We start from the raw sequence: 276,578 nt of genomic DNA, 5'->3' as shown, positions 1-276,578 counted from the left end.
ACCCGACAAAACCACGAGAGCCATGGTCCTGCTTCCGAGCGACAGTGCTGAAACGGATTCGTCCTCGGATAACCTAGTGGAAATGCTTCGGGACCTACGGGGATACCAGCCTCCCACTGACACCGCCGGAAATGGTGCCGGAAATGGTGCCGGAAACGGTGCCGGAAACGGTGCCGCAAACGGTGCCGCAAACGTTGTCGGCCGCGAGTTTCGGCTCCTGCTGATCCTTCGCTTCCTCCAAGAAATCCAGATAGCCCTGGACATCATGCAGGCCAATCAAGACCTAGCCTTGGACCAGCTCAATCAGAAGATTATGTACCTGGAGCGTGTCATGGAAGATGTGGTCCATAGAGATTTCATCGACCGTTAGTTTACCTTGTACCGGGTCAGCCCATCATCGCTGTCCAAGCAGCACCATTGAGCACGCATATTCATCGTCGCATCATGAATGAGCATCTAGGACAACGGACAGCCCGCGCCCGCTGACATCACTTGCACTGCTTGGACGGCGTGCAAGGAAAACGCTGTACTCGGTGGCGACGCCTATTATACGTCTAGCAAGCTTGTCTACTGGAAAATGCCATGCAAGATACGGTCTGCATAGTTTACAGTAGCTACAGTTATTCCCATAGGCCGTTTGCTCATCCGAACGTTTCACGCCTTTTTTACCTGCCTGTTTATCATCGCAGCGCAAACGAACGACTAGTGGAAGATAGCCCGCTCCTTCCGACGCCGATTCCACGGCTTGCACCGTTCCGCCCTACGAGGATTTCCCTACAAGGGTTGCGTGCGATATTCATCCGTGGTACTTCGCGGGTAAGCCTTTGGCGTTCTTCTCACCTCTGACTGACAAAGGCCAGCACTGTGGGAACAGTATGATGCTGGCGTCTTCCTAGCGAAAGTGTTTCTAATGGCTACTTTATCGTTTAGACGTCCCGATACACGCACTCGGAACCCGTTTGCTGACGTAAGGCCTCCCGGTGTTTAAGCAATGGCTGTAAGAACACTTGAGCACGTTCCTACAGAAAAAAATGGCCTGCTTACGTTAGTGTAATTATTACTGTTACTTTCATTGTTTTCCCAGTTCTTGCCATAGTCACCAGCTGACAGTTACTGCCATATAACGTTCTGGTTTCCCGGTGCTGCACAAAGGCGATAGAACACGGTGGTAAATGAATATGGCCTCCAATGGGCAGCTGTACCAGTGAAGTTACGCCCTTTATGTTTACTGGCCCTTGTTCCCGAATGCTGCTACAAGCTTCATTGCTCGTGAAGGTCAAGAAGCTCTCGGCCTGCTTCGGCTGCATATTAGAAAAGTAATCTCCGTGATATTTCTTCTTCGACTGCCCTGAACTTGCGCTGTTCGTGTACAACGTTTGTGACATTCAAGAATGACTTGACGCCGTTATTTAACATGCAATGCTGACGTTGGCTTGTCCGCCTCTTCTCAATCCTCGGGGCGCTGGCGCTATATCTACCCATTTCTGTACCCTCTTGGCACATGTCTGTGCAGCACTTGCATCTTGTTTGTCATTTTGTTCTGGCGCCTTTCACAGCACAACGTCCTTCTTAACCTTGCAAAGCCCAACGTATCATTTCTGATAGGCTGAATTTGATTCCTGAAAAATCATTTAGTGCTGTAAGCCCCATGTACAGCCCATACCAGCCTTTTTTGATATGCTGGAGGGAGTGTTCAGTGGTAAATAATTCAGCGAATGAATTGCTAATTAAGTAATTACTATACTCATTTATTTCTTACTCAATCATCCTTTCGCTGTTTTGCTCTCCGTGGCCAGAAATACCTGTGAGCAAGTTTTCATTTTCTTTGATGGACGGAATGGTGTTCAGGCTTTCTGGCGTTAATAAAAAGTAATAAAGAGGCTTCACAAGCGACACTTCGTTTGAAGCTGGTTTTTCAAAAAACAATTTCACGTACACATTTTGTCAAGTTCTCAGCATGCGCTGTAGTGACTCTGCGGCCTACCGTGCATGCGTGCCCTGTACATATACGTGATTCGAAAGAAACGCTTAACCTACGGCATGAAAATTCTTTACTGTAATTATCATTTGCCAACTAGTAAGCAGGCTCGATAACTCCCGCCACTGCGCCGAAGCTCGTGACACCAGAGGCGCGCCGGTAGGAGCCATGGAAGCCAATCGCAATATTTAGTGCAGCGCTGCCGACTTGCTGATACTGGCTGCCACGACTGCACATGACTGCGCTGAATTTACCGGTGTACATTATAGTTTACCGCAGCGGCTCCCGTCTGTTATAACGAATATACGGTAAACGGTACATATAGCAGCCGTAGGAGGGAAAGCGGTATGTCACACGGTGGCTGCAACATAAGGCCAACCCGGTAGCCATTGCATGTTCTTCAAGAAGTAGGAGCGGTAGTTAAAGGCTAAAAAACGGGAAACACTGCTGAACTATGGTTCTTCGTCCGGATTTCAAGTGGAATGCCATTTGCGCGAATTTGTTTGCTAATTGACGCTGCTGATTCCCTACTTCTTCCTGTTGCCACTGTTTCGGTTCACTTGCTCGTTGCGCGGTTCTTGAAGGTTGGTAGTTTGTAATTTCTCATATTCATAATACAGTGTTCTTTTATGTTTCATATTATTGAGATAGTAATTATATGGACACTCCAATCGTATTTCCGGCGTCAGCGTAGGCATCGCCGTCGCCGTGAGGTTCCGTATAATGTACAACGGCGATAACATGGCCGCTGCAAGCCCTGCGATGCATGTGCGACGGGAGTAGACAATGCCGGTTCAATCTCTGCTGCGAGAAAAAGACGAAAGCGGCGAGAAAGCGCGCCGTCGTGCGCGAGGCGCCCAACGTTGCGGTGCACTGGAGGGAGTGGAGAGGGGCCGGAGCTGCGTTCTACTCCGGCTGCAACTGCGCATGTCTCCGGGCTGCCGAGCGCGCCTGGCCGGTCCGCTCTAGCTTGAAAGCCATCTGCGACGCATACAGTCTGCGCTGCTTTCGCAGCTTCATTTGCGTTGATGCAAGCGGCAGCACGAAGGTCAAATCGCTCGCTGCTGCTGCCGCGTTTCCCAGCTGCAGCGTTTTGAGAGTGCAGCTCCCGCGGTCATCAACTTAAATGTGTTACTGCTCCCGTGTGTGCGTGTGACATGCTTGTTGATTTAGTTAGTATGCCTAAATTTATAAGTTTATACGGCCGATAGAACTACTACCCTTACTTCCTATAGCTGTCAAGTCATTTGCTATCGCAATCGATGCTTCGCCTTTCGGGCGAAACTGCGTCTTTTTTGATTTGGTGGTGCTTGCTGCGTTCCGAAAAATGGGTTGTTTTCGAATATGCTCTGCTCAAAGTTTGGACTCCTGTGCGGACATGCTTCTACAATCTGGCAGCAGCTCCCATAATCTTAGTGCAGGCCTGTCGTGAGCATTTTCGACAAATATGCAAGTAGCGAAAGGGCCGGTATTTTCTTTCCCTTATCGCAGTAATCACTGTCATGATAGTACTAAATAGTAAGAACGAAACTGTGGGGGTAGATTCTGTTTTTTTTTCTTTGTTAGAGAACGCGTTTCAAGAAAATCACGTGCGATCAAAAGCAATTTAATGGATAACATGATTTTACTAACCTGTCCTTACACCCATTCAGGCATCGAACTTCTGCCTTACATTCTTACGCCGGCTATATGAATTGTTGTAACCACAACGATATATATTTAAATCTGCGCACAATTATTCACTAAGGCTGCGCCATGTCGTCTGCTACCGAGAGCTTGTACGATGCCTGCACTTCCCATAGTAGCGAGTGCAAAAGATCCGTGAACTCGTGCAGAACTTGCATTGCACGAAGTAACATCGAAGAGCGCGGTGCAATCGAGGACAAAAGCACCGCACTTCCGGAACTAGTGCGGAAATGGCAGCCAAATAGAAGACATCATATGCATCTTTTGTTTCGTCGCACCTGCATGTTATCTATGAAGGTATTTTATTGCAGTCTATGCATTCACGAAAGTTTATCGCCGAGAACGTTTGAAATTAACGTAAGTAGTGTTCCTTAGCAATAATACTAACGTAAACTCGCAACATTGTGCAGAGGTAGCAACCGAGACTAGGTAATCTGCAGGGTGTCGACATGTGCGGTGAGCCGCGAAGGCTAAGCAAACTGAACCAAAAGTCAAGTGAAGCCCCTCGCTGTGGAGAAGATTGCGCATACATCTTGTTTCCTGTGTAGAGAGCGGTTTGTAAGTTGTTGAAGAAAGGTTTACCGCGAGACAATTCCTTCCACGGACAAGACGCTCAGGCGAAGCAAATGTCGGCACCTTGCAACGCCACATTTGCCTTAGATCGGGGAGCGATATTATGCATGCAGGAACACCTGTGCATGAATACATGCGCATGTGAAAATTGATACGCTTGCGAGCACAAGCGGCTAACCACGCAAAGTACACCTTGTCACACCATATTTTTGCATGTACCATGTACCATGAATAGTTTCGATCTTTGTTTTATTTGACTGATTGTCAGTAGCACTGGGTTTGCCCAGTGGTCGCCTTGTGACAGATCTCCGTGTTGATCACAGCTCAATCATGTAGAAGTTGTCGCCGTTGTAGTTGGGTTTCGAGTTTCCGTAGCGGATCTTGCGGCGGTCAACGGGAGAGGTGTTCCACTGGTCGTACACCTGAAAAAGTAGGGGCGACTCAGCAGAGTTTGTAACTTTAGAGATCGTGAAAGATCGAGAGAGAGAAAGTGAGCGCGAAAACGTTTTGCTGGCAATCTCCTGTGCAGGCTCAAGCACACGCACGCGGTAGTGTAAGTGATCTCTTAAAAGCTCATCAAGGATCGTGGTTAAAAACCCTGCAGCACATTTCAAATGATCGCCGCAAGTGGATGCGAGGATCCAAATCAAAACGAAACTTTGCAACAGCCGAGTCTGCTTTGTGTGTACGCTGAGGATGCATAAAGTACGTTCTGTAAGATCGTGAAGCCCCTATTTATTCGGGGAATTCGCAATTATCTTTGATACAACGGGTTGGCCAAGCTGTGAAGTGGGCTCTCAAAGTTTCAGTAAGCCTTCACGCAAACTTCATCAGCCTCGAACAATCTCGGTGAAGGATTCATCATCGTCTGATGATTGCATTTCCAAATTCCTGCCGGCCTGCAGGATTTCGCTCTAGCCTTGTGCTGTCATTAACGTACACCTACTCAGATTGTAAATAGATGTGCTAATGTGTTCATTAGCTTACCCAAATGCCATCCGAAGCGCAGGACTCGAAGATCGCTGCGTGTCCCCTGTACTTGTTGCCGTCCAGAAAAGTGGCGATGGCAGACCAGCGCGGCACGCTGGCGCAGTTGCTGCGGACGTGCTTGCCGCGGCGCCAGCTGTGAGTGGTAAACTGGCGAAGGCCCGTGCATTTCTCTTTGACCAGTGCCACGCACTCCTTGCCGTCTACGCCGATCACCCAGTTGCCCTTGAAAGGCGCAGGATTGGCGCAACCGATCGCCTGGCTGGCTGCACGTGAGGTGGCAATAAAGGCTCGTCATGGCATTCTATACGACTTATCACGGCACGTGATAGTGTTCCGGCCTCTGTGTTTCGCACTGTGTGGTCATGACAACCAAGGATTGCCACAAGCCAGTGAATGGGAGCCGAAACAACGTTAAATCTGCTGTGCCTTGGGCATCGAGAACGCCCAGTCATCGGCACTGAATTTGTCGATTGCGCTGAAGATGTGTGAACTTTAAAACCTAAAATGGGAACGCGGTGGTCAAGCTTTGACTTTGTTTCGAGAAACTGTGAGCAATTTAATCCAGAAGTCATTGTAATATAAGCACTACATATTATACTCGCGGATAACCTTCTGTGGCAATGAAGGAGATGTTACGGAGGCGAAGAGCGCAATGGTAAGTGTGTTCCCGACAAAAGACCCACATTCTCGCTTGCGTTAGTTTAAGCCAGGGCGGAGAAAATAACATTGTTTATAACAGTAAAATAAGAGAAAACAAACCACTGAGTGTTAAATTTGAAGTATTTTGCTGCTTTTCTATTCCGCGTTTGGGCAAATCCGGAAATGGCGCACGTGGAAGCTGCGCTAATTCACTATCGTTTCCACGAAACCAAAACAGCAGTTAACCGGTGTCGGAATACGCGGCGCAGTGAGAAATGTGCAGAAGCTCCGACCTGTAGCTTTCCCTTCATTGCAGCAGAAAGTTGTTCGCGAATATAGTTGCAAAGTAGTTACATAATTGCATGCCGCGGGATACGGTTAACTCAACTCTTTGTTTCACGAACGTAGTAAATGACTGTCAAGCCGAACGCAACGCGTCAAACGAGCTGGCGCCAAACCAGAGGACGTAAAGTGTTCGCCGGACTGGAGAGTGAGCGGGCTGGCGACGGCGGGCCGGGGATGCTGCAACGAGAGTCGGTGGCTAAATTTGAGAAACAGCCAGAGACTGCTTGAAACGCGCCGTACTTGCGCATTCCTTCGGTTTGATGTACAGCCTTCAAAAGGGACAGAGCGGGCCTGGCTATCGGAATGGCGTTCGCAGTCCGGTGGCTTGTAAGGCATACTTATGTGGGGGTGATAACCTCCGAGCGACGGCGTTCACTTAACTCGATGCGGAAGAAGCGAATTCTCAGAAATGCGCCCTACGGTGCTTTCAACTGTTCACAGCGACAAGGCATCCCAAGTGTGAACTCGACGAGCCTGTGTAAGGCCACTTGTTCTGAGAACGAACAACTTCAACGTAGCAAGTGTGGATTTCACACCGATCTATGTCTGTGGGCCCGAACGAAGGCGGGAGAGAACGGTGCCCTACAACAACCAAAGATTACTGCGGTCGTGGCGGGGGAGAGATTGGTGCCAGCATCAAGCCCAATGAACAAATCCTAGGAAAGGCTGCGGCCAAACTCAAGAGAAATGAACAGCTGCTGGGAAAGAGTACCGAGAAATTCCAGAGCAATGGTCAGTTTCTGGGAAGGGAGAACTGTCAGTAGATTCGACATCACTGCTCACTGTAACAAAAAATAGTATTTAAAGATAGTATCCAACTTTTGTGTGAAGCGAGAGAATACAGATCTAACAAATTGCCATTGCTTGTCTGGAGAAGTCTTCTGGTTAAAGCCGAGAGTCGGAGAAGAACAGAATCAGTGTTGCGAATATGAAAATGGAAACGTAAGTTGAATTACATATAAGACCACCTGATAACAGCGATATCAAGCCTCCTTACACAAAGGCAAAAAGCATCCGCTTTTTGCCTTTTTGTTTATCGAGATACTTTGCTGAACAACCAATACAGATGTATACTGACGCGTTAAAAGCTGCTGCATTTACACTGAGTTGGTAGCCGACCAACAGAAGAAAATATCGTCTTTGCTCCCCTGTGGCCTCGGTAGCTCTCGTTTCATTAAATCAAGTTCGAAAATTAAAGTGAGAGAATAAACATATTACGTGAATATAACGGGGTCGGAAGAGTTTCTGCATAGTAGGGTAGCGAAGGAAGATTTTAAGCACAACATAAGATGTGAAGTTCGAAAATAGAAGAAAAAGTACGTTGAACTCGATAACCATGAGAGGGCATGCTACAAACCGTTTTTACAGCGAAGCTGCTTATGACTAGCCGATTCGTCCATCCGTCTGTCGCCTGCACGCCGAAAGCGCTTCCGGCGCAACCCCATGCGCATGCCCGAAAAAAAAAAAAAAAAGAGAGGCGCGCGATTATGTGGCGGCAGTAGTGACGTCGTTGCTCTCCGTCGCAGCCGAGCGCGCACGCAGCAGTTTCCGAAATGGGTAGGCCACGCGTCATACGTACTCTTAATGAGCAGGCAGCTTTCTATCAGCAACGCCGCGAGCAGGACCGGAAACGAGCTCGTCTACGCCGTGCCGATGCTGCAGCCCGGGCACAAGAACAGGCTCGTTCAGCCGAGCGCAAGTAGCAACTCCGTACCGAGGATCCCGCAGCCTACCAAGTCGTCGTTTAATGAACCGTCAGGATTAACCCAGTGATAAACACCGGGGCCACACGTTCAAGCTTTGCTGGTTGACCATCTGTACGGAGTTCTTCGGCGGTGATATTTGTGTACTATAACGACAGTTGCCAGAAAGAGATGAATGCCGATACGCAAGGAAGGAGAATGAAATCAATAATATAAATAGTGACGAATGGTGAAGTCACAACAACAATAGCGAGCCCGGGAGCAGAGGACGTGAGCACAGACGCTAGGGAGTGTTCCTGGCTCTGAACTATTGACTTTGTTTATTGAGACTGTTCGGAAATCTAATTGCAACCAATATTTTTGAGCCGACGTCGCTAAACAAAAGCGTTTGGCTTTTCTTTGTATTGGCGACCCTGCGAACAGACTAAGTGCCATTAGCATAACTTACAGAAAAAAAAGCACATCAGCGAACTCATCAAATGTCTGGAGTTACGTGCTGAACGTAAGGGAGCGAACTGTGAGGGGAGTAATAGACCGTGACAGATGCTAGTGATATTCACTGAGCAGATGAGCGCTGAAGAACTGTTGAACTCACCAACCGCCATGCCGAGTACCAGAAGAGCCGCGGTTATAACGGAGCCTTGCATCGCAGAGGTTTCGCACGTGCCGCAGTAGAGCTCGCCTGGAGGAACGAGCTCATTGAATGCCTGAGCGGGTGTTTAATACGCCAGGCTTATCTTCGCGGGTTTTTTTGAGTTACGAGCGCGCCGGGGGGCGTATTTTCCAAAGCGAGGCGTGTATTATTCGCAGCGCAGGCATCTTCCCTCTCTCACGTTTAGGTACCGCCGACCGATATAGATTGGAAAGCATAGCAGAGGGTTGGGCACTGATATAGTGCAGGGAAAACAATGACGACAGATATGACTTTGTTGTTGTGCGGGAAACAAGAAATGAACAAAAGGAGGAGTGCTGTGCACGTGTGCTTGCTTGCCCATGACAAATGCTGCAGGAACGCGCTGCCTGTATCGCCGGGGGTTTGCCGCATGAACGAAAGAAATGCTTGACTACTCTCCGCATCCATATTCGCCTACTGCATATGATCATTTCTCAGCAAGTTACGGTGGACAGCGTGGTTGATAGCGCTTTCCTTTCTTTTTATTTTGCTTATTTCCTTTCTTAACCTCTGCGAAACTTGTTGATATTATAGCTGCTTGTAAATCGTCACTTACTCGACAGTTATCACCTGATTTTCACGGTCGTAGGGCTTGCTGACACGATGGTGTCATGGGACAAACGTGGCTGCAGCTGGCATTGTAGGACAGACAGAATGCTGCGTTTGTACGAAGCAAAGAAGTTGAATTGCTATGACGCACCCAGTCACTTCGCGACAGGAGAATGTGCCGTGACGTGTTAGCGTTAGCAACTTCTCGCAGTGTGCGCTGCATTATCCTTGCTTGTATTTTTTTTTGCGCGACATCTAGAATGTTATGCGCGTGCACAGGTTGCCACGCGACGGCACAATGTTTGATAATTTTGCATATTGTGAGTTTAACCACGGTCGCAGTAATAAATAGCTGGCAGGCCCTTTGCATACAGAAAAAAAAAACTGCTGGCATAGAATAGTGACGAGAAGGTTAAAAGGGGAGCTTTGTGTACCCTTAAGTGTAGCTATTCTCCCCTTTCACAGACATACGTTATTTACTGTGGGAGATCTGTTTTTGCGCTTACTATTGCGATATAAGCTGTAGACCTTTACGGCGCTTAGCCTGCGCAGGACAACCGAGATGGAGCTACCGGACCCCGACGCCACACGACGCCTTCAGCGTGCAGCCGAATGCCTGAATCGCTGCAAAAGGGGACTGGGTAGCGTTTGGCGTGCTACACGTGAAAATAGTATCCTCCGATAATATCTGATATAAAAGTACCCTGCAGTGCCAAGAGGAAAATAAGGGGTGTTCGTGTGCTGTGCGGACAGCGCCTTTTTGCAAATGAATGGCTTTATTATCAGGTCAGTAAGCACGCTTACATATTAGGCTACTCAGCTTTGAAAAACGGACGTTTAGCTCTGATATGAATGCGGTATGAACAGTTACGAGTGCGAGTGAGCTAGGAAAGATGAAGTGTCTTTTCTCGTACTTTTGATTTCTTCGCACGTGCTTCTTCGCGAATATTTTGCCTCGGTTAATGCGCATTTTTTAACAAAAGGCGACGACTAAATATGGCTAGTATGATACGCACGATCACAATGTATTTCGCATGTAGGCATGGTGATAAAACGCGATTTTCTCACGCGTAAACATGTCTATGCACGTGAAATTTGCATCATGTAAACCTTTGAAAGCGTTATCTTCAAACATTTTATAGCGAAGCTGGTAGCCTCTCGGTGTTTCGCATATTTCATGTCCGTCAGTGAACAAAAATTATCATCATCAGCAATGGCTCATCCCACCCCTAAGCAAACATTAATGCAATGGTTTATCCCCCTTGTAATGCAGAGGCTGAAGCACTCGACAAATTGAAGCGAACAGTGCATACTAATCACTCACATGCAACGTACAGAATAGCGTACGTTTCAATAAACAAGCTCAAAACAAGAATCTATCAGCACCAGCAATGGCTCATACCCCCGTAAGCAAGCAAAAACTTGGAGGACGCTTAAGCTTCACCTAAGAGTGGAACGCGATAGCATTCAAAGATCCCTGGCTGCTTCTCACGCTTCCCGGCAAGTGCAGCTTCTGTAATCGCAATGTTCAGTCTAGTTGGAATGCTGCACTTGCCAAGCGCAAGGTTGTTTGTGAGCTTCCTGTCCGCATGCGTCATGCAGGTTGATTCTTTACCTTTACTTCGACCACTTCGGGTAGGAAACCACTTACAAAACAGAACATTTCTGAGCTGCCATTGTATCTCACAATATATAAACAAAAAGAACGTTTAGAACAGACCCTGTCACAGGGCAATGGTATACCATTGGCCTGTGACAGGGTCTGTGTGACAGGGTTTGACAGCATGCTCTGTTCTAAACGTCTCTTTTATTTTGAGCCAGAAACAATGAGAGCGCAGAGCAATGATGTACTTGTACGTGGCTTCCTTCCCGTCGTGGTCTAAAAAAATTAAAAAAAAAAAACGAACCTGCATGCCGCACACATGACAGGTATTTTGCAAATAACGTCACGCTCTCCAAGCGTGGTATCATAACTTACGTCATATCGTTGATCTGTAATTTGAATTTGTACATGTGTGGGTTATTGACCAATCTTGTCAATTACACGTATAAGCTAACAGCGTGTAAAATAATTTTTATAAGGGCTTAATTACAATTTCTGCAGAAACATCTGACATCTAAGCGGCCTAACTTCATGGTAAGCGGAGCAAAAAGGGCTAAATTGCGCTCATAAATGGTCTAACTTCGTCAGCGAAGGGGTACGATAACCAAATACAGCAAAAAGCATTATCACAGAAAATAGGCCTCCTTATTGAGAGTGTCGTACAGAAAAGCTACAAAACTGTACGACTGCAAAACATTATAGCTGAAAGCATGCCCAACGATATGAAAGCGATTTCCTGTGCAAATCATGAAATCCTTGATTAATTTATGATTTAGTGATATGAAATTTGGCAAACAAATTCCTGGGGAGTTTCTGAGCCCACCTTATTACCGAACAGCTTTTTGCTTGAAATATCGCTTGCAGAAATCCAAGCAGCTACCCAAACGCTGCCGGATCAGTGAAGCCTTTAACAGAAGAGATCGTAAAGCACATAACTAAGAGGCCTTCCCTAAGGACGTCTCGTCAGAAAGGTAGACTTTCTGGCTTGCTATGGCACAGAAACGATGCTCTTCTCCTCTTTCCAATATATGTATCGTCCCGGAATAGGATTCTAGGGTTGCTTCTGCAACAAATCGAAAAAAAGCCTTTCGCACCCTCGAAAATGTTGCCCAGGAATTAGGCTATTCCAATGAAGTAACGTGCCAATTAGAGATGGCTTTTTTTCCGCTTGCATATAAGTTTGTGAATCTCATCTAATCAATATGACCTCGTTTTGCTGCACTGTGCGCATTAAAATCAATTTTACGGTGTATAATATTATTCTACACCCCCATTACAGAAAAACAGCAAGAAAACAACCATTCCAAAATGCACTCGATGTCACTTATACATGTTACAATAATCATATATCTCTCAAACTGCAAGAGGTAGTCAAATATTTTAAGTAAGCTTGAAAAATCTTTCATAATTGCTACAGCGCAAAAGACGGAGGCGAAGAGGAGGGACGAAATGACTAATGATGACTCCTTATTTAACGGCATGATACCACACAATCGGTTTGTGCCCTTAAATAAGGAATCATCATCATCATCAGTTTGCACTGTATCAATTAAAAATCCATACCAACCAGCTCAATTCACCGTACTCGTAAAATGGAAATACCGTTGCTTTACAGTGAACTGTTAGAGAACGAGCGCAGGCGTCTCGAACTAGGAAGACCTTTTGATGTTGACGAAAACTCGTGGTGTCTTTTCTTTTTCGCATGTTTCTGCTATGGATTTTCCGGCGTGTACATAAGCTGCGATTACGAAAATCTAATAAAATAACGGATAACGTACAACCCGCACTGCGGTATACAGACATTTGGAGACTCGCGTTTATCACGCCATACAACGCTGGAATGCCAGTGATAACTGTAATTTGTTTTCGTTTTTCTAGCCTGTATTCTCGCTATGAAAATTTTAAGTACTGCGTGTTGCTGTTGGTATATCCAGAAACATAGGCGGAGAGTTTTCATTTTTCAGGGGTGGGGGGGGGGGGGGGTTGGGGGCTATTATATCTGTACATACATATCTGTACCCACATATCTGTATACATATGTATATTTCTTGCACTTGAAGAAACTTTGTGTGACCTCGGAGAATTGAGCGCTGAAGTGATGGCGTTATACGGTATATACAAGACATAATAGTAGGAGACAGTTCAATTTCACAGCCTGAGTTCTCTCGGTGGTGTAATCTCCCTTCGTGTAATTGTCCCATATTTAGCTATTACTTATACTGCTTCGCGTTTCCGACGAAACTGCAGTCTCTCTCTTCCTCTTTTTCTTTCTGTGAGTCCGAGTGTAAGCGCTCCTGCGCATGACTGCTGTTGATTCTGATTTCCAGTGAATCCGGCTTGGCCTCATTTCTGTTACTGTGTGAATTATACAGTGTTCCCCAATTATCATGCACCAAGAGTTTAAAAAAGAGCGGTTGCGTTACTCGAAGAAAACCTAGTGCATATTGTCTCAAGTGCAGTGGAGAAGCCGCTAGTAATTCTTTCGTTATTGAGATTTAATTCAGTAATCCTAATTAATTATTTAACTCGAAAAGTACTGTCCTAATTTTCAAAGTGTCACTGAAGCGTTTGTAGGCACCCCGAAATGACATCTAAATGCGGTGTTTGTTTTCAGCGACGTACTAATCGCGTACACTTTTTTTTTTTCGACTGGCAAAGAGATCTCACGAAGTATGAAAAATACCACCGGAGTGCGCTCCCACGCGCATGATAAAGTAGTGCCCTCAAATAAGCTGATTGAAGAGAGAGAGAGAGACAAAAGGGAAGGAAAGACAGGGAGGTTAGCCAGTGTAAGTACTGGCTGGCTACCCTGTGCTTAGGAAAGGGGTAAAGGGAATAAAAGGAAAGCAAAAGGAAAGCTGATTGAAAGCAGCTGCATTGCCTGTCGCAAACCCGAAGAGGCAGCGCATCACCTTGATAATGGTACTAATGGTACGGAAGGAGCACCAACAGCACGTTTCGCGGCTTCGCAGCTATTCATTTCCTCTCATTTCTACGTCACATTTATTATCCGCCTCTCAAGGCCGATTGATCGCATTGATAACAAAAGTCCCTTGACAACATGGCCGAAGGGCCGCTCTGACCACGCACGAAATGCGAAAAGCAATGGAACAGCCATAGAATGTTTCAAAATCCCGACATTACTCGCACCACATCGAAAGAGTGCGCGCGAAGCTATATTTCGCGCCAGAAACTTGGTTCGGACCGAAGCCCAATTAAAGTGACTATTTTATTTTTCATGAACGTGGCATACTTGCTACAAGAACAGGTTCTTGTCAAAAAATAAAAGCGAAATGAACAGACCGGGAACCGACCAACATGTAGAGAAAAGGCAACTCGGATGCGCTCAAGAAAGTAAATATACCACTTCTAAATGATCTGATTTGGCAATCAGAGTGTCTGCACACAAAAACTCTGATTTTAGTGTGCCCCTATTATCCATCAATTCGTTAGCTCCGTAGAACACCAGCCTAGAGGATGTGTTCAAATATATTTGCAGCTACGTAGTATACTGATAGCACATTATTACATCTTGAGTGGCCTTCTTAACGACCCAGGCCATAATTCTACGGCAGACATCCCTTATCCTTGCCTTGAACTAATCTGACGTCCGTGTTGATCATGTAAGCACGTTCTTTCGCATAACCCAAAAGAAAGAAATCGAGCGGAGAGAGGTCAGGTGAGCTAGCCGACCAATTTACACGCCCGTGCCTTCCAATCTATGGCGCATGAAAACGCGCATACAGCCAGTTTCGTGCTCGTCTGCTGCTGTGTGCTGGCGCCCCATCTTGCTGATGCCACAGAAGTGGAAGACGTGACAGCGGGACTTCGCTGGGAAATTCATCAACCACTTCTTCAATGATTTCGTCCATTAACTCTGTCCAGTTTGTGTGTGATCGAAGAAGATGGGACCGATGGGACCACACAGTGAGCGACCACTGGTACTGGTGCCGATTGCGCTTTACCCAGGGTAGATTGGAGTCCCTCCAATAACGTGCATTATATAAGTTTGCCTAGGAATTTCTGTGAAAATTGGCGTCATCTGTGCACATAATGTTGCTCAAAAAGTCCGGTGACCTATCATCTTTTGTGAGGACCCAATTTGAGAAATCTAGATGATTCTACAGGTCCCGATCTTGTATGCATTGGTGCTGGTTAAGGAGGTACGGGTGAATGGCCGAGTGATTTAGAATCCTCCAAACTGATGACTTGGAAATTGTTACCTGGGCGGCCATGTCCAGCACGCTAGCATGAGGGTTTGAGGCCATAAATGCTTGAACATCCGTGTGCAGGCTAGGACTCAAACAGGGAGTCCTCCGCCGCTGTTTCTTGAAGCTGCTGGTTTGTCTCAGATTTTCATAATTTCTGATGATAGTCGATGCGTTTGATCTACTGCGCCACACTTCCATGACTGATACCAATATTCCTCTTCCTTCCATCCTTCCTTCCTTCCTCTTGTTGCCGTTTGCAGCTCCCAAGGCAAGGATCATATTTACCTTGTGCTCATAGAGAAACACATGGCGACTGGGGCGAAACAAAACGCACCTTTAAACCTTTGCCCTAACGTTGTCAATTCGCTTTTGTGATGATAGGTATTGTGACAAAAAAAAAAAAAAAAAAAACATCCGTGCACTTTTTCTACTCTAAGAACACATCAATCACAGCTTGTTTCCAACACTAAACGCGACGCTTTACTTCGGCCGGGGCGCGGCAGATAAGGCACCAGATCGATCACGATATTTTTCTTGATGTCCTTTATAACTCAGAGGGAGCCTGTTCGAGGGCGCTGCTTTATGATCCGAGTGGGAGTGCAGCCTCGTGGTATTCTTCATATTCCGCGAGGTTTATTTATTCGTCGGAAAAAAAAAATAAGTACGCATTTAGTACGTTGCTGAAAATGCCGCATTTAGATGTCCCTTGGCTGTGCCTTCAAATGCCTCATTGACGCTTTGATAATTAGGATACTACCTCTCGAGTTAGATCATTGATTACAATTACTTAATTAAATCTCAGTAACGAAAAAATTACTGGCAGCTACTCCACTGTACTGCGAACAATATGCACTAGGTTTTCTTCGTGTAACGCATTGCTGTTTCTTTCAATCTTCATGAATGATAGGTCATTGAGACACCCTGTATATATTTGGGACCTTTGCATGCAAATGACGATGTTTCCATCCCTAATAAATGTTGTAAATTATTAAATGTTTTTTGCCTCATGAGTCGTTAGCATTGCTTACTGCAAAGAGAAGCAATACTGATATACAACATTCAAGTGCATTTCACACGACGTCAATAAAAGACTCTGCCGAACGTGTCACTGAAGTCATGGTCAAAAACGCACGCGAAGCATGTATAAGCGTCGTGAACATACAGCAGCACATTCATTCTGGAGGCATAGGCTATCCATACCTTTAGCAATAATTTTTAATTGGCTACCTCCATCTCTTTCAAAAATATAATAAACATTTTCCTGTGTGTATATTTAAATATATTCTGTATGTGCATGGTGTTTACAGTGGAAATTTGAAACAATGTTGAAGTGAGAAAATACGGATGAGGCAGCCGCCACTGGTTCTTCTAATGCGCTGGTCCTCCTATCGCCAGGATTTACAGAAATAAAGCGAAAGTGTGAATTAAAAGCCGTGCACATCTGCGCCAACAATGAGGCAGTAAGCTATTAGCCCAATTAAAATTTCATGTGAGAAGGTCGAGGCAAGTGAAAAGAACCTCAAGTGATGTGGGTGACAAAGCTCTGGCAATGGCACTTTAGGTGTGTGTGTATGGGTGGGGAAGCGGGCATCGGCATCGCCTGAGTAGGGGGGGGGGGGGTGGCTCAGCCCTCTCCCCCAGAAATCTCCGGAGGGGGCTCGGGCCCCGGAGCCCCCCCGTAGTCGGCGCCTATGTCCATAAATGCTTACCGTGCAACACCTTTCTCTTCGTAGCTATTTTTCCTGGATGGACTCCAACACAGAGACAATTACTATATTCTCCTTAGCTGGGGTGTAAGGTTTCAACAGTGGCGTAATTGTGAACAGAATTACGCCGCTGCCAAAAATTTGCACCAGCAGCGAAGCAGAATAAAGTAGGTTACTGCAATTTTAGCTCTGTGTTTGTCTGATTGAGCTCTACAACACCAGGCGGCTGCACCGCTTTGGCCGCTCGCGTTTACGCCCCTGACCATCCGGTAATCTGGCCAAACCGCCCCGGTTTGCCGGAATAGCGGACACGCTAAAAGTCTCTAATGTCACGCACGCAACAGACGAAAGCGGGGAGTCAGCGCTCCGCCGTCTGTCAAGCACAGTGTTTCGGGGGGGGGAGGGCAGGGAGCAGTGGGGGGCACGTGCTACTCCGGCCGGCCCGGGCGGCCACGCGCGCCCGGCCGGGCCGGTGTACCCTGAAAGCCGTCTGCAACGGGTACGGAGTCCGCGCTGCGCTGAGTTTTCGTGACTTCGTTCGCGTTGATGCGAGCGGCTACAAGAAGATCAATTCGCCCGTTGCTGCTGCCGCGTTTCCTCACTGCAGCGTTCTGGCAGCGAGTTTCTGCGGTCATCGAGTGAGATGTGTTCATTTTTATTTGTACGTGCGTGACACCATGCTTGTTAATTTAGTCAGCACGCCTATGTTTACAAGTTTATAGGGCCGATAAAGCTACTACCCTTACTTCGTAAAGCTGTCCGCTAACTTGCTATCGCAATCGATGACTCGCCTTTCGGGCGAAACTGCGACTTTCTTTATTTCGTCCACCAAACACAGCGGTCTCATTGAATGCCATTCATGCAGTGATTGCTCACTGTGCTTCTGCTTGTGCTTTACGATTCGTGAAGCAAGCACCTTGAAACTTGGCTGCCTGTGGGCGGGTCTATTATAGAACGTAAACGAAGCTGGTCTTTAGAGGCAGAACTATGCGAGGAGGGGTTGGGGGGCGTACAAATGTCAGAAAATCGCATACCGTACTTGGACCCGCGAGGGCAAGCATGCGGCGAGCCGCAGTTTGCCACCACAGGCCTATACACAAGCGCTGTGAGACACCTAGCAGTGGCGAGGGCGCTGTTTCTTCTGCCCAGTAGCAGTTGCCTTGCGTACCGCTTCACGCCAGCATGTCGCACCCGGGTATTGTTGGAACACCATTCGAGGATTTCAGGCAAAGCGCTATAAACTGTGCTATAGCTGTCCATGCTTCAGTCTTCGGGCGAAACTGCCAAATCTTGTTTTATTGTGATAGCAACTATATGGACAATCCAGGCGCATTTTTTGCCGTCGCCGTGAGGTTCCACGTTATGTCCAAAGGCGATAACACCGTTGGCGCGCATCATATGCTGCATGCTCGAATGAAAACACGCGAGGGAAGCCGACGATCGCTGCTTAATCTGGCGTGCGCGAAGAGAAAAGCTGAAAGCAAACGCGCTGTCCTCCTACTCGTGCAAGGCCGGGGAGGGATGGCAGGGAGGGAGGTTGGGGGCGGCGTTGTGCTCCGGCAGCGACTGCGTATTTCGCGCCCGGGCGCAAGGGCAGCTGATGATTGCGGCTCAATCTCGCGCGCTATGGGGAAGAAAGCGGGGAGGCAGCGTGGGAAGGAGCGGGGCGGGGGGCGGCTATTACTCTGCGAAGAAGTGCGTACTTTGCACGGCCGCGCGTGTTCGCACGTGCCGTATCTTGAAAGGGGGATGGAGACGGCTCAAACCTTTGTGCGTGCTGTGTTCTCGCTGCTCTTGCGTTGAAGCGATAGACAGCACAAAGGTCTCTTCACTCGCTGCTGCTGCCACGCTTGCTCACGCTAGCGTTTTGACAGCGAGTTTCCACGCTCATCGAGTGTTATGTGTTCATGTTTGCTTGTGCGCGCTGAAACCATGCTTGTTAATTCAGTTAGTAAGCGAACTATCCTTACGTCATATAGCTGCCTACTTGTTTGCTATTGCAATTGATGCTTCGCTTTACGGGTGAAAGTGCGACTTCTTTTCGGAACGAATGAGACAATAATTCGTCTTAACATTTCCTTGAATATATAGACCACGAAATTTTTTCGGTGTGGGAAATCTGAGCTTCGGCGTATCGGTGGATTCGTTTGCAGAGCCCTTTGTGCATGTCTGTATAACTCGTGCAACATTCGATATCTCATAGCATGTGAATGTGGGATTCTCTATGTGGAAGCATGCTTCTAGAAGATATTATAAGAGAGTGAGGTCGTGAGGTCACCTATAACCGTGTCGGACATGACATGTTCTTGTTGTGACTTATAAAAAAAAAAAAACAGGAATGTGTACACGTTGAGCTCCCGTACACAGTACACGCTGCCTCTTCCGCTTTTTTGCCCATTAGTGTCTTCTAATATGCTTTCTCTCGCTCTCTACATCTTTTTTTTTTTTTTGTCTCAATCTCGATCTTACGCGGTGGTTTAGTGGCTATGATCAACATCTGCTAAGTTACGGGTCGGGGTAGTATCTCTGCCATATTAACTCTACGCCAAAGAATCACCCTCTTTGTCAGAATATCATCATGAATTCACGTTAAATTTGTTTCCCTGTTAACGCAAAATCAACAGATTAACTGAATAAATGATTTCGTGTGAGACTAATGTTCATGCTCGAGTCATTCATGTAGAGGTATGTGCTAGTGTTGGCAGCCAGTTGTCTCAATAGGCTTTGCGGAAGAGCGCCGGGTGATCGCATTTGATTCAGTTTCTCGCTGCAATGAACTCCAAAAATCATGTAGTAAGAGAGGCAGCAGAACACATGCTGGTTCCATATTTTAAAAGTGACCCTCTCCACTATTGAGATAATTAATTCTCAAGAAGTTCTGGTTGATATGAAAATTTCTTTCATAGGGTATCTCAGATACAAACTAGTTATAGTGCATACATTGGCTTTATGTGTTCAATGTTAAAAATTCACAATACACGCTAATGAACGACCCGCTCATGAACAGTGGGCTAGCACGAGAAATAAATAAATAAATATACAAACCATGTACTACAGCCTTTATGCATGGCTTCTTTCGCGTCTGTTTTTAATAAATTAGATTATGGGGTTTTACGTGCCAAAACCACGACTTGATTATGAGGCGCGATGTAGGGGGTGCTCCGGAATGATTTGGACCACCTGGCGTTCTGGAACGCTCACTTTAATCTAAGTATACGGGTGTTTTTGCATTTCGCCTCCATCGAAGTGCGGCCGCCGCGGTCGGGATTCGATCTCGCGACCTCGTTCTTAGCAACCCAACACCATAGCCACTAAGCAACCACCGCGGGTACGCGTGTGCCCTTTAAATCAACAATTCATAAAAGGGTAAAACTGCGCAATCTAGACATTGCTTGGCTGAGAAAAGCACATCTTACGTACTTATGACGTAATGTATTCGTTCTGTGCATGCGTTGAGGACATTGTTTCTCGTACACTGCCCGAAGATGTGTATTCGAGAAAGGCAGTTTATCACAACTCGATCATGTAGTAGTTGTCGCCGTTGTAGTAAGGCCGAGAGTCTCCGTAGGGAACTTTGCGTCGGTCCACCGGAGCTGCATCCCACTGGTCGTACACCTGGAAGTACCCAGACCCTACACTGTTAGATGGAAGAGACATCAAATAAATGAGAAGGAAACGTGCCAGAAATGACAGACTAACGCCTCTACAGCCGCATGACCTGTATAATGAAGGATTGAATTTTTTCCCGGCCAAATTCAAATTTCACATACGCATGTGAACGCCCCTACAATGAAGACTACTACAATGAATTTGCCTTGTAGAACGAAGTAATTTAGGTGTCCTCGACGGCTGATTTGCTTTGCAGCGAACGCCGCCGTATAGCGGTGCCTCCACTGCTTTTGACGCTGACGTCGGTGAGGTTCGCTCTCCTCTAAGCACTTGACGAGCATGCCGATGTCAGTATAGTAGTCTTGCTACACTGATCCAGGAATCGCTCAACTCGTACGCTGCTTATTATCATGCATCACAGTAGGTACGATGCCTGACGACTACGTCGCAGTTCATGACGACGTAATGTTGTAAGCGTAACTGACGACTGACGACATCTTTAAAGTCATCAAGGGCGGAGCGTATGGGAATATCAACAAAGGCAACAGTGATGAAAGTGCTGTAAACGAATCAAGAATATTTACGGCAAAGGATTCGACCGCGGCATCGGACGATCTCAGCTTTACTTTGTGTATATATTATATAGCTGCTGCATTTCTCTGCGGAGCATGCTGGGAACCTCGATGCAGTAAGCTTTGCTGCAGTCGCACATTCTCTCAGACGAAGTGATGCTAATAAATTGTACACTCGAATCCGGCATTCTTCCAACATTTTTTTTTGTAAATCATTACGGGGCATAAATAGAGGAATGCTGCCAACGGTTACTATATGGAATTTACATGTTTTCATGCAGCTCAAGAGGCGCGCTATTACTCTCTACTCGTCTCCTTGCTGGCTGGTCCTAGTAATGCGAGTTTTGTAGCGTCGTTAGATTATCGCAGGTTGAAAAATCGGGATGACGATTTCAACTTGTTCCAAGTCTACATGGGCTCTAAATTAATGCTCGCAGCGCTATAGTAGAGTGTTGTTATGGTATTCTATTGCATGCTTAGCCTAACAGATCCGCGGAATGCATGCCCGTATGGCAGCAGCATTTCGATGAGGGCTGTAAATGCGCCAGTGGACTAACAATGTGCTGGAGGATGAAGATAAAACAACTATTGTCTAAATTATATCAGGCCATTAAACACATATGGTGCCTTTCATAGCGCATAGCTTTTAGGTTTAGAGTAATAGGTGTGAAGCAATTATGTTGTGATCCCTGTCATGCTGCTCACCCAGATGCCGTCCGTGTCACAGGATTCGAAGATGGCGGCATGCCCATTGAACTTGTCGCCATTCATGAAGGAGCCGATGGCTGTCCATCGCGGGATGCTGTCGCAGTTGGTCCGCACCTGCTTGCCGCGACGCCACTTGTCCGTGGGGACGTCGCGCATGCCTGTGCACTTCTCCTTGACCAGGATCACGCACTGCTTCTTGTTCTCGGCGTTGGTCACCCAGTCACCCTTGAAGGGTTGCGGGTCGACGCATTCGATGGCCTCGCTGGCTGCACGAACAGTTTACGCGCGGCACGAATCACCAGAGAAGTGTGATACTTAAGGGATAAATACTGATTATCATCATTGAGTACAGAGCGCTCTGATAGGAAGGGGAGCGTAGGGGGCAGAAAAGTCATAATGTAGCCTTTGCTATCGGTCCGAAATGAAATTCAAATGGACGACTCACAATGCACAGTTGTACGTTCTCGCTATCGTCTTCTGGTGCCGGCGCTGTGTGATCGTCGATGAATTCGTATATCCGAGCGGTTGCGTGTCTCAACGTTGGCTGTGCGTCTCTTACTTTCCCACAAGAAGCTAACTTGGGACCCCTGTTTGTGGCGCGTATTTTAGTCTGCTGGCTGCTGGCTGCTGGTCTGCTGGCTGCTGCTGGGTATTTTTCGATATATTTACCGTTTTTGGGCCTTACAGGAGTCAAGCTTATGGTTATATTCACTGATGCCTTGAACTGCGCTCATACTGGTCTGCAATATAATCCAAACTCTGGTCGCCGACGAACTTTTCTAATTTTCGGACGCGTACTAGTGCCATTTTGTGGTGGCTTGCGGGAATTAACCAGCACTCGAGTATGCTCGTGATGCTTAGTGAAACCCTTCTTGTTTTGAAATTCTCCCACTTCAATGTTGGGGCGCGGGGCTCTCACGAGGGCGGGCCTTGCACGAATAAGTACGGCCTGTGTACCACATGAAACTACCAGCGCGTAGTCTGCCCTTGCGTGGGCTGAAAAAGTCAAGGATGCATTTTGTAAACTTACTCTTTTGTGAGGTCTTTTTCTACGCGCAGCCACTCTAAGGCGTGACGTTTTAAAGTTACAACCCGCAAACATGCATTGGTCAAACGCGCCGACTTTTATAAAACATTCACGAATGACAAATCCATCTATCTTAGCCATTGTATTCATTGCGCTGTCAAATGATGTATGCGTTTATTTTAGCCGTTGCATTCAGTGGACTTATGGCTCCACACAGAAAAAAACAACAATATAACTATCTACATTTACTACTGCACAATACCCTATTCGTTAAAAAACATAGATTAACAAAGTACACAAAAATGATGTCAAGGTAAAATGCAACCAGGCTCTGTCAGCAACCAAAACAGGATAATGCGTTTGTATGGGTGTCAGTTGCGGATTTTACTCTAAAATGTACTGTGGACATTTGCAAGTTGTTTCGGAGGGCATACATTTAGACGAAAGCAAAAAAAAAAAAAAATACTAGAGCATTCTTGCACACGCTGAGATGGATTATGTTGCAAACCCTGTTTTCTGCGCAGGTTTCGTCGTCATTTGCAGCCTGCGCCGCAGATTATCGATGTCACGCGAAAAAAAAAAAAAAAAAACATCTGATTGCTGCTATCTTCCGTGATTGCTCTAAACTATCAGCATTATACGCGTCAAGAATCTTCGGCATAGGAAGCGAAAATGTTTTTGGCAATGTGCGTTCGCTTGTGAGCAGGGTAACAAAAGACATTTCAGAAAGAACAAGCTTGGTACTGAATTGCGTGTCCCCTTTTGCATAATATCTTCATGTTTATAGCTTTGCGCGGCATAATGCTCCAAACAGCCCGACAAAATTGTAATTTTTACAACTTGGAGGCGAGTTCTTTCCGGCCTTTGCGCTCTTCTTTTACAACACCAACATGCCAACATATGCAGAACCACGTGTTCGGCTTGTTCCCCATTGCCAGTTTGATTGCCATCTGCAGGTGACGTCACCAATGAAGGGGCGCGTGAATACGCAGCGAAGCTTGCGTGCTCGTTATAGCCTGCACTCTAAAAATAAACGTGAAATAACAAAGAAACGAAAAATTTCTATATTCTTACTACAGAAAATTTCACTCATTGGAAGGACCAAAATATTTTGTCTTTCTTTTTCTGTTCGTGGTCAAACCCAGAAGTTTCCTAGATTTTAACAGAATTGTCCTCCATACTTACCGTTTGGAAAACTAGGGAAAAAGTTTTCATCCATCTGTGAGCGAAATAAGTTTTCTTCGTCTCTGCATTATCCTCAATAAACATTTGTGTGCAGCTTCGTCGGCCACGCAAGTGTAGGCAGACAGATCTCGTATGAGTGAGCCGATTGGTATTAGTTTCTAAATTAGGTGCAGCAGCAATCAGAACGAGTCACGTGGCTCACGGTATGGCTATATAAAATCGTAGAGTGCATTCTTGCATGTGTCGTGTGGTGCCGGGCGTCTTGGCGTATACAGCTCCAGGTGTCCTGGCACAAGATGTCTTGCCTGTGGTTACATGTCATATAGTCTACGTAGCGTGCTTATCTGTGCATGTATGATCTGTTACAATTTAGTACTCTTTCTTACTAAATGGAAGCTACAGTCATGAGGGGAGTAAATGTTACTTCCTTCATGAAGCAAGCCATCATAATTCTTTTTCTGTAAAATTACAGAAAAACACATAAACAGATTATTTTGGTAAAATCACAGAAAAAGAAACTAACAGAAAACAGAAGAAAAGAGAAAACATATGTAAAAAATTACAATACCTTATCGGTGTTATTTCTTTTTCACACAAAAAAATATTAACAGTGTACGCTTAGCTGGCTCAATGCGTGAGCGACACAGCACATGTATGACTGTCATTACATTGTAAGCAGAAGGACTAGGCTGTAGGTACATTTGCGTGCCGCTAACTCTACACTGTGCTAACACTGTTTACAAAAGTATTACTGTAGATTTCAAGCATAAAACATTGCCTGGTACAGCCGTGAGGGTGGTCGTTAATCACATTATTGCTTTTGACCCACCAGAAATGCTAGACCAGCTTAAATTCCGACGCTCTACCGTACTCACCCGCAACGATGCCCAGAAGAAGAAAAGCGGCGAGGAGCATCGATTCCTTCATCGCCGCCTCCTTACGGTTTCGCAGATACTCTGGCCTGCATAAATCAATTTTAGAGTCGACAAAGAAATCTAAACAACCTGTTCGGATACCTCACGAACATGATAAGTAGGTTGCGTCATCTTTTATATTAATGCGGCTATGTTTGACAACCTAGACGTGTTATTCGTGTAATTATTACTAACCTGCCTGCGGCCAGCTTCGTAATGCAAGCATGTGACGTGCGCCACAAGGCGATATCAACTTTAAGAGATTGTTCGCCATGCAACGATGTATGTTACTACAATGTTCCAGAAAAGAACCAGAGTGTAGGCACAAGACATTCGGAATTGAAATTGGAGTTTATCTTTTCGTTATGCGTAGTATTTTTCTTATACCATCGAAATAACCGACCTTAAACAAAGATCAAGGTATTAGTGTAAATGTATGTTTTGCTGAGGCAGCAAATTATGATACTTATAATTTATTATGTTTGCTCATAGTCACCATGCGACAGGCTTCTCTCACCTTTTGCTTCGTCGATGCAGCACTGTTGCAAAACACTCCTCTCGGTGCAGTCAAATAATCCCAGCCGACTCTCGGTCGTCGAAGAAACGCCGTAGTTTTATGCCAGAGACGGTAAAAGAAAGGAACAGTGAGCACACCAAGTGACCGCACAAAGAAACGCTTTGCGTCGCAGAATAGCGCCTATCTTCGCCCACCGGTCACAACAGCAGCAGTGTGGACTCATCGACCATTTTTCTTTTTTCGTGCGCACACATCTCCTTTTCTTGTCAGTTTTTTTTATTCGCAACCCTCAGGCGTTAAACATACGCGCAGAACTGCACCTGCCTGCATCAGGACGAGATGTCTTGCATTCGCAAGTTCCTTAATCAGCGGCGCTGGTCGTCAGCGCAGCGTTAGCTAGGAATAATCTTAAAATCAGACGGAGCGTCGAAAAATACGGTACTTGTTCAATAAAAACAGACACCATTCAAGGAAGCTGGCCTGCGAAGGTCGCGGAATGATGTATACATGGTTCGGCGTGTTTTCTTGTCTTATTTGACCAGCGGACGCGACTGCAACTCGAAGCAGGAGCGAGCTCTACTCTAGTGCCACAGAGCAGTTGTGCAAACACGTCGCGTGCAGCTTTTTCTGGGCCTGCGTGTCGCGTTGCTCATGTCGGTCACGCCATAAGACTGCCGACCTTGTCCTCACCGTCCACCTAGCCACTTCGCTTGCAAAGTGCAAGGCTCGAGCGAGACCGTCTTGCGCAACACGTGACGAAAACCCGGATGGGCATGTAGAGGCAACTTGCCGGCACCCAAACACGTTTTCGGCTACTGCCGGCAAATGAATATTTTTTAACATTCATTCCGTCTCATTCGCTTCCTCGCTCATGGAGTCGGGAACATTTCTTACACATTTTTTTTCTCACATTTCCATGGGTGCTTAGCAAATGCTGCTGCGCAAGTAGGCGCTGATAACAAAGTATTTCCTCGTTTGACAGCGCTTAACTCTGAATGTATATGTACAGCTGTGTCGCTAGATTTTGAATAGTTGTTTTACAATTGTAGCCAGTCTGTGGAATAGGAGCACGGCTGCCGTCAAAAGAAGCACTGTGTTGGGCTTTATTGATAACGCAGATTGTACATTTCAGAATGAAAATTATATGAATATTTGCACACACTCACAAAACACTTCGCACGCCGAAGCGATTGTCCGATCGTTCTTGCGCTTAGCGCAGGCGTGAGGTCAATGTCTAAGGCGAAAGAACGCCTTCCGGCATTTGGACTCAATATGGGCTCGCAAAGCAGCTCGCGTGCTGCAGCGGCTAGTAAGAATAGCCGGCAGCCAACAACCTGTCAACATATCCCTATTGGCTCACCACCTATAGGGGTGGTGAGCCAATGACGCAAACAGTTCTCACAAACTGTGTAAATCTGTGTAAATCTGTGTAAATTGCGCCCCTCATTATTTTTAAAATCAGGGGTTTTAGGTGCCAGAACCACGATATGATTATGAGGTACGTACCCCTAATTCCGAAAACTTTGAAGATTGCCCTACAAACGCATGTTCGCCCCTCGTGCAGCGAATGGGAAAGAAATATGATTTGAAATTTGTAGAATGGTAAATAGTAATTCCTGCATGGGATATTTAGGTCACCTTTCTTGCAACGCATATTTAAATGAGAGCAAGGTCGCATGGCGTTGAGTTTTCAAGCAAGATAATCCAGGTGGCAATACTTTATCAGCTCACTTTATTCGTTACATCTCGTCGACAAGAAAGCTCCAAAAGATTCTCGGCAAGCACGTGAAAAGAATGAGTTGCCACATTTAATCAGGACGCGCTGCCAGAAATTCAACGAGAAACACTAAACCACGTGGTAGAACTCTCTGAAGCGCGAAGAGGTACTGATAAATGTGTTTCCGAAAGGAACAGCAGTGAGCACGTATTGACAGCAACTATACTTGGCGCGTAAGCTTTAACGAACAAAATGCTAATGCATATATAGCAAGCTGCATCCAGTTTTCCAGCACATAAAATACCGTTATTTATTTATAAAATCTGAAAACACTTCGACTGCATCGGATGTGTCGCAAATGTTGCTCGAGGACCACACTAATGCTATTGCAACACGGCAAATTATGCTTAGTAGTTCAGTTTCTGGGAATGTGCCGTCACCGAGGTTTTAACACCGTAGGGAAAACACATACATAATGTCCTTGAAAACTGTTTTTACTGGCCGAAGGTCACGTCAATACGCACGTGTTGACCATGGAAAGAAAAGGCACCTTGTCATTATTCCCCATTCAGCAAATGAATGAGCATGACATTCGAACAGTCAAATCATTCCACGGTTCCTACCGCGTGAAAGTCCTCGACTACCACTCCTGGTTTCAGGGCTTGCATTCGTTGTTGGGACGTCTTGTTCCGTGTAAGTGCTTCCCGTGTTGTCGAGCCTTGTGGCGCCGTTGTGACTGCTTCCGAGGTTGACATGCTGAATGACAATCTTCGGTGCGCCGGCACGAGGCGCAGCAGCGACGAACAGCCTTGTCTGCATGTCTCCATCTCCTGATGTGACTTCTGTTGAGTATGGCTTCGTAGTTTGTGGATTGGCGAGCTTTTCATTCTGAAGGGCAGATGCCGGAGTAGCGGAAGCCTCGATCGCGTCCGTAAAAAGCATAGTAGGGAGGTGTAAGCCATCCGGGTTCTCTGTTGGAGGTTCAACGATAGAGGTGTTGGAGGTTGAATAAGGATTGTAATCGAGCATGTAAAATACGGTGACGCAGAGGGCGGCAACCACGAGCACCATAAAAACGAGGCCGAACGCCTGTGCCCTCGAGGCGCACGTAGTCAGCACACTCGAGGCGCGGCTAGCAACCGGCCTCGAAACTATACCCAGGTAGTGGTCGAGCTTCCTGCTGCGGACGTTGGTGGCATGGGCGGCTGGTTCGAGGCCGGCCGTCAACTGCAGCGCTGGCAAATCAGTATTGGCCCACGCGTCCATACTTCCGAATGAACTCCGACTGTGCTCCAGGTGCGACTGAGGCGCCTGATGAACCTCGACGGACTCAGCGCGAGAGTTGTAAACGGAGCTGCGGCGTCCCAACGACGACGATGCTGGCAGCCACGTTCTATGGGCCCCTTGGTCTGACTTCCGATCAGCCTCTAAAGCTCCTCCAGGAACCGCCGACGCTTGCTGGACGGGAGCGCTCCAGCCGTTTGGCAGTCCGTGTACAGGCTTGTGCGCCATCGAGAGGACCTGTGTTGCAGCACTTGCTGGCGGCTCCTTTGTTTTATGAGTGCTTCCGTGCTCCGCATGCTTTCCCGTTAGGGCCAGCGCTTGCAGTCGTGCCTGTGTCACGTCAGGTAGAGCATGGTGAACCTCGTCGTGGTGGTGAGACGCCGCGTATTTAGTCGGTGGCTTCACTGGCGCCACATGTGGTGCGCCAGATTGCTGCTGGGCAGGAAGCACATGCTTTATTGCGGGTTCCTGGGCGACGCCGTGCAAGGGCTCATGGATCAGGGACCCGCGTACCTTTGGAGGTGGCTGCACCGCGTGCAACTCCTTCGGGTCCCTCTGCTCGTCGCCATGAGGAGCTTTGCGATGATCCGGTGGTGCGATTCTTTCGGGCGGATAAATTTCTTCCGGAGAATCTGACAAATCACTGCCGTCGGCCATGATCCTTGTTCTTCTTTGTCTTCACCTTCCGCGCGTTAGTGCAAAGTTATACCGAATCATGGCAGTACTCCACTGTGGCTATGAACCACACACATTCAGGACGACAACGATGAGAGCAGGTGGCAGCGGCGGCTTTTTACACGCAGGCGCATTTAGTTTTTCTATAGTGGTTGGTGATGATGATGATTATGATTATGATAATGATTGTGATGATGATGATCATTATGATGATGATGATTGCTGCAACAATGGCACAAACCTGCTGTTGGGGATAAACTGAAAGTGGTGTGGTAATAACAAAAATAGAAATCGAAATAGGACAGAAACGAATAATAAATTAAATGAAATAATTTGTTATAGAATAGTCAGCTTTGCATGAACGAGAAGAAATAAGAAAACAAATTAATGTTACAACAACACGTAAGGTATAGAAAAGGATTGAGATTAGCGGTAACTGAAATTTTAAACGCAGTTATTATTGATATTATATAAAATTTTAGTACGTCCGGTATTCCGGCAGGGCGGGCGGTTCGCCGTATGAGCGGGGGCGTAGACGTGAGCGGCCAGATTGGTGGCGCCAGCTGGTGGTGCAAAGCTCAACCACCTAAACACAGAGACTATTACTATATTCTTCTTAGCTAGGGCGTAGATTTTCGGCAGCGGCGTAAATGTGAACCCAATTACGCTGCCGCCGAAAATTTGCACCAGCAGCGAAGCAGGGTAAAGTAGGTTGCAATTTTAGCTCTGTGTTTGTCTGGTTGAACACCAGGTGGCTGCAATGCTCCGGCCGCTTACGTTTACGCCCCGGACCATCCGGCAATCCGCCCAAACCGCCCCCGCTTGCCGGAATAGCGGATACGCTTAAAGTCTCTGTTATTATGAACACGTCCTTTTTTATTTTTTATTTAACGAAGTAAAAATAAATAGTGAAATTACAATGCACCATAATCTGGTTGTCTCTTAGAGCCCCTGCTTACCTCTTATACAGCAGGACAATATTATACACTACTTTGTTTTGTAGTACTGTATTGTGCCACGTGGAGGCACAATACTACATGTGTCATCTCCAGAGTAGGTGAAGAGGGGAATTGAAAAAATCGGGATACACTAAAAGGGTAATCATTTTGTATTATAGAGGTAATGATATACGGCCCGGCAAACGTTCATTTGGCTCTATCCTGGTATGGATAATCAAACGGAGATGGAAGTAAAGGAACTGCCTCGGAAAAAACGAAATGTAGGATGACAGCTATCAGTGCGATTGGTGTTATAATTTCAAGAGATCCACACTATCCTATCATAGCGAAAAGCACACAGGGTGTTCCAGATAGCTTGAGCCAAGAATGTAAACATAAAAGGCGCGTCGGAAGCGAATTGAGCCGAGCGCATACTATTCCCCATAGCCTATAGTAACTCAATTATTTTGTTTTCCCCATAACTCGCTAATTAATTAAGTTTAATTACCCAACTTCGTGATTATTGGCTGAGGACCCCAAGTATGATACGCAGATCTGTAGAGCACCTTCAGAAACCACTGATCGAGTTGTTTCCTTTACGATACGTGTCACGTAGTCCTTTTTTCCGGGTTGCAAAGTAAGCCGGCGAGATATGAAAAAAGTCACGTGACGGAGCGCTTGCACAGTGGTATCGTGCTGCACCCAAGCGTGCGTTCGGTGAACAAGGTCGGCTGCATCGGGAATGGCGACGAGGAAGCGGCAGGGCGTTCTTTATCTTATCGTGAGCGCTCGGCCAGGATCATGATTTTCAGCGTCATCCGACGGGAGCCGACCTTGTTCACCAAACGCACGCTTGAGAGCAACACGATACCCCTGCGCAAGCGCTCCGTCACGTGGCTTTTTGCATATTTCGCGGGTTTTCTTTGCAACCCGGAAAAATGGACTACGTGAGACGTATCGTAAAGGAAACAACTCGATCGGTGGTTTCTGAAGGTGCTCTACAAATCTGCGTATCATACTTGGGGTCCTCTGCGCATAACTAAAAAGTACGGTAAATAAACCTAATTAATTATTGAGTTATGGGGAAAACAAAAAAGTGTCTGAGTTACTAAAGGCTATTGCGAATAGCATGCGTTCGGTTCAATTCGCTTCCGACGTGCCTTTCATTTTTAAATTCTTGGCTCAAGTTATGTGGGACACCCTGTATAATGGGTGATAAAAATGTATTTAATGTGTTCTTGTTGGAACATTTATTAAAACAACAATAAAATCTTACCAACCTCCAGAAGCGGATCTATAAGGGCGCGGAAATAGCAAACGTGGAGGCCAGGGACCCCGTAACGCAAAACCATTCCATTCTGTTTCTATTCCAGCATGCTGACGTCAGAGTTACGTAACTGTCGACGCGAGTATTGGGCGGTGACCCACAGCTCGCAGTTTGAACTGCCCAATCAAACGCCTTCCTTCTTTAAGGAGCTCCCTTTTTGTTTGCTTTCAAAGCGAATAGCATTGCCTGCCTTGACTGCTTTTGCTTATCTAATTGGCTGACAAGAGGCGAGCAACATGCAGAAGCGGAGAGGGTTTCAGTGGGGATGAGCTATTGCAGTGAAAGCTGATAACTGGGGCCGGAAAGTGGTGCGGCGTCTGGCATTGGCCCGCTTCCGCTTGCTTAGCTCGCTGTGGCTGGTCGAACATGACGGCGACGTGCAACTGGAAGGTTAAAAATGCCGCTCAAACGGATCCTCAGCGAAGAATTGTTGGCTGTGCAATGTCGTATACGTACCGAAAGGGCTTGACAATGTTATGCTACCAACTAAAAATTTCATTACGCGCAAATAAATCTATTCTCGCCGGAAGCTTCAAGTGTCTAGTGCCAAAGCGATCGATGGGCAGGCATCGTCTGTTCCTTTTGGAACGGGGCAGTCTCCAGCTATTCTTAAAGAAGCGAAGTTTTGTTTGGTATAGTAATGCATCCTTAATCCGTACACGACACTTTGACGTGGTAGCTCACGTGGTTTTTTGAAATTGCGCGACAGAATGATGAAGTGGGCGCAGTCCGAAAGCTTTTGACCAATAGCGGAGAGCTCATGGCGAAAGAGATATTGAATCGGAAATAAACATTTTTTTTTTTTATAATAGCGTATAATCATTGTGTGCACATCATATCAGATGGGGAGTTCTCGCGGTTTCCGGAACGTCGCGTGACCGACGGGCGAAGTGGGGGTAACCGAAAAAAAAAAAATTCGACCAATCGAGGAGGGAAGGTAGCAGAAAAAGAATAGAAACAATATGGAGAAGTTAAATGTTATCGCGCCAAAATTCTAATATTGTTTACTATTTCAGAGTCGCCTATAGAATGAAGTACCGACTGCAGAAAACTTGAGTGGACCGTTCCTGCTATAATTTACTTTCGAAATGCACGCTTGGCATAATCGAGTATGAGTCACAGCGCGCGAACTGTTCTTGACCGTCTAAGGCACTGTACCACATCTGCCGTCATAGAAATTTTATTGATGATACGAACGAGGCACAGTCGAACGCCGTTACAACAACGCGCTTAGGGCCTCCGAAATCGTTCGTTATACGAGTCACTTCGTTGTATAGGTCTCGCACCAAACAGCTCACAATAAAACCGGGACACAACCATTCCTTCGTTATGCAGGCTATTTCGTTATAAAGAAGTTCATTGTAGAGGCATCGGACTGTATGTTTTATTCGTTAATTTATTTATTAATCATTCCTGCAGTGCCATAAAGGCATGGTCAGCAAGGGGAGAACACAGTGCGTATTACGTTTGCACGCTACAGCATCAATGACAAGCAACACAAAATATATAAAAAAATCAGCAGCGCAAAGAAAAAAAAATGCAGATCAAGAGGCAGCGCACTATTTACGCGACATGTCATATACACGGCACTGTCTTTAGCATGCCAAGGCACATGGCGCCCATATGATGGCCACTGTTACGCTCTCTTGACATGTAAAACAGAGCAGACAAGTCCTGACGTCGACGCTCTGGCTCCAAGCTGCATCTCTCCTTGTTCGCCCACTGCTGATCACTTCGTTTCCACCTTCTTCGTCTCGTTTAGGGCTTCATAAAAGGCTATAGTGACAGTACAGGGCTTCCACCAGAAAACACAGGAAGTATATATGGTTATTATATCGCAAGGTATACTGTTGAAAAGAAATCCACCAACTGTCTCTAGTCTGCTGTAGTTGCGCATTTTTGTTGCAGAACATCATAAGCACGGCGACTCCCGTCCAGAATGGAAGATTCCGACGGGCGTGGGACGGCACTTGAAGCGCATTGCGCTGAGTGCGGTTTTGAACAGAGGGCAACTTCTCATAGAAGCTCTATAGTAGCGTTTCACAGGCGCCTGTGCGTTGTGACGAGCTGTGCGCAGTATATGTATGTACACAGCACATCTACATAGCCAACCGCGCACTAACATCGTTAACTTCATTATTTATGCCCTTCCTTTTACCCTCCTTTTCTTCCCATCACTAGACAGAGTAACATACCAGCGACAAAGCTGTCCGAGCCGAAGTCCCAGCTTTTCTCAGATTAATCGCGCGTGCGTAATATACATCTGATAATAAACCATTTTTTTCTCTCTCTTTCTCTCTCCATCGTGTCATTGCGTGTCTTGGAAATCGCCCGCGCACATGTTAATCAACGCAAGCAAGTTATTTAGGCGGCACACGAGTGTTAAGGTGGACACCCAGGATGAATTTGTTTTCTTAGGTGTTGGAAAAAAACCACTGTGCCTATAGAGCGAATTTAGCAGCCGCACTGCGAACAAAGGAGACAAGGGAGGACAAGGGTGCCTTGCCTGGTACTATCCAAAGCCATGCTTTAAGAACTGGAAGGGAAATGACGTCTAAGTTATGAAAATCAAAATGCGCAAGACTAAATCGGTGTTCTGCTTTCGTGGCACGGGCTTGTACAATATATACTGCGTCTGCTCTTCGGAATATTTGAAGAAGCGAACTTTCAAAATGGGCACTGAGTAATCGCGCCGTAGTGTATTGCGCCAAGTAGACTCTTATGTGTAATATATTTAGTTTTTCTACCGCAGGGCTGTCAACACAAGAAAATGACGCGCGTATAATTGATCTATTTCTGATACATTTGTGTCTAGAAAGAGCACAAACTAGCTATGGCATTTCGGAATGCGCTTTTGAGGTAGTGACAGTGGCTGATCCCTTTAAGTGAACGACCCTTAAATTTCTGCTGAGATGTGTGTCCTCGCTGGTATTCACTCCCGCGCTCCACCCTGTGGCCCGTTACGTAGTTCGGTTTCCGCTACACCTCCGGCTGTCACAGCCCAATCCGCCATACTTCTGTACACTTACACTATTGTTGCTCTTGGTCTCAGAGTCAACATATTACTGATCACTTACGAACGCGAGGCACACACACACACACACACACACACACACACACACACACACACACACACACACACACACACACACACACACACACACACACACGCACACGCACACGCACGCACACACACACACACACACACACACACACACACACGCACGCACGCACGCACGCACGCACGCGCGCACACGCGCGCAGACAGACAGACAGACAGACGCGCACGCACACACACACAGACAGACAGACAGGCGCGCACGCACGCACGCACGCTCACACACACAGACAGACAGACAGGCGCGCACGCACGCACGCACACACGCACACACACACACACACAAAAAAAAACTGTTTCCTGCAAAATTATAGACGACGACTGGATGAAAAGCCACCAGGCGCAGCCAAAAGGACGATAGTTGGCTTGGCAAAGACGATGTCGGCATACCGCTACAATGACGGAAACATCACTACGGCGTTGATGGCGGCGCCGACACGAGGATAATACGGCGATGGTCTATATAACTTTTCATTGGGCGAGGAGGAAAGGGCGCGCGGCGACCCTTTCCTCCTCTCTGGCTAGTGCTATCCGGCGCGGCACTGCTTGAAAATATTGCTGTCGCGTGCTGCAGAACGATTTCAAGATGTTTTAGATCGTACCTTGTGAAATTTACGCAATGTACGTTCAGACAAGGTCGTCAGGGAGGCCTTTCGGTGCATCGGTAGCTACAGTACGCGGAAATATCTCTTGGGGGCGCAAACATGTGACGGACACTATCAACTGCGGTGTGTGTATGTGTTGTGAACTATTTTGAGTATGATGGTTTTAATTGAATAAAGAGAACCGGTGTCGCTGTATCATCAGCATGAAATGGTAAATCTGCTCATTATCTCATCGCTTGGCGTAGGGACTAAAACATAAAACACAAGAGCGCATGCTCGTGTACGGCCAACCTAAGGCAACCGCAAAACATCTAAGCGGTAGGCGCTACCAAATATTTGTGATACACCGGCATCGTTCACACACATTTCAAGTCGAGTAGGCTTGAAACCACTATATGTCTATGCTAGTCTTCTGCTTAACACAGCGATCACTGCGGTTGGTGAACCAGCATGACACATACATCAGCTATAAGCTTCGGCATTCCCTTTTGCCCTGTAAAGCCATAATATATGAGAAGGATCGCATAAAAAGAATGCGATGGCTATTATTGAGGACAAAATTTCCTTAATACGTGTTAGTGCGTCGTAGAGAACGGAATGAACACAACCGAAAAAAAAAATTCGGTTACCATCCTCTTTCTCGAAAAAGAAAAAGAAAATGGGCTAACGCCGCAATACGACCTGGCATGGTCACGCTGCACAACGTTTATAGATCTATAAACGTTGATGTCGTATGCTTGCACCATGCGCTATATAGAACAAAGACATCTGTAATCCAGCACCTACCACTGCTTAGGACGCTTGCGCAGTTCATGAATGGTCGGTTTGCTGGACAAGCTTAATTCACACTGTAAGGTACGCTGTTATTGCTAACGAAAACTATTTTATTCATGGGTGGAAACCTCATCCACCGAACCAAGTAGTCACGCTAAGTAATCTGCAGCTAACAGTTTGAACGCTTGTCAAAGTGTAACAGCACAGCTCCTATCGTATAGCAGAACGTTACCCACGCTGCTACGATCGTCTCGTATGTTTCATTGCCCCTGAACCGCAGCTTAGAACTAGAGGATAATACTGCAATAAGGTCACATTAGTAAATGGAACATTCAGAAATTCTGAGGCTGATCGTAGGCTCAAACATGTGCGCACACATCGCGTTGCGTGCTCTGTCCACCTCAACGCCAGCAGGAAATGCGGCCATACCGACTTAACCAACTTCAGTACGTCTCACAGAACCGTTTACCACTTAGAAGACGCCACGTCATACAAAATAAACTGTACGAGCGCGAAAACGAACGCCAGAAACTACCGCCGAGAGTATACCTGCCATGCAAGACGGAGCGGTCGCCCAAGCCAGCATGACGACTGCCCATAGATGGCGCCACTGCGTAGCAATATGATAAGTAAGAGGCGATTGGAAGATTTGTGGAAGAAAAGTAGGGAAACGACAAAAAACGAAGTACAAAAGCAAAGTTCGCACTAGGGGGTCAGGGAATGTGGTTGTGGGAGTTCATAGTGTTTATTTTTCTTTTTTGACTTGGATAGGACTTTAAGCAGTATAATAGCAAGAGCTTGGTCGCACAACCCACCGCCTTGTTCCAAAGGGGACGCTCATAAATCCATCTATCCATCCATCCATCCATGGAGGCGCCCATGAAAAAACGGAGCAAACGTCGCCCGTGTAGAGTTCCTTTGGCGGCCGCGGGCTCGGGATGGTGCGCGGGCGGTTCGTGCAGCAGTAATTTGAAAGTGGTGGTTATTGACACGCGATGTCTGTTTCATCTCCGGGCCAGAGGGGTACCATCTGGTCTGCTTCCATTCCTTCGCAGGATCTACCAGCGGAGTTGTTCCTTCGCAGTGTAACTAGTAGCGTTCCTGTGGATTTGGTACCTACAAATGGAGGAGCTATTCGTATGGAGAACCCCAAAGTCATTCAATTAGAGCTTCGCGCAATCTCGTCGCACTTCCAGCACATAACCGAGTTCCGACAATTTGGACGTGGGGGGATCCTCTGTTGTTCACCAGACCAGGCCTCTGTACAGGATCGGCTCAAATGCACTAACTAAACGCAGTAAACGCAGCCAGCGATTGCCTTCATCCCTCCTGGCATAGCTTGTTGCGAAGGCTTAGTCCGCGTCATGGACATAAACTTAAGTTCATCAGAAATCCTAGATATATTTTCTGCAGCAAGTGTAGTTTCCGTGTACCGCTGTACCAGCTAAGCTTGTAGATAAGAGGGTCCCTAGAGAAGCAATAATAGCAACATTTGCATGGACGGTTCACCCAACAGACGTAAAGGTGTGGCCATTAATCTACAGAGTAGAACCCTTAGCTCCACAACAATTACGATGCATCAAGTGATGGCGGTACGGACACAGCGGTAATGGCTGTCGATCAAGTACTCGTTGCCGTTTATGCAGCGAAAGTCATCTCGCCAACGATTGTACGTCTCAGGTTCGGTCATGCTGTTTGTGTAATCCAAATCATGCTGCAGACCACTCCAACTGCCCGGCATGTTCGAAAGAGATCCAAGTAATAAAAATAATTGAGAGGAGGTGGCGCTTTCGTCGGGAAGCCCTTGCAGAGATTCAGAGCAGGACCCAGGGTTATGCTGGTGCAACATCCCTTCAGTTACTTGGCATGGACTCGTCAATTTCCCAGGCAATGCAACAGTGATAGAAGAAGCGATGGAAAGCGTATTAGAAAAGATTCTACTAAACCTATCTGATTCTTTGGCTACAGTAATATCCACACAATTATCTGGTACGTCTCAGAAAATAACAAACAGCGTACAAAATTCGGCCGCCCTATTTACAAAGTCACCTGAGTGTGAGACAGATCTTCCCTCTAACAGTGTGGATTTAGCAACACCTTCGACTTTACATCAGGTAGATCGTGAGTGCCATTCTGATTCAGACTCATAGGCAATCGATATGTTGATATGAGCACTCGAGTTCTCAAACGCATAAGATCGCCTAGCAACAAACTGCCTAATTCTCCTAACTCTAAAAAAAAAAAAAAAAAAACGAGGCCTGACTTTCTAAAAAACAGTATTATGGACCAAGCAGTTGCGGCTGCTTGTCTAACGACAACATAGGGTGCCTAAGAATACTCCAGTGGAACCGCCGATGAATACTTTCCTGCAGCTACAGATTTATTATATTGACACGTGTACTTATCTTTATCGCGCGACCACGTTTCGCTGCCTAACAAATGTTATCGCACAGCGTGGGACGCGCCTGCATATATCCTAATTTCTGGAAAGTTATCGATGCTTCTATCCGCTGTCTGTTGTCGCCGAACTTTGTGTTATGTGATTTCATCGTGTGACGCGAATGGTGTAGAACTTTGTGGAAGGCACGCGGGTCCCACCGATTAGTCTGGAACATTCGACGACTGCTGCATAAAAGCCGACGCGCCTGACCCGCTGATCAGATTTTCCACACTCGCGGACCGTGTTCGCCGCTATCGTTGTGCTATAAGTGTAGCCTGTTTTTCTTGGCACAGGTTCGCCCAATAAAAGCTAGTTTTTTCTTTCACAGTATTGCTACTGTGTTCGTCAACGTCACCACCATGTGACAATACTTCATCTCCCAACAATGTCCAGACGTTACACTAATACAAGAAACTCGTTTGTCCGCTGACCAAGACTTTCATTTAAGCAGCTCAAGTGTTTTCGATTGGATAGACCTTGCCGAGGTTATGGATTAGCTTTTTTCATTTCGTATTGGTTCTGTCGTAAAGAAAAAATTTCACACCATACTGTATCGTCCGATCGTGAAATGAAAGCGCTTGCATAATATAAAGATTGAATTTGATGATATATTTCCACCGAATGCCAAACTCATACCCACTACATATTTAAATGACAAGCTACAAGATCATATTAACGCAGCTGGGAATAGATCATGTGATCGCAACTGATGCGTCAATGAGTGAGGCGAAAGCGGGTGTGGGTATTTCTTCCGAATAAATATCCTGGTCACATGCATTATGCCTTCCGGCTGTCACACCCATATTTCTGGCTGAACTATATCAGCCGTTATCTTAGCTCTTCGAGAACTTCCGTCAAATTATTCAACAGCGGTTACAGTGACTACTTCACTGTCAGTATGCACATCACTCACTTCATCTTCGGACGCTACTGTAGCTATAATATATTTACATCATTAACCCCCTCAAGCTGAAGCCTGGTGCGATTGGTATGGGTTTCAGGCCATCGTGGTATATTATTAAATGAAATGGCCGACACACTTGCACGGATGTCTCTTGATGGACCAGCTAGGTCCGTTATGCCCATTGCGCCTTATGCAGATGTGCAGGGTTTTAAAAATTTTCTCATATCCAAGATACTACAAAATTGAAAATTCGAATGTCAGAATTTAACCATTTGTCCTTTTTATGGGACCATAAATGCTGTCGCACGCGTAAATTAGAAATCTTCATTACAAAGTTACAATGCCGCATCCCGCCATTAAATTTTTGCCTATACCGGTCTGGGCTGGCACCGTACCCTGTGTGTTCACCTGCCAGGAACCCAAAAACACTGATCACTTTCTAATAGTATGCCGTCCATTTAGAAATCACAGGAATGAATTGGAATTTCCCTTCGGAAAATTGGGTATTTTTTGACTACTCAATATATCCTCTCCTTCGGGGCTTCTTCATTGTTCTTTAGCCACAGGAACAGCTGCGTGGCCATTTGCGACTATATATGTGACACAAGAAGGCTACCATGTTAATTCTCGAAAGCAATGCTTGGGTAGATCATTCAATCCCTGATTGTGTCTTCGAAATTATTCTTATGCCACCCAAAAACATAATACAAAATTTGCTCTTTATACATACTACAAGAACTTTTTATTTCTATACCTGCCACGTAAATCAATCTTTCGATTAACATGAACGTTATACTTCATCCCGATTTAATTTTCCCTTGAAGTTTTTCTCTCTCCCCTTCCCTTTAACTTTTAAATTTTAACCGTTGGCTTCTTGACCAATCTGCCGTAGTGGGTAAGCGCCACAAGAGAGGAAGAAACAAGCAAGCAAGGATTCGCTACCGCCTCACAAAAATCTGCATTATGCCAGCGTCACCGGTCAGTTGCCCTACAACATTGAAGCCACCTGCTGAGCAGCCAGGCGAACGGGTTTGGCAAGCCGCGGTGCCTCGAAAGCCTCCCGAAGCTGGAGCAGAAGCTCGACCACCTCGACCAACGGCCGACGGCCAACCACGAACGCCGGAATTAAGCGCCATTTCAGGTGGCAGCGGAGGCGGAACCGCTGGCAGCGCGAAGAGCAGCAGCAACGGTGACAAGTATCGGCTGTCGTCTTTGACTGGATACGCAAATCACCATAGACAGCGCGAATGCCGAGCGAAAGAAGCACGAATCAATTAGCGCCTATGTAAGTCTAAAGATATCAGCTGTTTAATATGAAGGACGGCGTCTTTTTCTCTTAATTGTATCGTTCATGCCTCATGTTTTACATAATAAGCTCCAAAGAACTATGGCTGCATCTGTTCGCGGAAGTAGTTATTCGGCTTTACATTTGATACACACACAATATTAACAAAAGTGATCCCAAGCTAACCAAAGTGCAATCTCAGGCAGACACGGTTAGGAGCCAATGATCAGGTGAGGAAATTTGCAGCCGCAGGATGGAATCGGCTGACACACTATAGATGTGAGACTGTACATCGCTGGAAGAAACCTTCATCCTGGAGTGCGCTTAATAGGATTACGACAAGGGTAATTGATAGGTAGAAATAAATGTACTTGCCCTTGTCTCAGTAGGTCTCTATGCCAGAACCTCTAGCGTACATCATGTCCGTGTCTCTTATTCGTATCGCTTATCCATATCTCTACAGGCGTTACAGGTGAACCATTCGCGCAGTTCTGTTCTAAATATGTATCCACTCAAGAAGGTCTTACCACGTTGTTGACAGGTTTTGGCGGCGTCCTCAACAATGCGATTCCTGCCTCCTGTGCGTTCTCTACCTCGTGGCACTAAGTGGACTGCTGCTTGTCGGGGGCAGGTACTACACACTTCAGATGTGCTTGCAGAGTGCCATACTCACGTATGCGTGATTTTATGAAAAGCATGCACACAATCTTTTTTTCTCTATCTCATTGTCAAACTAACAGGAAGTTTTCTGGTATGAGTGTGCGTATATGCATATTATATGTACTCTGAATGTATGTATGAATCTGTGCCTGTTGCCAAGAAAAGGGGCAAGGACCTAGTCAAGCTGCTGTTTTGCAGCTTTTTGTTCTTGCCCTAGCGTTCTTTTTCTGCCGTAAAAAAAACAATGCTGAAATAAAATGAAATGAAATGTCGAGCCAGGGACCCAAGGTGCTCTAAATTGTATATACGAAATATTTCTTCAAATTTGTGGGTTCTTATACAAAGCTACGCTTACGTACGCGCTAGCTATTCACTATTGGCTCGTTGCAGCGAGCGTCTTATCACACCGACTGTTTTCGTGAATGGCGAGCGCTTGAACGCTGGCCAATGTAGTATTGGTCTTACATAATATAAGAAAAATAAGTGCAGGCCTAATGCACTATATACGGGCGTGCATCGGCGAAGGCCGTAATGTGAAATTAACCGCAAAGAAACGTCGATAACAGCAGTGTGCTGGGGGAAGGAACAGGGCAAGAATTTGGATGCACACCCTCAAGTACACGACTGCGATTACTCGGTGCATCCACAGTCATGCGCTTATGATGCTTATCCGTGTGCTAGAAGTGATGTATTATTGCGTGTTTTTTGTGCACCATTGGCCTCAAAAAACACCAATGGAGATAAGTGCTGCTCTTTGGAGGACTTTCTACAGGTAGGGACCCGGGATAACGGCTCGATGCGTTTTACAAAGCGTACGCCATATCATTTGCTCTAAAGCATATTGCACAATCACAACCCAACAAAGCAATCGTTTTCACAGACTCTCTCAGTAGTGTCAAGACCCTTAAGTCGCACATAAGAACGAAGAGCGTTATACTAAATGAGTTATTTTCTGTCTTGTACGGTGCATGCGCAGCCAAGTAAAACATCATAATTTGATGGGTACCTGGCCATCGAGGCATACAAGGTAATATGGAGGCCGTAGCAATGCTGAAGCGGCAGCTGTTGAACCTTCTAGTAGGATTTCCCGCATCCCATATGTTGACGTCAAATCCTACCTGCGTAAGAAAGTGAGGGAACTGTGGCGGCGAGACCGAGACAAGGAAACCTACAACTACACCCTGTATACAGCCGTAAGCCGCAACAGAAAACTTAAGGCCAGAACACTTTTCTCCACCATATTAAAGAAACCTTCTCCTGCATTTCTCAATCTTCATTAGTAGTAATCGACTGTTAAGCACTACGGCACGTTATTTTTTTCGTTTTTATATGATGTAGGCGTATACCAATTATCCATCTAAGAAACTAAATCGCAGCGCTGCGTCCTAGAAGCTGTAGCTGCGATAGTTACTTGTAACAAACAGTACCGCCATCCAATCACTTGCCTGTAAAGGATGTATGGAGACTGCGGTGCTCTATGAAAGTCCTTTGAACATGTCACCAAAGCTAAACGCGACCTAAACCTCTTATCGCTTTTTTATTACTATCAACGACACATCACAGTACAAAACATGTCACAAACATCTCTACAGTTATTACTTGAATATACCTTTTAGCAATTTTGATGCAACTAATGAATTTTGGACCCTTTACAGACATGTTACATACTTTCACTTGAAAAATTCGTCTATCGTCCCATCACTAACCTTTTTTTCATTTTACTTTCTACAAAATATCGTCTTGACGCTCTTTGGCCGTACCTGGCCCTTGCGCCATAAAAATCTACCCATCATCATCGCAGTTATGATGATGATGATGTTTTACGCGCTGTCCGCAATCGGGAAATAAATTTGTCTTAAAACTGCGCTGCTGCTGTTTTTTTTTTTTTTTACATTAAAGTGACACTAAAGGCAAATACTAAGTCAAGCTAAAGTGATAGATTAGTGCTCGGGAATCTCTGAGGTGTCAATATTATTGCGAACAAGGGGTTAATAATCGAAGAATTGAGGTAAACGCAGGACATGATTGGAGACTCCCCCGGGACATTCAAGCACTAGCCCGATGACGAAAGCACTCCTTAGTTAAATTGTGCAACTAGTGCTCAACTAATCATTGGAGAAAACATCCTTATGTTGTATTATACGATAAAATAAAATGCTACTTGTCCAGTTCTATTTCATGTTTAGAAAAAGAAACTAATTGAAAGCGCCGTTAACAACGACGTGGGTGGTCGAACGGTTTCGTTTGCGCTCGACTCTGCGTCGCCTACGCTTTCGCGTTAGACTACTTTCCTGGTCGCATAGTGCTGTGCCGGTTTTGCTTGCTCGCGAAACTCGCACAAACTGGAAGAAGCAGAGAATTCAACTTCCATCTGATTTCGCGGGATGCCCGAACGGTCCAGGCCACTTGACCAAAAAGCAGCTGCAGCTGTGGATCCGCCGCTCTGTCTTGGCTCGTTGCCGCCATCTGTCGGGTGCCGTTTTACTCACCGACGGCAGGCGACAAAGGGTGGTGATGGCGTATGCAACGTCACCACTCCCCCGTGTGGGTGGCGGGAAATTTGAATTTAGAAAAAGGCATTCGGACGCTTCAGATGCAATATTCTCGTAAACTAAGTTTTTTTCTTTGCACGATACAAGCGCTGCGATGTTTCTGGGATGGTATTTAAACAGTTTGCGTCGACTTAGTATTTGCCTTTAGTGTCCCTTTAAGTATTAATTGTCGTCAGAAAATGTCTATTTACACATGTTTGCAGGTTACAAGCGGAAATACAGGAAAACATAAACCAAGATAGCCTCACTGTCCGCGCGACCTCTTTTCCGCTTCTTTGTTCATTGAGAAAGCCATCAAAACATCTTTTTTTTTTCTGCCTTATGACAGTATGACTGCATTGGGGGAGAAATGCGTTTACGAGCAAGACCGACGCTGATTCTCTTTCCTGCGATAAGGTGTTCGACGTATTTGACGAAAGGTAGTCCAAGTTAAGGAGCTACAATAAGTGTTGTCATTCCAGGCAGTAAATAAAGCTGCACTACGATCTGAAAAATGTTCAGATGTTTATAGTGCTTAATATAGGCCAGCGTTTTCACGGCGTCGAAGACCACGGGCAGTAGTTCTGCCAGCAGCCGCCGAGAGATGCCCTATAGTGCGTACAAGACCACGAATACATGTCAATAAGCTTCACGGCTTATCGCCCGGTTAAAAAAAGATTGCTCGCTCTCCCGTAATCCAGAGTAGATGTAAGCATGAAATGGCAACCGGCAGAGCAAATTTGTTGGAGATGATACTAGCCACAATCTTAAAGTGGGTGTAGTGCATGTTTGCAACGGCACACCCCACCACATCACAACGCACCACGCCACACTGTGCACTGGTCCACGTGGACGATGCCCATCTAGAAGAAAACTGGCTGAAGGCGGCACGACAGGCAGCGAAAGACGCTAGGAAGGCCGAACGCACTGCCCAGAAGAAAAAAAAACGCATTCAGGAGGCGTGAGCAAACGTCTCAGGGCTGGCTTCACGAAGCGTTCGCTTGCCAAAGGAGGCTGCGTGGCGTAATGCTCTCTCCTAAGTTGTCTCCTTTTTCCTTTCTCCATGAAGGCAAAGCATCCACCATGAAAGCAGCGCACCAGACGCTTCCAGCGCTGCACCACAGCATAGAGTTTAATACAATATGAAACTCTATGCACCACCCATCAGCTCGGCAAGCGCAGTAGATGTGCAGCAAATTCCATTTTCCATAATTGCCTTGTGAATGTCGCCTATTAGAAATGACAAATAAAACTTCAGCGTACCAGAGGTTACAGCTTGAGTGATATGGTGAACAAACATTAGGAAGAATTCGGAAGGAATATTTTTTGTAATTTGTTCGGGGGTAACTAGCGTATGAAATGCAGTCCTGTACAATGGGTGGGAGGATATCGTTTTGTTCTCGCAACTTTCCCGGATATTCTCCTTTGAGTGCCCGGATAACGGCTCTGGCTTTTAGCTCAAGGTTACTTGAAGGTCACCGTCAACGGGAGGGAAAAGTGTTTCATGCCTAAAAAAATACTGGTAGCTAACGACAGCGGGTAAAGGTTAATCATTGCACAGGAAAAAGCATCCGTATTGATTGCACAATTATGACACAGCCTTTAATTCTTCTGGTGAGCCCATTGAGAATTTCAAGCTATAGCCTACCGAGGGCTGTATTGGCCGATTAATGCAAAAAAATATGGTATTCGTAGCGCCCGTAAAAATGGATAGCATTTGAAGGCAACGAGCCCATTAGTTTATCCTTCTAATGTGCTATGCTTAGCTGCGGTCAAGCGATGAAGTATGTATACCGCGGTATCCTACTTTTGACAAATAGCGGCGATTCCTCCTCGCGCTGGCGCGTCGATATTTTAATTCTCTAGGTCAGTCGACTACATTGTTTTTCTGTTGCCATTGACGTGTGTTACCGCAACTTCGAGCTGTTTTCCTCACTCAAGGTACTACCTGCGAGGCCACCCCGAGGGTCCTCGTCTTCTTTACACGACCCTCAAGAGATCGTCCACGTCTGGTTCTTCTGCCGCCAACGATACCACGTGGTGGACGGCTTTCACGAGAAGTAGGAAAGCGGCGTCAACGACGGACGCAGAGGTGACGGAGGAGTTAAAAGTATAGTCGCTGTCGCAACTCCCTGCTACCAGCGCCTCAGCCAAGAGAGATAAAAGTAGCAGGAGTACGGCTCACATGGTAACAATTACGAAGAGTGTGGTATTGCCCTCAATGTCTCACCCACTGGAACCAACTATAGGGTCTCCGGTACAGCCACGGGGTACCGGGGTGGTGAAAAACCGGACCCGCATGCCCTCCTCATGGTCATTCGTCACATTCTGAGGCGAAATAATCGGCGCAATCTCAAGACGGAATATACCGGCCTTGAGAGTGAACAAACACCGACTGCACGTGAGCGACTGCACGTGAGCGACTCTCGAGACGTCCACGAGTGGACTCCATAACGTGGGAGAGGAACGAAATGTAGTCTGCGCTGTCATCGTTGAGAGTACTGTAGATATTGGTAGTAGTTGCTTAATTCAATAAAATACGTTGCTGGGCTAGTTGGTGCTACATTAATTACCAGAATCGTGGCACAGAAAAAAAAAAAAAACATGTAGGTGAACCTTCTCTTGTAATCCACAGGGAGGACTTTAACTTTTAGCGAGCTTGTTTTTTTATTGTGCTTGTTGCGCACCTGCTGTACACCTGTATATATAATCTATGTTGTTCTAGAAGTAAATAATTTGGGGAGTGTGCGCCTGCCTACGTTGCTTCTCTCGACCATCGTCTTTTGCTGGGCCAGAATTCTGGTATTTAGTTAGTGAATGTTTCAGCTCATGATTGCGCAGTGAATAAAACTAGCGTGTCACTATGCATTGTTCTGTGTTTTGACTCGAAAACGTTAGTGGCCAGTCGTGCTCAACAGGTAGGGGAGGTTACTGGAACAAACAGACATCTAAGCTGAGTGGCACAGAATGTAAGTCGTTCAAATGTGTCGAGAACGCATGACGCCAACGCATTTATAATTGTCTCATTTACATAAGACAAAAGAAAAAAGGCATTGCATTCCAAATTTGGAGATCGGCGACATTAATGTGATTAGCCATCATCTACCTAATGATGGGTGTGCACAAGATTGGTAATATGTATTATATGTTATATATGTTATGATGATTATGGTGAGGAGTGGCAGATGCCCAGTGGCGCATAGCTAGACCCAAGTTGGCGTGAAAGAGGTTCATTGAAGAGCGGCGCATAGCCTGTGGCACATTCTCAGTGAGTCAAGTTAGTCGAATAGCTTGTTTCGAACGCGGTTCCCTCAGCACAACAGCTTGATTCTCTACCCATTAGACCACATAATAAAATTTTTTCTTCTTTATTACACGAAAACAAATTGCTTAGAAAAATATTGCAGTCACTAATTCTGAGGTTACTCGGAACATACGCTCAAAAGTAAGGCAAGCAAGTGCAAGTGTTCAAGAAAGACATCCACACCGACGGCACCGGCTAGCCAATAAGCTAAGTTGGAGTAAAACGGGTACAGACATGCACATAGAAACAACGGCAAGTGCTCGAGGTATCATAATAAGTTAATCGCATTAAAATGCGTTTAAGATATATTGTGTTCCATACCTTTCATACAGTGCGCAGCAATATGCGACTTAACGGGAAGGAGGAACAAGGACATGTTTGTTATGTTTTTTTCTTGGCATGCCTTTGGCTGTCCGAATAAGTGTCGAGCTGCTAAATAAACAGCGCCCCGAAGTCATGATTGTTATATTACGTCGTAAGACTGGCAGCCATAAGCATCAGCCTCGGTGTTTTGGTATTCGAATCGTCATCGTAGTCAGTGTCTACATGCGAACGTTCTCCAAGCGTTCTGGGACACGAAGAAGAAGGCGAGAGTCGTAGCAACATGGCGGATCGCAAAGTCACCGTGGGATGGCAGCTGCCGAGCAGCCCTAAGGAACCGCGCATCAGTAGCCCGCTTTCTCCAGCGCAGGCGCAGCAATGCGCGACCGTCCGAAGGAACGCCCTCGCGGATGTACGACTGGGCTCACCAACTGCCGCGCCGGTCACCAACAAGAAGCAAAGGCACGAACAACGGCAGCCCCAGGACCCGCCACATGCAGCAGCCCCACTGGAACATCGTGAAATGGCAGACACAAGGCGTAACATAGCCGTGCAGGTTGACCCACTTTCTCCTACACTTCAGAGAATGGGTGAGTTTATCTGTAATGTTGTAGTCATTCACTGTGACATTACGAGTACCAAAAACGTGCCCATTAATGTCCGAAGATTAAAATTATGTGAAGCGGAAAGTTGCTTGACCATCGGGCTGAAAACGTTGGTATTTGCCAGATCATAAGTCACGCAACAGTAGGCTCGGCAAGCCAAATGAAGGAAGAGCAACTCAAAAGCCGACTTTCTCAACCAAGCTGCAATAGCGATAGCCATTGGGCGGTGTTCCTAATTCAAACTTGTGTTCACGTAATGCCTTCTTTCGGTCGGTGGGGCACACAGTCACCAGAGGATGTCACTACAGAAATGTTCCGGACCATGACTACTATGTTCCCATTCAGGCTTTCTATATTCCTTCCATCGTGGCAGTTCTGTTGAAGCAACGGAATAGTAGGATGATGTAATGGAGTAGGACCTACGTGCCGCGAGGCCAATAGTTGTGCCAATTTGCTATGAGCTCGCTTCGTGGAGTATGTTGCAAGCAATGCAGGGCATTGCAAGCATTAGACGACTTTCTGCGAAAGTGAAAGGTCAGTTGCGATGCGACATGTCATTTGCCCCGCCAGATTTCGTCTAGCTGAATCTCAAGCATTTGCAGAGGGAATGCCAGTGCAAGTGAATGAGGGGTCTCTACGCACCGCAATACGGTGACAACACATTGTATATAACACACTCATGTTGAGAAGCACATGTGTTGGGCCATTCGGGGGCCTAATTTCAGTACATCTCGTTTGCGGTCGTACGCAAAAGAATCTCGTAGCGTTTTATATTTTATTAACCATCTGCATATTTTCTCTCCTCAAGGAGCGCCTGCTGGTGGCCTGCGGCCAGTAGTAGCGGCAGCGCAAGGCGTCGCCATTTCTCCACCTCTAGCGGCAGCTGCGCCTGCTGCTGGTGGAGACATTGAGGACAGGCTTCCGTCCTTGCGGCTTGTGACCGGTGGCATCCGCGCGCTGGGCGGCCACGCCGAAGACGGTACCGACAGCATGGACAGCGCCATGGCCTGCGTACTCATCTACATGATCGTCGTGGTCGTCACTATCGTCGCGGTGCTAGTCTATTTCTTCCGCAGTCTGTACACCGAGCCTTCGGAGATGACACCAATCGACTACGACGAGGAAGGGGAGCTGCCGCGAACGCGCAGACCCCTGGAGACGCTGACGACCACCGCAGAGTACGAGCAAGAAGGCGTCGCCACCGGACCACTGCACTTTGCGAGAAGGGGCAAGATAACTAGCGCAATTCCGCATGGTCTCGACGCCCATAGTGTGGATGGTGGCGGGACTGGCGTAGTCACCATTAGTACTGTCGACGTGGAGGAAGGGGGTGGTCTAGAAGACGGAGCCATGGCGTCACATCCCGTCGTCACGTCGCCCGACGAAGAGCAACGCTTCGTTCGGTACCTCGCCTCCCTACCGGCGAGCGGCGAGGGTGATTCGAATAGCACCCACAACGATAATTGGAACTGGACACGTAGCGTCAAGTCGTTTGAAAGAAAAAGTGGCTTTAAGCAGTATGGGGTCCGGCGCATTGGTTGAATGGTCTGTAGGCATGTTTTGCATAGCGTATAAAGATATCGAAAAGCTCAAGCGCAGCGTGTTAAGCGCATAAAACATCGGCTTGCCTGGAACTCGATATGCGCCACTCTATGCGCCACTCAGTCCTACAAGAGTGTCAGGTGAGTGGAGTGCCGCTCCACGCCGACTCTTCGCTCTGATTTGCATTCTAAGTTATAGTCGATGTTCTGTTGAGGACATCAAATTTCATTAGAAGATGTCTCTGTGTTGTTGGTCTAGCATGGTCGAACCGTGCTGCGAAATACACAAGGCTCAAAGAAACGAGATTAAGACGCACCTTGCTCTTGTGTGGTAGCATTTTGTGTGTTACTTGAGAACTCACCACTAGAATGTAGGAGCGGCGAATACGAAACAGGTAGCTTTAAGGAGAAAGGTAGTCTTAAGACGAACAACCAACTTTAAGTTTGCAGTTTTCTAATCGATGCATTTTCTGTAAAATATGTATTGAGGGTCTTTACATTCACTGACCACTTGAAGCACCTTCTTTCCTTCTTCCGCGGGGGGCACAACTGCTATGCTACAGTACAGTAAAAATAAAATTTTGAATTGTTACGGGCCAAAACCATGATCTGATGATGAGGCACGCAGTAGTGGCGGACAAAGGATTAGTTTTGTGCACGTGGGATACATTAACGAGAACCTAATTCACGGCACACGAGCGTTTTTGTATTCCGCCGCCATCGAAATGCGGCCGCTGCGGCCAAGATGGAACCCGCGACCTCGTTCTCAGCAGCGTACCGCCAAAGCTACTCAGCTACCGCAGCGGGTTTTTACAATATAGTTTTAGAGCGTGTTTGCGCGTTGCCTGGTCGCTTGTTGTTTCGGGTCAACGTGTGCCACGCGAAGCATAATGCTCTCCCTTGTTTCGCCATCGGGGTAGAGATCCCGCAGCAAATTCAAGCGTGCCTTCCTTACGCGTTATCAACTACGAGTCAGGACGCCGTGGTCTAGTTTCAGCGCTACGTTAACCTCGGCGCGTAAAGCTGTGTTGCTTTGCATCGTGGCTGATGTTCTTGTTAATGTGAAGGTTTACCAGTGCACGGCTGGAGTATAGTCGCACAGATATTAGGTTGATAATTTCATAATGGCAAAATCACAAAACGGGAACCTGGATGCCATTTGCGGAACCGGCAGTTGCCGCAAACTTTCGGAAGAATTGCCTTTTAACTTTCGGATTTGCCAAATCACTGTGATGGTAAGACAATTAGTGCGGCTGTTGAAAACCGATCACCGAAATCACCAATACCCACAGGAAACCAGCGCCGGCTTCACTTAGAAGAGCATATAATACAAGTGCATCAGAAAAAAAAATCGCAGCACCGGTTGTTCAGCGGATTTTTATAGCCTCGTATTGAGAATGTCAGCCGGGCAGCTGCCCTCGACACCAGGTATGCCTTTTGCCTGGTAATGCGGAAGACGACGAAAATTATTGTACTTGCAATGCAATTTGGCTTGTTGCAGTGTTTTTATTGCGATAGCATTTATAGGACACTCCAGTCTCATTTCTGCCGTCGCCGTCGTCGTGCCGTTCCGTATAAATTTCAAGATCGATAGCACCCTGGTAGCGCGCGGTCTGCTGTGGGTGCAACTGAAAGCATGCGAGGGTGTTTCGAGAATGGCAGCTCAATCTGACGGGCGCAAAGGCGGAAGGCAAGGAGGAAGCGTGCCGTCCTCCATCCCTCACAAGCCACTAAGGGGGGGAGGGGCTGAGCGCGGCCACGCGGGCCCTACCTTGAAAGCGATCTGCGATGGGTAGAGCGTCTAGGCGAGCAGAGGGTTGATTGCCTCGTGTGTGATGTGTTTTTGCCACTTAGTTCTCGTTAATGTAAGAGACAGCACGAAGGTTAATTCTCTCGCTGCTACTGCCGCTCTTCCTCACGCCAGCGTATTAAAGCGAGTGGCCACGGTCAGTGAGTGAGATGTGGTCATGTATGCCTACATGCGCGTGACGCCATGCTTGTTAATTTAGGTTGGAGGCCAATTTTTGCAACAGTATACGGGCGATAAAATTACTATCCTTACTTCGTACAGCGGTGGAAAAATTTGATATCGCATTCGATCGATGCTACGTCTTTAGGGCGATACTGCGACCTCTTTGGATCTGTTCTTACTGCCCTTGATAAATTGTTTGTTTTCCGCAAATTCTAAGAAGCGGGATGTACAAAACTCATTCGTCTAGCGGCACTGTGCCACTACACCAGCAACCAGCGAAAGAAGAAATTGCTCATGCGACAGCCATGCGAGGTATACTTACGGAGAAACGAGAAGCTTGTGTTTGTGTGATGAGTATTCGCTGCACAAAAATCACCATTGTATAGTGGCTATAAACAGAAGAGAAAGAAGAACTTCTTGCCCAGCAAATTTGCTTCGGTGCTTATTGGTGCTGTTCGCGTTAACTACGCGATAACTTGCATCCTGCCTTTCCATATACACTGCGGGACTACAATAACACTGCCGTTTATGGCCTTTCGACGTCCTTATTATAAAGCTACTTGATTGGTTTTCGAACGAGAAGCCGACAGTTAAAAAAATAATGGGTTTTTATGTGTCAAAACCCTGAATAATGTGCCATTCCTGATTAATTTTGGCCATCTGGGTTTCCTTAACGTGCACCTAAATCTAAGTACACGTTTATTTTTTCCCCTTTTGCCCCTATCGAAACGCGGCCGCCGTGGCAGGCATTTGATCCCGCAACCTCGTTCTTAGCAGCGCAATGCCATAGCCACTAAGCAATCCCGACGGATAAAAAGCCCACGGTGTTCAACCCTGTTACGATTGGACGCGAGGGTCATGGAACTGCTGGCATTCTGTGAAAGGAGTAACGACCATCAGGGCCTGGTAACGACCGTCAGAGCTCCACTAATTGCTAGAAAGAGTCAGCGTCCGAGCACCTCAATGGGAACGGCACCGACTTCTCCCTCCTGAGTGCCCCGTCATTGCGTCGTGTATGCGGGAGCGAAGGCACAGCATCGGAGTCAATGTCCGGCTAGTTGGTATCATCGTGGGTGGAGTGCTGCGAACCTTTCCGAATGGCTGAGCCTTCACAGTGCGGCGCCCCGGTATAGCGCCAGCTACCACATTTTAGGCGCTCCGACGGTGTAGGCAACGGACCCTTCGAGGGTCGCCCGACTTCGGACCACGAATCCAGAACCAGAGTCACAGCAACCCGTTCCCAAAACGGGGTTTATGTACGAAAGAGGGTTAACCAGAAAGCGATCTTGGCGCGTGTCGACTTTGTAAGTTGCGCACTGATTGTTGCGTTACTGCAAGTGTAACAAGACTGCACGGAACTTGACGGTTTTCGCATGCTGTGTTTATCACGCATATGAATGAGCCGCATTCGGGTACGCGTGCACAGAAATGGCTAGGCACGCGTCAATACCTAGCTTGACCATGTTATTTTCTTTCGCGCGATATCGGGGTGCTTGACCTGCTGTAATTCTGCGACGCTCACACTCAGCTAAAAAAAAAAAATTAGATCATGGGGTTTTACGTGCCAAAACCACGTTTTGATTACGAGGCACGCCGTAGTGGAGGACTCCGGAAATTTCGACCACCTGGGGTTCTTTAACGTGCACCTAAATCTAAGTACACGGGTGTTTTCGCCCCCATCGAAATGCGGCCGCCGTGGCCGGGATTTGATCCCGCGACCTCGTGCTCAGCAGCCCAACACCATAGCCACTGAGCAACCACGGCGGGTTCACACTTAGTTACATGACAAACGTGTTCGGTTGTTCCTCACGTAGCTGGTGCCCCCTTCAGCGATGCCATATATGGATAGGCAAATCACTGTATGTTCTCTATTGAATGCGATGGGGAAACAAATAAAGCTACTGTAACTAAGAGCACTGGGGATTTAAAATGTAGTGCACACTGCCCTGACTCGTGCACAAATGTCGTGCACACTGCACTGACCCAGTAATTGGTTAGGGCACTGAGTGTGTTAGTTGTCTGTGAGAATGCAGTCTATACAGACCATGTCATTGATATTCGCTTCATAGAAACCTATAGGACACATATCAAAATTGGTTTATTGTAATCATCTCCATCGTGGTATGGCGAACTACATGCACGACGCTGTTACTGCTGGGAAGCAGACGATGCTGCAGGGTGCCCTCGCTAAAATATCTCCGCGATATAATTCTGTCATGTGAAATGTGATCACATTAGAGAAGACACACTAACCGGCCTCCATAGAAGACGAGAAGTTTGCAGCGCTTTCTGAACCCGCCACCGCAGGAGACCGACCACAGCAAACCTGCTGCAACCCGTTGTCGCCCTTGTCGTTACCGCAGTCTCCAGGCAGCGGCCGCGTTATTATCCTCATCATAATAAATATTATGACGGCCGCCTACAGGCGCTGGAAATTGTGCTCTATAACAACCCTGAACGACGTGTTACAGCGGAACACTGGAAATACCACAAGCACAGAGTTATGCGTTCTGACAAGAGTAGCACGACGTGTGGCGGCTCGAACCTCGTATAACCTGAACTGACGATTCAGAAGGCAGCTCGCAGGGACCCTACAGTCAGCCCCCATTCTCGGTTTCAAAAGAGTGCAAAATGGAAACGGACAAATAAGTGATGACGCAGGTAGTTTCTTAGACGGCTTTTTTTTACGAATTTATCTCAGTACCCGCTATTTATCATTTGCGTCACCTTATACATGTGACACCCAGTGAACGGAGAAGCGCATACCCTGAAGTTACTTCTATGAAAACTTTATTCCCACAATAACTTTCACCCAAAATACCACATAGTTCAGGTGTGGTGGTTGGAGGTCCGAAAGAGGGACTTGAGTTCGTAATTTCTCTCGAAGGGCGTTCCAGCGACCGTAGATATGATGCCATAGAGCCGGCGTTGTCGGTCGACCGGGTGGTCCCGCGCGATGGCTGTTGTCTGGTCTTCCTCTCCAGGCGCGCTATCATTCTGCGCGGCAGTTGTCCACGGTGTGGCAGTGGTCGCGTGCTTCCGGCGTCCGGCGTAGTCGTCAAGCTTCATGGAGTGATTTACCCGATGAACGTGCCTCCCACGAGGCGACGACTTTGTCTCGATCACCGTGAACGTCGTGGGCAGCTCGATGTCGGCACGGCCGCGCGCGGACGACGACGACGTGGTCGAATCTGATAGCTCAGCCTGGTTTAGGCTGTTGTTCAACAGGTGGTAAACGAGGGCAAACACGGCGAGCAGCATCAAAAAGAGATAGACGAGCGTGCAGAAGAAAGGAGTGAGGTCTGAGCCGCGCGCCGATTCTGAGCTATGTGGTGAAGTGTCCGCCACAGCGGCGCCGCCGGCTGGCCTCACGACCATGAACGGCTGTGGCTGCGGATTTGGCTCCGGAGAAGGCTGTGAAAGAAAGGAAATGAAACGAAACATTTCAAAAGAGAGCATAGTGTTCAGCACTTTAAATTCTTACTAATTAGAAACGTTGACTCACACCGCTTAAAATCGGCTGTTATAAGCCTTCCTATCCGCGACCATTTGCCAGTTTTCTTATCCATACAGCAGAACTTCACTGCTAAAAAAAGTCATAACTACGTACCTATAGAGCAGTCAACCATATCAGTCAACCATGCTACCTTTTCTAATTTCCTATAAAGACTAGCTGATAGGGACTGGAGTGGCGTACTCAGCGAAATAAATCCTGAAGTCACGTATGATAAGTTTACGAACAAATTTCTCGCTGTTTGCAATGCTTCTTTTCCGTGTAAAACACACGCGATCAAGAAAAGCTTGCTAACCATGGATGACTCCTGATCTATTTAGCGGCACTAAAAAAAGGGAATATACATTTTTAAAAAAGTTTCTGTTCTGCAGACCAGACGTCCCACTAGGCTAACATGTTCAAAACATATAGAAATCAACTTACGAAAGTTGTGGGCGTAGCGAAGAAACCACTATTATTGCGCGCAATTCACTTCATCTAAGCAGAATTCGGGGGCTACACTGAATACGTTGAATTCAATTTTCGAGACTACATCGGTTAGAGATCCCTAACATGGTGATAAATGGCGTGTAAATTGAACCATCAGACGTCTTTAACAATATTTTTTTTTCTGTTGCGCATTCTTCATCAGACAGCCATACTTATCGACCTCAAGCTTTGTAACGACGAAAATATTTTTCTGCATCTCGTACCTGAAAGTGAGGTTCTTGCCACTTTCAGCATTCTAAAATACAGCAAAGCTCTGTATGAGTCCGGAATACAGACTAAGCCAGTAAATTTCGCCATACATGAATTTGCTCATTGTTTAATGCATATATTCAATATATGTTTATGGACAGGGGTGTTTCCACAAAGTAAGCAGCACGTCAAGGTAAGTGCAATATTAAAAAGAAAGGCGATAGCAATGGACTATCAAATTACTGCACTGTACCTATTTTGCCTACTGTTTCGAAAGGATTTGAAAAGATAATTCTTTAGCGCCTTTCATATTTTATTGAGCGCCATATTATTAATTCGATTCAATATGGATTCACAAAAGGTAAGTCTACCGAGCTCGCGCTCTTAGTTTAAAAAGAGTATACTTTAGACAACATAGAAAATAATTAAGGACCTTGTTCTAGGTATTTTTTGGCCAAGCTGTTCATTCCTGCCAGAAGAAAGGAGCGACCGCCTACGCCAAGCTGCTAACTGCAGTAGCGTTCATGTAACTGCTCCCTCCTTGTAATCAGGCAAAAGTAAAGTTGAATTGAATTTATCACGAAGACTTTTCTGTGCGACATTTACAATTGGACATGCGAGTGTCAACTACTTTTAATTTGTGAGGTATATCTTTCCGGACTTTATGTGAGCAGAGGGCATGAGGAGAACGAAACAGATAGATTAACATGGAATGAATGCTGACTGACAAAACCTTTATAGTGTGCTGTAACCATTTATTTTCCGTCTTGTGCCTTTTTATCTCGAGCAGTTGCTGGCGCTCCTGCTTTTCCAAGCCTCAGAGTATTTATTTTGCCTTTTGTCAACATACTAGTGCTCGCGAAGCCCGTCATAACAGAGCTTATTAATGCGAAAGCATACATATGTCCCTATTAGCGTAAACCCGTCCTAATCGGCGTGGCCGAAAGATGGTACTAAAGATGGCCGACGGCGCAAGGCGTAAACACACGTCAAAAATTCTCGAATTGACCTCGCATTTCGGAGGGAGGTTCCTGCAAAAAAGGTAAATTATTGGCTTTGAAAAGAATACGTGGGAAATTTCAGTCTGGGCAGGTATCGAATTCGGGCCTCCAGGGTGCGAGAGGAGCAGGCTTCCCTAACGCCACGGCGGCTCCACGTAGCATCATCATCATCATCATCATCATCATCATCATCATCATCATCGTCGTCGTCGTCGTCGTCGTCGTCGTCGTCATCATCATCATCATCATCATCAGCCTGGTTACGCCCACTGCAGGGAAAAGGCCTCTCCCATACTTCTCCAACTACCCCGGTCATGTACTAATTGTGGCCATGTTGCCCCTGCAAACTTCTTAATCTCATTCGCCCACCTAACTTTCTGCCGCCCCTTCCTACGCTTCCCTTCCCTTGGAATCCAGTCCGTAACCCTTAATCACTATCGGTTATCTTCCCTTCTCATTACATGTCCTGGCCATGCGCATTTCTTTTTCTTGATTTCAACTAAGATATCATTAACTCGCGTTTGTTCCCTCACCCAATCTGCTCTTTTCTTATCCCTTAACGTTACACCCATAATTATTTTTTCCACAGCTCGTTGCGTCGTCCTCAATTTAAGTAGAACCCTTTTCGTAAGGCTCCAGGTTTGTGCCCCGTACGTGAGTACTGGTAAGACACAGCTGTTATACACTTTTCTCTTGAGGGATAATGGCAACCTGCTGCTCATGATCTGAAAATGCCTGCCAAACGCACCCCAGCCCATTCTTAATTTCAGTCTCATGACCCGGATCCGCGGTCACTACCTGCCCTAAGTAGATGTAGATGATGGCTCCACGTTTAGGGCTGACTAAAGCGGTGCCTAGCGCATGCGTCACTGGGCACGTGATGGCGAAGTCAATGGGGAAGACGTGGCGGCACGTCATGAGTGCAAACATGAGCGCGTCCATGGTGTGCCAAGGTCTAATAATGGTATAATGCTTTCGCATCCCCACACGTAAGCAGTCTTACGTGTATCTGCCGAATTTTGGCTCAGAATCTCCGTGCAGAACATTGGGCCACCACTGAGGAGATGCCCATGTCTTCTACATACACTAAAATTCGGTGCAGTAACATGGCTTACTTGTGACGCAATGTGGCGCAGCTGGCGTACAGGCAAATCACCTTGACTAGCAGCAAGCATTTTCTGGAGTGCTCGAAGAAAAGCAAATGCCTTCACGATGTACAATGATCTTTCTGAAATTTCGGCAGACATTTAAGACGTGGCTTTTGTCGTCGTGCCAGACGAATTAAGTTACCATGAAATTAGTTGCTGAAATGTGAATGAGGCTAAAGTATGAAGAACACATACAAAAAAAGAACTCACTCCTGCAGCCTGTGCGGGCACCAGAGGATCCTGGCTCTGGATCCTGGATACGGGACGAGGCACGGCTTCAATACCACCGCTGCTCTTCTGGCTTGTCGGTGCTGCACTCTGCGCTTCACGCTGTGAGGATAACGGTTGCTTCTGCGTCTCAGCCACAACATTTGTTGGCGAGGTGACGTAGATGCTTAGGCTTGAGTCCTTGATTCTTGCTTTTTGTGTCTTGTCCATATCTTCTTCGTCTTCTTAACTTGTGGAAGTTATGGTACACATCCACCAAGGTCGATACAAATAGGTCGCGAAGATTCGGGCGAAAGGTGGTTCAGAACAATTGTAACGGACATCAGCAGGAGGAGTTATGGAAGCAGCGATTGAAGTGCGACTATGTTTGGAGGGAACAAACATCGCGAAAGAAAAAAAAAGCGTTTTTAATTAAAGCGAGACAGTTTGATTCATTCACCGAAAATACAATTACTAATAAATTTTATATATACGCGACAAGTAATGTAAACTCTATTTTATTTTATCATTAACAATAAATACCTTTTTCCAGCGCCCATCGCCGCTATCACCTGCAATGCAATGTATCTCTTGAAGTGTGCAGAAAGGCGCGCTCGTAAAGTTCACCTCTTACAATACGCCCCCCTCACACGTTGTGTTGTTTTGCGTGTGGACGTTTGTCTCAATTTGATGGCATAGGCGGTTTCATCGTTTCTTCACCTTTCAGTGAAAAATTGTGAGTTACGACCTCCAGATAATTGTTTATTTCAGCTGTTTTCGTGCGGCTGGGCTGGCCGACGGTCTTGGCGTCCGACGATGGGGCCAGCACTCGGCAGCCAACGCTTTCGTCCGCCAAAGAAAGTATGTTCTGTGTAGGAGTACGATTTCGACACCCGTACGACAGGCCATTTACTGCATCGCTTTCCGCGCTGAAAGCTCGGGACACCCATCAAGTCGAATGGCGGGTAATACAGATGTAGTGGCAGGCCGCCAAAACAAATTTCGCACCTTTGACACCAAAATGACGTCACTTTTGTTGTTTATGGATATGGCGTTCATTATTTTTTTTCCGCCGGAAGTCTTTCCTCCTCGCGCAGATGGCGCTAAACTCCATGAACCGCAGATGAACCGACATGTTTTGAAAGCATAGGCTCCTATGGAAGCTTCGCTACTAGGTTTATGTACCTTACATCCATAGCGGGGGATCGGCGAGATATATAACTAAAAATATTTATATGAATTTCAAGCAGAAAATGAATGAAGCAAAAGAAAGCAACCTCCTCGTCTTTTTTACGTACAAGAGCTTTGGCACACAACCACAGTGGGAGATTGGCAAGAAATCCGTCGAATTTTGGAGTACCCTGTCGATTTCGCGACAGGATGAGAAATTCCACTTCCTCATAGATTGTCGAGGCATGTAGAGCCTAAGTTAGCAGCCGTCTGCGTAGAGAAGCACGCGATATTCTCAAGCACCTCGACGTAATACCTCGCACCCCGATAATCTGGACACCAGCACACGAAGCCTTCAGTAAAAACCATCGAGCACACGCGATAGCCCGAGGTCACTGCAGCTGGTCCCTGCACGGCACGGCAGAGGTTCCCAATCCACAAGCACTATATACTTCAACACTAGAACGTTTAGCCACAGGGACGAGCATTAGAAAACTATTCAAGGCCATTCCGCCCAGGGGGGGGGGGGGGGCGAAGGTGGATGACCAGCGGAGCTGTGAACATTCTGGTAAGAAAACATGTGCAAAAGACTTCACTGGCACCACTCATTGTCACTTAGTAACGATGGCCACAATGGCTTTGTGGTCGCTATGATATACGCTGATCGGCGTGCTCGCAACTGCAAACACAATCTTTGATAATGTCAAATCGATGCACGTACGCCGCTGGTGGTCGGTTGGGCCAGATCGGTGTGGAATCGCAAGCAATATGTCTCCAACACGAAGTGAGCAAACCAGTCCCTTTTCGGTACCGACCCATCCGCATTCAAATCAGCGACAACAACCACAGAGGTAGCGTCACCACAACTAAGCCACACAAAGTGAGTGGTGATGAACCTTACGGGGCTAAGAGGCATTACAATTTTTCCTTGGTTATGGGGGTATGAGCCATTGATGATGACAGTTTTCGACATGCTGTTCCGTATGTTGTATGCGTGATTAGAAGGAATGTAAGCACTGTTCGCTTCACTTTGCTGAGTGCTTGTAGCTTCTGCCTTAAGGGGCTATGAGCCATTGCATTCTTTTTTGCTTGCTTACGGGGTATTAGCCATTGATGATGACTGCGTTTGTGTGCGGGCACGAACATCCTATGGTACCCTAGCCATATAAAGCTCCGCTCTAAAATCTGTGCACCCATCGTTTCCAAGGTTAACGAACAATCGCCGCGCCTGCAGTTCCCTCTACTAATCTTGCTACAGAAACATTATGGCGTTGAAAAGCAAAGAACGAGCGCACGGCGAAAACTGGGCTGTATTTCAATCCGGCCGCTTTTGTGACTCCTGGGCCAGCGCATCGTCCTTACACCGGGACGAAGATTTAGCTCGGGCCCAAATCCGATGTCACCTATTGAAATACGCGTAAAACGCAGAAATACTTTTCTGAGAGAACCACTGGGCCGAGTTTGATCAATTTTAGTTAAATTCTAGCGACTAATTTCAATTTAACACGTGAAGTTTTTTTACGGAAAGTGCGTAATATTAGTAAGGGCGAAATATACAGACGCACGGAGTTGACACGTCCGTTACTCTTCACCGAGAACAGATATCGCAGTTCCGTAATCTACATCCGTTAGCACATGCAAAGGTGACAAATTTTTATATAACTACTTAGATCTTACGGGAATTCGTTACGATGCGTAAAAGGGGTTTGAAAAACTGCAACACACATAATAGTGGTGTATTTAAGGGCCACGTATGTTAGGACAATATTGTGCGTTTTACATCTACTATTATATGCAGTTTTCAAAATTGGGGTACCGTTTTTCATTGCTGAGACACAGAGTTGTCAGCTTGATAGTTTCGTTTTCTGGAAATTTGCAACTTTCAACAGTCCTTATAAAAAATTAACAGCCTAAACAACCAACCTGCTTTCAACGGACACAACATTTTGACTTTTTCTTTTAAATGTAACGAAACTCCATCAAATCTGGTGTGGTTGAGGAGATAAGCGATTTCCCCTTTCCCATGTATTTACATCGAAGACAACAAAAGTAGGAAGCTTCCTATAAAGAACGGGGTCAGACAAGGGGACACAATCTCTCCAATGCTCTTCACTGCGTGCTTGGAAGAAGTATTCAAGCTATTAAACCGGGAAGGCTTAGAAGTAAGGATCAACGGTGAATACCTGAGCAACCTTCGGTCTGCAGATAACATTGTAATGTTCAGCAACACTGGAGACGAGTTACAACAAATGACCGAGCACCTTACCAAAGAGAGTGTAAGAGTGTGGTTGATGATTAATATGCTGAAGACGAAAAAGATCATGATCAATAGCCGGGCAAGAGACAAGAGTACAGTATCGCCAGTCAGCCTCTAGAGTTTGTGAAGGAATGTGTTTACCTGGATCAATTATTCACAGGGGACCATGATCATGAAAAGGAAATTCACGGAAGAATAAAAATAGGTTGCAGCGCATACGGCAGACATTGTCAGCCCCTGACTGGAAGCTTAACCACTATCATTAAAAAGAAAGGTATACAAACAGTGCATTTTACCGGCGCTAACATATGGGGCACAAATTTGGAGGCTGACAAAGTACCTTCAGAACAAGTTAAGGACAGCGCGAAGAGCGATGTAACGAAGAATGCTAGGCATACTGTTAAGAGACCGAAAGAGAGCGGTGTGGATCAGAGAGCAAACGTGGATAGCCGATATTCTATTTGATATTGAGATAGAAAATTGAGCTGGACAGGCATATAATGCGTAGGTCAAATAACCGGTGGACCATTAGGGTTACAGAATGGATGTCAAGAGAAGGGAAGCGCAGTCGAGGACAGCAGAATACTAGGTGGGGTGGGATAGGTAGGTGATGAAATTAAGAAATACACAGGCGCTAGTTGTAATCGGTTGGCGCAGGACAGGGGTAATTGGAGATAGCAGGGAGAGGATTTCATCTTGTAGTGGACATTATACAGGCTGATTATGACGTATTTAGATGGGAGCCCCCGAGCTAAACCTTTCTTTTAAGTGCAGTGCTCACATTACTCCGCGAAGGCAAGAAGAATTACCATGCCAACACACATTGCCACCAATTTCTTGCGGCACAGCTATTCTGTAAAAAAAGGTTAAGTATGTGTATGAAACAAGGGCTAAAAGAACCAACCACAACGACAGCTCATTTTGACAACCGTGTTTATCTAGCTGTGGTAACTTCAATAACGCACTTACACAAAATGGGCTGCATTATTTTCGAAAATCATGGGGCCTGTTACGTCTGAATACCCCCAATCGAACGTTTGCCACGTGTCAAACCACCGCAGTTCCTAACCAGACGTCAGCGCGGCGTGGACGACGACGAAAAGCGCTCACAAAATCATTACCTGAAAACCGGAGAAAAGGATGAAGGGGAGAGAACCCCGACAACGAATGGATAGGCGCAGTTAATTAGACGAGTCAAATTACCACGCATCCCTCGGCACTTACCCAGTCGTCAAGACAGCGTGTAAACTGGCTGTTGCAGAGTTCCACGAGAGGCGGCAGCCCACCGTTCACCTGGAAGACTGAGCGAAGAACGGGGTGGGAAACGACCAACGAACCAGGTGTCGCCAGACGACTTCTTTCTACAGATTCCAAGCCAGTTTCTTCGAGGCGGAGTTGCTGGGCGTTATGGGGAGCATGGGCGTGGTATCGCAACGAAGTCGATGATGGTGATTTGCTGCTGGACAGTCTTCAGATTCCCTAGTCGACTCGCCTAGGGAAGACGACGCGATTAAAAGCAGACTTTTCCAGAGTGAGGACAGGAGGGCCTGAGTTGAACTGAGACGATGAACTTGCTCCTGCGTGACTGGAGTCGTGTAAATAAGCTAAATAAACCCTTTTTCCTTCATTTCCTACACGCCTGACGTTGTAGTCAATGGGCTTGGTGGATTCCATGCCCCGAACGCCACCCTAGCCGCAACAGTGCAGGTTTCGGAACAACTGTGCCAAAAAGTGCTTCGATATGAAGCTTTCCGTTCAAGTCTATCGCAATATCACGTGCAAGTGTACTGAATAACGCCACAGTGTAACTGTATTATATAATGTTACGGGGCATGCGTGGTTCTGTGGTTGAAGTTTCTGAGAGCAATTGAAGCTAAAACCACTTCGATATGCGAAGACACATTTTGCGTGGAGCCAGTTCCCGGTACCTATAGAGCACTAGAATATAAAGAAGAAAATACGAAATCGCTAGTTCGCTATTTCGTAACATATTACTACATCTGAGTAGGCATTAATACATGATTGATATGTACAAATGTGCCAACTATTGTCTTGGGGCAAGGAAAGCACATTATGAAAGCTGTGATGGACCTCAAAACAGAAGGAAATCGGTCGCATTCACTCTGCTCCGCGCACTCTCATTGGCAGAAGTTCCTTCAAGCATCGTTGGAGAACCGGCGGCCGTCGTCTTCTCGCTGCCTCGGCCGCGTCGTACCGAGACGCGAAACGGCGCGGTCGTGGTCTCCTGGTCGATCCATTGCGCAGCGGTCGTCGAACGATCGGCATTGTCGAGAAGCAGGGTACCCTTGACCAGCGATTGCTTCTCGCGGATGCGTGCGTCCTTGAACACTTGGAATACGATCACAAATAGGGTCACGATCAGAACGATGACATAGGCAAGCACGCAAAGCAGACAAGCAAGGTCTTTCTTGGGCGCAGTGGTTACCGCGTTTGACGACGGATACACCACACAATCGCCGATTGGCACTTTGACATTGACCTCGGACCGGTCGACGCCGCATTTCTTGTGCGAACCAGGAGTAGCTTTCGGATTGTCCATCGGTTGCGATGCAGGATGGTATCCCACGTATGATATCGCTGGCATGTCGTGACCTGGAGGTACGGCTCCAGGTTCGACGGAGGGTGGAGAATTTACATCCATACTGTCCTTCTTCATCGTCATCGTCGTCGGTAAAGATCCAATACACTTCCACGCCGGTGGTTGTTATGAGTAAGGTTACCTTTTCCAGCGCCTGTCACAAGTAGTATCATTGTTGCGCTTCCTCAAATAGGCCAAGAAAAGAAACAAACATGTTTCGGAAACGATCAAGTCCCGCTTGTCTGAGGTTCGGGAAACGTACTCCATCTTTAAGCCGCTAGAACCCCGCGCCACGTGTATCTACAGCTGCAGGTTAGGCCGTCTACAATGTCGAGTGCGTGTGGTGTGCGTGCGATGCATTACATGACGCAAAGATTGAGCAATTGAAGTGAAGCGCATGGAACTTAAGAAATTAACGCATTGTCCCATGGAGCACTACACAAAAGAGAAACACTACATCAATGTGACGCCACGGATGTCAACGTATTGTTTGGCATTTGCATCCCGTTGGCTCCACAGATATCACCAAAACTTGCAATGTTCAATGTTTGACTCTTTTGCATCACTGTGCAGTCCACTTCTCGCTGACAAACGATAACCTAGGCCCTAGCAGACGCTGTCAATATCACTGACGTCGCTGTGAGCTAGTGCGCGAACTTCAAGGCAGTGTCGGCAGCCGTCTTTCCCTACTGCGTCCTTCTTGGCTTGCCATGCCTCTAATCTCGCTGAGAGTGGCGTTTTATTGCGAAAGCATTATATGCCCCATGAAGTGGAAAATCTGGCCTCCGGCGTTATCATCCGATTATACCGAAACGCGCGTGACCAATTGATGAGTCACGTTCCTGGGGCTGGACCACCTGCGTCTCGCACTGCGAAATGCCACGGTGAACAGCCACGGAGTCGGACGGATGCCGTGGCCCACACCCAGAAACCCGAGCTGACCCACTCCCAAATTGAATTATAGGTGGATTAAAGGTGGGCTAAGGTAGATTGGGGAAGATTAAGATATCGTTTTAATTTACGGCGATAGCTTAGACAGGTCCTCATCCTTTTGCATTCGCATCACGCAAGCGTACTTAAGTGACTGTCAACTTTTGTGATTATACAATATTTTAGTTTACTACTACGGGTTAAATCACTTTTCTGTTGCTGTCCCTTGAAACAGCAACGACAACCTCACCACTAACAACAATAACAAAAAGATCAACGAAATTAAGGAGGATTATCAGAAGTGCGAGGATGCGGTACTCTTGTTTGTTTTACTCAAATGAGCTTGCCACTGTGCCCGATTCCGGACAGATCATTCAGAGTGAGTAATGACGTTTTCTTAACGCGTCATCATTATGACTGCGGCAAGCTCTGTCCTCATTATGAGCATGGACCGTTTTTATCTACGGCTGTAGCGCTGGAGGTCGAAGAGGAAGAGCGGATAGAGAGTTTTTTGTCGTAAAACAGGTTGAGTTGCCTGCGCATAATCGGTTGCATACCACTTTTAGGTATAATCACGCTGGGTATGCGCCATATGTTGAGGGAAACCAATCATCGAAATGTGGAAGCAGCATTAAAAGCAGTCTACGTTGACAGAGTTAAGAGATCTTTGGGCTTAAGTAATGCAACGCATCTGGATGACATCTCTGCTCCAAGCTATTTCTCTTTGCCCATTTCGTCAGAACTGGAACGACACTTAGCCATCTACGACAAGTGTTGTTGTTGTTGTTGTCGTTGTTGTTGTTGTTGTTGTTGCTGTTGTTGCTGTTGTTTGTTGTTGTTGTTGTTCCTTAGTGACCTGGCATAACCCGCTATGTGGGATCGGCCAGAAATAGGGCGGTGCGTTGGTTACGCAAAAAATGAAAGTAATAATTCCGGGGACTATAATTTCAACTGGAATGCAGCGTTGTCTGAGTTGCCTTTGTTTGCAGAAGTTGCGCTCCCCCGTGGTAAAGAAATCGAGAAATGATTATTTTTCTTCCTTCCTCTTAGCCAGCCTGATTTTCCTTTCCTGCTTCGCACTTCGTTCAAATTATTTTAACTCCGTTGTTTGCGGATTAGCTTTCAAAGCGTCGCGTCAGTGAAACAAAGCACGCCAGGCAATCGCCGCAGCTGGCGGCGAGACCACGCTCACCATGCTCAGTGGTCAGTATTCTTCGTCCGTATGCTTTGGAAATACCTATGAGCCGACGTATATGCACAGACTTTATGTCGTGATTTATTAATGCGAGAGCATCATTTGGGCTCATTGTGCGACCCCGTCGTCATCTGAAGTACGAGGCTAAGGAATGGCACAAAAATTACATAATCTTCACCTAACTTGAATAAGTGGCCGTGGTGAGCATTCGATCCTCTGCACCACCACCACTGCTACTGCTAAGTAGCCGAGCGCGCTAACTACTGCGCTAGCGTTTTTCTTTTTATTTATTACATGGGAGCAGAATTTTCAGCAAAACAAGATAAACAAAGCGCTAGAGAAATTTAAGACGGCTGAAAACACATCCAAAAGTCAGGCAAGCACGTGCAAGCGTTCAATAAGGGCATCCAGTCCGGCGCTGTTTCTTGTGCAGCGTATCCACTGCGAACATAAGCAACAGATTCCCGAAAAAACTACCGAGTGCTTCGCGGTGGTTCAACGTGCCTGTCGCACATATTACTGCGCCAAAGGCTATGTAAGACAAATAGCATAAACATGTCATCTGGTGCGTCGCAGGGATCTTCAAAAGGCAGGAAACTAATTGTGCATGGTGTGATACGTAAATCGTTTTTTAAGTGTTTTTTTGGAGAGTGTACCAGAAGAACATGGCATCCCAGCTATCAGCAAAACACTGATCAATCGCTTCAGCATGTGTACAGAAATTGGAGTTTGGCGACCACATCACGAAACAGTCCCTCCCTTTCTTTCAACCATGTTTTGACAAGATGAGTTGCCGAATGTAACTTAAATTAGTTTTGCTCCCTGGAGGAATGATCATTCGATGAACACGCTTAAGTACATCTGGGTAATAACATTAATGGCGAACAGGAAACAATGTGCCTATGAATGCAGCACAAATTTCTTTGTGGGAGGTAATGAAAAATATAGTCCCTACTAAAGCGAGCCTTTGGAAAGTGAACGCCTGCAACAACTTTGTTCAAGAAGCCTCAAAGGAGCCGTTGGTACATCTCTGACAGATGACGAGACAACTATTTCTGGAAAGTAATCGATTAATTGAAGTTGTAACATCTCTCTTATAAATGGACTGCTTACAGCACGTGCACAGCCTCGAAGATATTCATTACTTTCGGCTGTTGCGATGGCGACGCAATGCAACGCTGACGCAGTCTCCAAAGAAGAATCCCGGTTATTCTTCTTTCGTGACTGCGTCGTCACTGTTGCATTGCGCCACCATTGCAGCAAGCAAAGGTATGGAATGGAATGGAATGGAAAACTTTATTGAGTCTTTTAAGGTTTTAGCGGGTCGAGGCCGAAGTCTTCATTCTTGAAGCTTGGGTCCTCTTCAGCCATGGATGGGCCCCTAGTCCAGGGCTCCACTGAGCCGGGCCGCCTCGCACGCGTGCGCTATTAGAGCTCTTTGAGCCTCTAGCTCGCGGCTGGTGAGCCAGCTCTCCCATTGCTCCGCACTTGGTGTTTTGTGTTTGTGGAATGCCTGGTTTCTTGTACACTCCCATGTGATGTGGTATAAAGCAAAGGTAATGAATATCTTCGAGGATGTGACTGCTGGTCGATTCACTAGATGGCGCACGGCACAGTGCAAGCTCATGGCGGATCGGACAGAATGCCTCGTCGCATGCCTCAGCGTGCGTTCTGTACTAAAACGCGTCAGCTTGACGTGGCGCGCGATGTCAACGTGAACATAGGCGACATACTTTGCCTCAGGGACACATAGATGAGGCCGGATGACAAGAGACAGATCACGGGCTACTCGCTTGTGTGCGCCGCTCAGTGAGCCGACAACGTTGCCGCTGGCGTCGCCATGTATACGCCAAGCCAGGACTTCAACTACGACCTGTACAGCTCGGAGACCGCTTCAGTGCTGACGGAAACATGTGCGCTGTGCAGTTCGTCGACATGGAAATTGTAGTATATAGCGTGCGTATACGTGGCGCCAAATCTGCCTCAAACGGACGCGGCAGATTTCGTGTGCAGGAGTCTGCCTTCGTTTCTACGCTGCGGCACGTCCATGCTCGTCGTGGGAGCTTCAAACAGGATGCACGTTCAACGCAGCCGCGCTATAGTTGGCAGAATTTTGACGTAACGCTTAAATCAGCGACTTAACTCAGATACACGTAATCCTCGCTACATTTGCACATCGTAAGAATTGCTTAGGTGCCTCCATAGTTCTTTTGTTTGACTACGCAGGAAGGTGGCGTGCACTTCCGCTCCTTTGACGATCGAAAATCGCTGCTATATAAACTGGAGCGTCCGGAGGCACCACCCTTTGTGAAGTGAAGAAGACGAAGAAAACCAATCTGGCCGTTTCGTGGTTACCCTACTGACTATGAGTCTTCTGACGAGTGCTGGCTCCCCAGGGGCCAATAAAAACATTGACAGTAGAGAAGCCTGGGAGGCCTTGCTCCAGAGCGAGGCTGAAGACGACCAGCGTCGAGCAATCCGCCTGGCTGTTGAGGCCGTGAAGACTCACCGTCCTCAACGCGCGGGGACTGCTTCGTCCTCCCCCCCCTACCTACGTGCAGGTTAAGAGGCGGGCACCCCAGCTCGGTGGAACAATAAAGTTTTCAATCAATCAATCAATCTGACGAGTTCTAGCGTGTCGTCTTCTTTCATCCCATGCCTTCGGTGGGAGACTGGTGATCATGCTGCCTACCTGTTCAGCCGACTTGCTGAGCAGGCTGAGTGTGTGGCAGGGTAATCTACTCGCTGCCATACCACCCCATGATCAAGAGCGAAACGGAACAAGCAGAGACAATCCTGCGGAAGGCCTACAAGACGGCACTTCACCTACCAAAAGCACGCCGAACGACAAGCTGCTACAGCAAGGGATTAGCAACACCTTCGCCGAACTGGCAGACGCACAGCTTGGAACACAGTTTCACCGACTCAGAGACACGGCTACGGAAAGAGCGCTTCTGACAAGGTTAGGTCGCGACCCAAGGAGGCATCACGATCGATCCGCCGATATACCCGACGAGATCCGTAAAACCCTGCAGGTCAATCCCATTCCGAAAAACATGGATCCAAATCTGCGCGCCGCCAGAAGGCAGACGCGGGCAGATTATGTGAAAAGGCAGTTAGCCAAGCTAGAAAACACGGTTTTTACGGATGCAACACTGTATGCATGGAATAGACATACAAATTACATTAAGACAGCTTCGGTAGTGGTTGACAACGCAGGTAAGCTAATCACCTGCGCAACTACACGTAGCACCAAGATAGTGGAAGCGGAGGAAGTCGCTGTTGCGCTGGCAGCGGCTGAGGGCTATCGAAAAGACAAATCAATGGTCATTTTAACGGATTCAAAAACGTCATGCAGGAAGTACACAAAGAGTAGAATCTGCAGGGCTGCCTTAGCTATCCTCCGCAAAGCAGAACACCTCAGACATACCGCAACCCACAAACTAATCTGGATTCCGGCACCCACGGGGATAGAAGGAAATGAAAGGGCAGACAGCTTGGCTCGCGAGATCACGTACCGAGTCGAGCGGCCACACGCCCTGGGACAGCACTTCACCGTGGAGATAAGCTATTCAGAGTTACTCAACTACCACAGAGGAAAGAGAATTAGATACTCCCCGCCACACAAAGCCTTAACACAGCAAGAAGCAGCTAGTTGGCGGAGGCTGCAAACGGGAGCCTTCTCTAACTTACATATACTAAGCAAGAGGTATCCTACACAATTTAGGAACACTTGCCCGTGGTGCGGGGCAACCCCCACACTTTACCATATAACCTGGGAGTGTAAACGTAACTACACATTCCACCAACACAAAACCCCGAGTGCGGAGCAGTGGGAGAGCCGGCTCACCAGCTGCAAGCTCGCCGCCCAAAGGGCAATGGTGCAGCACGCAAGCGAAGCAGCGCGGCTCAGTGGAGCCCTGGACTAGGGGCCCAACCCTGCTAAGAAGGTCAAGCGTCTGCAGCGATGAAGACGAAGACCGGACGCTAAACCCTTAATGGATCAAATAATTTTCTCTCTCTCTCTCTTCGTGAGTACGAAGCGGTGACATCTTTGAGCAATATATTGACCAGTGTTGCCTGCAGGCACCAGACCAGAAAAATCGGAAAGATAGGCAGCAAGCATCATTTGTTGGTTTGGAGCAGAAACACGGGATGAAGAAATTTGGCATGTGGCTCGCTTTCTTTTAAAAGTACTGTCAGAGGAGAAAGAGGGCGTCGCTTGCGATATCCACCACCCCATAGAAATCTAAAGACAGAGCATGCCTCTGCCTGGCGTAGGCTCCAGACAGGCACTTACACGAACCTATACATATTACGTCGCATACACCCCACAGCCTACAGGGATGAATGCCCGTGGCGTGGGGCCATACCAACCCTTTACCACGTTACGAGGGAGTGCACACTACACAACATGAAACACCCCGACACGAACACCAAGAGGGAGCAATGGGAGGCACAGCTCTCCAGCTCGGCCCTCGACGACCAGCTCAAGCTGTTACAGAGAGCTGAGAAGATGGCAAGAGCCAGCGGAGCCCTGGACTAGGGGCCCCGACCATTAGCGGTTTTTCTGATTATTCTTTTAATAAAGTTCATCGTTCTATCTATCTCCAGCTGCAGTGGTGTCACACACGGGACGTAAAACAAATGGAATGTACACCTATAGTTTAGATATGATGAGGTATTCCTGTACAAATTCCAAATGAAGCCTTACGCGGCTTGGGGTGAAGCCGTCTTCCAGTTCCCTGCCTGGGGTTTTCTCCCTATTGCTGAAAAAAATTCCACAAATATATGTCTTTGTGTTGATTATGTTTATTCTTGATCTGTTTTGCATATTTAAATAGAAAATAATTTTTTGTCTGGGTATTTATACGTCTCATTCTTACAGGCTTCAAGGCTCGGTGCTGAGGCTCTTACGACCTTCGGCGTACATCACTGCTGCAAGATTTAAAAAAAATTATCTCCTAAAGGAATATCCAAGCCGTGTGTATTGAAGAACTTCGATTTTCAGCATCTTAGACTCCCTTGGCACAACAGATGGTATTTAACAAGAAAATTGGATGTTTCGTTTACGAGAATGCGTTGGCCCGACATTAAGGTAAAGGTTTTATTACCACAGGTCTTTTCTGGCATCTTCTAACAAATGTTGTTATTTCGGTGAGCTGAGAACTGCGGACTATTTCTTGCGGAAGTGCGGATCATCGAATGTCATGGATTAGACGTGCAATGAAAACGACTTCTCTAAGGTCCCTTTCGCCAAGTTGGATTGGTCATAACGTTCACTGTGATATACTTCCATTTAGGTTTTGGCATTTTTACCTACTTCTGCCGGATTCATTGCCAACCCGCGTAGTGGGTTGAGCCATACTCATTAGCATCATACTAAACCAAGTTATGTTTTGAGGCAACAACAACAACAACAACATAGAGTGCATTATTTCAGTGAGATTTCTGTGAGTTTAGAGGGTAACTATGACCTGCCCTTATACGTGTAGGTTTTAAATGGTGATTTATTCCTTGACTAGGAGGAACAGAGAAGCGCTCAGTGGTAATGCTTTGTCGCTGGTGGTAGAAACGTCTTTATTTTAAACATCAAGTACTTCAGCCGGTTTATTGCAGAAGTAGACAAATGGGCTCCGGGCCCAGGTCGGTCTCGCATCTCCTATATCAGGGAATCCAGGCCGGAATCTATGATATGGGAAAGAAGAGAATTAAAAAGGGGACCGCAAATCCATGGCCGGAAGCTGACCGTGTCAGTAAGTGATGTTGCTCCTCGAGGAAGGTGCCTTCTCGAACATGTCTTCTGTGGCAGTGCACTTCCAAAGAAAAAGAGGCGCATCAACCGCTTCAAGCGTTGTCTGTAAAAATTTCGTGGTTTAAAAACTGGAGCGTCCCCGCTGGATACTTACCTCGCCTACGTGAAAGGCCGGGATTAGGCAAGAAAAGCGTCGCTTTAAGATGTATTATTCTCTCACTAACCTCTCTTCCTCTTTCTTTTCCTCCATACGGAGTAGCGTGTGGCTCAGACCAGCCTATATGCGTCTCCTCGAATAAAATCTGTCTCTCCAAATCATGATATCACTCCTACTCTTTAGATGGTTCTTGTATGCCCACTCAAGGTCGTCAGCCGTGATTGAGAAAGCTAAGGTACGGTGCTAGAAATATGGGCGTAAAACTCCTTGACGTAGATACTGGTATATATTTACATAAAGCAGCAGATGGAAATAATTTTTTTTCTCTCTGACTCTACTTGTTTCACTCTTCATACCAGCACACCCATTGCTGTAAACACTTCTTTTCACCTAACAGAACAGATCTCACGCGTATTTTTGCGTAATTTACAGTGCCACAAGCAGTGAAGGAATGGGAAGGGAACAGGTTCCGGTAGTTTAGCAGACCTTGGGCACAATGCAACTGAAATAAGCAGCCTTGTCGCACTCAAGTCAGCGTGATGATTGACGGTGCGCGTATGATTCCACCACAGCTACAAGTTTGCAATGGGCTTTGTGTAAATGCGCCTAGACCGTAATAGCACACAGTACAGTGTTAAGAATGATAGCGCCCTCTTGTGCTTTTATGTTGCAAAAAATGCCTGTTTTGAAAACGCTCTTTTTTAACCAATGTATTTTCTTGTTGTATTCCAATTAGTTGTAAGAAGTGATAAAATGGTTGGCAAGGTTGGCAAGGAATTAGTTCTCGACATTCGCGGTAATGCGTTTACACATGTCCCTATAGTATTCTGTATGGACCCTCATCCCCTGGAACAGGCGAAAGAAGAAGAGGAGAAGGACGAAGAAAAGCAAGTTGGCCCGTTTCCGGCATCCGTTCTGCTGTTCCTGTAGGTGCACTAGCTGCTTGCGGTGCCAGCAAGACAGTAGGCTATTCCAACCAAAGCTCACCGAGAATGGCCACACAAAAAGCGAAGGAGATCGTCCAGGGCGGTCAGCCTCGTCGACCTTCAGAAGCTGGCCCGAAGGAACCGGATCCCACAGGAGCAAAACCGACGCTAGAAGCGAAGAAGTTCAAAGCTGCAGCCGCTGTCCCTGAAGCGGCCGCCTCGACACCTCGGCCCAAGCAACTACCACTGACGGCACAACAGCTGGCAAAGCCGGCCGTTAACGTTCCCGCCGCTGATACAAGGTCACCAAAGCTCAAGGGACCGCAGCGCGTGCCGCCCGTAGAACAGCCAAAGTCGATGGCTCAAGAAGGCAAGGAAAGAAGCTTGGCGACCGAGAACGCCGACCTGGAACCAGCAGATGAGATGAAGCCCCTAGACAAGAAGCCCTTCATGCGAGAGACGTTCCAGTCGCACGTGGTCGGCGACAACGCCAAGACCCTCAACTACCAGCGACTGAGCTACTTCCGTCACCGCCGCTTCCCGACGCGGCGCAGGACGCTCGGCGCGTCGCTGTGGGACCCGACGACTCAGCAGCCGGAGGCCCCGCAGCAGGCTTCATCCGGGCAGGGCGCCAGCTCTCAGACAGCGTACGTGGTCGAGAACTACATAAGCCCTCCCGAAGGCCCGCCTGATTCGGACCTGACGTCACTGCAGATGGCTTTCCTCGGTGTGCTGATCGTTTTCGTCATTGTGGCGATTGCAGCGTGGACTCTTCTCACCTTGCGACGATCTAGCGTGCTCAATAAACCACCCGAGCATCACAGGACAAGGAATGGAACTGCGCCTCGGTCGGATATCTCCGATGTTCAAGGCAAATTTTATGTTGCCGACGCTGGTACAACGATGTTCTCAGCTGATGGTACACTTTCGGGTGAAAGCACTGCAGTTTCAGAAGACAGTGACGTTGAAATATCATTTCTCAACAAGACCGATACCGACTAGTCAATGCCATGTGTTGACACAGTGGTACACGTCTTATTTTGCTGCCGACTAATAAAATTAATAAGCTAGAGCCAGCTGCGTGTCCTTGTGGTCCGTGCGAGATGCTCGGTTGACTAAATATGTTGAATGTGAGTTAATGTTCTATTGAGTTAGAATGATCTCCCTCGGGTTCTAAAAAAATATTTTGACGTTAGGCAGCCATATTGTGTCAACGTTGCAGGTGGTGCAAGCATCAGGCACCTAATCAGCTAAAGTCTTTGACACGTTCCCGTTGTTTTTCGTTGATTAATCGTTTGTCTGTGAAGCTCGACGAAACACTTTTTTCCGTCACCAGGACAGAAGCGAAGTAATAGATATCATAACTCTTTTATAGATCCACCGCGAAACACATTTGCTGTTGTTTTTTATTGTAGGTCTTTTTTTTCGATTCTTTGGGAATATCCTATTCTTTTATCGCAGGTTCTCATATTCTCCTCACCTTTTCATAGGTAGAACACATGAGAACACACGAGAAATGCGGTCTATGTGAGCAGTCATGTGCGGGCAACGTTTTAAAATGTTTGGTTTATAATTTCAGTCAAGTGAAATTCCTATGCAAATGCTCGAAAAGTATAGCTTCGTTGGAAATAAGGCTGTGATTCCTGCAAGGTCGCGCGAGTCTTCCGTGTTTGTTTAGGAGCAAATAGGGTGCACTTATGACGTCAGCGCTTCGTTTCATGAGACGATGTAATCAGGTTCTTCAATTCTTTTCGCACGACGTGATTTCCGACATGCCCACGAGGCTCGAATATTTCTTTCTTTTGTCATTTGACTTTGCCTCCCCTGTTTCTTGATAACCATGCCCAGTTGGATATTTTCGTTGCTTTGAGTCATTGTGGACGTTGACTTTATCTTGAGTTAGGTAAAGGAAAGGGTGGCGTCTGCAAACTTTTGCTGGGCGTGCAGAACGTCTGCGTTTGTTCGTGCTCGTCTATCTCGTTCTGCGTTCGAAATAAATTAGGAAATTGTAAGCACGTTAATCAATATATAGCGTAACGCTCCAGTATTTTGGCGCACTATACAACCAATGCATCTCCGTGTTTCTTTTTTTTTCTGCAGGAAGGCCTGATGGACCTGTATGAATGAGCCGTATGCGTGGTCTCGTAGGGGCGTACAAAAAAGATGGCCGCGCAGCGTGGTCTTGTAGGGGGTATATTTGGGCTGGCTCCGAGCCCGGCGGGGGAGGATCAGCCGGGCACTCCATAAGGACGTGCGTTAGGCTAGCGGTGGGGTGGAGGCACAAGCAGCAAGTTGGGGTGAAGGTGCCCGGGTGGATGCGGAATAGTAGATAGGGGGTTGGGAGTGTTTTCCACAGGGCAGGAATGGGTGGCCACACTGCGCGCGACGGACCCGCACCGGCAGAAGACCATCACCACGCGTGCTGCAGATGCGCTGCAGCGACATGGACTAGCGGACCTCTAAGCGCAGTGGGCCCCTGCCTGGCCCAGGCTTGCCGCCCACACCAGTAGACATTAAAGTTTCGCCTCTATCTCTCTCTCTCTGGGCTGGCCAACGTCCGTAAAGCGAACTAAAGAAAACGAACGATAGTACGGCTCAGAACGAAGAAAGGAAACGAGATTTCACCGCACTCCGCACCTGCGCAGTGGGGGAGTGCACCCGCGCTGGCCACCGTTGCTGCGGGCTGCGTCTGCTGTCATCTGCCCTCCATAGAGCGGCGCGGCAGTTTGGGCGGGAAAGTACGGGGACGTGCGCCGCAGTAGTCATCGCGGTGTGCAAGAACCAGATTATGCATTACAGAGGTAGACAATTGCAACAGTTGGAACTCCAACAAAAAATGGGAAAAAGTGGGAAGACCACGCATTGTGCGTAGGGCCGAATAACAAACCGTGATCACCATCGTTTCGAAATAAGATAAATAAATATTATGTATAGATGCATACGTGTGTGTGAATGTATGATTTATAATGGGCAACCTAATCACTTAAACAGCTTCTCTGACTAATCCGCCACCATATGAATGGTTCGGCTCGAAATTTTTGTTCTTGTAATCCAATAAATGCCTACTATACTTCTTTCATAACTGCCGCTTATACTCCTTAAAGCGATACAGAATAAAAATCGAAGAATATAGAGAAAGCCCCACAATTGCATTCCTAAGACACGATTGCTATAGTATATAGTCATTATTCGGGTTACTTTTGAGCGGATGGCTTTATTTTTGACTCTCCATGAGCGGCCACCGCGTCACTCGCAAAGCGCTCCCGACAAGCCGGCGGATCTGACGTCACACCTACCCTCAGCAGCCGCGGAGCGAGCTGGCCGGCTGCGCAGTTTTGTTTTCCTCGCGCTGCGCAGTGCAAAATGCAAAGTTCTAGTGAGAGCGATAGCATGAGCGGAACTTATGGCTCCGACTTGGATGAGCGGCCTACTGAAAGACCACGAACGATAAAGGCGTATGCCTACGATCCGTCCACGTCGTCAAGCGAAATTGACGACGACCCACCGCAGCAGCCCCCTCCGCGGTGCCGAGAGAGTCTGGACCAGCAAAGTAGTGTTTACACTGTGCATTCCATGTACACGCGTTCGCCTCGAGAGATCAGGGGCGGCATCATAGGTGGAAACCAGATATAAACGCGGTTCCTGCGGCTCGGATCGCAAGCTCGCACCTGTCACGAATGAATTAGCGAGACGAGAGGCACACGCCTCATTGACAGTGTTGCATCCGTGGCGGTGCGCCCAGCGTGATTCACTCACGCAAACTCTTTGCCATGTTTGGCTTCAACAGAGCGAGGATGCTTATGCCTCAGGCTATGCAATGTCAGGCGACGTAAGGAACTTACTCTGCGTTCTGCGCAAAGCGGCTTGCTCCGCCCGCTTGGATGGGTAGCTGCTAGCGCGTAAAACATGAAAGCCACCAATGCACAATACAGGTGCCGTGAGTACACATTGTACAAAAAAAAAATAATAACGTAGAAATCGTTGAAGATATTGACGCGTGTAGACCTCCCTGTACCTACGCATTCGGAGCAGGTGTGGCCGGCGGCGTGAGCATACAGTCGGCTGCCGACTCTCGCGCGGCAGATGCTTGATGCGCGCAAGTAGCTGTTTTGAGAATAGATGCGATGAAGCAACGGGTGAGGATTGAAGCCAGGCATGTGCAGTGACTGAAATGCGCCTCTAAGCAGGGAACGTCTTGTTATTCACGGAGTGAACGAGTACATGCGCAGCGGTTCCATCGTCCCGTTGTTTCATCCCAGCCGAGCACTCCTTCCCTTGGTGCACACGAGATGGCGCCACCATGTCGGCGAATTTTTTTTCGTCAGCCGTCGCTTCAGACGATGCGGATTTCGATTCATGCTGGCAGAATTGGCCAAACATCTGGCTCCGAACGTCGTACAAACGACAAATTACGGTCAAACGGCACCTGTGCGAAAAACTACAGCGTGAGCAAGTACGCGAGAAAAAGACTACCGCTGCCTGCCGTGTTCACATGCGCACAGCAGACCCTCGGCATTTTGCGGCGTTGACACGACTGCTCCACACATCAAACCACAAATCCACGAGATGAAAGACGAGGTTTAGAAACAGCTCACACGAGGAAGCGGTACGAATAGGACGGTCGAACAAAGAAAGCGCGTTGCTGCAAACGTCAACTCGCCCCTTCGCGCGCTCAGTGTGGACGATCGCTCGCAATGGGCTTCGAGGTGGGTAAGCGTGACGTGATATCCGGTTTTGCCAGAGCTTTCGGAGGAGGCCGGTAGGTGCTGTGATTTGAGAAATATTCACTAAAATAATTACTTTTCGCTCACTTCTCCTCAGAAAGAGTGTTGTTTTGGTGGCTCTCGGTGCGACAGCTATCACTCGAGACAGAAATCTCGGCGACAATTTTTTTATTCACTATCCCTTTAAGAGCGGACCACGAAAGCGGATGCGATCGATCCTTAACCTTATAGCCCGCACGAACTTTTAATCATCTCAGGGAAACAAAATAAGTAGCAAGGAAGAGCATCACTTCTCATCGTCGAGAAATCCATTGCCACTGAGGGAAGCAGCAGGACAGAAAGAAGGGTCTCCTGACTTCGTGCATCTGGATACAAGGCGAAGCGGTGCGGTATTTCCATTCAAAACAGATCCAACGTTTTGGAATCCACATAGAGCGAAGCTTTGTGTAAGTGCATGGGGAGTTGACAGACGAGTTTGTGTTTTTTCTTTCCCCGCATGGCCACCGCTGCCGCTGCCGCGGATGCGCGAAGGCGAGTGCCATCTGGTGGTGGTGCAATGAGTGAAGATAAAGATAGTGGGGCGTCCTGGTGTTCTAGTTTTTTCCTTTCTGCCGCACAGCCGCCGCCGCCGCTGCAGAAATGATGATGATGATGATGATGATGATGATGATGATGATGATTTATTGGCATCCCCTTTGAAACGGGCCGGGAACAAATCGTCACCTAGGCTGCTTGAGTTACTCAGGTATGATAATAATGCTAATACTCTAAATGTATCTTGCTTATCTCGACTGCTGAACGGTTTATACTTCCACCTACTTTAAATCTAAGTGCTCCTGGAAGTTGTACGTTGACGTACTGATCTCGCTGGATGAATCCCAACTCATCCGTGTTTGCTTAGTCACAATGGTGCTGGACTGCTAAGTACGAGGTCAAGGAATCGAACCTCGGCTACGGCGGCCGCGTTTCGATGGGACGAAATGCGAAAACGCCCGCTTAGTTAGATTTAAGTGCATGTTAGAGAAGCCAAGATGGTCAAAATTATTCCATAGTCCACCACTATGGCGTGCCTCATAATCAGATCGGGGTTTCGGCGCGTAAAATCCGATAAGTTAATGTTTTTCTCATTCCATTGGGATGTGCTGTGTGGTCTCCGGATTTTCGCTGCATCATACATGTGACCTATCTAATTTCGAATATTTGTGCGTATTTCTCCTTAGGCAACCAACTAGAGCTTTAAACGGCAAGGCATTTCCCTTCGTCTTATCCTACACATTTTCCCTCCTATTTTTTTCATTCTTGTGAATCTCCGTGGTCTTTCTTATTTTCATTCTATGCATCCAATTCGCTGTCTCTGTTTCTTTAACTTTCTTTCTGATTACTCCTGGTTGTCTATCTACACCTTCAATTACCTTGCACTTGGGGCGCTATAACGTAAAGCTATTCCAAACTTTTCTATTCCAATTCTGCAATCAGCCCTTCGCGATTGGTCAAAAACATTTTTGGACCCCCCCCCACTTAACCTGTCTGTCACGCGACGTCACGAAAACCGCGATAGCTCCCCATCTGATATGACGTGTACACACTGCTTATGCATGTTTTGACTGAACAAAGGAAACATAGTTATTTCTGATTCGACGCCCTTTCGCCATTAGCCCTCGGCTATTGGTCACGAGTTTCTGGGCTAAACCTACTTCACCTGCCTGTCACGCGAGGTCACAAAACCGCAGAAATTCACCGCGTCAAAGTGATGTGTACGCGTTAAAGATGCATTAATATTCCGAACAAAACTGAATTTTCTTCTGAATAGCCGCCGACTTCCCCATTCCGAATTGAATAAGAGAAGGCTGCTGCCGATCGCTCATGCACTGGCTACTCACACCTGCCGGCAAGCATGGGTTTATTTGCGTCTAATACAACATTTTGCGTGTCCGTGTAACGTTTTCGATCACTTTCGGCACGTTTACGGCATCGTTCTGCCAACTCTTCTTTTCTGATGATCCCTTATATCGTCATTCTTAAGCTTCCGTTGCATGCCGCTGTGATTTTCGACCAGCCACCGCCAGCTATGTAAAGAAAAGCGGACCAATCGCAGATGCTGGCACCGCCCTCTTCATCCGGTGATCGATTTTGAGTGCAGTAGCTCGGCCCCATCGAACTCCTCTCCACTTGAGCGTGCTCCTCTCCTCTTGTCGGCCAATTAGATAAAACAAACCGGTCACTGTAGGCAATGTTACTCGTTTTTGAAGCAAACAAAAGTGACCTCCTATGAACGAGGAGAGCATTTGATTGGTCTGTTTAGACAACCGTGCGGGTGACCGCCCGATTCTTGTGTCGGCGGGTACGCACATTTGACGTCATGAGAATGGAATAAAAACAGATTGGGATAGTTTTACGTTATAGGACCCTTGGTTGCGAACGTTAAAAAAGTATAAATTAGGGGGTTTTACGTGTCAAAAACGCGATCTGATTATGAGGCACGCCGAAGTGGCGGACTCCGGAAATTTGGGCCACCTGGGTTTCTTTAGAGTGTACCTAAATCATAGCACTCGGGTGTTTTTGATATTTCGCCCCCATCGAAATGCGGCTGGCGTGGCTTCCCAACTTTCTCGAACTCTTCTTCCATTCTGTGTCCGCGTTTTTAGGTGCAGATACTTGGGCACTTTAGCCGCCCATTTCACTTGATCCATGTTACTGAGTATTCCTTCAAAACTAATTTTGCTCTGCGCTTCTCTGACTTCAAACGAGGCCCAACCCATGTCGCCTTACACTGCTTCATTTGCGGTTTTGCCGTGGGCTCCCAAAGCCAACCGGCTCACCGACCTTCGGTTAAGTTCTAATACCGACAATATATCCGATTTTAGGCACAGATTGGCATTTGCGAAAGTCAGCGCCGTGGACACGCGGCGCGAGCGCTACCTGGTGATGGTGCAAGGAACCCACGCAGCGGCGTGATGTTGCGTGCCACCACCGTGACTGATTGGCCTATTCGGCCAGAGAACAGCCACACAGCACCCGCGGTCACGAAAGCACGACGAGTTTCGCGAAGAAATGCTTCGCTTTTAAGAAGATGGACGCCTTCGTACATTCTTCACGACGCCTCATTGGAGGTCACGAACTCCCTCGGTCACCCTGTACATTGCCATGCGCCCAATACCTGCTATCTATACCGTGCCTGCAGCGAAAAAAGGAAAGGAAAGAATGAGTCACAGCATCGTCCCCTCATACAAAACTGACAATGCGGAATGGCAAATGGTGCTGTCAGATATTTGCAAATGAGAATTTCAATACATTGTGGAAAATCTTATTTTTAACGTGTTTCATTTCTTCGTCAATTCGACGTGGTAACCGTCAGTGGTTGTAAGTAGGCGCAGTTCAGTAAGTATATTGTCGGCGATTAGACTTGTTGTGCACGAGTACTAATTCATGTTTGAGTTTTTAGTCTAGCAACACACTTTTACCATGACAAAGGCAACTCTTTCGCTATCCGTCGTCTTTATAAGTTTTCGTAAGGCTCGTCTTGGAAATATGCGAGTTATGATCGAAAGCTTTTATTTAAAAAATCACAGAGCCAACAATCTGAACAAAGCATGAACTATGTTTATTCCTCTACTTCCACAAATATTTTCGTGTGTGTTTGCAGTAGTTACGGAAGTCAGTACGTGAAATCTACAGGAAAAGAGGCAGGACAGACAGGCAACATGGTTTTTCCTTAATTGTATAGCTGAACCTTGCACTTATCACACAAGCATGGTCTACCAAGGTGAAGGCTGGAGCCAGATTTTCTTGTTAATTACCAAAGCAGAAGAGGTGCAAGTGGGTGACATATCGAATCAATGTTCTAGCAAGATATAGTTGCGGCCGTATAGTAGCGGTCGTCATAGAACTTATAAGACCCTTTTACTTTTTTTTTACAGACTACGCAATCATGTCGAAGCACATTAGCAGGAATAAGATAATTCCATCCGGGGCGCCCATTCGGAATTCACTGTCATGTAACTACAGCGATGGGGCAGGAAATAATAGCATCTGTTCTGTCACGTGTACTACGGGTTCAGCAGCGTCTTGATAGTACGCGGGATCCACGTCATCTAAATCGAGTCTTGCATCATAGCTGATGTAATCGGCTTTGCCGTCTATGCCGTCGTAAACGTCCTCGGTAGGCACGTTGGCAGACAGCCCGTCCACCGCCATCTCAGGTCCAGAAGTCACGTCATTCTGCTCATTCTCAAAGATGGGAACTTCGACGCTGTTCTGCGTCTCAATCATGTCGTCATTCTCGGCAACTACGGCCACGGCTTCAGCGGCACCTTCGACAACAGGCGCCGCGACTTCTTCGACAAATGTCGGCGGAACGACGTCTTCGTCAATAGCGTCGTCATCATGCTCGATGGAATTAGTGAGGAACACGACGGGCTCAAGAAAATCAGTGTGCGCCTCGCTGTAATCGACGGGCGTGTCTGGATACAAAGCCAATGGTTCCGTGAACACCTTCTGAGTGAACGCCTCGGCCGACTCAGAGGCTATGGGCAACACGGGTGTGATAGTAGCGTCTGTACTCTTTTCGGGTACCCGGACGGCTACTGTCATTGTCTTAACAGGCACAGTGGGGAAGCCCCAGTAGAGGTTGTTTGGGTTCGTCTTTGCGTAGTCCTCGAGCGTACTGCAAATCTGCATAGAAAACATGGGAACACTAAGCAAGTCTTCGGCATTGCCTTTCTTCATGAATTGTCTAGTGTTCTGGCAGCTAGGAAGTGAAACAACGTCGAGCTCAATGAGTCTAAAGAAAAACTGCCGGAGTGAAAACGATGTCCCGAAGGTGCAGCCGCACAGGAGGGGCACGATAAAACTGTACATAAGCGATAAAAAATGGCGAAGAAGCGCATTTAGCACGCTTCCCACGAGTTAATCAACCTACTTGGTTAATCATCGCTTATTTTACCAGACAGATACTTATCTACGTCTATCTCTGTATTACTGGTTTTAGTGTGAAATCTGAATATCCTGGCATATTGTATTCAGAAGATCATCATCAACACTCAGAAGAAGTTATTATTTTCATTAGAAACAAACAGCTTTCATTTTCTAATTGGCCTAGTATTACAATAACAGAGGCAAACCGCTTAATCTGAAAACGGAGATCACCCGACAAGGCTCTATTTCAGGTGAAAGGAGGGGCAAGCAATGGCTTCACCTTTCCTGTTGAGCCTGAAGAGGGAGGACGTAAGAGCGGGAGCCATGCTCAAACATGTGTCATAAATGGCTCACGCGCATTCAGCTTTTAGCTGGTATGCACAAGATACAAGGCCACATGAATGAGATTACTAAAAATTACGACAGTGCCATCTTACAGAACCATCTTACGGTGACTGTCGATGGTAAATCGTTAACATTGAATTAGTATAGCGACGCGGACACAATATATCGCGAACATCGAAACTAGTTTGAGGCGTGTACTGCAGTGGGAATCCTCTTTGTGCTTCCCTAAGAACACAGTGCCATCTAGAGGCGCCGCCGCGACGCCCGCGTATGGCCTCCGAAATGCATGGCAGGCCGGTGCGTACGAGCGCTCATGAACGCGTCATACGGCAATCGGAGTCCTCTCGCGCTTCTTTCTGGACACACTGCACCATCTAGTGGAACTGCCGAGAAGGCCGCGCGTGGCCTTCGAGACTAGAAGCGTGGTGTGACGGTGCCTGCAATCCCTTAGAATAGTTCCCCAGCTTGGCCACACACTCGTATCACATACTCAGTGACCAAAGCTGGCGAGAGGATCGTTCAAGAGTTGGCACATACCAGTGAATTGATGGCGCATCTCGCGAAAGCGTTGATGTGAGAGGCGTTCAATAAAAAGCGGCACAGGCCCAGTGCATTTGTGGCGCAGCCTGCTAATGCGTTGGGTTGCTGTCCTTGAGGAACCCTTGTGATGTGGGTTTGTTTCTTTGCACTCAGCATCGGATAAATTTAAGAGATATTTTTCGTCACTGAAGAGTGTTAAATTCCCAGTGGCACATACTTAGTTACCCAAGTTGGCCTCAAAGACGTTCATTGAAGAGTGACAAACACCTACTGGGACATACGCAGGGACCCAAGTCGGCATCAAAGATGTTCATTGGGGACTAGCACAGACCGAGTGGCCCATACCCAGTACTCCAAGTCGGCGTCAAAGAGTTTGGTCGAATAGCGGTGTCTGCCCAGTCCCGCGACTAGTGACTCATGTTGGCGTGGAAGAGGGTCGTTGAAGAACGGCACGTATATTTACGTTACCACATATTCAGTGACCCAAGTACGTCAACCCTGTCACCTCAGCACAGCAGCTCGATGCGCTACCCATTTGATTACTGGCTACCCAGTGCTGAGCCACGCTGCGTGCCTATCATGTGCGTGAAGTCAGCAAATAATGCTAACGCATTAAGAACTATTTTCACTATATTAGCTTGACAAGGAAAAATCCTAATCAGTTGGTTAAAACACGTTGGTTTGAAAGCGAGCTGGTTTGAATCCATGAATCCATAGCGCTGTCTCTGTGTATCTGTTACTTTCTACGTCTTCGTTCAGTCACGCTTACACAGTCAATCATGGAATCGTAATCAGGCCTTGTAATATTACCGCACATCGAAATACTTTTCGGCGACCAGAGTGAAATAAAGAGCTTTTTAGTAGATTTTTGCATGAGTGAACCTTGTCATGAGATATCAAGGTTGTCATGAATGTTGTTCCCTCTCCCCCCTTTCCACGCTCACTTCAGCTGTTCGGGTCTCGAATGTGGCCTAGGGGGAACAACAAAAGGTGATTTGACCGTGTTTTTAAATACTACCAACATTATATAAGCGTGCATACGCATGTATATGTATTTGGTACATTTCATATAACCTTGGTAAACTGTTTAAGTTCAAATATATGTTTTGCTGCTTCCTACTACAATGTGCACAAAAATAGTCGAAATTTAGCCCAAAAGGCACTGCATGGATTGCGATAGCACATTCGTAGACAGCTATAAGAAGTAAGGATAGTAGTCTTTTCGGCTGTATGAACACGTAAGCATTCGAAGCATGCTGTCACGCGCGCAGAGGCAAACATAAACACAACTCACTCGATTAGCGCGTACACTCGCTGTCGAAACACTGGAATGAGGAAGAGTGGCAGCAGCAGCGAGCAAACTGACTTTCGTGCTGCATCTAGCTTCAACGCGAACGAATCAGCGAGAACACAGCGCACAGAAAGCTATAAGTCCTCCGCGCACCTAGACTCAGTACTCATCCCAGATCACTTTAATAATAGGGCCTGCGCGGCTGACTAGTCATCGTAGATCGCTTTCAAGATAAGGCCCGCGTGGGTGTGCTCAGCCGCGTTATACAGAGCCGCCGCTGGAATTGAATCCCCCCCTCCCCCCTTCGGTGCCTTGTGCACGCTGGAAGATGGCGTGCCTCTTCCCCGACTGCGCCGTTGCGCGCGCGGGATCAGGCCACCATCCTCGGCTCACCCCCGTAGGCTTTCACTCGTACCTACAGCATACGGCGCGCGGCCACGGTGTTATCGAACTTGGACTTTATATAGAACATCACGGTGACGCCTACGGCGACGGCGAAAATTTGCCTGAATTGTCCGTATAGTTGCCATCGCAATGATATTGTTTACTTGCAGGAAATCCTAAAGAATGATCACTCTAACTAGAAACGGGCTTGGGTTTCCGCGATCGTCAGATGAGATAATGTCTAAATGAGGCCTTGTAAAAATGCAGCTTACCTGACCAAAACGCTGCATGCCTCGAGAGCCATCTCGCAAGCCCGTCCCAGTGAACAGCAGGCCCAACGTCGTCGGCTTCAGGTTGCATAGGCTGAGAGTCCTGCGGTGAAATGGCACTCCAACAAGGATGAACCACCCCGTGTGAGGAAGCACTTCAAATGTGTAGCCTCCCTGCACACCAGGAATGTTGAAAGAATTTGCGTTTTCGATGTTCTGCTGAAATTACTTGTACTCCAGCTACTCGTGTAACGTTTCCGGTAGGGATGCAGCCACTGAGTCAGCGGCATTGTGCCTGAATAAGTGGTGGTACATTTCAGAGAGCTTTCTTTTGAAGACAATTGATTAGCGGTTCATTGGATTTGGGTATCCGGCTGCCACTTTCCAACTGCCATCACGCATTTTATACGAAAGACCGAAAAGAAACGTCTATGTGCTTGTCGAAACTGCGCGTACCTAAATACGGAACTGGAAGTATGACTTTTTTCAACACGCACAAAAATAAGTGCCGATCCTGCAGGTATTGCAATCTAAAAATGTGAATCGATCCAGAATATTAAGGCACCCAAGAAGTCATTGTCATCGATGTCAAACGCTGTTGACTTCCCTTTTTGATATGTATAAACGGCTCATTAGAAATAATTGTGCGTTGAAAGTCGTAATAGCAATGTTTCGGCTCCGGGCAAACATTTAAAGCACCTCAACAGGTCTGGCCATGTTGAGCTGACAAGCGCAGAGCATACATTGCCTGATAACGATCGTGTCTGCAAAGTATTCCATCGCTACGCGCCCCGGAAGGATCTGAAATTTCAAACCGAATGCCGTTTTTCTTTCTCGCTGCCGCCGCGCTCCAAGCCGGAGGATGACATACTCGCGTCCCTGCGCCTACGTACTCGGGTCCGCAGTGTGACGTAGCTCGTGGTGCCACGTGACTTCGAGAATAATTCAAGGCACCATCTGTTATTTGTGTGATCTGTTGCTTGAATTGATGAATTGAAGCTTAGAGAAATAATAAAACACACAAGCGGAATGTCTGCATGTTTTTTGCTTTACTTCGCACCGAAGCAAGAGCGATGTACTTTCGCTACGTCTGCTTGATCCCACGGTCGTGAGGTCACGTGCGCAGCTACCGAAATTGCCGAAACTATGCCATTTTCTACCGTGTTCCAGCGCGTGATAACGCTCAGCGATCCGCTTGTTCTGCCTCAGTATTCATGTAGCACTGAATTACACCGCTAGTGATGAGTCCTTGTGCACAGCGCGCAAAATCGTGCGCTGCGCGAAACGATAACAGCTCGACCGCAACGCCACCAGAGGAAATGCGCATCGCCGAAAAAAAAGCAAGGAGAAAAAAAATTGGGGGACGCTTAAGCTTCGCCTTCATGAGTGGAACGCGACAGCGTTCCCGTCGAACCGCCAAAGGGTGTAAGACAATGCGCTACGGCGCAGCGATCACTTACGAGGCGCCCCGCATCGGACTTTGCACCCACCAATCACGCGGTGAGCGACGAGCAACGCAGCTTTCGGCGCGGCAACGAAACGTGCGCCAGAGCAAGCGGAACGAACCAAAGAACTCGGTGTCTCGGAGGGGGAAACGATGTACGCCAGCCAAACGTCGTGATCGGCACGGGCAGAGATATAGACAGATAGTGATCTAAAGAAAGGAAGGACGCTTGATTCTGCAACCCGTGAGGGAGCACGGCGAAGCGTCGTCAGGGGAGGATGAAGATAACTACAATAGGACAAAGCTGGTCGCCATACTATCTGCGCGGCTTAGCGCACGTTCCTCTCGAATCATTGACGTGACGTCCGTCCATTACCTGACGGCTTCAGGTCGGATATTAGGTTATTTGGTTGGTTCGTTCGTTGGATGAATCTAAATACCGTACGCGCTAACGAATGCGCTAACATTTAGAAGTCATTTGGCAGTTTGTTCGTGGTGTGGAGCGTCAAAGTGTGGGTATGAGAAGAGGCATCTTGTCGGATGCAATAGCAAATGTTCCTTTCAGGTATCCGCACATTCTGCTGTTCGAAACTTCTTATGTAGGCGTGGCTGGTGTCCACGCGATACAGGCGACAGCAGTGAAAGATGCATAGCTCACAGTTCAACGGAAAATCTTGCGCATCCCTTCAACTTCAGGACACCAGCGAAAGCAGCGCCTTTTTATCGCACAATTATACGAACCAGACGCACGCCATCATATGTAAAACGCGTCATGGTTGTTTCACGCGTCACGTCGATTCTTCACAATAGATGATGTATGGAAGCTACGGTGTTGGAAGAGACACGGGATAAAACATATACGGTGTTGGTGTTCACACAAAAAACAATTTCATGCACACATTTTGTTTCGTATGCGGTATATAGGGAATAAATATCTCAACTTGGTTTTTCAGTCGACAGAGGGGTATGCCTCCTCTCGTCGCGTGGACCCTCCCGCGTATGACATAAGGCCCATCGTGTCCCAGCCACGTTCATGGACGGTTCAAGATTGACGTTGTGCCTAATGTTGGCTTGGTATAGCGGGATACGCAGACCTCAAGGAAGCAGGCGCAGCGGGACTTGACTGTTGCTTTCCGCATTTCTACTAAGTGGGTCTGGTTTCCGCAGAGAACCTTATGCCAGCAGAGCTATCAGCTTCGGGCACTGTCTTCCGCCCATCTCTGTCTTCTTTCCGTCCCTTCTCCTCCTTCTTTACTGCTGACCGATGTTACGGTGTGAGCCGCGCGCTAGACAGCTACAGTGTGGTCAGCAGGCTTGCCTTTCCTCTATCAACTAATCTCTCTCTCTCATTGTCTTTGTTTCAGCTAATTCTTGCGTCATCTTTCCCAATTGTAATAATTTGAAATTGAAACAACCCAATCCAGGTCTTCGTCTGCAATAATTTCGATGCCTATTCTGGGCGTATCGATGAAGAGTAGGTAACAGGATATTCCAATCCCAAACGAAGTGAGACTCACCGGATTAATGAAGCCAAACCTGTGCAGCGAAAGACCTGAGACGATGCTGCCATCATACAATAAGCTGCAGGGAATGAAACATAATCGAAGAATTAAAGGAAGATTCAGCTGTTGGTTATAAGAATATGTATGCACTTTGGCACGCATGACATTGATAGTACCTATTCGCAAATTGTTATCCTGAATCCTGAAGATTCTGAATATCCTAAATTCTGAAGAAAGCACTTTTTCCTGTTGAAAGCGTGCACGAAAAATCCCTTCGGAACTTATTGACAAATAGTGCACTTATTAGAGACATAAAAGCTCTTTCCTTTCTGTAACTGGGCAAGCATAAATAAGAACGTGTTTTCATAGAGACATTCGCTTTCATAAATGTGATTTTTCTGTATACAGTTACCACCAACTAGGTATTTTCGGTGCAGATGTTATTTGTTCGCTTGCTTTATGTTTAAGCTAAAGAAACAACAGAAGAGTTAAGGAATAACTGTACACGGCCTTTTTAGGAAGTTGCAGGCACTGAACACTGTCATATCAACCTTTAGGATAACACAAGCAATTATAACAGCTTACTCGGTAACATGATGAGGCGTGACATGACTCCATGGAACGTAGGAACCACAAAATCCTGGCGTGTAGCTCTCGTTTATAGAAGGAAGGGCTGGTGCAAGAATCTGGAATTGTTTTACCCTTTGGCAGTATTGTGGCATCAAAGCTTAACATATCAAGACAAAAGAATAAAGAGCTTCGTACATGGCAAATATACAATGGCGTCACTTTAAAAGAGGGTGACCTCAAGGTTTGCGTGTAGTACGTTAGTGTATACGCTTCTGTTTCACTGCATGTTCACGAAATACATGCGTGCATTACTGTTGCGATGGCCAAAACATTTAATTTGAAAAACATGGTCATTTCTACACAGACAAGATCCATCTGCGCCTCCTCTAATCGGGTTTTCTCGGTATTTACATAAGTGCTTCGGATGAAAGACGCTTTCTTCCAGTAATAATTTGCGATAGAACCGATATATTGGTAAAAAATTGGCGGTTCTATAAAGTGAGCCTGCCAAAGCGACACCTCGGAGCCTGGACGTGTCCTCGACACTGTAGGTGCAAGTAAGCGAGTGGCTTCTCACCTTGTACCGATGCACGAATGCGATCTGCTGGTGCAGGCAGGCGGTGCTGTGCACCGAGTTCCAATCCAGGCCAGAAGCCACGCATGATGCAGCCGGGAACCACATGAGGCCGCCACCCACAAAGTTCCCTGTTTCGCCCGTTAGCGCTGCGGGGCTGCTGCGACAACGGAGGTGGCGATGTGCGCGAAGCCGTTTCCTGTGTCGACGGACTAAGCCGGTTTCCTCCTCATCGCGTGATTGTTTCGCGATGTTCATGTCAGGTAGTATCGCAGAGGCACTCCCATCGGGTGAAATTTGGAGGTGAAGTCTCTTGTGCTGTGCGGAGGTTACGTTGTTTGCATGTACTTTCTGGGTTTGCAGGTTCTTCCTTCGCAACACGTAAGTGTTTTCGTTTTGTGGACTGTGGATTCCTGACTCTTTAAGCCGCTTCCTCGGAGTAGTGATTCTTTCGGCCGCGCTAGCCTCGGCCTTACGTGTGTTTGGCGGCTCTAGCGGCAGTACGGCAAGTGCTGTGATTTTGGGTGGTTTGTGAGCTTGGATCCTGGATCGGTTTACATAGGATGTGACCGCAGACAACTCTGCACCATACGAACGGTCATTGTGCAGCGGCGCCTGGAGCGCTTGTTTCACGGTGCTGCTCTGGAATTACAGGACAAAGCAAACATAATTGAAAGAGTTTGTAGGTGCGTCTTTTAGTTTCTTGAAGGCGATGTAACTGTGAAGCATAGCTAAATAATGCACAGCATATAGCGTGGAAGCAGAAGTGGCGCTAGAAGAAACATGCTCGTAAAGAATAAACAAGCGTGCATTGCGCCATTTTTCTGCTTATTTCTTTCATTTCCGTACTATTTTCTGTTCCGGTCCACGGTGCGTGTTTACGATTTGTGTGGGCGATGCCTTGAGTGGTTAGAAGGGCACACGTTGGCATGTGAAAGTTTGTGACACAATATATCTTTCTGGTTATTATCCCATACGCTCACGCGTGGCAACATCGACCTAGTCTATGCGGTGAAGTCGACAAATGGCATTGCGTAGGGCTTCTCTAGGAGATCTTCTCTAGGATAGACTTCTCTAGAAACAAAGTGGTAAAGTAAAATATCACGCAGCAATCTATGTTTTCGGTAAGTCTACCTGTAATTTCCTATAATTTGTGAGCTTATATATTAAAATAATTTCAAAGGAGTGCATTCAGACACATTCGACCAAATAAGTTCGTTTCATACCTAGACCGTATTGGTACTGCGTGCAGTCATACAGAATCAAACGTTCTACAAGAAACTAAAATTAGGGCTAATAAAGATAGAGCTAAACCAAGACCACTTACCGATCCAGGAGTTACTGTCTTGATTGGCCTAATCTGCGCGCCAGCAACAAGCTTGTCGCGACTTGAAGCTTGTTCTTTATCACGGGCTTTGGTGATCTCAACTTGAGGTTGTGCGAGAGTTTTACGCCTTCCTCTACGTTTCCTTCTCCTGCGGAGGATTCTCCGCGCTCGAAAGATGGAGCGCCCTTTCTTCCGGCGTTTTCTGGAACCAGCTAGATACCGGTCCCACGAGCGCTTGGATCCAAGCGCGCCGCCCAAGCCGGACCCCAAGCGCCGCCCAAGCCGGACCCCGGACCCCAAGCCGGACCCCAAGTTGTCCCCAAGCGCGCCGCCCAAGCCGGACCATGAGCTTCCGTTGTAAGGGAGATAGGTGCGGTGTCTCGTTCCGCGGATGTCTGTTATAGCTCCGGCACTTGTGTTGTGGCCCACTCGCCTTCCGTTGCTGCCGTTGCTGTCAACTACGCGAGACAACTTCCCTCCACTCGATGTGCCAAATACATGACTCCGAACGTGACTGTCACCTTCCCATGAAGAAACAGAGGTGTGTCGGGTGCTACGTTGAGGTGACGGCTTGGTCTGCGGCTGTTTCAGCCCAAATAAGGCATTTGCTGCTGCTGTAATCTTGCTGAGTGTCTTCTTGGCTACTGTTCTAAGCTTGCTTTTTGCGTCGTTGCCTTTGTAGTTGGAGGATACAAGTCTTTGATTGGCGTTCGGTCGATCCACCAATACGTTCCCGCTCCTACGTGTTTTCCTTCGTGACCCAAGTTGCGTATTAGCACTGCCTGCGTTGCTCTTAGAGCTCAAGTTTCCTCGTGCTTGCTGGGATGCTTGAGTGACCAACTTTTTCATTGATTTATTGTCATCGCTTTTCAAAGTTTCGGATGTGACTAGTTTCGAACTCGCGACATGATTTCGCTTATAAACGTTATTTCGAGTAGTTTTCAAACTTTGGAAGTCAGACAATGTGGACGTGCTTCCTACCGTGAACCTCGAGTCTAACTGATTTCTGCCAGCGTGCGTTGCCCCTCTTGCAGACATGTTTTCAATTTTACCACGATATCTCTTCGTTGCGATGGCTTCTGTTGACGTCTTCGCTGCTGCGCGTTTCACCTTAGAACTTCCAGTTCTGTTTCTGCCAGTGCTGTTTGAGCTAGAGGACTCAAATGCTCTTCCATTATTGCTACTTCCAGTGAAGTTAATCAAACGTGAACTCTTGCTGCTGCCGTGGTGTGCTTCCTTTGGATAAGTCCTCACATTTTTGCTTCGTTTGCTTGTGAATGCTCCCGCTACCTTTAATTTCCAGTTGGCTGTGACACTCTGTTTGCTGCCTTCAGTATTATTTCTTGCGTATTTCTTGGAGGAGGAATTATTGCCGGTTGTCGTCGAACTTGATTTTTTCCTGGCCCCTTTGGATACTTTGCCTTGGATCTCCTTTCCGCGTTTGTGCTTTCTGCTGTTCAAAACACTGGCTGTAGTCAGCTTCCTGCCTGACTGGTCGCTCCATTTAAAATAACGTGCTTCGTTACGTTTATAGCGCAAGGGAACAGTCGTCTTTGGGCTCTTCCTTGGAGACTTAGCTGGTCTATCTAAGCGTTGGTTGCCGACGTGGGCAAAATTTGCTCTGGGGCTCTTCGTCGTCAATTTTTGTGCTGTGGACGCAAACGCCTTCGTCGATGTCTTGTTCGCGTATGAAGTTCTCTTCTGCTGTTTGGAATGTTTGATGCTCGTCTGCTGATTAGACGCTAAAACTTTTCTCTTTTCTTTGTTCATGTTTGCTCTGGTGCCACCGCTTGATGACGTGTTCGCACCTACCGCAGACCCTACAGAATAGGAAGATAAAAAATTAGTTTTACTTGAATACGAAGAGAATTATAACTGAATGTTAATACTGAGCACGAGCTATTGCAGTCGTTAGTGGTGGGTATAGTTGGACATCTTGGAGTAATCACAGTTTCAATTATAAATTGGCCGTATTATGTGGAGAGTTTCCTGAGCGCACTATATAAGCAACGCTACTGTATGAGAATACTCTCTTTTGTGAGTAATAATAAATGAAATAACTAAACCTCGAACTACCACACAGGTAGGAACGTCTGACTTCACTCAAAGGAAGTCACTATTTTGTTTGTTCAGGATTCAGGATAAGCCAGTTACTCAAAACACTGCTTTGACTTGTCAACCCAGTTGGATTCTGAATAGGTGTTACTGAAACGTGTCACATTATGTCAGGTAAGTCTAGTTTGAGGAGATATTCTTATTGGAAAACGCTTAAACGATCATCATGAACCTGTCCTAAAGGTACACTTGTGCCGCATATGATCATGTGCGCTTTACATTCACGCACGCGGCCTCTGTGTCTGCGTATTTTCGATTGTGATAAACTGTCAGAGTTGAAGAAATCGCCTTAGGTGGTGTTATGTATAATTATTTGTCGGGGTAGAAAACTCACCGTATGAAATTTGTCGTGAACTCTGTGGTTAAATATGGAATTCTTAGGGTTCTCTGACTGAATGCAGAATAAGCCAAGAGATTTTCTCTTACCGATGTAATCAGAAGTCTGCTTTCCGTTATAATTCCGTGAGCGAGACAAGGCGGCGCTCTTGTAACTACCTAGAAAAATTGAGGTGAAAAGTGCTTGCTGCTTCCATTCTATGCCGTGAAGATTGCACGGGTAATAATTTTTATAGTGCAGTGGTTACTAGAGTCAGTTACATGCAAAATTTACGGCTGCAGTGGTGATTATTTGATAAATTGTAGAGCAGGCGGGCGGGCGTCAATCACACGTCATTGGGCTGGTCTTGTTCTTGTAACGTATTAATAACTTAATCGAGTGGTGGCAACTCATAATCCCACACATCGCCACCTGTTTGAGCGTTGCTAGTGATTACCATTAGGTTCTTTCAGGTTCTGTATCTGAATGCAATGGATTTGTTCGTTGCAAAAAGGCTTTCAAAAGACACGTAAAAATCTCTCAGACAGCACTTCAGCGTCTGTGTAAGACGCTGTTCTTTAGGTGGGCATGGAATCGGTAGTCTTATTTATTGAAGCTATCAGTTGCACTACCATTGTTATGAAGTTAAGGAAGAAATGCGTTCACGTTGTCTACATCGCAAAAAGGAGGGGAGGGGGATGAAGGGAGTTGGTTAAAACACATTGGCGGGCTAGTCTACCATGGATGAAGGGAGACAAGGAGGCCTGTACGTAATCCTATGTTCAAGTCTAGGTCGCCTCCTCTGTAATTTCTTACGGGCTGTATAATTGCTCTCCTGCTTTTACTGAACTTCTCGGTGATAAGATTCGCCGGGTTGGTTGTAATAGGCCGACAACGCACAACTTCTTCCGCGAAAGTTGCTTCGTGTGCCAGAAAATGAGACAAGGACCTACTGTTAAATGTACTGTCAAATGTTAAATGGCACGCTTATTTAAGCCAGAACACTTGCTTGGCTTATATGGTATGCACTCTAGGATTTGTGAAAGTTAGCCATAAGACCTCCAGTATAGCGACCATATCCTGAATTTCCAAGCTTACCTTCTCCACTCTCCTCCTCGTCATCAAGCTCCGTGTAGGTCCATTCGTGATGCTCTTCCCAGTCGTCATCCTCGCCTTCGGAACTCCCGCCTGCACCGATTACTCTTGTCAGCGATCAACATTTACTAAGCATGGCGGAAAATAGGCTCCACTAACGCGTCAAAGCATTATCATTTGACTACATTAATTAAGCGTAGGGAAATACATCGCCAAAAATTTCCGCGCCAAATCCTTGCTGACCTCGGTTTGCGCTTTGGGTTCATTGCTATACAGCCTCTTAAATTTAGAAGGTTTGACGGAATAAAAAAAAATCTCAGTGCCCTTCCACTCTGTGAAGAAGGATGACCAGCGAACCTGTGTATGTGGGCCCCTTAATGGCGAACTGCCCCCCCGCCGCGGGTCGGCCCGGCATTGCCTAACCTTTGGCATCGGCCCACGTATGGGGAGTGCTTAACGCCTGCTTCACCTCCGCCGCGGGTCGGGCGGGTATTGCACTATCTTCGGGATTGGCGCACGTACGAGGTGTGCTTAACGCCTGCTTCATTACCGCCGCGAGTCGGGTCGGTATTTCACAATCTTCGGGATCGGCCCCCGTATGGCGAATTGCTTAACGCCTGCTTCACCTACTCCACGGGTCGGCCCGGCATTGCACTAACTTTGCGATCGGCCCACGTATGGGGAGTGCTTAACGCCTGCTTCACCTCCGCCGCTGGTCGGCCCGGCATTGCACTATCTACGGGATCAGCCTACTTATGGGGAGCTTTTTGCTTACAACAGCAAGAAAATTTCGTTGGACTGTAGAAGTATGCAGCTTCGCTGTAAAAGGCAATACACTATGTATTTCAGCCAATCACAAAGCATATGCAGATGGCGGGCTGGAGGTGAGTAGGTTTTAAGATGAATTTTCATTTTTTGAACTGCAATTCTCGTAGTTCAAAGCAGGTAAGTGTCGAAAGCTGAAGGTACAAAAGCATGTTTTTCTGCCTTTCTATGGTGGCCACACGCATTGCTACATTGCTGCTAAGCGTGGTTCGAAAGAAGTTGGACGAAGGGATGCCGACTTACTGCGAATTCTTTGCCATGGTACGAAGCAAACAAAACGGACACCCAAGCAGTACCATTAACTGTCGCCGTGCGTAAGAGTTAAAAGTGGTGTTTTTGTGTGGCATTTACAATTATAGACATATTCTTATTTTTTTTTCCACGCCATTGGAAAGAATGTGTCAAATATGCGTCAATTCTACAAAATTTCTTCTTTTCTTTTGTTTTTGGTGGACATGAATTATGTCATGTTTCACGTGTCCATATTCAAGTGGACGTGATAGCTCTAAAAGTTATGCCCGCGGTTGCGTTTCCAAGGTGTAAACAACAAAGATAACTGTTAATCCGCTAACAGCAAGTGTGCGCTTGATAGCCTGCGTGTATGGCATCCGAGGTCTCCACCCTCCGACGCGTGCTCCTTGCGTCACACGTGCCAAATGCGCGCTCGCCTTGCTCATCTACAGCGGGTTCTTTGGCGACATGCACAAATAACTCTATGACATGCTTCCTACTTCCTAAACGGAGGATGGAAGGCACACGTTATTGTGTGCCTTCCGAAAATTAATTTACTTAAATAATTGCATGAAGTAAGAATTCACGCTACACATCTGTGGATAGACGCCCAAACCACATCAACGGAAGGAATAGTGGTGTGGAAGCGGTAATGGAATATGCACGGGGTCTATTTGCTCCGAGGGAGAGTTGGCTTGCGTCATTACTTCGTGCACCCACTAAGAGTGGATCAGAGAGAAAACAAATTCGCCACGCCTCGTATGCACGATATATTCAGGAGTCTTCACTATACGGAGCGAATTTCTCTTCTCTCTGATCCACTATTTGTTGGCGCAAGTTCAGCCTGGTCACGACCGGGTTATTGCGTACGATAGCCGCCTTTTGTGGCCTTCGGAGTGAAACTACTCCACTACCGAGAGCGAGTGTCTGGCTATAGTCTGGGCTGTTGCGAAATTCCGTCCCTACCTATATGGCCAGTCCTCTTGTATTGTCACCGACAATCACGCTATTGTCTATTGCCTTTCGCCAACGACTCTCCCTCGGAAGAGTTGACGGTGGTTTGATCGCGAGGAACCGATTGTTCAACCACATGAAGAAGGGGGCTTACGGGAGTTGCGATTGAAGCGTGGCTAGGTGAGTAGAGAACAAACGTTATTAAAAAAAAAGTACATCGCTTAAAAAAAGCGCGACAAACTTTATTTTATTCAAACAAAATTTATCTTAATTAGTTTTAAATATATGTTATGCACAAAGAAAAAACGATTGTCTTTGATTTTAGGATTACTATAATATATCATTTCGCATATGCCCCTGGTAGAGAAAGGAGGCGTTCACGTTGATGCGGGAAATCACGCTCGTAAAATTCCTCGTCTACAAGACGCCCTCGTAGTATGCTTGGGTCGTTTGCTCGTTCGTGAGTTTTCTGAATTCTGGCGGGGCGAATTAAACGCTTGCTGAGTGCGGTGTTTCCGAGATGTGTTACATCGTGACTAAACTTGTCCACTGAAAAGTTTTCACGTGAAGTGAGCATGGAACAACGGACAAGTGCCGGCTTCAGCGGCCTTCGTGTTACTGCTGTGACCCACGGGCTTGCACATGAAGAGCACCTGAGGCACGTTACCCAGGGTGCACAGGGGGTACGTCTAGTCGACAAGTTTCCCCTGCAAAAGGGAGAGATCAGTCTACTTGTAAAAAGTTGGTTCTTTTCTCGTACGCTTCGTATTTTACATTTTCATCATGACACGTTTCATATGATTTATTAATTTATGTATTTCTTGCAGGCGCCTTGTCGCTTTCCACTACAACGTTTTAGAGCGCACAGCAGGTTGTGCGGTGCGCATAACGCCAAATTAGTTGCCAAGGTGGGCTTGCGCCAATATTTGAGCGCATTCTTCTTTCCTGTGATAACGAAAAAAGACGGAATAGAGTAGAACCCGTCTACAACGAACGTCACTATTAGAAAATGACGTCTAAATGAAAGATACATTAGATCCCGACAGAATTTCTATCTTTCCTATGTGTAGTGATTGTCACTGCAATGAGGCTCACTACGACGAATTTGCCTGTGCAACAAAGTAGTTTAGGCGTCCCCGATGGCTGAACTGGGGCTTTACAACGAACGCAGCCGTAGCGGTTCCCCCCCCATCCCTCCACCGATGCCACTGAGCAGCACTCTGCGCTAGCACAAACGGCAGCGTCGCAATTCTAGAGCGTGCCGATGTCCCCCTGCACTGCTCCAAGAAGAGCTCAACTCGCACTCTACTTGTTGTAACATATCAGCGGCTGTAACTGCTGACGAATGCGCCGCAGTTGATGACGGCGTGACGATGTTGTCGTAACTGATGACCGAATACGTCTACAAAGTCATCTATAGGACAGGAAGGACGGGGATGTGTAAACAAATGAGCAACTTTGAAGGCAAGGGAGGCGCGAGCGTCATTCGACGATCTGCAGCAGCTGTACCTTGCGCTGCTCCCACGATTCGCGCTGAGCGTACCCTGAACTTCTGCGCCATAAGGTCAGCTGCAGTTGCAATTCCATAAGACAAAGTGTGCACGAAAAAGGAGTTAGTGACTTATTTCACTAAGTTTCTTGAATACATGTTAAATGAAGATTATCTCTTGTTGAGAAAGAGAGAGAGAAAAGAGAGACAAAAGAGAGAGAGAGAGGGGGAAGGCAGGGAGGTTAACCAGACTGAGTCCAGTTTGCTACCCTACACGTGGGGAAGGGGATGGGGAGTGAAAGAGAGAGAGAAAAACACGAGAAAGGCAGGGACGTTAACCAGAGGTAGTTCCGGTTGGCTACCCTGTACGGGGGGAAGGGGCAAGGGGGATAAAAAGAATAAAGATAGTGGAAGGGGGAATAGGGAGAAAGAGAGACGAGCACCAACAAACCGCGTACACTGTATAGCTTCTTTAGGCTTGTAGCGCAGCTCAGAAAGAATGTTGAAAAACATTGCCAGCAGCAAACGAGATCTCCTAGAGATGTTTTTTAGGGCGAAAACGTTGAGGGGTACTCTTTCAGAAAACGACACGTGGCAGAAGTCTGTCGCACTGTTTCTTCAAGCCAAGCTAGCCATTTTACCCGCGAATGGCTCCTTTTTAATACGCAACTCCGATGAAATGATTTACTTTTTGAAGGACAACTCCGACCGAGGCTTTCAAGTCTTCTCCGTCGATGTGGAAGACCTGTACTATTCTATTCCTCACAATGACCTGCTGTCAGCTATTTCGCAGATAATTGATGAATTTGGTGTCACCCGTTTTCAGAACAATGCTGGGCTGTCTAGCAATCCCTTTTTAGAACTTTTGAGCTTTTATTTGTCATCAACGTTCATCACATGGAATGGCACCATCTATTTGCAGAAAAACGGAGTATGCATCGGTTCGTGCATTGCCCCACTCCTCAGTGATTTATTTTCAGCTCGCCTAGATGTCGCCATGTCAGTAAACCTTAATAAGACTAATGCTATTGAAATATTTCGTTATGTGGGCGATTTTTTGTTTTGTATTCAGTGTTCTCCGGCTTACCTTGGGGCTGAGGTTGCCATGGTAGTGCCAATAGTCAAAGAATGCCTTGCGCCCCTTGACGTTACTTAGGAGCTACCAGAGGATCACACGATCCGGTTTTTGGATCTGCGCTTAGCTCGTTCGGATATTCACACGTGTTGGTACTATGAACCTCGTGCTAACAAACCACTTCTTCCATTTCATTCTGCTCATTCTAAGTTGGTCAAGAGAGGCATTGCCAACCTTTGCCTAAATAATGCTTTGTAAAAGTCGTGCCACCATAATGTTTCGTCTAACTTTGCCTGTCAGTACGAACGGCTTTCGCAGGCTGGTTATCCCGTGTCCCTGCAAGTGTCAGTAGCAGAACGGATTCTAAGAGAGTTTAGAAAAGACAACCAGCATGAAGATAATCCTGCAACTACTCGGGTTAGGACAAGCATCAGTCCTTATATTCACACCGTCTCACATAATCTTAAGAAAATCGCCAAGCGAGCGAATATTCATGTAGTGTTTTCTGCCCCTAACAAGCTTATGAGGATTTGCAAGCTAATTCGAATAAGTAGGCTTCTCCTAGCTGTGATAAGAATCACAAGAAGTTCGTTAATTGCACACATTGTGTTGTTTATTGTTTTCCACTCAAGTGTGGGAAACGTTACGTTTGTCAAACTGGCCGATGTCTGAATGAGAGGCTGCGCGAACATGGTTACAATGCCAAGAATTGTATTACAGCTGGGGGGTTTCTTGCGCAGCACTGCAAAACGTGTGGTTGCGAACCTGTCTTAGAGGAATGCGTCATTCTAGGTCGCAGTCTTAATCAGCTCACAAGAGAAATCATCGAAGCAAAGGCTATCATAGGTCTGGGCCATGCATGTGTAAGCTCACCTTCATTATCATTATCAAGCAATGAATTGGCGTATCTCCGATTGCAGCCACAGGCTGTCTGAATATGTTTTCACACGATTACTATCGGCTTTGTTGCTTGGTTTTGTATATTCTCTTGATGTCACATGGTTCGCCGAGTGTATAAGTATCGTATATTATATTGACCGCAAATAAAGACGCGGTCAGCGGGAGAGAACACATAAACAACACGGGCGGTAACTTTCAACTGTTTTGACAGTTGAAAACAGTTGAAGGTTACCGCCCGTGTTGTTTATGTGTTCTCTACCGCAGTCCCCTCCCCGTCTTTATTTGCGGTCAATATGATATACCGTAAACACCAACTAGGTCAAACTGAAGTTCTTCTGTATAAGTATATCCTCTGTGTCACGAAATAAACCATCAGTTGGAAGTTAGCGCTCAATCTGTTCTCCGTTCTGTTTCATTACCCCTTCCCCCTTCCTTTTTGCTCTTTTTGAGCTGCGTTACGAGCCTAAAAAAGTCATGACATACCAACTCGTCCAAACTGCCACGCTTTTGACACTGCATAGCGTTAGGGGGCGGTGTTTTTAAAGTCTATCGTGAAGGCCGGTAGACCGCAGGAATCTTAGTAACGTGAGTAACGCCTTCAGAACGGATGTTCTTTAGGAGCACTGACCTAAAGCTTTTAGTTATGACATTGGGTGATTATCCAGCTGGTACAGTACTCTGCAGATCACTTGTCTCTGGGCACTATATCATGGGCAGATACAGATAATGTGTGCGAGCGTCTCATCGCTGTTGCATGTGTCGCACGTGGGGCTGTTGGCCATACCAATAAGGAAGGCATACGACTTCGTAAATGCAGAGCCTAGCCACAGACGGTACAGCGTGGTCTGTTCACGTTGTGGTAGTCCAGATGGTAGGTGCATCCGTATGTCCGGAGACAACGAACGCAAATGACACATGGTGATAACTTTCGAGTCCCACAGGGGCAAAGTACTACATTCACGGAACATCAGTCGCAGCCCAGCCGCAGCGTCTGTTCGCGAAAGCGGAATCAAGACACGTTGACCACTTTCATGTGCAGATCGGGCGGCTTCGTCGGCGTGGTGATGCTGCAATGTCTTGGAAGCCACTGAAAGATTTTGTTGTGTCCTTTGTCATGGCTGCGATTATATATCTGTCGAATTTCTGAGGCCAGTTGTTCATTGGGTCCGTGGCGCATTGTGCTTTGTATGTACTGAAGGGCTGCCTTGGAGTCATAAAATACAGTTTATTGTTGCGGTGGTTCCTGATTAACGAAATCAAGTGCAGCATGGAGTGCCGCAAGTTCTGAACCCGTCGATGTGGTCACACATAAAGCTTTAATTTGATTTCTTCAGATTTTGCCGGGTTGATGAATGCAGCAACAGAGCTGGTGAGTTTTACCCAACCACCTGTGTAGACATGTTGCCGAAATATGTGTACGTTGTGAACCCCGTGTTGAATGTGCTTAGCGTGCTCTATTGGGAGCACTGTGGGGCGCGATCTTCACACCGCAGTTACTTCTATAACAAAGAATTTCGGTGGTCCCAAGCAGTTCATTATAAAGGCATTTCACTGTGTAAAGTGTCCCCCGCACCCCAATGAGTTGAACACACATTTATTTTCCTGAAATACTGTAAAACTGAATCTGGTTCCCACCTGCCTGCGGATAAAAAAATTAAATAAGGCCCTATATTTATGACAAACACGCAAGGCATGAATCAACTTTTCAAAATTGAGCAAAAGCTGTGTCTATATTCTGGTTATTGCAGCATGTTACGGCACTTTTGTATGTTTTCTAGTCGCTATAGTATTGAATCATTCTGTATCAATATGTTGCTCGCGCATTGTGATTGTCATGCGCAAGGTTTCGGGGATAGCATAGTGCTGGTGAACATGTTTTCTTTTTCATTGCCACAGGTGGTGCGCACTATATGCTACACTATATAATTCTTGTTTTGTGGTTTATCAGCCAATCACACTCAACTATTGTCTGAAATTCTGGCATAAATAGCAATTACTTTTCTTCCAACGCAAACTCACTTGCAATGTGCAGCCACATTCTGCTCTTATAAGTTCCCTACATACCTGAGAATCCATAAAATAATGCAAAAATATGTTGCTCGTGGCTGGATGCGCTTAGCTGACGGTGGAATAAATGCTAATCAAAGGTCAAGTTAATGTCCAGGTCACGAACGCGCAGATTACTATTTCTCGTAGCGAAAGTAATGCGGTACACTAAAATTTTAAGGTACCACTGAAGATGAATCCGCATTTAATATGGATTTGCATGTGAAACGCCGGCATCGACTTAAAGCATCCATTGAGTAGATCTTCAAATTTCTTATGCCTAGTCCACAGGAGACTCATGTCGTGGTGGAGGATGCTGAAATAAACCACCATGCATAACCGCACCCCTTAAGAACAGAAACGACCGTGGGGCCATAAAGAAATGACGCCACTTCTTTTTTTACCTAATACGGCCTTACATGTGTTGTTTCTCACCAGGATAGTACCGTCCTCTCACAGATGACCCTAAGCCCCTTAAACCGTTGATGAACCGCCATTTTCTGAACGCATGGGCTTCTATGGAAGCTTAGCTACCTCGTATACATGTACATTCGTGGATAGCTCACGTGGCGTTACGTACGTGCCAAAAGAAACCGGGGTGGTGAACGCTTCATAAGGAAGCAACGGAACTGTTTATCGGAGATACTAATGCGGGCTGCCGTGGGAAGTGTGCCCCGTCGGGGCCAGGGAGAATAATTGTTTATTTGCACATTTGACACATTCACAGTTTGACATGTTCTCCAGTTCACATGCTTCTGAAAAGCCGCAGGCTGCCCTGTTCCGAAAGGAATAAAAGATGGCTACCGCCGGTTGCTCAGGTACTGGCTACTCGCACCTGTCGGAAAGCGTGGGTCATAAACCTTTTTGCGTGGCTGTGTAACGTTTTCAAGCACTTTCGGCACGTTTGGGACCTCGCTCTGCCAAATCTTCTTTGCTGAGGATGCGTTTTAGCGGCATTCTTAACCTTCAGTTGCATGCCGCCGCGATTTTCGACCAACCACCGTAAGCTAAGTAAGGGAAAGCGGACCAATCGCAGACACCGGCACCACCCCTTTTCATCCGGTTATTGATTTTCACTAGAGTGGCTTGGCCCCATCAAATCCCTCTCCACTTCAGCGTGCTCCTCGCCTCTTGTCAACCAATTAGATAAGGCAAGTCGCTCACTGTAGGCAGTTATTCATTTTTCAAGCAAGCAAAAGTGACCTCCTATGACCGAGGAGAGTGGTTGATTGATCTGTTCAGAGAACCCTGGGGGTCACCGCGCGATGCTTGCGTCGGTGGTTACGCAAATTTGACGCCAGGGGATTGGAATAAAAACATATTGGAATAGTTTTACGTTATAGAGCCTTACGTCATTGCACTGTAAGTTTTGCACGATATATAGTTAAGCACTACGTCACCAGATGTCGCTACCAGTGCTGTTGCTGCCGTACATCTCTCCGGAAACCCGGTATTCTGCAAACGACCTTACATTTACGGACATGCTAAAACTCTCTAATGGAGCAGTACATTGGGCAAGCAGGAGCATTCAAAGGCGCCCCCAAAGTAGCTGCGTTCCGATGGCAGAACAAAAGCAGTTTGGCGATTACGAGAGCAGTCGAGAGCAGTTGGGACTACTGCCGCGCGGAAAGAGGAGTGCGAAGAAAGAACGTGACCTTAGGCACGTGTCATATAATTTTGCTTGTGTTTCCGTAGACTTTGGCTCCGTGTGTGGGAGCAATGGCGGCTTAGTTGCAAAGATCGCGTCTGTAATCTGGCTCCGTGATACATGTGATCACTCGCACCTGCTCTCGGAGGGGAGCAAGCGGTCGCCCTCTCACTGCGCTACTGCTCTGGTCCTCCCTGCTTTTCGCGTCCGCTCTTGTTCTGACAATGGAATGCGCCATGACATTGCCCAGAATTTCAGATGCCTTAGCCGTAAACACACTGCCAAGTTCTTTCCACCTGTTTTGTTCATCGAGGGCATGTTGCGCGTGTGACAGTTGTGACAACGTAGCCGTGGAATGTTCCTGACCCGGAAAAATAATATTTTACACGTGTCACAAGACCCCAGCTGTTTACGTTTGCTAAAAATTTTTTGGTCATATTGTCTGTAATATTATTCTAAAATTGACAGAAGCGTAAGGCAGTTCGTTATGATGTTACCTGTGCACAGAAGTGCCTTTTGTTTGGAAAGCTTTTACACAGTTCACTATTCTGCTATTGTTGAAAGAGCTTACGGACACATTAAGAGACTGGGCGGAAGCTAAAACGTCTGTTCTCAACGTAAAGAAAGAAAAAAAGTTCACTCATTCTGAACAATGGGCCGTAATTTCACGATAGGTGCAACGTTGATGGCCTGAACGTCGGTTCTTTCGCCTTGCCTTGAGTCTCTATTACGCCTTTCTATGATAAGGGTCTGGACATTGACAGTAGCCAGAAACACGTGACTGGTGCAAGATAAACGCGATGAACGCTTGTACTATCAGCACGTTACACGATAGGCGAGGTTACTGTTTCCTGTGTATTAGTGGCGCCGACATACCTTGAAGGATCGGCAAGGGGGATCACGGGATAGAAAAGGGACTGTGTCGTAAACGCCTACTTTTACTCAGTTTACGCGTTTCGTAACTGGTGCTATAGGGGGCGAGCACGATACCGACCACATCATCATCATCGTCAGCAGCAGCAGCATCACCAGCCTGGCTACGCCCACTGAAGGGCAAAGGCCTCTCTATTACTTCTCCAACTACCCCGGTCACGTGTTAATTGTGGCCATGTTGTCCCTGCAAACTTCTTAATCTCATCCGCCCACCTAACTTTCTGCCGTCCGCTGCTACGCTTCCCTTCTCTTGGAATCCAGTCCGTAACCCTTAATGGCCAACGGTTATCTTCCCTCCTCATTACATGTCCTGCCCATGCCCATTTCTTTTTCTTGATTTCAACTAAGATGTCATTAAGTCGCGTTTGTTCCCTCACCCAATCTGCTCTTTTCTTATCCCTTAACGTTACACCCATCATTCTTCTTTCCAAAGCTGGTTGCATCGTCCTCGAAGTAGAACCCTTTTCGTAAGGCTCCAGGTTTCTGCCCCGTAGGTGAGTAGTGGTAAGACACAGCTGTTACACACTTTTCTCTTGATGGATAATGGCAACCTACTACTGTTCATGATCTGAGAATGCCGGCCACACGCACCCCAGCCCATTCTTAATCTTCTGATTATTTCAGTCTCATGATCCGGATCCGCGTCACTACCTGCCCTAAGTAGATATGTTCCCTTACCACTTCCAGTGCCTGGCTACCTATCGTAAACTACTGTTTTCTTCCGAAACTGGTAAACATTACTTTAGTTTTCTGCAGATTAATTTTTAGACCCACCCTTCTTCTTTGCCTCTCCAGGTCAGTGAGCATGCATTGCAATTGGTCCCCTGAGCTACTAAGCAAGGCAATATCAGCGAAACCAAGTTGCTAAGGTATTCTCCATTAACTCTTATACCCAATTCTTCCCAATCAAGGTCTCTGAATGCCTCCTGTAAACACGCTGGGAATAGCATTGGAGAGATCCTATTTCTCTGCCTGACGCACTTCTTTATTAAGATTTTGTTACTTTCTTTATGGAGGACTACGGTTGCTGTGGAGCCGCTATAGATATCTTTCAGTATTTTTACATACGGCTCGCCTACACACTGATTACGTAATACCTCCATGACTGCGGAGGTTTCGACTGAATCAAGCGCTTTCTCGTAATCAATGAAAGCTATATATAAGGGTTGGTTATATTCCGCACATTTCTCTATTACCTGTTTGATAGTGTGAATATGGTCTATTGTTGAGTAGCCTTTACGGAATCCTGCCTGGTCCTTTGGTTGACAGAAGTGTAAGGTGTTGCTGATTCTATTTGCGATTACCTTAGTAAATACTTTGTTGGCAACGGACAGTAAGCTGATCGGTCTAGAATTTTTCAAATCTTTGGTGTCCCCTTTCTTATGGATTAGGATTGTGTTAGCGTTCTTCCAAGATTCCGGTACGGTCGAAGTCATGAGGCATTGCGTATGCAGAGTGGCCAGTTTTTCTGGAACAATCTGCCCGCCATCCTTCAACAAATCTGCTGTTACCAGGTCCTCCCCAGCTGCCTTTCCCCTTTGCATAGCTCCCAAGGCTTTCTTTACTTCTTTTGGCGTTACTAGTGGGATGGCAAATTCCTCTAGACTATTCTCTCTTCCAGTATCGTCGTTGGTGCCACCGGTACTGTAGAAATCTCTATAGAACTCCTCAGCCCCTTGAACTAGCTCATTCATATTAGTAATGATATTGCCGGCTTTGTCTCTTAACATATACATCTGATTCTAGCCTATTCCTAGTTTCTTCTTTACTGCTTTTAGGCTTCCTGCGTTCCTAAGAGCATGTTCAATTCTATCCATATTATACTTCCTTATGTCAGCTGTCTTACGCTTGTTGATTAAAGGGACCCTGAAACGATTTTGACAATTTTCTACAAACGTACTGAGTCGTTTGAGTAAGTCCTTCTGATCATTAATTGACACATCTAAGTGCTCCGCGTAAAGCGTGTAATTTATTATAAGGCTTTAAAAATGCACATCGCTGCCGATCGCAGCACAGTGCTCGGCGGAATTTTAAGCCGCCCCTACCCATATGACGGAAATCGCCCATATGACGTCAGTTGGGCGAGCTGTCCAATTGGCAGAGCAGGGCGCGTGATCGATAATTTTTCCAACTTTATGGTAAACAAATGATGTTCGTAATAGTTGGAATCTTAGGTAATTTGCTTTTATAAAGAGAAAGTAACATAATGAGAAAGCACAAGAACAATTTTTCAGTACACTTAAGCACTTTCGGCACACAGCAAGTGTCGTCCGCTTGTGTTACAACGTTCTCCGTCTTTGACGAGAGCTCCGTCGTCAGTGTTGGTCTGTCTTTCCGCGAGCGCTATGATTCGACTTTGTTGCGTTGTGGACTGCAAACGTAGCGACTGGCAATATGCCAAGCTGCGACATCGTGTCCCTCTGCAAACCAGTAGATGAGCGGACTGGCTGCAGCGCATCGGGATGCCGCTATCCGATCGGCGCCAGGATTTGCGCGATTGCGGCCGTAACTTTACACCGGTAGATTACTAACTCAATAGGCTCCCTGCAATGGTCAGGCGGCGCGGCGATCGGCTCAGCCGTCAGCGCCACCGTGTCAGTTGCGCGAAACACCGAGGCGGCCGCTGTTGCGGAGGCATGCTTTTGCGGCGCTCGTTTGACACCTTTCGGACGTTCTAAATTGCGGTTTTAATGCAATCGAAAACGTCGAGGCCCATTTTGGACCACCGACGCTTGAGAAAGGACGTAAAATCTTTTACTACAACCACGTATACCGTGTCAAAGAATTAAACAGCACGGACATCACAGTGAGGTGCTTAAATTAAATTGTGGTGTTTTAGGTGCCAAAACCACGATCTGATTAGGAGGCACGCCGTGGTGGGAGACTCCGGAATAATTTGGACCGCTTGGGGTTCTTTAAAGTGGACCTAAATCTAATTACACGGGTGTTTTGGTATTTCGACCCCATCGAAATTCCGCCGCCGTGGCCGGGATTTATTCCCGCGACCTCGCGCTCAGCAGCCCAACACCGCAGCCACTAAGCAACCACCGCAGGTCGCGAAGTATTTGTCACAACAAAGTAAGTATGCTTACGACGTCGATCTCGAAGTGCGTTAACAAATCATTATTTTATGCCACTAAAGTGAGCGAATACGGCCGTGGACGTCTTTGAACTGTCATTTGACGCTTCCTTACTTGGAGCGTGCCTTGCCCCTCACATTGCATAGGTTTTGGCGAATTGGCAGGTAAGTGCTTTGTTCTCCGTTGACGAAGTGCCTCGAGCATATTCTGGTATTGTCGTTCGGGCTCGACTGTGAGAGGGCATTACCGCTGAAGCATCATAGAGAGCAATCAGCTGAGACTAAACAACGTGAAGACTGAACAAACATGCGCTTGTGTGCGCGAGGGAAATGCTAATTTTCGAATACTCGACGTGTTCTGCAGTGTACTCCAACCTTAGTTCTGTTGTTCTAAGCGCGAGAAAACATCGGCACGAATGAGCTCGGTTCCAGCATTCGCGTCTTGATCTTGGCGCAGGAAGAAGCACAGCGCATACAAGCGCTACGAAGCTAGATTTGACACCTAACAACTACTGCAAGTTTGTTTTGAAGCAAGACGAGCTAAACAACTATCAAAACTGATTTACAACAGCCGGAATCAGTTTACGCATTTTTTATGCAGTTGACGCTTTATTGTGTATTTTTACAGATGCCGCTGCTGGCTCATTTTCATTTCTTTTTCTTGTTTTTGCACTTCCGTCTTAGTTCGTTTAACAGAAATTCGCAAGACCGACACGAACCGCGACGATCCACTTCAGCCGCCGGGTTGCTTCCCCCGGTTTTAAAGGGAAGCGGTACAATTTGATGCCGACATCCCCTTCGCGGTTGTGACATTTCTTAACGCGGAAGTATCTGCGCTTGTTCTTTTTGTTCACACTTCTCACGAAGAAGCTGCCAAGAGGCCGCGGGGAATCCATTGGAAAATTGGAAAAGCAGGCTTGCAGGCGGGCCTGAGCGCACCACGGACAATGGTGAAATGACGGTGAGGGCCTACCCACGGGTGCTCACCGCCGCTGCCAGGTGGCGCGACATGTGCAGGCAAACTGCATTGCAGGGTGCCCATAGCGTATCGCTAGGTCGGTATTAGGGTAAACGCAAGCGCAAGGAGGCAGGGCCTGGCCGTTTCCCCTTGCTTGTCGTTTCAGGGGGATGAACAGAAGCGCAAATGTGAATGGTCTGCACGGTGCAGCCACCTGGTGGCATAGAGCTCAACCACACACAGTAGCAGTAATAAAATGTATTCTTATTTGCTGCTGGTGTAAATTTTTCGCAGGAGTGTAATCGTTAACACGTCGTTTTTGTAAATGCTTAAAATGTTTTACACTCGTTTAGAGCAATATTAGCTCTTTCTTTGGCTGGTTAAGCTCTGGGCCAACGGGTGGCTGGACCGTGGAGAATGATCAGGCAGCTCACGTACGTCTACTTTCATGTTCCGTCATCAGCTTGAGTTTATGCCTCTACCGTCCCGTCGAAAAGTTCAGCTATGTGTGATTACCGGAATACCAGACACGTTCGGCGCTACGACAGAATGCTCGCAACGCAAGCTGCTTCGATAGCTCTCGCTTGGGGTCTATGGCCAAGCGGCTAGCGCAGAGGTTTCGCGCGGGCAGGGGCAGGCTCAAAACAACCGGAAGTGGATGATGTGACGTCGCGTCGTGACGCAAAACCAGTGAAAGCGGAGGTTAGCCCCGATCGCTCGGCGAACGAGTTGAGGAGGAAAAGCATGGCTAGGGAGGAGGGTAACTTGTAATCACTTGTAGCTCCGTTAGTACGTAACGCTTCACTTAAATTGTGGTGCGAATGTTCTACTTAAACTGTACCCTACACGTCTACAAAATTTGTCCGAACCGTTTCAGGGGCCCTTCAACTTGGAAAGTTCTGCCAGTTCTATTCTAGCGGTAGGGTTGGAGGCTTCATACATTGGCGTTTCTTAATCAGATATTTCGTCTCCTGCGATAGCTTACTGGTTTCCTGTCTAACGACCTAAAGAACGCCATGCGCTTCATCGTCCTGTCTAACGAAGTTACCACCGACTTCTATTGCACACTCCTAAATGATGCCCAGAAGATTGTCGTTCATTGCTTCAACACTAAGGTCCTCTTCCCGAGTTTTCAAGGTAGCGCCACTCCTCCTTTCCTGCTGATTTCCTCCTCCCCGAACTGCACTGGAGCGCCCCCAAAATGGGTCAGAACTAATGAGGGCGTGCATAAAAAAAAAGGAATTGTTTGGCGTGAGTTATCACACCGAATAGAAACATGCATGTTTTGATAGAACTAAATCGCATATAGTATAAGCAGTTGCTTAGTTCAACGTATGAGGCACAGTATAAGAAGTATAACGCGTGTTGTCCAACTAACAACGATGTACATGTTTTATATATTACACCACTAACCACGGTGCCTCGCATGCTCCCTCGCATGCGCCCGTTTCGATCTAAATTCACGCTTGTTATTTGTCTTTTGCTCCTGCGGCAAGAAGTAAAATATGAAGTCGGCCATCACTTAGCCTCACTTCATGCTGAGGGCAGGACATCAGGTATGATTTGTCGTTGCTATTGAGATCAGCTCTTTCTTTTGACGCTGTTAGGGCTACACAGACAATGCTGAGGTATAAGAGAGGTCACCGGCGTCACCGACGCCGGTCACCTCTCTTATTGTCACCGACGCCGGCGTCCGGATGCGTGTCGCCCCGACCATATGAAACTCTACGGCCCCGACAGCCTAATCATACAGCTGTTTCGGGGCTCCGACGCGGACGATCGACGTCTCACTCAAAAAAAAAAAAAAAAAAAAAAGAACGCACACACAACAAAACTTGCCTTCAGTGAAGTATATTCTGTCTCATAGCGGAGTGTAGCAGAGCCACGGCTGCAAGGTACGGAAACGCAGGTGCTTGCCCCCCACAAGGTGAATATAATTTTGACATCAGTTACCATGCCCTATTTGCGTATTATTGCGCAAAGATGGAGGCTGCAAACATTTACGACGCCACAGGCGTCGGTAGCAGGCGACAAAACGCGGACGAAAACATTTTGATCTGTTTGCCTTCCTCATTGTCTGAGGCGCCAGTAGCTTCCACGGAGCTGCAAGGAGCTTCTAATTCAGATTAGAGATTACAGCGCTGTGTGCTTTTTTTATGCCAGCTGCGGTAGCACACTCTAAAACGAATGGAGAAAGACAGAGACAACTTTATTCGTCAGAGTAGGGAGCTAGTTCATGGCCTCGTCAGGAAGGCCAGATGGCCGCCAAGCGATGCGTGACGGCATCCTTTCAGGCTCGCTCGACAGCTCGGAGTTGCACGTCCGGGATGGAGCTAAGCAGCACTTCCTCCCACGATGGAGGTGAGGCAGAGGCCCGGTGATCGGGGGAGGGGGGTCCTCCATACAGTCCCAGAGGATGTGACTGAGCCTAGCTAGCTCACCGCACAGGTGACAATACAGACTAACTCTCTGTGTCTGTAACCTGCGCCAGTGGATCTCGTGACGCTTGTTTAGCTTACTGTATGGTGCGAGCCTAGTGTGTCGTGTAAGGCGGTAATATTGGGTTATGTCGTGATATGAGTATCCGGCTCCGTCAGGCCCACCACTCGGCCGACGAATCCTCGAGCATGTTGGTGGGCTGCTTCGTTCCCTGGATTCCATTCGAGCGAAGATCCAGCGGCCTGTCTTGCTACCTTGCAGACGGTGAACCTGTGATATGCGGTGTGCTTCAATGAGTTCTTCGATGGTGTTGTGAACTCCCAGTTGAAGAAGTTTCTCGATGGATGTGCGTCTTGGAAAGCCGAGGGCTACCTTGTATGCGTGTCGTATAATGCAGTCCAGACGAGCTCCTTCTGTATTCTGTAACTGTATGTATGATGGTGCATAGGTCAGACAGCTGGCGACAAAGGCCTGAATGAGTTGGAGCAGGTCCTTCTCCTTATGCCTAGCTTACGCTCGCTCAATATGTGTAGCAATATCGTGGTCTGGTTCACCGTCATCTGGAGCTAGTCTATAGTGATGCCGTTCCGCCGGTTCTGCTGTAGTACCATGCCCAGTACTTGCACGTGGTCGACGTGGGTGACTGGCGTGCCGGTTTACGCGTATCGTGATGAGGTGACTAGGAGGTGACTTGTGCTTGCTCTTGTCGGTTGGCCGGATCAGTTGGAGCTCCGACTTTTGCTGAGAGCACTCTAGCCCCGCTGCGTTCACGTGTTGCACGACGATGTCGGTAGCCCGTTGGAGAGTTTCTTCAACTGCGCCGTCCGACCATTCACATGTCCAGAGCGTGTTGTCCTCGGCTTATAGCGTGTGTCTGAATGAATGAACTGAGACTGGATGAGTCCCGGGACTTCATTCAGTTTCGGAGGTAGGGTGCGCATTGCTAGGTTCAATGCATGGAGGAAGGAAATAGATAGGAGGGAGCTTACCGCAATGTGTTTGAAGGCAAGCTGGCGGCGCAACACGGAATCGCACGTCAAAGTGCGCGGTTGGGTTTAATGCTCCCGCTCTGCAGGCACAGCCACGGCAGGGCAGCCGATCAAACGCGCACCGAATAAAAACTACTGGCATAGCTACTGGCAACCGAACGTCTAAGCAAATCTCGATTCTTGCTCCGTGATGTCGATGCAAGAGGTCACCTGTTGGGCCACTACTGTGCCTTCGCGGAACGTTCACTTGCCAAGGCTGGCTGCGTGATGTAATGCTCCCTCCTGCACTTTTCCTTCCTCCGTGATGAAACGCCGTCCTATAGGCTATCTTCAATGGTTAGGTGGCGTAGTGATCGGCTAGACCGTCAGCGCCACCATGTCAGTTCCTAGAAACACCTAGGCGGCCGCTGCCACGGCGGAACTACATTTGGAGGACATACGGCACCCCGTATGTCCTCCAAATGTAGTTCGCAGTGTGTGCTCTTCGATTTGCCGTCCCGGACTGTCCAACTAGCTGCGTGTACCAACGCTAATTGGCTGTTTGTACTGTTTTCTTGACCGTCACTACCACGTGAAAATAGTGCACTACCGGTCCGACCCCCGGTGGAGGTGAAGCAGGCTTTAAGAACTCCCCATACGTAGGCCGACCCCAAATATAGTGCAATACCGGGCCGAGCCGCGGCGGAGGTGAAGAAGGCTTTAAGCACTCCCCATACGTGGGCCGACCCCGCATATTGCATTACCAGGGCAACCCGCGGTGGAGGTGAAGCAGGCTTTAAGCACTGCCCATACGTGGGCCGATCCCGAAGAATGTGCAATGCCGGGTCGACCCGCGGGGGAGGTGCGGTTCGCCATTAAGGAGCCTCCATACACAGCTTCGCAGGCCATCCTTCACAGAGTGGAAGCGCACTGAATTTTTTGTTGATACTTTTCGCGGAGAAGCTGCCAAGAGGCCGCGGTGAATCCATTTCAAAAGTAGAAAATGAGGCTTTCAGGCGGGCCTGAGCGAAGTACGAACAATGGTGAAATGGCGGTGAGGGCATACTCTCGGGTGCTCACAGCCGCTGCAAGGTGGCTGCGACATGTACAGCCAAACTTCATTGCAGGGAGCTTATGTCTTGGCCGCGTTGTGGTCTTGGCTAGGACTACGCCTTTTCTTCCGTCAGAAATCAGGCCAGATGATTAGTGCCTGTGCACTAGTTTTGAACCTCTTTCAATATATTAAACATCTCTTCTAGCCATCTAGCGCATTACGTGAAAGCTAATAACCAATCACAGACTCGAATGAAGTAGAAAAGAGAGAGTAAGCGCGAGAGTGAGGAGGACGGCGCAAAGAACAGTGAGTGTTGCTACCTTGCAAACTTCTTTTATATAGGGACCTTACGGCTGCAGTTACCCTACATCATGACGTAATTAGTGGAGAAGGAAAAGCAGGGAGGTTAACCAGTTTGGCTCGACCGGTTTGCTACCCTACACATGGGAGCGGGATAGGGGGGTGAAAGATGGGGAGGAGACAGAGAGAGCACATAACACAGCACACACATCGTCAATTACAGTCCGTCACTCTTGCGTGGTACGTGACATCACTGTCACAGCCGCTTGTCCAAGCCCATCTCTTTCAAAAACCGAAGTAGTCCCTTCGTCGCCTTCAGCTGCGATGTCTTCTGTCGGCGATGTGTGAAAATCGTTTCAACTGACAATGGTCCTTTGTCAAGGTGCGCTAGAACGGACGCCAGGGACTGTCTCTGAATATTATATTCAGGACAGTCGCACAGAATCTAGCGTCACCTCGCAAAGACAGGCATTGCACAGAGCGTTGTCGGCCATTCCAATGCGAAATCAGTAAGATTTCGTGAATGCCACCCTTAGCCATAAGCGATAAAGCAGAGTGGCCTCTCTTCGGCGGTGTCCACTTGGCATACAGAGATGCATCAAAGAGTGCAGGTCGTATTGACGATTGCGCCGGTTGGTCAGGCTGCTTGGCGCGCACCATAGAGAGTGCGTGATCTCCTGTGCAAGCACTCGAAGTCTGCTGGCTGCGTCGGACTGTGAAAGTGGTATGGCCTCTTCCTGCGTGTTTTCAAGAGTGCCCGAGCGACATTATCCGCGTCTTCGTTTCCTATGACGCCGCAGGGACTTGGCAGACACTGAAACGTCACGTGGTGTCCTTTCTAGGTGATGCATGGAGTAGGCATCTAATATCGAATATCAGCTGTTCAAATGGTGCGCGAAGCAGAGCCGATAGCACAGATTGTAGTGCTGCCTTTGAGTCACTGAAGATTGACCATTGTCGAGGCGGTTCCCGATTAACGAAACAGAGTGCAGCGTGAAGAGCAGCTAGTTCCGCAGATGTCGATGTCATTGGGTGGTCAGTCCTAAAGCTGATGGTAATAGCTCTTGCTGGGACAACCACAGCGCCGGACGAACACTGGATGTTTGTGGAACCATCAGTATAAATATGTACACTGTCCGCGTACCTCTCGCGCAGAAGGAGCAGAGGCAGTTGTTTCAGCAACAGCGACGACAGCTCAGACTTTTTCCCGATTCCTGGTACACTGAGATGGACTGTGGGGCTGATAAGACACCAAGGGCGTATCGATGGTTTAGATGCAGCGGTGAAGCCCGAGGAAAGTTTGTCGTTGTACTTGACGATAGTTTTAGAGAATGATGCTTGGTGCTTGTCTGAAGGTAGTGTTGCAAGGTGGTGATAGGGGGCACGTGCAAGATATCTGATGTGCGTTCTGAGGGCTTCCACCGTAATGTGAGTTTGCATTGGATGGTCCCGAGCAATCACAATAGTTGCCTCTGTTGATGTGCATCTGGGCAAACCAAGGCAAACTCTGAGTGCTTGAGCTTGGGTTGCCTGCAGAACACGAATATTTGTCTTGCAGGTGTTGTTCAGTACAGGTAGACTATACCTTAAGAAACTAAGAGAGCTCTGTAGAGTTCCAGCATTGCATCTACTGACATCCCCCACGTATTTCCTGTCAAGTATTCAAACAACTGGGAAGTTGCTGTCAGGCGCCGTTTCACGTAGGCCACATGCGGGCTCCAACAGAGGTCTTGGTCTATAATTACGCCAAGAAATCTGTGGGTTCTGACATAGGAAATGGTCCGCCCATTGATTGAGATGACATAAGGCGTCACTGGTTTGCGTGTAGATGCGACTAGTGCGCATTTTTCTGGTGATATGCTGAGACCTTTTTTACCCAAGTAATCGCTGTCGAAGTTGCCGCTCTTTGAAGCCGCGCACGCATCTGAGGACGTGTGACTGCCGAAGTCCAGACACAGATGTGATCTGCGTATATTGAAATTTTGATGGTAGTTGGCAACTATTGTTAGGATTGGGGGCTCAATCCCATGGCTCGTAATCAGTTGTCAAGATTGGAGTCGGGCATGAATTAGAAGTTAGCTGGCCCATGCCGTCGTCCAACTTATCCACGCTGAGGACGTTGTTCAAGGGAAGGACTGCTTCTCATCGAGAACGAGGAATATGGGTTTATTTACAGTATCTACATCAGGACGTTGAAGTTCATCAGTCTAGCATGACTGCGAGAGAAAAGTGCATCAGTCTAACGTGACTGCTTGAGAAAGGTGCGCTGAGCCGCCGCACAACAGCGGTTTACAAACACTCGGTCCTCCCTGGATCCCAAGGTGAGGGAAACGTTCGTCCAGTCATCGTAAACAAGCCGCCTCTCTGCGGGACAGCTTACACACGCACACTTCCGCACAGGTTCACGGTCCGGAGCCGATGTCAGGCGGACTTCGTAGAACTCGGGGCTTAGTCCAGGAAAGGCGCCTTTTATTCCCTGAGCTGACCCCTGCAGCGCGCCACCAGGTGGCCACTGTCTTGCCTCTTGAACGGCGCGTGGGAAGGAGCCTCGAACTACGTTCCCTCGGGGACTCCCTCGTTCACAGCAGACGAGGTTGGCGGTGCGGGTTCAGGCACATAGCCTGCTTCATTGCACTCATCTTGGCTCTAGCGACGGAGAGTTGAGGACGCGCGTATTGTTCTTCACACACAGTCGACTTAGTGATGCCGTAGCTAGAGTTTTGCGGTGGCGTTCCAGGAAAGTTGCCGCCGCCGTCGCAACTGGCTGGCAATACTTGCACTTCAGCTGGCCGTTCTTAACAGTATTCAGCAAGCCCAACAAGCGCGAGGTTGAATAGCGTCGGGCTGAGAGCACCGCCTTGAGGAACGCCCCTGCTGGTATAGCGTCGCGTAGTTGGACCATCGTCAGTTAACACATAGAATGATCTTGCATATAGATAACTTGCAATCCGCAAAAAGAGTCGACCACCTAGGCCAACCGTCGCAAGAGCGTCGAGAGTGGCCTCATGTAATACGTTATCGTATGCCCCTTTCACACATAAGAATAAAGCTGCAGATAAACGCTTACGGGGCCTTTTGTGCTGGACATATGAAACGATATCAACTACATTGTCGATGGAAGAGCGGTCAAGTCGGAAATCAGTCATGGAATTCGGATAAATCTTGCAGTGTTCAAGGTACCATTCCAGGTGACCAAGGATCATCCGTTCCATTATCTTTCCTACACAGCTGGCCAGCCTCTTGGGCGGTAAGAGGTGCGCTCTAGTGGGGATTTGCCCTGCTTCAAGTGTGGCACCAGGCGGCATACATTCCATTCGTCAGGAACATTTCCCTTCTGCCTTGAGGAGTTGTAAAGACTCAACAATTCTATCCGTGTGGATTCTCCGAGATAGCACAAGGCTCGTTATGATATACCATCTGGACCCGGAGATGAAGAGCGCCTGCGGAGAGCTGGTGCCGCTTCGAACTCCTCCATTGTAAAAGGAAGATCCATGTGGCAATCACGGTTATGGGGGACGTCACCTCGGGCTGGAGGATCTGGACGAGTCGCTTGGTCTGCGATGCACGCACAAAAGTCTTCTGCGACATCGATGTCTTGCCGCCCTTGGAAAAGCGCGAGCGCCTCGAATGGAAAACGCTGTTCCGGAAGGCAACGCAGACCCTTGAACCGTTTTCCAAATGTGAGACATTGGCTTACGGGGGTCGAGTGTCTGGCAAAACGTTACCCAACGTTCCGACGCTAATCTATCCATACGATGCTAAATCTTTTGCATCCCCCTGGCTGCCCTATGGTCATGGATTCATTTTGTACGCAGATATCGACGTTCCGCTCGGCGACGAAGTTCTCGAAGTCACTCTAATTCCATGTCGAAGTCGTTTCGCGTGGAAGAGATCGTCATCTTGCGAGTGGCGTTTTGCATCGTATATTGAATTGTTTGTTCTAACCCAGAGGGTAGGCCCTCGCGGCACGCATCTTCCATATCAGATTTGAAGTTGGCCCATTGAATCGTCCGAATGGTATTCCGTGGCCCAGATCTAGACGACAAGCCTTTGATGTTCAGATAGGTGGGAATGTGATCCCTCCCATGTGTCTCAATATCTGGAAACCACTTCACGCATCTGGCGAGAGAGTTGGAAACGAAAGCAAGGTCGAGGAGGCTGCCGTATGTCACGCCTCGAAGAAAGGTGGGGCTACCATCGTTCAAGAAAGCAAGGCCATAGTTGTAGGCGATGCTTGCTAAGCTTCGTCCTCTTGCATTTGTGCTTGTACTTCCCCATGCTGGATGGTGTGCATTGAAATCTCCTATGATGACACATGGGGCAGGACAAACACTCAAGATATCCGCTAATCTTAAATAGTGGATAGAAACTTGCAACAGGTATGCTCTGAAGTGAGGGCTATAGCAGCTTTTGCATTTTCATGACTACATTTATTTATTTATTTATTTATTTATTTATTTATTTATTTATTTATTTATTTATTTATAAGTGTACCATTTCACCCATGCGGGCATTATCTTAATATTCTGACCTTAAATTCTCGCCCTAATATTTTTCTACTCGAAGCTTAATTTGATTTGTGCTATGCTTCTTTATGTATTGAGTTGCTTGTTTATTTTCCATTAATATATGCGCTCTAAATTTGGTGTACCTTGATCCTAATTTATTGAATTGAATTTTATTCTCCTTGAACAAATACACAAGGAAGAAGTAACCACAAAAAACTACTAAGGTTAGTAGCTTGACGAGGTGGCTGCCCCTCTACACAGCACCAGCAGTAGCAGTTATTAAACAATTTTCATAAAATGTCTACTTTTACACATATGTATGGACAATGATTGCACAAGGCAACATAAATATTTTGCAAAATACAAAGGAAAGCTTCACATTAATGAGCAAATACAAGAAAATTTATAAATAAAGGCATCATAGTTCACAGAAACTGATCTCGCATTGTTTTTTTGGACAACTCTGACACATCTACAGATTTGTCAGCAAAATTATTGAGCAGAGTTGGAAGAGTAAAAGCGATTGATTTTTCGCATAGTTGTTTTGAGGAGTAGGTATGTGCCAAATAATGTGGTGACGCGTAGTGTTTACGGTAATATTTTGCATTAATTCTGAAATCTCGTTGTAAAAAGAGTTGTTCTTTTTTGCGGCCGAACAGTACTGTATTTTCGCGATTCTAAGCACTTCCCATTTATAAGCACCCCCCCTCTATTTTCGCGAAAAAGTTAGGAAAAAAGTTTGCATGCGAATCTAAGCACCCCCCTATTTGTTAGGAAGAGCGCGTAACCAAGGCCGCCAAACGCGCTTGCTCACTCTGGAATCATTGCTTGGCGGACCTGCAGGCACGCGGTCGATGCTTCTGTTGGACGCGTTTCGCGGCCATCTGACCCCGTAGGTAAAGACAAAGCTTCGGAACATCAAAAACGACGTGGTTGTGATTCCGGGTGGCATGACGCCAGTGCTGCAACCCCTCGACGTTTCAGTCAACAAGCCCTTCAAAGCCAATCTCTGACAGGAGTACGAAGAGTGGCTGCGAAACCCTGAGTGGAAGAAGACGCCGACGGGAAAGCTGCAGAAAGCGTCCCCATCAACCATCGCAAAGTGGATTTCGGACGCGTGGAAGAGGGTCCAAGTGGACGTTGTGGTCAAATCATTTAAGAAGTGCTCGATCACAAACAACTTCGACGGAACGGCAGACGACCTGCTGTGGGATACCGAGTAAAGAAAAAAGAAAAAGTAAAGTAAAGAAAAAAGACAACTCGTGGCGCTTCTGCGTTGACTACCGTCACCTCAACAGAATAACAAGGAAGGATGTTTATCCCCTGCCTCGCATTGATGACGCTCTTGACTGCCTTTACGGATCCCAATACTTTTCATCAATTGACCTCCGCTCCGGCTATAGGCAGATTAGCGTCGATGAGATGGACCGCGAGAAAACCGCCTTCCTCACACCGGAAGGTCTGTACCAATTTAAAGTCATGCCCTTTGGTTTATGCAATGCGCCAGCTACATTCGAGCGAATGATGGACTCTCTCTTGGGCGGCTTGAAGTGGTCTACATGCCTCTGTTACCTCGACGATGTGATTGTGTTTTCGCCGAACTTTGAGAGCCACCTGCGGCACCTCACAACCATACTCTCAGTGTTTCGCAGGGCTGGCCTTCAGCTAACCTCTTCCAAGTGCCATTTCGGTCGCCGTGAAATTAACATGCTCGGTCATCTCGTAAACGCCGCCGCAATCCAACCTGATCCACAGGAAGTTCACGCCATGCGAAATTTTCCTGTACCTTGTTCAACAAACGATGTCCGTAGTTTTCTGGGCTTATGCTCTTATTTCCGGCGATTTGTGAAAAATTTTGCCGACATCGCTCAGCCTCTCACTGACCTTCTTAAGAAAGCGTCTCTTTCTCTTGGGGACCACTGCAGGAGAAAGCATTCTCTACCCTGATTGAGCGGCTTACAACTTCCCCAATTCTGTCACACTTTGACCCTTCTGCGCCCACTGAAGTACGAACTGACGTGAGTGGTCATGGCATCGGCGCTGTCCTCGCTCAGCGTCAACAGGGCCAAGACCATGTCATCGCTTGCGCTAGCCACCTTCTTTCCACGGCCGAGCGAAATTATTTCATTACTGAGAGAGAATGTCTCGCGCTCGTATGGGCAATCGCGAAATTTCGGCCGTACCTGTTCGGTCGGAGCTTCTGCGTCGTAACCGATCATCACGCCCTCTGCTGGCTCTCCTGTTTGAAGGACCCAGCTGGACGACTTGCACGTTGGGCATTGCGTCTACAAGAATATACTTTTCTATTATGTATAGGTCAGGGCGCCTGCATAAAGACGCTGACTGCCTGTCCCGCAATCCCGTGAATCAACCGGACGATACCGATGCAGACTCGGACATCAGTGTTCTATCCCTCTCCGGCTTTCTCCATATTGGCGACGAGCAGCGCAAAGATCCTTTTCTTCGAGCACTTATGGAACGCCCAAGCTCCTCGACCCGTCCCTCCGGATGTTCACCTTGCGCAATGGAACTTTATACCGTCGTAGCGTTCGTTCTGACGGCCCGGAGCTCCTCCTAGTCGTTCCCAAGCACCTTCAACGCGCCGTGCTCCAGCAATTTCACGATGCTCCTACTGCTGGACATCTGGGCATCACTCGTACATACGACTGCCTGCGGCGCCGCTTCTTCGGGCCTGGCATTTATCGCTCTGTGCGCCGTTATGTCACTTCTTGCGACGTGTGTCAGCGCCGGAACGTGCCTGCTATGCCTCCCGCTGGTTTGCTGCAACCAATACATATCCCTACAGAGCCCTTCTTCCGTGTGGGCCTAGATCTCCTGGGCCCCTTTCCAATTTCCATCAAAGGAAACAAATGGATTGCTGCAGCAACAGATTATGCCACGAGGTATGCCATCGCACGAGCGCTACCAACCAGCTGCGCTACAGATGTCGCCGACTTCTTACTATACGACGTCATCCTGCACCACGGCGCCCCTCGCCAGTTGCTGACAGATCGCGGCCGCTACTTTCTATCGAAGGTCGTTGATGATCTGCTCCGCTCCTGTTCTACAGAACACCAGATTGCTACCGTGTACCACCCTCAAACGAACGGCCTCACCGAGCGACTCAACCGCACGCTAACTGAAATGCTGGCCATGTACGTTTCCGACGATCACCGCGACTGGGACGTCGCTTTACCGTACATCACTTTCGCATACAACTCGTCCCGTCATGACACTGCCGGATTTTCAGCATTTTACCTGTTGTATGGCCGCGACCCCACCTTGCCCTTTGACACGTTGCTACCTTCCGCAGTACAATCACCCAGCACTGGTTACGCGCGCGATGCTATTGACTTAGTCGCCCAGGCCCGAGAAGTCGCCCGTCATCGCCTCACAGTCTCGCAAGCTTCTCAAAAGCGACGCTACGACCTTCGGCACCGAGACTGCCATTTTTCACCTGGTTCCCTTGTCCTTCTCTGGACGCCTTCACGTCGCGTCGGCTTGTCGGAAAAACTACTTTCGCGTTATTCTGGTCCGTACCAGATCTTACGCCAACTGTCCAACGTGACATACGAGATCGTCCCAGTCGGTCAGCCTTCAGTGCCTCCCAACGTCACTAACGATGTTGTTTCCGTCGTCAGGCTCAAGCCCTATGTCCCCCCATTAAGTGAGGCTCTATAACTTGCACCGGGACGGAGCTACTCCGCCGGGAGGGTGATGTTACGGTGAAGAGAAGGAAGAAGTTGAATTGAACTAGAGGAAGACGAAGTGTGGCAGTTGCCTGAACGCCATATACCTCTGTTGAAAATATACATTATTGTATACTCGTGGGCCTGCTTTCTTCCTGCAACAATATAAAGCAGTAGAAGTGTTTTCATGGGATCCTACGTCATCTTTAAAATCCTCCCGTTGCTCCCTCCCCCACCCCACTCCATCTGGAAAGCGTTGGGAGAATTTCAGTTCCATGTAAGAACTCCAGCGAACTCACGGACAACGTTAAGAGTATTCGCAGCAGTTTGAAGATGAAGAGACATTGAACGTGCATACAGTAACAGGCTTATGCTGTCCGCAGTGCCATCAGTATTCAATCATTACATGTGAGAGACGCTTTGAAAAACGATCACTCCACGAGTTAGTAATTTGTAACACAGAGTTGAGAACTTATAATACGTTGGTCACTCCAGTGCACTAAACCCTTGACTTTTTGTCTTTCTCCTAATCTTTTCTTCCCCTTTCTATTGCGTGATGTTAACAGCACACACATGCCAACACATACTTTCACACATACTTTCACGCTGCCTGTCCTTTGGCAGTACAGGGTAGCCAGCTGGGCTCAGTGCTAGGTAAGCTCTCTTCCTTTAATTCATTCTCTCCTCTCTATGCCTCGCGACATATTTACTCATTACCATCCGTTTGTTAGCAAATTACCACGCAAGTTCTGAGGAATTTAGTGCGCGCTTTAAGAGCGCGTAATTCTACGCAATCAAATTTCTCTCAAATGGACATATGGCTAGTCCTTCATATGTATAGCACACAGTGAAACGAAAAAAGAAAAGTGGCAGTAGGCACGGCGATAAAATTACGCTGCACTTTGGCAGAAACTGGAGGCAGCTAGTGTACAATGCAGCCGGGTTGCATTGTTTACGGGCTACATGATATGTATTTACCTGTCCCATCGAAAATGTCCTTAAACAAACGAGGGGCATGTATCGTCTGTCAGAATTTGTAAGCTTATCAAGTCGAAATATCGATATCCATATAAGGCATATGTTTCTCCACATAATAAAAAAACAATTAAGCTTCCTTAATTTTAATTTGTTCCTGACAAAGTAACACTGTTATACTTCTTCACGGAGCGAAGACCATAATGACGGACCTAAACTAAGCAGCGAATTGGGCACCCGGCATTTTTGTGAGCCTTTTCTTTTTCTTTGTTTTGCAAAAAGAAGACTTTTTTGACGCCCTCTATACTCCACTTCCTGTTTTTGTCAAGAACGTACGTTCAGTGCAGCTAAAAACTTCAGCAGTGAATACTCAATGTCAGGATTTGAGAAAGACTGCTATACACAAGACTATACCTGAAGTGTTCTGTGGCTCGAGCGTCACATTGGAGTATAACCCATGGTCCTTAATGTAAGGAGCTGTAATAAAAAAAAAAAAACAAGTTATCGCATCTAAGGGTTGTATCGATCCTAAATCAAACTTAGCTTAGAACTTAAAGAAGTAGCTTGTTTGGTGGTTTGGTACTCACTCGCCAGCGAAATTTCGTTGCCCCAATTGAGAGCCGCTACCAGAAGCAGCAGGCCGGTGGTGAACTCATGCATTCCTGCCTGGAGCTACACTGTTGTGCAGCAGAAGCTGCTGCAGCACATTTGGTTGTTACCAGTATGGCAGTGGCTGCCTGCGAGCGATTCTGTATACAGTTTATTTCAAAGTAGAAGATACATTTCAATACAGCTCAATGGAAATGATAATTTTTTTCGTTACTGTATTGTCAGTCCTCCTATTGGTCAGCTGTTCACGTTCAGCAGTGTGCTGCTGTAGCAGATTTGATGAAAGCGGTTTATGGCGGTTGCAAACAGGTTACACACATGAGCAGTTTATTATATGAAATGCGTAGCTTTGAACGGTAAAATGTAGTGTATGCGCTCAAGAAACAAGTTTCGTCAAAGCAAAATACTGTTGTTGGAAGTTTCGATAGAATTTTCTTACGTGAAGGAGAAGGAAGTTCATTCTCCCTTGAGAAGAACCGACGCAGTCTATAATAAAATCTTGTAAGCACGCGAACGTTTGTGCAACAGCAGCAATTTCTACGCGCTTAAATAAGCCCGAAGCAAATAAGTTGTACAAATATTACACTCATGGTTCGTTCAAACGTGTAAACAAGAAGGGTTGCGTAGTGTTCATTTTGTCGGCAAAGTTCAAAACGTGAGCAAAATTTCGTTCAGTTATCGCTAATAGCCTCGTAAATATAAATCGAGCTCTTTCGATACGACAGTTAAAGCGATACAAATAACAACAGCCATCTTACCGTTGGGTGTCCAGGAAACGTTGTGGTACATTGCTAAGAGAAGAGAAAGAAAGGGGGGTGGCAACCAATGACGCCTCAGACGCTTGGCTCGCCTAGACAAGCTCCTTTACTTTTCTGGGTAAACCTTAGTAAGCAGGCTTTGGTTTTACATGGCGTGTAGGTGTGACTTGAATGCATGCAGAGTTGCTGCAGGGCTAATCGACAATGCATTAGAAAACGAAAAGGTGCCCCTTGTATAGAAGAGCAGAGCCAACTGGGCAGGGTGAAGCAAAAAAAAAAAAAAAAGCTACATACATTTTGTTGCTGTTCGTAATCAGACCCCCATTCAAGATCGCACCTGTCGAGCGCTCTGAGGAGACAACAGGACAACCTTCATACACTGTGCTTCTCAAGCCTGGCCACTCACGCCTTTGGGTTCCTTTTCCGTCGCTGCAAAAATATTGTTTGTTCTGTAGCGTTTTCCTCTAGCATTCTTCACAAACGCCATTCTTTTTTTTTCTTGTGAAGCAGAATAACAGTAGAAATGTCTTACCTTTTCCCACCAAGCAGTCATTTCCTAAACATCGAAATTCATGGAGAATGTTTGCACCATTACGCTCGGTGACGGGAGAGCTATGACAAGATTCTCACCCTGCTATTAACAGCGCAAAATGTAGACAAGAGACGAGACAAGAAGACACCACAGCGCTTGTGGTGTCTTCTTTTCTCGTCTCTTGTCTACATTTCGCGCTGGTAATAGTAGGATGGAAAACCAACAAGCCCAAGCTGCTATTCTAGCGAAATATAAGATTCTCACATGGTGGTCTCTTATAACGGCATTTACCGTGCGATTAGCAGCCGTTTCCAGGATTGCAGTAAACGGAGCTACAACTATAGCTGTGCCAAGCAGTCTGAAAAAGAATGTCTGAGTACTGTGTCGCGATTGCTTACCTGCCACACCACATGAATACATAAATATCAACTTGGGCTGCTAAGACAGAGTCGCGACACATCTCTCTATTCATAATTGGCTGCTTATCATTCGGTAGTTTTGTCACTTCCGGTTGTTCTATGACAAAAAATAATGGGAAAATAGCTAGCTCACGATATAAACCACGCTACATAAATGCGTGTACCCTCTTGCTCCTAAGAGTCGTTCCTAAGAGTCTAATTCGGTTTCTCTATCCCTCTCCCGTCATGAGAGAGCGCACAACGTATATGACCTGTCGTATCGTTTTTGGCGTTTTGGCGTCAAATACGAGGCGAATATGAACACGGACAGACAATGAACGAGTTACGTATTGTTGTCGCATGTGCGAATCCAGGCAAAATCAGTGAAGTCGCGCAATATTGTGCTGACGTATTTCGTATTTCTTTGAGTTTTCTTTTCGAGTACGAGTTAAAGCACTGCCGTAGCCAGGGTTCATTACGCTAAGACACATATTTATTCACCTGCAAAGATGACCAACCCAGTGGTAAAAGGTTGCTCGGCCCAACGTCGGGCAAGTATATGGTAGCCAACCGTGCCACGTGTGGCCCGCTGGGCCATTTCGCTTGGGCAATTCTTGGGGTTGACACCGCCCTTAGATCGGCCAACTATTAAGGTGACGACCTAAGATCGATCATTGCTGCCCACCTGGCCGACTTCAAACTTAGCCAGGCCCATGACAGTTTGTAGGTGGGCCCATGCCTGGGCCTGCCTCAAACCCAGCATGACCTGTGACAAATTGAGCTTGGCCCATGTCTGCGCCTACATCGAACCTAGCCAGAACCACCTAGAGAAGGAGAAGGCCTCCGCACTCACCCGCACGTATCCTCTGACGTCACCCCACTCTGCCCTAGCCGTTTCACTGCGCGTGGTGTCGCCCTTGAGCACCAGGTGGCGCTAGGTGCTAGGTGGCACTATAAAGTCCCTTGATAATTTGAAAGTACCGCCACTCTTTGAAATCTGCTGCCGCCGCGCGACCTCCTCGTCTCCTTCTCACCCCTTGCGCATCCCCCACCGCGGCAACCAGTTTTTCCCCCGTTTTTCTGCATGACGTTTGGTATCTCTGCCATTGCCCCGGCAAACGCGCTGTTCTTGCGTTTTGCTTGTGTTTTTCTTCTTCATTCGCACCATTTTTCTCCTCGCTCGGTTGGCTCGGCACTTTAGCTCAGCGTAGCCAAAGTTGTACGCTGTGTTTCCTGCTCTATGTGCTAGCGCTATGCCGTGCTGCATCGCATATAACTGCAGCAAGAAGCATGAAGATGGTTATGCTGTTTTTGTGATGCCACAAGCAAAGCGTGACGGCTTGCGCCGGAAGCAGTGGCTGCATAACACTGGCCAAAAGAACTTTGTTCCAACAAAGAACAGTGTTGATTGCGAGGTGAGGCATCTTTATTTTTGCTCGTAGCAAAGCATCGCCTAATGCTGCATTTTCTTTTCATTCTTCCGGCCTGCTCAACAGCGTTTTGTTGCGGAAATTTGTGCGTTGCATAAGAATGCGCTTGTCCTCAGTATGCTTAATATTCCGCGGCGGCTCCGTCACCTAGCACGTCGCCAACTGCTGTTATTCAGTCGGAAACACAGCACTATAAATTCTGCTTTCCGCGGAGAACAATTATGTGCGAAGATACAGCCTCTCAATTGCACTTTCCGCGATTGGTAGGATCTGCTGCCTGTTTTACAGAAAATTGAAATAGCGGCTTGTAGAAGCTCTATTATTTCTAGCTTACGTCGATCTGTGCATCAGTCAGATACAATGGATGTAAGCCCTGAAAAAATTAGTGGCAAGTAGAGTTTTATAGAGATTTATACAGTACCAGTAACACCCACGACGATAAGGTGAGAGAGAATAGGCTAGAGGAACTTGAAATCCCACAAGTAACACCGGAAGAGGTAAAGAACGCCTTGGGAGCTATGCAAAGGGGGAAGGCATCTGGGGAGGATCTGGTAACAGCAGATTTGTTGAAGGATGGTGGGAACACTGTCCTAGAAAGACTGGCCGCCCTATATACACAATGCCTCATGACCTCCAACGTACCGGAATTTTGGAAGAACGCTAACATAATCCTAATCCATAAGAAAGGGGACACCAAAGACTTGAAAAATTATAGACCGAGCAGCTTACTGTCCGTTGCCTACAAAGTATTTACTAAGGTAATCGCAAATAGAATCAGGAATACCTTAGACTTCTTTCAACCAAAGGACCAGGCAGGATTCCGTAAAGGCTACTCAACAGTAGACCATATGCACACTATCAATCAGGTGATAGAGAAATGTGCGGAATATAACCAACCCTTATATATAGCCTTCATTGATTACGAAAAAGCATTTGATTCAGTCGAAACCTCAGCAGTCATGAAGGCACTACGGAATCAGGGTGTAGATGAGCCATTTGTAAAGATACTGGAAGATATCTATAGCGGTTCCACTGCCACCGTAATCCTCCACAAAGAAAGCAACAAAATCCCAATAAAGAAAGGCGTCAGACAGGGCGATACGATATCTCCAATGCTATTCACAGCATGTTTACAGGAGGTATTCAGAGACCTGGAGTGGGAAGAATTGGGGATAAAAGTTGATGGAGAATACCTTAGCAACTTGCGTTTCGCTGATGATATTGCCTTGCTTAGTAACTCAGGAGACCAATTGCAATGCATGCTCAATGACCTGGAGAGGCAAAGCAGTAGGGTGGGTCTGAAAATAAATCTACAGAAAACTAAAGTAATGTTTAACAGTTTCGGAAGAGAACAGCAGTTTACGATAGGTAGCGAGGCACTGGAAGTGGTAAGGGAATACATCTACTTAGGGCAGTGTAGCAAGACTGAATAAGTGCTACGTCACGCTTATATGTATGCACTGCGCATGACCCACTGCGGCACTACTTTGTATATATATCCCGTTCATTCATGCAATAAAGTTGTTCATTGCCTGACCCCGACACGCCCACATGGTGGCAGCGGTTCACTATCGCTATGTCAGCCCCGTCAACGCTGCTTCCCCCGCCGAAACCACTGGACCCGTCAGCAGACGCATGGCTTGGATGGAAAACTTGGAAATGTGAGTTCACATTGTTCTCCACGGCTACCCAGTTAAGTAAGCAGCCCAAAGAAGTCCAAGCAGCAACGTTACTTGTAACAGTTGGAGAGGAGGGCAGAAAAGCTTACAACGCCTTCAAATTCGAAAATGAAGGGGATAAGAACAACGTCGACATTTTGCTTCAGAAATTTGAAGAATTGTACAAACCAGTGACAAATTTGACGTTTAATGAATTTCGTTTCGGATCAAGAGACCAAAAGCAAGGGGAGTGTTTCAATGACTGGCTAACCGACCTCAGGCTTTTAGCAAAGAACTGCGAGTTCGGGGACCTAGAAGACCGTTTGCTCCGTAGCCGAATCATTCTGGGACTGCGAAACAAAAACTTGCAGGAAAGGCTTATTTCCGAGAACCCGTCATACAGTAAGACCATTGAAATTTGCCGGGCCCAGGAACTGGGAAAAGAGCAATTTAAAGAAATCAGTGAAGGCGCAGAAGCAGCACGTTTCGCAGTAATTCAAGCAGTAGTAATGGATGACATACTTCTCTGGGGCAAGACTAAGCAAGAGCACGACCACAATCTACAGCTTCTTCTAACGCGCTGCCGAGAACAGAATCTTCGACTAAACTTGAAGAAATGCTTCTTTTTGCAGCGAGAGGTGCGCTACCTGGGACACGTGCTCAGCGCCGAAGGCCTGCGTGTGGACGCCCAACGTGTTCAAGACATTCTGGAAATGCCGACACCAAGAAACTGCAAGGAACTTCAAGTATTTTTGGGCACTATGAATTTTGTACAGCGCTTTATCCCAAACATGTCTGTAGTAACGGCACCACTACGAACTTTGTTGCGAAAAGACATTGCATGGGTTTGGACGGAAAAACAGCAAGAAAGCTTTCTTGGATTGCGTGAGGCTCTGATTCAAGCACCTGTGCTCCGCTATTTTGATCCAAGCAAACCCGTGACGCTATCAGTTGATGCAAGCCAGCTGGGGGTAGGCGCTGTGCTTATACAGGATGCGCAGCCTGTTGCTTTTTCCTCACGGACACTCACAGAGGCACAGACCAGATATGCTCAAATCGAAAAAGAAACTTTAGCTATTGTTCATGGATGCGCCAAATTTCATGATTACATATTTGGACAGCATGCAGTAACAGTTGAAACTGACCACCGCCCCTTAGTGGCGATATTCAGTAAGCCGCTATACCAGTGCCCGCTACGTCTGCAACGCATGCGCCTAACTCTTCAGCGTTATCCTATCATTGTGACGTACAAGCCTGGCAAAGAGCTGTTCCTCGCTGACGCCTTATCAAGGTTTCCTAGTAAAAGATTCTTGGAAGAAAACGAGCAGTTTCAAGTAAATGTTCTTGAATGTGTTTCAGCCTCTCAACGCTCCCTGCAAGATTTACTAGCAGCAACTAATGATGACGACACCCTTGTAAAGCTACGGGACTACGCGAATACAACGTGGCCGCTTCACAAGCAAGAAGTCCCGGAGCCACTTAGGTCGTATTGGGCGTACCGGGACGAGATACATGCACAGGACGGCCTCGTGTTTCGAAGCAACAAGGTAATTGTACCACAATCAAAGATATGGGAAAGGAGGAGTCTTCTTCACGCGGCGCACGTGGGAGTAGATAAGATGAAGGCGAGAGCAAGGAACGTGATGTTCTGGCCAAATATTTCCAGCAACATTGAGCAGTTCTGTAAAGCCTGCAAAGTGTGGAAAAAGCATCAGCCTCGACACCCTAAAATGCCACTCCTGAGTCATGATGTGCCCTCACTACCATGGGAAGTTGTCGGCATGGACTTGTTCTCCTTTGAAGGCCACGAGTTCGCCCTTATTGTCGGTTTCTACTCCTTCTTCTTTGAAATTCGAGAGTTTCGTACAACAACTGCAAGCTCTCTTAACACGTGGTGTTCTCAAATTTTCTCGGTCCATGGCTTGCCTAGGAAGTTGTGCACTGACAATGGTCCGCCTTTTAACAGCAGTGAGTTTAAGGACTTTCTCAACACCTTGGCTGTTGATCACATCACCTCAAGCCCCTATCATCCCCGTTTCAATGGCATGACGGAGAGAGCGGTTCAGGAAGCAAAAAAGCTGTTAAAGAAGTGTTCCTTTAAAATGCATGTGTTTCAAATGGCATTGCTTGAATGGCGCAATACCCCACGTGATGATGTGCTCCAGTCCCCCGTGCAGAGGCTGATGGGACGCCAGACTAGGACGCTTCTACCAGTACCTACCAGCCACTTGGAACCACGGACAATTCCCCCTGACGTGGTCCAGGGCCGCCTTCAAGAAATACGCCAACGACAGAGGACCTACTACAACCGTGGCAGCAGGAACTTGCCCCCTGTGATGCCAGGTCAGCAGGTCACAGTGTACGATACAAACCAGCGGACCTGGTCTCCCGCCGTCTTTCTCCGACCAGCCGATGAACACCGCTCAACGATCGTCAAGACTGAAGACGGCCGGGAACTTCGGCGCACACGAGAGCACCTCCGCCTGGTAGACCCACAGCCGAAAGCAAGCCTCGTGCCCGAAGACGTATCTTCCACAGAGCCCCCTCAAGAACTACGGAGAAGCACAAGACTTCGACGCGAGCCCTGTCGGTACCCTCAACAAGAGACACGGTGACCACGTCTTAAGTTCCCCTGAAAAAGGGAAGATGTAGCAAGACTGAATAAGTGCTACGTCACGCTTATATGTGTGCACTGCGCATGACCCACTGCGGCACTACTTTGTATATATATCCCGTTCATTCATGCAATAAAGTTGCTCATTGCCTGACCCCGACACGCCTACAGGCAGGTAGTGACCACGGACCCGGATCATGAGACTGAAATAACCAGAAGAATAAGAATGGGCTGGGGTGCGTTTGGCAGGCATTCTCAAATCATGAACAGCAAGTTGCCACTATCCTTCAAGAGCAAAGTGTATAACAGCTGTGTCTTACCAGTACTCACCTACGGGGCAGAAACCTGGAGGCTTACGAAAAGGGTTCTGCTGAAATCGAGGACGACGCAACGAGCTATGGAAAGAAGAATGATAGGTGTAACGTTAAGGGATAAGAAAAGAGCAGATTGGGTGAGGGAACAAACGCGGGTAAATGACATCTTAGTTGAAATCAATAAAAAGAAATGGGCATGTGCCGGACATGTAATGAGGAGGGAAGATAACCGATGGTCATTAAGGGTTACGGACTGGATTCCAAGGGAAGGGAAGCGTAGTAGGGGGAGGCAGAAAGTTAGGTGGGCGGATGAGATTAAGAAGTTTGCAGGGACAACATGGCCACAATTAGTACATGACCGGGGTAGCTGGAGTATGGGAGAGGCCTTTGCCCTGCAGTGGGCGTAACTAGGCTGATGATGATGATGATACCCGTGGTATTGCAGGTGTGGAGTGCTAGCTAGTCCACATTGCATTTTTAGAGTTTTAAGGCGAAATCCTTTAGATTTGTTTCAAGGTGGCGTTGTGAACAGAAAATATCACGTGACCCAAGGAAGCCCAGAGGCGACCCAAAGCATGTCGACCCCTGTATAAAAGAATGATTAACCAAGTAATGTATCATTAGTGATTGAATTAAGGTGGATTAGGGAGGATTAAGATGGATAAGAGTTTATTAAAGAGGATTAAGGCAGATTAGGGTGAATTAAGTTGATAAAGGAGTATTAAGACCGATTAGGGTGATTAAGGTGGATTAGGGTGCATTAACAGGGATTAGGGAAGATTAAGGTGGATGAAAAGGGATTAAGGTCGATTAGGGTAGATTAAGGTGGATCAAAATGGATTAAAGTCGAGTAGGGTAGAACAAGGTGGATTAGGTCTGATGGAGGTGGATTAGGATGCATTAAGGTGTATTAAGCAAGATTATGATGCATGGATAGGGATTGAGGTGTATGAAAGAGGATTAAGGTGGATGAAGGAGTATCAAAGCCGGTTATGGCGGATTAAGGTGTATTAAGGAGGATTATGGTTGGGAAGGCTACTATAATCAACGTTAATTCCTTCTAATCCATCACCTTAATCAGCCTTAATCCTCCTAATATATCTTAATCTATCCTAATTCACCTTTACCTTCCTGCATCGACCTTAATCCACCCTAATCCCCCTTGATTAACTTTAACCCACCCTAGTTTACCATATTCCTACTTGATGCACCTTAATCCACCCTAATTCATCTCCATCGACCGTAATCCAGCCTAATTCTTAATGGCCCAAGTACTCTTTAATCCACCCCAATCCTTAAATCGCGTTTATACCCCTAATCCACCATAATCTTTCCTAATGCACCTTAATCCTCCTTGATTCACCCTAATCCACGCTTATCGACTTTAATACACCTTAATTCTCCTTAATACACCTTAATCCCCCTTAATGCACCTTAATTTATCTTAATCCAATCCCTAATCCAACATTACTTAACTTTGCTAATCAGTAATCATCTCTTGTACACGGCTGCACATGTTTTGGTTTGCTTCCGGCCTTCCTTCGGTCACGTGATATCCTCTGTAGCTCACAACGCGACCTTGAAAGAGAGATCTAAGGCTTTGGCTTAATAAGCAACACACAAAGGGATGTGCCACAAGCAATACTACATCAGATGCACAATGTAAAGCATCTCATCATGCGGCAGAAAAGTTTTCCGGAGTATACAACTCGCCTGATAGCTCCTATTACTTACATCAATATACGCCCCCGCATTCATACGGCTTTAAGAAAATACCAACCGCCTCATAAACGTTGCCTTCAGCACTATCGATGCTGTTATCAGTATTTCTCAAAATTTCCAACACAACTGGGGCGCGCAACTGGCCCAAAATAACGCGCCTTTATAGAATGCTGCGGCCCGTCCGCGGAAGCCCAGGAGAAAAAAGTGTTCCGTGCGCAGCCGGTGGGCGAGGATAATCGAGGAGGAAAGCGCCACGAGGGGGAGAGTGCCGCTACTTTGAAATTATCAAGGGGCTTTAGGTGCTACGCGACGCACGTGACGCGCATATCCTGCGCCGTCGAGACACCGCAGGAGGACGTCGTTGCACGTGGTTCGCTTTTTTGCATTCCTCTATGTACACGTGCGGTCTGTTCGATGTCATGGGCCGATGTTGTGTGCCAAACTGTAGAGGAAACTACGACAACGAGCCAAAGGTCAGGCTGTTTGGGTTCCCAAGTGATGCCGAATGAAGAAAAAAATGGCAGCGGGCAGGGCGACGGTATGATGTCGACGTTGGAAAACTGAAATATTCGCTGGTAAGTGTTGTCTCACTTTTCAATTCGTGCAGTGATGATTTATATAAACAATGTACAATGAAAGTGTATTAGTGCAAACTACGACATTCCATTGTTATATAGATACGTTTTCAAGTGACCATTTATTTACACGTGTAAACCACGTGGGCTCGCTTGCGTTTGCGATGGTGTGCGTATATTCATTCGTTGAATGGCTCATGGGTCAGTATAAGGTGCTTTTCATAGATCTCGCGCTTAGATTTGTAAGCATATGTCACAGTTTTGCAGGCGTCAAGGTGTGTTCATAATATGACGGCGCTGGTTGTTTCGCAGGTTTGCGAACGGCGTTTCAAGCCCGAGCACCTACGTACAACATCTAAATACATGGACTGCGGCGGAAGGACCATCCAGGTTCAAATGATCGCACCCGGCTTACGCCTGATGCCATTCCAACGATCTTTCCCGACTGCCCGCAATATATTTTGGATTCTCGCCGGTCGAGAGAAGACCATGATGCAAAGCGAACACGTGTGGAGAGCGAACAGCTTCAAAGGGCCTTAAACTAGTCAGATTTAGCGCACGAGAACGAGGAATGAGAAAACAAAGTTAACAACCTCCAAAACATCAGTTCACGCCTGTACAAGCTAGGAGAGAAAAGTTTTGGACAGCGGTACCTTGCGACAGCTGTATATCTTTGCTCACATCAAAGTGACAACAGATGCTCCCGAGATTTTGGTGTCAGCGACTGTGTCGTCGGATATGTCTCTGCGTGTGTTTTGGAGAGGTGCTCGTCTTCCATCTGACAAGTGTTTTGAGATCCCGGATCATATCCACGATTTCCTTGTTCAGCTCTTGGCTAATATCGAGGACCACTGCACTAAAGGAGAACCACCACAAGTGGACAAAGGAAAGGCTGCACTGAAATTGGTGATCTCACTTCGTGATGACATTTCAAGTGGAGACCTTCTGGAGGACGAAAAGGTGGGCGCTGTGATGTTCCTCAAAGAGCAGTGTCATCTCCTCATGAAGAGGAATAATGTTGTTTGGTACTCAGCAGAACTTTTGGTGTTGTGTAGCATTTTGTACACTATTTCACTGCATGGCTACAAGTTTTTGAGGAGCAGTGGAAAGTCGGTGTTGCCTCATATTGAAACAATCAAGCGCGTCTGTGGTGCACATGATGTCAGTCCTTTAAAGGATCAAAATGAAGAGGGCTTCCTAAGACATATGAAAAGGAGCGCAAGTCTGCTGAAAGCTCATGAAAGAAATGCAACATAAATGGTAGATGAAATACACTTACAGCAGTTCTTTGAATACAAGGGTGGCAGCATAACAGGGGCTGCTGCGAACTGTTCTGAACCTGCTAAGACAGCGCATGTATTTATGGTGAAGTCTCTTCTGTCACCGTTCAAAGATATTGCACACAACAATTGCTACGAACGGGTGGATGTCTGATTTTCCCTTTATGAACACATCCTTGCAGAGTCCAAAATTACTGCGGAGGAACTGCATGAAACTAAAAAAGTAGTCTTGAGACTTGAATAAGCGAACCTTCATATCGTTGCAATCATCACAGATAATAATTCCATTAAATGGAAAGTAATGACTATGTTCAGTAAGGCCCAGAAGTTCGAAATTGTTTACCCCCTTCGAGCTATCCGCAGCAGCCACTCTTTCATGTTGCTGACTCTGTGCATTTGCTGAAATGTATCAGAAACAAATGGCTAAACCAAAAAAATCCTGACAAATGTCTACATTACCCACCATTTCCCTGTGGAACCACAGAAAGTAAGAAAATGGAGGGTGCTTCATTCAGATCACTCAGAAAGCTTCATGAGCTGAACAAACTAATACTGTGAAAGTGGCTTTTAGGCTAACGTATAAAGCTTTGAATCCCACAAATATTGAGAGGCAGAACGTGAAACTTGCTCTGCAAATTTTTAACTCTTTTGTTTCATCTGCTTTGAGGATAAGAGGCGAAAGCCTGCATCTGACGCTTGCAGATGGTACTGCAGATTTCATTGACCTAATTGTGCGATGGTGGAGCATCGTCAACGTCAAGACTCCCCTCCCCATAAGGGACACAGAGTGAGAGATGTGGGGCAAGAGCCAGTACGTAAAATCAATGGTGAGCATCTGCAGTTCTTCGACAGATTTGTTACCTGACTCGACGACTGGGAAAGTAGGTGTGTGCATACACACCTACTTACGGTGTGTGCATTGACAAAGGAGACTGACTCAGCTCTCTGGCTTTCCGCATACGCCTTGATCGAGGTGCCAAGATATTGTTTGGAGGAGCTCGGTTTTACGTACGTTCTCCTTGAAAAAGTTCAAACCGATCCCCTCGAAGCTCGGTTTGGAAAGTACCGGAAGCTGTGTATGTCCCATTGCAACGTGTCGATCACACAGGTATTTGAAGCTGAGGCAAAGATCGCCTCCAGAACACACTGATCTTGCCTGATATGCCAGCATCCACTGACACTTGCAAAGAGACATGTGCTGAAATACTGATTGACAAATATAATATAAAGCTAAGAAGCTGTGACCTAAAGAAGCCCCGGAAAGACATGCCGGCATTGGTGTACATCGCTGGCTATTGTACCTATGCTGCTTTGAAGCGCCAGCCTTGCAATGACTGCTGTGATTTATTCACAATTACCGAGAGAGAGCTTGAATGCAGTGAGCATGTGCTGATAGATAATATGAGCAGAGGCGGCTTGAAATTTCCAGAGCCATGTGTCGTTCATGTGGTGCTGTGCACTAAGAGTGTGCAAGAACATATTGCAGGCAAAGAATATGAGAATATGTTTCATGCAGAGAGTAATCAGAGAGCTGCACTTCCAAGTGTGATGAAGTATTTGCTCTGTGACAGTGAAGAGTTTGACACTTGTGCAACTTGTCACAGTCAAGAGTCAATGTTAAAGAACATCCTTAATCCAGCAGTAAACACCCTGCTGAAGAATTACGCAGTAAACGACAGGATAAACAAAGAAAAGAATAATGAGAAAAAGAGAAAGTTGATTACCCTCAAGTGAAAATGATGTGTGCTGTTTTCGCAAATGTGTATGCTACAATACATACAATATATGAACGGTGTGTTATGTTGTCTTGACCTCTGTGGAAATTTTTTTAATTATTCAGCATTGTGAAGTTCAGCAGATTTTTCTTATTAAGCTAGTGAGGTTGATGCATGTCATATTTTATTGATGTGAGTGTTGTGTGTTCGAATGCCATTCTGTGATAGTGGAAACCAATGCCCAATAAAATGTGTTATATGAATTGTACAGCTGTCAGTGACAGACTGAAAAGAGAAATATGTTTTTCCGGCGCATCGTCTTTCTAGACCCAAATTCTGTAGTGCATTTTGTCTTATCGGGGCCATTGTCAGCGTGGCTCCAAATGCCAAAGTTGACGTGGATAGAACTTGTCTTCGTTCCTTAAATCACGCCAGTGCTAAATTTATACTGGATGCAAATAAATTCCGGAGGTATACCCTCGAACATACTGCAGTATTGTGCTTTTTTATTTCTTTCGACGGCACCTCAAGCCGAGGCAGACGGGCTGAGTGTGGTGACGTCACGGAAGGTGTGCCGAGGCCTTCTCCTAGTCTAGGTGGTTCTGACCTAGCACGGCGCACAAAAATGTGTAGGTCGGCTTATGTCTGGGCCTACATGGAACCTAATGTCCAAGTTACAACAATGACGTCCTATGGATATCTGAAGAACATGCACTGCCAGGACATGGATATCCTAGGAACGTCTCTCACATGACCGTTTGGCAGGGTTTTCCTTGTCCTGCGGGCTTCCCTTGCATGTCCGTGATGGGCATCATGGCGACATGCTGCGTACAATTAACAGTCATGTCAGGACCTTTTGCACAGCACACGATGTGTGCCCGCGCGTGAAGAACAGATACATTCTGTTCACACGTTACGCACGCACGCATATCTGAGGAAGTCTCACGTGCGTCCCTGCTCATTCGTCTAGGTCTTCCTCTAGGTCTAAGCGCAAGTAGCTTAGTGAACTAACTGGAGGTTCTTAAATTGCATCAAGAAATTTCTAACGTATAACGTACACATGAGCTGCAATCACGATAACTTCGGATTGTAATTTGAACATGCGAGGAAACATAATTCGAGGAAGTGCGAGAAAACATAAACATATGAGGAAACTGAAAGAGAAAGCCTCAAAGCCGCTTGGGTCGAAACCACTGGGGTTGAAACGCGCGAAATTGCTTTTGAATGCACCTGATACAGTACGTTGGCAACGTACTTCGGCACGACGTAGTTCCCAGTTCGCATACCAACCTGTCGCAGCCGACCCTGGAGAATGGTCGTAAAGCAACCTCGGTCCCACGTCTTTTGGCTCCTCAAGTGCCGTCGTAGTTGGTAAGCAACCTTGGCCCGACTTTTTCCCTTCTATGGCTGGCCATGATAGCTGGCAGCTGGCCTCCATCCAGAAGTTTCCAACCATGGGCCGTCGGCCAATCCCGCTGGGGAGTGGAGTTCCAATACCAATAACGCTATCCGAATTTTGGGGATCTTGCATTTCACACCTGTTGCTTGTTAAGTTATTTGTATTCCCTTCTGAAATGCAAAGAAGTCCGTGTCCCATGCATTCGGGGCACGTTAAAGATCCCCTGGTGGTCAAACTTAATACGGAGTCCCCAACTAAGGCGTGCCTCATAATCAAATCGTGGTTTTGTCACGTAAAACGCCAGAATTCAATACAACTGAATTCGTATTCCTTTCAAGAACATAGTTCAGAACATCTCAACGGTTGATAGTTTCGTAGGCGGGTGCACTGTAAACACTTGAGCCGCGTGCAACGACTACGCAGGCTTGAGGAGTTTATGCCGGCCGCTTCAACTAACCACCGTACTTAGGCACGTTTACACAGCTGCCCTCATTACCTATGGTCCAAGCAAATATGTTTTAGTTTGATCTATAGGAGGCACTGGTGTTGCTCAAACAAAACAGTTACTTCAAAGCTACGAGGAGCCATTTTCTTAATTCATGTTGTGCGCAACTAAGTAAGAAATACCCCAGATTCAGGTCGTTTAGTGATTTGTGACCAGGTTTTATTCTACATGAATCTTTATCTTTTTCTATGTGGTGCTCCTCATTATGTTTGCACCATTTGCGTGCGATAACCGCAACTATCATCGAATTTTTTGTTCTTCTTTTACGGGCGGATTTTCCGCGAGGCACAAACAACAAGAGAAAGTTAAATAAACGCTCGCAATCTGCGTCGCGCAAGAACTGCATGCACCAATGTCTTTGCAATCTTGTCCATCACCCAACAGTCGTACTTTTCAGTTAGGTCTTGCTTTAGACCAGCCTTTCTTAAGTTTTCAAGTCGGGTCGACCGCGTTCCAGGACACATACAAAGCATCTGGCGTTGTCACAAGAGCCGAGTACTATCTTCGAATCCTAATTTTTTACGTCGAAGCTGTTTATGGCTTGGCTTCCGTGCATTCGCCGTGTGCGTGTGCAAAAACTATGGGCCGATCCTGAAGATAGCGCATACCTGGCCGACCCGCGGCGGAGGTGAACCAGGCCTGAAGCCCTTTGCCAGCATGCAAAAATAACGTTATTATCTTGGATCCAAATAGAACCCGTATCACATATTAAGCTGGTAAGAACAGATACTGCACTTCGACCCGCGTCGGCCATGTCAACATTCGCACTGCCCCCTCTTTGTCGGCCTTCCAAGCGCATGCCTATCCACTTTCCTTCCGTTCTCCCGTGGTGGCGGTCCCGTCGAAACATCACGCATGTCTATTTTCCTCCGGCTCCTCGGGGCGGCGGTCCCTTCGTCCATGCGAATCTATATAAACATCACGGTAAATGAGTTCGTACCTTTTCTCAAAATTCTGTGTCCCCGCAGTGTCGTATGCTAAACAGCTTCACTGGTCTTCCATCTTCGAAGAGTAGAATGACTCACGAAACATTTTTTTTCGTTTTTCATTCCACTGCAACGAATTTCACCTTTCACATCTTACTGACATGCGTGAAGCCCAGTTCAATGTACCGACATTTTCTCCCACGTTTAAACTTAGCAGTGTTACATTTCGTTGAAAGGGTATGAGTCAACTTCTCTTGCCTTTCCACGCCGACGAACATTTCAAGTTATTATATAGAAATTACATGAACTTAGTTATTGGATTCAGCAATCGGGGGTTATTTTTTCAAAAAAGAATGCATGCTGTATTAACACAGATCTAAGTAAAAACATTTTGTGTGCGTAACATGGAGCTCGCATACGTCTCCGCACACGTGGCCCGTTGCAGAATTGCTCAGAAGAAAGGGAAGGTGATGTGTCCTGTACAAAGCCGTCAGGTTAATTACTTTTGTAAGATCTCACCTGGTCGCCCTGCTTATGAACGAACGAACGAACGAACGAACGAACGAACGAACGAACGAACGAACGAACGAACGAACGAACGAACGAACGAACGAACGAACGAACGAACGAACGAACGAACGAACGAACGAACGAACGAACGAACGAACGAACGAACGAACGAACGAACGAACGAACGAACGAACGAACGAACGAACGAACGAACGAACGAACGAACGAACGAACGAACGAACGAACGAACGAACGAACGAACGAACGAACGAACGAACGAACGAACGAACGAACGAACGAACGAACGAACGAACGAACGAACGAACGAACGAACGAACGAACGAACGAACGAACGAACGAACGAACGAACGAACGAACGAACGAACGAACGAACGAACGAACGAACGAACGAACGAACGAACGAACGAACGAACGAACGAACGAACGAACGAACGAACGAACGAACGAACGAACGAACGAACGAACGAACGAACGAACGAACGAACGAACGAACGAACGAACGAACGAACGAACGAACGAACGAACGAACGAACGAACGAACGAACGAACGAACGAACGAACGAACGAACGAACGAACGAACGAACGAACGAACGAACGAACGAACGAACGAACGAACGAACGAACGAACGAACGAACGAACGAACGAACGAACGAACGAACGAACGAACGAACGAACGAACGAACGAACGAACGAACGAACGAACGAACGAACGAACGAACGAACGAACGAACGAACGAACGAACGAACGAACGAACGAACGAACGAACGAACGAACGAACGAACGAACGAACGAACGAACGAACGAACGAACGAACGAACGAACGAACGAACGAACGAACGAACGAACGAACGAACGAACGAACGAACGAACGAACGAACGAACGAACGAACGAACGAACGAACGAACGAACGAACGAACGAACGAACGAACGAACGAACGAACGAACGAACGAACGAACGAACGAACGAACGAACGAACGAACGAACGAACGAACGAACGAACGAACGAACGAACGAACGAACGAACGAACGAACGAACGAACGAACGAACGAACGAACGAACGAACGAACGAACGAACGAACGAACGAACGAACGAACGAACGAACGAACGAACGAACGAACGAACGAACGAACGAACGAACGAACGAACGAACGAACGAACGAACGAACGAACGAACGAACGAACGAACGAACGAACGAACGAACGAACGAACGAACGAACGAACGAACGAACGAACGAACGAACGAACGAACGAACGAACGAACGAACGAACGAACGAACGAACGAACGAACGAACGAACGAACGAACGAACGAACGAACGAACGAACGAACGAACGAACGAACGAACGAACGAACGAACGAACGAACGAACGAACGAACGAACGAACGAACGAACGAACGAACGAACGAACGAACGAACGAACGAACGAACGAACGAACGAACGAACGAACGAACGAACGAACGAACGAACGAACGAACGAACGAACGAACGAACGAACGAACGAACGAACGAACGAACGAACGAACGAACGAACGAACGAACGAACGAACGAACGAACGAACGAACGAACGAACGAACGAACGAACGAACGAACGAACGAACGAACGAACGAACGAACGAACGAACGAACGAACGAACGAACGAACGAACGAACGAACGAACGAACGAACGAACGAACGAACGAACGAACGAACGAACGAACGAACGAACGAACGAACGAACGAACGAACGAACGAACGAACGAACGAACGAACGAACGAACGAACGAACGAACGAACGAACGAACGAACGAACGAACGAACGAACGAACGAACGAACGAACGAACGAACGAACGAACGAACGAACGAACGAACGAACGAACGAACGAACGAACGAACGAACGAACGAACGAACGAACGAACGAACGAACGAACGAACGAACGAACGAACGAACGAACGAACGAACGAACGAACGAACGAACGAACGAACGAACGAACGAACGAACGAACGAACGAACGAACGAACGAACGAACGAACGAACGAACGAACGAACGAACGAACGAACGAACGAACGAACGAACGAACGAACGAACGAACGAACGAACGAACGAACGAACGAACGAACGAACGAACGAACGAACGAACGAACGAACGAACGAACGAACGAACGAACGAACGAACGAACGAACGAACGAACGAACGAACGAACGAACGAACGAACGAACGAACGAACGAACGAACGAACGAACGAACGAACGAACGAACGAACGAACGAACGAACGAACGAACGAACGAACGAACGAACGAACGAACGAACGAACGAACGAACGAACGAACGAACGAACGAACGAACGAACGAACGAACGAACGAACGAACGAACGAACGAACGAACGAACGAACGAACGAACGAACGAACGAACGAACGAACGAACGAACGAACGAACGAACGAACGAACGAACGAACGAACGAACGAACGAACGAACGAACGAACGAACGAACGAACGAACGAACGAACGAACGAACGAACGAACGAACGAACGAACGAACGAACGAACGAACGAACGAACGAACGAACGAACGAACGAACGAACGAACGAACGAACGAACGAACGAACGAACGAACGAACGAACGAACGAACGAACGAACGAAGCTTTATTCGACAATTTAAACGGAGCGAGTGGGACAGCAGGCGAAAAGCTATAGTGTTGTAGTTTGAGTGTGCCTGTAACGCTGTTTGTGACATCTGTCAATCGAGCACATCCTACAGAGCATGAGATGGTCAGTGACACGGTTGTAACAGTGGTGCCACGCTTCTCTGACTGCAACCGCAGAAGCTAGCTCGGTGCGTGTCCTAGGATTTAGCTGCTTTTGTATCCCAACTTTAACCACTTTGACACATGTGCATACAGGTTGAAGGCCCTATTAGATACGCTGACATTCTGTTGGAATGAGTCGCCAGCCTGAAAATTAATACCACCTGTTTTTGTGTGTAAAACTTACCGGGGATATAAGCGCCGCAGCTGCATGTGCGTAGCAGATCTTTGCCATTTCGGGGTGAGCGTGCTAAATTTAAGTGGTGAAAGAAGTGTCGGCTGTGGTCCTGGCAAAGCTGCGCACGCCGCAACTCTCCATTTTTTGTGGGCTGTGGAAGAAGTCTTTAGTGTCGGAAACTCGACGGCAAGATCGCGCACTGTGTGCCTGTCGACGTCATCAGTGGTCGCCGGGCCCAAGTTGTGAGCAGTGCGTCTTTCTTTAGTGATAAGCCATCTGTGAAAGCCAGCTTAAATGTGTTTCGCAGAAGTTTAGAGTTCAAATTGCAACACTAAGCTGAACGTACCAATTGCCCACATTCTTTTATTTTTTTCTTTCGCTCATTCTTTTATTTTCCGTTAAACGGGCGAAGGATGATTTGTAAAGACTGAGAACTGCGCAGGAGATAGGCGAGAACGAAGGAAGTGGATGCTTAGTCTGGAACGATAGACAGCTGAGATAGTTGGTAAGGATTCATTATGCAAAAGAGAAGTGAAGCGTTCAGACAGGACCACAAGAGTATATATATATATATAATTATGGTCTTTTACGTGCGAAAACCACTTTCTGATTATGAGGCACGCCGTAGTGGAGGACTCCGGAAATTTCAATCACCTGGGGTTCTTTAACGTGCACCTAAATCTAAGTACACGGGTGTTTTCGCATTTCGCCCCCATCGAAATGCGGCCGCCCTGGCCGGGATTCGATCCCGCGACCTCGTGCTCAGCAGCCGAACACCATAGCCACTGAGCAACCACGGCGGGTGACACAAGAGTAGAGAAGTGGCGTTCGTGTTGTCCACTTCCCTACTCTTGTGTCCTGTCTAAACGCCTGACTTCTTTTTTGCATAATGAGGCCTTAGTCTGTCACCTTAACTTAGGCTGTCCATTATCGTGTTGTCGCATTTTCCATTCGAGTCAGTCTCTTAATTCCCTTCAGCTACAACTCCTATTTTGATCCTGTTTCGCTGCTGTACATTCCATGCCATTTTGGCATCCTATAGTTTCATGACAAAAAGAAATAACATTGACAAGACTGTCAAAGAGAGCGTCAGCTGCTTCTAAATGCAACGGAAAGCCGTGGAGCGGAATTTTTTACAAATTTGACTAAGGACGACGGAAGGACAAGTGCAGCCCACACTGGGGAAAAGAGTTGCGTGATACGCAGTGACGCCTCCACTGGACCCTGTGGGGTCTTAGGGTCTCACAGGAGTACCGACCACCGCGGGTTCGAGCTTAGCGAGCCACAGGGCCGCGTCAGCCGTCAGCCTCTAGCGCCGCTGCGCGCGAGCTCAGGCCACAAGGGGCTACCGAGCGACGCACGCAAGAACACAGTATTGCCCTAAGTTGACGGAAACCGTTTATTGTCTCCAACAGCACCCAACACTGCACAAACGCCCGGTCCCGGGACGGCGGGGAACCAAAGGGGTCCCGCACCAAGGCGAAAAATACAGTTAGGGGCGCCTGTAGCACGTCGCTGCGAGAGCACAGGCTCAAGCTGGGACGTGCCGGTAGGAAAAGTCCCGGCGGCTATGCTACTTGCTCTCGCGATAACCGATGGGCCAACTCGCGAGAGCTCGGGCAATCTCCTTCGGCTTGGGCCTCCGATGAGTGCGGCTCGGCGTGGTGCGACCTCGCGCGAGCACTAGGCACCCGATCTTCGGCTTAGCGTCGGGATAGGAACAACACGAGGTACGCGCTCCCCGCACGGGCAAAGGCACCGTGCGTGAGCTCAGTCCTAGTCACAAAGGTGTCGGCGGACGAGAGGAACCGTTGTCAGATGGGAAGAGGACTTGGCACCTTTGAAGGCGCCGTGTCCATGAGCTTTCGTGTACTCATCAACCAAGCATCATTCGATACATTGACCCCGGTTCCCCCCCTCTACCCGGGTTGACTGGGCGGGGGGCTTTGGTGGAAGCATGTATGTACCGGGCGCAGTCCCAAGGAGCAAGAGCGTCGCTACCGTCACGTCAGTAGCCACCAGGGGCCGCTCCGTGACGTCACTGGCTCCGCCCTCACCGCGAACCACCGCGAGTGGAGCGCCACCGCCAAAACTGGTTCGGAGCAAGGACGATGTGGCTTTTAAGGATTGCGAACTAGGGTGAAATGCGCCCGCGCAATGGCGCGTCGAATTCCCCAAATCCCCACAACCCACAACGACCACGGGACACATGAAATTACATCTCCGGGATCGGCCCAGTTTACTCGATGAGAAGCCAACAGAACAGATGCGCCAAACCCTGGGGAATTCCTTTATTGAAGCAAAACTTTAATTTTTAATTCGCCCGCGTGGACGGCGCGACCGAAGCTACCTTGCGATGACGGTGCAAACTTCACCACGCGCACACTCTTAAGCAAAATTACACACTTCTGCCACACAACAATAATCGCCATCTGCTTCATCCGCATTTCCTTTCTTTAACCTGGCGAGCCTGGTACTTTCCAGCAATGAACGACATGTGCGTTATCAGCATGACATAGCATTCCCGACAGGAAAGTAGTTGGCACGGCGGTTTCAAGAAAGGAAACGCAAGCAAGGCAGATGACGATTATGGTTGTGCACGTGGCAGAGATACACCCCAAAGGGTGTAACTTTGCCTAAGAGTGTGTGCGACAAGACTAGCCGTAAACTGCAATATTTTAGCTTCATTTTTATTTTTCATTTTCTCCCTTTCAAAGGTATGAACCAGAACAGATGCGAAATTATCTCACTAGAGGGGGATCGCGCAATGCGGCCAAACCGGATGTGCGCGCCTGTCAATGGTGATGACTGGACGGCGCGCACTATATCTTCACTTATGCTTGGGCCACGCGCTCCGCTATTCAAGTGTCATTTTACGCTGATAGTACATGTGCGGTATTCCTTGCGGACAGATACATATATGTGTACTAGCTCCAGGCGACAGCAAAAACGTCACTCCTCCCGCTGCGCACCCTGAGATGGGTGGTTATGTTGAATTAAAATGGCAATCATGTTCTGTACCATTCATGCAGTGCCAGCAATTGGCCCTACACGAGCCATTTACGCTGCTAAGTTGTCGTCCATACTGCGCAGCATGGCAGCCTCCTTCCGGGCCTCTCCTAACACGCTGAAGAACATTGCCCGTGTCTCCGCACTTCCCGCGTAAGTAAATCATTATCTTTTTTTTTCCCTGAGCTCTGTTGATTTGCAACTGACGAGAATTTGGTTGTTTTGTGCCTACGACTTGTGTTCATTTAACCATCATTGAAGCTGCCAAAGGTACCGTGAATTTCCGGAACTTAAGGCATTTTCTTTCCAGCTTGAGATCGACTTTGAAAAGGCACGTTCATCACTATCGAATTTCGAATCATTAAAGTGTGACGCGATGGCGTGAAAATATATGTTCATAGCTGACCCTGGTTCATGCCACGTCTGCATGCACACAGGGCGAAATGTGCGAGTTGGCTTGAATAATGTACCCTACACCCTTCCCGCGTGTTAGCAGTTTCGGGATTCCATCCTAAAATGATTGCGACTTGTGGAACACATTGACCGTGATGAAAACGATTGTTACACTGTGGTAATTCTCCTTCAAGAAATGAAATGCAGTAATTATAGGGAGCCTGATTTGAGAAGTATTCCGTCCTGCCGGCAAAGGAAACTGAAGAAATGGGCAGGTTAGTTCGATGCGGAGATCCCAGGTGTCCCCACTCTCCAATTCCGCCTCTGTAAAATATATATATTTCTGGTACGGCTGAAATCTTTTTAAATCGAAGACGATGACTGTAAACTGTTCGAAGAGAGCAGCTTCAGCGCAATATATTTTACAGCGCACAGTCTGCGTTAGCGAAAGAAATAGTGAAAAACTTGTACGGCTATAGTTCAGTATATAGAGTACGCAAGGCATCGAAAAAAAATATGAACAGTGATAGGCTAATAAACATTGTAGAAAGGGTGTGAAAGATACAGCTGGTATGGTTCTACATCAAAAGTCATTGTTGAACATGCCTTTCTCGGACAGTCATGAATCAGGCGTACATCAAAACACCTGACCGCTGCAGATAAGCATTTGTAAATAAATAAGCTCGCTATCCGACAGGTGTCAAGTGCGTGTCATGGATTCGCTGTAAATAAGTTCGACACTGAAAGTTGTAGGCTGGTATCAAGCCGGATTTGTGGAGCGCTTCACGTGTACTGTGTGTCGTTATCGCACACACACCCATAAAGAGAATTTAAAGGGAGGCTTAAGGCTTAGCTCTATGGCAAAAGGGCAAAAAACAACGTCAACGCCGACGTCAACGCTCTTTTCGCAGTGCCAGCAAATCCTCAAATTTGACCTAGACCTAAGGCAGACGATATCGAACCACTGTTAAGTGCCAAAGCTGCCCATGGGCAGTTGCAAAAGTGTGCTAACACGCTCTAGAAAAAGTGTAATGCACGCCAGCCATGTTTCAGCCTCGGTTATACCTTAACGTGTCCAGCTTCTTCTGAATGACTTTCTGCAAGTGTTTAGTTTGAAATCCTAGCAGCCGTAGTGAAAACCGATTTTCGCCCAGCTTTCTATTTTCTTTTCCAATTTGGCAGCATTAATTTTATTATTACGGTCCCAGTTGAAGTCCTCAACTGCTACCTTAGCGCGGCCCTGTAGGCCTGTATAATGCAGCAATTCTATTCGAATGTTACTCCTTTTGACACTTCGTGATGGTCTCTAGCGACGCCCCGCTCACGTTATTGCCATTATCGGCAGGCCGTGAATGGTGGACGATCAGAAATGATCATAACCGATTGAAATGAATCCCAAGATTTTACCGGTCGTGGTTTTTTAGAGGCCGGTGACTCTGTAGCCCGCAAAGGCGTAATGATGGAACGCTTGCGCACCTAAGGCATTGGTCAAATGCTTATCAAAGTTGCTTTATTGTAGTCTGCGCCATAGTGATATGGCTGCTAGGTTGTGTAGGAAAACGGGACCTTCAATGTTGTTCCTCTTGCCAACGCAGAGCCATAATTTTTTTTTCTTGATGCCGTTGTTTACTCGAAAGGCCACTATAGTGATTTAGGCACACTGTAAAACATGCCGCTTTGTTTTACTGGACTTCCACCGGCACTCCGACTGCCAACTATTTCTCGTAAAAATCTACGAAAGTTAGTATTTTCATTCCACAGCACTGCAATAAGACGCTATCATAATTACTGCACAACCATCTAAAATATACAGACATCTGAAATTTCAGGCTACAATATGGTAAAATTTCCGCTCTTTGAGAGCAAACCCAATGAAAGAGCATAATGTGTATGTAATGCACCTTCATCGATACAACACAGGCAGCTGATTCCGCGAAGAAGGCACCGAGCTCTTCGTTGATGAACAATGTTACGCTGAACTCTTGGTTAAGCTACAGTGAGAAAGCTAGTTTATTTCTCATCAATAATGTGAAATTTGGATTTCCGATAAGACGAACGAAATTACAAGTTCCTTTAAGGTGCAAAGATTTCCTTAGTATAGGTACTTCATCGCAATTCCATTAACTCGATCATAAGTGTTCAAGAGCCTAAAAAACTGCATTCCTGGACTTCGTTTCTGTGAATGCGAAAAATATTACACGTTGATGTAGCAAAATCCTCGATTTCGCGAAAGCAGGACGCACAAGTGTAAGATATTTTTCTAGAACTGCATTTGTTAGCGAAATGACGAGCATATTGCCCAGCTCTGGCGGCTGAAATTGGCGAGTTCGCATGATTTTTTCCTACGTGACATTAACGAGAAGTGCAAGAAATCAGGGATGCAGGCACCGAGGGCTGTGCGGTACATAAAGCACAGGAACGGCAGTGAACGCACGTGGTGCCACAGTTCAACGGAATTTAAAAAAAAAAGCAAACGTAACGCAAGGCCATTTTGGCTGCTCTACGCAAAAATAACACATCACGACAATCAGAAAACATTTCCATCACTGCCAACCCTGTCTCGAGGTACGCGACACTGACGCTCAGTACGGCATCACGCAGGTTGGACTACAAAATATCGTTCCTAGCTTCACTAGCGCCAAGGTTTTTTAAGCAAACGCAACTTTAATAATGTTATGCTCAAAGAGTACTCATCCAACCGAAGCTGCTTGGCAGACGTAGAAGAAACAATACTAGGTTCCCCTGCAACCCCCCCTCCCCCTCCTGCACCCCCATTCAAGAGGGGAAAAAATAGACACCTCTTGCCGCCACCGCTTGGACGTTCGCTCACTTGTCCACCCGAAAACGCTTTCTGCACCATCTGCTTCAGTGGGGCCCAGGCTTGTCGCGCCAGGCGGCGGTAAAGCAGTGCATGCGCGTCCTGCGGCATTGCGCTGTCGCTCATTTGCTGCGTCCTTTCGATCTTCCTCCCTCTTCAAACAGTGCGCACGCGCCTAGCACAATATAACGGAATTTCGCCGTTTTCTCAATGTGCAGAAATAGTGCCGTAATTTTTGCAAGAAGAAATGCGGGAAAAGAACAGGCGCTTTCTTGCAGTGCAGCCTAAATGCCAGTATGTCACGAATGATAACACTACCAGCTTTGTGTTAATACCTCTTCTGCGTCGCGAGTTTTGCATGTTTTGATATAGCCGACTAACCTGAGGTATAAAGCACTACTGATTTTTCATGCTCATATAATTGTGTTAAAATGTGTTGTTGTATGTATTGTCATATAAGGGGTTAAAACGATGACAATATGGAGATAGTGCGGTCTGTTGCGTTTTGGCCATCACGATTGTTTTGAGGCAACAGCACAACAAGTGCAGCGTACCCATTTGTAAATGTAGATGCAGATCCCTGAAAATACTGGAAGGCACTCACCCTGGGGCATTGGCCAAGGTACGGGTATACGTGAAAGTCGAGTATTACATAAGAGGACAAAATATTATGACAGCTAGATTAGAATCGAAAGATAGAGATTGGAGCGAAAGATCTTACGAAAACGAAAACTTAGATGAGAACGATGAACCGTAAAAAAAGATCTAACTCAATTTGGTTGAAACAAAAGGAAGATTAAATTCTTGAATTTTAGTTTAAATCTCATTGATCCTTAAAGAAAATCTTGGATGGCAGCGCCAATCTCTCCGTCGCCATGCCCAACAGTACAGGCACCCAAGGATAGTAAATATTCAACACCTATATCTAATCTAAGAAGGCAATTGGTTTTTCTAAGGTTCGTTATCTTAAGCTGATATATCGCCGACAAGAAATTTAAAGAATGTTTTATGGTCTCATCTTCCCTGCACATAGGACAAATTGGTGAGGGGGCCAGACCACCACTATGCAAATAAAAATTTAATGAGGGTATGCGACAGCCTAGCCTACTAATAGCTACTTCAATGCTCTTTTGACATGGATTGCTTGTCGAGGGATGCAATGAGGGTCTAAAATGAAATGAACTTGATATAGATGGTACAGGTAATTCTCGCAGCATCATTTGCCACCTAAACATTGCAGCTATGAAAAAAGCTGACGCAGGGAGGATTCGAATGATTGGCCAGCGGTTTCGCCAATGAATCTGCTGTTTCAATTATGACGAGGCCCGTACGACCAGGTACCTAGACCAAATATATATATTAGTGCTTACGCACTAATAATTTAAACACTCACAAAATGTGAGAGTCATTGCGTGCTTTGAGCGAAGTACACAAAAGCAATTAATCCGTTACAATGACCGGATAATGTATTGATAGGTTTAATTTACAAAAAGCCAGAACTAGCACTAAAATTTCTTCAAGAAAGATGGGCACAAAGTCTGAGAGCCGGAGGGAAAATGACCAATCGTGCAAAGGACTGAATATATCAATACGACACTCTACTTTGTTCTACGAGGCATCAGTCGCTATAACCACATTTGTGTATGATTTCATTAAATAATCCTGTAATAACAACTGGATAACGGTAAGCGCAATTCCCAGACGGCACAGAAGATAGACACACAAGAACAGGACGAGTTAGTGCTTGTCCTGTTCTTGTGTGTCTATCTTCTATCGCGTCTTGAAATTGCGCTTGCCATTATTCAGTTGTTAAGCATGAACCAATTAGTCCAGCAACAAATTTTGTTAATCCTGTAATGTAGCAATTCACATTCGGTAAGACAGCTGGGTGTTTCGCATTACCTAGAAAAATGTTGTCAAATTGTATGTGAAGAGCATTTTCCCCCGCAGCAAATGGGATTCATATCCCTGGTTCTAAGGTTCGACGGATCGAAAATATTTTGAATAAAATTAACCTCAGGCGTATGGAATTGAGGCCAATGTACACCAAAACACATCCTAGGCTGAGGAATAAACACTGTTTGGCTACGTGTGATTGGTGATCCGTATTCACTTTAATATGTTTGTACGGCAGGTGCTCGAAGCCGGCATACAAGAGAATGAATCCTTACTTCTGGATACCAAATAGCTTTCGCTACATATTTACCCAGCCCTAAACACGGACTTAATCACTGCTTTTCAAGAAAAACAAGGGGGCGAAGCTTATATGCAGACGCGCGAGCGCGAGAGTATAACAAACGCTCAAGTTTCTTATACTCTCGTCGAGAAGCAACATTTTTCGCAGATAAGTTGTGATAGAAGCATGTTAACCGTACAACAAAACAGGTGGAAGGGAAATTCCTCAAGGCTCGCATTCAGTGCTCGGTATGCTTTAAGAATATTCAAACGAGACCATCTTTAACGTTCTGGAAAGCCATTAACCTTTCCAGTTATGTCTTCAATGGCCGGGCATCGGTGCAATAACTTGAGTATTTGGTAATCCAGTCTTACTTCTGAACTACATCTCTGAAAGAAAAGACAATTAAAAGGAAACAAATATACTAGGCATGGGACTGGCAGGAGGCTCACCAACGGTCTTGTATTTGTTCACGGGCATAAAATTTGCAGCGACGAAAAAGCACAAATACCGGTCTTTAGCGTTGAATGCTGAGTAGCTGTCCTTCGACTGTCTACGCCAGCAAAATAAACTGCATTCTTTCACATTGCGACATCGGCTCGCGGAGCAGCAGGATAACTCAGGCGAACTTCTAACTGAAACAGGCATCGTGGCGTTTGTCAAGGTTAGCATTTTCGCCGCTAACTTGCGCCGCGCCAACCCGTGGCATGCTGCGCATCGACGCCAGGTACCTCACGCGATATTCTGGGAAGTCCACAACAGGCCAGCAGCTAAACGCTGATTCACGATGATGACGACGATGATGACGACGATGATGACGACGATGATGACGACGATGATGACGACGATGATGACGACGATGATGACGACGATGATGACGACGATGATGATGATGATGATGAAAACGTTCTGTGTTGGCCTTGAAGATCTGTATGTTCTTATAACAGTGTTTCTTTGTCGATGCGACGAGGCAGCAATTTCGCCACTTTTGTACGTGGCGATACTTGGCGTTACTTCATGCCAGCCGCTAGATTTGACGCGTTCCTTTCGCTGCTGTGCCGCCAACCGCACCTGCCACGTACGCCACGGCGGGAGACCGGCAGCCCGAAGGCCGCCCACAACGCTGCTTTTTAATTTGTTTTTACTTTTGGCCTTCTCATTAATAAAAGCTTTTCACCACCACCACCTCGTTTCTCGTCTGCTTTAGCCTTCGTCGCATGCGCTTGCGCTGTGCCGTCGATTGTAGCATATAAATGCGCATAAATCTTTGTTGTTTGCTTCAGATTACGCCGCAGACACTCACGGGCGGCCGTTCGCTTGCCACGATCACCTTGGTTAAAGGTCTCGCTCAACAGCTGCTAAATGAATTTGGATGAATTTACGGTGCAAGCTGATAACATATTCAATTTGGCAAGCTATTATTTCACGCGAAGCTCTCAATATATCCACCCCACAGCATGTTCACGCGATTAGTTGCAAACAAACCATCGCGGATATCTATCCTTTTGCTAGATCTTGCGCAAATGCAATGATTACTTGGAAAAAATTATGAATGGTTAAAGTCGTAGAAACCGCATTTAAACGAGAAAATAAACGAGCTTGAAAAAGTCCTATGATCGAAAAAAAAGAACATTCATCTGCATCACGCTTTGCAGCTATCTTCTGGGAAACACAAAAACAGCTCTTAGGAACATTAATGAATGCGAAATTTTTGTAGTTTCTTCTTGCGTTGCCAAATCGCACTCTCACTCGACAGCAAAACAGCTCTTGACCTCACTAATGCACCATCGAATAAGCTTAACAACCTAAAAACATCAGATGCGCGACGAAAACAACCTTTGAGTTATAAAAAACACAGCAAAAGGAACATGCGCAAGATTAAAACTCAAATCACGACTGAAACGAGGCAGCGTACCGCTTCAATAGCCTGGCATGACAACCGCTTAATGTATGTGAGTATACCAAATGAAATCGGTCGGTTTAAGTTTGGAACATTTATCAAACAACCGAGCAGTGCACTGCGTTGTTTTGCAATCAGATTGTCACGCAACCTCGTTCTTGTCTTTTCGTGTGCTATGCGGTCCCCTTCGGCCACCCAAGAGCCGGTTCTTAGGCTGGCTGTTAATATCCAATTTTGACGTTACGGGGTGCGCTGTATCTGCGCTAGCAGCCTGGAGAAGTGGAGAAGGGGAGTAGCACTAGGGAATGCTTCATGTGGAGAGGGTGAGCAGAAGAGGCATGTAGCTCAGCGGGGTGCTGCGCGTGAAGAGGTCGAGTGGCTTTGTGGCATACCTGAGGGAACAGAACAAACGCATTGCCGAGTGCCAGAGTCGGCTCTCCTATATACGCTACTCCGTGCGCTAAACTTCGATTGTCAGCAACATAATCAAGAAAGCACTGAATCCCTTCGTAATCCAGAAGTGATGCACGGACTGACGAGGCACTGAAGTCAAATCTGGAACCTTGCAGGTGAGACTAAGAAACCTAGCGTTGTGATTTCATTGCATTCTTGCAGTGCTGCTGGAATTTGTGTGAATTTTTCTTTTCTATTTTCGATCACGCGACCGTAGTTTGCAACCTGAGCAAGGGCGATGAGGAGGACAGCAACTTTGTCATGAAATTTTCAGCAAGAAGTATATGCATCGAAATGCGGGCTCTTAAAAAAAGCACGCGGTAAGCTGTTTAAGCGACAGGTGCGACGAGGTGAATGCCATAGTTAGCAGCGTGGAGGCGTTCAGAGCTGAATAAAAGATCTCGTCCCACAGTATCACAAACTGGAAAGGGAGCACGATATATTTTCATCCGTAATAAAACGATGTCTGCCTACAGTATTCCATACTGTCACTCTCACGATGTATACGTATATTTCCCGTGAGAATAAAACAGCAGTGGAGGGAGAGAATGAATGCAAAATGGATAAACAAATAAAACGCGCCATATAGGAGGTATAAATGGAAAAGTGTACACATTAGGACATTTATCGACCCCAATAATGCTCTAGATTTGGCTAACCATGGTACTTTTTTATAGAATAATACCGTAAGGAATCGATGGAGTCATACAAAGTTTTCAAACGCGATAACATCGTTTCCGTGTGCCGTGCGCTGTGTGTGCGAGGAAAAGCGTGCGAGGGTGAGCCGACGATGGTGGCTCGATTTCTCGCGTAAGGGAGGAACTGCACCGTTTTACATCGTACACAAGGCACTGTGTGGAAGGGGAGGGGGGCGTTCTACACCGGCCGCAGCTGTGCCGGGCGTGATCGAGCGCGGCTGATAGCTGTGTGTGCATTGTGTGCTTGCCGCTTAGTTGGCGCTGAAGCGAGAGGCAGCACGAAGGGCAATTCGCTCACTGCTGCTGCCGCGCTTCCTCAGGCCAGCGTTCTGAAAGCGAGTGTCCGCAGTCATCGAGTAAGATGTGTTCATGTTTGCTTGTGCGCACGTGACACCACGCTTCACAGTGTTAATTTAGTTAGTATGCGCATGATTACAAGTTTATACGGTCGATAGAACTACTATCCTTACTCCGTATAGCGGCCTAACAATTTGCTATTTTGATCAATGCTTCGTCTTTCGGGCGAAACTGCAACTTTTTGTCGAAGCGGAGAAATGTGTTTGAACTTAAAATAGGTTATTTCAGAAATACACTGCCTCACCTCGACGGCACTACTTCCGATTCTGGCGCCTACTACGCGCCAACCGTAGCGTTACCGTCTACAGCAATTCTACCTAAGCCGAATGCGGTTGTCCTCAGTGAGCCCATTTGAGCCGCAGGGCGCTCAGCCCTGCAGCGGACTCGTCGTGGCACCCCGCTGCGGCCGCGGTATCTACGCCACAGAACACCTGTACAAACTTAGAGAAGGGAAACTGTACCTTCCACAGTGCAACAGAAATAAGAGTAGCGGTGGCGTTGTGAACTAAAGTATGCGACCGAGAGATGGCGCTGGCAAAATCAAAACTTTTATGATCATCATTACTTAATGAGCAATATGGCCGCTACGGTAGCGCCTGGTGGGGTTTGCTGCGCTGCTCATTCGCTGGTTTTGTGCGTTTTGCTACCGCTTTCGGAGCACTGTTCGTGTGTACAAATGCTTTAAAATGACTACAGATACCTTTATTATATCGCCAGGTGACCGAGAGGCCTCAAGTGGCAAAAAACATGTCAGACAAATAAGCTTACATTGTTTCTTGTCAATCGTGATTGAAGGAGTACATGCCCACAATTTTCGTACAGGCCAGGTGGAGCTATAGTGCTGTCAATCACTGAGTTTACAACATACAGAAACACAGATAGCAATCTATTTAACGGAATTGAAAGCTGAAATCGAGCGAAGTTTTCTCATTGTGTTTGGCGTGCCGCTAAAGCAACGACAACGATATTGTCCTCGGCCGCACTCGTACTTGTGTTGCGTACAGTGCTGTTTGACGTGTTTCATACTATACGTATGTTGTCTGCATTCGACGATTTCAGCTAGATTAAAAAAAAGAAACATAAGAAGTCCTCGGCAAAGATGTACTGTCAGTAAGGTAAGCTGGAGCTGCAATGTCACATTATTTTCATAACACATTGGTGATAGGCACGAAGTGTAGAGGGATAAAAACACTATACTAAATTTTAGATCACATATTGTGTGTTTTGGATGTTTATGCTGCACATTTAGTGTTCAGGCGCAGCAGTAAAGGCTTTGACACAAGTTGCGTACTCCTAGAAAGGCGAGGAACGTTACGGAGACGACAGCGCGTACAAGGTCCTCTGCAAATATGTTGTGTAAACAAGGACACTAAATAAACATATAAGTATGCCCAATTTATGCTCGCAGATCCTTGTAAAATGCAATTTACGGTTTCATGTTGAAAAAACATCTCGGTTTGCGTGTTCAAACAAAGCAGAAAGATTACTAGGGGATGAACACTTCAGTTGAGTAACAGAGGTGAGCAAGGGAAGCCTCGGCCTGCAGCCAACGTTTCAACAATCAAACATATTTGTGAGGGCCGTGACGAAGATAAGTTCCCACGCTGAGGCTTCCCTTGCTCGTCCACTGTTGATTGGCTGCATGTTAAGCCAAACTTCAGGTATATTTCAGAAACTTTTTTGTGAACGCACTGTCCTCAGGTATGTCATCTGCTGTTTGAACAAAGAAAAATTGATTTTATCGGTTTGTCATGTTCGAGAAATGTGGAGTAGGCCAGCTGTGTGAAGTTGCTTGTTCTAGCCATCTCTTAGGGTGTAGGGCTAGCCTAGTTACTGATTTCATGCAAACTGTACATGAGCCTTTCGTAGTTAACAAATCAAAACTGCAATATCCAGATCTAATTCTAATCCTATCACTTACCATCTGTACAATGTTCCCTTAGGTTTCATGTCCTATAGATATTTTGGTGTACACGTTACAAATAATTTAAATTGGACCAATATGGAGTATGTCATTAACAATGCTATTCACCTGCTCGGGTACTTACAGTGCAACTTTTCCAAAGCACTGTCTACTTTAAAACCACATTTACAAGAGGCTAATACGCTCAAAACTTTAATATGCATCTGCAGTATGGGATCCCAGTCGCGTTAGTCTTGTTATTCCACTTGAACTAGCACAAACTAACTCTGCTCGTTTCATTCTTTCTAATTATAACCGTACAGCGAGTATAAGCTTAATGAAACTAACCAGCACTCATTCCCCTAGCTAATCGCGGCAGTCGCCATGTTTCGCTATTTCATAAAAGTTTCCATCATACCATACTTCGCGACGACTTCATACCGCGGCCTCAAATGCATTTCTAACTGCATCGATCATCGCAGTATCGCAGGGATTGATTCTTGCTACACGAAGTCTTTCTTTAAATCTTGGAATGGAATGGAACCACCTTCCCTCAAGTATTGTAGCCATCTCCGATAACAAACTCTTTTTGCAAAACATTAGCTAGCATTGTATAATCAGGAGAATGATTGTATTACCAGAACTCACTGCTCTTGTTCCTTTGTTTACTCTGCTGCTTTGTATCCACTCCCCTCTTTAATCGCATATGGCCCTGAGCGTACTTTAAATAAAAAATAGAATAATAAAGTGAAGAGTGACTGCCAGAGTTTCAGTGAACATGAAGGATAATGTCCTCAAAATTGCACTGAGCGGTTTTGAAGGCTTCAAATTCTTTGCAGTTTCATGTAACAAATTAATGCTATGAGGGAGTATGTGATACTTGGTGGTAATGCCCTTCAATCTGATTTGCAAATAGCAGATGATAGAGTTTGTGCATTAATAAGTAGGAGCTTGCTACATGACGAGAAAAGAAATAAGCTGGAACTGAACTTGTAACTTCTCCGATTGTCATAAAACGCCCTTAAAATCAAGTAAGCTTGGATGTCAAATTTTTGCATTCCCGCTCGGCACAATACAAAACTGTAGACTGCTACTTTCGCGATAGCGCTCATAGCCCTCTATCTGGTGAACTTGCAAACATTTCATGGTGAGGCACGTAGTTCAAGAGGACCTGTTGTCATTATGGTGATCGTTTAGCTTCTTATGGCTTGGCGTGGGTAGCTTGCAAACCAATAATCGCTCTTTCGTCCTTCTTCCTGAAAAGAGAAATCATGAAGCCATGACAAACATGCAAGCAAAGAATGGTGAAACAAAAATTTCGCCATTTAATGAGCAAATCACAGTTCTAGTTGAAGTGTTCAGAAACATACCTTGCGAGGATTCTGGCTCTGTGGTGACACATTCCCTGTTGACTTGTACGTCCAGCGACAATACAGTCCAAAGGAGTGGTCAAATATAAGCAGCATCTTGGAGGCTGGAGGCAAAACAAGAAAGCCTCAATTACTGTGGTGGAAGCATGGTTGACTTTGTGATTCATGTATGACTAAGAACAGTGCACAAAACGCTCCATGACGGAAAAGCACACACACACAACACTGTTTTGAGTGTGCATTTCTTTAAATGGTGTCCTTGTGCGGGCTGTGCTTAGTGAAACCTAGATAAAATGTTTTGCCAGCTATTGATAATAGACACAATAATTTTATAATGTATTAAATGATATTAATCAAACTGTATAAACGGAAGTACACTTGCACTAATGCGCTGTGAATTTATCGCAGTGTATTATTCATGCAGACACAGCCAGAACTATATTTTATACTGTACTCCATGTTAGGAATTTTAGCAACGTGTTAAAATAACAAGAGCCTTGTTTGAATTGCCTTTGAAGAGCAATAACTTTACTGTGAATTTCCACTCTGAAAATAAATTTCACTACAGGAATCTGTTTTATCCGCCTCGCACCCGGAGAAGTTGAAAGTTGAAAGTGCGAAGCAGTGTTTTTTTACTCACCGGTGCACACACCCAGGGGCTGCAAGGTTAATCCGCTTTCTTAGGTAGTTTCCAGATAGACTGCTCGGTTCCAGCGACGAGTTTTCACGCTAGCTAGTGCATTTTTTTTTTCAAGCAACCTGCCATTACGCGGCCAGAGGCGGCAGATCACTGACAACGGAAGCTGTCTATATAGCCATTACACCAGTGAAACGCCGCAGCTGATAAAATTGACCGTCTTTAAACAGGTTCACCTGGTAGTGGCTATCGAATGTCGGACGCACAAACTGGCTGAGATATTATTGTTGTCTAATTAAAGTGAACCTGCGTGATGCTGCACAAGAGAAACGACTACCCCGTTCGCAAATATAGCCGCCGTACAATTTGAATCGATAAACGGCGCGGACTGCAATCGATACCAGTGGGCTGCTGCTTATCACACGTCAGTGAGGTCTCAAAACCTTTATTCAAGTACATAAAGCACAGGTTGTAATAACATAGGTTTATTAAAAACAACTATTTTTATTCTGCAAAAAAATTGCATCTTCACTATGTTTCACGGTTATTATATGTAGTACTTTTATAGATGCAATATTTAGCCGCATTGAGCGCCCCTAGCAGAAAAAATAGAAATTAAAGTAGGCGACCACATTACAGTAACTCCACTTACGCTATTATGCTGGAACGCGCCGCGGTTGATTTTCCGCCCTCTGTGGCGATCGCTGGAACTTGAGAGTGTGCGGGGCCTGTCTACGCTACGTAGCAGGCCGTAGCTACATGCAACTGTATGGCGCAGAGTTTGCGTTGTGCCGCATAGGGCTTGAGCGCCCGCTCATATGCTCCAGCCTGGCCGTGCTACGTGGTGCGGAGGGGCTTCGTCCTGCACAATGCTTGGCCGACGGATAGCAGCCACATCCAATTTACGCTTTTTAAAGTGCTACCATAAGCTCAATACCAAGCGAAGTATTCCAAGGTTTCTAACCAGGAGCAGCCAGGAGTGAGCGCGCGCTGACGAGCGTGCGTGTGGTCTGACCTTAAGTTTCTTCTGATTCGAGGCTAGTTCAATGTAAAACTAGCGTAAATCAGCGAGACCCGACGGCCAGGACACAGATAAGTGGGGTGGCCAAATTTTAACTCCTACTTTGGCGGCTTCGGCCAAGAGTGAGCACATGATAATCAACTTCTACCGAAAGTACGTAATTATCGTCGAAATTCGAAAACATCTTCGCTCACCCAATTCCGCCTCTTTATTCGACTTCGTGAATAAATATACACAGTGACAGTAGGAAGAAGAGCATTGATCCTTTGCTTTGAAAAGCACATCCTTTTTGATTGATGTCAGCTATTGGCCAATAGCAGCCGCGTGTGTGAATCTGCTATATTGCGAAATAAGGCGTCCAGAAAAGAGTTTGGGGGAAGGCTTCTATTGAAAAGATAGCGTGTGAGAGAAATGTGGCCAATGGTAACCGCGTGTGTGAATCTGCTTTATTGCGAAAGAAAACGTCCAGAGAGTCTCTGGACGTTTTCTTTCGCAATAAAGCAGATTCACACACGCGGTTACCATTGGCCACCTTTCTCTCACACGCTCTCTTTTCAGCAGAAGCCGTCCGCCTCGCTCTCTGGCAGAGAGGGAGGCGGACGGCTTCTGCTGAAAAGAGAGCGTGTGAGAGAAAGGTGGCTACGCGCTCCGCTTGCGAGCTCCACACGCCGCGCACGACTGCAAAACAACTTTCCTTAGATGTTCCCAAGAGCGTATGCTATCGGCGGAGTCACTTTTTTGACCAATCCGATGGGTGGTACAGGAGTGCTTTAATGCTCAGTATTTAAGAAATATATTTTGTTAAGGCAAATTTAGAAATACGCCAGTGGCAATAGAAGAGTACGTTCTAACCCGCCGTGATTGCTTAGTGATTTTCGCGTTGCGCTGCAAGCACGAGGTCGCGCTATCAAATCCTGGGCGCAGCGGCCACATTTCGATGAGAGTGAAGTGCAAGGTCACCCGTGTGCCGTGCATCTGGTGCACGTTAAGGAAACCCGGATCATCCAAATTAATCCAGAGATCCTCACTACCGCGTGCCTCATAATCCGATCATTATTTTGGCTCGTACAACCATGGAATTTAATTAATTTTAAGATTACGATTTAATGAGGAATGCCGGAAACAACTACATACGCAGAGGTTTCTCGGGATATAGCTTAATCAATATCTGTCATGGACACCTAATATGGATCAGCCTAATGACTGATTTTGCTCCTTTTATTGAATGCTTGCCTAAGGTAGCTCGCCTACCTTATTTATGACTGCAGAAATTATTTTGTTACATCTTATTCTGATCGAAACTATATTCAGATTGCTCATATGATTTACAACAACAAAGGACAACTGGGACAGAATTCCTGTCATACAAAAATACCTGCTGCGTACCTTCGAAGAACACAACAGTACTCCTAAAGGTGTACCTTCTGAACTACCTTCAATGTTTCTCTGCTCTAGTTTCAATGTTCTAACTGACAATGGACGTTAGCTGTGAAAAGGCTTCCTGCTTAGTGGAAACATTTACTCTGCTGGGCTGGCAGTAGCACACCTCCGCCATATGCTGTAGAAACATTTGAAAGGGGAGATTTAATGTTGTCATCGTCTCTACATATCCTTCGACACAATTAATCCCCTACCATGGACTTGCCAACAGACAGAAAACGAAACTCGCCACTGAACATCTGACAACGATGTGGGCTAGTTTTGAGGGCCTCCGTCATCCCAATAAAAATCTTACGATCTGGCATTGTCCTCAGATTCACTGCTACTAGGAGGATTCAAATATACATATGAAGGCGCAGAAGGACTGCGCGGAGGATGTTGGTGCGTGATTTATAGTACTGACCATAGTGTACATTATTCCTTTTCCTCTTTACTGAATAATTAGGCCTCTCAAAATTTTTAATGCCCAAGTTGCCTAATGCTTTTTTGTTGCTTTCTTTTTAGTCCGTTTTGGCTTTTGTTTTGTGTACTTTGCATTGCCTACAGTGTGGCCAATTCCCCGGGTGGGTAGTACTAGGCATTTTCTGAGGGAACAGCAACAGCTTAGCTACCGTATCGCTTGCCCTCTTCGTGATCACTGGGGCCCAGGGAGCTAAAATTCTCGGTCCCAATGTGGGAGTAGCCCGCTCTATGGTGCCTTGCGCCTCGTAGCTCGCAGGACCCTTCAGTAAAGTTATTCCATCGGTTCTGCGCGCTCCTTCAATATTGCGTCTATACGAGAAAAAAAAAAAGAATGAAAGAAAGCAAAAGCGACTACTTTTGTGACTGCATTCTGGCAGTTCATCACAATCGCAAGAGCCCTGAAATCGGACACAGTGCTTGGGAGTCACTCGTCACCAACCTTCAACGACCACGGTAAACAGTTTAGACCGATAGAATACGGGTAATTAAAGTGAATTACGTGCTGCATTTCTTTTTAACGCTCCTAAGGCGCACAAGTCTTGGTGCTCCCGACGAGTAGTGAGAAAATCGCGAACAAACTAGTAGAAATGTCTGGGGTATCACGACGTCTAACTTTAAAATTTTCATGAATACTGACTTTTCATTACAAAAAAAAAAAAAAAGTATCCAGCATCAATATCAAAGGCTTTTAAAGCGAAGCTTCCTGGCCGAGTTCGAGGCACTTTTTCGAACGTGTCCCGACTTCTAACAGCAAACAGATATAACGGTATGGTGGCGCCATCTAGGAATGGTGCAGCGAAGAAGTACTTTGTGAGCTTAGCGTTTCAAGCACATGGTTTCAAGCCCTGGCTTCAAATATAGACATCTTCATCGGGCGAGGAGGATAGAGCCCGCGTCGAGTCTTTCCTCCTCTCTGGTTTGGGCGATCCGGCGCGGCGCTGCTTGAAAGTATTGCTGTCGCGTGCTGTGGAACGATTTCGGAATGTTTTTGATCGTACTTTGCGAAATTTACGCCATGTCCGTTCATATAATGTCGTCAGGGAAGCCTTTCAGTGCATCGGAAACTACAGTAGGCAGAAATATGTCTTGGGGGTACAAAAATGTGACGTGCGCAATCAGCCGCGGTGTGTGTATGTGTTGTGAACTATTTTGTTTATATCGGTTTTAATTCAACAAAGAAAACCGGTGTCTCTGTGTTACCAGCATTAAATGGTAAATCAGCTCACCGTCTGAACGCAGGCAGTAAAACATAAGAACGCATGCTCGTGCACGGCCAACCTAAGCCAACCACGAACCATCTAAACGCAGTTGCTATCAAATATTTGTGATACACCGGCATCGTTCACACGCATTTCAAGTCTAGTAGGTTTGAAATTACTGTATGTCTACGCTAGCCTTTCTACATGAGGCCGATGGCGCTGCTCAACACAGCGATCACTGCGGTTGGTGAAACAGCACGATACATACGTGTGCTTCGGCATTGCCTTTTTGGCCTATACACAGCCATAATATATGAGAGGGATCGCATAAAAAGAATGCGATGGCTATTATTGAGGACGAAATTTTCTTAATACCTGTGAGTGCGTCGTAGAGAACGGAACGAACACAACCGAAAAAGAAAAATTAGGTTATAATCTTCTTTCTCTAAAAAGCAAGAGAAAACGCGCTAACGCCGCAATACGACCTCGCATAGTTCCGCCGTACAACGTTCATAGATATATAACCACTGATGCCGTATGCTTGGACCATGCGCTTTATAGAACAAAGATATCTGTAATCCAGCACCTACCACTGCTTATAGGACGCTCGGGCAGTTCGTATACGGTCGCTTTGCTGGACAAGCTTAATTCAGACTGTAAGGTATGCTGCTATTACTAGCCAAATGTATTTTATTTATGGGTGGAAAACTCATCCATCGAACCAAGTAGTCACGCAGTGTAACCTGCAGCGAACAGTATGAACGCTTGTCAAAGTATAACAGCACAGCTCCTATCGTAGCAGAACGGTACCCACGCCACGCTGTCACGATTGTCGCGTATGTTTCATTTCTCCTAAACCGCAGCTTAGAACTAGAGGATAATACTGTAATAAGATCACATTACTGAATGGAACATTCAGAAATACACAAATGATCTCCGAGGCTGATTGTAGGCTCAAATATACGCGCGCACAGATCGCTCTGCGTGCTCAGTCCGCATCAATGCCAGCAGAAAGTCGTGCCATATCGACTTAGCCACTTCACTACTTCTCACAGAACCGTTTAGCGCGTAGAAGACGCACGTCATGCTACATAGACCGCGCGAGCGCGAAGACAAACACCACAAACTATCGCCCGAACGTATACCTGCCATGCAAAACGGAGCGCTCGCCCAAGCCAGCATGCCGACTGCCCATAGATAACGCCACTGCGTAGCAATATGGTGGCGCCCATGAAAAAACGGTAATAGAGTTTCATAAAATAATTGTTAGTAAGAACAGTGGCGCTAGTGTCTACGGGAGCTGCAAGCACGCCTTTTCAGCCATCGAGGGAATTACGGTTAGTACATGCGTTCTCCTAAACTTCGTCCTTTTGGCTTCAGATGGCTTTGTGACTTCGCGTTCCCATCAACGCTAAGAATTTAAGGCGTTGTAACTAATCAAATAGACATTATTAATTTGTACGATGGCAGAATTCGAAGACAGGACCTCTAGCCCAACAAACCTAATATAGAAAGCATTACGCCACGGACGCATCCGTTGACGAGCGGCACAGAACAGCCTTTCTCGCGGGCTAGCCAGCGCGTTGAGACGCTCGGAGCATTTCGATCCGCAGTTGCACTATTAGAAATAAACGCATCAGGAACACCGCGAGTGAGGCACGACGCTATAGATCACCACTGAAATGCCATCTTCTTCGCCATAGCTCTCTTCTCGTTCCGTATCACCCGGGCCCGATACACTTAGCACATGTCATCTCATCCAAGCACAGCAGACTCGTGTTCATGAAGGAAAGGCGCTGTGCAATCAAACGCTCTCCGACGTGGATGAGCTTAGGCAGATGCAACGATCTCGTATGATAGCAGTAGCCATTCGTCTTGCTTAGCTGGGGCAACTTCCTGTCAAGCAAAGAGTCCTTGCAAGTCTTGCACACGGACATGTCAGCCACAGAAGGTTCCTCTGGAAACGCCTTTCGCAGAGCTTTGAGGGCACTGTCGCGCTGCTCTTCGTTAAGCGCACTGCATATGTTGCTTTAATTTACATTGAACCAAAGTCTATCGCAAACCGCACGACGGTGTCCAAACTCAACGTTCAGAAAGTCTCGCCTGGATCGTGCGTCCGCGCCAGAAGTATAGCCATCCTCTCTCTTCGCTTGAATTTCTCCATGACGCGCAAGCCAGGATCGGACGCTCTTCGTAGCCGAGCCCCTTGACGTCATTCATCCCGATGTGTGGCGTCGTATTCCTGTTTTGCTTCTACTTGTCTGGAGCGCAATTCGGTATTGTCACCTATATTCCGGCGCTTAGCTTCGGCAGCATTGGCCTTATAATCAGGATCTTCCCGCTTACGCCTCATACACTCGCGAGCGGCTTCCCGCCTCTTTCGCATTCGCTCGGCTTCTTCAGGAAAAATTATCTTCTTCTGTCTGCCCATAGAAAAAAGGAACCAGCTTTACAGAAGGGAAACTGTAACTTCGACAGTGGTACGAAAACAAGCAGCGGAAGCGCATGGAACTTACGTAGGTGGACGCCAGATGGTGCTGCTCAACCATACAACCAATTATATTAGATCCGAAAAGTAACATCCCAATCTTTCCAAGGCAATGAAGAGGTTGTATTTGAAGACAAAAGCATGAAAGAGAACCAGATGGAAAAGGAGCTGGTGCTGACAAATTTCAACTAGAAGAAAGCGGAACAGCAAATTCTTAAGCGCACAGCCACAAGGCTAGACGAGGTTCCGTTAGGCTGATTAATGAACTAGGATCGAAAAGTAAGGGAGCTCTGGTGAAAGCAGTGGAAAAAGCTTTAAAAGATAGACGAATAGCAGACAGCTGACGACAAAGGAGAATGAATTTAATTTATAAAGGTAAGGGTGAGTAAGGAATTGACTCGTATAGACCATTTACCATTACATCGGTAATACGCAGGTTAGCAATTCAAGCAATCAAATTAAAGCTGGAAGAATGGGTAGAGAATAATGGCATTTTGTTGAGTACTTCAGCATGGCTTCAGAATAGGTAGGCGTTTTGATGACAGCTTATTTGTTCTTACTCAGTGTATTGAAATATCAAGAGTAGAAAGCATACCGTTATATGTGGCCTTTTTAGACATTATAGGAGCGTATGACAACGTAGACCGCAACATTTCGTGAGATATTCTGGAAAGGGAAGGCTTAGGGGATGATTGGCTGCAGCTTTTGAGAGAGATTTGCCTAGAAAATACCGTTTGCGTTGAATGTGAAGGGATGAGGAGCGAGGAGCAAGTTGATATCAACAATGGACTGAGGCAGTGGTGCCCTTTATCCCCACTGCTCTTTATGATGTACATGGGGAGGATGGAGAGGGCGCTAGACGGAAGTAATATCGGGTTTAATTCTCTCATACAAAGAGGCGGGTACAGTAGTAGAGCAGCAGCTTCCAGGTTTATATTGTGCGGACAACATTGTGTTGCTAGCCAACAAGCAAAGTGAGTTGCAACGTCTGGCTAATATCTGTGGACAGGAAGGCAACAATTTAGGTTTGAAATTTTGTGTTAGAAAATCAGGTGTTATGGTATTCAATGAAAACAGTGAACAGACAGTGGCAATACAGGTCCAGGAAATACCTCGGGTGAGAGAATATCAATACCTTGGTATATGGATAAACGAAGGCAATATATATATGGAAACTTAGGAAAAAACAATAGCAGTAAAGGGGAAGAGAAATGTAGCCATAATGAAACACAGAGCGCTGTAAGGATACAATAGGTACAAGGTGCTTCGTGGTATTTGGAAAGGTGTAATGGTTTCAGGACTTACTTTTGGAAATGCGGCTGTTTGCTTGAAATCAGGGGTACAATCCCAAAGGTCAGTAGGACGCCTCGCATTGCGTGCTCATGGCAGGACTACAAATGAAGCTGTGCAGGGTGATATGGGCTGGACGTGTTTTGAAGTGCGAGAGGCTGACAGTAAAATTGATTATCCAGAACGACTTAGGAATATGGAAGAAAGTAAATGGGCTGGGAGAGTGTTTAGGTATTTGTACAGGAAAAATAGTGATTCACAATAGAGGAAAAAAACTAGGAAGCTTACCAGCAAGTATGCGGCATGTAGGGTGAGCAGCACAGCAACAAAGAACTTCAAGCGGAAAGTCATAGAGGCTGAAATAATCTCGTGGGTGGGGGCAATGAAAAAAAAAAGCCCGCCATGAGTAACTACATAAGAGGAAAAAAGGAAATCAGGAAAGAAACAATTTATGATAACTCAAAGAGAAGCTCATTACTTTTCGAAGCGAGATCAGGATGACTTAGAACACGCACCTATAAGCGAGATATAAGAAGGAGGAAGTATGTGCTTGCTGCGGTAAAGCTAGGGAAACGACGGAGCATGTTTTCTTAGAATGTGAAGACTTCTACCCAGCGGTCAATTTAGGCACCACTGGCCTCCTTGAAGCCCTTGGGTTCAGCGAGAGCAGTGGAAAAGTAAACATGGCCGCAATAGGCATTAGTAAGAGGCGATTAGAAGATTGGTGGAAGAAAAGTAGGGAAACGACAGAAATGGAGACGTACAAAAGCAAAGTTCACAACAGGGGGTGATAAAATTTGGTTATGGGAATTCATTGTGGGTTATTCTTTCTTTTTTTCCCCTTTTCAACCCAGGTAGGACATTAGGCAATATAATAAGATCTTGGTGGTGCAACCCACCGCCACGTTCCAAAGGGGACGCTCGCAACATCCATTCATCCATCAGGAAATGCAGTTTTCTTTAGAGCAGAATCCAATATGGCCGCTTTTCAACTGTAGCCACCGGTAGCATACGCTGGTACGCGCCGTGGTCGCCCTGCCAGCTAGGCGGCATGCCTCAATACTTTGGCTGCTGCGTAGCTGGTGCGTCGGGAGGCCAATGAGCCTCTACTGGCGTCCATACAAACAAGCCACAAGTGAGTGAACAGAGCGTGCTACTTGATTGGAAGAAGAGAAGCTCTGCACCTTCTCGTGCAAGAACAAAAATAAAATTTGCATGACGAGATACGCTGAAATCATTAACGCCAGCTCCTAAACAGCCCTTCTTCTTCGTCGGGCATGGTGGTCTGGTAACGAGCGACAACCAGCAGTGCAAACAGACTGGACAGAGCGTCCCACCTGTTTGAACCCACAGTGGCCGATGAAGATTCTCAACTTGTATTGCGAAGCAATCGGTTGACGCAGGCATCTGCTGCCGCAGCCACCACAGTGACATGGACTATCCGCCACTTTAGCGTTCAACTCGTTTCCACCCTACGCGTTTCTTCTTGTTCTTTCGGGGGCCGCTCATGTGTTGCTCGCACTTTGTGCCCCACTTTATCTCAATATGTGCATCGTCCGTTTCGTGGGCATGGCCCTTATCAGCCTTTTTGGGGGGCCTTTCCCCCCACGTGGCTATCAACTTCATACACTTCACACCATGTAAGCACGTATGCTGATCTCCGTTCATGCCAGATCGCGGTTGTTCCAGTGCCTCAGCTACAATACCTACTGTTGCTGCTGCTTCTTTATGTGTGACATGAGCACTGTGGACATTTCTTTCCTTATTTTCTCCATTCGTCCGCGCTTTCGTTTCCTAGTGTGCATTCCAGTTGCCGCTAACTCGCAACCTGGCAAGTGGCTACCGGTGACATGTTTAGCTACAGGGTTCACCTGTAGCAGGAGTTGTGCCAGGAATTGTCCCGGCATCAACAGTTCCGGTAGCCCGGTAGCCCAACGTCCGGTAGCCCAACGTCCGGTAGCCCGGTAGCCCAACGGTAGCCGGTAGCCTCCGGTAGCCCAACGTCCAGCCTGTTGCAGGGTTCACCCTTTTTCAAGCTGCAGATAGCAGGGACTAGCTCAGCCGCATGGATCGCATCCAAACGACCCACGCTGACAAGGGTTCAGCTAGCGTTTCCCTTGCTAAGCTGACCAGCCCTGCCACAGCTGAGGCCAGTTCTGCTCACCTGGGCACATTCCCTGCACCGGGATAGCAGGAGGGGGTAGGCATCCCGCGCGTTTTGCCGGGTGCCGAAACATATAGGGCTCCCTATTTTCCCCCTCTCTGCGACCGCAACCCTCCGACTCCAGGCTGCGGCAAGAGCTCCCCCGCTTAGCCGTGCGAGCATCCGACTCCACTCGCCCGTTGCCCGTGACGCACCCCTAGGAGGTGGGGAGAGCTCAGATCCAGAGGCCGCGACTCCATCCAGGCTGGATTACACGGACACGCCACAATCCGCATCGTTCAGGCACCTCTGGACCATGAATGGTCGCCGGTCTTTTCCTTGACCGACTTACCAGGTGGACCGACTTCCGCACTGTGGCCTCCAATAGACTGGATTACAGGGGCGCACAACCCTCCCCCGGCCCTAACAGTACGGTTAGGAACGCACTCAAGGACGCCATTCCATGCTGAGGCCTCCGTGTAGCTAGATCACAGGGGTCCGCGAAGCCCCCCGGTCACTTCAGGCTGTCGTCTGGTTAATTCACTCATTCCATGCTAAGGCCTCCCTGAAGCAGGATTACAAGGGTCCGCCACGACCCCCGGCCACTTCACGACTGTAGTCTGAGCTCAGGCACACCATTCCATGCTGAGGCCTCCATGGCTGGATTACAAGGGTCCGCTACAACCCACGGCCACTTCAAAATTTGGTCTGAGTTCACCGCCTTGGGAATGCCCTGGTGAACTTTGCCTTGGTGAATGCCCTTGATTGTAGGTCTGTTGGGACGGAAACGGCCGACTTCATTCGTGAGTGAAATGATGAACGTCTTGCCCCCAGGCGATAGGTTACAGAGACTCGCCACAAGTCTCCGGCATGGACCAGCCTTTGGCACTGTACACTGCCACGCACTTCAAGCGTCTCACCCCAGAACTAACCTTGCCTTAAACAATAACTGCTGTTAAATGCGACAAAATGACTAATTTGTACAATTCCCGAGTTCCTTTACCAGTCTGCCATTACACTTCAAGAAAGATCCTTTTCGGTCATATATGGATTTCACACCAGAGATTAGGCAAACACGTGCATATATTGTTTTATTTTTGTTTGAACTAATAATGCTGAACCATTAATATGAAGAAACATTCATATCATCTGCTATAAACACATGACATGTATCTCAATACTAGCAAGCCAAGACAGCATATATCAAGCATTTTATTTCTCAACCCAGTGTTGTTTATCTTATAACAGCAGCCAAAGTCCACACAATCGCCTTTTTGTAGCAGGCAGTAGCTTCTCTTTAATGCATGGAGTGCCTTGCTTTACACTGGCGCCATCTTTTTACTGCATGTCTGGAAGAGAAGTATTGACTCCATCAGAAAATGAAAAAAAAAGACACAATTTTCCTATGTGAAATGCAAGAAACTGTAACATTGTTATGGTTTGGGACTGCAAAACACATGCAAATGTACACTGTGTGTTCTAGGGTGCTTCAGCAGCATGTTAATTAAACCTTAAAAGCTCGAATACCGTTCCACGTCAAAGATGATAAAAAAAAACTTGGTCACACGTATTTGCGGCCATATAGAGTATATTGGTATAAAGAAAATAGCAAAATTATAATTGAGTGAAAATAATTAGTATGATAACCACTTAATTAGTAATTAATATGCTTAACTAATTCCAACTGAAGACTCCCTCCAGAATACCGAAACGGCTAGTATGAGCTGTACATTGGATTAACAGCACAAAATCAGATTTTTAAGGCATCACATATAGCATATAAAAATGATGCTTTGGGCTTTGTGGTTTTAAATAAATATTGCTACTGTTCATACCATTGATGTATGCCTACTACAATATGTGTCAATAGCTTAAATATTATTAGGATCACAATGAGAACACTTATGGGCTAATTTATAGACTAGGAGTGAGCGCACTACTAGTTCCACAAGCAAATGCATGAAAGACATGAATCTATTAGGAATGATGTATATATTTTTCTCCACGAACGTCATGTACAGCTACACAACTGGAAAAAAATTTAAATACCCTAATGTAAACCAAACTTAACGCCAAGAAAATTTGCAACTAACAAGAGTGAAATATGGTTAAATTGTCATGCGTGCAGCTGTTTAATACATTAAAAGGACACTTAAGTCAAATACCAAGTCGACGTGGACTGTTTAAATACCATTCAGAAACATCGCAAGGCTTCTTTCGGGCCGAGAAATGACTTAGTTTACGAGAAAATTGCATCTGGAGGGCTTGAATACCTTTTTCGAAATTCAAATCTGTCACCACCCAATCGGGGGAGTGGTGACGTCGCATACGCCATCACCACCCTTTGCTGCCGTCGGTGAGTAAGACGTCGCCCGACAGACGGTGGTACCGAGCCAAGACAGAACGGCGGATTCGCCGCTGCAGCAGCTTTTCGGTCAAGTGGCGTAGGCCGTTCGGGCGTCCCGCGACGCCACATGGAAGTTGAATTCTCTGGTACTTGTAGTTTGATTTTGGCTTCTAGCGTGAAGTGAAACACGGACACAGAAAGGAGCAGACAGGACGAGCTACTTGTAGTTTGTGCGAGTTTCGCGAGCCAACAAAACCAGCGCAGCACTACGCGATAACTACTGAAACGTGAAATCACAGGCGGCGCGGAGTCGAGCGAAAACGAAACCTTTCAACCGCCCGCGTCGTTGTTGGCGTTATTTTAATGAGTTCTTTTTCCTGAAAGTGAAATAGAACTGGTCAAACAGCATTTTATTTCATCTTATAATTCAATACAAGAATGTTTTGTGGAACGAGTGGTTGAGTAGTAGTGACAGCATTTAACTGAGGAGTGCTGTTGTCATCGGGCAAGTACACGAATGTCCCGTAGGAGTCTGTAATCATGTCCTGTATTTACCTCAATTTCTCGATTATTAAGGCTCTGTTCGAGATAATATCGACACCTTAGTGATTCAAAAACCCTAATATATCACCTTAGCTCGACTTCCTATTTGCCCTTAGTGTCCCTTTAAATTCAGAACTTTCACTTCAATTTACCAAAAGAAAGAAGTTGCGGGCTAGCACGAAAATAAGCCACTCAGTCGTCCATGGCCACGGCTACAAGATATCTCTCTTTTTCTCATGATTTTGGGCGTGTAACGACGGCCTGCTGCAAGTGTGCGGCGTTTCTCACACCCGCTGTCGTACAAAGTCCCCTTAATGTGGCCAAATAGCGCAACAAAGGAAGACAAGAATGAGAAGTCAACACTGACTCACAACTGCTGGCAACTAAAGGTTTATTTTGGAAACAGCAACGGAAGGTCCTGAAAGCCTATATGTAATGCAGGATATAGTTCTTTAACGTGTCTCCGCCTGAATGTTAACAAGTGCAATATTAATTACATCAGAATTCAAGCACCGATATTAAAGGACTCACCGCTATTGCTGTCCTCACTCGCAGAAGAATACGGTTCCCGTTTCGATGCAGACGCATAGCTCACGACCGAAACGTAGATTTCGGGCTTACATGTCCGCTCGTAAACACGTACCTTCACTCCAAGTTAAATAAGGTGAGACATCGATGCGCAAGAAAACTTGTTTTAGCACAAAATAAGCAACCACTAAAGGTGCATCAACAAATGAATCCGTGCCGCCGTGCACTCGAAAATACCGGTGAAAAATTTTAAATCCAGGCCAGAGGTCACGCGGAAGACCCATGATGCTGAATGCTATTTGCGTTTATAGCAAAAAAAAAAAAAACGACGAGGTTACTAATAAAAAGTACAATATCTAATTAGCAATGATAATTTTGTACTCTGCTTTATGTAATGCAAATGCTTCGATAAAATTGGGAGAAAACTTGTAAGATAAAATTACGCTTACTACGGCACTTCTAGCGGGAGATATTGGACTTACGCAGGCACCTTTCAAATGGCTTTACTATGCCTGCCTTATTAGCAGCGGCACGCGGTTGATTTTTTCGCCCTCTGCGGCCATTTGTAGAACATGAGTGTCCTAGCCCTGGTTTGCCCATCTCGATAGCAGACCAGATACTGACGCCGCCGGCACACACATCGCCTCCATCGCCTCTCTTCCAGGAGAGCACCTTAACATCAGAACTACGTCATCGCTAGGCTCAGCCAATCCCATACGACGCGCCTCCTCTCTATGGCCGCTGCACCGAGGCGCGCTCAGACACAGCTGTCCCTCTCCCCCACCTCGCTTAGCCTCCTCCTCCTCACTATGTCTTCCTCTCTCCCCGTCGCCGAGCAGAGTTTTCTGTTGTTTGGCAGGGCCAGAGCTCAAGCTTAGGCAGCTCTGCTGTCGAAACTACCGATACAACTTTTTTTGTTGCTTAATACGTGCTGCGTAAAACTGTTTTTGTGAGCGTGAAAGAAGCCCATGAATACGTGCAAAGTGTCTTGAGAGGTCAGTCGCGTGCAATCATGTACGCGTCACAAATGGTAGACCATATTAGAAAGAGAGACAACGAGATGGTATTCAAGCACCGGAGCTCAAACTCAACTGATCTTTTATTTCTTCGGTTCCCAGCCAATTCAGCTTTCGCGCCGCTCGTGGCATCGCCTGACCTCGCCCTCTTTCCTAGGGCGATCGCGTCGATGTCGCTGGCGCTACAAATCATATTGTGGTTTTGCCACGTAAAACCCCATAATTTGTTTAATTTATATAAAGAAGGTAGCTGTGTCCTCTAGCTTTTCTAGATGCAAAATGTAGGCTTAAACAACTTCATTGGTGTCACACTTAGCCGACTTCTACATAAGACACGAAGTGCTGATGGGTTATCAATATATAATAGTTATTGACTTACCCTATTAAATTGTGATAGCATCGGGGCTGCCTCTGACTGTGAACCTTCTCAAACATTTTCATTTTGTAGGCTTTGTCTCTCAGTACGTAGGTATATGTAGGCGACATTCTTGTATGCTCGTTATTGCGTAATTTACCGCGTATTTTCGAACGTTCAATACTTTTACTACCTCAACAGCCTGTACAATTTGTAAGAGGGCTATGATCACTCCAGATTTCAAAGCTTTAGTTTCTGGCTGGCGCTGTAATATTTCTGTATTGTTCCTGCAAATCGATAGGTGTGGCTTTGCCCAAAAGCAGCACACTGAAAGAACACTGAGAAATATCAGTTCTTAACTTGTCATAACATCGCATTGCTTTGATGATTTATGTATTTTTATTTAGTCATTCAACAAAACACAAGCTCGGGAATATATGATGAAAAAAGTTGAGTTCGTGGCTGCTAATAGTTCGTGGCAGAATGTACATACACGCAACATATATACATATTCATATGCATACTTATATAACATGTACAACAACGTACATGCATATTTTGCGACCTCGTACACTTCGCGAGTCAAGATCTGGCGCGAGATCTGCACATGCAGATCTTCTGCCATGCGCTCTTGGGCAGGCACCAAGTCCACTCGCTGTATCTGTCCAACCTTTGCACGAAATCCACTCGAGGTGGCGACCGATTCGATGAAAGAGATGTCGAAGCATTTGGAAGGCTTCCGTACACTTCGAAGTGTGCAAGCGGTAACGTGCGTAAGAGCACGTGAAGGGTGACGTGCACAAAGGGCTGGTCACTGGAGTTGCGGTTCGCGACGACAAAGGCGTTCTGCACACGGTCTAGTCGCCAGACGAGACACTGTCCTGGAAAGTGGAACTCGGCAAGGGCATTCATGTAGGCGACGGCATAATGGGCGAATTCTAGCGCCACGGTGGGATCCCGCATTTCACTGCGAGTGCCACGACATGCGCAGAACTGCGGAGGTATAGACGCATCGGCGCAGGTCCTGTTGGCGGGAATGTTAGCAAATAGGTTGAGACCATGACGCGTGGGATTCACTGAGAACGATGGCAAGGTTGACAGGCTCAGAAGCGTCGCGTGCAAATCATAGGCGGTAATAAGGCGACGTTGGTTTGTTTCCAGACTCGCAGCCGCGTCGGGGTGTTCCCGCAGGAAGCGCTTTGGGAGAGCTAGAAAGCAAAATGGCGTCTTATCTTCGTGCCTTCCGAGCTCGCTGCGGCGTGTAGATCCATAGCGAGCACCATGATCGCTCAGAAAAAGCACGACAGTGTTGTCAAGAACCCCTCTGTTTGAAAGGCCCTTGAAGAATTCGAAGAGCGGCTCATCTAGGATCGCTATTCCTTTGATGTGGTTGTGGGTCACGTCCGACAGCCAGATATACGAGAAGGTTCTCGAGTTGTCATTCAGCTTTAGAACGTCGCTAAGATACTTAATAAGCACTTTGGTCTTAAGGCGAGAACCCATGCAGAAGCGGTCGATTCCACCTTTTTCATCCATGAGGCGTAGAATAGAGACTGGGTAGTAGTCGGTTGGCGTTACTTTAAACCCTGTCTGGTTGGGATAAGTGAACAGGCCGTAGTGAGGCATCTCTTCCAAGAACAGCGTCGTATAACCCATCGCCTGGTACACGTTCCACAGAAGGGGTACTTCGTTGGAGTAGCTTCGCTTCAACATTTCCTCCACTTCGCTAGCAGCGAATCCCGAGAGGAGGGAGATCTGGTTCGGAAAGGAGCTGTCACCGACCTTGTTGAAAGCTAGGAACTCGAAAGCCCCCATTTCTTCCAGTAGGAAGAGTCTCGTCTGTGCCATGCGGCGCCTGAAGTTGAGGCTCGAGGTGGAATCGATGCCCAAAATGAGAATGTTCATTTGAGCTGCGATTGCTTCAAATGAAGAGGACACGGCTCTTTCTCGCCCTTGAGGGATAAGAAAATATTCCACAAAAAGCACGGACTTTGCCGATTCACAAGTCACTTGAACGTATTCCTCGTGTAATGGCCGCCCGAAGACCAGGCGTCTGGGCGGGCTTAGGGCAGGGCTGGTGTCCGGAACGAGGCAGCTCGTGTTACGCACCACTTCCCGATAAAAGCAGCGCAGGTCCTTGGCCGAGACATTGTAACCTTCATGAAGGCGACTGTCTTGAAGGATTAGCCTGTTCTCGTCTTGCTTTATGACAGTGGGTTTTCTTGCGAAGCACATGGATTCGTACTGGGCGTCGGTGATCTCAGACCCATCGCCGATGATCGAGCGTTTAAGGTCGTACATAGGAAGCATGCACCCTGGAAGTACGAAGAAATCATCTGCCAAAATTTCTTCTTCTTCGGCTTTTATCTTCTCTAGGATGCACTTGAGTGTTCGGAATGAGCACAAAAGACAGAGAGATAATACAACGCATCGAATGACCGATGAGCATGAAGTGAAACGTCGCGTACAGCGGAATCTTACCATAGTTATCACGGCCTCACTTAGTTTAACTAGGTTCCAGTGCAAAGCCTTACTCGCACAAGCTTGCTTGGTTGCTTGCTTGCTCCTTACTTGTGGCGCTTACCCACTACGGGGGATTGGTCAAGAAGCCGGCGTATAAATGTTGAAGGTTAAAGGGAAGAGGAGAGAGAAAAACCTAAACGGAAAATGGAATTAGGGGGAAGTATAACATTTATGTTTATCAAAAAATAGACTGGCGTGGCAGATATATAAATAAAAAATATTCGTAATAATATATAAACAGCAAATTTTATGTTGTTTTTTGGGTGGTATTAGAATAATTTCGAAGACACAATCAGCGATTTAATGATCTATCCATTTATTGATATAGAGAATTAACATGGTAGCTTTCTTGTGTCACAGAGATAGTCGCAAATAGCCGTGCAGGTGTTCCTGTGGCTAAAGTCCAATAAAGAAGCCCCGAATGAGGGGATATTTTGAGTAGTTAAAGAAATACCCAATTTTGGGAACAAAAATTCTCATTTCTTCCTTTGATTTCTAAATCGACGGCATGCTATTAGAAAATGATCAATGTTTTCGGGTTCCTGGCGAACAGGACACAGAGGGAGGGGACGGTGCCAGACCAGACCTGAACAAGTAAAGATTTAATGATGGGATGCGGCATCGTAATTTTGCTATGGAGATTTCTTATTTACGTGTGATACACCATTTATTGTCCCATGAAAAGGACAAATGATTGGATTCCGTCGTTTGGATTTTGAGTTTTGTAGAATCTTGGTAAAGAGAAAATTTTCTAAACCTAACCGCTGTGACATAAGCCGAAGTAGGCATGACGGACATAGCTGGCGCATCAAGAGACATCTGCGCATGGGTTCCTGCCATTTCATTTAAAAATATACCACGATGGCTTGGAACCCATATCAACCGCACCTGGCTTAAGATTGAAGGGATTAATTATTTAAACGTATTGGCTACAGTAGTGTCTGAAGATGAAGTGAGTGATGTGCCTACTGACAATGAATGAGTCACCATACCTGTTGTTGAATATTTGAAGGAAGTTTTTGAAGAGCTAAGATAACGGCTGATAGTTCAGCCAGAAATATGGGTGTGAAATCCGGACGGCGCAATGCATATGACCAGGATAGTGACCCAGAGAAAATACGCACACCCACTTTCGCCTCACTCATTGACGCATCAGTCGCGATCACATTATCCATTCCAAATGGCGTTAAATGATGTTATCATGAGAAGCCAACAAAACAAAGACGTCATGCACAACGTAGGGGAAATTACTTGTGCTTACGAATTGAATTAAAGAAATGATATATTAATGGCAATGAAAGTGGATGAAAGAACAACTTGCCGGAGGTGGGGAACGATCCCACGTCTTCGCATTACGCGCGCGGTGCTCTAACCAATTGAGCTACTGCGGCGCCGTTTCCCCATCCACTTTCTTGGGTATTTATGTTTTACTACTAGAGAATGTTAGCCAGCACCACCACTCACAAGCCTTCGGGGCGGATGGGGAACATCCGCCGCATTATTTCCTGAAGGTTAGAGCATCGCATGCGTAGTGAGAAGACGTGGGATCGTTCCCCACCTGCTCAAGTTGTTTATTCATACACTTTCACTTCCAATAATTTATCATTTATTTAATTCAATTAGTAAGTACAAGTAATTTCACCTATGTTGTCCTTGGCGTCTTTGTTTGTTGTCTTCTCATGATATGATTAATAAAAATCGGGCCCCTCTGATAACCCCCTTTCTTCTCGTTCGTTAAATGATGTTGTAGCATGCCATTTCAATATGTAGTGGGCAGGAGTTTGGCATTCGATGGAAATATATAATCAGATGCAATATTTATATTAGGCAAGCTCTTGTCTGGGCAAATCATCTCGTGTACATTAATGCTTAGTGAATCTAGCTCAGCTTGTACGAACAAAATCTCAGGTCTATATAAACGAGACCAATGCTCATCGAAAAATGCCCTCATTTCACTAATAAATACAAATTGCGATCGTCTCAAAGAAGATTCATAGATGTTTATATACGTCTTTACTGTTAGAATGCGGAATAGACAGGGAAGAGTAGGCAGTCGTACTTCTTGATATAAAACTTTGTTGGCTACAAATCTTGGTAAACCAAGACAATTCCAGAGACCCTCCCACTGTAGAAGAATCAGGGGGTTAATTTTGTATGCTGGCCCACCAGAGAATAGCACGCACCCAAATTTCAATATCGGACGAACGTACAGGCGGTAAACGATTATTAGAGTATCCTTGCATATCCCAGCCCGATGTCGCCCAAGTCTGCTTATCATGCCAACACCACCTGCTGCCCTTGTTTTAACATCATGAATGTGATTTCGCCAGCTCAGGCTTCCGTCGTATATTACGCCCAGATGTTTGATGAAGTCAACTTGTGAATTATTTGTTGACGGTATTGAAGAGAGATATTAACTGGTACTTTCAATGGAAACACAATCAAGGAACTTTTGTTGACATTAAGCGACACTTGAATATCTGCAAACCAAGCTTCAACTGTTTTTAAGTATGCCTGCAGTGTCCTTTGTAATGAGTGAATATCACTCGCAGATGCTTGCACGGTATCACACAATAAAGTTGAGCTTAACAAAATGTCAAACAAACAAAGGATAAAGGACAGATCCCTGGGGAACTCCTCTTGAATGATATGTTTTGCGTCAACAAGCCACGTGGCGAACAATAACATTTCCTATCCTTTGAAAATTCATATATACAATTTATAATGTATCGAGGAAAACTCATGCTATTTCAAGCGTTAATGAGTATGACATGCTCTGCGCTGTAGTATGCTTTAGCTCTAAGCTAGCAAGCTATCAAGCTATCAAGGGTCACTAAATCTGCCTACTGCCCCCTGTGTCGAGCAAGCTTAATGCCTCCCTCTAAATCGACATGTGCGCACCATATCGAGCATCCAGGTCTACATCCAATCTGCCATGGGCTTAATAATGTATTATCATTTGAAACTTTCATGACACAAATGTGCAATACCCTTTGTATTAATTTTATAACATTTGAAGTTAGTGCGATGGGCCTTTCTTCTGCTTCTTCTTTCTCATGGGTTCTGTCGACGCATCTCGGTTCGCCGTAGTTTTTGTTGCTTGGTCGAATCCGACGGCGCCGTGTGTTGTGCCCACTGTGATAAGGCATATTCTGCGGCATTCTTTGTTTACAGATGCTGCCTTCTCTTGTTATGGCTTTCATTGATTTTTTGGGCTAACCCTACTCGTTATAAATAAAACAGGCAATCAGTAAGAACCATATGAAATATGGATGTCACATGACGCTTTCTAAGATTTGGCGCTGCTTCGACCAAAGTCGCATTACAGTTTATTTATCACTTGTTGCAGTACAACAGCGCTGTGTGCCTGCTAATGAATGTAGCTTTAGAAAAGATTCCTGGTAGTACATGTTGCTGAGCTAGTTGGTGGGAGTTATGCGACATGGTAGCTTCAGCGCAACGTAGACGAAGACATGCGCATAGTGTCTATTGAGTCTTCAGCGTCTACGGATTTGTTCCAATACTCGTCGTAGACGGCAGAGTAGACGGCTAAGCGGATGGCGGCCATCTTAAGTCTCGTTACAGTTCTCACGAACGTAGAGAGTTTCGCGAAGACAGCATCAAAGTCAAAAACGATGCAGGCTACTTTCTTGTACAAACTAGATGCGCGGCTGAGCAGGGCCCTTGGAAACTCGACGGGAAGGTCGTCTATGTACAAGAAAACGTAGACACGCTTTCCTATGCTCTAATGCAAATCACATATTGTTTTTAATAGGCTCGCAGGTGGAAATACTTCAAATGCAGAAATAATGCGCGCTTTTTTCAACTTTTTGTTGCCGCCGCGAGGTGGCGTCACGTCGCAGAAGCGTCTTCCAGACGGCTCGAAACGCGTTCCATTACTTGGCCTCGAAGCTGTCTCGGCTGTCTCCTTAGCTGTCTACGTAGAATGTCTCCGATGCTGGACAGGATTCAAACGCACCCTATGCATAAGCTAACACATAAAGATTGCTTTAACTTAGCTGAAATATTGTGCGGTAGATCACGCTTATTTTTATTTGCAGCCTATTTATTTTACAACATATTTGTCAGCTTGTAAACAAACCGCGATACTACAGACAACGTGTGCAGCAACATTTTAACACCTGGTAAGACCGCAGCACTTAGCACAAGTACACCGCTTGTTTGCATTATGGCAGTGCCTTTCTTTGCAGTGTTCCGCAAACTATACATTTAGTTATAGTACTTTGATGGAAAATGCATCTTAATGCTGCCATACAATGATTGTTGCCATGTCCGCCATGGTTGCTTAGTGGCTTTGGTGTGGTGCTGCTGAGCACGAGGTCGCGGGATCAAATCCCGACCGTGGCGGCTGCATTTCCATGGGGGCGAATTGCAAGAATACTTGTGTGCAGGGCATTGGGTGCACGTTGAAGAACCCCAGGTGGTAAAAATGAGTCCGGAGTACCCCATTGAGGCGTGCTTCATCACCCGATTGTGGTTTTGGCACATAAGACCTTGAAATTTTTTTTTTACTTCACCGCAACTTAGTTTCGAATAACGTCAATATCAGAAAACAAAGCGCACATAACTTGGTCTAATGACTATTATGAAGTGTTTTAATACTACATCGTTACACAGCTTAATGAGCAAACTTATTTAATAATTCCATTGACGTGGTGCTCCAGAACATTCTAGAGTGACATGGTGACCCCAGTTTCCTATTTCTGCATAAATTTACAACTTTGTCTTCTCTCAATGACTATCTTTGCTTTTTTCTAGTATACATGATGTTGGTGTCTAGTTGGTGCCTAGATGTCTGTGCAATAGGAGTGCCTAATGTTTCGGAGCGTTTTTTTTTCTTTACCGCCTGAAACCTTAGCCGGGCCGCTAGATATTATGAATGAATGAAATGATATGATATCCGAAAACGGAAAGCCCACGTTTAGGCAAATTTGTGCACTGCCCAAAACTCCCATGTCAGCTGGGCCACCAGAATATGGCGATTCGCATACCGACATGTTTACCTCTAATATTCTTAGTACAAAAACTAACGTTGAAATCAAAGCTCTGAACCACCGTAGCTTGCTATTACTGACACCTGCACGGTGCTCCAGCAAACGCGGCACGTCGCAAGGCTTGTTGCATCATTGGAAATACCTTTTGACGTCGGTTCAAGTGGTGGAAAGAAAAGAACAACCACGTAGAAACACTCTGAATGTTTGTTTCCCTTTTTCCTAAAAAAAAGAAAAAGGCTCAAATTCACGATGTGAAAGTGGTTGGCCAGCGAAGCTGTGGCATTACGTGATCCGATAGACTAATGCGACGTAGCCTTGAGCGATTGAACAACGCAATACATGAAAAGACAGACAGCAAGACACGAACCACTGGGTCCCGCCGAGGCTGAGTACGCAGCCCTTATGCATATTGACCCTGCTGTTCCTTTCCTCGCTCATCGTGTTCACGTTGCTCTTCGAGAGTTCTAACTATGCACGGCCTTCTCATAGCGCTGTAACAACACATATGCAATCAGTTCCTAGGCGGGCTCTTCTTTTACATATGAACGTATAGTAACGTCACTTCTTGCTTCGTATGCTACAGTTGCCCCTTCCAGGCAACTGCTGCTTAAGCAACCGTAATCTTCAGCGGGAAACGCGCGCGGTGAACGGTACGTGCTTCGCATTGTTCTAACGCACCTTAGGCTCTATCACGTGGTTTTGACACTTTTGTGCTTTTCTTTATTGAAACAAATGCTGAGATATGTCTTGCATTCGTAATTCCAATGGAGATAAACACTTTCCGCTTAACTTCGTTAAATGATTTTCTCTTGACTGTTCTGTCGACGGAGACTAAGAAATCCTGGCATCCGAGTAACATACAGCTTCGATGTAAACTAATGCATGTACTGCTGTTCAGCGCAGCAGAGTTCAGAAATGCTATTTCGTCGTGACGGTTTTACCGAGCGGTGCCGATGGTGCGGGCGCAGACACTACTCATCCCCGCTGGGACGCAAACCTTTTATCGCTTAATACCCCTGCAAGTATACGTGAGAGTGGATAACGTTCGTCTTTTATTATGATTAGCTTTCTGTCCCTCTTTCAGCCATTTTCGTGGTGACCGGTGCTCGATCATAAATTTCCCCGCTGGTAAAATGGTGCCGCAGCTAAGGGTTCGTGCTCTCACCCAACCAAGTTGCGGGGTGCGTCTTTAGCCGAACGTCAAGTACTTACACATACGGCATCTCAATGAGGAGCACATGGTGTCGCGCGAGGCCTCTGTGGCGTCGTAAGGTTTAGGCCCCAATTTGTAAAACCTTCCTTATCTTAGTGAGGAAAATTCTATTGCTGTGAGGCCGCCTTACGCCGATTCTGAAAGGTTTCTTACTGACGCCCCTGTGGTGGAGGCTTCGTTGGTGCACCTTTACCGCAGGGCTGCCCGGAAGTTACCTTCATGCTCCGGTTCCTGATTTTTAAAAAACGAAGCTTCTTTTTTTCGAACCTCGCCGGGTTTTCGTGACTGTTAGTGTTGCTGCGAGGTTGTTGTCTATAGCCGAATAGGCTAACCAATCACAGCGGAGGACGCGCGCGCCCGACATCACCGCCGCCATAGGTTCCTTACACCGCAACCAGATGATGCACGCCTCCGCGCATCCGCGGCAGTGGCGGCGGCGGCCGTGCGGGTCGAGAAAGAATAAAGAAGAACCAGGAAGATATCAGTGCCCTTCCGCTCTGTGAAGAAGGATGACCAGCCAAGCTCTGTATGTGGGCCCCTTAATGGCGAACTGCACCTCCGTCGCGGGTCGGCCCGGCATTGCACTATCTTCAGGATAGGTCCACGTATGGGGGAGTGCTTAACGCCTGCTTCACCTCCGACGCGGGTGGGGCCGGTATTACACTATCTCCGTGATCGGCCCACGTATGGAGAATTTTTTGCTCATGACACGAAAGTTTCCTTAAAGGGTAGAGGTATACAGCTTCGCTGTAAAAAGCGCACGTCTCGCGTTTAACGGCCTATTGAACGGTTTGTTTGTCCGCGCCATCTGCTTTGTCGGTGGGGGCGCTGATTGCCAAGAGGGATGTGAACATGCTTGCCGCTCTAACCAAAGGGAGCAAGAAAACTCGTCTTCCGACTTTTTAAGCACTCACACACTGCTTTGCTGTACGTAGATTCCAACTAGTTGTATCTGCTGCTTTTTTGCTGAACGAGGGCATCGAAGGCGCTCTTTCAGATTTGGAAACAACTTTCATGTAGCACCTATTGCGCAACAGGAAGCTGGATCAGGGAATTTTTCCGAATGGTCTACAATTTTCTCATTGACACATTTGCTAGGAACATAATACTTGAGAAGTTCATTAATTGATGATAAGCAGTTATGTAATTAGATTGACTTGCTCTTAGCGGCGGCAAACAACGCTATAGCTCGATTCTGTCCAGCTGCATGGCTTGTACATTTTAACATTTTGGCACAAATTACGCGGAACACATGGTATATATGCAATGCCGTACAACAGACGGCAATGCGGACGCCGCTTGGTCCTCGGATCCCCCTCATCAATCAGCGATAGAACCCCAGGTGCCCATGAGTGTGGCCCAGTGTAATCTGAAACAAATAACTACCAACTTTAACTTATTGAGACCTCGCTTACTACGAAAGGCGCCAGCACACACACACAAAAAAAAAAAGACACGCGCACATAAAGAAGCGTAGTCGTACCTGTTCAACCGTCCTTTACATTGATCATACAAATATGGAAATATACATTGTTTACGGAGTACCAAACAGCGAAAATTTGCACCAGAACAAGAAATGTAATTTATTACAAAGGAAAAGACGATAAAACTACGACAAATATTAAAGTTCAGTTTTCTTATGCGGCATATTACAATAGCAAGCTCTGTTCTTGTGCCTATATAGAATTATTTTGAATATGGACCAGTGCCAGCTGCCCGCTCTGATCTGTGCAATGGCTGGGGTTATCGTGTAAATTACTACCATGTCATGAAGCTTCAATCAGCGCGACATTTTACCTTCTTGAATGAGAGCAGAAGTTCGAATTAGAATCGCACGTACTTATTTCTACGATTTCGTCTTTGACAAGGAGATGATGGGTTAATGCAGTTGACATTCATCGAAGAATGCTTCTTGAGTAGCCGCAATGTTTACAACGCCCGAATTTTCGTTCTCTCGAATGGTCAATGAGCAGACTGCCCAGGCAATTCAGACAGGGTTTAAATGCCTTCGAAACGTGACATTTATTGTGCTAGTTCCACTTCCCGTAACTGGAACTAAATTCTTTAGATTGCAAGAAATTCAAATAACCAGCGATATATTTGTCCGAGGAAAGAAATTGTGCAACTATCGTACTAAAGCAGGGCATCACGCCAGAACTCAGAGCACCTACAGACCTTGCTATCCGTTTCCAGCCACGCCGTCGAAACTAGCCGAGTCAGGTGGCTGAAACGTCGTCGAAACGTTCAGCAGCTCGGGCTTGCACATGCAGACTTTTTGCCAGGCGTTGTTGGGCAAACACGCAGTCTCGTTGCTGTACTTGTCCAACCTTTGAACGAAGTCCACGTGCTTGTCCTCTAAAGAGGCGTTGCGGAGCGTCCCGTACACTTCGAAGTGCGCCGTCGGCGTTACAGTCAGCTGCACGCGGAGCAGGAGCTTGCCGGCGACGCGGCCACCGAGAGCGGATGCCTCGTCCACGCTCTCGAGGTACCACTCGACGCACTTGCCCGGAAAGTGGAGCGTCGCGAGCGCGTTGATGTAGGAAACGGCGTAACGGGAGAACGACAGCATGATTCCTGGGTCCGGAGTCTCACTCGCGCTATCCGTGCAAGCGCAAAACTCGGGAGCTATGAAAGCGTCCGCGCACGTCCTTTCTGGCGGTATCGCAGTGAAGACGTTCAGGCCCTTGTTTGTTGGCTCCGGGTTGAACGCGGGCAGCGTGGATAAGCTGAGCAGCGTAGCGTGAAGGTCGTAGGGAGTGACCAGACGCCGCTGGTTGACTTCCAACTGAACTACCGCTTCCGGATACTCTTCCAGAAAGCGCCTGGGTAGTATAATGAAACAGAAGGGGGTCTTGTCTTCGTGTCGACCAATCTCAGACATTCTGTACGGACCAATGCGGTTTCCGTGGTCGCTGAGAAAAAGAACTGCGGTATTTTCGAAGAGGCCAGCGTCTGAAAGTTCTCTGAAAAATTCCTCGAGTGGTTGGTCGATGATCTCGATTCCTTTCAGGTTATTGTGGGTTACGTCGGAAAACCAGACGTACGAGAACATGCTGCGATCGATGTTCATCTTCAACACATCGGCCAGGTATCTGATCAGGACTTTCGTTTTCAAGCGGGAGCCCACGCAAAAACGGTCGCTGCCTCCTCTCTCGTCCATCATTCGCAAGACAGGTTCAGGGTAGTAATCGGTTGGTGGTCGGATAAATCCTAAGTAATTTGGGAAGGTGAAGAGACCATAATACGGCATTTCTTCGAGGAACAGCGTTGTGTAACCCTCATCCTTAAACGTATTCCACAGGAGAGGGAACGCATCAAAGCTGTAGCGTTTGAACAAACTATTGGTGTCGGGACCAGCGAATCCTGAGAGAAGCGGAAGCTGGTTCGGAAACGAGTTGTCGCCGACTTTGTTTAAGCCAAGCAGTTCGAAAGCGTTTAGTTCTTCAATAATGAACTTGCGGGTCTTCTTCATGAGGCGGTTGAAGTTTATCCTGGAGGTTGAGTCTATCCCGAGGAGTAGCACACTCATTTGGTGGGTATTTGGAGCCTCGTCCGCCTGCGGTTCGTCAGCGTCCTGCACTGCTTGCTTCGGCTGAGGAATTAGAAAGTATTCGATAAAAAGCAGCTTCCCGCTATCTTCGCATGAAACTTGCACGTACTCTGCGTCAATCGGTTCACCGAAAGGCAGCTTTCGGACTGGGCCCAGAACAGGTTTTATGTCCGGTATACTAGCGTTTTCGTCTCTGGAGACTTCGCGGTAGTGACACTTAATACTTTGTACTGTAGCGTTGTAACCTAGAAGAAGGCCGTTTGAGTCCAAGCTGAACTTGCCCCCTTCCTGCAAGATCACCGTGCGGTTGCGGGCTGAGCACATCTCCTCGTACGTGACGTCGGTGGCGTTCGCTGTCTCCCATTGATAAGAGACCGACCAATGGTAAGGGTTGTAGAGCGGCAACGAGCAGCCGGGTGTCTCGAGTAGGTAGCCAGTGGAAATCACAGTCATACTCGCTAGAATGGGCTTGAGCTTCAGGAACCCCAAGTCGAAGAAAACCAGCAGAAAGAAGGTAGACCAAATAAGCAGCAGTGTAGCTCGAGAAACCAGCCTTCGGCACATTCGACTCATCACTACCTTCTTAACTTTGTCTTCTTTTGCTTCGTTTCCATTGCAGACCTTGGCTAATTCCCCCACATGGGTACGTGCCAGATCTTAAAATGGGCTGGCACGTACCCAACACGACAAGGTGCGGCCAATGAGGCTGGTACGGCAGACACGGCACTGTTCTAATATAGCAGAATAGGTGAGACAAGGACGATCATTGGCCTTGTCAAATAGAACTGATCGCTCTTGCTCTCTGTCTTTCAATACGTGAGCTGTCCTTGCTAAAATCTTGTACCCATACAATAACAGTTACGTCACAAGTTTTTTAGAGGATTCATTAGGTGGTTAAAGGTGCGCTTTCCCTGTTGAATTCTTGTAACTATAGTAACGGTTATGTGAAAAGCTTCTTAAAGAATTCTCTATATGTGCTTAGAAGTGGAACCATCTGTACTGCTGCTTACTGGCGCACTGAGAACGAGTTATGTATCATACTTTTTTTTCTCTATTAGCTAGCTCTTGATTAAGTAATGGAACAATGCCTCAACTGTTGGAGTGCTTAAAAATAATCATTTAGAGAGCCAGAAGTTTTTAAGTGTGCAAATTCTTCGCACTCTTCTTTTTGATTGCCAAACTGGCATCCTTGGTTTCTGCTTATTATTATTTCGTTAATGAGTTTATTAGCCCTCTTCATGCTGTTCAGTAATGTATCTATTGTTGTTACTTGCACTACGCAACAATTGTTCTACTCTGTTTGTCGCACGACTCGTATATTCTATTCTTTTTTTATTATTCGGAAGCATTTCTTGTAACCAAACGGCATATATTTTTTCGTTGTGAATATCTCATTCTTTTAGGGGTCAGTGGTCGCGGAACTAACACTACTAATATTTCTGCTTAACGTGTGCCTATTTATAGAGAAAAGCTGATACTACGATCTCTATAGTATACATTGTGGGAAGTCGGCGCGAAGAGGTAGCTGCCGTAGCCACAGTCTATTAAGGCGGGCCAGCCATGCTGCAGCGGCATCTCGGGAGCGGCCGATAAGTCGAGCGCACTGGCGTGTTCTATCCTCGCGCTACCTGCACGTGAGCCCATCTTCTTCTTCGCCTGCTTTGGAGGCGTTAGTCGCGCCGTTACAATATGTTATATTACTTTCGCGATGAAGAAGCGTTTTTCACGAATATTTTACAACTACTTGGAACGAACTACGTTGACCTGAAGTAGTGCTTTGGATAAATATCGGGCAGTTTCAGGTTTCTAACTAACTTTACTTTAGTGCCGTTTGTTTGCACTTCTCGCATCAGCCGTCTGGCGCTGATGCCGACCAATCGCCCTGGCAAAGTTCGATCCGCCAGGTCAGCATCCCTGCCACCTAATGAATGGCCTCTAGTCGTATTTTTTCGCAGTGGCGTCAGTAGTATTCCTGTTATGCTCATGCCAACCAATGGAGGTTCCTTTAGCCTCACGAACTCACCAGCTGTTCAGAAGGAACTTAACACCATGTGCAACCACTTTCAGGCGATCGTTCAGACGGCTAGGTATAGTGTGTAGGTCACCAGACCAGACCTGTGTGGAAGATCCACTGAAACGCACATCGTTTCTTCGCCCCTGGTGAGTGCTTTTATCCCGCTTAAGTCCAGGTGAAACTCTGGACAAACTCTCCGTACAAGACCTCATTGCTATTTACCGTTGCAGTCGTCTTGTAAATAACAAGAGGATTCCGACTGAATCAGTAATTGCCACTTTTGTGGGCACATCATGTCCGTCAGAAATAAGGGTGCAACCTCTTGTCTTACGGGTAGAACGGCCTCGCATCCGACCCAACGTCAAAATTTTTGGAGATTCAGGTACAACTCAGGAGGATGTAAGTCGAGCTTGCGTTTCTGCACCCTCACGTGCGTGAGTACTCTTTACAGTCTCAACGGTGCAGCATCCCGAGGGGGGGGGGGGGGGGGGGGGGCACACCCAGCAGACTAATAACTGCTCAGCTCTCGCTAAAGAATGAAAAAAATTCTTGAAGTGATTGACCACCGTCGCTGCTCTCGGAGAGATGCCATTGCACTTGTTAAAGACGTGCCCTTTGGCTACTGTGGTTTTGCAGTGCGCAACACTTCAATCGTAGGTATTAACCACTCTGAAGCAATTGACGCTACTGTGCAAAAGGCAATAGCTTAAGCTGTGAATAAATTGATATCCAGGTTATCTGAATGTTTGGCGCAAATAATTTCCAAAGAGATAAAACAAATAATGCAGACCACAACGGCGCAGCTACAGTCGTCGCTACCTAGCGTCACACCTAAAATGCCTAGCGACGAAGTAGTGCGGCTTCTACATCTATACCGACCAGTCAACGGGCACTATTCCGCCAGTCCTCTCATTCCTCTCGTACCCACTTCTTTAGCTTCATAGATATACAACTTGATGCACTTGCTTCCAAAGTGCGTGGGATCCCCAATTTCTATGATTATTAAGACAAAATGAATACACAGTTCTCCATCGCCTTCGAATAAATAAAGTATCCTTAAGGCAGCAGTTGACTCTACTGTGCGTTGAACACCAGTGGGTAATTAAATGTTTGACAGTGGAACTCTCGATCGATATTGTCAGCTTCAATAGTTTTGTTTTGACAATTTAATCGACTAAATCCAGATGTTTTACTTATTCAAGAAACTTGGCTCTCACCAGCGAAAAAATTTCATTTGGAAGGCTTTCGGTCTTTCCGATGAGATGGACACTCGCGAGGTGGTGGATTAGTGATATTTATTTCAAGTAAAGCTTGTCATAGGGGAAAAAATTATTTTGAAATCATGGACCCCGACTACGAAAGTCTGGCATTAGATTTCTGTCTCCAATTGTATCGTCCGTTTTCAGTTATAGATGCTTATTTTCCCATCGGTGTGCAAATAAGTGCGCGTCTACTCAATAGGGCGGTGGATGCTTGTAGAAATATTGCTTGCAGTGGACTTAAATTCGCATCACGTGTCGCGGACGCTAAAAACGGAATTGTGTGATAAGCGACTATGGAAGAGTACTATTGATGGTTGATCTTTCATCTCAGAACGTAGGACATGTAACATTCGCTAAAGGTCAGTTTAAAATTAAATAATGGGGTTTTACGTGCCAAATACACGATCTGATTATGAGGCATGCACTAAAGGTCAAATTTACTCCGTGTTAGATTTAATGTATCGTAGCACTGGCCTCAATGTTTCGTCGTGGTTCGCGGCTGACTCAGCAACCAAAAGCGACCACCTTCCTTGATAATTTGAAATAATGTGTTCAATAACATCTTTAGAATGTCAAGCACGCACATTTGTGAACCACAATAAATTTCCGACTTACTTGCATTCAGCCATCTCGAACCTCGCCAATCCCAGGGGCAAGAAAATCACTACAACGATTTGTTCGGTTCTGGAGGGTTTCCGGAAGCAAAGTTAATTTGCCATGACATAGGACAAAAGCCCCAATTCTGTTGATGGAATGATGAGTGTACGCCTGATTATAGAAAATGAAAAGCCGCTTGGAAAATGCTTCTCCGTAATCAATGCCCGATAATTTAGACAAATTATTAACTTGTGGGAGGCGGCACGAAGAGGTAGCCGCTACCCAGGTAGCACAAAAGAGATGCATAACGTTTTTATAGCGTTTATCCGAGACTATACAAACAGCTTAAAGAAGACACGAGTAAGACAACGTTGTTGAAACGTCGTATATATCTGTTAATGTCCGGCTTATTAACTTTTTTCAGACGATCTAGGGCAGCTCTTCAAAACGTATTGGAAAAGCTGGTCTTGAAATAGGATTGGGAAAGACACAAATAATACCTTTGTCAGTGCTCTTCGTATATTATTTCTAAACGCTTTTAAGAAGTTATCAAAAAACTGGTCTAGCAGTAGTCTTGAAAGGTTTACGATGATCTGAAGCTCGTTTTCGAGGCTTCCAAATGAATCGAAGCGTCAGTGTCTAGTGTTACTGAGCTCCTGGCGCAGTGCCAAGCACTGTTGCCAATAGGGACTGCCGCATCCTCGACCAAGTCACTTGAAAAGGAAGATGTCCACGAAACTGAATCCCCAATGCCACCTTTGGTATGCAGCAACGATGTTTACAACCAAAATGGGTATGACATCCCGCTAAGATATGGGCACGTCTTGACAATCGGCCAGGCCAGGGCTTTTGTGCCAAGAGCGCATGAAATGAACATATCACAAAGTAACACTTTATTGCAAAAATAATACTTATGCATGGTCTGAGCAAAATAAAACCAAAATGCAAAGTAAATCAAAATAAAAGCACATCAAGAATGTCTAGGACTCTCAGAAACAATTCTTAATGAGCTAGAAATTGATTAACAATGACTAGAACATGCGTAAACGAAATTCGTAAGTAAAGGTACAATGATGAACAGCAGTAACGCTAAGTGTGCTAAAGTTTCTTATTTTGCACAGTAAAGGGCAAATGATATCAGATGAACAGACTAGAGTAATTTAGAAATTGATATCACAGCAACTGCAAAAAGCAGAATGAAAATACGACATCGAATCGCACGGTAGCTGTCTACAAGCAATGTTGCCAATAATCTAGAAGCTTGGAAAGAATACAAAAAGGAATAACGACACATATAATTAAAAATTAATCCTCTGTGATAAAAACTTAACAACGGGAACATGTCAAAATTGAAAATGTTGCCTTTGCTGTACATCAAATGTAGTAATGGTGAGAATTGAAAGAACCACAAAACTAAAGAAACAGAAATCAAGTCAAAGATAGTATAGAATACTCAAACAAGGAAATCTGTGTAAAAAGTGAGCACCCCTGTAATGCAGAGTACGATGAGATAGAGTAACGCTACATAACTAAAACAATATTCGTACTCTAGTACACGAGAAATAAATGTGCAAGCCTCAATATTAGAAACTTGTGTACACCTAGGAATTAACTGGAATGCACAGGAAGCTGCGTTTCAGTAACCAAAGGGCAATGGTCATAGGATAGGATAGGAGTAAACTTTATTTGTCCAACGGTTGTTGATGTTGGTGCCCGGGGCTAGGCTGCCAGGGGTCCATCGCCCGAGGAAGATCTTTCGAGATCCTCGGCAACGGCCCTGGCCCGCTGGACGGCCCACTCCTGGTCTTCGGGTGCCTCGCTGAGGAGGGCGGCTTGCCATCTCTCAGCGAGGCGCCCCGCTTCAGAGGGTTCTGCTGTTGTATTTCCCCTGTGCAGGGGGAATACATTACAGGCCCATGACATTACATTACAGGCCCATGTGCTTTGGGAATGCAATGGTCATAATAAACACGAATCGGTTTATATAAACAGCATTGTACAAAGGGCACATATGTACCAGCCTCGCAAAAACAGGCATAAGGCTGTAATGAACCATTTGCAAACCCATGAATACATTAGCACGCTTTGTACACATCTGCAGTCTCCTAAAGTAAAAAAAGGAAATTGGCTTGCCATGCCCGCCCTGCGAAAGTGGATCGAAGTCCATCGAAGCTGTTTAATACCACCGCTACAACTGCTGCGAGGGTGTGCAATGTTTTACTGCTTTAGAGGGATGGTAATTTTGACAGCCCGCCGCCGCCCGCAGCGGTGCTGCAACAACACTGAAATCAGGTGATAGGCTGGTTATTCCATATACGAAAGGCTAGGGACGTCACTTCCCACGTCACAAGCTGCCATCGCCGCGGCAGCTTGCGCAGCATTCATCGCTACCGGGAAAAGTATGCGGGGAGTGCTTCGTGCTTCGCATTCTTACCAGGCCCACCTTATCATCAGTTATGTGGCTCGGAAGCTTGTTTTGGAGCTTGTTCTTTATTGAAGGGTATGGTGTTCTGTATGCTGTATCTCTGATTCCAAAGAATGCATGCACTGTGCGCTTCACTTTGGTGAAGCCTCTGCCTTACACGGGTGCGAGCCATTGCTTCTGGCCCTGCACTGCTGCCGCGATTGGCCCACATTTTGGTAACGGACACGGCCACAAGAATGCCGACCAATTAAATGCTAACAGCTGCGCTGTAAAAAGCCCTCTGACTGACAAAAAGCTTTCACACATGTAGCCCCGAGCAAATGATTTAACAATTCACCCCCCCCCCCCTTTCGCATCTATGATGTCTGGCACAGTCCAGGGAGAGTTCCATTGATGAACAGCTTGGGAGCACCCTACTTTGTATTCCACAGTTCCGCTGGCAATGGCACGGACGTGCATGCTGGTACTTGAAATGTTTTCAATGTAGACACACTTGCTGCCCTGGACAGGTATGCCCAGATATTTGCACTGGAGCTCCATTTCGTCGAAGTGGACACGAAAGTTTGCACTACGCTGGTAGTTGACATGTTTTGAATGCAGATGCAGTGGCTTCACCAGAACGACTTGCCACACACCATCCCTGACACATCTATGCGCTTACTCTTCGCTTGGTAGCGCTGAACTTTAAGTGTTCCCTCTCGGTGTGCTTGCCAGATAAGCGGGCAGGCCTCACACTCAAGTTTGTGCAGCTTGTTATAGACATATAGCAGCACACTTAAGGTACAATGTGAAAGATATGCTAAAATTTATGACTTATGAAAGTGGCATGAGCACAAAATATGCCACTACAACACTGTATCCAGATCATAAAAATAAACATAACCAATGCTGACTATAAAAATGTATTGCGGAAATTATTTCAAACAGGCTGTTCAATTCACAAAATATGCAGATTCCACATTAAGTATAGTAAGCATTTCAACTGTGCGATTACAATGTAAGCTGCCTTCACTCGCCCTCCCTGTGCTAGAACTCTGATTGCTTGCATTTCTTAAACGATTTGGAGGATGTCCTTTAAAGCGGATGAGGGGAGATGCCCCGATGTATATCCACATATTCTCCCGCCCTTTGACCAGGGGCCACTGTGTTGATGCCAGTGGACTGAATGAGAACGTTCAGTTAGCATATTGCAATGGAGCAAGAATTAAGCACATAGTGGCTTTAAGATATTATCACAGTTTATGCCACCTGCCATTTGCTTACTACCATTCAAGACACCACGCTAAGTTACCAAGCGTTAGTCCGATATTGCGGCATTTATTGGCACACTGTCACCTTGTCATCACATTTTCTATTGAAACATCCTGGTAGGGGCCAATATATGTAATTAAATATGCGCAAATAAATTCCCCAATGACATGGCTAAAATTGCTGTGCAAATAGCCCATATTACATGGACTCTAAGCAGCAAATGCTATGTACTGTTACCCGTCAACTTACATAATGAACGAAGATGCCTAAATCCCTAAATAGAGGCTTCTCTGGCTCAACGTATGCTTGGAAAATTTGTTGCATAAGGAACAAGAACAGAGGATGCCGTGTGGCCTGAAGTACACGAACAACACACAAATAAATAAAAAAGAAACACGCGAGCGCTTCCGAAACTCCGTGCGTACACATGGCAGGCGCATGAACTCGGTGGACGTCCGACTAAGCGCCGCGAAAGCCGCGCAGCGTAGAGACCGTCACCAGACACAAACAGCAAAAAATAGTGACTACCTGGAGTAACAGGATATCTTACGCCAAGGGCATTCACGACTCACGAATGCAATAGCCATTAGTGAGTTACACAGAGTATATGCGGTATCCGATCACGAACTACAAAAACTATAACAAGAAAAAAGGTAGAAGCAACGCAATATATTGCTAGCATTCCGTGGCTCCGAAGAAAATTTAATGCGGCCGCCTCATATTGGACACAAAGTTCCTCTTAAGATCATGAAATACCAGCCACGTGGGATAGAAGGGGCCAAAACACAATCGCAGAAGCTGAATCGCAAGCGATAACAGCACGTCGTGGTTTACGCAATATTCTAGAGTGCGCTGTAGCCCACGGCAAGGAAGTAGGATAGGCGCTTCACACCATCTCATGCGCTACCATACTGGGAATGAACATTAACAAAAAGTCAGTTTGTCAGTTCTCTTGTCTGCAACATCCTTGCTAAACGGGAGACTGAAATACCACGATGACGGCTGTTCAGGAGATATGGGCAACGTGCGCAGACACAGCAATTCCCGCCTTTCTTCGCATCCTGCAAAACTTGCTAGTTTCAAGCATGACGGCCCATCCCGATGCCAGCACCCAAAAGCAACATTTTGTCTCTAAGTTTTATCTTAATACTGCTCTTAATGCCTTAATTACAACGTCACTGAATGGGTGTCTCACATAGCCATAGCGATATGTCAATGAGCTTGAAGAGCAAATTGGTGCTCTCCCCTAGGCGCTCTCGAATGAAAAACTCAGCTGCTCTAAGTGGTGTAGTAACGGGGGGGGGGGGGGGGGGGACGTCGTGGGCCCCAGGGGCCAGGTGTCAGGTGGAGGGGGGGTGTTATATATGTATGTCACATATGCCGGCTTCCATGGGCGTCAATGGCAGCGGCACGGTTCATGTGCGGGGCGCTCGTGCGGTGCGCTCATGTCCCACCATGGTTTGTGTATCGTAATCGTCGGTGAATTTTTCTCTCTCTTAGCGCTTGTAACCTAAATGAGAATTAACAGCGACCAACAGCCTCACAAGCAGCAATGCTTGAATGAAGGAACAAAAGCAAATAATAAATAAATGGAGTGTTTGTCAAACTGTCATCTAACTGGAGCGCTTCAATGACGTGGAAAATTTTGTGTTCTAAAGAGAGTCTTTCGCGCTCCCTTATAGATCACCCTTATCATTCATTCACAGTCGTTGCGGCGGTTGCAGTGGTTGCCTACCTGCTATCGTCATTACTTGCGAGAGGCCTCTGACAGACCCAGCCAAACAAAGGAAAAAGAAAACCACCCTGTCAGATGCGTTGGGATTACGAAACAAAAATAAAAAAAAGACATTTGATTTCGAACAGACATGTTTAGGCTGCCTTTACGAACATATTCCGACCTGAATAAAATGAATGCAACAATATGCAGCTTGCTGGTTTTTATCTCGTTTTTCACACGTAGCTACGCCAAAGAAAGCAAGTGAACGAGCAAAGTTAAACCACACATCCCGTGTGAAAACAAGGCCTGCAATAACATGTGCTTGTGTGGGTTTGCACAGTTGGGGCTATCAAAAAGTAGTTCTGAGTGATAGCGCTTTATGTACCCTTCATTCTTCTTAATTTGGGTGTCGCGATCGCGCCTGTATTGTCAACTTTCCCAATTTAATTGGATTTTCTTTTGCTCCTGCATTTCTCCACCTTCTATCACATAAGAGCAGAAGAATAAGTCTTGAAATAAGTAATGGATTGAGTATAATGGGTTGAGATTGTTTGTCAACAACTGCGCAGGAGTAGCAACGGCATGCCGTATGTAATGAACTCACGTTTTCTGAAGGCGAACATTACTACAGAGAAGAGATTGACAACTTCATGATAAACAATTATAGCGCCAAAGGGGTGCCGAGAGGTGTAATTTCTTTTTTGCTGTTTACAGACTGACACCCTGGTTGCCCGCAAAAATACCCCGCTAAGTTTAGCGGGTAGCAAAGTTAATAGCGAGTCCCATTAGTGTCGCAAAACATACGCCCACAGATTTTAGCGCCATTCCTGTGGAGCTTATAATTTTACAAACCAATTTCGGAGTAAGGTGAAAAATTACACAAATATGTGCTCGAGGCATGATAGGTACTTCCTTTTTTGAAATGTAAATGGGAGTATCCAGTAGATTTACAAAACTTGAAAACACGTATATTTTTCGTTTTTTTCACTGTAGCAGACTTTTAAGGCACTCGAACAAATGTTGATTGGGGCCGCATCCTCACTGATGTCAGCTGTGAACTTGCATTAGAGGGAGCGCAAGCGTTGGAGAAGGCAAATTGTTCTAGGAACAATCACATGCATCAATCTTGAAGCTGCTATGCTGGCACAAATGCACGCTATTCATCTTCATCAACCGCACAGAGTTAAATGCGCATTCAAAATTTAGTAAGCCTTAAGGGTGCTGAGAAACTAGGAGCAGACTTAGCTCACAAGGATCTCGTGGATGTCCTATTGACGTCATAGTTTTGCTGTGACCATAACCTACATCCTTGCCTTTCCAAGCTAACACTCCACTGATCTCATGGTGGTATATGCGTTAGGTCTCATGGAGTTCCAGGACAGACGAACATCACGATTCGCTGACCACTCTAAACGAATACCAAGTTTGATGACGTATTTCAGGCGTATGTGGAAAGTTGTAAAGTAGACAGGTGTGTTTCCGCCCGCGTCACTGTGCCTCTGCCGTTATTTCCTCTTGTCTCACTGCCTCAAGTTATATTAATTGTGTGACATGCGACCGTCACATGACACAGCCAACCGAAGCGTGTTTTCCCTCCCCTTTATCTAACTCCAGAGAGGGCTCCCGTTATCGCTCGGTATATTTTATTTTTCTATTTAACTTTGTTGAAAGGAAATGAGAGAGACAGAGATACTGAGACAATTTACAAATAAACAATAAATGGTGCTGCTAGCCCAATGTAAGTCCGTCTGTGAAGCGTAGTCGTTTGTTCGGCCGTGATAAAAGTCACAGGCCTGCGTGGCACACGCAGCACGCTCAGCGCAAGCTGGAGGAGCGTCTCCATAGGAGACCGTTATAAACTGATTGAACGCGGAAACTGCAAGTGGTAAGTATATTGCAAGTCTCTCTTTTTTTATTTCCATGCATAAATTGGAACACACTCGGGTGTCCTTTAGGGTCGGAGGAGTGGTGGAGGATGTTTGTTGTATTGTAAACAACGCTAGCAGATACCCACGAGAAACTGTGTGTAGCGACGTGTTATATACACCTTACGGTGCAGCGTTGTGGTCACCGTAAGTTGTTCAGTTGGCAACCACTCGGGCCGGACCGCGCTCCCGAGTAAACTGCGCAACGGTGCCGCCTCTAGCCGTGCCAGTATTCCCGTGGCATTAGTCGAACCTGAGCCAGTCTGTTTGCGATTCCCGACTCGTCTACCTCAGTGTGGGCGAGGTTCTCAACTGCACCATTGACCAGCACGTCCATTACGTCTATGTTGACGGTTATCATATACGGCGAAGCTCCCGGTTCGCCTTTTCGTCTGCTCGCACGCGACGGTCTTCGCGGCGAAGCTGTCGGGCCGCATATTCGGCAGAACGTACGTGAGGTTGCTCGCGCAGAAGCTGTCGTGCCTGATTTTCGGCAACACGCACTTGAGGGTCCTCGCGGCGAAGTCCATTTGCGTCGTTTTCTCGAAAATGAACCAAACTGTCCGCCCGGCCTTGACGGTGGCCTGCGGCTTGTGCTGCTCTCTGCACAGCGGTATGCTGAACCCGACATTGCCTGCTGCAGCCGCGTGCATATCTATATCTCTACGAGTCGCCTCTTCAACAAATAGTCGTACGTTGCGAGGATGCGCCATAACGCGTTGCGAAAAGGTAGCAGAGGTAGCAAGACAACGCGACACACATGTCACATCCCTTGATATGTGTCACGGTACGATAAAAATCGAAACTGGAGGGTATAAAGCACTCAGTCCGCAGGAACAGTGACAAGAACGGACTGATGATCATTGTGAAGCCTCAAATAATGGCACAAAACCACTCTTGGGATGGGCCACGAACCGGGTGGTCATATGATTGAGAAATGAAATGAATTAGTTAATAAATAAGTAAGAAAGCATTACTGACTTCTTTTTATTCGCAATGTTTCTTCTAAAAGGCGATATGTCTTTTTTTCGTCATTGTACTTGCCCCAATACACGCGTGGCATTCTTCTCCCTTTCAAAGGAAGTACCCTCCCAATGTGAAAGTTGTGTGTGCGTGCACGAAGCATCAAAACGCGACTCGCTTGGGTAGGTATTGCTTTATACGCACTACAATATGTAATTGCAATGCAAAGTGAGCACGTATCAACGCTATGCGGCCCGCCTGTGACATCGCGTGACTTCTCGCGTGCTAGGCGATAGCGGCGACTGACACCGGTGGTGGTGGCGGACACCATCGCCAACCGAAACGGGGATTGAAATGAGCCCATAACAACTTACGATGTAAAATACATGCACGAAGCTCGCCGTACAAGTGCCTACTCGCCGGTCTTTCCATAGCACGTCTATTTAATATGAACGGTATAACGGGCCACCTGCGTGCTATCCGGCAGATGACAATGGATATAACGTGCAGTAGTTGCAATTATCCGCATTTGGTGGCTCCCTTCTCAGAATCTCTTTACTCTCCGTGCCCCGGGTGGGTAGTTTTTGCATTTGTGAACACTAAATTTCCATTTACAGAATTGTGCAGCACTAACGCGCTTTTGAAATCTATGTGAAGTGAAGCGTTCTTGAAGGTTGATTGAATGCAAATACAAAGTAGCGTTGGGTTGGTTGGTGATCTTCAATAATAAACATAAGCATATTGTGCGCAAAAGCGACACCACAAAAAGAAGAAAGAAAGACGGACAAAGAGCGCTACCATAAACCATAAATTGTATTTATTGCGCTTGATCAGCACCAATATTTACTGGAATTCATAATAACTAACAAACCATAAAACCTGTAGGACGCAATCTTTCCCATTGCATTGCGCATGAATACTATTTCTTTGTAGTGTAAAGGGCGTTTATTCGGGTCGTAGAGAAGCAGCGACCAACCCAGCAACAGCATGTAGGGCGCGGCCAGAGAGCGAACTGGAAATGAGCCACGGGATAGCAACGGGGCTTTTTAGCCTGCCGATTTTCTTCGTCAAAGTCGCATAAAACTACTGGAAAATCACTGACGCAGCTGTTTCTCGTTTTCTTGATATGGTATGGTTGTAAGACTTTTCTGGCCACGGCATTCGTGCATTTTCCCTGACATTTCTGGCCATGACTTCCTCAGGCATCTCAACCAAAAAATGAAATGTTACCATATACACGGAGTGCAACCGAATTTGAAGAAGGTTGCTAGCTAATACAGCATTAAACTCTTTTTTCTTTCTGTTGAGCGCATGTCGGGTCGACTGTGTTTCCGTATTTTGCAGACACAAGACAAGAAAGTAGTCACGTGAAACACGTGAAGCGACACTTAAGATGCCGCCTAAGGGTGATACCTTAAACCCTCCTGACATCTAGTACAGTTTACGTAGGGCAAACAGGCCGCTGCATAAATGACAGAGCTATCTAAAATAAATGGGAGATAAAAAATGATTAAAATTGTATCTGCCAGCCTATTGTAAATCTTGCAAATGTGAACCAAACCGGAGAAATATAAAAACACCAGGAAAAAGCAGGCATGTCATCGCCGGTAATTTGCTAGAAGAATGCTTCATCAGGAAGACGGGAAGCCGGTGTATGAGTGACACTTCATTACTTTCGACAAAGAAATGGTGTGCATACGCAATGCAAAGTGAAGGGAGATGTCCTATCTGGTGTTTCTGCTTTGTTGGTTTTTTTATGAATTTGTCTATATATTAGGGCTCATCAAGTCGCAACAAACTCGCTTAGTAGTAGCGCTCCGTCGTTGTACGTGTTCTCCTTTGTGGTGTCTATTCCACGCACAGCATGTGTACTTCTGATTGGATGCGATATAAATGTTCACATGCTCGAACACGTTTCGCAGCATCAATTTTACGTGCCGGCCCGGTAAATCAGCTATATGCTGAAATGGCCTCCACGTGACCACGGATTGCGCAGTCTGCGGGATCGGCCCACATTTAATCGCGCCGTCTCCAAGTTCGGGCCAATTTACCGTCTGAAAAGGCGGCAGCTCAAAAAAGAAAGACACCGACGGAGACCGGGCAAGGAGGAGCACTGACTTGCAGCAACATGATTGGGAATGGTTCATGAAAATATACGCTCTGTACGAGCCAGGGGTTATCATGTGCGCATGCATAAATATACCAACTTTTCATCTACCAGCGTGATGGAGGCAATGCTGGTACATCCCTCTCCAAGTCTATAGATGCGATCAGCTTCTGCGATTTCACGTGTCACATGCGTTTTACTCCTATTGATAACGGAAGTGTTTTCAAGATTGGGCGAACAGCCCTTGCATGTCGGACAATGACTTGCCAGTAAACTTTCAAAATATTTTCCTTCACGCGCATATTTTACATTGTTTGCGTGCTCCTTTAATTCATCGTGAACATATCTCCCAGTTTGGCCAACGTACAATTTTCTGCACCTTAAAGGAATTTCATACACTACACCTGCGCATTCAACAAAAGACCACCTGTACTTTACTGGAGCTATGAAGCGCGTGCCAACAAACCACTTCTGCATTTCAAGGCCACCCACACTAAGCTCATTAAACTAGCTATATCCATCTTAGGCTTAAAGAACGCTCTTGGCAAGTCTTGTCCGTACTGTATCTCAGATACCTTCAATAATGAAGCCGAAATGTTACTTAGCACCGGATATCCTCAGCTAATCCTCATTTACGTTGCTGAGGGTCTTATCAATAACATGCGCACAAAGCCGCAAAAGTGCAAAGCTCGCGCAAAGCGTAGGCAGTAAGTAGCTGTAATACCTCACACTCATACACTATCGCACAATCTGAAAAAGGTGGCCAAGCGTTACGACATCAACGCTCGTCCTTGTCGTCCTGTCTCCGTCCGTGTCCTTCTTTGTTTGTTTTTTTTTGCGCTGCCATCTTTTCAAATATCTACTAACACACCCATTTCGCCACATTTATCAAATCTACTATTGCACTATATGCAGGACTAGCCCACCTTTCTCAACAAGAAATCGGTGAGCAGTTGCGCCAAAACCCGGTAGCGAAAGCATAGAAAGCTTCTCTGTATCCATATAGGAATCATGCATCTGAATGCCTAGTCGTACATTTGTTGTGCTGAGAATACTTAGCTACATTTGATTGTTCCATTGCTTAATTATTTAGAAAACAAAGTAGGCCATTGGCACGTCCATAGAGGTAGCACAGATGGGGCTACATAACAGCCATTTTTTTATATGAATGCTATCTTGTGCTATTCGGAAGGATGAGAACTTCAACACCAACAGCAGCAGTAGAAGAAGTAGCAGTCAAAGGTAGAACGGACACCGACCAAAACGCTAAGAAGATACGAAGACAAGACGTTTCGGCTTTGTTCACAATGAACGCAAGCGAAAGGGGGGGTCGACTAAGTACGTTTGAATAGTCGGCGCAAACAGGGGGCATAAACGGATGGAAGCTGCCGTCATTGCGGTTCAGCGTGGCATCAATGGTCTGGATTAGTAATGACTCAAGATGAAGCCGCGATTTTAGATTTCCTTTAGCGGCTAGCACATGCGCTCTGCCCCAGCCAGTATTATGTCCTTTTGACACAGAATGCTCGACAAGAGCGTTAGACGACACTTTTTGTTTTTTAACATCATAAGAATGTTTCTTGGTGAGCCTTTGAATATTGCCTTTCTCGCCGGTGTAGACGTCATTGCAGTGAACATGAGGAATATTATAAACAACACCTGCCTACTTTTCTTTTGGAAGCTTGTATTTTACATTTACAAACGTGTTTTGACGTTGTTTTGCTGAGAGGTGCAACGTGCACATAAAATGAACGAAGTACGCGGTCGAAGGCCTCGCTTGTACCGGGAGCATATGGTATCGCAGCACGTTTACGAGTATGCGTCGAGGATGTACCGTGTTCGAGTCAAGCAATAAAAACAGTTATTGCAATAGGCGTGACAGACCGACAATTTAAACTTTGTTTGAACATCATGGATGACCTACCTCTTTTTACGCCACATGTGAAAACTACGTGCATCTATGTTCTTCCCCAACACAGGAAAGCATTCAGTATAATGGCTGTATAACAATTTAGAGTATTTGCATAAACCATTTGCTGTGAAAGCTGTGATTAATACACGCTGTAGATTACATATAACTGTCTTGTATTTCGACCAAATATCAACTATAGGTGCCGTTTTCAGTTCGACGAGAACTCTTTTATTTTCAACGACAGTGGTAAGCTCCAATTCAGGATTTAGTAATGCCAGCCGTATGCACTCCAATTAATTTTTTTCGTCTGTAAATTTCTTTCTCGTGACTGTTGTCCCCTGTGAATAATTGACCTAGATAAACGTACTAGTGCGCAGACTCTAGAGGCTGACTGGCAATCATGAATTCTTGTTCTCTTGCCAGGCTATTGTCTTCTGCGTATTAATCTCCAACTCTACTTTTACACTTTCTCGGTTAAGGTCCTCAATCATTTGTTGCAAATCATCCCCAGTATTGCTGAACAGTACAATGTCATCGGCAAACCGAAAGTTGTTGAGATATTCGCCGTTGATCCTCATTCCTAAGCCTTCCCGGTCTAATAGCTTCAATACAACTGCTGCAACACGAACGCACTTTTAGCAATCATACAAGCGGATCGGTGGCGGAGCTTATTGGTCCATTTGCGGGAAACACGCTGTCATTGTATCGCATCGAGAGGCACAGAATGGAATGCGTTTTTCTTTGTGTGAAAGCACCCATCAAAGCTGTGGGAGCAGGTGCGGCTGCTGCAACAATGATGAGCATGCCGACCCGGGCCAGCTCCAATTACTATATGCACGCTTCCCAGCCACACACCCAGAAAGAACGTTGACGCGAGAACATCGCGTATGAGCTGTTTAGCAAGCTTAGGCTGGAGATATCGGAACATGAAACACGTCGAAACCAACGACACACGTCAGACGTCCATAAAAAAACTGCTCGATCCGCCAAAGTACCCGTAAAGAGAGTTTGAGGAGTACGTCCTACGTATCTTTAGCCACAGCTTAAAGGGTAAGCATGATAAAACAGGAAATAAAGCTGGAAATGGTTTTAGTATTAAAGGGAACAGGTTTATGACCTAAAGAGACAGGCATGTCCTTTGACGTATTCATTCCGCAAGCCCAATTTCCGGTTCTAGTCTGTATTACACACTGTTTTTATTTGTGACTTTACGACAGTGTTTTACAGCAGTTTGCACAAACATCGAGCTGGCAACATTGGTGCACTTATCTTGCCACTTGACAGTGGTGGCAGGCAGTCGTTCCAGGCAGCCAAGTTTTAAAAACAGGCTGCGCATACTACACACGATTATTTTTTCTGTCTCATGCACAATCCAAATGTCACGGCCTAATTTCAAGTGAGTATTACAAATGCTTATTCATTGCAAGCTCGGTAAAGGGGAAGCTTTTGTACGGGGCTAACGTTTACTTTTTATTTTATTATTCTTTTTATTATGGGGTTTTACGTGCCAAAACCACTTTCTGATTATGAGGCACGTCGTAGTGGGGGACTCCGGAAATTTAGAACACCTGGGGTTCTTTAACGTGCACCTAAATCTAAGTACACAGGCGTTTTCGCATTCCGCCCCCATCGAAATGCGGCCACCGTGGCCGGGATTCGATCCCGCGACCTCGTGCTTAGCAGCCAACGTTTACTTTTTATTCAAAGCAAGTAAAATGTGGAAATGCTTTTATAGACAATCGCTTCACCGAGTTGAATGGAATTTGTTACATTTAAGACAGAAAGTTAAATTCTAGTCACTGTAACAAGCGCAATTATGATTTAGAGCCTAAAATGTTTGAGAGAAATTGCCGAAAGTTACAAAGTTAAAAGAAATCAATAAAGAAGCACGAAGTTTAGATGCCTAACTGTCCATCAAAAACAGATGTCGCAGTTCTATAACCTGTATCTGTTGGAGCATCTGAAGCGGTAAAATCTGATGCATAAAGTTTGGGCTTATCTAAATTATTACGATGTTTGCACGAGTTTCTGCACAAGTTGGAGCACGTTAGCGCATGGTGCAAAAGTGGAATAATTTGTCAGTGGTGCGGTTGGCCCCACAAAATTGATAACAGTGACTCTGCTGCAAATATTAGATGCAAAAATTGCTCCGAGGCGCAAGCGCCATCGAACGATTGTCTGAAGATAGAGAAAAAGCGCGTCCTTCGGAAAATTCTGCAGGACAATTCAACCCACAGACCGGCTGCCTCATTCATCCGTCGTGACAGACACAGTTCGAAACGCAGACGCTAGCGTAATCGCATTCTCCCCAAAAATCATGGATCTATCACACAAGGCAGTACCGCCCCATCAGGCACTGCTAGAGCAGCGTAAGGCCGGTACATCCGTCTCAAATGCGTCACGTCCAAGGTAAGCACAAAACGGGCCAGCGTTGCACTCAGTTACTTCAGAGGTTCAAGCACATTTCACTCCAAGCACATTTCTATCGTCCGCGTCGCCGTCGCCGTGAGGCTCCGTGTAAAGTCCACGGGCGATAACACCGTCGCGGCGCGCCCTGCGCTGTATGTACGAGTGAGAGTGTGCGAGGGGAGACGATGCTCGCGGCTCAGTCTCGCCCGCGCGAAAAGGACGGCAGCGGAGAGGAAACGCACCGTCTTTCGAGGCGCGCAAGGAACCGAACGTTGCGAGAAAATAGGGGGAGGGGAGGGAGGGGGGGGGGGGGTGGCCTTTTACTCCGGCTCCAACTGCTCATGTAGCAGCTAAGAGGAGGGAAATCGTTCCTTCCACAGTGCAGGGGAAATAAGAGTAGCGGTGGCGTTGTGGACTAAACTATGCGATCGGAGAGATGGCGATAGCAAAATCAACTCGTATCATCATTATTACGTAGTGAGCAATATGGCCGCTACGGCATCGCGGCTGGTGGGGCTTGTCGCGCTGCTCGCTAGCTGGTTTTGGGCACTTTGTTACCGCTTTCGAGGCAGTATTCGTGACATGAATACAGATATCTTCATTCTATCGCCAGCTGACTGAGAGGCCTCAACTGGCAAAAAAAGCACGTCAAACAAGTGAGCTTACACCGTTTACTGTGATGGTGCATGAAGCCGTACATGCTACAGTTTGCGCAGAGGTCAGGTGGGGTTAATGCTGTCAGTCACTGAGTTTACAACACACAGTAACAGAGATAGCTATCTATTTAATGAAATTGGAAGCTGAAGTTGAGTTTTCTCATCATGTTCTGCCAAAGCAGGGAGAACGAAACTTCAGACAACGATATTTATGCTGGGCTACCCTCGTTGTTGTATTGCGTACAGTGCTGCTTGACGTGTTTCATAGCATATAGTCTGCGTTCAACAATTTCAGCTATATTAAAGAAACATAAAATGGTGCTCGGCAAAGATGTACTTTCCGCAAGATAAGGTCGAGCTGCAACGTTCTGTTGTTTTCACAACACATTGACGAGTGGCACGAAGTGTAGGGGTAAAAAACGTTATGCTAAATTTTATATCACACATTATCTACTCTTGATATTTTTGCAGCACATTTAGTGTTCAGTTGCGGCAGGAAAGCCTTTGACACAAGGGGAGTACTCGTAGGAAAGCGAGGAACGTTGTGGAGACAACAGTGCTTACAAGGACCTTTGCAAATATTGTGTGAATAAACAAGAGCACAAAATAAACATATTGATGCTCAGGGATCCTAGCAAAATGCAATTTACGGTTTCCTGTTGAAAAATAACATCTCGGTTTTTGTATTCAAACAAGTCAAAGAGGTTACAAGGAGGTGAACATTTCAATTGAATAACAGAGGTGAGCGAGGGAAGCCTCAGCCTGGAGCCAACGTTTCAACAAGCAAACATATTTGTGAGGGCCTTGACGAAGACAAGTTTCTACTATGAGGCTTCCCTTGCTCGTCCACTGTTGATTAGCTGAATGTTAAGTCAAAGTTACTACGAGTATATTTGAAAACGTTTTTGGGAACACACTGCTCAGGTTTGTCATCTGCTGTTTGAAGAGAAAGAAAAATTGTTTTTAGTGATTTGTCACGTTTGAGAAACATGGAGCAGGCCGGCTGCGTGCATTTGCCTTTTCTAGCTATCTCTTATGGTGCAGCGCTAGCGTAGTTATTGATTTCATGCAAACTGCACATGAGCCTTTTGTAGTTAAATGTGAAATAATGCTCGTATCCAGACCTAATTCTAATTCTAGCCCTTAACTTCTGAACCACGTTCTATTACATTTCACCATGACATATAACTATGACTACAGCTTTACAACACTACAATACGCTCGAAACTTGAATGTGCATTTGCAATAGGGATCCTAGTAGCGTTAGTTTCATTACTTAACTCTATTCATTCCATTCTTTCTCATTGTAACCGTATCACGTGCACCTCAATGAAAACTAAGCTAGCAGATATTCCGCTAGCTAACCGCCGCAATGTCGCCAGCCTTTCGCTATTTCATTAAATTTTCCGTTACACAACACTTCACGACGACTTCACACTGCGGCCTCAGTGCATTTATATCCGCGTTGCTCATCGTAGTAAGGTAGGAATTGATTTATGTTACACAGTCTTTCTCTTAATCTTTCATCCCCCGTACATCTCCGGAATGGAATCACCTTCCCTCATGTTTGCTTGCCATCACCAATAAAAAAACTTTTTTGCAAAACATTATCTAACATCGTATACTCAAAAGAATAATTACTTTACTAGAACTCACTTCACTTGCATGTGTGTTGGCTTTACTCTACTACTTTGTAACTACTCCCTTCTTTGATACCATATGGCCCTCAGGGTGCTTTATATAGAAGATAGATTAATAAACTGAAGAGTGACTGCCAGGATTTGAGTCAAGATGAAGTATAATTTCTTCAAAATTGCATCGAGCGTTTTTGAAGGTTTTAAAATTATTTGCACCTTCACGTAAGAAGTTAACTTTGTGAGGCAGCATGTGATACTTTGTCTTAATGTCCACCAAGCTGATTTGCATAGACAAGACGGCATAGTTTGTGAATTATAATGTAGAAAATTGCTACATTGTTTCTATTCTGGTCGTCGGGGCTATAATGACTTGAAAAGAAACAAGTCGGCACTCAACATGTTACTTCTCCGGTTGTCATAAAACGTCCTTAAATGCAGTAAGCTTGTGTGTAAAATTTTAGCATTGCCGCTCGGCAACATTTCATGGTGAGGCACATAGTTCAAGATGACCTGCTGCCATTATGGTGACTGTTGAGCTTCTTACGGCTTGGCGTGGGCAGCTTGCAGAACAATAATATATCTTTTGTCCGTCTTCCTCAAAAGGGAAATGATGAACGCATGACAAACACGCAAGGAAAAAAATGGCGAAGAAAAGTTAGACAAATAAATGAGCAAATCATGGTTCTAGGTGAAGTGTTCAGAAACATACCTTGGGAGGATTCTGGTCCAGTGGTGACAGATTCACTGTTCTCTTGTACGCCCAGAGACAATACATTCCAAATGGGCGAAGAAATATGAGCAGCGTCTTGGAGGCTGTAGTAGAAAGAAAAAAGAGCCTGAATTACTATGGCGGAAGTGTGGGCCAGTTTGTGATTCATGTATGACTAAGAACAGTGCACAAAATTCTCCATGACAGAAAAGCACACTCACACAAACATCGTTTTGAGTGTTAATTTGTTTCATTGGTATCTTTGTGTGGGCTGTGCTTAGTGAAATCTTGATTAGGTGAATTTTTTTGCCAGCTACTGGGTAATAAGCACAGTAATATTGTTATGTACCAAATGCAATTAATCCAGCTATCACAGGAAGTACATTTTCACTAATGTGCACTGAGCTTATAGCAGCGCATCATTTATGTAGAAACAGCCAAAACTATTCGTTATTTATGCTGTACTCCGTCTTTGAAATTTCAGCAACGTGGCAAAACAACAAGAGCTTTATTTAAATTCTGTTTGAAGAGCTCTCAAGGTATCTACGCCAGGTCCAGGGCATCGGTCACACGATCTACGCGGACGACATCACTGTCTGGTGCGCGGGTGGCAGTGACGGACAAGTCGAAGCCGCTCTCCAGGAAGCTGTCGACACTACAGAGCGCTTTCTAACCGGCACGGGACTCCGGTGCTCCCCAAAGAAATCGGAGCTCCTTCTCTACAGCCCAAGTAGAAAGGGCCGCAAGCCACAGAACTGGAAACCCCCCACTGAAATTGACATTAATCTCTACACCAATTGCGGAGATCCCATTCCCAAAGTCGCGTCCATTCGAATCTTGGGAATGACACTCGAAGGGGCGGGCACGAATAGCATCACCATTCACAAACTAGCTAAAAAGACGGATAGCGTCATCGGTCTAATCAGGCGGGTAGCTAACAGAAGGAGAGGCCTGAGCGAAGAGAATCTGTTAAGGCTAGTACACGCTTTCTTGCTGTGCCATTTTACGTACGTAGCGGCCATGCACGTCTGGAAGAGGGCCGAGCGAGACAAGCTAAATGCCATGATAAGGAGGGGGATCAAGAGCGCGCTCGGGCTACCAAACTACACACGCACCGACAGACTCCTGCAGTTGGGTATTCATAATACCCTGGAAGAGATTGCAGAAGCACAAGAAAGGGCACAGATTCTCAGGCTCTCCGGCACCAGGGCGGGCAGACGACTCCTAACTGAGATGGGCGTCCCCCCGGCCACTGTCGAAAACGCCTACCAGGGCCTTCCAAAAGAGCAGAAAGATAACATCATCATATCGCCCGCCCCGCGCAATATGCATCCCCAGCGCAACGTACAAAGAAGGAAGGCCAGAGCGGTGGCGCTCCTACGCCGCGCAACAGAACTCCCTGGCGGCTGCTGCTTCGTTGACGCGGCCCAGTATGGCAACAGCAACAATTTCGCGGTAGTGTCAATCAACCACAGGGGTTCGACCGTTAACGCCGCTTCGGTACGAAGCACGTCGTCGCATGCGGCCGAGCAAGTGGCCATTGCCTTGGCCCTCCTGGACGACGGACATGCCAATATCTTTAGCGACTCCAGGGCAGCCATCCGCGCCTTCAGCGTTGGCGCCGTGTGTAAGGAAGTCTTTCGCATCCTCGACGGCAAAAGCATCGCCACCCACACTCTCACGTGGTTCCCCGCTCACATGGGATCCATCATGAGAGGCCCCACAAACCTCAACGAGCTGGCCCACTCCAAGGCGCGAGGTCTCGCTTTCCGCGACCATGGAGAACTCCAACGCCGGCCCGCAGTGGTGGAGAACAGAGATCAACCGACCACATACAACGAAATTGCGCAGCACTTTTATCTCGGCAGGAGAGACTTTCCCCTTCCACACAAGAAGTTAAACAGAGCGCAGGCATTGACCCTCAGATTATTGCAAACAGGCTCATATCCCAACCCGGCTTTATTTCACAAAATTTATCCCGACACCTATGCCACTAGTTCTTGCAGGCACTGCAATGACATCGCTAGCCTAGACCATATGCTCTGGCGTTGCCCCTCGTTACGAGGCACAGAACGAATCAATGAATCTTCAAGGGGAGTATGGTAGCGCGATTCAAAGACGGGACAAGAGAAGACACAAAGGGACACACACAGCGTCTTTGAATCGCGCTACCATACTCCCCTTGAAGATGCATTACCAACAAGCCCACATTGCAACCCTCGTGAATCAATGAAGACAAGTGGCTCTCCGCTATCAAGAGCCCCGATGCCGGGGCGCAACTATGGGCTGTCCAGAGGGCCCACGATGCGGCGGTCGGGCAAGGCCTGATTGTCCCAACGTGGGAGCGGCCCGCAGCGCGCTGAGTCGCGTACCTCAGGACCTTATTAAAGTTCTGCATCCATCCATTGAAGAGCTTAAGTGGCTGGCCCGGCTTGTTGGTACGAACACATTCTTTAGCAAACAGCGCGAATAATGGGACACAGAAATCAAGCACATCACAGCTGCTGTGACTGTGTCGTGCGCTTTTTTCTTCCGTTTTCTTCCGTTCCGCTTTCCGACAAGCCGTTTGGAAACAACCCACGAAAATGGATTATCCTTGCAGCCTCTGGGCGTGTGCACCAGTGAGTAAAAAAGCACTGCTTCGCATTTTCAACGATGAATTTATTCGCGTGCGAGGAGGATAAAACAGACTCCGGTAATCATTTCTTAAAAGTGGCAAATAATAATTATACAGTTATTGATCTTCAATTACACTCATTAGTAAACGGTGCGAACTACGGGACACAGAAAAAAGCGCACGACACAGTCGCAGCACCTGTGTCATGTGCCTCATTTTACCGCTTACCCCGACGTGTGTCGCGACGACGACTGCGCGTCCTGCGGCCAGACCTCCACTGTACCTCACATGCTCTGGGAGTGCGAGTCGACATACCCCAAGTTCATCAAGGAGGAGTGGGACTCGCTTCTGCGTAACCCCGCTCTAGAAAAGCAAATCCTGGCCGTCCGGCGTGCCCGCGACCGGGCCGGTGGGCTAGACCTGCCGGTCCCGACGTGGGACTAGCCGGGTGCGCGACGAGTTCGCGTCCTCGCCGGACCTGCAATAAAGTTTATTCACTCAGTGGTGACGGGGGTAGACTACCGGTCACCGGAGTCGCATTCGGATGACGACAAGATGCAGAGACTCATTTTCTGAGCTTTCGGTTCACGTAAGGATACCACAGCTGATGTGAAAATTGAACCAGAGGACCTCAGTACGGACGTATCTTACAGCCAAACTCTGACTTTTGTAGGTGCATCCTATAAATTCAATTTTTTTCATAGCTTTTTCTATACGTTAGATGTTTACGAAATCTTTTGTCTGATTTCCTTATTTATAAATCACTGCTATGAATAAGTCATTGCATAAAAATTATTTATTGCTGCACACCAGAGCAGCACGGAGCAGCTGAGGTATTTCTTACCTCAGCCTCGCTGCAGCAACCCATTTATATGAGAAACGAAATAAACAAGTCGGTTTGGTGCTGTTTTCAGGTCACCGTGGCGACAGGATCGACAAGCTGGGACCAGTTACATGGGACCTCACAGACTGCTGAAGAAGTGGCGCCCTCGCAACGGCCACACCTCAGGTGTCTGGAGGCCAACACGCCAGGATCAGTTCTCGGAGGCACCAGGCGGCGGGCGCTCGACTTCAACTCTAAGCTCGGTCCGTGAAAGTATATATCCTCAATCTTAGTGACCTGAACTTTCATGTGCTGCAAAAAAAAATATTTCGTAGACCTGTCCCGCTGACTCCCAATTACAGTGGTCACAAAGCTTTTCCTTGTCTTCTGCGTTTTGAGTCCCACCTTCGAGTTCATTGTTGGGCCTATGGCATGGCTCTGGTAACTTTTGGTTTGAAGCCTGCTTGGAGGCACACAAGTTCAGTTTAATATGAGTGCAGCCACGGCGGCTTGTTGTAAGGTAACGCGTGGACAAAATAATACGGCATCTGCGAACACAAACCAAAATACATTCTCGAGACATAGCATTGAGCATGGGTGTGCTTTGACGTTTGTGTGCCTGCTAATTTGCCCACTTAACTTTTGCCTGCCTGCTGTAGGAATCGTGATGATTTCAGAAGACTACGCTAGGAGAGCGTTGTCCTAGCGACTATGCGACGTTGTCCGAGCGACTATGCAGCGTGAACTGTAAATTATAATTTACACACTCGAAAGTGACAAAATGTGTAAATTTGTTTATCACTCACATGTTTATTCCCTTTATGAGTGTGAAGGTGTGAGTTATATAGAAATTTACACCTTTTTCGCTCTAAAAAAAGGCGTAAGCTACTCCCCGCTTGGGGTAAATAAATACGGCGCTGCTGCTTCTATGGCGTAATCTTCTGCAGTCGTCGCGATTATGACTGCAGGATGGCTATAAGTTGATTTATTGGCAGACCAACGAGCATGGAAGAACATGCATGTGTAATATCTTGCCTTCACGCCAAGGTGCTTGTTCGGTGAAATGGCACAAGATTAAAGTATGGCACACACTCGCACATCCCGTGGTATTTTGTACGCGCCTTTAGCAAATTGCTGTGACTGCACAATCATATCAAGGCATTGACGTGTAAATAGCTGAGCTTGATGCATCAGTTATAGTAAAAAGTAACACAACATGGAAGATGTCGACAGCTCCCTTCATGACAGCGACCCCATCCTGATATAGGCAGGCGAGATTGCGGAAGCAATGTTCATGCATAGGTGTTGTGACGAGTGTGTCGCGACACCATCTGTGGCACTGAACAGAATAGAAATGGAATCCCTTGGTACACATCTGCAGTACTCTAGCACCCCCTCCCGCCCTTTTATTGTCACATGTAGCCTAGCGGTCTGCTTACTCTCGTGCTTCAATAAAAATGTCTGTTGATATTCAGCGCTACGTCTGTCCAGTTCTGCTTTTCGTACTTTGTTGTTTTGCGCTGTTTTCATAAGTACGAAATACTAACGTACCCAATGTATGCTTCTGTCAGGTATATAGCTGTAGCCTCGCGTCATCCCTGGCTAAATAATAAGCCGGCTCTTTTGTTGACAGGCGCACGATAATGTACCCCCATTTGGTAGACGCGGGGTGATTTGACCACCCAATTTACGTTCACACCTAATCTTACAGAGATGTTTTCTTTAGGCGGCCACTGCACAATGCAGCGTGAACAATGCGCAAGTGATGAACTCGCACACAATTCAGCCCATGGCGCTTGCACTTACAGGCAGCTGTCGATTAAGCTAGCAATAATATGGCCTCTGTTGAAATTGTCGCTGAGGGAAGATGCTAGCCTAACATAGCGCTTGCGCAGCGGTAACCGTCACGTGGTTACATTGACCATATGTATTAAGCGGTGACAGCTGCAGTGTCGCCTGTCGTGAGCCGTTTTCGGTGACCTCTGTTGGTCTTGCCCATAGGTTGGTCTGGCCAATGGCGCTATACTATAGCATGTTCAGCACGTGTCAAACTGGCATTTCGGTGGTCTTGAGCTGAAAATTGAAGAACATTTTCATGAAGTGAACACAAACAATGGGCAGTTGAAGGGCACAGTGCACAGTGTGCACTCGAAGTTAAGCATTTATTGCACCTGTAGAAAAGCATGTTTTTGCTCGAATAAGCAGTACAGATATAACTTACGTAGTGCGTACACATACGTTGTTTTGTTGAACTATGCAATTATTCTTTCTCGGCGCCTGCTGCGCTCTGAGAACACTTGCGGACTGCCGAACATAGCACGCAAAAAGAATGAAAAAAATTCGTGTAAGACACCAATATTATTGATTTAGTAACGTTTGTTTCTTTCAAGGCACCCACAGTCCACCCCGAGGGAATTTTAATATATGAACAGGGGCACTTGGTTGAGCTCCAATACTGCCCCACGCTAGCGCTGGTCAATTCTTACTTAGTTTCAATTACTTGTGTTGGCTGACTTCAAGTGAACGCAAATTATCTCCACGATTTGATTTGTCTTTCGTACTCAACAATGTTATGGGACTGAAGCACATATCTCTAAGAAAAGAAACCACTCAACTTTAGTTATCTACCTCCAAGTGCTCAATATGAGGAGCGTTCATCATAGCACGTGTTCCCACCATGATTCGTCTCTACCGGCACATCAGGTCCAGTGCAGCTAATTGCATTCCTGAATTTCTCGGTATATAAAGATCTGTTCTGAGTCGCGTACCTCAGGACATTCATTAACGTTTCGCATCCATCCATCCATCCATCTATCCATCTATATCGTGGCAGGCAGGCGCGGAATTATAATGCAAACCGCGAGAAACAACTGTGTTCCGGCTTGAAAACATATCACCGTTGAACCCAAAGGGCAGAAACTCCTAATTAGCTGAAGTCTGTCAAGTCGAGAGCTTAGACCATAGTTATTTTATGTAATGAAGCAGCTAGAGATTGATTGCGAAGGCGTCTTATCACTGTAGTCTACTGCAGGATCTCTAACCAAAGGTAACAGTGACCAATGAATTAGCTTTTCGAAAATGATCACTCCTGTTATGAATCGCTGTTTTGACAAAAAAGAACGCTCTTTTCCGGGTCGTAGCTCAGAGTAGAAAAGAAAGCGCTAACTTTTAGAGCCCTTCAAGTGCACAGAGGTACGCAGAATATAAAAAGTCCCTCGTGTATGCGTGAGATTTGTGACGATTCGCTCTTCATATGCAAAAATGCCCGTGAACCGGGCCTTCGGCACACGTTAAAGAACACCAGGTGGTAATAATTGTTTCGAAGCCCACCAATACTGCGTGCAGCATAATACGATTGTGATTTTGACACATAAAACCCTATAATTCCTTTGCTACAGTATTAATTTTGGTGGAGGGCGCCGTTCCCCGTCCCCGCCACGGAGCTACGCACCGGCCGCACGGTGCTGTTTTCCGCCAAGGCTCCCGGTGACGACACCTCGTCTGCTTCTACTCCTGCGTCCCCGACAACAACGTACGCTACGTTTACCATTCCCCGCGATCCTGGCATTTTTTGCGACCAAGATGATGTCGACGTTGAGTACTAGCTCAGCCTGTATGAGATAGCGAATGTCCTCTTCTACTTGGGCGGAACTCCTCGTGTCTGGTTCCGGACACACGAGGACGAGATCTCTAGCTGGGATACTTTCAAGGAGAAGCTCAGCGACCTCTTTAAAAATCCCACCGGTTGGCAGCTGGCTGCTAGAAAAGAGCTTGCTACCCGAGTTCCGTCGTCTACTGAATCGAATGTCTCGTACATACAAGACGGCTCGCTCTTTGCCGGAAAGTCGACGAGAAAACGGCCGAGGTTGACAAAATCGGCCACGTACTCAAAGGGATCGCGGACGACGCGTTCAACTTGTTGGTCTTCAACAATGTGTCCACCATCGATGTTATTGTCAAGGAATGCCGCCACTTTGAGCTCGCCAAAAGCCGCGCGTCACTCCACAGTTCTCCCGGCTCCCTAACACGGCCGCGACGTCTTGTTGCGTCGATCTTACCGCTTCGCCGCCCCTAACTGAGCACGTCACACGTATTATTCGCCGCGAGCTTGAGGCTACAAGTCCTGCGCCGTTCCATGCACGCCAACTTGACCTCACCATTGACCAACCAGTCCCAGCGATCTCTCTAATTCAGGCAGTTCTCGGCAAGAATTTGCAAACCTCGGTTTTCCTGTTGCCTGCTTCGTCTCACGACCTGACGCCCGATCAGTTCAGCCCACAGCTCGAGAGCCAGAGAGCATTCGTCGTCTCTGTAGGGCGCCCACGTGCATCGTCCACACGAAACACGCACTATGCATGTATCAATATTATTTGCGCTTCAGATGGTTTCGTGCGAACAATACCACCAGCGAATCAGACAGGCCATTTGTGTTAACCTATGGAACAACTTAATTACACGATGCAATAAAAATGTTATCAATGACGGCTCTCCGATAAAGTAGTTAATACGAGCAATGAGAAATATGGCGATGCGAAATACACGTATACTTGCGTTAATAATGCCAGTATTCAGGCCGTCCTCTCGCTGCGATAATTTTTATAAAGTTAAGCCACCAAAGTCGATGACTAGTCTAGCTTCGACAATCTGGGTTTCTTTGATGTGCACTCAATGCACCCGTTACACTAACGTTATTGCATTCTGCACCCTCTGAAATGCGGCTAGGAAACAACCTCGCGATATATTGAATCAGAGAGGGTACACATGCACCACTTTCAACGGCTATTGCCTTAGCTGGTGGAGAGGCGCATGAACATGATGACACTCGTGACGCGTGGCACATGAAAAAACGAGCAAGAAGATGCTGCATAGATGTGTTCTGGCCACGACTAGTGTCACGCTGCTCAGTTATCTCTCTCTGCCTTTTAACTGTCTCTTGCTAAGCATTAGTCATGTTCTGCGCAGGCCCTGAGATACCAAAATCAAGAGAACGGAACGCTTATCTTTAGCCGTGGGACTGCTGAAGAAGTGGCACGAGAAATCTACCAAAGGCAGGTATATAACAGAAACATGCATTGTTGCTATAGATCACGGTCGCACTATGTGAACGTATTCCATTTAGACGGTAAGTTGAGTCAAATGTTCCGTGATGGGATGTGCCATGCAACGTAATCAAAGACCGAGGTCTCGTAAGGCGAAGTTGAACCGAAATCGGTCGTGTTCACAGCACCTGAAGTCACCGAAATGACGGTTAAGTTAATGTTACTTGAATTCAAAGATCTCTATGCATAAGGCCTTACGACTAGCTGGACATAGGCACAAGTTTGTAACAGATGGTCCAGATCAGCATGGAAGAAGGCACAGAGACAAGCAGCCATTTCTTGCATTGCTGAGAGACCTGCGCCACAGTGCTCCTTGTGCGATACTGGTAAAACATGCCAGTGCAAACATTCTTTGCCTTAAATGATTCTGTGAGCATTCCATCTTACCTATTGCAGGATGGAGATGATGCATTTTTTGTCTGCGACCTCCGGGACATCATCCGAAAGGTGGATCTCTGGCACGAGTGTCTGCCCCGTGTGACGCCATTCTATGGTATGATGTGACTGACAGTACATACAATTTGAAGCACATATTCTTATCGTAAAAGCTAAGCACTGCTGCTATGGCTGGCTTTTTCTAGGTGAGATATCCTTCTCAGCCTTGCACTGTTCTCTTGCAGCCATAAAGGCATGTGGAGACCCTGTGGTACTCGCAGAGTTGAACGCCCGAGGAGTAAACTTCGATTGCTCAAACACTGTGAGTGAAACATACCCGAAGTCTAAGTTATAGCCAGTTCATTTTGTACCCGAAAAATAGTTCACGCAAGCTGTTCATATGTCAGGATGCAACCTCTTCTTTGATAGCTCGTATTTGCGTTTCGGTACTATCACTAGTCATTGGCACTTTCTTGCTATGCATCCATTGTTCAATTGGACGTAATTTTATTTACAGCCAGAGATACTGACTATGCTTGAAATCGGTGTTCACCCAGACCGCATCATCTACGCGCATACTGTGAAAAGCACGTCCCACATAAAGTTCGCTGTACAAAACGGCGTCACACTTTTGACGTTCGACTGTGCCGAAGAGCTGCAGAAAATCAAGGACAAGAACGTCAGGTAAGAATAAGGCTTTTCTTTCACGCTCTAGCACCACGAAAGCCGGAACTGCATTACCGGGATTTAAGGGTACCTGTAATCTCTCCTACTGTTATGTGGCGGACTTTTTCCTTGGCGTTTCGCCAGTGAGCAACGTACAGAGTTCGGGCACTCCCCAAACACAACCGCATCCGCCTTTAGCCACACCATTCCAGACACACCAGTCTACACATCGTAGTTCACTTCATGTGGATCATTAATTGCTACTGTTAATCACCGGGCAAGCTTTAGTCACTTCGTCTCTTGTAGTCCATACGTAGGCCGATGAAACACATGCGTATACATCTCAAGAAAAATAAGAAACAACGTTGTATTACGTAAACCGTGTAAGTGTTGCAAATGTATTCACAAAAATTCAAACTTCATGTTATGGTTCCCGCCACAAAACAACGAGGATTAATCGGGACGAGTGTCGAACGTTAAGTACCTGTGAAAGAGGACAGCGCCGCTATAGCGTAAAGGTATTCCAAAGTTTTCTATTCCAATTCTGGGACCAGCCCTCCATGATTGGTCGAAAACTTTTTTCGACCACCCCCACTTTGAATGTCTGTTATGCGACGTCACCGAAACCACGATACCTATCAACCTGACAGGGCGTTTACACATTGATTATGCATGATTCAACCGAACAAAGGAGAAATAATCATTTCTGACTCGACGATTTTTCGCCATTAACCCACTGCTATTGCTCCAAAGGTTTCAGGCTGCCCCCACTTCGCCTGCCTATCACTCGACGTCGCAAAACCGCAACAACTCATCGCGTCAAAGCGACGTGCACGCTTCAAAGATTTAATTATAATTAATTAATTAATTCAATTAATTAATAATTACTTTATTTATTCATTTATTTATTTACTTTACAAGTACTGCCAGCCTTGTTACCAGGCCTTAGGCAGGAGTGAGTATTTAGAACAAAACACAAGTATGAAAGAAGATCAAGCAAGATACCATTAAAAGATGCATCAATATGCCGAACAAAACAGGATTTTTTTCTGAATAACCGGAAACCGCCCCGTTCCAAAAGGAATCGAAGATGGCTGCCGCCAATCGTTCAGGCACTGGCTACTCGCACCTGCCGGAGAGCCTTAGGTTTACTTGCGTATAACAAAACATTTTGCGTGGCTGTGTGACGTTATTGATCCATTTCGGCATGTATGCGACATCGCTCTGCCAATTCCTGTTAGCTGAGGATCCATTTTAGCGACATTTTTCACTGTCCGTGGCACGCCACTCCGATTTTTCACAAGCCACCGCAAGCTAAGTAATGGGAAGCGGACCAGTAGCAGAAACCAGCACTTCCCTCTTCATCCGGTCATCTATGTTTAGTGCGCTTGCTCGGCCCCATCGCAAACCTCTCCAGTTGAGTGTGCTCCTCGCCTGTTGTCAGCCAATTAGATAAGAAAAACTGCTCAACCAAGGCAATGTTATTCGTTTGGGAAGCAAACAAAAGTCACCTCCTATAAACGAGGATACCGTTTGATTGGACTGTTCAGGCAACGCTTCGGATCACCCCCCGATACTTGCGTCGGCGGTCACGCAAATTTGACGTCAGGAGATTGGAATAACACATATTGGAATAGTTTTACGCTATAGGGCCCCAGATGTACAAACCTTCATAAGTTACACATAATAATTTTTGAGCTGGTCTACTAGTTGCGAATTAGGTGCCTGCGCACATTGACGACCCACAAGTAGCCACGGCCTTGGCGACAGCACTATCGGATAAGTTTGCTCCCTTTAAGGCTTATGTTGTCCCCAAACAATAATAGTCATCTGTGTGGCCTACCTTTCCTTTCTATATCGCTGCACGTCCAGTACTTCCCGGTCACGAATGGAATGTGCGCTATGTGGGGATTTGGGGAATTCGATGCCCCATTGCGCGGGCGCATTCACCTGTTCTGCCGTTCCTACGCCTCACTCCCTCGTCGCTCCGAGCCAGTTGTCAGTGGTGGCGCTCCACTCGCGATGGTTCGCGGTGAGAGCGGGGCTAAGACGTCACGAGGGTGCTCCTGGCGGTGACTCTCGGGGTGCTAACGGGTCTCTTCTCCCTTAGGACGGCGCCGAGTACTTATATGCTTCCTCTCCTCCGCCGACACCTTTGTGAATAAGACTGAGCTCACGCACGGTGCCTTTGCCCGTGCGGAAAGCGCGTACCATATGTTGATCCTGTCCGTACGCTAAGCCGAAGAACGGGTGGCTAGTGCTCGCACGCGGTCGTACCCCGCCGAGCCTCACTTATCGGAGGCCCAAGCCGAAGGAGATTAACAGAGCTCTCGCGCGTTGCCCCATTGGTTATCGCGAGAGCAAGTAGCATAGCCACCGAGACTTTTCCTAGCGGCACGTTCCAGCTTGAGCGTGAGTTCTCGCAGGGACGCCCCCGACTATATTTTTCGCCCTTGGTGTGGGACCCCTTTGGTTCCCCGCCACCCCGGGACTGGGCGTTTGTGCAGTGTCGGGTGCCGTCGGATACAATAAACGGTATCAGTTAACCCAGGGCAATACTGTGTTATTGCATGCGTCGCTCGGTAGCCCCTTGCGGTCTGAGCTCGAGCGCAGCGGCGCTAGAGGGCGACGGCTGACACGGCCCTGTGGCTCGCTAAGCTCGAACCCGTGGTGGTCGGTTCTCCACTGAGACTCCAAGACTCCACTGCTATTAGAATGACATGGCGTTTTTGACAGGAGAGCAGCGAGTGCAAAGTTCTCTGAAACGTAAAAAAAAAGAAAAACGAGACCGATGGCGATTATTATTTTGGGACGGGATAAGATGCTGAGGGTGTACACTTATTTTTTTTTTTTTTTTTGGAGTGAGCTGTTAGTTAGGCTGCTTACTATAGAAACTCGTTTATTAAGAAACCTTACTAAACCATTATTCTCCATAACCTGGGGCCGAATCACAAATCTCGTTCGTAAAAGCGGTTTTGCATTGGCCAACCACGTTAGGCAATAGTGCGCTCGACATTGTAAATTTCTGTCGCATTATTTTGCGAACAACGCAAATTTTCTTTTTTCTTATGTGAATATGTGCTTTGCGTTTCGCTCTCCGTTCTTGCCCCTTAATAGATCTTGCTGATGCAACTCGGGCGCCATGCTCTATTTGTCTATAAAGCTTTTTTCGAGCTATTTCTTGAATTTTAATTTGCGCGTTTAATATGTACCACCAGGGTCCTTCGTGCCACTAGCAAGTATATCCCCGCTCAAGTTAAAAGATGAAACAATGGCATCTGACGCCAGTGCTTCTTTTCAGGCTATTACTTCGAATAAAAGGCGACAACGAAGGTTGTAAAATTTCATTCAATGAGAAATACGGCTGCAGCGTAGACGAAGCAAGACGCATTCTGGAAACTGCTAGAGACCTTCACTGTAACGTGGTTGGTGTCTGGTGAGTGATGCCTGCGTGTTATTTCTTTCCTTACTCTTTCATGAGAAGAAATACAAGCTCGTGATTCTGTAATTGCTGTGATTAAAGCTATACATGGGCGAAACACGTTCACATACGGAGCAATAATACCTATAACGTTACATATAGCTCAAACACCAACAGAACACGTTCGGTACCATGTTATGACACATTCACGCCGTGTTAATCTCGTCGCTCAATTCGGCCTCTGTGTACAAGTGTTTCCAGCTCTCAGTCTTAACTTTTGTAGCAGCTACCTGTTCAGTCTCATCTTTTGCATTTGGTAATGAATGCTTGTGAATGATTGAGTTATCGACATTTCTTCCCCTAAATTCAACCGCAAGATTTCCGAGAAGCAACGTTGCCTTGCCTTGGCGTATGTGACACAAGTATGTGAGCTCGAAAACCGTGTTCTACGACAGAAGTGACAGAAAGAATGTCAATTAGATATTTTTATTTGGTCTCTTTTTTTGTCAGCGTACGATCTTCGAATACGTTTATTAGAATAAAATCGTTGCATTACCTTGTTTAGCATCTTAACGTTGCTGATTTAACTAGAACGCCCAGAATGTTCGCATACCTTTAGTTTTGTTTGAGTTCTTTTGGTGCTTCTTTTTTTCTGACAGAGTGCACTAACATGTTCATCAGAATTGTGGGTGCTGAAAAGTTGGTCTCGCATGTTGTAAACAGCAATAAATAAATAAATAAATGAATGAATGAATGAATGAATGAATGAATGAATGAATGAATGAATAAATAAATGAATGAATGAATAAATAAATGAATAAATGAATAAATAAATGAATAAATAAATAAATCTGTTGATATGCAATGTTCCTTAGGCGAAGTATAACACTCAAATTCTTAGATTTAATTGCGCTATCCAAAATTTGGGCTGAAAGGGCTCGGCGAACGCACTTGCGCTTGCCGGCAGACGTGTCACGTTAACGCAACTTTCAGAAGCTGTCTCTGTGCTGTTCAGCAAGTTCCAAAAGCGTTGTCTTTAACTAAACAGACCTACTATAATTTCTTGCTTCGCAAAGGCCGGTGTTCAAGTCGATACGAAGCCAGAACAGTTGTCCTGGAGTTCTACACGAACACCAGATTTAACACTCGTCTCTGGTGCACACACTTTGCCTGTGAAGTGTTGTACTATGGATAGAGTTCCTCGTTTCTTTTCTTCTTTTATTTCTTACTTAGTGAAGCGGTTAAGGGTGGCGATCTTTTTAAAAAGAATGATGGCCTGCCTACCTTCCTTTTTGTGCAGCATTGATATGTTTTAAGGATTCGCAACAGTAATACCAATTTCGTGAAGTGGATAAGAATTACCAGAAACAGCCCCATGCTGTTCGAAACAACGAATAAGAGCACCTAAATTTTCGCGCAAGCTCCACATCGCCACGGAGCAAGACAAGGAGCTACTTGCAGTAATGCAAGAAACAAAGTGCAGTCATAAAAAAAAATCACTAGGCACTTTTACATTTCGTAGTCGTGCAGTGTTTTCCAGAAATACATAGACAAGTCGATGCCTCTTCTCACAGCTTCCATGTGGGAGCTTTCTACCAGAACCCGCGGATCTTCGCTCGCACTATACAGATGGCCAAGGCGGTGTTCGATATGGCATCGGAGCTTGGAATGCACTTGACGATCCTCAACATAGGAGGCGGCTTTCCCGGGGGAGTTCGCAGCATCTACATGTACAAACAGGTGTTGTCACCGTTACCATGTCTTATTATTACCTGTCCTTATCTGTCACAAGTTGCAGCAGAAAGTTTGAGGCATTACGTACCCCTGTTGCAATATCTTCATACACAGATAAAGTACCGCCTCTCGAAGTTTTGATATTAGTGCACGAGCATCGGGCCACACTAGGATGCCTCGATGTAGCGCGCCGCCGTACAGGGTGGACACACCTTTTGGCCTGCGCCGCGCCGCCATATTGCTCCGCGATCGCCATATTGAGGCGAGTCGCTTGCTGCGCCCGTTCCTTCCAGCGTTGGTAAAGCAGCATTGTTGGGGAGTTTGCGAAGCTGCTGTGTTGTGCGCCAGGTGCTGGGCGATTCAACTGTGTTTAGTCGCAAAAACCAGCATGCCAGGGTGTTGTGTACCGCTGTGTGCCGGTTCGACAGCGAAAGACATGCGCTGTTTTCGCTTTCCGCGTGATAAGGAACGGAGAAAAGTATGGGAGGCGTAAAGACTGGAACGCGAATGATGACTAGAAGATCTGCGAAGTAAGCCACAACACCAATGCTGCTTCTTATAAGAGTATTGCACCTGTCCGCTTTTAGGTACCAGCATTGTGGGGTTAGAATAATGCCGCGAAGCTTGCTTTTGTTCGTTTGATCATTCTTACAGCGTCCGGCACGCCGCATTACCAGTTTTTCTGTGACGCGAGCTGCGACCAGATTTATCTCGATTCATCCGAACCACGCGCGACTATGTCGGGTTCCACAGTTTTGTTGTTGTTGTCTTTAGCATGTTATATCGAAGTTTCCTTACCAGCTTTAAATTCAGCTCGGCTGAGAGCGGCGGGCATCCTGTTTATCGATGACAGCCGAGCACGTTTGCTGCTATCGCCGCCGCGACTGACGCACCTTTCTTGAAGAGAAAATGGCGTAAGTGAAAACAGACACAATTGAAGAATACTGCATGTTATGCACCTTCTAAACTCTTAAATTAAATTAAATTATGGGGTTATACGTGCCAAAACCACTTTCTGATTATGAGGCACGCCGTAGTGGAGGACTCCGGAAATTTCGACCACCTGGGGTTCTTTAACGTGCACCTAAATCTAAGTACACGGGTGTTTCGCATTTCGCCCCCATCGAAATGCGGCCGCCGTTCGATCCCGCGACCTCGTGCTCAGCAGCCCAACACCATAGCCACTGAGCAGCCACGGCGGGTTTCTAAACTCTCGTGCCCGAAAGCACCGAAAGGCGTTCCTTTATAAAGCAGTCAATCTAGTCAAGTCATCCATCGGTTTGAGCATCCCAGGTGGCCAACGCGGGCCTAGCGGCACAGTAGTCATTTCCACTGAGATCTATGGATGCAAGCATACGCTATTTTATTTCTGTGTGCAAGAAGCGCTTAGGATTGCGAGTAAATGTGCAAGACCTTTATACACCTGAATTTGCTGGCGCGAACGCACGCTAAGCAAGAATATCGACTGACCCTCCATTGCCCGCCGTATCTGCGCTCACCCCAATAAGGCGGTCACGAAGTCAGTGTCTCCACCCTGTACGGCGGCGCGCTACATCGAGACACCCTAGCCCACACAACGTGTGAGTGCCCTCTAACGGATAGAAGAGGCGAGATGGCGCTAGTACGCGCAAGCGTGCTCAGCGCAATCCAGACTCGAGGGCGAGCTGGCGAGCGTCGTCTGCCGAGCTTGTCTCTTCAAGAGTGCTCGCGTCCTGTCTTTGTTATCTGTGATGCCCATCATTAATATAAATTGGTGATAAGAACCTCACGTACACTGCGACACTTTCATTTTTCTTTTTCATCTTATTTCCCACCCCATGCGCGTGCCCATTCAAACCAAAGAAAATTGCAAAGAACGTCGTGAGCGACACATCATAGTCGCGCATGTCCTCTGATTCGCAGAATAAGCCAGGGATGTATTCCCTTAAAGTGAACAGCATAGCAGACGACGCTCGCACTAGAGTGTGCTTTGCGTGCTTGAGAGTATACTTTCTCCGATCTCGAAAGTTATTGCTGCTATAAGTCACTTATAAGCCGTGCGGTAGACGCCTGCGTAATATTATTAAACGTCTGAGGTCTGTAAAAGAAGGTAAATACAAGAACTATGCAATTACGCAAGCGCACCATATAGCGAGGGCGCCATGAGATGAGCCTCAAAGGAATACAAACACAAAAAACGCATAACGATCACTAAACCAATGAAATGACACGTGTGACCTAAACGACTAAGTGCACCTGCAACGTTTCGCACATATGAATATAAGAGTACTTACAACACAAGGAAGTTTCGCTATAAAAACGCAAACGGGCTCCCTTCATTGGTCAGCGCGCGCAGACCCTTGGTGACTGGCGCAGGTAATTCTATGAGAGCTCTTTACAGCAACTGAAGCATTACCATATTTCACAACAACAACAACAACAAAAAAAGATGAGAATGATGATAGGGTAATGTTGACAGAAACAATGCAGCCGACATTCACATTGCAACACTGAGCTTCGCATGCAGGTGTGTGAGTCTGTGCGGCGTGCAACCGATGAGTACTTCCCCGCATCGAGTGGAGTGCAGATCATTGCTGAGCCAGGCCAGTTCTTCGTGGCGTCAGCGTATTACCTCGCTGTCCGAGTCGTCGGCAAAAGACGCAAGGATATTGTCGTTGACAGTAAGTACTCACCCACTTTATTCATTTTCGGCGATCGCCTATATTTCTTCAACCATCTACAGCTTGCACAAAAACTCGACAGTCACATTATTTTTTGTATGAGAATAACCTGAACCACAACTCATTGAGAATCACATACTTTCTTAATTTCTAAAGGTTGCCTTGCGTGACTAAAGTGCTAAACGCAAATTTTCAAATTGTCGACAGTGTATTTCCTAAGCGGACGCAGGCGAGAAATGCTGGACATGTCTCGTAATTTATCCCGAATTGTTGGCTCTGGCCTGGCAGTGCAGCCGCCTATAGCAACGTGCATACTTCAGCAATGACTTGTCGAAGTCATTGCTATGATAAAACGACTCAATTTTCTCATAGCTATTGATCTATAGGTAATCTACTTTTCCAGCAGTTTCATTATGACACAGCCTTGACAGCATTAGGGCCGTTGGGCGCTGCCACATTGGACCACGTCCAGCTGCATACTGCACAATGTGGGCCAGAGTTTAGCAGTACGCAATATCAGCGCATATTATAGCCACGAATGGCGTGTATACTTCATCACCTCCCCTATGTTCAGATTTAGTCTGTCAAGTCTTTTGTAAGTTCCGTTCATATGAACGAAACTCTTCGTGAAAGTGCTTCGTGAAACCAATCGTAGAGAGAGGCACATAGAACGTCTTCGTGTTGTTCCCGACCACGGCTGGTGCTCAGAAAATAGCTGTAGCAGATGTGTCCTCTTCTGTGCTCTAGGTGTCGTTCAGATGCACCAAGACGTCTTTCTCAATGAGAGCAGAGACAACTGCGTTTCCCGTCATCTGTACGAGTTCTCAGACGTGAACATCGTGCCCTTAGAGGTGAGTTCATGAGCTGCAGGGAATTTCGATTATTTCATGATCGTCGTGTACGCAAGCCAAGTTAAAATGTTCTTTTTTTTCTGACAAACAGAAAGCACTAAAGTTATCCTGGATGTATCAAAAGATAATAAAGAGGACAAACAGTAAAACATTTTCTACTTGTCCGATATCCGGATGTGCTAAAAAATGATCGTTAGTGAACTTTTTTAGCATTTCTTTTTATGAGTGAGTGAGTGAGTGAGTGAGTGAGTGAGTGAGTGAGTGAGTGAGTGAGTGAGTGAGTGAGTGAGTGAGTGAGTGAGTGAGTGAGTGAGTGAGTGAGTGAATAAACTTTTATTTGGCCCAGCAAAACGCGATAGAACGCGCACTAGGCTAATCCCACGACGGGACTGACAGATCTAGTCTACCGGCCCGATCGCGGGCGCGCTGGACGGCCAGGATTTGATCCTCAAAGACGGGACTCCGCAGGAGCGTGTCCCACTCTTCCTTGGTGAACTTCGGGCCCAGCGACCCGCACTCCCAGAGCATATGAGGCAAAGTAGCGTCCTCACCACAGGCCACGCAAGAAAAATTCGCATAAATCTCGGGATATATGCTGCAAAGGGACGCCCGATTTGGGTAGGAGTTAGTTTGCAGGAGTCTGAGTGTGACCGCCTGCGGCCTGCTTAGCTTGGAGTGTGGTGGCAGGAAAACCCTTCTCTCTAAGTAAAATAACTTAGTAAGCTAGTTCATTGTGCGTTATAGGAGCGTCTCTGTGTCCGGGGGTTCTCTTCGTGTCATTTAAAGAAGGGCGCTTGACATGCGTCAAATCATGTCACTCGACCAGCATCTTTAAACAAATGTGGCTTGTTTTCTGCTCCTGTAAGTGTAAGGCAGTTGTCGCTCTCATCGGTAGGCAGGACATAGGATGTTTCTTTATGTGCACGTACAATTTTGTTTTCCCATGCACATCTCGCGGCTTTCATCAGTGGACGTCTGTCACACAGACGGGGAAATGACTTTTTGTTTCAATATTTGTTCGTTTCGCATAGCATAAAGTATAGTACATCATCAGTATAACCTCAAAGAGGCTTTAAAGGCGAAGGCTGTAGAGGCGAGATTTCGGGTAGTATTAACAAGCATGAAAAAGCAAGAATTTTACAGAAGCCAGGAAACGCCATACAAGAAATTAAGTGCCCCTATACAGAAACAATAAATGACGCACAAATATACAAGCACACACGAGCAAACGATTTGATGCATGATGATGCAACAATGATGCATAAATAAACATCACAACACATAAATAAACATAAAAGTTTCAGGCGCAACTTCAATTTAATGAGCCACCGGCACAATAATAGTTCAGGTCAACAGGTAATCCGCTTTGTAGTGATGATTAAGTAAATTGTCAGTGATTTTACCTTTAATAGCTTCTAGTTTAAGTAATAAGACATTAGTCAGTGAAGGTTGAATCCAGCAGAACAGAAATATGGGAACCCAATCTTATTCGAGGTCGCGTGATCGAATCCCGGCCACGGCGGCCGCATTTCGATGGGGGCGAAATGCGGGAACACCCGTGTAGTTAGATTTAGGTGGTCAAAATTTCCGGAGTCCTCCACTACGGCTTGCCTCATAATCAGAAAGTGGTTTTGGCACGTAAAACCCCGTCATTTAATTTAACCGAAGCTTATTATTAGGAGTTGCTGGGGTGTTTCAATGAGCGATCTACAAAGCTGAATTTCTACAAAAGGTTGCGTGTGGGTTACACAGCAAGAGAGCACTATCCTCTGTATGTGTGGGACCGCGATTTCTTCATCTATGTTTTGCTATACAGCTTGCAGCACAAATTGGCATCCACGAGTTCCTAGGGAGTACTTGGTCATGAAACGTTATAATGGCAGTGTGTTTTGTGTACGAAGTGAGAAGGGCATGACCGGTAGAATCACTATAACTTGTGTAGGGTAATTTTTGTGTTTTACAGTGGGAATGAATGAACAAGGCATGTGAAACCCGGTGAACAGGTTCCGCAGCTAAAATGAATATAAACGAACACATAGCAAAGTTTAAGAGGCGTATTGAAATGGGAATATGGCCTAATTAGTTTGTATTATTAAGCGTGGATATAGTAAAAATATGTATCACGTATGAAAATATAAATGCTTATTCACATCAGCCATGAAAAACAGCTTTTTTCAGGTGAATTTATTATTTCACGGCTACTATAATATGTGGAGTGCTGAAATTTACTTATTGTTTGAGAAAAACGTAGTAAAGGTACTTATTGTGCTAATTTTCCGTATAATTCCGGGGCGGCGTTTAGTTACGAAGCCTACTAAGCAACCGTATAAATTTGTTTTAGTAGTGTCGTAGCCGTGAATATTCAGGTAGATGGGCTAAGTATAATGAAAGGTAATTTCTGTAAATCAAAGTGGACGAATCCTAAAGCCTCGCAGCCTTCCAACATACATTTACCTCCCTGCTTCACGAAACATTTGAACAAGAAGTTCTGCGCAACGACCGCCCACCGATATTTCCAAGCATCACCTTGACGCACTAGTCTTATTTCGCCGCTCAGATTTCCTTGAAGCGGTTGAACACCGTTACTGTCCTCATTCTACTTCTATATTGAGCTACAACCTAGGTTTTGATTTCATCAGTGTATCCAAGCTTACAAATATGCTTTAGAACAAGTTCAGCTTCTCTTAGTTGGTATTTACTGTGTGACGTAATTCCCGCAAAGGAAAGACCAGGACAGCACATAGTTCTTCGGGTTTCCTTCACTATCCTCATCATTCTTTAGCGCTTAACACGCTATACGATAAGCCTAGAAGCCAAACAAACACAAGAGATTAATGGCAGAAGAAGCTAAGATGCCTAATTGATTTGTGGGCCAGAGTGAGTGTTCGTTGGTCGTATGAATGCGTCCTATATAAGGGACATGCTGTTGTAGTACAAACCGCAAGTTAATATGATAGGTGATATTACTCTTCAAGATCAAAAGTCGTTTCACGGCACCCTTGCTAAAGCTTCTGCGTACTTGCTGTTGGTCATGTTGAACATCTCGGGTAACACTGCTGATAACTTCAAACCTGTTGAGCCTCGTTTCTTACACGCGGTAATTGAAACCCACAGCACAATTAAGTACCAATGTAAAGTGACAGTTTTTTCTGATTCACTTCGTCTGCCATTACTGCAGGAGCCACGAGACAGAAAACTGGATGTGTTGACCACGTTGTGGGGTGCCACCTGTAACCCGCTTGACGTCATTGAGCCTAGAAAACTGTTCTTTGACGTGAACGTCGACGAGTGGCTCCTAATGGACAACATGGGGGCTTACACGCTAAGCTTTGCGTGTGGCTTCAACGGCACTGGATTTCCGATGGTTCACTACATTGTCCCGCCAGATGCAGTGTCTTCTGTCCGTCAAGTGATAGAGCATTCAACCCTGCGAAGCGGATACAGCCAACAGGAGAAAGCTCTCAAAAGGGACTTTTTTACGCACAAACGGCAACGTATAAGTGACATCAGCTGTAATGATTATTGACCCTTCTTATTGCGACTACCTTGATGAAATATACAGTACACAATTAACCTTGGATTGCGTGTTCCGTCAAGGTAGCCGTCAAGGAATGCATAACTCACCTTCAGATCTCAATAAAAAGTCGCTCTTGCAATGCAACTTGTGGCGTTCCGTCTTAAATTGTGCTGTAATTGTTTGATACATACAATGTTCATAGCACTGCTTCTACTTATGCTACCTGATCAGTAGTTATGATCAAAACGTGTCCAGCCCAACACTAGCACACTTCTTAGCATCATTCAATATAAACGATTTCTTGTACTGACTCGACTGCAAGTAGGATAGTGCGATCTAAATATATCCATTTTCTTCACGACATACACGATAAAATTGCTATAACCACATACACGAAGGCAGTCAACGGATTTTTTTTTCGAATTGACTCTTCGTTCGCATGCGATTGCAATATATTGAAAAACCACTCTCAGCAAACTTAAGCAGAAGACAAACATAAGAACATAGCTGCACACGCCATCAGGTCCCAATATGCAGTTTAAGAAGCTGTGCTTTAGGGTAACTTGACCTTCACTGACGTGCTAAACCATTCGACGTGAAATGGACGCATTTTATACAAAAGCACAAATCATAGAGCAAGAACAGCAAATCCGATAGGTTTATCTACGTAGGTTCAATACAGATCAATGGTTCGGTTTCTCAGTAGTGGTGTATCTGTGCAGCCAATGTATATGTAGCCTACCAAAGATATGAGGAGCATCATTAACTTTTCCTAACTACCTGCATCCTTTGTTACTCTCAAAAACTAATACAAGTCACTGATGTGTTGACGCATGTCTTTAGTGCTTCTTAAAGACAATCTGTTTAGACTTTCAAGTATTTTTTCAAAACTCTTTTTTTGCTAATTTCATGGTAATAGGCTGATTATTAGAAGAATTATGTGAAGATAAAAGGTTCATTTCATAAGATCGGCACGGAATCCCGAGCACCAGTACTTCAGTGTGACGTCCTAAATTTCATACTATGCTTTCTTTTCTTATCGATATGGGCCTTTGGCCTTGTGTAAAAAGTTGTGGATCTTGATAAGTTCAGTCGTCAGCTTTCTTTTTTTTAGAATGTAATGTAGTTCATCTTTATTAATAACAAATAACCAGGCTGAAGTAGGCGCCTGAAAGATGTATGGTCTCACGGAAACCTGGTGCGGGAAATTCAAGGCGGCGTCGCGATCGCTCCCTTGCTATCCCGTCTTTTCCGGCTTGTAAGACCTTTTCGGATGGTAAGGCATGCTTTTTGATATCGTAGGAGGGTCATTTACTATAGCTCAAGTTCTTTTTTTTAATGTCACTTTAAATCTGCCAGCATATTGTCACGGAAGGATGACAGAAGAGAGAGAGGAAGAAGATCGCGAGACGCTGGGTGCTGCGTGTTGCTGCTGGTCAGCCATCTTCACCACATTAACATTACTTGTATATATACTGTAAATATATTCAGTCTGTACTCCCAACATCCCCGTAACATATTGGTAGGACGGGCGGGGTACCACGGCTGTAAACGGAGCTCCGCAGTGCACGTCGCATCACCGCCCTCACCATGAATGACGGTGAGCACTGGGGATCAACGTCGTCGCTGCCTCCAACATCACCATCACCCGCTACGACGCTGCCCCTTCGGCTGTGGTTGTGCAACCCAAGGATCCCGGAACTTTCTGCGGGACTGATGGCGCCGACGTTAAAGAGTGGGTGGCTATGTACGAACGTGTGAGTGGAATCAACAGATGGGACCCTACGCTCATGCTAGCTAACCTGTTGTTCCACCTAAGAGGCACGACAAAGGTGTGGTTCGAAAACCACGAAGAGGAGCTGACCAGCTGGGACCAATGCAAAGAGAAGTTAACAGAGTTGTTTGGCAAACCAACCGCCGTAGAATTGCCGCAAATCAGGAACTTGCCTCTCGTGCCCAATCCCCACAGAGTCCTATGTTTCGTATATCCAGGACGTGCTGGATATACGATCTGGAATCGATATACGTGCTGGAATAGCCGATCACGACATGACCGAAGCTAAGTAGGGCATGTGCTCAAGGTAATTGCTGACGACGCCTTTAATCTGCTCATGTGCAAAAGTTGCTCTACAGTTAAAGCTATCATCATTTTTTCTAAACATCATGTATTTGTATCGGGGAGGCGAAAGCCCGTCAAGCTGGATATCTAGGTTTTTCTCTCCCCCTCCCACATCCTTGGGATGGAAAATAAAGGCTATTATTATTATTATTATTATTATTATTATTATTATTATTATTACCAATGAGTGCCGACAATTCAAGCAGGCCAAATGCCGACGCGTCCTGCACTTATTCACCAGACTTCCCAATACTGCCGCAACATCGACGTGTGAAGATCAGCCCGCACAGCAGCATGCTTCCTCATCAGAGGACGTGGTGCGAATCGTTCGACGTGAACTGGACGCGATGGCGCCCGCAGCTTTCTGTTCGCGTAGCCCTAATACTACCTCTATTTCAGTTCCCCTCGTGCAAGCCATCGTTCGACAGGAACTTGAAAACTTGATGTTGATGAGCATATTCGTTGCCCTCAACAGAGGAGAGAGCCGGGACCCAAACTAATTCGATTGTTTGTTTGGAAGGCGTAGCTTTTCCGAGAATCTTTAGTGCTACACGGGACACCCAGCCAGATCTGTAGTTCTTGTATGCAGCTTGTGCGTCCGTGACGACCTTGGTGACGTGAGGTTGCAGGAGTGCGAGAGCAATCGCCGCTTCTGCTTCCTCCGAAGACGGAGTGTAGATTGATGCGCAGGTGACCAGCTTTTCTAGCCCGGTGACCACGACTGTTGCCCTCGTGGAGCGTTTGGATAGAGAGGCGTCTGCATATTGGACAGTTTTGTCTTCCTCCAGGGTCCTGAAGATGGCTCTCGACCGGGCGTCGCGTCGTCCGGCATGCCTTGTGGCATTCATGTTGCGCGGTAGTGGTTTGCATTCCAGCTTCTCACTCAACTTTTTGGGTAAGTGGCCGTGGCGGGTGTAGTGCTATTCTTGCCATCCTATCTTGCGGAGGACAATTCTGCCCGCCTTGGTCTGGCTAAGGCGTATCCTTTGGATGGGTGGGCTTCTACCGCAGCATAAATGGCCCGGCCAACTTCCATATAGCCGACCTTGCTGATATTCAGACCCCCAGTGGTCTCACCACGATCTTGGTATTTTCTCGGGGCAATGCAGGCATGCGCGCTCTCTTGATTAACTTATCTTTGGCGTTCCCGGGTCCATGACCGGCACCGGAGGGTTTTGATTGAAGTGCATTGGGTAGACCTAGGTCTCGCTGACGTGGCCGGGACGTGGCCGGAACGTGGCTGACGTGTTGCACCGGCGATGCGACAGCCTAGGGTCCTGGTGATTTCTTCGGGGTGAATATCCTCCCCCTCTATTTCAACACTCATGGGAGTGACCATGATGCAGGTAGAATTTGGAATAATGTGCTTTCCAACAGCGTCCGGAAGTCGGCGGAGGCGGCGGCCGCGGCGGCTAGGCCAAGCGGTCGGCGGAACAAGCCTAGGCTTAGCGATGACTCGCCTTGGGTGGGCACACAATTTTCCTTAAAGTCCCCAAAAATGCTCCCCTACCTCAAAGGCAGGTATCCTCGTGGTCCTGATAACTACACGGCACACTTGGTGCAAGAATTTATGGAGCACGAGGTGATAATCCGGCACAATCATTGAAAAACTGCGGAGCCGATGTGCAGCGCTTCCCACCGGTGTTGTGCCTTATTCTTCTTCCTCTGCTAGGAACATGTGGTACAGTCGCTCACCATCACCACGCGGTCACCAGTCTCGCTCACCGCAAACACGTCGCCCATCTTCCCGTTCGCCGCAGCCATGTCGCCTTACGGCTATGGCTTTTGGCCGCACCCTTTCAGAAAACTAAGAAATGCAGCCTTCGGAGGTGGTGCTGCATTGCCCACTACTGCAGCAAATTCTCTGTCAGTGCCCACAAAGAGAAGTGTAATTGACGTTAAAATTGACGCCTTACCTGTCCAAGCACTCGTCGACACTGGAGGCCACGTATATGTGATGAGTGCTAGCCTACGTAGACGTTTAAAGAAGGTCCTCATCCTAGCCACTGTCCGAGTGCTTCGTGTGGCCGACGGTGGCATGCTGGTTGTACTTGGAATGTGTACTGCACGCATAAGTATAGCCGAGCACCCTACTTCTGCTCTCTTTTCTGTGATTGACAACTGCCCTCATGACATTATCCTTGGATCGGACTTTTTATCCCATCATTCCGCTTTCATCGATTGAGCAACCAGCGTTCTTCAGTCAGGATTGCCTCAAGTCGCCGATGCTCCAAGCACCGCTCCACCGCACTTGTGTTCGCTGTAAGATGTGCGTCTGTCAAATGAGGCAGTCACTTATGTCGCTTTGACCGCACAGCCACAGATACCAGACGGTGAATATCTCCTTTACCCCATCATCGACGTGCTTTTGAACCGCAACGTTTCTCTTCCGCATACGCTGGTGACTATTATTCATTCTTCCGTCGTTCTTCCGCTTCTGAGTTTCAGCCTGTGCCCTCAAGTGGTTCCCGCCGGGGTGTTCTCGGCCAGCGTTTCTAATACTTCCGAATTTGACATTGAATGTCTGAATGCCGAGAGCGGTTTCTTAGCACCAATAGCAGCTCACAGCTCTGGTTCCCTAACGGATGACTTGGCAAAGATGATTGCACCTGACCTCACCTCTTCACAGGCCGCGGACATACGTCTGCTCCTCGAATCGTACCTTGACATCTTTGATTTCGGCGACAAGCCTTTAGGACAAACATCTGTTGTTCACCACCGTATCAACACTGGAGACACGAATCCTATTCGTCGGTGTCCATGTCGTGTATCGCATGCTGAACGTCGAGTCATCCAATCAGAAGTGGACAAAATGCTGCGCAAAGGAGTCATCGAACCATCAGCCAGCCCTTGGGCTTAGCCTGTCGTCCTTGGGGAAGAAAGGTGGTACCTGACGTTTTTGTGTCGATTATTGCCATTTAAACAAGATCACCCGAAAAGACGTTTACCCACTACCACGCATCGATGACGCCTTAGACTGCTTGCAGGGAGCAAAATACTTATCGTCCATCGATCTTCGATCCGGCTACTGGCAGATTTCAGTTGATGAAATGGACCGCGAGAAGACGGCCTTCATCACACCGGATGGTTTATATCAGTTCAAAGCCATGCCGTTTGGCTTATGCGATGCTCCGGCGACATTTGAACGTATGATAGACTCTCTTCTGCGAGGCTGCGAATGGATCACCTGTCTCTGTTACCTTGATGACGTTATCGTTTTTTCTTCCACATTCGGCAGCCACCTTACCCGACTCGCTGCCTTTCTTGCGGTCTTCCGAAAAGCCGGCCTCCACCTGACCTCCACGAAGTGTCAATTCTGGCGCCGTCAGATTATCGTGTTGGGACACCTCGTTGACGCATCCGCTGTCCAACCAGATCCGGAAAATTTCACGCCGTACGCAATTTCCCTGTGCCACGTTCTGCTTCTGACGTGCGCTGCTTCGTCTGTCTGTGTTCTTACTTTCACCGTTTCGTCAAAAACTTCGCCGACGTTGCTCGGCCTTTGACAGATCTTCTAAAGAAGAACGCACCGTTCTCATGGGGCCCTGAGCAAGCTCACGCGTTCGACGCTCTCATCGGGTTTCTGACCACCCCTCCCATACTTGCCCAATTTGATTCATCTGCACTGACCGAAGTCTACACTGACGCAAGCGGCCACGATATCGGCGCTGTTCTCGCCCAACAGTACAATGGTACCGTGTGCGTGATAGCTTACGCCAGCCGCCTGCTGTCACCTGCTCAGAGAAATTACTCCATCACCAATTGGGAGTGCTTGGCTTTAGTTTGGGCTGTCGCCAAGTTCCGGCCATATTTGTACGGCCACAGGTTTTCGGTCCTTACAGACCACCACGCTTTTTGCTGGCTGTCTTCCCTCCGGGACCCCACAGGACGGCTTGGTCGCTGGGCGCTGCGGCTCCAGGAATTTTCATTTGTTCTCAACTATAGGTCTGGACGCTTGCAAAAGGACGCTGACTGCCTATCGCGTCACCCCGTGGATCCTCCCGAGCCTATTGCGCATGATCCCGTGACCTGCGTGATGGCTTTGAATGACGTGACCGACATGCACGCTGAACAACGCGACGCATCCCTACCGTCCATCATCGCCGGAGTGAAATGTGGCAGCACCGACCGCACATGCCGCATGTTCGTGGTCGTTGGCGGCATCCTCTACTGCCGCAATATCAACCCTGATGGCCCTGAGTTGCTCCTTGTCCTTCCTCGTCATCTGCGATCCGTCTTTCTTGAAAAACTTCACGATGCACCGATGGCGGGGCACCTTGGAGTTTTGCGTACTTACGACCGCGCACGACGCCGGTTCTACTGGCCGGGTCTCTACCGCTCTGTGGGTCATTGTGTCGCAACTTGCGAATTGTGCCAGCGCCGGAAGAAACCTCCCCTGCCACCTGTCGGCCGGCTCCATGCCATTGAAGTTCCCTCTGAACCATTCTTTCGCGTTGGCCTTGACCTGCTTGGCCCTTGTCCGAAGACGACTAGAGGGAATAAGTGGACCGCTGTCGCTACTGATTACGCGACACGCTACGCGGTAACAAAGGCGTTGAAGTCTAGTTGCGCAACTGACGTCGCCGATTTTGTCCCTAATGATGTCATTCTCCAGCACGGTGCACCTCGACAGTTACTTGCAGATCGCGGCCGCTCGTTCTTGTCTCGAGTTGTGGACGACCTCCTCCGCTCTTGTGCCACTGAGCACAAGGTGTCCACCGCCTATCACCCACAAATGAATGGTCTTAAGGAACGTCGCAACTGAACACTCACAGAGATGCTGTCGATGTAAGTTTCCAACGATCACCGCGACTGGGACACCACGCTGGCCTACGTGACATTCGCGTATAGCTCGTCCCGGCAATACACCGCAGGATATTCACCCTTTTATATTTTGTATGGTCGCGACACCACTTTGCATCCTACATCCTACCTTCTGCGCCCCGCGTTGCCGCTCAGTACGCTCGTGAAGTCATCGATCGCGCTCACATGGCGCGTCAAGTCGCCCGATCTCGCTTATTAGCCTCGCAGCATCTGCAAAAAGAGCGTTACTACCAGTGCCATCGAAATGTTCTGTTCGGCCCAGGTGCTTGGGTGCTGCTTTGGTCACCATGTTGTCGGGTCGGCCTCTCCCAGAAGCTCCTTTTTCGCTACACAGGGTCTTATGAAGTCCTACGTCAAGTTAACGACGTCAATTACGAGATCGGGCCAATACAGTTTCATCCATCCTCAAGTCCGCCGCCTGTCTTGCACGTTTCGCGGCTGAAGCCATACTTCGCTCGCAGTTCTTCGCCTACCATGCGCCGAGGCGGCATTTCACCACCCGGGGGTCCTGTTACGGAATGATGACAGAAGAGAGTGAGGAAGAAGAAGATCGCGAGACGCTGGTTGCTGCGTGTTGTTGCTGGTCAGCCATCTTGAGCGCATTGATTTTGCTTGTATATATACTGTAAATATATTCCGTCTATAGTCCCAATATCCCCGTAACAATATGTTCAGCTTATAGTCTTGGCGTTTCTTTTTTTTGCCTTATATCCGTTTGTCTTCCATAATAGCTTTTGACAAGAACAAAAGACTGCACCCATAAAGGTCTATATTCCCCACCGTGCTTTGATCAAAAAAAGAATCGCAGGTTTCGAAACGAGTACACTAGCTGACGTAATGTGGGCAGTTTAAACACTACTTGATATCATGCCCGCAGTGCACAACAATATTAGATTTAGAGGTGAAGATTTCCTTTGTATTGCCTGAACTATGAACCGAAGAAGGCACACGTCTTCTGATCGTAGCAAAAAATACGATCTCAAGACTGATTTCGGTACAGACAACAGCGGTAAACACTTCTGTGCAACTGAAAGATACAGAATATCAGCAGTAAGTAAACATTATAGCGTTAATAAGGGACATTTTCGGTTATATTTGTAAAGTGCATAGTATGGCGCGTACTGGTGAAAAGTTGTTCATGAGGACGTCCTTCTCCGAGGAAAATGGCGACAATTCCACCTTGAATACCGTATAGGGACCAAGGGCCTTATAACGTAAAACTATTGCAATTCCTTTTTAATTCCATTCCCATGACGTCAAATCAGCGTTAATTGCAGCGTTGTTTGAATAGCCCAATCAAACGCCCTACTCGTTAGGAGGCGCCGTCAGTTTTGTTTGCTTTTAAAGGGAGTAGCATTGCCTACCTTGACAGGTTCTTATCTCTTTGGCTGACAAGAGGCAAGGAACTTGCACAAGTGGAGAGGGATTGGTTAGTGCCGAGCTAAGGCAATGAAAGTAGTTAAGCGGAGGAAGAGTGGCGCGCGGCGTCCGCGACTGGCTTGCTTCCTGCTACCCCCTTAATTAGCTAGCGGTGGCTCGTATAAAACCGGGGCGCCGAGCAATGGAAGAACAAAAGTGCCGCTAAAACCGCAAAAGCTGATCCTCACTGAAGGAAAGTTGCCATAGCAATGTCGTATACGTGTCGAAAGGGCTTGACAACGCTAGACTGCCACGTAAAAATGTGTATTATATACAAACAAATCCATTCTCCCCGGCAGCAGCAAGTAGCCAGGGCCAGAGTGATCGGTGGGCAGCGATCTTCTATTCCTTACGGAACAGGGCAGTTTTAGGCGATTACTGAAATACTCGGTTTGGCTATAAATATTAATGTATCCTTAATGCGTACAGGTCACTTTGACGTGGCGAGCTTTTGCGGCTTTGTGAGGTCTCATGACAGACAGGCGAAGTGGGCGCAGCCCGGAAACGTTTTGACCAATCACGGAAGGCTAATGGTGAGAAAGGTGTAGAACCGAAAAGACATGTTTTGTTCGGTCTAATCATGCATGAGCAGTACGCCCACGTCATATCAGTTCAGGAGTGTTAGCGGTTTTCATGACATCGCGTGACGAACCGGCTAAGTGGGACTTTCCCGAGCAATATTTGGGCAATCGTGGTTTGCAGAGATAGAATAAACAAAGTTTGGAATAGCTTTACGTTATAAGCGGCGCAGGTTGGTCTTACGTCCAAGTACTCGACAAGGCGTCTTAGTCGAGGGTCCTCTCGCTGCTGTTTCCGTCTGCGCTTGTAGATCACGGTGATGTGGAATTCTTGCAGTCTGAGGCTACACTATGCGAGGCGGCCTGAAGGTAACGCTACACTCGACAGAGTGGCGAACAGAGAGCAGCAGAAGCCGCAGCTCACCGCCTATGCCGGGGAGAAAGTTCGGCTCTCAGTTGTCGAATGTGTGAGGCCATGAGGCTTCACCGAAAGAATTGCGCGCATTAACCTCCACACAGCGTTGTTGCGACGGGAGGTCCCAAGGTTTGAGGTGTTCATTCACCGTGGAGGAGTGAGGGAACGAGGGGCGTGGGTTGACATCCAGGACGTTTTAAACGCGCACGTATAAATTAAATTTTGTACAAGAATTACGCAGCAATACTGAACGTAAGATACGTTCAAGTTGCCGATCCTTTTCGCCAAGTGTCCGCGCCCTCTTTTAACCCCTCCGTCGTCCTGTTTCCGTCGCTTTCCCCCAATCCGCCGTTAGGAGATGGATGACATAACCGCCCACCAATTTGGAGATTAGTGGCCCCTTTTGCTCCAAGGACGGCTTGACCGTAAACACACGCACATCACTGTGCACAAACAGAGAAAGAGTGAAGCACAATGACCGTCTCTCCCACCCGAACCTGGCAGGCTGAGGTCACGTGAAAGAATGTCCCCTTGAAAATTTCCGAAACCCGTACCAGCGGTGTGCACCTGTTTCCTATAAATCGCAGTTGGAGATGGCTCTGACAAGGTCGTGGGCTTTTCGCGTTCTCCATGCGTGACTGGTTTATCTGGGTAAAGAATCGATAAAAACAGCTTTTAATGTGCGAGCGCAGATAAGTGCGTTCATGCACCTAGCGCTGTGACCATGCTGTTCGTATTTCGCAAGCCTGATTTTTTTCCCTATGCTATTAGCCGGAACGGGCCAACTGCGTCGTCTATGACGTGCAACCGAGTGTAATAAGAGCGGCGCTTTGCACCGACAGCATAACATTACGTTAGGCGAGTGGTTCGCTTTCAGCGCTGAACCACAAGGCGATTCCATTGTTAAATCGACTGAACGTTTTCAGGCCTGCTCTCGCCGACACACCAATCTATTCTCGGCTGCTTCCAGGAAGGTATCGTACACGGTTCTCCCAGCTTTTAGGTGCTTTCAAACTTCTCAAAGCTCTTGACACAATTCGGGCCAGCCAGAATTAATTACACAGTATTCGTGAGTATTACGACGCGCCCGGGCTGACATGACGAGGGCCGAAAAGACTGCTCCAGAAGGAACAAAAATATTCATTTTTGAAGCCAGTTGTACAATGTGTTCAGATTTTCTTTTCGTTTCTATCGACTTGAAAGGGCTTTATAATCGTTCAGAGGAGTCACTTACTGAAACTGCATGTAACTAAAACCTCATATTTTCATCTCTGATATGTTTGCAACCGTATGGCTTATGCGCTTTACTTTCGTATTTGGGTGTAGTGGAAAGAAGCCATTACTCGATCATGTATGTTTCGCTACAGTTGTCGCCGTTGTCGCACCATGGACGCACAACGTGATCGGGGACCAATTTTGCCTCTCGCTCGGCGTTCAATATAGGCATAACTGGGCAGTACGTCTGTCGATCCGAGTGGGGAGTGGTCGCGTTTGTGAGAACGCACTCAACCATAGTAGCTATTATCCATCAAACCCAAACCTGTGCTCATCAGGAGTTATAAGGCCTACAAGTGTGCAATTTTTTCCAGCAATTTCCCGTTACCTCAGATGTGGTGCCTCTGCGGTCGAAACGCAGTGTCCAAGATAGCATGCAGTGAATTGGGCAGAAATATATAGTGATGCCAAGTTGCTGTCACCACCTTTCACCAGTGTAGGCCAACTACGAATATCGAGCGAGGACAACTGCGAGATTACACTGCTGGGTTCCCACTAGCTGTATCATAAATTAATCACGTAAGCGGTTAAGGGCATGGATTGAGGTCATGCTCTTTATTTGACATCGTTTAGTAGAATAAAGAACCCATTAGTTGATCATGCATGCGGCACCTGAACAGATGGCGCTGTTGTGGCGCTATGCATGACGCATTCGGAACAAAATTTACCCTCCCGCACCGCGTTCAGAGAGGCGTAGCTCGGCAGTACGTTTGTACATCCGAGCAGGGATGGTCGCATTTGAGGGAGCTCACTATGTCATAGCAGGTGTCTTCTATCAAACCCAAACTGGGATTTATAAAGAGTTATGAAGCCTAGAAATGTACGATTTCGTGGCACGAATTTCGCGCTTGCTTGATGATTCCGACCCAACGCTATGGCCCACCTTCACTCGACACGTAGGGTCCCGAAATGGCTTAATAAGACAGCTGGATATGTAACCCCCTTGACCATGGTGCAACCTGTCCCTCTTCGTAGGGAGCACTAGCGTACGATAATGAGGCTAACTCCAGAATTCCAAACATCTACATGTACGCCGGGCCCGAGCGGTGCGAGACCGTCTCGGACGCCACAAGTAGGGGGGGGGGGGGGGGGGGGTGAGGGCACAAACACCGTTTGTAGAGCAGACGCGCCTTTTCCCCTACGAATAATTCGTAAGGGACGTTCACACAGTTGCAAAATCAGATCACAAGATCCCCACTAGCTGTAATATAAGTTAAGAATGTGAGCTTTCTAATGCGCGAATAAATGTAATTTGTGTATTTCTTCGCGTAATTTTTCTATCCTTGCACGCATACACTTTCTACAGCACGCGCAAGATTTTTCAGGAACCCCACTGTGGCTGTGTCACTGATCCAGCTACGCTGATACACAGTAAACACCCGAAGAACTGCCTCGTTAAAGGCTTCTCGCTTTTCAGTGAGTATTTTTGAAGGGGTTTAACTCTCTCAGTGGTTAAATTTACTCGCACGTCAATGAAGTAGCCTTTGCATGGCGTCCGTGATATGACAGCACGATGTGAGTAGTTGCCGCGTTAACGAGCGCTCGCCTTTCATCCTCTGTTAGTCATTTAAGGCTTGAGTTGCGGATTACAATGACGCTGGCGCGCCTGGTACATAGCACGAACCCAATGTGAAAGATAGGCCTAGAACCGAGTGTTATAGTAAGCGAAAAAAAGCGTGTGTAAACTAAGAGAATAAAGAGACGGATGATAAATAAAAAAAATGTGCAATAATGTTGTAAGCCTTTAGCAGACAGGAAGAAGTATGATTAAGTTCAAAAGGTTGTGCAGTCAGGCAGGGAGTTTAACCTGAGGTAGTTGCGGTAGGCTACCCTGCCCGGGGGAAGGAGTAAGGAGATAAGAAGAGAAATACAGAGGAAGGAGTAGAGCGAGAGAGAAAGAGTGACGAGGTCAGAGAAAACATGTGCACTATAGAGTGGTAGGGGGCGGCTTTATTAAAGTTTATTGTGAAGGCCCGTAGACCGGAGGAATTTTATTGTAACGCGAGTCGGACCTTCTGCACGCATGAAAATAACTTCAAAATTAGACGGACACTTAGTGTAAAGTCTAGGCTTGAGGTAAATTGTGGATAATAACAATATTGTTGATAAACGAGTCTTTCTGCTATTCGAATTTTATAATTTAATGAAGGAAAAATAAATAAAATACGAAGGAAAACGGGATATATTAATAAAGTCATCTTTATGTGTAGCATGAGTAATGTTATATGGAACAGCGAAAATTCCTGTGGCTGCATCCCAACATCAGTGTTCCAAGTGATAGTCCCACGATACTGTATAAAATGCACCAAAGATCAGGAAGTTTTGGAGAACTTCCAAAATCATTTTAGAGCGCAGCTTTCTGGCGCCCGTTCCTTCGTTTCGCGTTGCCCCTTGTGCCTCGCCGTAACTAGCTCAGTAGCCGGGGCCAGCTAGTGTTCCTGTATATGCTCCCGCAGGGAGCAGAGTTGCGCATAACTTTTCCGGCGCCGCTCGCACCGCTATTGGCCGAGCGCGAAAAATGGCGTCAAATGATCCGCGCCGCTGCGAAGCCAACTTTACGGGCGCATCGCCGACTCATGCGAACTCTTCGTTTCCGCCAGTGCCATCGCCATTGCAATCATCGGACCGTCGATCGTGCGTTCAGAGGAGCAGCTGCGGGTTTCAGGTACGGTATTCGACGATGTGAAGTCAAGGACGTTGGTGAAGTGATACGAAACACATCGTATTCGCACTTGTATTCCAGTATGACGGGGTGCAGCGCACCACACTGCACAAAGCGCACGGAAGGCGGTAAAGCGCTCTACGCGGTGCCAGTGGAACAAAACTTGTCGTTCAATGAAACATGCTGGAAATCTACGTTGTGCTTTGCTGAATGCTGTTTCCTGTGGGCGGGAGTGGGGTGAATGCACTGTTGAATGACGTAAAATTTCCTTGCCTCTGATGCAATAGGTCACAAAGCTTTGTAACCTGGCTTTTTGTCCAAAGCCTGCTTCAGTGATTTCATTGACTTGATACAGTGTCTTCAACTACTGGCTCTTCTCTGAGTGGTAAGAGATCAAGAAAAATGTGTTGTCATATTACAGTCTGCACTGTGTGAATAATTACTCTGCAAGTTTGCCTTCTTGATGTGATTAGTGCAATAAAAATAACCTGTTGTTACTCTTAATAGCTTGTTGCCTTTCCAGTTTCTTTGAATTCTGCCCCCAAGGTTCCAAGAACCAGCACACTTGGCCTGCTGCCAGCAGCCGTTCATGCATTCCCTTGTATGAAGTAAATTTGATCTAGAAGCTCCTGCATCTTGAATCTTTTTCTACTTGCAGATTTGCTGCTACTAAATAGCTGATTAGTCTGCGGTATGAATGAATCGTAAAAGTAAGCTTTGCTTAAAATGTGCGCATGTGAACATTTGAAATGCGCTTAAATCTGTGTCTGCACCGCATGTATCGAAAACGTGCAGCTGTTGTGAACGATGGTTAGGTTACATGAAGTGATACATGAAGTGATACATGAAGCTCTGTTAACGGTCACTGACATAACTGCAAGCACGATAGCTCTCTTGGCGACGGTCATTAATCGGTTGGTTTCGGCAGCCAAAATGCGCTAAGTGTCCACCTTACGTGTGTGAAGTTTTCTTTAAACACTCTTTAAAACATTTCTTGCCTTCTGACCATGATAAGACAACTTCATATGCATGCTGAAAATCATTGCACCGCTTTTTAGGGCAACGTACTGCGCGTTTGCGAGCGAACTTTGGAGCTGTTCGAGCCACGGGAGTATTTTAGTTTGGGGAATCGAAGGCGGTCCTACCCCCTATGTGTACGTTTGTGTGTGTGTTTGTATATGCGTGTTTACATAGGTACATACAAAGTTTCGGTTGGTTGGAAGCCCACCCCCTCCGGCTGCACGAATGACTCATTCGAGCGTAGCCTGTATTAAGAAGTGCCCTTTGCTAAGCGCCTGCGAACAATTGGCGCTTGTAGCTCGCGACCACTAGCACGACGGCGGACCTATGCGCGACTCGGCTCCCTGCGGGAGCATATACAAGAACACTAGGGCCAGCTAGTGTTCCTGTATATGCTCCCGCAGGGAGCAGAGTTGCGCATAGGTCCACCGCCGTGAACCAGCTCTGCAGCGAAGCCACTCCTCGCGCGCGCAGGAGCCAAATGCCGCGTGGTGTTCCGCCTTTTTCTCTAGTGGTCGCGAGCTACAAGCGCCAATTGTTCGCAGGCGCTTAGCAAAGGGCACTTCTTAATACAGGCTACGCTCGAATGAGTCATTCGTGCAGCCGGACGGGGTGGGCTTCCAACCAAGCGAAACTTTGTATGTACCTATGTAAACACGCATATACAAACACACACACGAACGTACAAATAGGGGGTAGGACCGCCTTCGATTCCCCAAAATAAAGTATTCCCGTGGCTCGAACAGCTCCAAAGTTCGCTCGCAAACGCGCAGTACATTTACACAAAAAGCGGTTCAATGATTTTCAGCATGCATATGAAGTTGTCTTATCATGGTCAGAAAGCAAGAAATGTTTTAGAGCGTTTAGAACTTCACACACGTAAAGTGGACACTTAGCGCACTTTGGCTGCCGAAACCAGCCGATTAATGACCGTCGCCAAGAGAGCTATCGTGCCTGCAGTTATGTCAGTGATCGTTAACAGAGCGCCATTTATCACTAACCATCGTTCACAACAGCTGCACGTTTTCGATACATGCGGTGCAGACACAGATTTAAGCGCATTTCAAATGTTGACATGTGCACATTTTAAGCAAAGCTTACTTTTATTTACTATTACTATTTAGTAGTACTTACTATTTAGTAGTGCTTACTGTTTAGTAGTAGTAGTGCTTACTATTTAGTAGCAGCAAATCTGCAAGTAGAAAAAGATTCAAGATGCAAGAGCTTCTAGCTGCTCCTCTGAACGCACGATCGACGGTCCACTGATTGCAATGGCGATGGTACTGACGGAAACGACGAGTTCGCATGAGTCGGCGGTGCGCCCGTAAAGTTGGCTTCGCAGCGGCGCGGATCATTTGACGTCATTTTTCGCGCTCGGCCAATAGCGGTGCGAGCGGTGCCGGAAAAGTTATGCGCAACTCTGCTCCCTGCGGGAGCATATACAGGAACACTAGGGCCAGCGCGCTCCTTGCGCCATCTCTCGCACAAGGTTCGCGTGTTGCTCTCTTCGCTCCTCTTCCATTGCCACCCCTGTGTGGCCATAGAATAAAGAACCGAGGCCATCAGAGCGCCGGCTCGGGGGCGGCTGCCCAAGCTGGAACGCATTGCCGCCGCCGTTCGCCACTGCGTGTACCTAAAGTCCCTTAAACTTCGTAATGTAGCGCCACGCTTTTAAGAATCCCGCCTTCTCCTCGCGCGCTCTGGCCGAGGACGACGCCGCGTCGCTATTGGCCTAATGGCATCACGTGGGCCCTCACGCCGGCTTCGTTTGTTTACAGTCGCGCTTCAGCGCCATTTTCGCTTGACAGGCGTCTGCGGAGTGGCGAGGAGCGCATGTTGGCGCCGTTGCTTTACTCTATTATTTCATTTTGCAAACGCCTTGAACTAAGTTTCGTGGCAAGTGCGACCTCGTTTCACGGCATTTCTATCACCATAACCTGCTGCGCCATCTTATGCCAAAATATTTTCAGCAAAGACAAGAAACTCCTCTCTATGCCGTCCGGTAAGCGCTACAGGTTAAGAAGAAAGACACAGATTCATCAAATTGGGAGGGAGAACGTCAGACCAACATTCTCCACACGACTATACGATGTAGTTGCGAGTCTCTCGTAGCACAGTATGCGTCAGGCTTGCGTAATTTCTTGCGGGCCATAACGTAGTAGATATTGCACGTGTAGTTCACTAAGGATATTGCCATTTGTCTGCACGCTTTAACACGATTTCTACTCGTCGTGCACTTTGTTTATATAAGCAGAACGTGGTGTTATTGGTTCGCTTAATCAAATTCTACGCCATCAGGCTTGAATTCGCAGACAGGCGAGGCTGCGTGCGAGAACGTAATTACAAAACGTTAGGATTCAGCGCATTCCTTTTGGCTCGTTTGAGCCTGAATGAAGCGCTGTTACCGTGCTCGCGCTTCACGAACGAATACTAAAACACTGATTTCATTTTTTGTATACGCAGAATCCCCACTAGATGATTGGCCGCCTGTATTTCTGTGGACTTTGAGGCATGAGAAACATAATAGCGCCAGCGCTCACCTCTGAGCCTTTGCGCGTGCTTAGAAGATTGGCAAGCACGCAAGTTGGCGGCACTGTAGTTTGCAATACTCTTTCGAAACTTCAAAGCAGCGATCGTTCTTGCCCTCTGCCAGCCTTCGTGCGTCATAGCTGACTTGCGCCGCGAATTCACATGGTAAGGACGGGGCATTATTTAAGCTGCCGTTGGCTTCAGGTGAGGATGTTGGCATTTGATCGTAAATGTATTATTTACAACCATTCGCAACAAGTTCTTGTGACACGGGCTTGACAAATGTTGCGTACCTAATTTTAGCGCACGCGATATATTCGGAGTCGTCATGGCACAGCGTTAGCGCTCGTTCAGATAATTAAAAAAAAATAGTTGTCCACAGAGGAACAAGCGCTGTAAGCGCTGTAAGCACAATATTACCCCTTATACTAAACGGAAGTAGGCGGCATACCCAGTAAAATACAGTAATAAAAATGCGGCAAGCATTAATGTAGGGAGTGTACAACAAATATACAGTTAACGCTACAAGCAAGCGTATTATTAAACACACACACACACACACACACACACACACACACACACACACACACACACACACACACACACACACACACACACACACACACACGCACACGCACACGCACACACACACACACTCACACACACTCACACACACGCGCGCGCGCACGCACGCACGCACGCACCCACATACACACACGCACACACACGCACTCACACGCACACACACACACACACACACACACACACGCGCAACCACGCACACACGCACGCACACACGCGCACGCGCACGCACACACGCACACACACACACGCACGCACGCGCACACACACACACGCACAGACACACAATAAAGAAAAAGACACAAAACGGCACAAAATACACATCGTCATTTCCAAGACCGTAAACTTACAAAAATGCTGGCAAGCAGTGACCAAAAAAAAGAAATGAAAAAAGTTGACACTTGATCCGTGATAGCAGCCAAAAGTAAAAAGAAATTAGCTTGCTCTTTATGGAAGTTCCGCTAATGCTAGTTATGAAAATCGAAAACAAGAAAGATAATATATTAATTCCTAATCGTAAAACAACTCTTAAGGCCATTTTGGAATTCAGTGGCATAATAGTCGCACGCGATGTAATCTGGAAGGACGTTGGATCAAGAGATAACATGGGGCAGAGCCGATGAGTTGAAAGCATCAGCATTTTTTCACAAGCTACGCGTGTAACTGATTGCAAGGAAAACACTATGTTGAGGAATAATTACGACACCACCTAGATGTTGTCGTAGCATACTTGGGTTACGTCGTAAAGTTCCGCTGCGTGTATTCAAGATCAGTTCGTTTTCTTAGTAGATTCATCGTACTCAGAAATGATCGAAATGTTATACGGGTAGCCATCGCATACTTTTTTTTCCAGCCGGCCGCAAAGGATCTGAATACTCCAGAACTTGGTGAAATATTCTTGTGCCGCAAAGGCGTCATCGTCAGAATGGCGTTGGTTTCTATAGGCACTTGATAATGAAAGAAAAGGAAATTCGAGCAAGTGAAATGCAACGATTCATTTTATTCCATTCTATTTCTTTTATTGCGGTATTGTATCATGTTTATAAAGCAACAATATCAACCCCTGTGCACTGTGTACCTCAGGTATGAAGAATGTATAATGAAATTGGGCTCTTTGAGTTTTCTTCGACTGCTCCGTAATATCCATACTCTGCAATAGATGCACTTTGACTAATTTTCAGATCTGTTTTGTGCAGGCAAAAATGTCTTCTGAAGGCACCAGTGAGACGTTCATCCTCACGCGAGGCACAGTTCAAGAAGTGGCACGTCATATTGTGCAGAAACAGGTAACACAGGCTATCCCTAAGTGTCCCCCCACCCTTATAAAAATTTCTAGCAACATTTTTTAGACCATCTTTAGACTATTGTTACTAGAACCTACCAGCAGTCAATCGAAGTCTTACCAACTGTGTTTATACATCCTAACAACGCTCTAGTAACACCCTAGAAACAATTGGCCACCAACTCCCAACAGTAACGTGCTCATAGGATGTCTTCAAACTTCTTACCAAATTACTATGAAAATTTGTCTTTGTAAACACTAGTAACATTCTTTCAAAAGAAGAACGTTCATATATGTTTTGCCAACTTCCTACCAACCAGCTATTAACATTCTTCCAATTGGAGAGTGTTCGTAAACGTTCGGCCAACTTCCTAACAATCACTTACTAACATTTGTTTTTATCCACCCTAGTAAAACCCTGCCAACAGCTAGCCTGGCCACGGTACTTCAATTGAAACATGTTCATAGATAGTCTGTAAACATTCTAGTAGCCGTCAACCAACACAAGTCTTTAGGCTGTATAGAAACATTGTGGCCATATTTTACTTGCGCATGTGGTTATGTACTTGCTACAGACGTTTTACTAGCCCCCTAGTAACATTTGTCCTACATACGACCTAGTAGGATAGTGTAAACATTTGTCTCTATGTGCGAACATGTTCGTATAATGCAATATGCAACCTAGATGTCGCATGTAGATGGAAAACAGATGAAAGTTTGCAATAAAAGAAGTTTATTCACACAATCATATTTTTAAAAATTGTGTGTAAGGTAATAGTGAAATTTATAAAAAAATTAAATAAAATATGACTTAGTTGATTACGGCCTGGCAGCTGTCGCATAATCTCTAGCATGCATCGATGATAACATATTTTTTTACATTCAGAGCTGATGTCTCTGAGAATGTTTGCAGAATGAACCCTGCACAGGAACAAGATGATCAGTGTTAACATCATGTTCAGGTTGGCGCATCACATATATATAGAACAGCTTTTTAACAAGGTTCACATGCAAGTTCACATGAATGCAAAAATTGTAGCAGTCAACCCTGTACAGTTGTAGGGGAAATGGCAAGGATGGGACACATATTGCAGTGCATATCCTTTGCTGTGTTGTGTTTGCTACGTGTTATTAAAATTAGTAAAGTATGCAAAGTCGTTTCCGCAAAAGAGGGAACAGCCTAAAGCTATTCTTATGACCCCCCAAAGCTGCGGCCTGACTAATTTCAGTTTCCCAAAATGTTTTCTTAACCAATTGTCTGCATAAATAATTTACTCACTCAAAAAGTCATTTATGTGGACAGTCACCACATTCGCACTTGTCCAACCAGTGCAACTATGGAAGTGTGAACCGTGAAACTATGCGCTCAATACATCACTACCTCTCATCCAGTACAACCAGATTAGGCAAGAGCAAAGAATGGGTTCCATGATCAGACTACATTTACCACACATTAAGCCATCGCGACCGCTGTGAGAATTAGTGTTTGTACGTTTCGTCTTTATAGCAACTTCAAGCGGACCGCATGACGCGGCGTAGTTCCAGTTTGTAAGAAAATAGTTCTTAATACATTTCACGTCATTAGAGTTTGCGCTATAATAACCTACCCGAAATGCAGCATAGGAAAGAACATACCTTTTATTATAATCTATAGACAGACAAAACTTCGGCGCAGTGCTGTCTTGAGGAACAGCTGTTCGCTGCTTGCGCAGTGTGCAGTTTAAAACACGTGCAGTGCGGATATTAAATCACTATCACTTTACACGACACTGCATCGCGGCTGGCAAAGAAGGTGCAGAAACGTACACATCACGTAACGAAGAAAGCACCGTGGGCTTCGGAAGCACGGTGCTGGTTGCGTGTATCGATCAACGAGCCACAACAGAGCATACGCATTAACAGCAGCAAAATATCTAGATTGCTGCTACAATACACGACCAAAAACACCTACATCGCTCCGACCGTACCGAGCCGGCGTCGCAAAAGAAATGATATCGATGGTGATGGTCTCCTTGTTTGCCTCGACCGGGACCACTGCCAAACGTGTGCGCATGCGCGAGAGAGGCATGCGGCATTCTTCCCACCCACCCGTTTCGCCTTGACCACCGCCAACATAAAGCCCCTCTTTACGTGCACCCCCAACCCCTAGCTTGGGAGCGTTGAATGACACCAAGACATTCATCACCTCTAGGTGACTTGGGTGGTGGGCCTTTGTGTGTGCATCCCCTTCTGGGAGCTGCACTTAGAAGGAGGAATGTACCTTGCGGCCGAGGTAGAAAATGAATCTGACAAGACAGCCGGCTTAATGGCTGTATAATTTTATCTTTAGAGAAATTATTGTTCATAAAACCGCCTTTTTATCTGCAAATCTATTAAAATTAGAAAATAAAATCATATAGGTTAAATTGTGCGGTTATTTTATTTTTCGCAAAATCATCCTTTAGCTCTTGCCGCTTTCAATAGACAAAAATTTGCTTCATGGCGCCCAGCGCGAAATGACGCTCAAATCCAGTGTAGTAGTACTTTTATGGTTAACTAGATGTCCGAAGCGTGGCGGCTATGCCGTTAGTGGTTTTCGGACGCCCGAAGCACGGCAAAAGCGTGGCCTTTGATAACCTGGCTCTTCGTACCCGGAATGCCATAATTACGAATGTCATAAGGGCACTGCGAAACCTTGTCGGAGCTTAGAATTTTGTCGCCGTGTTATGAAGCGAAAGAACTGAACTTTAGTAGTGCTTAATTATCCTATTTCGATCTGTTTTCTCACACAGCAAGCAGCGATCGCCGTAAAGCAGATCAGTTGGCATAGTTACTTTGCCGTCACTTTGCCGCAAAGTCCTATTAGTTTCCTTTAATGTGCAGAAGCCGTCGGTAGGAGGCAGGGGCGAAAGCGCGCGAAAAGGGGACGCGAACAAAGCTAGTTTTATACAGTAACGATAATTTAATTCTCTGTTTCACGGAAAGGTGTCACTTGCAATGAGTTCAGCTTTTCTTTGCATTTGACCTGTGCGCTTACTGAGGTCAACAATCGCTCTCCCTCAGCAGCAGCTGTATCTTGCAGACAATTGGATGTTTGAGCGCCAACGTTTCAGTGCCGTGTTACGCTAAGTTTCGGCTCTTTTCCTTTTTTTTAACAAATATCGTGACGCGACTGTGCTAACATGTTGCAGCTTAGGGCGTACTATTTATATCACGGAGTGCACTGACCTGATTTTGTCGTTGCAAAGCTAACTGGTGGCCTTGGAATAGCAGGGCGTGGTGAGGGCCGAGTTACCCTTGGTACGCTCGCAGACTGGTTCACATATTTTGCTTTACGCTGCATGTGCGAGCACAGTGTACACCAAGATGTATCAACTAGTCGGCGAAATTTCAGTTTTTCGCACGACCGCACGCGTGCGGCAGGCGGGCGGTGTCAAGACTTAAGTGTTAATCCGCCTTTAATTAACCAGCCCCAAGGGCGGGATAAAGCTGTGTAACTGGTGCGCAGCCTGCACACTACACCGCTATCACACCGGTCAGGTGGTGCAGCGCAAGCAAATTTTCTCGAAGTGTGCTGACGCCACCGCACACTCGCGTAGTCCAGTACAACCATGAAAAAGATTAGTTCTAACAGTTTACGAACATATTTCTTTAAGCATTTTAGTAGCACTCCATGAACCATTCGCCACCTACTGGGATTGGAACTGTGATTTAAAACAAAGAGCATGATTCCTGAGTATGCCATATATCGGCATTATTGCGTGTTAGAAAATGTATCAAGAACTCTCAAGTTACTTCCCATTCTAAATATTTTTGGCAGACGGTACGAGCTGTGGACGTACTGAGGATACATGTCATCCAGAAAAAAATATTTTGATGATGTATATATTAAAACATTTTTTATTCAAAGGTAACGAGCCTTTTGACGGAGTACAAATGCTAGAAGAAGATATGTCAATGGTGTACGTAAAGATATTATTTATAGAAAAGTAAGTAGAAAGGCTTTTAAAGGTGTATGAACAAATGTCAAGCCGATCGTTTTTCAAAGCGATCTCCAAGTTTCTAATAGAAATGTTTTCCTAACTTCATTGCTTCCGAAGTTGGTTAATTAACCTTGACAAATATGCAATAAAGCCGAATACGAAAAAGTGTGACTTACTCCATACATTAGTCAGTAACATGCATTTTGTCCCGTCGTCTTAGAGTGCATCGGCATACTTTAAATCGATGACCAAGATTAGCGGGAACACCCTGTATAAAAAGGTGGGAGACGTTAGCCCAACCGAGCTAAGGGAAGTATGGAAGGCCCGAGTGGCCTATCGCATGAGCCTGACTCTAATTTTTAAATCAGCCTATAAATATGTCATACCAAAGCGCATATGCATTTCGCCGAACGTTTCATTTGACACAGAAAGAAGACGACTCATTTTTCGTCTGTGATGTGAGAGACATGGTTCAGGAGGTGGAACTCATGGCGCCAGCACCTACCGCGCGTGACGCCTTTTTGCGGTGAGCAGCTCGACCCTTCATAAGCTATTTTCTTCGTATAGAGTACCCATACAATGAAAACTGTCAACCTATAAAATATTTTAGTAGCACAGCTACTACACCCTGGCCGGGCGTAGTAGCTGTCAGGAGACCATGGGGAGTAATTAGGTTCTACTTCCACACTTTCTTGCTTTCCAGCAATCAAAACAAATGGAGACCCCGTTCTTATTGTGGTCCTAGCTTCTCTTGGAGTGAACTTTGATTGCTCGAACACGGTAAGGACGAGTCCATGTCAGAGTATAATTCGTAATTCAGGAATCAGTGATTGACCTTATGATGCGTGGTGGATAGAGAAATTGCTTAATCAAAGATTCATCGAGTGACTTTCTCTATGTTGCCTGTGCATAGGAACCTTACATTTCCTTGGGGAGAACAACCCCTTTTGCTCAATAACCAAATCCAAAGGGTGATGGCACTTGATCTCAGAAAAAAAACGTGTTGATTAAGTAAGCGAACATGCAGCTGAGCGCAATAGAGAGCGAGATAAGAAGGAAGGCAGGGATACTAACCAGTCAATAGTCCGGTTGGCTACTCTACGTTGGCGGAAGAGAGAAGGAGATAGAAAGAAGGGAGAGAGAGGGTAACAAGCATAGTAGTGGCCTATTCATCACATGAAGTTTTCCTGACCAACCACGAAGTGAACATCATTCCAAACTGGAGTGTGAATCTAATTAGTGCCAATTGAATCTTGGCAAACAACGAAGCCAACAGATAGAGGAGTGGCCTTCAATCATTTAAATGGGGTATCATTCTTAATGTATCCAGTTCAAAGCCTATTTCGCTCTTTTTATTCCTTCCCACCCCAAAAAAAATATAGGCAAGAGGCAAAAATCCGTCGTCTGGCGAGGCCTCGCCTCCCACTGTGCCGTTGGCCGCGGCCGTAGGTACCTTTTAATGACACGTATAGGACAGCGTTGTGTGTAGTCTACATTTTATGCATAACCGTCTTTATCTCCCCTTACATTTATTCTGAAGCAGAGTTGCATGATAGAGTAGTCAAACTCGGGCTAATCCATCTGACCTTTATCTTATAAACAGTTTTTACCTCCTCAAGCAGACGCTGCGCTGTTTATTTTCCTAGAACGAAATAGCGCATCGTTTGGAATGCAATGAAAAAAAAAAATTCAAAATGACGTTGTGGGGACGTCCGGCGGTATTGAGCTGGTACAATGTATTCCTACAATTATCTCGTTCTTAGCACCTTTTGTTTTCAGGTTAGCTCAGAGTTCGCCAGTACTTGCTTGTATATGGCCTGTACTTAAAGAACCCGTACGATTTTTTCTTTGTTTACGTTTTTTTTGTATATCTTATTACTAGCAATGCATGACACTGTCCGTCTTCTGTAATGGTGACCTATGCACTGTTCCCCGATGTATTGTTCACCAACGGTGCTCTTTCTTTGCATCAGAACGAAATAAGGACTATTCTGAAAATGGGTGTTCATCCCGATCGCATTATTTACGCCCACCCTGTAAAAAGCACATCTCACATGAAGTTCGCTGAGGAACGGGGCGTCACACTGATGACTTTTGATTGCATCGAGGAATTGCACAAGGTCAAAGACAAGAAGGCCAGGTAAGTACTTGCTCATACTACGATTTATCCCATTAGTCTACGCTGGATGTAAGAGCAATACCTTTTTCAATAATATTTACGAAATAGTTATCACGAAAGCAACTGACTTATGTAATTTAAAGCGCCGGTGATAAAAATCAGTTTCGCGCATGGGTGAAATTATAGCTTTTCACATATGCTGCCATTTTTCATCACCATCAGCCTCTTTGTGCTCACTGCAGAACATAGGCCTCCCCCAGCAACACTGACTTAGCCCTGTCTTGGAAGCGCATGTCTCTTCTAAACATACTAGATGTCAAATGAAGAATATGAAGCGTACGTCCTAATTCGGTGAATACTTCCTGTGACAACATCGAACTAACTGATGCAGTTGGTCGACCATAGCTGTTCCACAGACCATAAAAACCGGGATTTCGACAAAAGTGTAATGGTACTCTGCCAACTGTTACTTCGTCTGCAGATTGCTTCTTCGAATAAAAGCCGACGACGAGGGTTCCAAGTTATTGTTTAACAACAAATTCGGCTGCTCCGTGAACGATGGCAAACACATTTTGAAGTCGGCGCTTGACCTTAACTGCAACGTAATCGGGGTCACATGAGTAATGCGTACGCTTGATCACGCTTCTTTCCTTTATTTGAAGAAGTGCTGAAAAATGTCGATCCTTTATTTCACTTTCAAATGCATTTATTGTGAAATCGGTTACCGTGAAACCTTCTAATTATACAATGTGAAAGGAAATTCGAATGTTAGGAAGTATTGTTAGCAACATTTCTTAAGATTTAAAGCACAATTCAGGTGGATAGATTGAAAACAAAATTCAGGAGGATACGAAGTGTTTCCATAATACCTCTGATGATTTCGTGCCCTGTTTTACGGACATAACTGAATATTAGGCCTGCATACACAAATCATGCCTCTCGCAAGTGACAAAGTCTGTAGGTGTTCGAATGACAGAGGGGTCAGTGTGAATATTTTTCTGCGTTGTCATTCAGCAGCTTATTGTGCTTCGGTGTACTGCCAATTTCGAGAATTAAGTCATTGTCATTTGTAAATTTACAAGCAAAACGCAGTGTGCAGCATCACTGCAGATGCCAGGTAGATGCTGTTGGATCTTGTCGCAGTAATTAGTCCTAAAAGGAATCCAAGGCAAGGCATGCTGCAAGAATTTACCTTAATCAGTTTGAAATTTCTATATGTATCCGTCACCTTGTGAACCAATTAAAACGACACACACAAAAAAAAGAACAGCAGATAGATGATTAAGCGTCACGCCACGTTCCAGACTATCTATTTCATAACAGAAGATTAAAGAAGGCATAACTCTAACATCTGACGAAAGCCCAAGAGGATATAGAATCTTGGTTTAACATACATAACAGGTGGTGAGTTGTATGTCGACAGCAAAATGCAACTGAAGTCTTCATTCTAGAACGCTAACGTTCCCGAAAGTGGCAGGAAATAAATGAAACAAGGCAAAACAAAATGACAAAAGTGGCTCATTCGAAAATACAAATATAAAGGGGGCAAAGTGACCCATGTTCATCATATTCAGCTACCAATGCACATGTTTCACAAAACAGGCGCACAATAACGTAAAGCAACTGGGTAACGTGACGACATCAAGCACTTTGAAGTCCTAATGTCTGTCCTAGTTCAAGTTACTTCCACATCACACGCTTAAAAAGCGCCAAGAACGATTAAAGCATTTCACAAAGTTTTAATTTAATAATAAAGTAACGCTTTACTAAAAGAAAGCGAAACTATGCGTTAACCCGGAATAAAAGCACAGCTTTCACGTCCAACTTCCGCACTTAAACAATAAGTGGGATAGAAACCCACCAAGGCAGTCTTCCTGAGATTCTTCCAGGACAGTGGCCGATTTGAACTGCGGTTCCGACGCACAACCAAAGGCATCGCAGAAAGCTTCCAGGTGCCGAATTGACATGGACAGCCTCAGCCCATCATTGACATTGTTCAACTCGAAAGTCTGGCAGGAGTGGAGCAGGGACAAATAACAGGAAAAGTAATTGACTGGCCGAAAAAGTTTCGAGGCTGAACGCCAGCAGCATCCGGTGCCAGGTCGAAGTAACAATGGTACAAGCCATGGAATGCGAAGATAGGAGGAGGTGTTTCGGATCAGGTGCCAGGATGCGTCCGAGGATCTCTCTCATACAGTACGCGTTACCGAACATTTGTTGACCAGTCCTGAAATTCCTGTTCTTTCTGTCGGTCAGCGCGTTCTAGAGAGCGTCGGCGAGCAGGATGCCCAGCACAGGAGAGTTGTTGACACCAGCGCCGTTGACAGCGCCGCCGTTGTCTTGGGTACCAGTGCCTCTGGCGTCGAAGTTAAGGAGCGTATAGACGCCAGCCGAGATGACGATATGGTTGCCGCCCTGCTGACGGGCGCCTCGAATAAGTTATGTCGACACCTGTGCAGCCCTCCAAGGCCACGCGCAGCGTTGCTGCGTCTCACCTGATAGAGTGAGAATAAAACTTCCTTACATCCCTTGCGAGCGTAGGTACCGGTCTTGTATGTGGCAAAATGTTCTGTTAATCTGTCATACAGCTGGTCCGCCTAAATCACACTTCCCGGCTTCACCTAAATCATTTTTGCAATACTACTGGGTCGAAAAACAATTTGAGGAGACACATAGTGCGCGTGCGAATATCATGATAGGCCTGTACTGACGCAGCCACCTGGGTAGGCCCGTCTCAAAACGCGTGGAAACCTTGAATTTCGGATCCGAGGAGAGTTCTGTACAACGTGAATGCAGTAGACAGTGGCTGTATTTTCCAGCATCAGTGTGGATTTCTCTGGCCAAACGTCGGGTAAGCGGAACAAGTGACTAGGATACTCGAGGACTGATAAAGTTCCACTGGAATCCGAAATGCTATTTTATTGAGTAAACACTTGAAGTGTATAACAATACGTGCACGGCGGTGGCTTTGTCTTGAAACCTATACTTCGCTGGGTCGTTGGTATTCTGCACATAATCTCTTCCTCTTTTTTCTTTTTTTTTTGCTCTCAAGTAGGCGGGAAAAGCCCTTCCCATCCTCGCTTACAAAGACGGTAACGTACTACATAGATGTGCTAATTAAGTCACGCACTTGAAACGGGGCGATAACGACCGGGCTTGCTAATATCATTTTAGAGCGATCAACAGTTGTTCAACAAGGAATGCCGCTGAAGACCAGCTCTGGCTCAAGCAGGATTTCTTGTTGGTCCACTGTTGATCACTTCAAGCCTCCGCTTACTTAGTGAAATTCGGTCTTTCTCATTAAACATACTTTAGACATACAGAGTATTCCTCTGGAAATACGAATTGCGCCTCTATATCTCCGAGAAGGTGACTTGGGCATAGGCAAACACGGCGTCAACGACTCTGTCAAATAACTGCTGCACGAGAGCGTCTCGGTCTGGACTAGTCATTCCTTTTTTTGTGCATTGTCTACAGAATGTTTTAAAGATGCTTTGATTGTGTGTAAGTGCGGCTGTAAGTAAGCTTATTTTTATTTTGTATGCTTTATGTCCGTTTTCCGATCTTTATAAAGTGCAAAGTGCCATTGGGAAAGGTGGTAAGGCGCGCTAACAAAATGAACAGTATCTATTATTTCGGGTAGTTTGGTTATCTACTATGCACACCATTCCCTTACCCCGTCTTCTCCTTCCACCTCTTGTGCAGTATCCTGGGCACGCCAAGCCTGCGCATTTTGCCGGACTTGTTCAGTTCGTGCCCGGCGATTGGTGACGACTTCACGGCTGTTCGACTCGCGCTCGGCCTGCCTCCGCTTGCGTCACTGCTCCGTCTTTCTCGCTCGGCGCTCGGCCTGCTCAGCCTCGAAATCGCAAGACCAACCCGGTGCGTCCCTAGCGCACAAAGCAACTGCCAGAGGAGATCGACACAGCGTGCCTCCGCCTACCCTGCTCCTCCTCGACGCTTCACCTCCTTTCTTAGGTATACTTTGTGGCGCAAAATACATTTCATGAAAAGGGACAGAAGAAAGGAAGACCGTCCCTTTCAAGAAATGTATTTTGCGCCACAAAGTATACCTAGGAAATATAAGCACGAACTTGCCCAAGAAGTTTTTTTGGGAAACCTCCTTTCTCCTTTCCCGCTCCGCTCAACGCCACCTAGATTTTCCTCTAGGTGGCGTTGCTTTGCCGTGCGCTCTAGAGTCAACGCAAAAAATTTCAGAGTACCGCATTCGTTTTCCCCGCGCCGCCGACGCGTTCATTGGCCCAACCGTACCACGTGACTTTGGGGTGCCATATACCTTCCAAGCGCCGGGCGGGCCGGCTGAGTTATAGCGCAGGCAGCGCAGGTTCCCTACGTTTTTTTTTATGTTCCGATTGTCGCGCTCGCATTTGACTGCAAGGAAATCATGCCTGCCTGCTGCGCCTTAGGATGCAGCAACCGAACTGAGTCTGGAAAGACTTTTGCCTACATTCCGACCGGGCAAAATGACCGAGAGCGTCGTTCTGCGTGGTTACACAGAATCGGCCGGGAGAACTTCAAGCCTACAAAATACACGCGCGTGTGCGAGATATAAGTACACCTTGCTTGTGCTTTTCGGCACTGTTTTAGAAGATATTTAAGTGAAGTGCACGTGGCGTTAGCGATGCTACGAAAATAGGAGTTCATTGTAGGGATCGTTCGCGTCTTGCACGCTTGACGCGGGTACACGTGTATACGCGTTTGTTGCTCAACACACGCGGTTATTCCGTGCTCGTGGCGCGCGAAGGCACACTTGACGCGCGAGAAATCCACGTCCTCACGTGCACCAGGTACTCGCATGATTTCTCCGCGCACGTGAGCGCGCTCCCGCCTCGAGTCACTCGACCCATATGGCAATTGTTTTTCGGAGATCGTGACAATCGCACTCAATAAAAACATGGTCAATGCGAGGCCCATGATACTTCCTTTTTTCCACTTATCCTTTGCTCATTTATACATACGCATTTCGAGCTTGAAACCAATGGCCAGGTGATATTCACATCACATGCTTTAAATATTCAGCTTGTAAGCCGAGCACATGCAATGAACTGAAGTCAGCATACATATGTTTTATGTTGAAATGCTACGGTGCATACCCAAATAACGTTGTGCTTGATGCATAACAAGAAATACAAAACAACAGAACACCCAGTAGCTTTAGTTTGACTCTGTCACTATGCATGTTACATAAACCGCTCTAAAAGCACAAGAATTTTATACATCGCCTATGTAACTTAGAAAAAAAAGAAGTACTGCGTCACCAGCGGGCGTTACTTTTTTTTTACAGAGGCAGTAAATCTTGGCAGTCTAAGAAAACAGTCATAAATAAGTTGAGAAGAGTAGCCGCTCATGCACGCACTAGACAGCCGCGTTCATAAATCGCAATGTAGCAAACTCTCGCTCATTATCAGTGTACAGAAGTAAACTTACGTACCTGTAATCACGCAAATGTCTCATATTGGCCTTCCACAAGATTTAGTGCGCAAAATGGAAATCGAAGTTGGTTTTTACGCCTGCTGTGCACAGATCGTCTTACGCGATCACGGCCAAACACCGGTGCGCACACGGAAGTCGCAGTGTGTCGTGCGTATACGGCGGACGAAGTCGCCCGGCAGAATCGAGAACGCGCGGTATCCGTTTACAAACTAAATTAAATGTATCCGATTTAGCTTGTGAAATTACACAATGAACGTACGTGCCTGTGACACTGTCAGGTGTTAGTTTCGTCCTACTTGGAAACATTCAATAGAAGCCGATGGGGCGGTCCACGATGTTCATGCCCAAAAGCACAAGCTTGCCTCATTCCCGCTCGAAGTGACGAAATGTTTCCTTCGTAGCCCGCTCCGCGGAAGGGAAAAAAAAAACGCGTGCATAAGCTCCCGATAGCAGCGCTAAGCTACTGCCCACAATCGTAGCACAGTTCCAGCAGTAAACGCGATAGGCGTGCAAAACAACCACCTGCTGCATTACTTCGCACAAAATAAAATTTTATTTTCGTTCTTAGCAACCATTATCTCCGGGCACAAAGTACTTGTACTTCAGTAAACACTCAACCCGATGTGTCACCGAATATCAAGCTCTTCCAACACTGCGGCCTTCCCGCGACGCAGTCGGCTTGGAAGGTATATGGCGGTGGCCGCTCAGTGTTGCCAGTCAAATCCCGACCTTTGCGGTACTCTGAAATATTTTCCAGTGACTCTAGTGCGCTCGATGCGCTCTTCCATGCTTTCCGCGGAGCGCCATTCTCTTCTCCACCTCCAGGCGCCTTGCACCTTTGGTGTTCGCTTCTCTCGCGGCGACACACGTAATGTCGCCGATATCACAGACGGGAGATGTACGCTTGCGTGTAAAACAACCGAAACTGAACGCCTTAAAGTGTGCCGTTCGATAATTTGGACTCCCAGGACCTACTCAGTAGCACGACTGCGTGTCACTAGACCAACTACTTTAGCAGCAGGAGCTGTGTTTTTGTTTTGATACATCACCGGCACCTCCTCGAAATCTAACTAGCGAAGTCTTGTCGATCCATTAGCCGTAGGCCACGCCAAAACCACGACACAAACTAGCTGCTACATTCACTTCTTTATGCTTACCATATCTAACAGTGTTCGGAGGATATACTACATATATAAAGTGCTTCACCTCTTCACGTCTTCCTCATGTTACGTTTCGCCTACAACGCGCGGTATAGCCGGCGCGGATGCAACGGACGCCGGGGCTTCGTTCAAAGCGGCAGACATTTTGGCCCGTTCAGCGCCGCCGATACGCCTCCCCGCCAAGCGCGTCCAGGCATGTTTCAATGCCACGTGTCTTCAAGTGTGCGTGTGTGTGTGTGTGCATGTTGGTGCCCACGCTTGTCAAAGCGCGGCAGCCGGGGAGAGGAGCTCCCCAAGTGTGAAGCGAGGAGGTCTGACCGGCGCCGGCCCGGCGGATGCGTCACTACACTCGTCCCAACGTGTCTCTCAGCCTGTCCGTGCCGCGCGTCACGTGCGCCTCTATCAGGCGTTCCCTCTTGCCCTCGACTCCGAGACTATAAAAGCAGCTGCCCCCGGACGCCGAGAGAGGCTCCGATTTCATCCATTGAGTTACGTGCTCTCCCGGCTCTCCACTTCGGTCGACCTGACCGCCCGCTCTTTTGCGATGCTAGAATAAACAAGTTGTTCTGTTACCAGTCGACTCATGCTTTGCCGGGACCTTCGGATGCTTCCAGTTGTGCCCCAGGCCGCCAGGCCAACGCTACCCTTGGGGCTTGCGACCCATTTGCAACAACGGGCGTCAGCGCTGAGTTTCCAACACTCAGTAAACAAAGCAACCGAACCAAAGTAAACAAACCGAACATAATTATCCGGGCTCTTTAGGTTTCCTTTAATGGTATTCTACTAATAAACAAAGTGTGGCATAATGCCACTAAAAAAAGAAGCGAAAGTCGCGAGATACGCGATAGGAGCGACGTCCTTGTTTCCAAGGCTTCGCTGAACCTACTTCTCCAACAAAAATGTTTTTCTTGATGACGTGGAACGTAACGAGAGCTTCAGTGTGCTATTGGTAGATCAAGTAAAACGAAGTGGGTGTCGCAATCTGATCAGTTTTAGTGCAGCATGTATTATAAGGAAGTTCGTGCGGGTGACTGCTGGTAACAACTTGACGTCACATGACTGTACAGCAGTTCCCCTGCACAAGTTCAGGTTTTTCCCATAGAGGCTTCATCTTGAGAGCTTCTTCTGGCTGGTGGTAGCCACTGCGTATGGGAGAACTTTCAACAGTTTGTTTAACCAGATCTATGGTCGAAGGTGGTGCTATGTAGTGAACAGTGGGAAATCCGGTTCCGTTGAAGCCGCTCACAAAGCTCAACGTGTAGGCGCCTATGTTATCCATCACGAGCCACTCGTCGACATTCACGTCAAAGAACAGCTTCATATCAGCGATGCGGTCTAGGGGGTTGCACGCACTACCCCATAGTGTGGTTAACACATCCATAGGCCTCTCCCGTGGCTCCTGCAGTGCCAAATACAAAAAAGCGCAGCAGTACCTGCTGTAAGAAATATGGTTCAAATATGTCTTTTTACGTCAGAAGTCAGTCTTAACGCTGCTATCCTGTACCAGTGACATGTTGATCCTAGGAGAAGTGAGAAAATTTCACAATGTTTATTGTCGAAGGTGTAGACACAAATAGGATGAAGGGGATATTCTAGCTACACTGCGTCAGTTCAGTAAAGCTTTATAGATGATGTCGGCGGAGGTTTCTGGACCCAAAGTAGAAATGAAGTCCTTTAGATATCCTTATCAAGTGTTGTTAGGGACAACAGCCAGTTACGGTATCTTATTAGTTCAGAGAACGTTCCGTTTCATCTGAACCAGAAAAATATCTTTCGTTGTTAGCAGGGGCGCTTAATGTAAAGCTATTGAAGTACGTTTCGATTCCATTTCATTCGTTAGCCCACCGCAATTCGACATACAGGCAAAGGCCGCTTCACTTGCCCGTCTTAAGACTTCACGAAAACCGTGAAAACTGCCCATCATGACATGACCTTTACACACTGATTGTGCTTCATAAGGCCGAACAAACGAAATAAAGTTGTTTACGGTTCTACGTATATGGGGGTCACCATTGGCTTTCTGAAGTTGGTCAAATTGTTTTTGCGCCTCGCCTACTTCGCCTGTCACTCGACATCACAAAACGGCGAAAACGTGTGATGTCAAATTGACGTGTATGCATTACAATACATTGATGTGCAGAACAAAGCTTGACTTTTTTCTAAAAGACAGAGAGTGGGTGCCCAGTTCCGAAAGGAGTAGAACACGACTGCCTTCCGAATGCTGTGGTACTGGCTGCTGGGAACTGTCGGCGAGAATCGATTTCTTAGCGTGTAACAAAAAGCTTGCGTGACAGTAGAACGTTTTCTGCCCCCTTTACGCAAGCGAGCGACATGGTTCCTCCAAATTTTCTTTGCGAAGCATCCGTTCTAGCACCATTTATAAAGCCCGGTTGCACCCTGCAGCAATAATCGGCGAGAACCACCGCAACCTATAGGCAAAGGGAAGCGGACCAAGCGGAGACGCGCGTGACCACTGGCTTCACTCGATTATTTATTTTCACTGCGCAAGCTCAGCCTCAATGAAACCCTCTCCTGTTCTGTCTGCTCCTCGCCGCTCGTCAGCCAATTAATAAGTATAATGCTGGCACAGTAGTCAATTCTATTCGCTTTGAATTCAAACAAAAATCACATCTTATGAACGAGGAGAGCGTTTGATTGGGCTGTTAAACCTAACTTGCATGTCACCGTCTGTTCCTGCACTGGCGGTTACGTAAAGTTGACGTCAGGAAATTGGAATAAAATGAGAATGGAATACCTCACGTTATAACGCCTCATGATTAAACATATTCGCTGAGTGTTTAGTACGTCGAACTTCGAAATTTACTTTAGTCAACCAACATGGTAGGCAACATTGAGCAGCAGTCGTAACAACGAGCACGAACACTAATTCCTGCTACTTCTACTGCCTGCAGATTCTTATAAGCCGCTCCCTCGTTTCTGCTTGGTTCCTGCAATCTGCGCCCTGCGCTGTTCATTCATCATCGAGTCATCTGTACAATCATCTGGCACGTGCTTCAAATCCCTGGACCACGCTGCGCTTGCGCTACCTTGGCACGGAGAGGATATAAACGGATCCGCTGTGACTCCAGCTTCATTGAGCAGCAGTCGCAACAACGGGCACGAACACTATTTCCTGCTGCTTCTACTGCCTGCAGGTTGGTTTTCATTTTTCGTGGAAGTTTTCCTACGTCACGGTTCTTTTTGCGACGGCTGCTCACTGGTTTTTTTTTGGCCGTGGTTACTTCTTCTGCTGTGAGATGCCTACTAATGCTGAGCTATGCAAAAAGATTGAGCGGCTCGAATCCTTGCTTCAGGGCAAACTGGACTTTGTTATTGAAGAGTTTGCTGCAAGGAATGTACAAAAGCTTGAAGAGCAGGGCCCTCGCAATATTTATGTACTTGCTGATAGTGTACGTTTTATCAGTCAGCAGTATGAAGAAATGCGGACGACATTTGATGGACTGTCAGCTACAAACAAGGCTTTGACAGCACGGAATGAATCCCTGACAAAAAGAATTGCATCAATGGGACAGTACAGCAGGCTAAACAATATTGAAATTAAAGGCATCCCATCAACGCAAGGAGAGGATTGCTCTGTCATTTTGAGTACTGTCGCTGATGTAATTGACTGTCAAATTGATGTGGCGGAGATCGACACAGTTCATCGTGTCGCTAGCAAATCACCCCATAAAAATTTAGTCGTTCGATTTTGCTCCCGTGTCAAGAAGAATGACTTCCTCCGTAAGGCTCGAAAGGCACGCCTGAGAAACTCCATGATTGGGCTCTCTGGTAATAATGATAGCCCTATTTATGTCAATGAGCACCTCACATTTGAGAACAAAGGTCTGTTCAGCCGTGCTCTTGCTTTAGAGAAGCAGCATAAGTGGCAGTTCTTTTGGACATACAACTGTCAGATTAAAGCACGCAAGACTAAAAATAGCAGTGTCCTTCATAAGCTCCGAGTCTGACCTCAGCGTCATCACTTAACCTGGTTTGCGATTAGTCTGTGTTTTAGTCATTCAGTCATTCCCTCAAACATGTCTTTGTTTTCACCTTCTGAAGCTACATCACTGCTTAAATCTGGTGGTTGTTCATTGCTTCACTTCAATGCGCGAAGCTTGCGTAAGTATCATGATAACATATCTTCAATCATCGACTCTCTTTCCCACACTTTTTCATTCATCTGCATAACTGAGACATGGCTTGGCCCGGCTGATAGCAATCTATACGGGTTCCATGCCTATCAGGCTGAGTATTGTAACGTGTTGCATATCAACATGGTGGTAGCGCGATTTTTGTCGCACCCCACATTAAATATAAACGTACACTGTACCTTTCCATAGATCTATTTCACTGCAAAACTGTTTGGATCGAAACCGATGCCTTGACTTTTCCAAATTATTGTGGCGTAATTATTATTGGCTGTATTTACCGTTCTCCATCTTCTTCCATACCTGATTTCCTTCGTCATCTTAGCTTAGTTCTTCAAACAATTACCAGTGAAAACAAGCCTGTCGTAATTGTAGGCGATATAAATATTAACTTGCTCGATGTCGACAATAGTACTGTATGCGCTTATTCGGACTGTGTTTTTGGCTTTGGGCTTGACCAATTAATTACCTCGGCCACCAGGATTTCCACTCAAGGAAGCAGCTCCCTCTTAGACCATGCGCTCACTAATATTTCGCCTTCACCAGAATCTGGTGTAATTGACATAGACATATCGGATCATTACCCTGTATTCGTCACTTTCAAATCTAACCCTCCTAGGTCAGATCCCTGTTATCTTACGTCTCGTCTTGATAATATCAATTTTGTTGATGCAATTGACAAAATTTACTGGACAGTTATAGCTACCAAACTAAATCCAGAAGAAGCGCTTCAGTTATTTTTCTCTTTACTTTTAAAAGCTGTTCATGCTAACTGTTCTTGCACTGTTAAGTGCAAAAAGAAATTTAAGTTTCCGCAAAATCCTTGGATCACTGATGGGCTACTTGTGAGCATGAGGAAAAAAGAGAACATGTATAGGAAGACTAAAAAACAGCCTTTCAATGTTAATTTAACATTACGCTATAAGAAATATTGCAGCATGCTGAGTAATTTATTGAAGAAATCAAAAAGGCAATATTACGTAAATCAATTGACGAAAAATAAGTTTGATCCAAAAAAAAAAACAATGGCAACTTATCAACGAGTTTTTGAAAGTACCGCGTTCTGGCAGTTCCATTGAAAAAGTAATTTACAATAATGTGACTATCACTGACAGCATTGCTCGAGCGTTCAGTAATCACTTTTATGAAATTTATAATACTACCCATGTTCCTTCTGTTTATCATACGAGCCGATGCGACCAATCTTTCCTTTTGTTTCCTGTAACATCTGAAGAAGTCCTTACTGAGATTTACAACTTAAAAGACACAAGTCCTGGTTTTGATGGAATTTCCGCATTTAATTTAAAGCTTGTTGCTCCGACTATTTCTGATGCTCTCAGTAACTTAATTAATCTTATGTTCAAAACCGGTATATTCCCTAGAAGTCTAAAAAAAGCTAAAGTCATTCCTGTTCATAAAAAAGGTGAGAAAGCTCAAGTCGCGAACTGTCGTCCTATATGTATTTTACCTTCAATTAGTAAAGTTGTAGAAAAATTAATACTTCGTCGTGTTAACGTTTACATTAACAAATTTAGCTTGCTGAAACCCTGTCAGTTCGGTTTTCGTTCAGGAAGCTCGACTAACTTGGCTTTGCTAGCATTAACTGATTATATTCACTTGATGTCGGATACTTTGTTGGCTCGGCCTTTTTAGACTTTACTTAGCCTTTGATACAATAAACCACACAGTTTTGTTTACTAAACTGGAGTCTGTTGGAATTTCTGGTCCAGCTGTTAATTTATTAAAAAGTTATCTATTTAATCGTGATTTAACAGTGTACGCAGGCGGGGCTTTCTCTGAAAGCAAAATTATTAACCAAGGAGTGCCTCAGGGCTCGACTTTGGGTCTACTATTATTTTCCATTTATATAAATGATATACCTGAGTGCCTTAATTATACCCTACCTATATTATACGCAGACGATACGACTGCTGCCCTCTCGGATAAATCATTACTTTCGCTAACTTTGAAACTAAACAGTGATCTGTCAAAAATTACTGAATGGTGTAGCGCCAGTTTTCTAGTTATAAACCTTACGAAAACGCAATTCACGGTATTTAAGTCATCACTGAGACATTTACCTTGCTCTGCGACCATAACTCTGAATGGGCATGACATTTCTTCTGTTTCTGAATGGGCATCACATGACTTGTGTTTCTTTTTTCGGTATCAAATTAGGTCCCCACCTTAAGTTTACTAACCACATTGCACACATCAAACAAAAAACAGCATTTGGCATTAGAGCACTACTCAAGTCACGTGCATTTTGTTTCCAAGGAAGCATTATTATCATTATGGTTCGCTTTCATTCATAGTCATATCATTTATGGTATCGCTTCTTTGGGTAATACTTATCATTATCATCTTTCCTCTATTCAGCACATTCAAAATCAGGCTATCCGAATTATAACGCTAAGCCATTTCTTCTCTAACGCCTCTTCACAACTACGTACAAACCGCACTCTTCGAGTTACTAATTTGTTTAACTATCATTTAGAGATATTATTTTTCAAATTACTAACTCAACAAGTTTCTTACAACTTCGTTAGTTCTGATCTCCTTTTTAATCCCAATAACAAAAGGTTTGCAGCCCAAGGAAATTTCTTGTTGCCTTTATGTCATACTAATTACGGAAAGATGGCTTCCTCTTTTTGCGCACTTAAACTTTGGAACAGTCTTCCATATTCCATTAAGTTGTCATCTACCTTGTACTCTTTCAAATATGAACTCAATAATTATTTGCTGTCTGATTAATTTCCTACAATGTTATTTTGCTATTTAGAAGCTGTGTAATTGCCATTGATTGTGCATCTTTCCTCTTCCTTTTATCTTTTATGTGTGTCGTCACTCAATTTCTTGGTTATATTTTGCTTATGTCAGAATTTGTTTCTCTGCTCTGTATCCCGCTTTACTTTTTTTTATATAACTTCTAATCCAAGGGTCCCGGTGCAGTCTCTGACTTTGGGACCCCTGTCTGCATACCATTTTTCGTAACAAATTGTTATGAATGAATAATAAACTGAAACTGAAAGGCGTGGTTGGTTTGAAAAGCGTTAGCCAAATTGAATGCCATAAATGTTAAAATTAAAATTAAATTATGCGGTTTTACGTGCCAAAACCACTTTCTGATTATGAGGCACGCCGTAGTGCAGGACTGCGGAAATTTCGACCACCTGGGGATCCTTTACGTGCACCTAAATCTAACTACATGGGTGTTTTCGCATTTCGCCCCCATCGAAATGCGGCCGCCGTGGCCGGGATTCCATCCCGCGACCTCATGCTCAGCAGCCCAACACCATAGCCACTGACCAACCACGGCGGGTAATGCCAGGAATGTCGTAACATGCTTTTGTTCAACGCTAAGCTTATCTCCAACGGCATTATCTTCACGTCTAAGAAGTCGCAGACAGGAGAAATACAGTTCTTCTTGCTCTGATTGAGAAAGACATCCTGATGTCGATGAGACACCCCTGTTTAAGAGAGGAGAGAAGAGAATAGAATTTATTGATAGGAAAGACAGAGAGGTCGACCTGAGCTAGTGCGCTCTAGTCTGCTACTCTGCACTGGGGAAGAGGGAAGGGGAGTGAAAGTATTGGGATGGATAATGATGATAAGAGAAGTGGTGAGTGCTTATGTATATGTGACAGTTGCCTCGCTAGAGCCGCTCGTCGAGCTTGGTGTCCTGCAGGAACTTCAACAATACTTTTGTTGCACGCATTGAAATTGCAGTGTCAGGCCATGGGCCGAGGATAGCTTCCTCCGACAGTAGTTGTCTGCCAACGCTGGCTAGGAAACTGTCTAACGTCCTTCGCTCCAGCATATATACCCCTGTTTAAAATATAACGAAAGCAGTATAGAGTAAATGAGTTTAGTTTGATGAACCATCGCGATAAACAATTTGGAGAAAACTGCAGAAGCGAGACATTTCAGTTCTCTTCTGGTCTAGATGTGCAACCTCCAATATGTGCTATGCCCTGCGTTTGTGGTGCAGGCCAATCTTTCAGTCTAGCACTCCATTTGAATCTACCGGCTAGTTGCGAAAAAGAGAACTGTTTTGCTGGACACGGTGTTGCTAAGCCTACGCTAGCGATTCATATTCCCCAGATTTTTTTATGCCAATTTCATGCTGTTATGTAATTAATGATTGCTCCAATAAGATAACATTATGCGGCCAACAAGATATAAACCTCAGCAATGCTATACGTAGAGGTTAAGCGCAGCTGCGAGTGGTATCTCATCATCTACAGCTACATGAATTACAAAAAGCGGCTACGATATAATTATATCATAGGGAGAAAAAATAAGCCAACAGCTACAGTCGCAATGTTGCTTCATAATGAAACAAAGGCCCAATTTTAATTACCGTGTGCTGCTGAGAATTGGCTAATTGCTGTTTGATTAGTGGCATTGCGCCAACATCACAACCGAAACACGTATGCGCTGAACTAAATCTCGCTACATTTAACTTCAAAGCCAACGCATTCTTACTCTCATATCATGATGATTCCAACATTTTTCATGGGTATATTCAACAACGTCAGCATGCTCTCATGACGTTGTACCCAACGATATTGAGTAAAAATTGCTGCCGCATTGCACAAGTGTGTGCGTTGTATTTCAACCGACTCGAATCAGAACCCTACTAATTTTCTGCACCTGTCCTTGCGTGCCAAATAGTCCTGCAACACAACTTAAGTGAAGAAATTTAGGATAATATTCTAGTTCTACAATGGTACTTCCTAATATTCATGCAGATTGAAGCTACTGCGGTTAGCGTAAGCTGTGAGCGATATCGCCGACGTTGCGCGCCTTAGAACATAGAGCCATTCCTCCGTATGCGCCAGTTCTCGCATTAACGAAAAGCAAATGCTTATATCTGGTTGCTTTCAGCAAAGCTTCGTAGACATTGCAAGCGCGTGATACTTATTTTTAGGAGATTTGTTAGTGCACCTAACTAATACGCCCATGAAACTGTGATCAAGCGAAATCATTCGCGTGTGTCCACATGCGCATGTTACCGCGACGCTGCACGAGATGCGACTAGTGTTGGGCAGCAGAAAGAGCCCCCTGCCTGGCGTAGGGAGAATTCACACACATACACACCCCCAATATTTGGCCTATGAATGTTGCCGGTACGCTGCCGTAGGGTGGCTCGACGTTCTCCTGGACCGGCGCTCCGTCCAGTACGCGACTTGCCTATTTCAGCGAGGTAGTGTGTGAGAGAGACTTATTCGATCCTGTACTGGTTTGCGTGGAGGCATGCCTAACCCGCTACTCTGCATCAATAGCACGAAAGAATGAAATTATGTGGATAGTTCACAACAAAGAAGCAAGATAGTGGTTTGGATAGTGGAACTATCACAAAGAGCAAGAACAGCGAAATTCCATAGGTTTATCTACGAAGGTTCAAAGCAGAATATTGGTTCGGTTTCTCAGTAATGGCGCATCTGTGCAGCGGATATATATGTAGCGTACTAAAGATATGAAGGGCATCGTTAAATTTTGCTTACTACCCTGCATCATTTGTTGCTCTCGAAAACTAATGCGTAAAAGTGACCGGTGTGATTTAACCCATGTCTTTAGTGCTTCTTAAAGACACAGTCTGTTTAGGCTTTCAAGTATTCTTTCAAAAATCCAATTTCGTTAGTTTCATGACAATAGGCTGATTATTATCAGATGAATTAAATGAAGGTAAAAGTTTCATTTCATAAGTTCCGCACCAAAACCCAAGCGCCAGTGCGTTAGTGTGACGTCCTCAATTTCAAATTACGTTTTCTTTTCTTATCCATATGGGCCTTTCTGTACAAAGTCGTGGAACTTGATAAGTTCAGTCGTCAGCGTTTTTTTTTAGAATATAATGGTAGTTCATCTTTATCGATACCAAATGACCAGGCCGAAGTAGGCGCGTGCAAAATGTATGGTCTCACGGAAACTTGGTGTGGGAAATTCAAGGGGGCGTCACGATCCGTCTCATGTTATCCCGTCTTTTCCGGTTTGTAAGACCTTTTCCCATGGTAAGTCATGCTTTTTTGATATCGTAGGAAGGTCATTTACTACAGCTAAAGTTCCTTTTTTTAGTGACACTTTAAATCTGCCAGCATATATTTAGCTTGTACTCTTGGCGTTGTTTTGCCTTATATCAGTTCTCTTACATAATAGCTTTCGATAAGAACGAAAGGTTCCACCCATAAAGGCCTACATACACCACCATGCATCGAAATAAAAATCACAGGTTTCGAAACGAGTCGACTAGCTTACGTAATGTAGACTGTTTTAACACTCCTTGACATCATGCCCGCAGAGCACACCAATGTTATGTTTAAGGGTGAGGATTTCCTTTGTATTCCCTGAACTGAGGACCGAAGAAAGCACACTTCTTCTGATTATAGCAAAAAATACGATCTCAAGGCTGAATTCGGTACAGCCAACAGCGATAAGCACTTCTGTGCAACTGAAATATACAGAATATAAGCAGCAAGTAAACTTAATAGCGTTTTCGTTTATATATAGAAAGTGCTTAGTATGGCGCGTACTGGTGAAGAGTTGTTCGTGAGGACGTCCTTCTCCGAGGAAAATGGCGACAATCTTAGCTTGAATGCCTTATAGGGACCAAGGGCCCTGTAACGTAAAACTATTGATATCTCTTTGAATTCCATTCCCCTGATGTCAAATCGACATAACTCGACGTAGCATCGGGCAGTGACTCGGAGCATTGTTTGAATAACCCAATCAAACGCTCTACTCGTTTGGAGGCGCCGTCAGTTTTGTTTACTTTTAAGCCAGTTCTTTTGACAGGTTCTTATCTATTTGACTGACAAGAGGTAATGAACCCGCAGAAGTGGAGAGAGATTCGTTAGTGTCGAGCTAGGGAAGTGAAATTAGTTAACCGGAGAAGTAGTGTGGGCGTGGGCGTCCGCGTTTGGCCTGCTTTCCGTTACCCCCTTACTTAGCTTGCGGTGGTTGGTCTAAACCGGGACGGCGAGCAATGGAAGAACAAAAGTGCCGCTAAAACCGCAAAAATGGAACCTCAGTGAAGGAAAGTTGCCAAAGTGATGTCGAATACGTGTCGAAATGGCTCGAGAATGTTAGACTGCCACGCAAAAATTTGTGTTATACACAAACAAATATGTTCTCCCCGGCAGCAGCAAATAGCCAGGACTGGAGTGATCGATGGGCACACATCTTGTAGTCCTTAAGGAACGGGGTAGTTTCCGGCGATTACAAAAATTACAGTGATGATTACAATGTTCGGAATATTCATGTACCTTTAATGCGTACAAGTCACTTTGACGTGGTGAGTTTTCGTGGCTTCGTGACGTCGCGCGACAGACAGGCGAAGTGGGCGCAGCCCAGAAAGGTTTTGACCAATAACCAAAGGCTATTGGTGAGAAAGGGGTAGGACCGGAAAGAAATGTTTTGCATGGTCCAATCATGCATGAGCAGTGCGCCCACGTCATATCAGTTCAGGAGTGTTAGCGGGTTTCGTGACGTCCGTGACAGACAGGCTAAGTGGGACTTTCTCAAAAGATATTTGGGCAATCGTGGATTGCAGAGATGGAATAAACACAGTTTGGAATAGCTTTACGTTATAGCGGCGCAAGTTGGTCTTGCTTCCAAGTACTCGACAAAGCATCTTAGTTCAGGGCCTTGTGGCTGCTGTTTCCGTCTGAGCTTCAAGATCACGGTGATGTGGAATTCACGCAGTCTGATGCTCCACCACGCGAGGCGGCCTGAAGGTAACGCCAGACTCGACAGAGCGGCGAACAGAGAGCAGCACAACCAGCAGCTCACCGCCAATTCCGGGGAGAAAGTTCGGCTCGCAGTTGCCGAATGAGCGAGGCCATGAGGTTTCCCCGATAGAATTGCGCACATTAGCCTCCCCATAGCGCTGTTGCGACCGGGGGTCCGAAGTTATGAGATCTTCAGTCACTTGAAGGAATGAGGGAATGTGGGGCTCGGCCTGGCGTCCAGGACGTTTTAAACACACACGTATAAATTAATTTTTGTACAAAAACTGCGCAGGAATACTAAACATAATATACGCACAAGTTGCTGATCCTTTTGACGAAGGGTACCCCTCCTCTTTTAACCCCTCTGTCGTCCTGTTTCCGTCGCCATCCCCAAGTCCGGCGTTAGGAGAAGAATGACATAACCACCCGCCAATTTGGAGATTAGGGGGCCCTTTCCTCGCAGGACGGAGTGGCTCTAAACACACGTTCATCATGTGCTCAAACCGGGAAAGAGTGAAGCTCAATGACCCTCTCTACGACGCGGACCTCGCAGGCTAGGGCTCAGGTCACGTGAAAGAATGTCCCCTAGTACATTTCCCGAACCCGTACTTGCGGCGTCCAACTGTTTGCTATAAATAATCGCAGTCAGAGATGGCTATTACGAGGTCGCTGGCTTGTCGTGTTCTCCATGCGCGACTGGTTTATCGGGGTAAACAGTCGATAACAACAGTGTTTAATATACGAGCTCAGATGAGGGTGTTTATGCAGCTAGCGCTGTGATCGTGCTGTCCGTATTTCGCAAGCCTGATTTTTTCCGCCTATGCTATTAGTTGGAGTGAGCCAACTGCCTCATCTATGACATGTAACAGAGTATAACCAGAGCGAAGTCTTGCACGGACGGCATAGCTTCACGTTAGGCGCGTGGTTCACTTTCTGAACCACAAAGGCAATTCCATTGTTAAATCGGCTGAACGTTTTCGGGCCTGCTCTCGCCGCCACACCAATCTATACTCGGCTGCTTCCAGAAAGGTATCGTACATGATTCTTCCAGCTTTTTGGTGCTTTCAAGTTTCTCAAAGTTCTTGACCCAATTCGTGCCAGCCAGAATGAATTACACAGTCTTCGGGAGTATTACAATGCGGCCAGACTGATATGACGAGGGCCGAAAAGCTACAGAAAGCAAAACAAAAAAAATTAGTTTTGACGCTAGTTGTACAATGTGCTCAGATTTTATTTTCCCTTCTATCGACTTGAAACAGCTTTATAATCGTTCAGAGGGGTTCCTTGCTGAAACTGCATGTAACGAAAACATCTTTACTTTTATCTCTTATATATTTGCAACCGTATGTCTTATTTGTTTTACTTTCGTATTGTTGTGTAGTGGAAAGAAGCTATTATTCGATCATGCATGTTTCGCTACAGGTGACGCCGTCGTGGCACCACGCACGACGTGATCGGTGACCAATTTTGTCTGTCACTCGGCGTTCAATATAGGCATAGCTGGGCTGTACATCTGTCGACCCGAGCGGGAGTGGTCGCATTTGAGAGAGCTTTCCCTCAAGTCTAAATATTTTAAGGCAGTTTGTCGTGTGCGTATCATGGCCACGCACGCTTATATCGCCTTCCGTTTCTCTACCACGGTTGCGCTTTAAAACCACGACGCTGCAAGTTTGCTTCAGAGACTATCCTTTCCTTCCCACTTCTCCACCCTTAAACTGGCTCTCTCAAGTACTACACGCAGAGACAAAGCAACAGCGCGCGCATTAGATCCCATAGATGAGATGAATATTTACAATTATTATTAGGGTTATAATTATATTCGAGTGCTGATTGCCGTGCTATCGTTTGCTAACGAAACTTTCCCTCAAGTCTAAGTATTTTAAGGCAGTTTGTCGTGTGCGTATCATGGCTACGCTCGCTTATATCGCATTCCGTTTCTCTACCACGGGTGCGCTTTAAAACCACGGCGCTGCAGTTTTTGCTTTTCTTTTCTTTCTTCTCCTCCGCCCTTAAACTGGCTCTCTTAACTATACTACACGCAGAGACAAAGCAACAGCGCGCGCATGCGATCCCTTAGATGAGATGAATATATATATATATATATATATAGAAAACTATCAGTCATAGCTCTCGTAGTATAGCCCTCTGGGCCGTTTCCTTTTTTTTTTTTTTCGAAAGTAGTCCTATTAGGGTTATTATAATTACACGAAGGTATTTCGCCCTCATCAGCAGCAGTCCTTGGTATAGTTATTCTGGCGGCTAGCTTCCCACGCTATGCGTGCCGCCATCGCACCTGGTTAAGCTTTTCCTAGACGCTAGAGTTATGCTTTGTCCGCGCAACCTTGAGCGATCGGAAAGCGCGTTTCCCCCTCTTGGCCGGCGGAGAGGGGAGGCTTCGTTCCGGCCGCGAAGCTCTCCACATCTCTGTAAGGTGCCTTGTGGATGTCTCGTGCTGACGATGCCCCCTCGGTGAGCGCATATTTCCCCCCCCCTCATCTTTTAAGAGGTTCAATACATACAAGCATTTGTCTCGCAAACCAGATTTTTTTTCAAGGGAATTTTCCACGTCTCAGTAATTTCTCTCGTCGTATTCGAGTGCTGATTGCCCTGTTATAGTTTGTTAACGAAGCTTTCCCTCAAGTCTAAATATTTTAAGGCAGTTTTCCTAGCCTCTAAAGCCGCTCGAGTTCGCTCTTCTCCTCGAGCGGCCATTTTTCCTAGAAAGTTCCAACCGACTGAGCTATCTTTCCGGGCAACATCGAAGGGTCACGAGTTCAAATCACCTGTTATGTTCCTTTTTTTTTTCGCCCCTTTTTCTTTTTTTTTCTTTCTTTTAATGTCTTTTCCTTTATTTTATCACTGTACGGGAACTCTCCTAAAAAAAAAAAAGAACGATATATATCTTCAAATATGTATGGCCTCACACTCACATGTGCAGGTCATAAATACCAGGTTCTGTAGCCGAGTGCCATCCATGCGGTATAACCGAGCTCAGATTGGTCCACCTTGACTGACCAAATAGGGCACCACTGTAGGTTAAATGAGGCGTACAACTCCTGCGGGACCCGCCGTGGTTGCTCAGTGGTTATGGTGTTAGACTGCTGAGCACGAGGTCGCGGGATCGGACCCCGACCACGGCGGCCGCATTTCGATGGGGACGAAATGCGAAAACACCCGTGTACTTAGAATTAGGTGCACGTTAAAGAACCCCAGGTGGTCGAAATTTTTGGAGTCCTCCACTACGGCGTGCATAATCAGAAAGTGGTTTTGTCACGTACAACCCCATAAATTAATTTTTAATTTAACTCCTACGCCGACGGTAGAGTATCCGTCTCCAGTGCAAGAGGACCGTGATTCAAATCCCGGTGCCGCGCTATTCTCCACCGGAAAATACAAAAAAAAAAGTGTGTTGAGAAAATTGCACAAACAGGCCTGGAGTGCGGCCTGATCCCGGTGACCAGAACCGGTAACGCACTCTCTCACCAGAGCAGGATTGGCCACCCTGGTGCAGTACTTGGCCACAACCTCCTATATGAATACAACAATCGAACCCCGGCCCTCAGTCCCCAGCAGCCGCGAAGCAACTGACCACGGCGGCGGTCAGATCTGTGACGCTGCAGAGGGTGCTAAGAATACCTGGCTCCGGACAGGCCGCCATTGGAATCTGAACCTGGCAACGTTTAACGTTAGAACGCTATCTAGTGAGGCGAGTCTAACAGTGTTATTGGAGGAATTAGAGGGTAGTAAATGGGATATAATAGGGCTCAGTGAGGTTAGGAGGACAAAAGAAGCATATACAGTGCTAAAAAGCGGGCATGTACTGTGTTACCGGGGCTTAGCGGAGAGACGAGAACTAGGAGTCGGATTCCTGATTAATAAGGAAATAGCTGGTAACATACAGGAATTCTATAGCATTAACGAGAGGGTGGCATGTCTTGTTGTGAAACTTAATAAGAGGTACAAAATGAAGGTTGTACAGGTCTACGCTCCTACATCTAGTCATGATGACCAGGAAGTCGAAAGCTTTTATGAAGACGTAGAATCGGCGATGAGTAAAGTCAAAACAAAATACACTATACTGATGGGCGACTTCAATGCCAGGGTAGGCAAGAAGCAGGCCGGAGACAAGTCAGTGGGGGAATATGGCATAGGCTCTAGGAATAGCAGAGGAGAATTATTAGTAGAGTTTGCAGAACAGAATAATATGCGGATAATGAATACCTTCTTCCGCAAGCGGGTTAGCCGAAAGTGGACGTGGAGGAGCCCGAATGGTGAGACTAGAAATGAAATCGACTTCATACTCTGCGCGAAGCCTGGCATCATTCAAGATGTAGACGTGCTCGGCAAGGTACGCTGCAGTGACCACAGGATGGTAAGAACTCGAATTAGCCTAGGCTTGAGGAGGGAACGAAAGAAACTGGTACACAAGAAGCCAATCAATGAGTTAGCGGTAAGAGGGAAACTAGAGGAATTCCGGATCAAACTACAGAACAGGTATTCGGCTTTAACTCAGGAAGAGGACCTTAGTGTTGAAGCAATGAACGACAACCTCATGGGCATCATTAAGGAGTGCGCAATAGAAGTCGGTGGTAACGCCGTTAGACAGGAAACCAGTAAGCTATCGTAGGAGACGAAAGATCTGATCAAGAAACGCCAATGTATGAAAGCCTCTAATCCTACAGCTAGAATAGAACTGGCAGAACTTTCTAAGTTAATCAACAAGCGTAAGACAGCGGACATCAGGAACTATAATATGGATAGAATTGAACAGGCTCTCAGGAACGGAGGAAGCCTAAAAACAGTGAAGAAGAAACTAGGAATAGGCAAGAATCAGATGTGTGCGTTAAGAGACAAAGCCGGCAATATCGTTACTAATATGGATGAGATAGTTCAAGTGGCTGAGGAGTTCTATAGAGATTTATACAGTACCAGTGGCACCCACGACGATACTGGAAGAGAGAATAGCCTAGAGGAATTCGAAATCCCACAGGTAACGCCAGAAGAAGTA

The 276,578-nt window shown here is 46.5% G+C and overlaps 6 protein-coding genes and 1 pseudogene across 12 annotated transcripts; 2 read left to right on the top strand and 5 right to left on the bottom strand.

Moving 5' to 3' along the window:
• Nucleotides 1-4,495: 4,495 nt before the first annotated feature.
• On the bottom strand, nt 4,496-8,619 carry LOC126541549 (domesticated amidase effector 2-like). Its single transcript, XM_050188355.3, has 3 exons — nt 8,510-8,619; nt 5,225-5,490; nt 4,496-4,659 (listed from the first exon to the last, which is right to left on the bottom strand). The coding sequence occupies exons 1-3, from the start codon at nt 8,559-8,561 to the stop codon at nt 4,555-4,557; spliced, it is 423 nt and encodes a 140-aa protein (XP_050044312.1). The 5' UTR covers nt 8,562-8,619; the 3' UTR covers nt 4,496-4,554.
• An 11,523-nt stretch (nt 8,620-20,142) lies between these two features.
• LOC126541548 (domesticated amidase effector 2-like) lies at nt 20,143-25,346 on the bottom strand. Its single transcript, XM_055076723.2, has 4 exons — nt 25,189-25,346; nt 24,633-24,718; nt 21,543-21,811; nt 20,143-20,271 (listed from the first exon to the last, which is right to left on the bottom strand). Exons 2-4 carry the CDS (start codon nt 24,682-24,684, stop codon nt 20,167-20,169), a joined length of 426 nt encoding a protein of 141 aa, XP_054932698.1. The 5' UTR covers nt 24,685-24,718; nt 25,189-25,346; the 3' UTR covers nt 20,143-20,166.
• A 28,633-nt stretch (nt 25,347-53,979) lies between these two features.
• LOC126541550 (uncharacterized) lies at nt 53,980-124,245 on the bottom strand. Of its 7 annotated transcripts, none has more exons than XM_055076728.1 (11): nt 123,575-124,245; nt 122,795-122,944; nt 122,622-122,684; nt 94,140-94,229; nt 93,152-93,220; nt 90,611-92,430; nt 89,287-89,925; nt 88,725-88,825; nt 88,155-88,218; nt 85,197-85,367; nt 53,980-54,603 (listed from the first exon to the last, which is right to left on the bottom strand). In XM_055076728.1, exons 2-11 carry the CDS (start codon nt 122,865-122,867, stop codon nt 54,019-54,021), a joined length of 3,675 nt encoding a protein of 1,224 aa, XP_054932703.1. In that variant the 5' UTR covers nt 122,868-122,944; nt 123,575-124,245; the 3' UTR covers nt 53,980-54,018. The 7 variants fall into 7 exon arrangements, with proteins under 7 accessions (XP_054932703.1, XP_054932704.1, XP_054932700.1 ...); XM_055076729.2 differs by having other exon boundaries at nt 54,424-54,603; nt 85,197-85,296; nt 123,575-124,244; XM_055076725.2 differs by lacking the exon at nt 53,980-54,603 and adding an exon at nt 81,037-82,121 and having other exon boundaries at nt 122,795-122,956; nt 123,575-124,242.
• A 3,240-nt stretch (nt 124,246-127,485) lies between these two features.
• On the top strand, nt 127,486-130,207 carry LOC126541947 (uncharacterized). The gene is made up of 4 exons (XM_050188917.2): nt 127,486-127,595; nt 127,873-128,324; nt 128,952-129,141; nt 129,442-130,207. Exons 1-4 carry the CDS (start codon nt 127,486-127,488, stop codon nt 130,205-130,207), a joined length of 1,518 nt encoding a protein of 505 aa, XP_050044874.2.
• Nucleotides 130,208-138,291: 8,084 nt separating this feature from the next.
• LOC126542109 (U2 spliceosomal RNA) lies at nt 138,292-138,470 on the bottom strand (annotated as a pseudogene).
• A 6,540-nt stretch (nt 138,471-145,010) lies between these two features.
• LOC126541547 (ornithine decarboxylase-like) lies at nt 145,011-228,493 on the top strand. The gene is made up of 11 exons (XM_050188352.3): nt 145,011-145,317; nt 210,118-210,289; nt 214,989-215,078; nt 215,522-215,618; nt 215,746-215,822; nt 216,018-216,184; nt 219,468-219,602; nt 221,162-221,327; nt 223,828-223,981; nt 224,729-224,832; nt 228,011-228,493. The coding sequence occupies exons 1-11, from the start codon at nt 145,157-145,159 to the stop codon at nt 228,356-228,358; spliced, it is 1,671 nt and encodes a 556-aa protein (XP_050044309.2). The 5' UTR covers nt 145,011-145,156; the 3' UTR covers nt 228,359-228,493.
• LOC140216092 (uncharacterized) lies at nt 183,428-185,455 on the bottom strand. The gene has a single exon (XM_072286396.1). It carries the CDS (start codon nt 185,453-185,455, stop codon nt 183,632-183,634), a length of 1,824 nt encoding a protein of 607 aa, XP_072142497.1. The 3' UTR covers nt 183,428-183,631.
• Nucleotides 228,494-276,578: the final 48,085 nt, after the last annotated feature.

The sequence above is a fragment of the Dermacentor andersoni genome, chromosome 2 (assembly GCF_023375885.2).
Source record: "Dermacentor andersoni chromosome 2, qqDerAnde1_hic_scaffold, whole genome shotgun sequence".
NCBI lineage: Eukaryota > Metazoa > Arthropoda > Arachnida > Ixodida > Ixodidae > Dermacentor > Dermacentor andersoni.
Note: the sequence above shows the minus strand (reverse complement) of the source record. Positions and strands in the feature narration are given on the sequence as shown.

Excerpts from the sequence above, each read along its gene's own strand:
- LOC126541548 (XM_055076723.2), bottom strand. The coding sequence starts at position 24,684 with ATGAAGGAATCGATGCTCCTCGCCGCTTTTCTTCTTCTGGGCATCGTT. Across the intron at positions 21,812-24,632 it reads TCTTCTGGGCATCGTTGCGG|CCAGCGAGGCCATCGAATGC; the intron begins GTGAGTACGGTA and ends CTGTTCGTGCAG. Across the intron at positions 20,272-21,542 it reads GTGACACGGACGGCATCTGG|GTGTACGACCAGTGGGATGC; the intron begins GTGAGCAGCATG and ends GGGTACTTCCAG.
- LOC140216092 (XM_072286396.1), bottom strand. The coding sequence starts at position 185,455 with ATGACTGTGATTTCCACTGGCTACCTACTCGAGACACCCGGCTGCTCG.
- LOC126541947 (XM_050188917.2), top strand. The coding sequence starts at position 127,486 with ATGGTGGCAGCGGTTCACTATCGCTATGTCAGCCCCGTCAACGCTGCT. Across the intron at positions 128,325-128,951 it reads AATGCCGACACCAAGAAACT|CCTCTCAACGCTCCCTGCAA; the intron begins GCAAGGAACTTC and ends AATGTGTTTCAG. Across the intron at positions 129,142-129,441 it reads GTGTTTCGAAGCAACAAGGT|AATTCGAGAGTTTCGTACAA; the intron begins AATTGTACCACA and ends CTTCTTCTTTGA.
- LOC126541549 (XM_050188355.3), bottom strand. The coding sequence starts at position 8,561 with ATGCAAGGCTCCGTTATAACCGCGGCTCTTCTGGTACTCGGCATGGCG. Across the intron at positions 5,491-8,509 it reads GGTACTCGGCATGGCGGTTG|CCAGCCAGGCGATCGGTTGC; the intron begins GTGAGTTCAACA and ends CCTCACGTGCAG. Across the intron at positions 4,660-5,224 it reads GCGCTTCGGATGGCATTTGG|GTGTACGACCAGTGGAACAC; the intron begins GTAAGCTAATGA and ends CTACTTTTTCAG.
- LOC126541550 (XM_055076725.2), bottom strand. The coding sequence starts at position 122,867 with ATGCATGAGTTCACCACCGGCCTGCTGCTTCTGGTAGCGGCTCTCAAT. Across the intron at positions 122,685-122,794 it reads CAACGAAATTTCGCTGGCGA|CTCCTTACATTAAGGACCAT; the intron begins GTGAGTACCAAA and ends TTTTTATTACAG. Across the intron at positions 89,926-90,610 it reads AGACAGTAACTCCTGGATCG|AGCAGCACCGTGAAACAAGC; the intron begins GTAAGTGGTCTT and ends CTGTAATTCCAG.
- LOC126541547 (XM_050188352.3), top strand. The coding sequence starts at position 145,157 with ATGGCAATCATGTTCTGTACCATTCATGCAGTGCCAGCAATTGGCCCT. Across the intron at positions 210,290-214,988 it reads CGACTTCAACTCTAAGCTCG|GCCCTGAGATACCAAAATCA; the intron begins GTCCGTGAAAGT and ends TGTTCTGCGCAG. Across the intron at positions 219,603-221,161 it reads TGTAACGTGGTTGGTGTCTG|CTTCCATGTGGGAGCTTTCT; the intron begins GTGAGTGATGCC and ends CTCTTCTCACAG.